The sequence below is a fragment of the Eretmochelys imbricata genome, chromosome 1 (assembly GCF_965152235.1).
Source record: "Eretmochelys imbricata isolate rEreImb1 chromosome 1, rEreImb1.hap1, whole genome shotgun sequence".
Lineage (NCBI taxonomy): Eukaryota > Metazoa > Chordata > Testudines > Cheloniidae > Eretmochelys > Eretmochelys imbricata.
This window is the reverse complement of record NC_135572.1, coordinates 79,360,987-79,649,344: the sequence shown is the minus strand read 5'-3', so window position 1 is coordinate 79,649,344 and position 288,358 is coordinate 79,360,987. Positions and strand designations below refer to the sequence as shown.

General features: G+C 41.3%; 3 protein-coding genes across 10 annotated transcripts; 1 reads left to right on the top strand and 2 right to left on the bottom strand.

Annotated features, from left to right (window-relative positions):
* Positions 1-38,569: 38,569 nt before the first annotated feature.
* On the bottom strand, positions 38,570-56,345 carry KLF5 (KLF transcription factor 5). Of its 2 annotated transcripts, none has more exons than XM_077806912.1 (3): positions 55,475-56,345; positions 54,672-54,731; positions 38,570-39,033 (listed from the first exon to the last, which is right to left on the bottom strand). In XM_077806912.1, the coding sequence occupies exons 1-3, from the start codon at positions 56,331-56,333 to the stop codon at positions 38,855-38,857; spliced, it is 1,098 nt and encodes a 365-aa protein (XP_077663038.1). In that variant the 5' UTR covers positions 56,334-56,345; the 3' UTR covers positions 38,570-38,854. The 2 variants fall into 2 exon arrangements, with proteins under 2 accessions (XP_077663038.1, XP_077663046.1); XM_077806920.1 differs by lacking the exon at positions 38,570-39,033 and adding an exon at positions 50,554-50,677.
* Positions 56,346-81,580: 25,235 nt separating this feature from the next.
* Positions 81,581-250,558, bottom strand: PIBF1 (progesterone immunomodulatory binding factor 1). 5 transcript variants are annotated; one of them, XM_077812313.1, is made up of 18 exons: positions 250,456-250,558; positions 248,766-249,068; positions 246,155-246,255; positions 242,999-243,197; positions 237,648-237,767; positions 234,216-234,349; positions 231,875-231,983; positions 228,380-228,561; positions 211,897-212,022; positions 202,465-202,563; positions 161,414-161,579; positions 152,808-152,958; positions 143,708-143,798; positions 135,410-135,512; positions 119,487-119,617; positions 114,841-114,925; positions 88,460-88,639; positions 81,581-81,940 (listed from the first exon to the last, which is right to left on the bottom strand). In XM_077812313.1, exons 2-18 carry the CDS (start codon positions 249,015-249,017, stop codon positions 81,884-81,886), a joined length of 2,286 nt encoding a protein of 761 aa, XP_077668439.1. In that variant the 5' UTR covers positions 249,018-249,068; positions 250,456-250,558; the 3' UTR covers positions 81,581-81,883. The 5 variants fall into 5 exon arrangements, with proteins under 5 accessions (XP_077668439.1, XP_077668449.1, XP_077668457.1 ...); XM_077812323.1 differs by lacking the exon at positions 250,456-250,558 and adding an exon at positions 250,304-250,440; XM_077812331.1 differs by lacking the exon at positions 250,456-250,558 and adding an exon at positions 250,298-250,356.
* A 194-nt stretch (positions 250,559-250,752) lies between these two features.
* DIS3 (DIS3 exosome endoribonuclease and 3'-5' exoribonuclease) lies at positions 250,753-283,509 on the top strand. 3 transcript variants are annotated; one of them, XM_077812284.1, is made up of 21 exons: positions 250,753-251,039; positions 251,977-252,134; positions 255,928-256,121; positions 256,227-256,300; positions 257,348-257,515; positions 261,848-262,012; positions 264,351-264,464; positions 264,566-264,703; positions 265,556-265,702; positions 267,148-267,264; positions 269,453-269,554; positions 270,529-270,593; positions 270,688-270,772; positions 271,442-271,569; positions 272,614-272,700; positions 273,928-274,084; positions 276,075-276,289; positions 277,883-278,051; positions 280,698-280,856; positions 281,421-281,543; positions 283,079-283,509. In XM_077812284.1, the coding sequence occupies exons 1-21, from the start codon at positions 250,812-250,814 to the stop codon at positions 283,163-283,165; spliced, it is 2,880 nt and encodes a 959-aa protein (XP_077668410.1). In that variant the 5' UTR covers positions 250,753-250,811; the 3' UTR covers positions 283,166-283,509. The 3 variants fall into 3 exon arrangements, with proteins under 3 accessions (XP_077668410.1, XP_077668427.1, XP_077668419.1); XM_077812301.1 differs by lacking the exon at positions 250,753-251,039 and having other exon boundaries at positions 251,991-252,134; positions 255,930-256,121; XM_077812293.1 differs by lacking the exon at positions 250,753-251,039 and having other exon boundaries at positions 251,991-252,134; positions 255,909-256,121.
* Positions 283,510-288,358: the final 4,849 nt, after the last annotated feature.

Below are 288,358 nucleotides of genomic sequence, written 5' to 3'. Positions count from 1 at the left end.
AGAACGTATGAAATACTACCCTACAAAGAGAGTCAGGCACTCCACACTAAAACAGGTGTTAAACAGGTGGAGTTTAATTGTGTGTAGTACAGTGTAAAGCACCAGAACAGGTAATAATTAAGTGATCCATCCCCTGTCGTCCATTCCCTGCTTCTGGCAAACAGAAGCTAGGGACACTTCAGAGCATGGTTTTGCATCCCCGCCCATCCTGGCTAATAGTGATTGATGGAACTATCCTTCATGAACTTTTCTAGTTCTTTTTTGAACCCTGTTATAGTCTTGGCCTTCACAACATCCTCTGGCAAAGAGTTCCACAGGTTGATTGCATGGTGTGTGAAGAAATACTTCCTTTTGTTTGTTCTAAACCTGCTGCCTATCATTTCATTTGGTGACTCCTATTTCTTGTGTTAGGAGAAGGAGTAAATAACACTTCCTGATTTACTTTCTCCACACTAGTAATGATTTTATAGACCTCTATCATATCCTCCTTTAGTTGTCTCTTTTCCAAGCTGAAAAGTCCCAGTCTTATTAATCTTTCCTCTTATGGAAGCTGTTCCATACCCCTAATTATTTTTGTTGCCCTTTTCTGTATGTTTTCCAATTCCAATATATCTTTTTTTAGATGGAGCGACCACATCTGCACTCATTATTCAAGATGTGGGCATACCATGGATTTATATAGAGGCAATATGATCTTTTCTGTCTTATTATCTATCCCTTTCCTAATGATGCCCAACATTCTGTTCACTTTTTTTGACTGCTGTTGTACATTGAATGGATGTTTTTAAAGAGCTATCCACAGTGACTCCAAGATCTCTTCCTTGAGTGGTAACAGCTAATTTAGACCCCATAATTTTATATGTATAGTTTGGATTATATTTTCCAAAAATGTGGTTTTAAAAATGGAGAGGGAAATATTCTGCTTTGGCAAAATGGGTGTCAGCCAAAAGAGTTTGAGAGTATGATTAGAAATAAAGCTCAGGAACAGACACATGCACTTATAAATACTACAACTTTTCTTGAGCAACCACTCAAGTGACTGAAAAAAAAACTGGTTGCATAACAGAGAATAGTGATAGACGTGTAGCAGGTTTGTAGTATATTTGGGGAGTGTTAATACAGGAAGTTGCCTGCTTGTTGTACAGGTTTCACTAGTTTATTAAACAATAGTGATCTACATTTTCAATAGCTGGCCTTTCTTTTTGCATGCATGATATTTTACAGGCATATACTTGGATTTTGCAGATGCAAATGTCACTCTGAAAGGTACTGTAATTGCTGTGGCTGCCCAGTACAACAAACCCCTACTGGGCCAGTAATGAGACAGGTGCACAGCATCTCAGAGGCAAGCACTGTAGGTGCTTCAGCAGCTAGGCATCAAAGCACTAGGCCTGGGGGGTTCCAATAACCAGACACATTACTAAGTGAAAGTGTATTTCACTAGAGCTGGCAGGAAAGGGAAAGGTTGCAAATACGCAAGGTACAGAGGCTTACACAGTTACAGTTCAATGTGAGGAACAGTGTTTTTTGTTTGGGCCCTTATAGCAGTACAACTGAGAGTCAGGGATCTTCAGGCCCAATCTCTGGGGTGCACTCTCCAGTCCAGTCTCTATTCTAGCAAAGAGGTGCTTGCACATATCCAGGCCAGGCTCAGTCACAGTCTCTCATTGGGACCCCTTGGCAGTGGCTCCCTGCCCTGCCACTGCTGCTCCCCCTTAAGTCCCACACAGACCTGCACCCAGCTGTATTGTCTGGCGCTCACAGCCTGTTCCACAGGTGGCTCTGTCCACAGTTCCTGGGGCTTCTGTCCAGCTCCCTGCTGCCATGTGGCTCCCACTCTCCAAGTAGAGCCCAATCACTTCCTAGCATTATTCCCCTTACCTGCCAGGGGAAAGGGAAGTTTAGTGAGGAGGGGGCTGATAAGAGATATAGTCCCATGCTTTGCAGATCCATCACAGCATTTCTAAAATCATTAACATCTATGTGAGCACTTTAATGAGTCTAATACTTACACATGTGAGCATGTGCAATCACAAAATGCATTGCTACAATTTTTGTAGAGCAAAGTGCATGCAGAAGTGTGGGAATATACAGTTTTATGTTCTGCGCTGATTGAAGATAGAGACCCAATTGAAAGTTATCATGTAACAAGTTTCCCAGACCTCCTAAGCACATTAACATGAGAATCTAGTTTGCCAACAAAATCCAAAAGCTTGTTAAATAAAACTGAAAGGAAGCTGTAGAATCACTGCTTAACAATCGCAAACAGAGAACAGTAAGAGCACTTGAAGTTGAAAATTTAATTTTAGTCACCATGGTCTTATCTGAGCTGATTCCCACTCTTAGCTGATAAGGAATAACTAATCATAATTTAAGCATTTCTTTAAACCTAGCAACCTGTTGAACAGCTTCTTAATGGGCCTATCAATCACTTGGAGATAAGAATAGTTTGCACTCATAATAGCTAGTTGTAAAAATAAATAGAAGTTACTATAACTAGTTCAATCGAAAATGGGATTTTTGAGTTCAGAGTGGAAATAATCAAACAGTAACTATGAATAGGCTGTAATTTTTCTGATTAACAAATATTTTGCTTGTCATGTGATCTTGAGAGCTGCTCTTTGTTTTTAAAGCACTAAAATAAATTTTAGATTGTATGTATCTATTGGAGGGTTAAATATACACACGCTCACATGTGTAATTATTACCTTCTAAAGCTATACATGTACATCAAGGGGACATTTTCTTTTAATTTTCTTCATACTGTGATTTTTTAGCATGAAGGTTTATAAAATATGTAGGGAAAAGAGTACATTCAATATTTCAAAACATATGAGCAATGCAAAATAAAATTATTATTCATGCTTCCCTGCTACAACTGAAAACACAACAGCAAAAAATAACATTACTTCCCAAACACTAGGTGCCACCCACAAATGCTCCTTGTATATCTGGTAGTTTGGTGAGAAAAGTAACAGAACTATATACAGATGTCTAGATGCACCTAGAATACATATACTAAGATTTTGTCTCCTATACTCTGAATACAACAAAAATTGAAACAAAAATTTCAGGCCAGTAATTTTTTACTATTCAAATGTGTCTCCAGCTCACAAATGTATGCAACCAAGCAATGTGCTGGATTTTAAAATTACTAATGAAAATCCACACAATGGCATGTAAACATTTGCACAGTTGCTCTATCAACCAGGTATTTTTTCCAAGCCTGACACACACCCCGACCTCCCCACTCACACATTTTTGAAGAATTATGAAGTTCAGCAGATCTCCTGAATCTTGGATGGTTCTTCATTTCAAATTTTATTCTCCTACCCCAAGAACAGAACAAGATGGTCCTATCTGAGATTTATATAGTTCATTTTCATCCCAAAGCATGTTTGAGGGGAAAATCTGGCTAAGGACCCTGGGCAATGGGAAATGGATGAATCAGTGATGCTCAAGTAGAACGGACAGGACTTCAGCTGTTAAAATGCCAACAGACAAACCTCTCCACTCCCTTACAATAAGCTTCATAGAATTCACATTATTTACTTCACATGAATTGAGGAAGAGACAACTCTGTCAAGGGAGTATGGATGTTTTAAATATGATATTTTGACCACTGAGCCTTTCCTCTGATTTATGTTGATCCCCACCCACAAATATAGAAAAGGTAAGTTTTATATAGGACTTGATTAAAATAAGAACACTTTGGATAAGAAGCAAGTTAGGCCCTAATATTGCCACCACTGAAGCATGTTTGTATCTTTAAGCATATGTGTAGTCCCATTGTTTTCAGTAGGACTACTCATGTGAGTACACTTCAGCATGTGTGTAAATGTTTGCAGGATTGGGGCATGAGAAGGGACATGATAGATTAAAAATATTTAAAGGGTTCAAACACTAAGAATAATGAGGCGTATGGATGATAAAAAAGGACATAACCAGAAGTTGGGCTGAATGGACTGTTCATAGGTTTTAAGACCAGAAGGAATCGCTATGAACATCTAGCTTGACACGGGCCATAATATTTCACCAGAATTTCATTGAGCTACAGCAAATATTTTAGAAAGACATCCAATCTTTATTTAAAGGCTAAAGCCTTCAAGTGATTGAGAATCCACCACATCCCTTAATAAATTTTTCCAATGTTTAATTGCCCAAACAGTTAAAAACTTGCATCTATTCTCCAAGTTTAGCCCTTGTTTCTGGTCATAAATTGTCTGTGAACAAGCATATGACAATTTCTATGAATTTGTTCAGTCCAAATTGTTCAATGTTTTATGCAAACTTTTTTCACCCCTGTGGATGGTTTAGATCTTTATTGTAGGATTACCTTCTTTTGAATGTTTGTGGTTTACATTTCACTCCACCACTGTAGCCCCTCCACCTTTTGTCATATATAAATATTATGTTTTGCAAATTGAGGAAGACCCTGAATGAAACATCATGATGGAGAATGTGGTGAGGCTGCAACTGAAAGCACACATAAATCTGAAGTTTTAGTTCTAAAATTTTAACTCCTTGGAGAAGTTACCGGCTTCTGCATAAAGTCCTCAGCTGATGTAAATCGCCATAGTTCCACAGACATAGGATTTTAAACCCCAGAAACCTAAATATGATATTTTGCATAATTTCAACTGATTTTTTTTAAAAGTCTGAATCCTAAACAAAGGCAACCACAATAATACTGTCTCTAGTTACAGATTAACAGTTCTTATTTCCTTGGGATGTCCATGACATTTGAATTACAAGTTTAGAAGTTTATAGTGTTCTCATTAATACTGACAAATAAGGAAATGGATTTGAGAAGTAAAGTATAAAACTTGTTGAATTTCTCTGCAGTTTAAACTAGAGGGATTATCTGTCAAAGGTTTTTGTTTTAAAGTAACCATCACAACAGCAGTGACTAGTATCAGGTTCCTTAAAGAACCACTGACACATGAAAAAATTTCAAAAAGCTTTTTGTAGAGAAAGTATTCTGCCTATACATGGTATTTTCTGTGCATGAAAAGAGAAGCTGTACTTCTTTAGATGTCATGTCCTCCTGTGGTTCATTTCTCACCTGACATCATAACACTCTGGATCAGATTTTGGTCTAGCCTAACATAGCCAAGCAGGTCAGAAAAGAGAAATAAATCCTCCCACTCATGTGTACCTGCCGTAGCACTGCCCAGATTGCAGCTGGAGAGTGTAGGTAGGGGGGAAAGCAGGGCTGTACTCTCCCCTGAACAGGTGGATGGGGAGTAAGTGGTGGACTTAGTCCTCCCAAGGCATTGGACATTGGAGGAGGGAAGTTAGCTGCACCCTCTAAATGGCTTGCAGTAAATTAGTTCCTGGGAGCAAGAGGCTATGGGGGTCTGTGTGGAGAAATGAACTGTACATTTCATTCGCCCTTATTTAAAAAAAAAATTCCCCCTCCACTCTTAAATGGTGGAAAAATGTAAACCAATCATAGGGTCCATCACACAGATATGTATTGTTATTTGCTAGTATAAACTTCCCACTGTGTGATACTTTCTTCATTTCATGCAGATTCCATGCTTTAACTGCTAAACACTGAATACTGTAAGCCATTTTACAACAGTCTCCACCTAGATGCCGTGATCCACCGTGATCGGCTTCTACAATTACTTAAAATAGATCCATTTGATTGTCTTATAATCAACAGTAAGATTGCTAGATTGATAGATTCTAAACCCAGAGGGGACCACTATGGTCATTTTGTCTGACCTCCTGTATAACCCAGGCCATAGAATTTCCCTAAAATAATTCCTGTTTGAACTAGAGCATATTGTCTCAAAAAAAAAAAATCAATCTAGTATTGATTTAAATATTGCCAGTGATGGAGAATCACCACAACCCTTTGTAAATGGTTTCAGTGGTTAATTACCCTCACTGTTAAAAAAATTCACCTTATTTGTAGTCTGAATTTGTCTAGCTTCAACTTCCAGCTATTCCAGCCATATTTGTTTGATGGATTGAAGAGTCTGTTTTCAAATATTTCTTTCCCATATAGGTGGTACTTATAAACTGTGATCAAGTAACCCCTTAACCTTTTCTTTGTTAAGCTAAATAGATTGAACTCCTTGAGTCTATCACTCTATAGCGTGTTTTCCAATCTTTTAATAATTTGTGTTCTGTAGTCACTTTTAATAAATGCACTTAGATAAAGAGAGATGGTATTATCAGTCATTTCCCCTTTTCAAAAGATAAAAGCACAGAATACTGTGAAATCAGGCCAAAAACCTTAGTCAAATTTCTTCCTTAATGTTAATTTTTATCACTTTTATATTTAAAGTTAGATTATAATTTTATCAAAATGCAGCCATGATTAAGTTTGTTTTTTAACAAACTTTAAAGCAAAGAAAAAGTATAGAATGTTTCAAAACTCCCTAATTAAATATGTATCTGTTACAGACTGTCAGAAAATTGGTTTGCTTTTGCACGCATTTAAATCAATATAAAAATTCTCACTGAGTTCAGTGTATTCAGGATTGAGTCCAAAGTAGTATATTTAGGGACTTTTTAAAACATGGAATCTTGGCACAATGTACCATAACATCTCTGAAGGTGTATTGTGTTAGAAAGGCCTTTTTAGTAGGCAAGGCAGTGAAATCCTTTGAAGTCATTACAGCTGATAGGGTGGATGCATGTCTGACAAGCAGGCATTATGTTGGTATGTTAAAAATGCCCCTGAAATGTTCTGGGATAAAAATTACAAGTGCTGTAGCCTGTTTTAAAAATGAAATAAGTCTCTGTGTGGGCAAACTGACATTCCCTGCCCATGTCTCCCACATAAGAAAAAAAAAAAAAGTCTGAAATACCACCCTACTGTGTTTTTCCTAAATCAAACTAATGGAATGGCTTTTGGTATAGGAAAATACATCCCTTACCTGTAGGTCACTGGCTCAGATTGTTTTAGATCAGTAATATCAGAAGATCCAACACCTGTTCAGTAGGCTGTGTAAAATAAATTGGTAATCTCAGCTCAGTCCCGTTCTTGCAAGGCTAGTGTTCACCTCACAAAACGACCTCCAAAGCTGGCACTCTCAGTAGAAAGGGTGAAGTTTGAATTGGAGACATATTTATTTCCAAAGCACTATATGAGGCTGTATAACTGGTTAGTGTGCCATGCAAATAAATTAGGGACTCTGCAAGGGAATTGGTCCTAGAGCCTCCAAAGATATTTAGGCACCTAAGGCCCCCATTTAGGCACCACTGACATTTTCAAAACCATTGCTCTGTTGCAACCTGACCCTATGGCACCTAAGTTTCCTCTGATCAGCATTTACAAAGTTCCCTAAACTCTGACATCGCCCCACAGCTCGGAGCCCTAGCAGGATTCGCAAACTAGGCTGAAGAATGCCTATCTCGCCAACAGGGCCTGATCCAGTATGTGTGCTCTAAGCACGCCTGAGACTGGTACGGGAAAGACCCCACAACAAAAGAGCCAGATGCAGGCCACCGATAGGTGTGGGGCAACACAGCTCATGCAGAAATGACAGCTGGGGATACAGGGACACACAGGGTGAGTGTGAAAGAGGTGTCACAAACGAGCAGGAGGCAAGAGAGAGAGAGATGGTTCTGGCTGCTAGAGCTTGGGATACTTAGGGGGCTGCTCAGAATCCTGAGCAGAGGGAGGCGCTTACCTCTGGCTTGTCAGCCAGGTGCACAGGTCAACCACTAAGTCCCTCGCCTCTCCCTGTCCCTTCCTCGTATTTCACTCCCACAAAGCCCCCTGCTCAGCTTTCTGGCTTCTGTGAATCCAATTCTTAGGCACTAACTCCCTCCCATGCAGTGTATGGGGAGCCTGGAAATCTAAATTGGGGCTGAGGATTCCTCTAAGTGGCAGGCTGCCTGGATGTTAGACTTCTCAATGCTGAGCAGACTAACCCCCTAAGTAACTTTGAGGATCTGGGCCTGAGTGTTTTCTGAAAGGGGCTCTGCATCCTCAACTCCCATTGACTTTAGAAATCTGTGGCATTTGGTGCTGCAGTACACCCACAAAAGGTGAAGCAACTCAAATAAGGCACTCAGCAGGTATCCGATGTGTTTTCACTTTGTCTAATTTACATGGTGAGCTCCTTGGGGCAAGGGCCTTCTCTTTTTCTATGGGTCAGATTCGCTGAGGTGCTGAGTGCCTTCTGTTAGGTGCTGAGCAGCCTCATTTCTCATTCACATCAGAAGAATGAAGCACCTCTCAGGAAGGGTTCAAAACCATAATGTCTGGCCGAAGGAGCTCCCAGACAAATAGCATCCATGGGTTTAGTACAACACACTGCTGTATAAACAGTGCAACAATTGTAGAGTCATTCATTGTTGCTGAAATGCTTTCTGGAGTAGGTGGGTTTGGGGAACTACTAAAATCAGAAGGGTCAGGGGCTTGTATATTAACTTGAAGACTGTACCAGGTGTAAAGAGCAACATGAAATAAAGCATGAGGATGGCAGTGGGCAAATAAGACAAAGGGAGCTACCAGGAGAGATGTTTGGATGGTCTGAGGTAGCTCGAGGGGATATAAGAAGAGTAAATGCTAATTTGTGCTCTAGAATAGAGTTCCTTGAGGGAAAAAGAACTACCCTTTTACCCTGACAGATATGGTCTCTCCAGGGCAGCAATGAGGGATATCTCCAGGGCATTGTGGGGAGGTTTGCATTGCCACCACTCGTGCTGTATTTGTTCTGTGAATAAATAATTTCTAGGGCCATCAGTACTAAATCAACTTCTTGTAGATTTCTTTGGAAAAGAAATGGAAACAACAACCACCCATCTCTCTGGATAAAATTTTATCAGCCTTGTGATAATATGCCGCTGCTATAACTCCCACTGAAGGAAAGTTGTATTATACTTAGAAATAATAAGATCTTATAGTAAGAGAAGTCAGGCAGGGAAACACTTAAACTAAACCGGAACTGTGTTTCATGTCTCAGATTGGGAAAAGCATCTGTGAGTGACAATCTTAGAGCTTTCCTCAGAGAAAACTCCCATTGCAAACTTTGCCTAAGAAAGGAGTTTAGGACTGGGCCTTTAATGAGGGCAAGGGCCAGGCCCAGATTTTGCATAATTAACTCTCCAATTTATCTCAGGATATCAAAATACTTTCCAAAGTCTGATTCCAATACAGCGATTAGCCATGATGTGTGTTAGTATGCAATTGGTGCATGCCTCAGGTACGTTGGCTTTGTGTCTTCACCCAAAAAGTGTACTAAGGTGATACAAAGCCCATTAAAATCAATGGAATTCTTTCTGTTGACTTCAGTGGGCTTTGAATCACCTCCCAATAGTTTACTAGCAAACACCTCAGTGTGGCTTGTTTATATTAGAGTGGGGCTACTTAATATGTAATTATATTTTTTTTAATTGTTTTAAAAACAATTTTTGGGTGGGTTTATGTAACATATATTCCCACTATGGAAAATAGTTCATAGCCGAAGAGATCAAAATAGGAGAGGAAAGAGTATAAACACCCTTTCATACAAGAGAAATGATTTTTTTCAACCTTTTCTCTATTTTTTTCAGGTTCCTTGCAATCCTGGGATCCCTTCTACTACACCATCATCTGAGGCTTAGCTAGCGCCTCTCAATATTTTCCACTACCTACCGACTTTACTTTTCTCTTCCTGGATTGAGCTTCAGCCAGCAGTTTCCTATCTCTTGCAGGGTGGTAACCTGAGCAATGGGGTTATTCAGACAGCTACCTCGGGAATGTAGATGTATATCCAAAAAAAAGGAGAGTGGGCAAGATTGATTCTTGTTTCACTGTATATGTGAGAGTTCTTGAGGAAGAACAGTAGCTGCCCATCATCACAGTCAATTCAGGGTGCTCAGCACAGTACAAACCTAGGGCCCTATCCAGTGAGCTGCAAGCTAACTTAAGGTTTTGTGCTGGTGCCCATCACCACAATATCTGAGTGTCTGAGTGCAAATTACTATTCTGATTTCCTTAATCTCCAGTTCTCTTCAATTGTGGGAGTTGAGGGGACTCAGCACCTCACAGAATTTGGCCCAGTATTACATAAAAGCTCCCTGCCCCGAGGAGCTCGCAATGTGTGCCAGATGCTATCAGTGCTATTCAGATACCACTCTGGCACCTTCACTAATTGTTTGATCATGGCACAAGGGCTTTTTGTGGGTAAGACACAGCAGCCAGTGGTTCTAAAGTCAGAGAGATGGGCTGTAAGATCTGAGGAGATGGGGACTGTCATACGGTTGCCCTCCTGAAGAGCCCCCTCCTGGCATGGGGTGACTTTCCAGGCACCTCACCTTCTGTTTCCCCTTCTCAAGAATCTTCTTCAGCTCATTCTGAGGCTGCCACACAGGGTAATTTATCAGTATGGGCATCTCACACCACAAAATAAAGTCCAATACTGTAATTGGAAAAGTTCAGGCTCCACTGCCTCCACGTGACTCCAGGCTCTTCATCAGCCTCAATCACCTTTCAGACTGGAGGGCTCTGGGCTTACCTCTGGAGTCCCCGTCTAGAGTTCAAAGGAAGCAATCACACAATGCCCACCCACTTTGAGCTTCATAAAAGTCTCACGTGGCACCTGGATCTTTCCCACCTCCCTCCCCCTTGTGCAGGACAGTGGCCACAGTGGGCTTTGCTTTTGCTCCAAGTCTCCTCCTTCAAGCCTGTCTGCAGTGAGAGCCCCACATCTACTCTTGCTGCCCCTGACCTGAATGAATTTCAGTCCTGTTTCAGTCCCATCTCCCTACCTGTAAGGTGCAGGTGACTTCTTTTAAGCCCAACTGGGATCAGCTGACCAGTCACAGGTGCACTGGCCTCTTCCCTGTTAAAGGGCCCGTGCCACCCTGTGACAGGTATATTGCTGCCTTCCAGTAGCCAATCAGTGACATTAGGAACGGAGCTATGTTAAGGGATTTGGAAGGAGATGGAGAGGCATAAGAATCCCTGTGTAGTAAGATGTTAAAGTGCTGAGGTTTTTTAAATATGTGAAATATTAGTGGTCTATGTGATGTTATTAGTAGCGATCCTTTCCTTTAATTTGTATAATTTGAACTATGATAATTTAATACACCAGTGTTTCCAATATACAGATCAGTGTTTCCAAATAAATGATATACTTTTATTTATGATTATGTTAAAACATTCATTTTTGATAAATATATGAATGATATCCATTCACTTAATGTATATTATTTAGTTTGATATGTAGAGGCAATGTGGCCTAGGCGATAGCTGGACTGGGACTTGGGAGACCTGCATTCTAGTCCTGGATCTCCTGCTGGCCTGCTGGGTGAAATTTGGTAAGTCATATCACCTCCCCGTGCCTCAGTTTTCCCACCTGTAAAATGAAAGGAGTGATACTGACTTCCTTTGTAAAGCTCCATGAAAGCTATGAATGAAATGTGCTATATAAGATCTAGATGTTATTATTCTATTTTTAATGAAATGGTAACATGCTATATCAATGCTAAAATTATTGTATCAGAATATTACAACGTGGGAAGTGATGTCAATGATGGGCTAGATTCTGATCCCCTGGCTTGCATCACGTAGAACCTGCCCCCACCCCTTATGAGGTTCTTATGAAATCAATGGGACTTGTAGTGGAGTGAGGTTCTACTCAGCATGAGTAAAGGTATCAGAATCTGATCTGGTGGAGGTGCTGTGCCCTGTTCTGTTCTTCCCCACATAAGAAATGAAAAAATCTGCATTTACTGGTATTTCCACTCCAAAGTGATTGAATATAAAACCCACCCATCATAAACCCTGAATATCTGGGTTATCACCATTTGCCATCTGCACATCTGATTTTTCACAGAGCCTCAGAAACTTAATGGTCCTAGGCCCGGCTCCTGCAAAGAGTTACAAACATACATGCGTGAGTAGTCCCAATCCCTTCAAAGGGAGTACTCATATGTATAAAATTACTCATGTGTGTAACTCTGCAGAATCAAGGCTTAGCCTAAAAAACCAATTATTAGAGAGGCAAGGTGAGTGAGGTAATGTCTTTTACTGAACCAACTTCTGTTGGCGAGAGAGATGAGCTTTTGAGCTTACACACAGCTCTGCCTTGTCTCTCTAATATCCTGGGACCTACATGGCTACAACAATACTGCATACAAAAGCAAATATTGTCTGTTACTTTAGCACAGAAATATTGCTGACATGTAACAATTGTTGATGAATACAGGTCTGGTGTTGTAGTTAAAATGAATGTGAGTATTAATCAGTTGTTGTATTTGATTATTTTTGACAGGATAGTTTTCTATAGGTTGAAGAAGTTTACCTTTAATAAGAAGTAGAAAGTTGCTAGATATAGCAGATATTTCTGTTATGCCTACTTAGTAATGATTAATGCTCAACTTTTGAACGGGTCTGTGCTGAAAAGGAAATGTCACCTGTTCAAACACAGCTCTGTATTGTCCTGTGCTAATCTCTTCAGTACTTATCAATGCACTGATCTGATGGGAGTTTCAGGGAGTACATTTAAGTTTCAGCCATTGAAGTCTGCTCTTGCAGACCCTTACTCACCAAAACTGCCATTAGTTTCAATGAGAGCTTTGCCTGAGTCAGAAATGCAGGATCAAACCAAGCAAGAGAATAAATGGAATATATGAGCAAAAGAGTGTATTTTTTTATTACTCAGGACACCCCAGTGTGGCTTTGAGAGCTACACCAAGATATTTCTGGAGTTTCTTTGGCTTTTTAGTAGAAAGTCAATCACTGAGCAACACTTTTTCCATTTCTTAAAAATCCATTTTTCTTCCCTCCCTTTGCTCAGTCTAATGAAGACTTTCCAGGCTTCTGTACTCTGGTTTGAGAAACAAAGCAAAGAGCTACTATTTTAGGCCCCAACCCAGCAAAGCACTTAAGCACATGAATAACTTTAAGCAAGTAGGCAATCCTATTGAGTTCAGTGGAACGGCTAATATGCTTAAGTCATGTTAAGGGCCAGATTTTCAAAGACATTTAGTTGCCTAAAAATGCAGATAGGTGCCTAGAGGGACTTTCAAATGCACCTAAGCAGGTTAGAAGCCTAACTCCCATTACAATTAATTCATTAGTGCTTTCTTGCAATAACTAAAAAATAGCCAACTTGCTGCCCAGATGTACACTAATGTCTCCTGTAGAAAATGGCTCAACCAGCACTTATGGCAGGGAGAGTAGGAGAGGGCAGATTAATGTCCATGAGATAGCCTGAGATAGCAAGTGGCTGGGAGAGACTGAAAGAAATCACTATGATTTCTCCTCTAGTGCTAGATGAGCATTCACAAGTAATAAGCGATCTGCAGAATTTAGCCCTTTTTTCTGTTTGTGAGTGATCTGTGAGCAGATCAAGATTCCCATGAATTTCTCCATTGTTCAAAATGATTTGCCATATGTTTTCTGTGAACACATTTCAGCCTATTGTTTAATCAGAGCAGGAGCCAAAGGTTGAGGCCAAAGGCCAGATTTTCAAGCACAAACCAGGGATGATTATGTTTATACATATTTTATGGAAGGGATTATAATTTCATAAATCATTGTGGTGATTTGGAATTTGAAACTGCTTTTAGTGGATATTGTTACATGTTTAAAGTTTTTAAAGTAACTAACATTCAAACATTATTGTTCATTCATTATCTGAACTTCTTTTGAAAATTCATTAGAATATTCTTTGACAAATACCAGAACCATGGAAACTGTAATATTAGTGTGTCGCGGAGCTGATACACCCCATCACCTTTCGGGAACAGGGAAGAGGTGTGTCACAGCCCTGCGGTCGAGTTTGAAGAGTGCCCTGGGTCTCTGGGCTGCGCGGCTCAGGGGCCTGAGTCCTTAATGTGGCCCTTGATAGCAGGGCGGTGCAGCCTATAGGCCAGAATCAATACCCCAGCCCCTGCTGTCAGGGCAGTGCGGCCCACTGGCCAGAATCAATACTTCAGCCCCTGCCATCAGGGCAGTGTGGCCCACTGGCCAGAGTCATAGAATCATAGACTATCAAGGTTGGAAGGGACCTCAGGAAGTCATCTAGGTCAACCCCCTGCTCAAAGCAGGACAAATCCCCAGCTAAATCATACCAGACAGGGCTTTGTCAAGCCTGACCTTAAAAACCTCAAAGGAAGGAGATTCTATCACCTCCCTAGGTAACACATTCCAGTGCTTCACCACCCTCCTAGTGAAAAGGTTTTCCCTAATATCCAACCTAAACCTCCCCCACTGCAACTTGAGACCATTACTCCTTGTTCTGTTGTCTGCTATCACTGAGAACAGTCTAAATCCATCCTCTTTGGAACCCCCTTTCAGGTAGTTGAAAGCAGCTATCAAATCCCCCCTCATTCTTCTCTTCTGCAGACTAAACAATCCCAGTTCCCTCAGCCTCTCCTCATAAGTCATGCGTTCCAGTCCCCTAATCATTTTTGTTGCCCTCCACTGGACACTTTCCAATTTTTCCACATCTTTCTTATAGTGTGGGGCCCAAAACTGGACACAGTACTCCAGATGAGGCCTCACCGATGTCGAATAGAGGGAAACGATCACGTCCCTCGATCTGCTGGCAATGCCCCTACTTATACAGCCCAAAATGCCGTTAGCCTTCTTGGCAACAAGCACACAAGGTTGACTCATATCCAGCTTCTGGTCCACTGTAACCCCAAGATCCTTTTCTGCAGAACTGCTGCCTAGCCATTCTGTCCCTAGTCTGTAGCGATGCATGGGATTCTTCCGTCCTAAGTGCAGGACTCTACACTTGTCCTGTTGAACTTCATCAGATTTCTTTTGGCCCAATCCTCTAATTTGCCTAGGGCCCTCTGTTTCCTATCCATATCCTCTGGCATATCTACCACTCCTCCCAGTTTAGTGTCATCTCCAAACTTGCTGAGGGTGCAGTCCACACCATCCTCCAGATCATTAATGAAGATATTGAACAAAACTGACCCCAGGACTGACCCCTGGGGCACTCCGCTTGATACCGGCTGCCAACTAGACATAGAGCCATGTACTATAGCCCTTACTGTCAGGGCAGGGTGGTCGAATGGCCAGGGTCAGTACTACTGGCGAGCTGGGCCACCACCCTGGGGCAGGTGGAGGGTGAAGGGTTTTGTGAAGTCGTGTTGGGCCAGTACTGGCTCCTGGGTTAGTTGCTCTCATAGGTCCTGGAAGGTGACCTCACAGTCCTTTGACCACTGGACTTTCTGTGGCTGGGAGCTCTTCATCAAGTCCATCAGTGGAGCGGCGACCGTGGCAAAATTGGGCACAAATCGTTAGTAATACCCTGTCAGCCCTAAGAATTGCCGTACTTGCCTCTTTGTCCTGGGCGTAGGGTAGTCCTGTAAGGCCTGCACCTTTTCCACTAAGGGACAGTTTCCCTCTACCTACAGTGTAGCCCAGGTAAGTCACCTCTCGCTGACCCAAGTGACACTTGCCCTGATTCACAGTGAGGCTTAGGGCTTGCAACACAGTGGCGAGGTGCTGGAGATGTTCCTCCCAACCAACACTATAGATGACAATATCGTCAATGTACGCAGCAGTGTATGAATTATGGGGACTCAATATTTGGTTCATGAGCTGCTGGAAGGTGGCTGCGGCCCCATGCAAGCCAAAAGACATCATGGTAAATTGGTAGAGGCCAAAGGCATCTTCTCCCAAGAGACTGGTGTCAAAGGGATCTGCCAAAATCCCTTGGTTAGGTGTAAGGTGGAGATAAATTCTCTGTCGCCCAGCCACTCGAGCAGTTCATCCACTTGGGGCATGGGGTATGTGTCGAACTGAGAGATGGCGTTCACCTTTCTGAAGTCAATGCAGAACCTGACCACTCCGTCAGGCTTGGGGACCAGTATTATGGGGCTCCACCACTCACTCGTAGACTCCTCAACCACTTCCAGGGCTAGCATTATCTCTGGTTCCTTCTGCACAACCCCCCACATTTTCTTGGGGAGCGGGCAGTGGTTCTCTCTCACCTTCTGGCCTGGGATGGTAGTGATGTGATGGCTGGTCACATTTGTTTTCCCTGGCCTGGCTGACAAGACTGTGGAGAAGGCAGATATTAACCGCTGTACCTGTTCCTGCTGATTGGGATCGAGCTCTTGGCCGATTGCCACGGGCCCTGGCTCCGCGGGTTTGTTGGCAAGTGGCCTCAACTAGGGCTCTGGGGGGTACAGGGCAATCATCAGGCCCTCACTTCCTTCCAGGCCTTGAGGAGGTTCACGTGGTAGACCCATGCATTTCTCTGATGCCCTGGCATCTGTTATCTCATAGTCAACGGAACCTACCCATCTGGTCACCTCAAAGGGGCCCTGCCACTTGGCCAGCAGCTTAGACTCTGAGGAGGGTAATAACAACAGGACCTGGTCTCCAGGCTCAAAGACCCTCATCTTTGTCCCCCTGTTGTACTGGTTCTCTTGAGTGCCATGCTGCTGGGGCCCACAATAGGTTCTCCCGCACCATGGTGCCCAGCTCTTGGAGCCATTCCTGCAACTGCAGTATGTATTGGACAGATCCCCTGACCTAGGTTTCCTGCTCTTTCCATGTCTCTCTCAGTAGGTCTAGGATTCCCCTGGGCTGCCTCCCATAGAGGAGTTGGAATGGGGAGAACCCAGTGGAGGTCTGTGGAACCTCACGCAGTGAAGAGGAGCATGGGGAGCAACTTGTCCCAGTGCCGGAGATCATCCTCCACGAACTTTCTCAGCATTGACTTCAGGGTCCTGTTAAATTGCTCCACTAATCCATCCATCTGGGTCTTGAGAGTGTGGATATTTAGCAGGTGGCACAGCTCCGCCATCAACCTGGATGTTACATTAGTCCCTTGGTCTGTTAGTATCTCGCGTGGTAGTCCCGCTCTGGTGAAGATCTGCAGGAGTTTGTTAGCGATCGCAGGGGCAGCGGTGGCCCGCAGAGGGACAGCTTCAGGGTACCATGTCGCATAGTAGGCCATGATGAGGATATACTTGTGGCCCATGATGCTCTTCTCCAGGGGCCCCACCAAGTCCAGGCCAATACGCTCAAAGGGGATCCCGACCATGGGTAAGGGCACAAGGGGGGCCTTCAGTACTCCCTTCGGTATGGCCTTCTGACACTCGGGGCTAGAGGCACAGTAGTCCCGCACTTCTTGGTGTATACCAGGCCAAAAGAATCATTGGGCTACCCATTGCAGTGTTTTCTCCCTCCCTAGGGTACCGAGTGGGCCAGGTGAAGCAAGCCTCACCGGAACTGCCGTGGGACCAGCAGTTGGCACAGGTCTTCCTTCGTCTGCGGGTCCTGCACCAACCAGTAGAGAAGGTCGATGTGGATCTCAAACCAGGGTCCTTGGGGAAGGGGCTGCTGTTGATCCTCCTCCTGGGTGGGGCCTGCTGCCTGCTCCCAGGCCCGGTTGAGGATTGGATCTCCCCTTTGCTCTTCTAGGAAGTCCCTGTCAATGTCCAGCCATCCTTGCCCCCACCTCCTCCCCGGTCAGGGCTTCAGCCTGGGGGCAGCCTGCCTCTGGCGTCCCAGGGTTTCCCGAGGGTCCTGCTGGTGGGTCATCTGGCCTTGAAAGGTTCAGAAACCCCCTACTTGCAGGGTGTGCCCCAGTAGCTCCTGAGGAGTGTGCTCTCCACTGATGAAGGAGACCAGTGAAACCCAGCCAATTGTGCAAACCCTGCCCAAGATCACTGGGTAGGCTAACTTCGGGGCCATCCCAACTAAGCACAGTCCTTCCTGATGGGCAGCCTCAAGTCATACCCAGATGATCAAGTACAGTTTCATATCTCCATGAATGTACTGTAGATATATGGGTGCTCCAGTCAGGTCAGTGGTCTCGACCAGGCTGGCACACATGATGGTTTGGATGCATCCTGAGTCCACCAGGACTGTTGTTGGTGTCCCATCCACCTGAACAAGAACCAATATCTTACCCCGCTCCCTCTTCCGGGCACAGTGATCGGCCACCCAAACCTGCCCATAATTGCAGTCCATGTAAGGCCATTCTCTCCAGAAGTGCCCTTCATGTCCACACTTGTAACACCGGTCATGATTTCCCCCTGTGGGTGGGGTAGCCTGGGGTGTGCTCCTTCCACTCAGTGGGTCATCTCTGCCCTGGGTAGGGATTGCCCTGCTTGGGTCCCTTGCACTGGGCACTGTTGTCAGAACCGACGGCCTGGCATAGAGGCAGGGACTCCCCCATTGGTCATGTGAGACCCTCAACCTGGCAGTCGGTCTTGCTCTCCCAGGACCCCCAATTTATGCCCCGATCTCTCTGCTCCCTCAGCGGCCATATGGGAAGGATCTGGGTAAATTGTTCCAGGGCCATGGTTTCAGCCACTTGGAGCCCGGTCTGGTGTTCCGGTTCCAGCCACTGCCAACAGTAATCCTGCATTCGCTGTGCCACAGCTTTGGATCTGGCCCCTGGCAGGTACCTCTCACGGCAGAGTCGCTGGTGGTATGTTTTGGGATTGATGTCCATTTTGTCCAGGATGGCTGCCTTCATTTTAGAATATTCTATCTCCTTCTGGGGGTCGAGGTTCTGGTATGCCATCTGCGCCAGTCCACGTAGGTAAGGGGCTAGGAGTGTGTCCGAGTGTTTGGGCGGCCACCGGTCAGCAGTGGTGACCCTCTTGAAGGCCACAAGGAATGCCTCCAGGTCATCAGGTGTACAGGGATACCTGTCAGGCCACTCCTGGACTTCGACCTGGCCAGGCTAGGGGAAGGGCTTGTAGGGGGTCGCAACAATGAAGCCAGCCTTTGGTCTAGATGTTCCTGCTATGCCTGTTGCTGCGTGGCCAACTCCTGCATCAGCTGTTGGTGCTGCTCCTGCTGCTGTGCCATCTGGAGCTGTGCTGGGAGGCAAGCTGCTGGAGAAGCTGCACCTGCTGTTGTTGCTGCTCTGCAGCCTGTTGCTGCTGGCTGTCTAGCAGCCATTTCAAAAACTTTTTGGGCTCCATTTGTCTGGTTTGGGTCCTTCTAGCACAGTAGTTCTCGAATGTTTGTACTGGTGACCCCTTTCACATAGCAAGTCTCTGAGTGTGACCCCCCTCTTATAAATTAAAAACACATTTTTATATATTTAATACTATTATAAATGCTGGAGGAAAAGTGGGATTTGGGGTGGAGGTTGACAGCTCGCGACCCTCCATGTAATAACCTCGCGACCCCCTGACAGGTCCCAACCCCCAGTTTGAGAATCCCTATTCTAGCAGGTCCTGATCAGTGCCCGCATTCTCCACCAGGTGCCGCAAAGCTGATACACCCCATCACCCTTCGGGAACAGGGAAGAGGTGTGTCACAGCCCTGCGGTCGAGTTTGAAGAGTGTCCCAGGTCTCAGGGCTGCACGGCACAGAGGCCTCGATCCTTAATGTGGCACCTTGATACCATGGCGGTGCAGCCTATCGGCGGTGCAGCCTATCAGCGGTGCAGCCTCTCAGGGCAGTGTGGCCCAACGGCCAGAGTCAATCAATGGCCAGAGCCGATACTACAGCCCCTGCCATCAGGATAGTGTGACCCAATGGCCAGAGTCAGTATCATAGCCCCTGCCTTCAGTGTAGTGCAGCCCAATGGCCAGAGTCAGTACTATAGCCCTTACTGTCAGGGCACAGGAGCCCAGTGGGGTGGGTGGTGGCCAGCACAGGGGGACCCGGCCCTGCCCTCTCCTCCAGATCCCGACCCAGGGCCCTGTTGGTGACAGATTTGTCTGCCGCCAGCTCGGTAGAGGTCCGACTGAAACACGCCGAGCCTTGGTCCGGTTCTGTCACTATTTCCCAGAAAACCTCCCTGGGTCACTTTCTACCCAAATCTCTGGCATCCTCCGTCTCTGGGGCTCTCTGTTCTCTCCACTCTTCGCGACGACCCCAGACCATGTGTCAGGGTCCATCTCTGTCCGGCTGGCCTCTGTGTCTTGTCTAGTCAGTTAGCATACTAATAAACTTATCAATCTTTATCTTAATCTTTCATTTGACCTTCACCTTGAGATGAGTGGAATTATGGTTCAATAAGAATGCTTTTTTACATTGGTAAATTGTCCAGATTTCTTAAGTATGGCCAGATTGCTGCAAATTTTGGGTCTATCCAATTTTCAGTTGAATTTGCACATATCTTGGATATGAGATCTATTCAATGCCTCTTGTGAAGAATTTGAAATTTGCTTAAGGCACTTAGGTTGTTCTTGTTTTCTTTCACTAAACATAGTAAGAGGCATAGAGGTAGAAGAAAAAATAGATATTGACAGTCTAAGTTAATTGTATGGGATGTGATTACAGAGACAAAGTAAGACATGACTGAAATATAAACGTTGTTATCCATTTCTTACTTAGATAAGTTGATGGTTAATCAATAGGTAAGGAGTGCTAGTTTGGTAAACCATTGATAGCCCACACTAAATGACTCTGTATGGCTTACATGATTAAAATGTTAATTTTAGAATAGGAAACACAATCTTTTAGGAACTGTGAGTTCAGTTGTTTTGATTGCAATAAATATCAAAATAGTATATTTTTGTTGGAAACATACCAGTTCTCTATATTAGCTGACTCACATGGTTTCAAACATCTTCTGTGAGTAATTTGTTTAATGTGAATATATTTAAAATGTAGATAATAGTTCCCATGGGCCAAAATCATCTCCGCAGAGGCCAGACAGAATAACTTGTTCAGGGGATAGAGGAGGAATCCTTCCCCCTTAGGATGCAGGGTGGGAGTGGAGTTGACTCTACAACTATTACTTCAGCTTAGTGGGTGGAATAGCCACCATAGTCCTAGCACTTCCCAAACTCCAGAGAAGCTAAATGAAAAACTGAAGGACCTGTGAAGGGGCAGATCCTTTGGTCCCACTCTCCCACTCCCACTCCAGTCCCCCTAATAGCAATATAAGGGAAGGTAGGCCTCACAGCATTCAAGGAGTATGCACTCCTTACACAAGCTCCCTTTATCCTGCTCTCACCTTCTCCAGTACAATGGGACCAGTACAGCTATGAGAGGACCCTCCATACCTACATAGGAGGGTCCTAAAGATTGTCAGATCTGTTAGGCAATAACAACACATGGGGCCTAATTTTCTTCTCATACCAGTGTAAATCTGGAGTAGATCCATGGCAGTTGTGTTGTATTATATTGATGTAAATGAGATCAGATTTGGGCCCATGAGGTACAAATTAAAAATGATAATTCTTCCCTCTTTCTTTTCAAAGTTCAAATATGCAGACTTTCCTAGGGTTTCACTGCCTCATGAAAGCAAATGTTGTATGTTGCAGAGAATCCCTGCGAAAGTGCCTTGACTGTGCTAAGCAGCAGATGTTGAAGTGACACTGATTAGAGTCCAAACAAGAAAGTAGTGGCTGTTTGACTATAATTTTTACAATGCTGCCTAGACTTTTGTTTCCTCTTTAGTTCTGTTTACCAATACAGACCTAGAGTAAACAGAAACATGAGATTTCATTAACTTGTTTTAGACCAGCTGCAATAAAAACTGCTAATGGAAGTGGAGGAGAGAAGAAGGGAAAGATCAAATGCCCCTAAAAGCTATTTATACAATGTAGGAGTGTTGTCACCCTAAGATATCATTTTGGAACCATTAACAGGAGTGAAGAAAGAAACTGCCGTTTCAGAAGACCTTGTGACGAGAGTAGGTGGGAGAATAATTATACTGTGTGCCAAACCTTACCTTTGTACAGGAGAATCATATGAGAAATGCCAGAGCAAACAGCCTGTAAGTGAAGCATAATTTTCATTCCCTTATACATATTTCTGGTGTGAGTCCCTGTGTTTTGCAGGTGTTTTTTTTTTAAGTTGGAGATCAATTAGCCATTGATAATGTATGTGTGTTTGGTTATTCTAGTATTTATTTTGTTTTAGAATTTTGTTTTATTCCCTACAATATTCAGAGTCTCACAATTGTTACATGATGCAGTAGAAACATTTTACATTTGTGACTGGCAAATCCATTGCTCTTATAGACAGACTTCTACTGCACTGTTAAGAGACATCTACACTTTTCTGGTTTTTTCTTGTTTTAGTTTCTCAAACCACATTTATTTCTCACAAACAGAGTTTTACCTGCTCCTCAGGTCAATTTTTCCATCACACTTTACCCTTTTTCTTGTAGGCAGATTACTGTTTTAGCAGATCTATTCCTAAATCACAGCCACAATGCAAAGGGCTTTACTATATTTTGACAGGTATTTATTGCATGGATAATATGTTCTTTCAGTAGGTTTATTTCCTTGCAATTAATTTCAGCAAGTTCCACAGTTTTAAAATTTCTACTGAAATTGGTCAATAATAGTAAAATTAAATGATACTTTGCACTTTTCCTCTAGAAATTCTGGAGAGCCCCTTCAGTTTTCAGGATTTAGTTCAAAATATTTTTTCTAGCTATGCCTTCCTGGGAATGAAAGAAAATCTGTGATGATGACAACTTTGCTGATTTTGTCACTTATTATTTTAGAATGTTTTTGTTTCAAAGCACCTGCCTTATAAAAATATACTGAAGTAACATACAGATAATGGCCCAACGCACTACATCTTACAGTGTGTTATCAATATAGTATTAGGGACTATCACTCTAGTGAAATTTGTTTTTGAAAGGTTGCAGAGGGATTTCTCACCACTGATTCTGAAACCTGACTTTTGTGGAATCTCTGCTTGCTGGATAGAGACTTAGAAAAAGTGGGGAGTCAGTTGTTATACCGAAAGTTGCTGGTTTTATGCCTGTTGCTTTATTCTAGAGTAGAGTACCTCTCACATAAGTTGGACGCAGGCCACCACAACAGCTTACTACAATGAGAAAGCCAAGTTGTCTGACTTTCTTAGAAGTCAGAGGCAGCAACAGGTTCTTACTGAGAGGCTGTAAACTCACAAAGACACCAATATGTTTCCTTGGTAGTGTGCTTCTATGTGCTGAATCTACTCTCCAAGGGCCTCTTGATGCTGCCCTAGGTGAGATCCACAGCCATGCATGACAGAAGAGAGACACAGATGTTCCTCAGTGAATGAGTGCTGAACTCACTCAGCAGGCTGTCGAGGGATATGCTCATCACAATAATGTGTCTAATGTGTCATGCATGGAGCCAGGCACAGATCACCCAAACACCAGTATGCAAAGTGATAAGGGATTGATTGCCATACCTGGTTGAATTCTAACACACCATGCAGGGCCAGGGCATAAAGCAGAGCTGTCTGCGAGTGGAGGGACAGAAAGAGTGGAGAAAATGTTGCCACCTTGGGCAATAAACAGTGCAGGTAGGTCAGCAACACAGTTCAGCAGAGCCCCAAGGAGATGTGGTGCTTGTATGTGAAGCCACATGTTGCAGCTATTGAGCTGTCGTTTACGTACCTTCTGCTTTCTATGACTGATTATTTGTTTGTGTTTGCTGTTTTGTTCCTCAGTCTGGTGCTTTACACTGTACTACACACAATTAAACTCCATCTGTTTTAGTGTGGAGTGCCTGACTCTCTTTGTTGGGTAGTATTTCATACGTTCTTTAATATGAAATACGTGCAGGGATTTCACTAAGGCTTTCCCAGATATGTCACCAATCCCATACTTGAAGTGTACTGTGCTCAAGGCTTTGAGGTTGGGGACATGAATTAGTTTGATTTGTAATTTGTGCCTTTTGGGAATGGCAGCACACACAGATCTTCTTGTTGCCTGATGACTCTCCTCTTTTCCTAACTACAGTGGAATGCTGTTTATCTGATGTAATTGGTACTGGGGCCGGATTGGATAATCAAAACTTCGGAAATTCAGAGAATGGGCAAAGAACTTCAGCCCCAGGTGGTGAGGCTTGGGCTGTCAGCCCCAGGCAGCGGGGCCCTGCTGTCAGCCCTGGGAGGCAGGGATCCGTTTGGGACTGACAGCCATTTTCCCACTGCCTAGGGAAGAAAGCTAGAACCCCGCCTGGGGCTCAGTTAATACGGAGAGCTGGATAATGGACAGTCGGATAAATGGGGTTCTACTGTATTGGCTCCCCTTTTAGAAGATCCTCGGTGTGTTATGTGTAATGCAGGCACAGCTCCTCTTATGCAAGCATATAGCCTTAAAAGCACCATAGTCCACCTTCCTTTTCAAGGGCTCACCCTGTTCCCATTTAAATCAATGGGAGCAGTATTGGATCTTGAATGCACATAGGTCTTTATGCTGTGGTGTGAAGCATTTCTGTAGATTACAGTACAGGCAGGCTCAGGCGCCAAGAAACCATTAATCGTTTCCATTAAGCCGACAAGAGGCCTTTTCCTCTTTTATTTAATTGATTTTCTTCTCACCCACTCGTTGTGTCATTCTAGAGACTGCCAGCTCCAAAATGGATCCAGCTAGTGTTCTGGAATCAGGAAACCCTTGCCAGAGGGCTAATGTGGGTGAAATGGAAAAATAGATATATTTGATCATATCTGCATGAAGATCAACACAGATTCTTCTGATATCTTTAGTCCTAGTGAATGTTTTACCTGACCCACCCAGCAAAGAGCAATAAAAATGATTAGGGGTATGGAACGGCTGCCATATGAGGAGACATTAATAAGACTGGGACTTTTCAGCTTGGAAAAGAGACGTCTAAGGGGGGGGATATGATAGAGGTCTATAAAATCATGACTGGTGTGGAGAAAGTAAATAAGGAAGTGTTATGTACTCCTTCTCATAACACAAGAACTAGGGGTTCACCAAATGAAATTAATAGGCAGCAGGTTTAAAACCAACAAAAGGAAGTATTTTTTCACACAACACACAGTCAACCTGTGGAACTCCTTGCCAGAGGATGTTGTTAAAGCCAAGACTATAACATGGTTCAAAAAAAAACTAGATAACTTCATGGAGGATAGGTCCATCAATGACTATTAGCCAGGATGGACAGGAATGATGTCCCTAGCCTCTGTTTGCCAGAAGCTGGGAATGGGTGACAGGAGATGCATCACTCAGTGATTACCTGTTCTGTTCATTCCCTCTGAAGCACCTGGCATTGGCCACTGTTGGAAGACAGTATACTGGGCTAGGTGGACCATTGCTCTGTCCCAGTATGGCCGATCTTAAGTTCTTATATTCCCAATATTTTATCAGATCTAGAAAAGAAAGGGGGAGAGTGAGAGAGAACGTAGCTCTATAAATTCTGCTAGAAAGATCTACCTTATAATTCTGTGCCTCTAAAGCACGGTAGTATTTTTAGCATTACAAGGTGTATTTTGATTTTTAAGCCCTAAAATGAGCAAAATATTATAATAGTGTTTAGAGTTACATAGCACTTTATGAGCCAGATCCTCAGCTGGTGAAAAACAACATAACTTCATTGACTCCAACAGAGCTACATGACCTGAGAATCTAGCACTGTACTTTCAAAGTGCTGTAGAAATGTGAATCAAAATCAAAGTAATAAAATTATTCAGTTGTATGTTTAATGGTCGCACATTTCCAAATGAATTAATGTAATGGTCCTTGATATTCTGTCAATGTATGGGAGGGGTTGTGTTTACAGATATCTGTGAATTTTTAAATACAAATAAGTAAATATGTATATTTAATTTCTCTAGATTTCAAGCAATTGTGTGGGGGGAGTGGTTAGAACATATCTCTCTATGCCCTAAAGCTAAGAGGATAAAATGAATAAACACCACTTTTCTAGTGGTTTGTGCTAAACCCTATATTCAGATCATTTATGGCCCAACACTGCGAACACACACGCAAGCAACTTTATGTACAGGAACAGTCCCTCTGAAGGGGACTAGTCTCTTCTGTGAAGTTACTGATGCTTGTGTTTGCAGGGTGGGCCCAAAATGGTCTGTAGCCAATCACAGGGTGTGTCTACCATCAGTCAATCATAGGTATAAGCAACTTTGGGCCTTCCTATTTCCCCATGTGACTAAGTGGAAATGGTATGCAGGAATAATCCCTTCCCAGAGACAATTCCTATCCACTCTGTGATCACAGAGACACGGTCCAAAAGACTAACTTGTATAAAAGACACTATGCAAAATAAGGCTGCAGTCCTGCAAAGACTTATGCGCCTGCTTAACTTTAACCACCGCCCCTGCTCACATATATAAAGTGAAGCAGGCTCATAAATGTTTGCAGAACTGGGGTCTGAAATAGAATGGTCTCCCTGTGGTCACGTGGTAATTTTTCACATCAACTATAGTCCTGGGGTTGGGGGACTATGTCCAACACAACAATCATTCACCTTCCCTTCTTCCATGTTGTGGAAGAAAGAACAATGGTGAGTAGATTGAATGTAATAAGCTGTCCTCTACTTTAACTCTGTCCACTTTTGAGGCATGCTACCTTAAAACAAAGAGGCTTTGCAGTGAAATCAGAAAGGGAAACACTGCCCTGAGGAGATAAATAAATGGGTGGCAGCATATAATTAATAAAATAAACCTTCCAGAAACCACTTCTTGTAGACAGAAGCAGTACTTTCAGGAGACAGTCAAGACAAAATCCAACCTTTAATCCAATTTTTATGGCATGCACATCTGAAAAAACAATAAATAAATGCAGTTCAAATGATACCTGCCCATTCAAGTCAGATTAGAACTGATAAAGTCATGGAAACAAACAGTCTGAGAACTGATTATTATTATTATTATTATAGGGGATATTTATATGTAACCCCCTATTCTACTTGGCAGTGCTACCCAAAAACTATGAGGCCTCAGTTTATAGGTTGGGATGATGAGGATCTGGTTTGTAACATGGACTGTTTAATGGCAACTGGATCTGACACAATCAGTGGTGTAAAAGCAATGCCTCTAGCTCTCATGGGAACATGAACACAATGGGTGTCAACTTGCCTGTGAGAGGAATTTTGATACACAGTGATCAAAGGAATCAGAGAACCAGTCAGAATACAAGCAGTAAGAACTCCTAACGCAAGCAGGGCCGGCCCAGAACATTTTGGCACCTGAGGCAGGGAGATCAAATTTTGTCCCCATACCCCCTCGCTTGCGCCAAAACTTTGAAAGGTCTCAGTTCTGCCTTCTTCCTGTTCTACTCCTCTCATGGTACTGCTCTGCTACCTACCCCAATAAAGGAGAACTAACAACTTAAAATGCTTTGTTCAAAAATTTTAAGTAACACAACTTACAAACACCTGAACAGCTAATGTAACTTTTCTTGTCTGCATTGTGAACACTGGCATTTTTATCTGTTTGAATAATCAAAGTGGTGCTTTCCGTGCCTTCTTGCAAAGATTTGAACTGCTTCCTGCTGAAGGTCCACAGTCTGGGCCAGTTCATGCTCTACGGAGATGGTTGCAAGGCCGACCAGCCTCTCCTGTGTCATAGTGGAGCGTGGATGTGTTTTTATTAACTTCAGCTTGGAGAAGCTGCATTCTCCACTGGCAACTGTTACAGGAAGTGTTAGAAGTATGCACAGAGCAACAAAAGCATTTGGAAAGAGGGTGGTCATCTTATTTGTGCACATATATTCCAGAACATCCTTTGGAGTTGATCCTGCTGAAATGTATCTTGAAAGGTCTTTCAGTTCATCACCTAAATCACTTGCATCAATATCGCGCATGTCATCATGTGTCAACACTGTCTCTAGTGCCCTGCATTGCTGGTGTAGGTCTTCTTCAGGAATAGTGAGGCGTTTTGGAATATCATACAACATCCCAAATATACTGCTGTGTTCCTTGAGCTGTATGAAACATTCTTCAACTGACTATTGCACAATCTAGCACTTGGTTAAAGAATTCAACTTTGAATTGTTTGGGGTCTCTTATGGTATTATCCTGTGCCTCGTAATCAAAATGTCGTCTTCTTTGGTGACTCTTGTATTCTTGAATGGGTGGGAAAATAGCTTCAGTGTGAAGTTCCTCTGCCAACTTCTGTGCACTCTTCAGAATGTTTTGAAATCCCACATCTGACCAGTAAGACTGTAAGTATGACTTTGCTTTATCCGGCTGTTCCATTGCTCCAGATATATCAAGGTCAACACCTTGGAGTCTCTTGCTTACAACATTTATTTCAAACAGTATGTCATGCCACAACACTAAGCGAAACAGAAATTTGAAGTTATGTATGTTTCTGGTGATTCCATTTCCCTCTCCCACTGTTCTCCCACAAACAGTTTCTGTCATAGCATTATCCTCTATAATGGCAACTATGGCCTCATCTATCTTCCCAATTTGGTGTTTGATAGGCTTTATCACCTCCACTCGACTTTCCCATCGTTTGGCACTCAGTGGTTTCAGTGTCAGAGAGGATGTTCCCAGATGCTGCTTCAAAATTTGCCATCAATGAGTTGATGCAGAGAAAAATACATAGATGCTTTGAATTACATTAAAAAATTCAGCAGCCTCACTAGAAGCTGATGCTGCATCACTGACCACTAAGTTCAGTGAATGAGAACTGCATGGGAAAAAGAAAACTAGAGGGTTTAACTCTCGGATCCGTGTCTGCACTCCTCTATTCTTTCCACTCATGTTGGCACCATTATCGTAGCCCTGACCTCTCATGTCAGTTATCGCAATTCCCGTATATTCCAGGTTTTTAAGAAGCACATTTGTCATACCAACTCCTGTGGTGTCATCAATGTCAATAAATTCTAGAAAATGCTCTCTGACAGTCACCATTGCAGGGACATTTTCACTAGGTTCTGTTCTTGTTACAAAACACTCCATTAAAGTCATTTGTTCCTATACCAATGCGCGACTCACTGGTGCGGCACCTCCTGCTGGTGGTCCTGGGAATTAGCTCTCCAGCCTCTGGAGCGCCCTCTGCAGGCCGGTGCCCCGCCTGCCTCAGGTCCCGGTGTCCCTCCCGGACCCCGGTGCCCCTTCCCTCGGGATTCTGCCCTCTGCAGTCCCCCCGCAGTCTCTGGGTCTCCCTGCTTCAGGGAACCCCCAACCCCTTATCCCCACCTTGCCTCAGCAGCTACTGCCAGTCCTCATCTAGCCCCCGTGGACTGCAGTCTGTACCACTCATCATCGGCAAGGAGGGTTTGGACCTGCTGCCTTTGCCTAACCTTGGGCTGCCCCTCTGCAACCCCAGTACCTGCTTTAGGCCTTCAGCAAGGCCTGCAGGCTGGGGGTGTTCCAGCCTGGAGCTCCCCAGCTCCTCTGGCCTTTCCCCAGCCCTGCTTCACTCTAGGTAGCCTGTGAGCTCCCAAGCAGCCAGGCCCATCTCTCTCCACAGCTAGAGAGAGACTCTCTGAGCTCCTGGCCCACAGCATTTCATAGCTGCCAGGTCACCTGCACTCTGACTAACTGGAAGATCAGGCATCCCCTCACCACTCACATCCTCACTGGGGCCGGAAGGCTCATTGTGAACATTTGTGTCTATGTATCTCGGAAGAGCTCCTTCAGGCTTAGATAGAAAAGCTTCCTTTGCTTTCTTTCTTTTTCTGAATGCTGCCCCAGAGGCACATTTTCTTCTTTCACTCATGACTGCTGTTCTGTGCCAGCTATAGTGGCTCTCAACACTCGGTTGAAGGGGACAAATAAGCAGGCTAGTAGCAGGGCCTGAGTGAGGGAAGATATCAGCTTCTTAAGGGCCTAACTGGATCCTACTACTTCAGTTGACTGCCTGTTCTCCTCAAGTGGGTTCAGGGAAGCAGCAGGAAACAGGGAGCTCCCTGAGAAGCTGGTGTTAATCAATCCAGGCTCCTGGGAGTGCTAGAGAGGTACATAAGAGGCTCCTGCTCCTCTCGCTCCCTGCAGCTCCTGCTGATTTCTGTTATTCCCTCTCACCTTTTCTCCTGCAGGTCTGTTATGTCTCTTGTGCCCTCCTTCCTCCCGCACAGCACTCCACCATCTCTGTGCATCTAGAGCAGAGAGAATACATATGCACCAGCAGCAGACACAATTTTCTACACTCTGGGGCCTGGTGGCGTCCCCCCACAGTCTGGCACCTGAGATGGCCGCCTCAGTTCGCCTCATAGTAAGGCCAGCCCTGAATGCAAGGAACTAAGGGAGAGAAATGTATTGGGGAAAGGGCAAAATTAAAAAAAGGGAAACAGGAATGCTCTATAAAGCAAACATAATATCAATCAACTGACCAGTGAACTCCTCCCACATCCCTAGTAAAGCATTGGCCAGGTTGCTGAATGTTCAGAATATGACCCCAGTGGCCATACTAGAACTTGCATGCACAACAGAGAGCTCTGTACATCCCACTGTCCCACCACAAAGATGGATTCTTCCATAGCATCTCCTGTCTCATCTTCACACTGCCTCCTGCAGCAGCAGCAGCATGCACATTGGTTCTGTCAGCAAACACCAGGGCGAACCGAATGCAACTTCACTGACAGCAAGGTTGACTGAACACAGATGGTGACTAGCAGCATCACCTCCCTCTTGCTACCGTACTCCCTCACTGCCACAACAGGGCTTGGACCTGCTCTGCCGACATGCAGCCTCAGGTCCCTTAAGGAGGCTAGTAGGTAAGGGGGATTTGAGAAAATAAATGGGAACAGCAGGGAGCAGAAATTGGGACAATGTGAGAGGGAGAAGAGGAGTCAACGGATACTAGAGTTACAGGTCTCGTTAGAACTATCCATCGGGCTGCCAAGTAGGCAACCAAAGCTTCCTCTTCCTCACCATTGCTGAGCCTTTCAGTGCAGTGAAGTGGGGCAGCTGACGTGGGGATGGATGTGTCCAGTACCTGCTACCTCTTACTCACTCACTTGCCTGCTAGCCCTGAGAAGCGGTATGTATCCTCCCTGGAAGGGGGTCACGGAAGGACATTGTGCATGTGTAGGTAGGGGAGACGGGAGAACAAAGTTAGGACGAGAGACAGGAGCTACTAAAACTTTGTTGAGGATGATGGGACCAGGGTGGGATGACAAAGATATTCAGGAGAGGGAAAGGACTGGAAGGGGAAAATGGGGAATCAGAGAGAGAGAGAGAGCCAGGGGTGAAAGTAACATAAAAATCTTACCTGTACTGGAGCCTGGCTATGGGCCACTGCTGGGAAATCACCAGGCCCCGGGGAAGCTGCCTCTTTTGACCCCCCTCCCCCGCCCATTGTGGCAGCCCTGGGGGGGCAAAAGGGGCAGTGACGTTAAAGCGCTGCCATAGCAGTGCTTTGACGTTGGCTGTGTATGGGCCGGTACCGGTGGCAACTTCTTACCGGTACGCATAACAGCCCACTTTCACCTCTGGAGAGAGCTGACCACTGGGTGAAAGTGTAGAAGTAAGTCCAGGTGGTAGCAAAGAGAGAAAATGGCAGAGAAAAAAGGAGAGGGAGATGAGAAAATACAAATGATACAAATCAGGGAAGGACGATTTTGTGGCTAAGTCACTGGAGGGGGAAACTAAGAGAGAGTGAGAGATTTGGCAGCAGTGGAGTTAGAGTTGGTAAAAGAGGTGGTTTGGGGGCAATGAAATGACAATCAGAAAGGTACCAAGGGTGGGAGCAGGAAGGGACAAGGAGCAGACCCTAAGAAGAGAGGACAAAGGCTGGGAAAGCACACAGACAACTGGAGAGAAATGCCATGCCACACTGTGTCTCTCAAAACTTTTCTTCATGTGCCATTGTCCCTGATTTGGGAGCTCTATATCTCACAGTTTGGCAGTCGTGATTAAGTGGTATGTGACCGGACCTCATTCCAAATGGGACTACAACTCCCAGCATCCCTTGAGGCTTGTATCTCTTAGAATTGCTAAAAATTATAGCTGAGCATATTAATCAAAGGAAAGGTAGCATCAAGACCATGTTCAGGTATTAGAAATATGCGCTCTCGCTCTCTCTCGCTCCTTAAGCAGCCAGATTTTTTGGAATTCTTACCTGTTTGTTGTTTTTATGGATTTCCAAGGTCATGATGAGTAATAAAATATTAACATTTAATCTGTCATCCATTTATGAAAACTATAATCAAACCCAGAACTTTACATGAGTAACAGCCCGTTAACTAAAGAATAAAATCCTCCTATAATAAATACTCATATTGTGACAGGTAAAACTCAGGTCATACGTCTCCTTTGAAGTTTTAATGGCCACTCCAATTTTATGATAAAGCCACTCAACTTATGTTTGTAGTAATTTTGCAGTGTGTGAAGCGGCTCTAGTCATCTTTAGTGTACAACTCCCAAGGACAAGTCCCTCATAAAACTGCAAGTTTCAAAGAGATTATGCCTCTTCTTTCCTTTTTCTTTCTATTTTTTTTTTCTGGTTAAAGAAAACTCCTCTATGTTCCACGTGGGACCCTGAGGAGCCTCCCCAATTTATCCCCCACTTAAACCTACCTTCTCAAGCCCCATGTGTCACCCTTCATCCAGCCAGGGCAGTTAAGAAGGGATTCCTCTTCCTTTCTGCTTTTTGTGGCAATTCTCTGGGGCAGATGCTGTTCCTTTACTCTGTGGTAAATGAAAACCAATTCCATCCAAATCAATGGAGTTGCTGGGCATCTACAAAAAGGTAATAGGAGGTCACATTAGGCCTTTTAACTCCAGATTGTCAGACAATTTACCAAGTGCCTCGCTCACCTGGGCTTTTTTTGAGCCTGTTCTTTCTCTGTGCATTTTTGAGGTGGCAGAGGAATACAAATTTAGTTAATCCTGCTCCGTCTCACTTAAATGTGAGACCAGGGCTGTGGCTTCACTACGAGGCTTTTAGCGGCACGGCTGTACCACTGCACCTGTGCTGCTAAAAGGCATGCAGTGTAGTTGCTGTTAGTCAGCAGGAGAAAGCTCTCCTGCCGACAAAAGCTTCCACCTCCCATGAGCAGCAGCCGGTGTTCACACTGGCACTTTTCGTTGATAAAACTTTTGTCGTTTGGGGTGTGTTTTTTTTTTAACACCCCTGAACGACAGAAGTTTTGCTGATGAAGTGCCTGTGTAGACAAACCCTAGGAATCCAGTAGGGCATCTTTAACCCACCTCAGCCAGCCGGTCCCTTGCATTCTTTTGTCTTTCAAATATTTTTCAACCTTTTTTTTTATGATTTATTCTAGAGTTTATTTTACATGTGATTTTATTTATAAAAAGACAATGGGTAAAATTTTCAAGAGTGCCTTAGGTGCCTATGACCCATTTGCAGAAGTTGGAAGTTAGGCACCTAAATACCTGTGAAGATCTGAGCCCTGAGACCAACTGACTTCCTATGAGATTTAGGCTCCTAAGTGCCTAACTCACATTTGAAAATGGGATCTATTTGAAATTGTACCCATTAAGGCATTATATCAACCCACTAAAATACAGTGAAACCAGACAAGAGACACATATCTCCACTTATTAGCCAACAACCTGTGTTAAGAGACCAGCCTATACATATGCTTAGTACTTCTAACCACAATGGTACAATTCTGTGCTACCTATATTAGAACGCCATCTTCAATAAGCAAATGATTCTTGCTGCTCTCTTGAGATGGCACTAATAGGTGTACATCCCTTTTTCCTTCTTTATTACACTAGCTAGATGTCTGCACACAGCTCAACAGTTAAGGGAGGAAAAATGTTGGCCAACGTACCGGTACAGGCGCTATTTCATACTCACAGAGCATCCAAACCTTGGTCTTAAAGATCCCAATATAGTCAACTAGATGGTGATCTGGTTCTCTTCCCCAGAAGGGTAAAGGACTGAGATGAATCTTCCGGACTTTGAACCTTTGCTTTTTCAAACCTAATGTTTATATCACTAAGCCAGGCCCACCAGGAAGCTGAATGAACAACATAGGCATGTATATTTAGCTGCTTGCAGATCGGTTTCATACCTTGACTTTGCTGTAAGATCAGTCTTTTTCTATGAAATGTTAATGCTGTATTTAAAATATTTACTCTCAATGCCAAAATATAAAGTACTTTGAAAAAGGCACATTTGTCCATCTCACCCAATGTATTTTCTGAGCAGACATCAGATTTTTCTTATTGGAGTTATTGAGACAAGAGGGAAAGAGCTGGGAAATTTGTGGGCTGTGGAACTTGGCTAATAAAATCAAGTTTCTGTTCAGCTTCAGAGACAGCACAAACAGTTCAGAACCTGATCAATGTGACTAGAAGAAAAACTCCTGTTACAATAATTGCTCTAAGAAAAGGAGTACTTGTGGTACCTTAGAGACTAACCAATTTATTTGAGCATAAGCTTTCGTGAGCTACAGCTCACTTCATCGGATGTTTTGTGAGCTCTAGCTCACGAAAGCTTATGCTCAAATAAATTGGTTAGTCTCTAAAGGTGCCACAAGTACTCCTTTTCTTTTTGCAAATACAGTCTAACACGGCTGTTACTCTGAAACCAATAATTGCTCTAGTCTCAGTCCTCACTTTGTCTATGTGGGGTTCACAGATCTAGGTGTGTTCTGATGATAGCGGTTATAACATTTGCACATTGTAAATGATTTACAGACTGGTAAATGTATCATATACATCTTTGCTTCAGATCAGCAAACTTCATTTAACACCCTGAACTCTGCTGCTTTCCCATTCAGCATGCAGAGTGAATTACACTCACAGGAAGCAACATGGGGCGCTCTCTAGGGGACTGCCTGAAAACATCAATATCAGAACAATCATGAACAAGTTAGGGAACATCTACCAATTAAAATATGTAACCTAAGCAATATAAATATGCAAAGCATGTTATAATGTAGACAGAAGTTTAGCATGTGCACTCACTGTGTTTAATCTATTTGCAGATGGTACATACTAGAATTAGTTGATAGACAAGACTTTTTTTTTTTTTTTTTAATACTTTAGCTTCTTCAAGATTACTGAAAAGTTCCTTTACACAAGAAATTAGCTGAAATGTCCTAAGGCATGGTATGTACTCTGAAAATGCTCACATTTCATTTGATTGCTGCTGTTAATGTTTCAGAAATGAAGTAAGTTTTCCCCAGGGGATATTCAGCATGGTTTACCCATTTGTCTAAGCTTCTTCAAAGGAGGAACAATTCTTAGTTATATCTTGATAACAGCAAAAGAGAAAAAAGCAAATGCAATGTTAGGAAAACAAAACAAAAAAAGGCATGGTAATTTTAATAAAAATCACATTTGAAAAGGAAACTGCTACTATTTCACAACAGCTATGAGTTGAAAAGAACAAGAGGCCATCCCCAAATCAGCTTCAATTGAAATCGTATTCCCACCCCCCCCCCCTTGCCTCGCCATTACTGCTGCCACTTCTCACCTGCTTTCTGTAAATTAGTTTATTTATATCAGGTCTCCATTACAGATGAGCTGGTAAAGTAACTTTGGATCAGTTTAGGATTCCACAGGCGATCAGAGTTCAGCCAGGATTAGGATTCAGATTTAGAGTTGATATCAAAATCTTGCAAGATTTCTGGCACCTTGCAAGGTAGAAGTCTTATAATATTGGTGGTTCTTGGGAGATTTTTGTTCTGTTGGACCAAAATCATCCTGCACCTGAACAGAACTGGAAAACAGTTCCCCTCTGAATCTGATCCAAAGGGTTGATTTGGATTCAAAGCCAGATTCTCACAAAATTATTCTTCTATAGAGTTTTCATTCAGGTTCTAGTCTGTCTCTAATGTCCATTTTGAAAGTACCAGGTTATCAAATTAAGTAGTTCTTTAAAATAAAAGTTTGCTGCTTTCACTGACAAAAGTTCAGAAGCCCAGAGAAAACTGAAGACTTTTTAGTATTGGGTTGCATCATTCCACTCTGAAAGACAGCCGAAGTGAAAAACCCAATTCAGCATGAACTATGGGCACAATGCTGTATGGTGTTGATAGACTCCTCACTTGTTAACACACTGAGCCCATTAATGTTCTGGAATGCATCATGTTATGATGCCTGGGTACATCATGTGTATCTTTCATTATGTAAATACATTTTGAAACTACACTAAGTCTTATTCTCCAACATAAATCTGATAGTTGGTCACTAGTTACACAGGATTGTGTGTATATAATATACATTATTATAGACAATTTCTCCACTAATTAATAATTTCATTGGCATTTTTCTATTGTAAGGTGGGATTTTGATTTGTGGAATAAACAAGCCTGTGATTATGAGATGTGGAAGGCATCAGTGGGGTGGGGGGGGAATAAGGAAGTGTGGGGGGTGAAGATTAGGATATAGAGTATGACAAAGGCTATGGGCAGGTCTACACTATGGGGCTAAGTTGACCTAAGTTATGCAACTTCAGGTACGTGAATAATGTAGCTAGAGTCAACGTACCGTAGGTTGACTTACTTCCATGTCTACACTGCATGGGGTTGAGGGGAGAGTTTCTCCCATTGACTTACCTTATGCTTCTAGTTCTGGTGGAGTACCGAGTTGACAAGAGAGCAATCGGTGGACGATTTAGCAGGTCTTCACTAGACCTGCTAAATCAACCCCCAGTGGATCAATCACTGTGCATTGATCACCCGGTAACTGGAGACAAGCCCTCAGCCTACACTACAGTTTGTCATTCACAGGTGTGAATAAAATCACACCCCTGAATGACAAGTTACACTGACATAAGTGCTGGTGTGGACAGTGCTATGTTGGTGGGAGAGCTTCTCCCACTCAAAGGGGCTGGAGTAGGTAAGCCAACAGGAGAACTCTCCCGCATTGGCTTAGAGTGGCTACATTAAGGAGCCTACAGCGGCGCAGCTGCATCAGTGCAGTTGCACTGCTGTAAACTCTCAAATGTAGCTGTGCCTTCAGTGATTGGAGCAAGGACTTAGATGTCAGGATTCAATTTCTCATCCTTCCAGAACCTTGGAAGGAACTCCCTAGCTGTTGTGTCTTCGTTTGCTCATCTGTAATCTACATAAACACCACCCCTATGGGATAGAATAGTGTGAGAGGATTGAGTCATTAGCGATCTTTGCATTAAGATGCTGTAAGTGTAAAAATCTACAGGGTCAGCTCTATTGTAGTTTGTGTTCCTTCCGGAAAGTACTGGTTTTCTTGAACAGAAAGAAGCACAGAAAATGGGTGTAACCCATTAGTTGCATGTACACATTTGTTTATATATTTTTATAAGTGACTAAGCCTCTCTCCTTCAATAGGAAAAGATCCTGAAATGGAGAGAAGATGGTGGATAACAGTATATACCTGTCACATAAAGTTGACAGAGCTGCAGAACAGATGTAAATAAAATAATAGCACCATAAAGCTAGCTCTTATCACTTCATATGTACTATTTCAATTGTAGTGGTGCCCAAGAAGTGCTAAGTACTTTCGAAGCAGAAAATGATGGTCCTTGCAATGAAGGACACACAGTGTTGCCTCTAAGAATTCTATTATTTGAAAATCAATATGCAAAGTCACTGGTAAGGAGCTATACAGAGACCACTCACGCATATTCATTTTAGGCACTTGGTTTTATTTTATTTTTCAAAAAATTGTCTTTATATATAAACCATTTCATTCTCTCTCAAAACATTCTACAACTATACAGCTGTTTGCTCCATCATTTGCATAGGAAATACCACAAATACAAAAATAAGGGGGAGCGGGGAGTAGGTAAAAAGAAGCAAAACAGTAACCAATTTATGCATGTGTTTCCATGTATAAACATTTGAAGCCTTACAAAATTATTTACATCATTTGTCAACTATTTACAATTAAGAGCAATGTTTCTAACTATAACAAAAACTATAATTTATCAAGTGTATGTAAAATGGTCTTAAAAAATGTCTACCATATACCACAAAATAAATAAAAAAGACAAACAATAGTTTTAACAAAGCTATGTTTTCCTTTGAGACCCTTTTTTGGCTTTTTGGTTGTTTATTCCACCTATTAGTTGACAGCATGAAATCACAGCTTGTGAATTGCGTATGTGTATTAGTTGTTTCCTTTATGTTGTAGATATTTTGGCCAAGTCCTAGGAAGTGTAACCTCATTTTTTGGCCCTTCATTTCCTATTTCCAGACCAAACGCTGTGGACTAAATTCACTGTTGGCATAAAAGAGTAGAACTCCTTTGACTTCAGTTGCATCTATTTATGTCAGCAGTGACTTTTGTCTGGTGTGTGTCAATGTTAACAGTGGATTAACTAAACTGCACTGTAATTTTAAATAAAAATTACTATATCCTTTACCTTCTGGTAAATTACATGCAACATCCACATGAAACTAGATCATACTAGTGCTAAACCAGATTAACATGTCAGTCTATGAAAATTGCATCCTAAATCCTTCTTTTTAAAGCGATACTAAGTTTAGCTTTAGTAAGAGGTTTAACATTCTGTATATTGTAACTATCCTCATTATTTAAGCTTCCAACATTTGCAGTTCATTCTAAATGTTTTGCCCTTTTAAGCATTTTGAAAACTCAATTGTGTTTTGAATATTCAGTGCACAACATTTATGTTAACAGGTACAAAATGTCCAAATGGCTAGTTCACTTTTCTTCAGAAAATAAAACTAAGTTGGTAATGTTTTGAGAGGTATTTAAATAAATTTAATTGAAAATGTGCCATATTATCAAATGTACAATGTCTGAATTTTCAGATGATTTCTAGAAAACTTTTGTAATAAACCTTAAAAGCTGATTTGCATATTTACAAAATCGTTGTCATAGCAAACATGCAACATACTGAACAAACTTTTTGTTCTATGGCTGTTTATGAGTTTTCTATATATTTTATCTCCATAGAAAGACAACATTTAAAAAAACCACACAAGTACTAAATATGTCCAGTAAAAACCTGACAGACCAATTCATGGCTTGTCCTCTGTGTTCATTCATCTATGCCCTCCCATTAATTCATTTACTAAACATTGCCACAGTAATGATAGTGCTTTGGTCAAAACACCGTAAGAAAAAAAAAAAAATCTATAATGATGCAATGTGCTGAGACATAATACTTGAGATGAAACCTGCTGACTAAAGTCATATACATGATCAGAGCAAACAAAATAAATGACTGAACACTCTGGTACTGTGGTATAGTGTCTTCCCTGTTTCCTCATAAATATACAAAATATACATTTCCAGTTTCTTTGGAGACTTTATGGATAGTCCATAGTCAAAAACTAAAATTAATTCTAACCACATGTTGAGAGTCACTTGGAAATTGCATAGATACAGACAGCCTCCACGTCGAACCCAGTGTTTAGTTCTGATGTCTCTTCATGTGCAGAGCCAGGTGGTCGGAGCGAGAGAAGCTACGATTGCACACAGCGCACTGGAAAGGTTTGGCCCCGGTGTGCTTCCTGTAGTGGCGTGTCAACTCATCGGAGCGAGCAAATCTCCAGTCGCAGCCATCCCATGTGCATTTGTATGGCTTTTCCCCTGAAACATTGGGAACACACAGAAACAGATGGTTAGTTGTGACTCCGCAGAAGAAAAACAATTAACGAGAACTCATTCTAAACGCCAATAGTTTGCGCTTTAAAGGGGCTGGGGGAGTGCTCATAGTTCCCGATTCACAGCTATACTGAATACTTGCAAGTTAATCTTTGCTACAAGTTCACAGAATTTTGTTCTTGAAATTTGTGGTAAACAGATGCCACTGCAGAGACCTGTAAACAAACTAATTATTTACCTAAATTACAAAAAGTAAAAAATATACACCTAGAAAATTATTACATGGAATTGAAAAAATTATACTCTTGCCCCTCCCCCCCATGAGAGGCGGTAGAGAGCATGATACTATAATCTGCTCCGATTTAATATACAAATTATTAAAAAGTTACAAGACTCATACATTAAATATATTTTTAAGATCTAGTTTAAATGGAGAGAAAGATTATTTATAATATAGAGGTTTAAGAGCTTCTGATATGTAAGTAAAACTAGAATTGGTTATGCAGTATGTAACTGTAGCAAGGTGCTGGTGCAAAAGCACCTAATTAGCCCCTGCTCAGTCAGCTCCAATCAGGAAAAACAGATTGGGGCTGATGGAGAAGGCCTGATGCTGGCCTGAGGATTGGCAACACTTGCTGGCCTGACAAGCCAAGGGCTATAAAGGCTGGGAGGGAGCAGGAAGGGAGGACTCCTAGCTGAAGGCTGACTCTGCCTGTAAAAGGAGGTTAAATAATCCTGTAAATCTTGTAAACAGACACTGGTGGTGGGATACTGTAGGTAAATAAAGACATGGGTGTTGCACAACCCTGAAGCCTCTCCGAGCCTTATTGGGGGCAGCAAGCGGGCCCCAGGAAGAGGGGCGGGTCATGGACCCTGTTAAAGTAACAAATACAACAGGGATAATATTTTCTAAAATAAAAAAAAAAGTCAACTAATAACTGCAATAAAATCTTGTGGCCTTCTGGCTCAGGACAGCTGTATATAGAGGAAAAATATCTAAAAGATTCAGGCCCAAGTTTTCAAAATTGGATGTCTAGAATTAGGTGCTTACACAGCCAGATTTTTCAGAGGTGCCAAGCCCCTGCTACTTCTATTAACTTACATGGATGTGGAGAGTGCACAGCATCTCTGGGAAAAAAAAAAAATCTGACCACATTTATAGAAGCGCTTAATATAGATTGAAATGCCCAGCTTCAGGCAGCTAGATTTGAACATGTTGACCAAAATACCTCAAGTATTTGCATTAATCCATTTCAGGATTGAAAATGGGACATTTTTCAGCACACCTATAATTTGTAGTTATGTTTGTTGAAATACTGGGGAAATACCAAGTCAGAAACTTAAGGTGATTTCTCTCTACAACAGGGAACCAGTTATTTAAACAACAAAACATTTATCTGCTTTGCAACTGTCATGTATGTGATGTCACTCTAAAAAGACAACATATTTTTGATATAAACGGAGAGCTAGGATTGCCTATTTATAGGATCACTGCTAGAGTGATATACACTGAACTACTCTACATTCATATCAAAGTGTCTTTAGATTAGGGCTCTCGAATTCTACTTTTTTAAAAAAGTGTTACAAGTAACCCACATGTTAACAGAGAGAGAAGGTGGAATTTATTAAAGCACTCAGCTTTGACTTAACTGTGCTCCCATTGAAGTGAATGGTAAAAGCTCCATTGACAAATGGGAGCAGAGTTAGGCCAGTGCCAAGTGGTTTGGAAAATCCCATCCAGAGTATGTTGTGCATCACCTTCCTCCTAGTTTTGATCACATGGACCTTCCCCACTCCTGTTCACGTCCAATAACAATCCTCACAAACCAACTACAGCTACTTGGAAAGTATTTTAATGTAGGTTTAGCAGGTGGAAACAAGTAAGAAAGCCAGCACCATGTGACCAGACAGCTTGTTTTGCACTATCAACAGCCCAGAGAACACTGTGAGAGAACCCCCATGTCAGAAGATTAAGCAATTCAGCAAAAATTAAGGTTCTATTGTTTGACCGTAGAAGAGCTAAATCCCTTTTAAAACAATCATAAAATCCATCCTGCTTGTAGAGTTTATGATGCCTTTTATGTTCAACTAATAACTCTTCACCTACTGCAAAAGGAGAGACTACCCCATCTTTATGAATGGGAAGTAACTCCACATTGGCAGCACATTCACACTGAACGGAACCTACACCAAAAAAACCAGACAGAAAAACCAGCAATTTCTTAGTGCGCGAGATAACCAAGATTTATTGATATCACTATCATCCTTGAAGTGTATCATTCTTTAAAAGAAGCACATTTGGCGCCTGTAGATCAGGCCCTAACTTTTGTCTGTGTCAGTAGGTGCTTGCGCCCTGCCCCCTCCCGCACCTCAATTCCACCCCTATTGGATCCCTGCCCAAATCCCAGCCCTGGGTCTACCTCCTCCCCCAAGCACATGGCTTTGCCCCCCTCCTCCCCCCCCCCCCAGGCTTCCTGTGCAAAACAGCTGTTTCACAGCACAAGCGCTAGGAGGGAGGGGGGAGAAGCAGGACCCAGCGGCACACTCAGGGAGGAGGTGGAGCAGAGGTGGAGGTGAGCTGGGGCAGAGCTGCTGGTGGGTGCAGAGCCTCCACCAATTTTTCCCCTTGGGTGCGCCAGCCCTTGAGCACCCACAGAGTCAGCACCTATGGCCTGATTCAGCTCCTAGGAATCTAATGAGATTCTTTCCATTGATGTCCATTCCATTCCAATGGAAGATGGTTTAGGCTGCAACCAGTTATAGCTCAGTATTTGCTCTGTATGACTGTGACCAATGAGCACGGTAAGGCATCATTTGTGATCGTACCTCTGTCCCAGAGAAGACATACTGTAGATTAAAATAAGGATATTGTCTAAACCTGACAAGTGAAGCACTACCATTACCAGAAAAGCCAGTTGACTTAATGTATTAGAATCCCAGAGGTATAATGGCTGGAGTCCACTACAGCACCTTTTGCAGTACAGTAATCATCCTTCCAATATCTACACTGGGTCTTCCTATAACTTGCTCCATGGTTATTAATGCAATCTTTAGAACATTGCAGAGGACATGGACACAGAAGAGGCCACTTGTAGGTCTGCTTTGTGGTAAAACATAAGCATACCTCTTTTGTGGAGCTCAACAGATGTGCTTTCTTTCAGAATGACATTATTAAGCTTTTTGTGATCTGACTTCAAACACTTTTTAAACAGATGTTTTATTTTGCTTATGACTAGATTTTAAAAAATAAAATAGCAACCTAGATAGTGTGGCTGTCTAGTAGATACATGTATTCTTTTAATATAGTCTTGTATTAAAGGCTGCCTTCTTGTACTCAGCACTTCAGTTTTCCCAGCCTTGCCCCATAGATAGCAGCAGAGTGGGAGACATCTCATTGGGAAGGACCCATCATTTGAGGATTTTTTTTTTTTTTTAAAGAGTTAGTTTTGTTTTGGGAGTGGGATGGGGCTGATTTGGGGGAAAAAAAGAGGGGGGGAGTGTTCTACTAACTGGAAGGGAGGCTGTGGATATCTACATAGACTGGGGGTCTGGTGAGGGGGTGAAAGAGACAAAAATTTCTCCACTGTTCCTAAATTTGATGTTTATATCAAAAGTCACTTCTGTTTTCAGTTCAGTTTTAAGAGCTATGTTACTTGCCACTTGGTGGTAAAATAAGTTCAGAAGGACCCCACCAGTTGGAAGAGATTTAAGAGGTAGCTCTATACCCTGCTAGAAAAACAGAAGAGAAATTTTTGATTTAAAGAAAAATTCCTGTTTCTTTCACCTCAATCAGATTTGACCCTTTGGCCAGTCTCCCCCCCAGTTTTCCCTCCACTGAAATGTCAACAATATTTTTCATTAAAATTTCAATAATGTCAACAAGCTCTAGTTCCCAGCAGGCAAAGTGGGTTTGGTTTTAAAAGTGGCCACTATTTACAATGCTGCTGCTATTCTTGCAGAGGTGGGGTGGAGTATCAGGAGTTTTATGTATGCCTGCACTGCAGCACACTGAACACATCTGCAAAACCGCTTGTGTAGCTAGTGTCTACTGTGCATACCACCAAAGCCAAACCCACATGTATTGCTGGTGGGATGAAATAGTAGTATGCAGTCTTGTAGTGCATAAATTACCGATATTCTGGACAGCACTAATTTATGTGGCCTTGTTGGGCATAAATTACTAAATATCCCTGTGAAATCCTGATTCCATTGACGTCAACAGCAAAAAACAAAAACCCCACACACCTCTCATTGACTTCAGTGGGTCTTGGATTTCACCTCAGATTTCCAGGGGAACATCAGCTGTTCCCAGTGCCTACCCTCATTGCTGCTGGTTATGTCATCTTATGTCACAAGACTGTGGGAAGATTCATAGCAACATGGCAGGTTATGGCAATGGCAGCCTAGAGAGCTATGTGCTGCTGCTCCTCCCCATGCTGTCATAGCCCCACCCTGGCTTCTCCAGACTTGAGCTGTGAAGAATTTCATTGAGGGTATGCATGAAGGGGACTGAGTAAGTGTAACCCACACCTCCTGGCTGTGGTGTTGCACTTTATCTAGTGGCACCAAGACCACTTAGAGAGATAAAAGGAGTCTGCCCTACAGCCTTACCTAACAGCCAGTTGGTCTTTAGCTCATGCTGTAGAGGCTCATGCACTAAGGTCCCTGGTTCGATCCTGTCTGCCAATGACCAGGGTCTGTCGGCATTTCACAAGCACCTCACAGAGTTTGTTTTGAACACTACTTTTTATGTACTAGAAATTAAAGCCATAACACTGCCCTTCACCCCTACTATGGCTAGCAGTGTGGGAACTGAGAACTAGAAGATGTATTTTTAGCTCCAGTATAAAGACCCAGCTTATTCTGGAGAAATCTAAGAGGTGAAATACTGAAAAAAAAACACAAAAAATAATAATAATAATCTATGTTTGTGATGCTAGTTTCTGTTGGAAAGTTCTTGAAGTGAATCAATTTGAAATGTTTTTCTTTTGGGCGTGGGGAGGGAGAGGCAAGTGAAGACAGAGCTTAAAAACTTGTTTAAAAAGGAGAGCAAAAGAACAACTAGCCCTGGTACTGTTTCATCCTTCCCAACCCATACACACATTTGTGTCATATTTAGTGGGAAGAATTATTTAAGTTCCTGTGGCAAGGGGAAAAAAAAGATTCCTCAAGTTACACATTTTTTAAAAAGTCATTCTGGTTCTTTGCTATACCGAATTTAAACAAAAAAATAAGCCAAGGAACATTCAATGCTTTATCCACTATTTTCATTAGCTACATAGTAATGTAAGATTTGTTTACTTTAACAATTGTGTGCAATACAGTAGCTGTACAGTTTCAGAAATATTTGGTTTCCTCCAGTAGTTTAAAACTTCTATAGGATGGTAAACCAAGAACGCCATTGGCCATCAAATACTAATGTACTATAGTTCAGTTACTGGAACATGATCACTTTATCAAACAAATATTTCACTGTAAAAGCAAAAAAACAGCTAACTCCTCCACTTCAGGGGAGCTTCCATGGGATTTGTTAAAATGTCAACACTGTTCAAGTAAAACACCATGGAGGAAGCTGGTACCGACTTCTGGCCAAATAGCACACTCCAGGCCTTTCTTCCAAAGCCAGAAATATTATACACAGCTCTTCTGGGAAGCAGAACTGCTTTCTGTTGAATTATGTTTCAACAGGATAGAGGTTTCATACATTTAATTGGATTTTTGCATCATCTCTTTCCAGTATCACTGATTTTAAGTATTTTGTTAGGCATCCACATCACAAAATGTATTTTAAGTTCCTCAACTGTTAAATATGTATCCATTCTCTAGCAAAAAAAATTGTATAGGACGTGAAACAACCTTGCACTTTAGTATAAGTGTTTAAAAAAAACTTTGTTGAACATTAAACTAGTTTGGAATTGCTTTAGGAGAAAGCACTTAGCAAGTGATAAGGAAAATGTAACTTGAAAACTTTCTTGTAACTCACTTGTCTTTAAAGCAAATATTAATGGTGTAAAGGTTAGAGAGATGTCAAAAGGAGGCTTTGATGTCCATAGGAGGCATGCTACTGAGTATGCAAGCCTTCTCTGTTACTTCACACACACACACACACACACACACACACACCCCATTGCCCAAGTGATTCCCAAACTTTGGCCAACAAAGCCCTTGCTGGTCACTGCAAGAGAGCTGTCTGGTCACATGGAGGTGGCCCTCCTTAATTTAAAAGGCTAAATCACATTAAAATAAAACTAAAAATACATTGAATATTATCCTAATACTACTTCTCTACGTAAGCAACTGCCGTAGATGCCAACTCGACGTTATTCAGTCACCAGTGGGAGAGGAGAAGCCCTGCTCTATTAAAATCGTCAGCAAAAACACCATTTAAAAAGACACCATTTAAAAAGCCCCAAATAATTAATGAATTTCCCATTGACAATACAAGAAAATATGCTTCTGTTTAAAAAAAACAATAAATAAGTGACTATTTAATCAAAGAGTTATTTATATAGCTGGGTTTATCTTTAAAAAAGAAGCTAAAAATTACAGGGCAAGTTTTTCACTGTGCTGCTTACAATCAGGCAACTAAATTCATATTTTCCCAAGACACTGAGCATTCAATAACTCCCACTAGTTTCCACTTGAACTGTGGACACTGAGTAGAGTTGGGTGGAAAACGGTTCTCGTCTCACACATATTTGACAGTTAGAACATTTTCTTATCCACCGTGAATTGGGATGAAAAGTCAAAATCATTCATAAATAGAAAAACGAATTCCCTTTCTCCACCTGAAAACCCAGTTCAGGTCAATTGAAACATTTTGTTTTGTTGATTTAAAAACATTCCATTTCAAAATGTTGACTTTTAAAAAACAATCCTTTTAAACTTTTCAAATTAGTTTAAGTTTCCAAACAAAGTCATTTCAAACTGGAAAATTGGAAATTTTCTTATAGAAAATATCAATGTTTTGTTTTTGACAATTTCAATTCTCTCCTCCTCTCCCTCCCCCCCCCCCCCCCCCCAACATTTTTTCAAGTTGGGAAATCCAACCAGATCCTGTTTTTCAAACAGTTTTGGTTTCAACAAATGAGCATTTCCTCGACAAAAATCAAAAAGTTCCCAACCAGTTCTAGTGCAGAGTACCTTAGGGGAAGAAAATAAAATTAAACACACCACACACACCAAACCATACAGCTTAATTTTAAGTAAGCACGTTTGAAAATTTTGGCCATAGCCTACAAGTGTACATGAAGTAAGACTACCGAGGGAGGAGGGTCTGAAATGTTACCCCACTGTCCTGTGTTTTGTTGCATGCAGAGCACAAAATGTGTTATAAGCAATTTACCACCACATGTTTGGAACAGCCACATTATGAGTGAATTATACTGGTCAAAGGATTGTCCATTATTTATATTTGACAATTCTGAAAAGTGTGGTAAGTGCCTCACAGTACAGATGAGAGGACATAAGGTGAAATCCTGACCCCATTAAAGACTCCCAGTGACTTCGAAAAAGGCCAGAACTTCATCCTGGGTCCTACTCCAAGCTAGTTTCAGACAAGACAGAATGGTGGGGGAGGGGACAATGGATAAACAATATAGTAAGCATGTTCAAGGAAAAACAGCAGTAAAACAATAAAATGACCTAGTTACTCATTAATTTTAAGAGAAACTAGATTGTGTTTTAGAACTTTTCTAGGATTCTAGTTTTCATATCCTTCCACCTCTAGAGCCAGTTTGCTTTAGTTACCAGATACGTTGAGGCCTTGACAGAAAGATTAGAATTAATCTTTTTCAAGTTCACCCGAAATAGCTTTTCTGTATAATATGGTGTAATGATTTTAAGCCTTCCTCTCTGACTGGACTAGAAGTAGTTGCTGGTGTATTTGTCTCTACCCCAGCTCTCCTATGGAACATAGCAGGTTTCCAGCCATGACAATTTACCAGATACAAAACATACACATACACACACACTTTTAAGTTTCCTTTTAATGTGCAGTATAACACTACTTGAAAGGTGCTAATCAAATAAATACAATATTTTAGAACCATATGACAGGAAGCATTACTCTTGCTGATGGGGGAGGAAGATCCAATTACTGGTTAATTAACCAATATTTTGATTTTCTTCTATCACAAAATGTGTAGAGACAAGAAAAAAGTTAGTATTAGGTAACTGAAGAAGGTGGATATGCACAAAAACGTTATTCTTTGTGACTACAGACAGAGAAGACATTATCTCCTCATCAACGAATAAACATTCAGAATTCCCCAATGCTCTGAAGCACTCTTATTTTGTTAAGTGTTGTCTCATTCAGCTCTAGGATTACTGAGGAATCTTGACTGACTTGTGAAGTTGTTTATTTTCTCTCTGGTATAACGTTCTGTTTTAGCAGAGGTGGTCTCGCCTCAAGAATATATGCAAACAAAAGGCAGAGAATGCTAATTTTTAAAAAGTGGATTTATAATAATCCATGCCATCTGCTATGTGTGTGTATTTACATGTCATATGGGAGAAGAGGGTTTCCTCATGCATGGTATGGTTGCCAGAACTGCTTTGGAGTTTTCACACCTACAGCTCTGGCACTTGTAGGGTAAGAGGTTTCCCCTTAATGGAATGTAATAAGTTTATACTATGATCCTTAAGATTGCCACCAACTATCTGTATATAAAAAATTACCAAAACAGTAAGTTAAAGCCTTCTTTAACTGAAGGCTAAGTACTGTATACTTGCCAAATGAAAGGTTTTAATGTGTCTTTAATCAGAGTTGTTAGAGATCACCGAATATAAATAATGCAGCCTGACAGGACAGGAATGCTGCTACCAAGATACTCAGACTAAACTAGGACATTACTTAAATGTTTCTAATCTTTCACCAATGGGAGGTTCATGTCAGCTAGTAAACAACCAACAACATTCACCCCAGAATATATTCTGTGGAACTAGAGGAGATTCAATTGTCCAAGTCAAGCTCAGACAATTACAATATGGAATGTCTAATCAAATAATGGAAAGTTTTAATCACTGGCAATTGCTGTGAATCTTCAACTGTATTAGCATGTGCTGGTCAGCCTCAAAATGAACTATATTTAAAGCCAGTCTCTTAGGTCAACAGTTGCCTTATCAGGAATCAAATATCCTGGAAATGAAGTTTAATCCTCTCAGGGAGCAATTGACAGAAAGTTTTTAAGCTTTCATGCTTAGAGAGACTTTCTAGGCTTTTAATCAAGAAGAGAAATTGTTGGACTAAAAAAAAAAAAAATCTAAAAATCTAACATGACTGCTCTTCACCTGACACCTACTTGAATTAATTTTTTATAAAATTGTACCTGGACAGTGGGAGCTTTATTACAGTGTTCTGAGTCAGTCATATCAGAGAGTCAAGCCTATGTTGGTAAGACTTTGCTTAAAAAAAGTGCACAATATGGTAAAACATATTTCACTAAAGCCATAATTGGAGATAAAGAACCAAATCAATTAACCCTCATGGCCTACAGTCATTCATGAAGAGTTTGAAAGACATGTTACTTTCCCCAAAACACTGGTTTTTACAGGATTGTGATGCTTTTCCATTTCTCCCACAAGTAACTAATGGATTTATGCAAAACTCAAATAAAAGATACCAATTACTCTCCACTACTGCCTAACTGCTCTTTTGAGCAAGTTATTTCTGCCTTAACATCTGCTGATCACTTTGTCCACAGTATTTTAACTTTGCTCCACTTTTCATTATTCTAGTCTATTAATGACAATGGTTTACATAAATCAACTTTAAAGTGTTATCTCTAACAGGGAAAAACCAAAAATCTTTCCCTGAAGAGTATATGAATAAAAATGAAACCCTTTTACTGTCATTTCCAAGAGGCAGGCCCCAAAAGATCTCCATGATAAGAATTACCATATTTCACACATTTTAAGTAATTTTCTTTGAAAAACTAAAGTGCTGATAATTACAAGAGTCAAGCACATAAGGAGTATTAATGACTGTGAGATTAGCCTCTTCTGCTCTGTGGCTCCAGTGCATCTAGGGTGCTACTTTCCAAGATGTTACAAATGAAGTCAGCATATTGGTAGGACAGCACTGTGGGTTAAGGCACAAAAGATTTGGGATCAATTCCAAATTCAGACTTCTTGTGTGACCTTGGGCTTGTCACCCTTTTGCTCTGTGCCTTAATTTCCTATCTGTAAAATGTGGGCAATACCACTTCCCTACCTCACAAGGATGCTGTGAAATGTAATATTTCCTGTTAGGTGCTTCATAACTAGGGTGATGAGGGCCATACAAGTCACTTCTGGGGAAGGAGCCAGCACCTAGTCCTCCTACCTCTCCTGCATTCTCCATTGTCATTGTTTCTAAGATCAAGCCACGCAAGCTGAATGCCTATCATAATGCTCACTCTGTTTTGGAAGGCTGAACCTCATAAGCCCCTTTCCCTTGAGTGGTGAGAAGGAAAAAAGAAAAATTCCCAACTACTGCCGGGCTCCCTCTTACTAGCCTTCTCTGTGAAGAAATCCTTGACCTGCCTAAGCTGAAGTGGAGGAAAAACAAAACTGGCCCCTCTAATAAGAAGGCAGTAAAGCCACTGGCAGTTGTGACCCTCTTGTCAGACTTCTTGCCTTTCCCCAGATACATTTACAAAAAGGACTGCAGGAGAGCTGGGCATGTTTTGCAGAGGGAGAGATATAGATAAGATAGAAAAGGATACTTGGGAAAGGAGGAAGAGAAAGAAATAGGAAAGGTGGGGGTGGAGGGAAGAGAATAATCACTAAACATTAAAGTAAGATTAAAATGATGAAAAAGAAAAAACCAGCATCGAAGGGGGAAAATGGAGTGAAGCAGGGAAAAGGCAAAGACTCAAAAGTAATTGAAATTAATATCAAAATATTAACAAGTGACTGTGACTATCACATACACACATTTTGGACTAAATGTACACCTCCAAAAAAACCACACAATTTCCCCACAGTTCAACAGCACCTTTCATGCGCACATGTAGTTTATAAACAGTACCAGGTAAAATATACACAGACATGTATAGGTCTGGTAAATTGAAGATATAAATTCCTATGGGCTGCTCAAAGCCTGTTGTCCACCACTGGTTCTGACTATGACTGACCATCAGTCCAATTTTGGATCTACTGACATGAAGCCATATATTAAAAAGCAAGCTTAACATCTTGAGGCATTGAATAAGTTAACAGTTGTCCCAAGCCAATATAAGCATTTGACATAACTAGCGATGTTGAAGTATTTTGACTTAATCTCATTTAAGGAAATGCCATTTCTCTTGCGGTATCTAGGCTTTCACTTCCCATCACCACATACAAGCTAGATCTATAGATAGAGAGATGAAATAGTTTCTAACATTAACTGCAAAACTATTAATGGCAAACCCAACATGTGATCAGAGAACATGTCTGTACAAAGACTATGTACAGAAAACCAATATGCAGCTGAAAAAACATCCTCAGTGTGTACCCTGATGTGTACAAAACAATGACGGCGTTTCCTCTAAATAGAAGAGAATACATCTCTGAAACGTGCAGCTGCTCACAGAAATGAAGCACTGGAGTCTACAGGTGAGAACTCAGATTTCAGTTTTTAAAAAGACAAGCATATCAGTACAACCTGGAAGGGGGGGGAGAATAAAAAAAAGAGGGTGGGGAAACACGGTAGAGTTGTTAATGGGGGAGCTGTTGACGTATGTTCAAGCAACATGAAAGAAAGTTAATAGAGTGTATTTATAATGCACAATTATCTGCTTTTCTTTGACATTTGACAAGTTTTTCAAGTTGGGCACATACCTTAAGGCGCTAGCATGAACAACTAATTTTACTATAGTGTAGCCTATAATACAGGTGTTTAAAAAAAACCATGCTTTATATGCTGGTTGCACAATACAAGTTATGGAACTAAACCTGTCTTATGACTAATAGGTTAATGTATTTTAGAAGAAAAATCCCAATTATAAAGAGGTTGAAGAAACCTCTCTATACTGAAAGATGCTCCTGTATGTATACTAGCACATACTCGTTTTAAATCGGCTAATGATGGAGGATCAAATGCTAATCCATTCTAGTAAAATAATGCACTGAAGTGCTTTTAAGATGTTACCTAAGAGAACTTGACACCTGATCCAAAATCGTTCAGAGAAGGATACAAAAATACATTCTGTACCTTTGTAACTTGGCAACAACAGCTTGTTTGCCTGTGTTCAATTCTGAGGCTACCAGCTTATCACCAGTTAGAATTCCCTCCATAATTTTAAAACAACTGAAATAACTAGCCTTAGAGAGAGATGCCGGTTTCAGGAACTACAACAAACACAGTAGCTTGATTATTTTGGAATACAATTGTCACCTAAAGGATTAAAAGTTTTCATTTAAAAAAAAAAAAACAGGTCCCTGGAACAACTCCATTAAAATGAAGGGAGCTTTACCTTCTTAAACCAGGGCTGGATTTGACCTACCCTTTTTTAAGAAGAAAAATATAAGGGGGGGGGAGAGACGCTAAACTCTCAGCCATTTCTTATGACCTCATAAACAAGACTTATGAACCTGCCAATTAGTTCATATTTGAATGAGGAAACAGACTATGGCTCACATTCGTCTTTCAGAAATAAGATTTTCCCTTAAATTTGTTCTCAAAGAATGTCTATTAAACTCATTGAAAGCCATTCAGGAGGGAGACACTCCTAAATAAATACCGTGAAAGGCTGAGATTTTCCAATACAAAAGGAAAGGCATAAGGTCTGTTTTGACTTTTAATGGCAGACAAACTTTGCTGCAGGCACTTTTGAATTTTAAAATGACAGATTGCTGAAGAGGGTGGAGACTGTTTGGGAAGAGAGAGATTGCAGCCAATTTAAAAGGTATCGTCAAGAAACTAAGAATAAAGAGAAAACAACTTCAGTGGTCCATGATTACTAAAGAACGGGTTTAGCCAGATAAACAGGTCTGCTACACCCCTAAGGGATTTGAAAGAATATCACACAAAACTTTATTAAACTGGATTAGGTGAGACTCACCTATTAAATTTAAACTTTGAAGGTAATTACTCCATAAAAGTACAGGTATTTTTAAGATTAAAAGAGGAAAGTTTAATAGCACTGCATAAATCCAATTGGTTTAAGGGTGCACACAAAGTAAGGGTGGAATTTATACAGACAAACTCAAACGCGTAGACAAAGCGCAATGGGTCTGATATTTCCCTTTTGAAGTCAAAGGCAAGATTCCCATTGACTTCTGAGAGAACTGGGCACCTAGTAGATCTCCATGGACTTCCCTGAGGTTATGGCCACTTTTACCAAGGCAGAATTTAGCCCTTAATCTTTCAGTTCATTAATTTATACAGCACTGGAAATGTTAAATGGTGTGCTTGTGTTCAGACACTTTAACTTTGCACACAAGGATGTTTAATTTAAAAACCTTGGATTTTCAAATGGATATTGAGAAAGTGTCAGACTTATTCATACTCTACAATAAAAGGTAGGTAACAGGAAATGGACTAACATGTTTGTATATTAACTCTCTGGATAATTTATCCCTTCATTCCCCTCCCTAGAAGACCCTTTGTATTAAAGGCTTACTTAAATTCACTAGATTTTATCTGAAGCAGCATTCTTGTTTCTATGAATAGATCAGCTTCCCTGACCTTTGTACACTTAGCCACACTGCTGAGGTCAAATGTCTACAGGTAAAAAAGGTGGAAAGCAACATTAACCTTACTCATCCATAGCAATAGGTATTAGTGATCACAACTTTGGTAAATTCTTGTACATAAAGAGAAGTATGTTAATTTTAGAATTCTTAATAATCAATACTATTTAAAGATATGAAAATAATTACACATACTTCTGAAAATTTTAAGAGTGATTTTCATTTTTACAATAACTTGATAAAATTACATTAAGTTTTATTTTTTGGTCTGTTCCAAGAGTCACAGCATAATGACAAGTTACACATTTTCAATCTAATGTTGGTTTAAAAGTAACAGGGCAGTGGCACCCATTCTTTCCTTACTAAATAATCTGTAAAGTAAGATGAACGTTGCATTCTATTATATTAGTCACGTTTATATCCTCATTAAAAAAAATTAAATTACTCTCATTAAGCTAGCTGGTAATGAGTGATTATATGTATCACAAAATGATTGTAACAATATTCTTGTTTAGTCTATTGCTAGTGGAGAGCACTGACCTTTGCAAAGTTGCTTTTTATTTTTACTGTCGCTGTAATAGAGATAACTACTTCATTTATGAAAACTGGATTTCCATAGTAACATTTAGCCTGGAGATATTTACAGTAATCCAACAATCCACTCATAGTAACTGTTGAATACAAGGCCTTTTTCCATAGAGATGAAATACATTTTGTTAGATCATTGCTCATGTTAAGTTTTGTTTTGACTTTTGCTTTTAAACTAAGATGAAAGTAACCATGTCATTCACACAGTACAAATTTAATGTTGACAGGCCTACTACAGTAAGCCTTTTGCTTTAAGTAGAACCATAAGTTACTCTGATTTGAGGATCATGTGTCCACGTGTAAGTATTTCATATTGGAGTACAGATACCGCAACTAGATTTAAAGAAGATAGTGGCTTCTTTAGCCTAGGTTTCTTTGAAAAACTTTGTAATTTACATTTCAAAAGGTTCAGCTAAACTGCAAAAACAATTTTGTAACCAAGTTCCCTGCACAAGAATTATCCCAACCTGTTACACAGTTCTCTTGTGATGTCAGACTTGGTTTAAAAACCACCACACATGCATCTAAACTGAGCTATGGTTTGGACAGAACGGTAGCAATCTCTTTCCAATATGTGTTTGTAACACCCATGCATGTCAAGTAGAGAACCCTTAGTTCACACTGGAGTCAGTGAACCAAAATTCACTCCTCAGTTTATACCTATGCGGGTCCATTACCTGAGATTGCATGCATGTAGTTTCAGACAGGATTCGGTCTAGGATATGACTATATAGGTTGAACACCTCAACACGGTTTTTAAATTTTCTTACCACTTTAGTAACTCTTCACCAAGAAATAAAAATGAGAAGTTTGTATTTTTTTTAAAAAGAAAAGTATTTGGTTTTTAAACATGCACATTTAATGCTGGAGAAAGAGCAAATGGAGAAGAATTTTGGAGCTCTACTGAAATCTAAGGAGAAAAATCTAAAAAAAAAAAAAATAGTTCTGTCAGCACTAGTATTTAAAGTACTAAAGCCAAAAGAAATGAGAGCTTGTTTATTTAATTAAATAAACTGAGATAATCATATTTATTGTGCTTGATTCAAGACTTGCGGGAGAAAAAAAATCCAATATCAAAATAATTTTTCCTTTTAAAAAAAGCGTTTTAGAGAAAAATTGAAGGTTTCAAAGGGAATATTTTGCTTGTTTTCAGTTCTTGAGAAACAATTTACTATAAGGAATTCAAAATAACTAAACAAAATGTCTTAAGAATAAATAGGCAACTTCATTTTATTGACCAAGTTGGTTGATTTAATTGAACTATCTACTTGAACCTAGCCCATTCTGCAAAATCAAAGAAAGAAAAGATGACAAATCAAACACGTTTGCTTTTTTTAAAGATTCATAACCAAGGAATGAACAAGGAAAGTACATACCAGTATGAGTTCTCAGGTGAGCTTTTAAGTGGGAAGACTTTGTATAAACTTTTGTGCAGCCTAAAAGAAAAAAAGTGGTTGGGGGAAAAAGAAAAAAGAAAGCACATCAGCAGGGAGACTGTAATGCTCTAGGTTTGTTGATAAAGTCACTCACTCAGTCACATTATTCTGAAAATATTTAAACTTACTACCTTGTGGCAGCACAATCATTTGAAATTCCACATTATTTACTACAGAAAGTTCTTGTGAGGGGGTTGCTTTACATAAATCAAGAGAAAAAGCAATACTTAAGATTCTGGAATCCTTAATTACTTAGGATGTTATACAAAAGGATAGCTCCCACAATCTACATACAATTGAGAGTTCACATTTAAATTACATCTGCTACATGAAGCCACACCTGTTATTCAATGATATATGAATGTCACTGATGAACTTCATTTTTTAAAATGTTTCTAAAGGACTCTGTGTCTGATCTTTCCAGGGTATTACTCAATATCACTCTTATTTACCATAGTTTTACACTGATTTTTTTTTTAATTCAGCATTTGTTGTACTATAACATTTACTACATTCAAGATAACATACCCTGAATTATAGTTGAAAGGAAACTAGTTTCTATTTAGCACAGTGTTGACATTTTATATTTGGGATCACATATTTCATGACTGAATGATTAACTTCTGGTGCTAGATTAATCTTTTAGTCTAGCATACAAAATGGATGGACTGCAGGAGGGGTACATATTTGGGTTTTTGAGGAGAGGTTAAACAAATATAGCTGACAACTGAGGAACTGCTTACCAGGATAATCACAGTAGTGGATACGTCTCTTCTCAAGGTCCGGGTTACTCCTTCTGTTGTATCTGACTGTCTGGATGTTCTGTGAATTTATTGGCATGGCCACCGGTAAATTTGGATTTTGGATTGCCAGCTTGGAAGCTATGGTCGCAGCATAGGATGGAGGAGGGGTTAAATTTTGTAGCATTTCTGCTTGTCTATCAGGACTTCCGGGCTCTGAACTTGGGGGTGAAGGAGGGAAGTAAGTGGCCTGTGGTTGAAGAAACTGATTTGGCATTGCGTATGTGCATTGGGGGATACCCTGGAATTGTTTCATTGTAGTCTGTGGAATAGCCGAGGAAAGAGTGTTAAGGCCTGCCATGGCTGATGACATGGAAACATTGTTAAGAGAGTCCATTACTGCCGCCTGCGTAGTAGAATTGGGCATATCTAAATCCGGTGAACTCAAGAGCTGATATAACTGGCCCTGCTGGGGTGTGACAGAAAGATGAATATCTGGAGTAGGAAGCTCCTGCTTGATGAAAATGTTGTTCACATCGGGAGTTTGGGGAGAGCTGAAGATGCTGGTAAACTCTGGGAGAGCCTGAGTGGGGGTGGGGGTAGGGGCAGTAGTTTCACTCTGATGACTGAAGATGGTAACTGGTTCGGTCTTGATGTGGGTTACACATGATCTCTGGGATTTGTATAGGCCAGTTCTCAGATGAGTAATGTCAGGAAGGAAGACATTCATGTTGATACTATAAGGCAACCCTTCACTGTCAGTGAAGAACTGGTCTACAACTGAGGCACTGTCTCTTCTGTATTTTTTATGTTCAGGGATGACAGGAACTGGTGGAAGCTGAGGTGCCAGATATTTCTCCATTTCACATCTTGTCTAAACACAAACAAAAAAACATAATCCACATGATTTGTTACCAAACAGACAAAACGGGACATAAAGAATGAAAAAAACCAAACACCCTTATGAGTGCTCTTACTAGAATAGCTGTACGAATCCCATCTCTTCCACAGGGAAAGTTTTAAATAGTCAGACTAATGAGACATAGTAAAACAACCCTGCCTTTTATAATTGATATGCTAATCAACAACTCCAAGAACAAATCACGCTGAACAAGGTTTATGCAGAACAAGAGTAATCATCTAAAATACTTTATCATAATATTTGCAATAGGATAATGTAACACAAAAATTAATTCATTCCTACAATTCCTGTACTCTATCACCATTATTCTAAGAAGCGTATTGACATTCTTTTACAGGAAGTTCACACACCTCTCTTTGAATTGTCAACTGTAAAAGCCATGCCCTCATCTGACTATTTGAAGGGTAACAATTCAAATAATATATATTCATACTTCAGGACAGATTTAGAACTTAAAAGAAAGTTATCTACTGGAAATAAAATCCAAAAGAGGTATAAACAATACAGAACAACAAGGAGGTAGGACCATGACTTTAAGTTACTATATATTTGGTGTAAAGAGTCCTCTGGACTAGAGTATAAATTTTTTAACATCTACAGAGTCTATAATTTGTTAAGAATGTGATAAACATGTTTCTACTCATGGTCAAAATCTTAAAGATCTTTAATTCCTACAATGAAATCAGTCCCTTAGTGCAGTGGTAGTAGGGAATCCGTGGGTGGTGAAAGCCTGATACATTACGGGTACAGTCATCAGTAAAACATTTATCATGTACTCTCCAATGGGCAAATGCTACATTCCCTCATACCCTGTAAAAAGTCCAGTCATACCAAATCCCTTTAGCACCCCTAAAAACAGAAAGCAGCTGACAAACGGAAAGTCTGCTTAAAAGTGTATTTCAAGAGCCTTTCCCAAAGAAAAGCAAAACAAAAAAACAAAAACAAAAACCCCACCACACACACAAAACGCTTGTCTTTGATCTAGACCGGTCCTTAACGTGCCAGGCTACTTTTTCCAGCTCTTGTTTACAAGCCAAGGCCAGCTTGCTTTGAAGGCAGAAACATGTATTCTTTGAAAAGATATCGCTGAGCCACAGAGACTGAAATATGTCCCACTAATATTCACTGCCTTGCTTATCAATTCTCGGGAGGAGAGTTCTTCCTTAATCTTAGTTACATTGGAGATAGGGATTGAGCGACTCCGGCTGAGATCCCAGGGCAGGGCCCCCCTTATAAATACACTTTGGAAGGTGCCTCTGCAGAGGTTTGTCAAACTGCTCAGGATCTCACAGGCTTGTCTGCTCCGTTTATACAATGCTACTTGTGCCACACAAGGCAAGTCACTATAATAAACCGCACACGAAACTATTCAATGAAAGAGTCAAGGGCTGGAAATAGCCTCAAACGAAGCCCGTTCCTGAGCTAAAATCAGGTTGCGGTTGGCGCTGGCTGATTTTAGCTCTTCCAGCTGTTTGCATGTGGATCTGTTGCCAAACAGTTTTCTGGGACACGCAGAAAGTCCCGACAAGTCTCTTCCCCCCCCCCCCAGTCTAACATGACCGTGCGTGGGCGAGAGAGACAGGCGGCTGCGCTAATTCTGCTGCTGGGCAAGTGCAACGGCAGCAGCTGTAGCTTTCAACACTCTCACGGGGCGGCTCTGCCCCTGCCCCTGCCCGCTAGCTACCGCCTTGAGCGGTTTCAAAGTTCGAGTCCCGGCGCCCCGATCCGGGCACCCCTCGGTTTTTAGCAGCTTCCCGGCCGGAGGGCGGCAGCGCCCGGCCGGGTCCCCGCCCGCAGGACCGGGAGCAGAGCGGCTAGCTCACTTGCAGGCACAGCGGAGCCGGGAGGACGCGGAGCAGCCGCATCCCCACACAGGGTGGAGCTGGGGGGCAAAAGGGGACTTCGGGCTCCAGCCCCATTCCCTCCTATCCCCTCCCAGGTGGGGGCTCCCCGCTGCAGGGCGCCGCCCTGATTCCCCTGACACTGCCCCACCCAGCGAGCACTGCCCGTGCGGGCTGCGCCCGGCGTCGAGGGGCACGGCCAGGAGGGGGGCCCGCCCAAGTGGCTTCTCCTGCCTTACCTGCACCATCTCCTCCGCCGGCATCCTGGCCCCGCCGCCGCCCGGCTGCTGCTTCAGATCCTCCCCCGTGAACATCGCCGCCTCCCGGGCGCCCAGCACGGGCTTGAGCTGAGCGAACACCGGCTCGTCGGGCTGCTGCATGGGACCCAGGCGGGCGCTCATGGGCAGCACCCGTGTGGCCATGGCCGAGTGGGATCCCTGCGGAGCGGGCACGCAACCTCCCCCTGCTGCCGCGGCACGGGGACCAGCCTGGTGCCCTGGCGCTCGCACCCTAGCCCACAAGCCCGGCAACAACTCCCCTGCCTCCAGCGCAGCCTCCCGCCGCTCTACCTGGCCCGGGGTAGCTCTACTACTGACACATGCCCGCCTCTATTTCAGCCGACCCCACCCTGGCCAGGCACAAGGGGGCTGGCCCTGCGGGGCCGGGCGGCCTATGGGAAGCGAGCTGCCCGCCCTCTTCCCGCCTCCCTGGGGCCGGGAGCGTGTACCCCGCTCCTGACAGCCGGAGCCAGCCAGGGGGCGGCGGCCTGTGGAAACAAGGCGCTTTGCACGTTTTAGGTGTTGTGCCCGGGAGCCCGGGCTCAAAGTTAAGGTCACGGCCCTTCCCCCCCGCGGTGGGGAGGCAGCTGGCGGGGAGCTGAGAGAAGCCAGCCAGGTTATGTGGAATGACAGCCCCGCATTCCGAGCTAAGCACCTCAGGAAAACAGGTACCCGGCGCGCACTGCAACAGGTTGATCAGTTTAACACCCCCCCCCTCCCCCGCCTCCCCGAGCGAAGTGCGCCTGGGGCTGGGGCTTACAACTGCCAGTGGATGGGTTGTGCAGACAGGACTAGTCAGCAAGAAAGAGGAAGGTTGGGGAGCAAAGTGGAAGTGGCTTTGAACAAGTGCTATGAAGCACTCAGTAAGGCCCATTTCAGACTTGAATATTATTTATAGGCTCTTTGAGAAGCATTTCTCCAGCAGACATTTTAAAATAACGATCCTCAGTACCGTTTCATCTTCAAAGGGCTTTAGAAACATTCATTCTCAGCTATTTTTTTTTTTGGGGGGGGGGGGAACGGGGAGGGTTGGTCCTGAAAGCAGTTCATACTCCAAACTTTATACTAATAAATCTCAGGCATAGCCAGCATTAGGATACACACCTCTGCAATAGACCAGGAAAATGATATTATAAATATAGATCAAAAGAGAAGGAGGAAGGGGAAAGGAAAAAAATAGGAGAAATAGAAATGATGATGCCTTCTTTTCTTCCCCTAGGAAGAAAGTGCCTGTCTATGTATCTGGTTTTTGTGTTTGTGTGTATGACACAAACCATGCTCTACTATAGACCAGTAGTTTTCAACCTGTGGTCCACGGACCCCCAAGGGTCTGCGGACTATGGCTAAGATTTCCAAAGGGATCCACACCTGCATTGGAAAAATGTTAGGGGTCCACAAATGAAAAAAGGTTGCAAGCCCCTGCTATCGATGTTGCACAATGAACGGAGAGGGGAGGAAAGAATGTATTAATACCTGCAATACAAGTTAAATGTCTCATACTGTATATGAAAATATGAGATGTTAGATACTGTAAATAAATCCTATTTCAGTCTTTTCTTCTCCCAAGCCAGTCCTGTATTCCACAGTTGAAGTAGTGATAATCACTAATCTCTGGGAAATGTTAATGTTATCTACCCACTCCTGGATTTACAGACAGAGGTTTGCTAAGTTTCAAAAATATTTCTCTGGTCAACCTCGCACTCTTCTCCCCTTTTCTTTCAGGCACTGTTTCTCCACAGCAAGCAAGGTGTTGCTAAGTCTGAATGCAGAAAGTTAATTACAGAACCTGGAAAGAGTTTAGCATAACATTTCTTTACACTTACTGTCTCTTTAGGAATGTTCATCCACTTGATGTTTGTTGTTACTAAAGTAGAGCCGGCTACTCCCCTCAGTCTGTAGCATTTAGAATAATGCAGACTAATTTCAATCCCAAACCTATACATATAGCCAAAGATCACACACAATCTAATTTTAGCATCCTTCTCCAAAGTATCTTGAATTAAATTTAATTCTCCAGTCTAATTTTAAAATAGTTTGTTTAATGGAAGGCTTTTCAAGTCTTATAAATAAGAATATATAGTTTATTTTTCCTTGGTTGTTTCCAACTGTAATGCCCTTCATGTACCCCATATTAACCATTCTGTTCATTTAAATCCAATTTATTTTGACTTTGAACCATAAGATGTGCCCTCATAGGAGCCTTGACCACCCTTTCAATTTTTTAAAATTACAAATTAAATATAAATTACAGTCAGCAGCAGCTTTAAACAAAACTGATAGCCTCCCAACACACTGGCTAATACTTCAGTCTCCTTAGACTCTCAGAGATCTGATCTAGGTTAAAAACCAGTTGGAACATAGGCTCCTGGCATTATAGATGTAGGATACACATTATAATATATTACCTACTTACACACATTTATTATGTAAATCAAATGTTCATGCAACTTGAAATGTTTCTGAGCCTTTTTCAATATATGTAACTTAATTTAAAATATAATATATATATTTAATATATGTTTCTCCCCTCATCATTCATAGAAAGTCCTGCCAAACACTTAGGCAGGTGCCTAACTTAAGTGCTGGCAGCAAGAAAGATATGTTTATACTTAAATGCTTACAGGAGAAGGAGCTCAATATGTTAAATTTAAAAGGACAATATCAGGCCTAACCTCAAACAAACAAACAAAAGCCCACACTCTATCTATGTTACTAGAAATTGGCCTAACGCTGCAGTCCTTACTCAAGCACAAGTAAATACTTTTAAAAATTAACATTTTCTTTTTGGCACTTCACTCACCATTGGCAATTAAATAGGCTAGTCAATTTCATGTTTATTTCTAGTTTTTTGGTTTTCATCTGACTTGCCCACAGATGCAAGGTTTAGATTGCAGACAATGCAGGGGGTTGTTTAATTCCAAACAAGCAACTGATTTCATTTATATTAAAAAGATAATTTAAACCTTCCATCATTGTTAGGTTTTATATAATGGCTATATGTATGTTTTAATGTATAAAACAAATAATATCAGTAATAAATTGACAACTGGCAGTGTCTCTTTAATAAAAGTTTTATGAAATCAAGTATTTATTGATAGTCAACTAAACATCAGAAAAACAAACCTTTCATGATTACTGAGAATATTTCTATCTCTTTCATTATGCATATAGAAGTTAGAAATAAGTTTATGCTTAACAAACAAATTGACAGTGGAAAATCTGAATTAGGTCCTTTTAAACTGAACATAATTTCATATATTTAAATAAGAATTTTGGCATAAGCATTCAGGAATTAGCTCTCTGAGTATCTCACTGAACGTAACTAGTTTTAACATACTCTACACAGAACAAAAGTAGAAAATAACTGTTTACCGCAATGGTATCTATACAGATATGAATATGTGAAGAACACCTTTCAGTGTGTTTAGTTACTGATAAGAGAAGCACAGTGCTCTACACTTGAAAAAGCATTTCCATATTTAATAAAAAGGGGTTAAAACTTTTGAAGCTATTCAAATGCTTCAGGTTCTGAGCAGGCATTGATCCAGAGATTGTGAATGGAAGTAGACTCAATTACATTGAATTTTCTTGTTCTTTGCATTCTTCTTTGCTTAGTACTGCTATGCCCATTAAGGAAGACTGGAGAAAACAAGAGCGAATGTCAAGGTCCAGGCAGTTGGAACCTTGGCAGTAATGTACTTGTGGGACCAAGCAACACTGCTCTGTTGGAGAATGGTTAGGGGGCAAGGGAGTTTAGGATGAGTGGAATGGGGGAAGAGAAATGTGCAGACTAATCTTCCTTCCTAATTCATAGAGTACCACAGATGTAATCTGAGAGTAGGCCACTTGTTTCACTATCCTTGCTAGAGGAAAGGTGCCAGAATGTGTGGGAGCTACATGTGCATTGTTGGGGGAGTGAGGGAATGAGTGAAAAGACATGGATAAACTGCTCCATAATGATGAAGTGAGGGAAATCTGAGGACTTCAACTAAACTGATCCAGACTTTCAGCCACACTCAGATGTGTGATAATTTCAAGGGCTGTTAGCTCTTTCAGGGACGTACTCTGTATTAGTTTATACCCAGTTAAATGAAGTTTTCATGTAATGTAGTTTCAAAAGTGGAAAATATATTTTCCCCTTAAGCAAAATTAGTAGTCAGCTGGATTTTTGGCCACCCATTTGAATCCATATTCACTGTGCACCAGGGAAGGTTGATATACAGGGAGGTGTACAGCTGCAAAAGGTGCGGAAACATAGCAGAGGATCTGACCCACAGAGTCTATGAAGTCATAAAGATAACTATGATTTTAGAAATACACAGATGTGCAAACTGACATGGCCCTTTATCAGAGGTCCCTAATGGAACAAACACCTAAAAAGTTTGCAGACCAACTGGAAAGAGACACATAAGGGGAAATCTTTACATAAAAGTGACCTGCCATTCATCAGCTTTTTAGAATGAGTTGGTTATACAGCAGAGCAATCTACCATAAACAAGCCGAAGGGGAAGAATTACTAAAGGGTTAACACAAAAGAACCCTCTATTTTTTAAAAAACTTTTCCTTTAAGACCTTATATGAAACCCCAATGGGATAGATAAGAAAAAAAGGCGGGGCACACAAGAAGTTCTGAACACCTGAAAGGAGTCTCAACCCAAGACTTATGAAACTGATTTATGCCCTTCCTAGCTTGTGAAAGAAAGTCATGAACAACTGGAGCCATTCCTTACAGAAACAGCCAATGCCTCATTCAGAGAAGGAATCATCCTTTCCTCCTTCAAACATGCAATAGTCCTACCAACAATGAAGAAATCCACCCTGGGTACTTCAGGATACTTCAGTCATAGTCACGTCCCATGCCTGAGCAAGCTCATAGAGAAGCTAGGAAAAGGCTAACTACAAGCTCATCTAACTGAAACCAACATTCTAGACCTAAACCAGGACACAACTCAAACCACCTTAGTGGCACTGATGGATGGTATCCTTCTGTAATAGACAGAGAACAGACATCTGTGCTCTCATCCTCCTGGACCTCTCTGCACAATTTAACATTGTTGATTAGGATAGTCTTCTGTCTCACCTGAGAGAGGTGGCAGGGGTCCAGGGTAATGTGCTAAAAAGATTTCAGTCCTTCCTGGAAGGACACACGCAGTGAGTGATGATGGGGAACTGCATCTCCACCACTAGACCCCTCACTTGTGGAGTTCTACAAGGATCAGTTCTCTCTCCAGTACTTTTCAACATTTATGGACAGTTGACAGGGACTCAAGTATCATTAATATGCAGGTGACACACAACACTATCTCTCCTTCACCACATAAGACCACACCACAAGATGTCCCTGTGCTTGCATGAGATCTGCTCTTGGATGAAGAACAGCTGGCTGAAGCTGAACCCAAGCAAGATAAAGATGATGTTGGTGGCCAGATGAAAGGCTTTTGAAGAGCTTGCAGCCACAGTGCAGTGTCTGGTGGTTGAAGATACACACGTACAATTGGTCAGTTCAGTCCATTGGTCTAGGAGTAGTTGTAGAGTCCCCACTGAATCTGAGTTCTGACATAGCAGTATCCACAAGTAATGCTTTCTTCCATCTCCACTTCGCTAGGAGATTCCATCCCATGCTGGTGCATGAAGACCTGGTCTCAGTTATTCATGTCTTCATTACCTCTCGGTTGGATTGCACCAGTGCAATATATCTGGGCATGAAGCTTTCAGCACTTAGGCAACTCCAACTAGTTCAGAATGGTGCAGTGCATCTCCTCAGCAACACAGGCTACTGCCAACATATCAAGTTGTCATCTGCTCTCTCTGCTGGCTTCCCATAGGATTTCAAACCAAGTTCAAGGTCTCAGTCCTTATTGTCAAAGTGATCCATGGCCTGGGCCCAGGATATCTAAAAGACTGTCTAAAGTCCTGGGACAAAGACTGTGGTTGGCAACTCTACTCCTCTGTCACAATGGAACTCTCAACAATCAGAGTAAAGCTCATCCATGCGGGAGTCAGAAATGCCTCTGGGGGTGGTTCAAGACTGTGGAACAAACTCCCCGAGGAATAAGGACCACTTTCCTCTTCAAGTGCAAGGTGCATTTCTTTGACCTGCCTTCTCTTACATAAAAACATAGCAACAGGTATATTTATATTAGAACCCCCCAAAAAACACACCCTACCAAAACAAGACACTCCAGTGCAGATGCTTCTCCCTCTGGGGAGAGGAAGAGAGAACAAACAACATGTGACAGGTGTGTAATCACATTGCTTAATGCACTACTGGAAGGTGTTCAGATACTACAGTGATAAGCATGGTATAAAAACCAATATAGAATGGAATATGCAGAGATCTTATTTTCATTTCTCCTGCCCTGCAAAAGAGAGCCAGCACTCAGACCTAAGGGGAGTATTTCTTATCATTCCAAATTTCCTTTGAAAATAAAAGGTAGCAGCAGGACTTGCTAGAAGTCACCATTGTTGATCATGTGGCAGGTTTTGGGTGTGCTGCTCATGTACAGCTTTCCACAGCACTAGCAGGGGACAGGAATGTAGCAAAGCAGCTATCCAGTGAGGTCAATGTGGAAAGTTACAAAATATTAGTCTATGGTTTTGTTCCTTATCCTTTGCAGTTCATGGATGTCTGGTGCACTCTTTCCTCCTGGCTCAGGGATGATAGGAGGGAAAATTGTTTTGAAGTATTAAAAGAAAAATACTAAAAAAAAACCTGGGGAAGATCCAGCATTTAAGGTGAAAAGGGATGTTTGGCTGAAACCAAACAATGGGTAGAGCCAAGGAACTATAAAGTTAGTCTCCAGAGGAGAGATACATTATCCAGGTTAGTTCTTAGTACAAGATGGAGTTCAGTATAAGCTAGTGCTCTCTAACAAAACTTGGTCAATAGAAGGGTTAATAACCTAGTTGTCTGTTACTTGTATCTTTGGTAAGTCTAACTAACCTACTTTATGGAGCGTTAAATAGAAATACCCTAGTCTTTTGACTTTTTTCCTCCCTTTAGGAGCAAGTGTATGACCCATAATTCCCACTCTATGGTTGTAATATGTAAATTAAAACAAGGTCTTTAATCAGGAATGTATTCATTCTTCCACATCTGTTTCCCCTTGAACAAACATTTATTGTGGAGAATACACAGAAAATAGGTCTTTGAGATCCCCAGTGTCCCTCATATCTTCTAGGATCTTGTTCCCAAAGGGCATGCTCTCTCCAGGAATCCAGTGCCATACAGCAACAAGTAAGGATTACCCCCTTCTTTGTGATCTTTTTTTGCCATCAAAATTGAATTCTCACATCATAGAATCATAGACCTGTAGGGCTGGAAGGGACCACAAGAGATGATCAAGTCCAGAACTCTGCCTGAGGCAGGACCAAGTACTCCCAGACAGGGTGTATTTTGTCCAATCTATTCTTAAAAACCTCCAATGATGGGGATTCCACAACCTTCCTTGGAAGCCTATTCCAGAGCTCAGCTATCTTTATAGTAAGAAAGCTTTTCCTAGTATCAAACCTAAATCTCCCTTGCTACAGATTAAGCCCATAGATGAAGACCAGTGGATATAGAGACACCAGCATCACAGAACTGAAGATGACAGCCTTTAGACTATAAAAATGACTACATTATAATTACCACAATGAGCAAAGGGAGGTTAGCCGTACACTGCATGATGAAAGTAGCTAGTTCCTCTGTACTGTAGACCAAAGGAGAACAGCTCTTTGTTGATGAACATAATAAAGACAAGAACAAAGCAGGTGTTGAATGAATAGTGCTTCTCCTTCATATGATTAAAAGTAGGGGAAAACCTTTAGACTGTGTTTGAAATTCACTAAGTGTGAGCAGCCAGATACCATTGTACATTTGTGTTTTGCTTTTAACCCTGTAGCTAATACATTAGTTTTACAAAGCATAGTCACATAGGGGGGAAAAAAAAAGTCAGAACAGCAGTGAAGACTTGTGACATCTGAAGGTGGGAGCGTAAATTTATCCAGAAATAAGCTCTGAGTATATCTTTTCAGCAACAGGTAAAGATCATACTGAGTCTGAGTCAAGTCAAAACACAGAAGGTACAATCTGCACTGTACACAATCCAATTATAAACATGTCTCTGCAAAGCTCTGTGCATGTATTTTGCCTGATTTCATAAGTTTAACCTGAGCATATGTGTGTACATTCTAGTTTTTTGTGACTCAAAGGCAGTGCTGACATGGTGAAACAGTAAATAAAAAATTCAACCACTCACTATTTGAATATTCAGTTTAAAGATGGTCAAACCAGTTTAGACATAATAAGACATCTCACTCAACACCCCAACCAAACCTTTAGTCAGGTCTGAAGAAGTCTGAATCACTTTTTGTTCCAGTTATTTGTTATTTTCCCACAAGCCTTTGTGCTTCTGGGTTTCAGTTAGGACTGGAAGTGCTTACATAACATGCAAAAGACTGCTCTTGTGGTATTTTCAGCCCATCTGGGGAAAGAAAATACTGGAAATGTCAATAGACATTGTCAATCTGACATTTCTACTCCAACTTTATTGACCCAAATGAGTAAGATAAACCTCTGAACTTTTTGAGTGTTGATCAGAAAACACCGTTTGGAGATTAACAGACCACTGATTCAGATTTAGGAAATACAATACTGCATTTTCATCTAGTTTCATGGAGCATCTCTGCTTTGAATAGTTTAGTTGTGTAGTAAAATCAGTATCTACAAGGGAGTATTTCTTCTTGTATATCAGAGCAAATGGAAACAATTTGTAGTTTCGGTACATATGGAATACTCTAAACTATCTGATTTTACAAGATTAATTTATAATACATAATTAGAAAGTATAACAGATATGGCGTATCAGTAATATCGGAAAAGAGTGCGGCTGTCCTCTGCTGTGTTGTTGTAATTGTGTCGGTCCCAGGATATTAGAGAGACAAGGTGGATGAAGTGATATATTTCATTTACAGCTCTCTTTGTAAGCGGGAAAGCTTGTCTCTCTCACCAACAGAAGTTGGTCCAATAAAGGATATTATCTCACCCACACTGGCTGTCACCTGGAATTTAAGGAGAAGCCACCACCACTCTTTTTTCTGCTTCACTTATAAAAGATGGTACAGACCCACATATTTTAGGAAATTCATTGCTGCTGGCAACCACTGGGGTCCCCCTGAACTGGTATTTCACTGCTTGTGTGGATGAGGCAAATCTGTATTCTGCGCGTATTTATGTTTATAAAACATAAACAAGTTCCCACATTATACAGTAGGAACACTTACATGATTCAATTGGAAGAGAACCATTGGCTAGGTAAAAAGAAAAGGAGTACTTGTGGCACCTTAGAGACTAATTTATTTGAGCATAAGCTTTCTTGAGCTCACTTCAGCTCACTTCATCGGATGCATAAAAATGGAAAATGCAGTTGTGTAAGGTAGAAGGTTTTAAATTTTGGAGAACATTGGCCTCCATCTCAGTTGAAAGGGAACCAAACTTTTAGGAGGCAGGCTGGCTAGATTAGTCAGGAGAACATTAAAGTAATAACCACAGGAGAGGGTAAAGGGGAAACAAATGAGCACTCATTTAGAACTAATTCATGATGTTGAAAACAAAAATAATCAAAGAACCAAGTGACATGAAGAGAAGAAATTCTTTAATTGCCTACACCAAAGCTAGAACCCTGGATAATAAAAGGAATTGGAATTGGAATTGCTCATTTATGGGCATAATTTTGACCTAGTTGGTATTAGTGAAAACTGGTGGAAATAATTGTGTGATTGGAATGTTAAAATCAATGGTTATAACCTGGAAGGCTTGAGTGGGCACAAGGGGAGCGGAAGTTGCACTCCATGTAAAAAATGGCATTACCTATTTCCGAGTCACTGACAACTCAGAAGAAAATGACCTTAAATGCAATGTTCTAACAGATATAGTACAAGATGAGGCACGCCACACTACTTGGTGTCTGTTACAGATCACCTAATCACACAAGGGAACAGAATGACTGGCTCCTTAAGCACTATCTATAACGTGTAGGGAGGGAAAAGGTGCATTATCATGGGGGATTTCAATTTGAGTGAAAAGAAAAGGAGTACTTGTGGCACCTTAGAGACTAAACAATTTATTTGAGCATAAGCTTTCGTGAGCTACAACTCACTTCATCGGATGCATACTGTGGAAAGCGTAGAAGATCTTTTTATACACACAAAGCATGAAAAAATACCTCCTCACATCCCACTCTCCTGCTGGTAATAGCTTATCTAAAGTGATCACTCTCCTTACAATGTGTATGATAATCAAGTTGGGCCATTTCCAGCACAAATCCAGGTTTTCTCTCCCCCCTCCCCACGTGTGTGTAGTACACCATCACTCTAGTACCTGAGTGGTTTAACATCTATGCAATGCATTCGCTGTCACTGGAACACAGATCTTGCTCAAACAGAAGGGCAATACTTATATGTATATTACTACTGTTATTTGCTTTGTGCACTAGATGTGTGGCACCGTCTCCCTCTTGATCTTAGATAGAAATGTTTATTTCAAAAAGCTATGAACATAGAAAGATGCAGTGATTTGATTCTCCATAACAGTAAAAAAGCCATGCTTGTAACACTAACACACAGACCATATAATTATTCGTCAAACCAAACCATTGTATGTAACGCAAACAAGAATTAAAGAATGTAATGAAACAAGAATTTAAAAATCTGGTTTTATGGGCTTTGTTGCATAGATATTAGGGCTCTGTGTGGCAGTGTCCTGGCTTCCACATTCTATTTCTTAGTGCTTGCAGAGTCAATCTGTAGTCAGTTTGTTTTTATATGGACTACAAATTATGTAGTAAAAACATCAGTCTTCAGTATAAATACCTAGATTCCACCTGGAGCTTATTTTTATGACATTTATATAAATTACTGATAAACGAGTGTTATACTAGAAATATTGATAAAGTGTGATCTACTCTAGCTGAATCTCTGTGAACCTTAGGATGTGATATTAATAGTTAGTAGGAAACACCTCAGCTATGTTAGATATGGTTTAGGTATTTGTTCTTGAAATACAGTGTCTGAAATCACTATTATATGTGTGCTGTGATGGATATAGCTAGGGTTGCACAAATGTTTCCGTTTACTTATACCTTTGAGAAATGTTCACTTTTCCATCCTTAGTCTCTGCACAAAACTTAAATATTTTTGACTGTTTGAATAAAAAATCAGCTGTTTTTGAGAATGCGGAGCATGGCAAACACCCACCACTTTTCCCATTACAAAAATATTCTTGCAACTATTTATTTGAACATCTCAAGTCAAAACAGCTAAATTTAGAAAGTTCAAATTTGGCAGGTTATCATCCTCTTTGAAGGAAAGTATGTTTGAGTGTTCCAGTGAAAACTGAGTTTGATTTGATCAAGTTTATGGAAAATTGCACTTCGCACACCTATCGCACATTTTGAATGGGGATTACTTGCTACATTCATAAAGTGCACAGCTCAATAGTAGAGCCAAGTGACACCTGAACATAATGAACAACTGTGGTGCACAGAAGAGTTTACTTAAGGTTCAAGTTGGCTGAGGCAAGACTCTAACAACCCATATCTCAGTCCCAGTCTTTTTATTGAATAAGGTTTCCTCTCTCTCTCTCTCTCTGGTATTTGTTTTAGTAAGTTTCAGGGAGCCAAACACATTTTCTTTTCAGTTAGCAGCAAACCTTTCCTATGAGTAATTCAGGGAATGAGACTTAATGACTTTCATGAACTATATGCCACACACAGAGTGGTGCCTAGTGCCACAAGATACTACATATTTACATCTAAAATCATAGAAAAATGTATAGACTATTGCATATCAGAAATAGTATAAACTACAATCATAATTCATATACTGGCAGGGCAGAGTAAAGGGTGCCTTTGAATCTTTTCATTTCCTGATTTTGAGTGCTTAACCATGCAGTGTTACTGCTCTCTTAACATAGCTTTTTAAATTATATCTAATATTAGCTGAGAAACAATTATTTGAATATAAAAGACAACTTAATCCCTGATGTAACTGCATTATCCTCAGCGGAGTTACACCAGGGGTGAATTTGGCCCACTGAGTGCTTAGCAGCAGAAGCATTTAGCAACAAACCACTCTTGCTCCATTTCCAGTCCCTGCTCTGCACGGGTGAAGCTATTTAAAGTATGAAGCAGTGGTTGAGTGGAAACTCAATAAGTTTAAATTAGATACTAGTAAAAGAAGAACAAAAAAAGCTCTGTGTTCTTCAACTCAAGGGCAATGTGATGCTGTTAAACCAGCCCCACGTCAGTTTTTCCTTCAAAATATTGCTGTGCCATTGAGAGGCACTATGAAGCAAGGCTTATATCTCTCCTGCTGAATGTAGTAACAGAGAAGTGGTGTTGCTGATAAAATGTTACCTGTATTTGCCACAAGAATTGACCCTTCACTGCAGATTGTGTACTTTGTGAAATTCCCCTCCACAAAAATTCCAAATTTTGCTAAGCATAAATGCATTATGTAGTTTAAATTCTATCTCAAAAGCCTGCTATGGGAGACAACAGTGGACCAAATTCTGCTCTCACACCAGTGTGTCAGTAAACCAGAGTAATTCCATTGACCTCTGTTGAATTACTCTGGATTTAGACTACTTTGAGGACAAAATTTGGCCCATTATCTCCAAGTAATGCAGTATATGTGTTACACCAGCCTCTTCCCAGAGTTCAGAGATGAGTGACAAGAATGATAAGGGGCATAGAAAAGCTCTCATATGAAGAGCCTGAAAAGACAGATTATTTATTTTCAAAGAGCTGAATAAAAGGGAACATGATAGAAGTATACAAAATGGTGAATAGTTCAAAGAAGATGAATCAAGATCTTCTATTTTCTATCTCATAATACAACAAAAGGGGATGGTCAATGAAAATGAAAAATTAGAAAAAGAAAATATTTTTCATATTATACATAATTAGACTGTGGAACTCATTGCCAGAGTATGTCATTTAGACCAAGAACAATTGGGCACTTATAGATTCATAGATACTAAGGTCAGAAGGGACCTTTATGATCATCTAGTCCGACCTCCTGCACAACACAGGCCACACAATCTCACCCACCCACTCCTGCGAAAAACCTCTCACCTATGTCTGAGCTATTGAAGTCCTCAAATCATGGTTTAAAGACTTCAAGGAGCAGAGAATCCTCCAGCAAGTGACCCGTGCCCCATGCTACAGAGGAAGGCGAAAACCCCCCAGGGCCTCTTTCAATCTGCCCTGGAGGAAAATTCCTTCCTGACCCCAAATATAGCGATCAGCTAAACCAGCTTGAGCATATGGGCAAGATTCACCAGCCAGATACCCAGGAAAGAATTCTCTGTAGTAACTCAGATCCCACCCCATCTAACATCCCATCACAGGCCATTGGGCCTATTTACCATGAATATTTAAAGATCAATTAATTACCAGAATCATGTTACCCCATCATACCATCTCCTCCATAAACTTATCGAGTTTAATCTTAAAGCCAGATAGGTCTTTTATATGGATATGAAGAACATCCAGTAAATTTTAAAAAAGTTTTAGAAGGATTATAAAACTCCATGCTTCAAGTCTTAAGCCAATCTCTAACTATTAGAAATTGGGAGATTTTCATGGAAGAAAAATTAGTCTACATCTGCCTATTATAAGGTTTTTCGCATTGTCTTGTGAAGCATCTGGCGTTGACCAGTGTCAGAGGCAGGGTATTGAACTAGATGGACCACAAAGTCCTATATTTTCAGATAATTAGCATAAAAAAGAAATTGATGAAGTTTTATGCAAGTGAATGACAGCATCAAATCTTCACTTAAATATTGGTTATCACCATTGTTGTATACATGCTACATGTCAAACGATATTATTGTTTCGTGTTAGAAAACGATGTCACACTTCCTAGTTAATTTTATTGTTTTAAAATTTCAATATTTTGGCCATTTAATATTTCATTTCATAACTACAAAAAAAAAGCCACGTATATAAAATTTTCCTGTACAGTTTATTGGTAATACTACACCTGAAACCACAAGAACTTTATATTTTTGCTGCTGTATAATTTCTCAATATTCTAATAAATTAAAACTATTTTTTGTTTATTTGTTTTAAATCAAATGATTGTCTCACCATTGTCACCATTTGCTCAAACTACAAAGGTTGTAGCCATTGAAGGTTTGAAATGGCATGTAAGGAGAAAGACTGTTATATTTGATGGGCTTTGTATATTTTGTTTTCATTGACAACAGATCTAATCAGGTGATTGAGGTTTTTCCCCTAGGGAAGTTTCAGTCATTCCCCATTGTGGGGGTGGGCATACTGGCCATACATTTAGATTAGCCTGCAGAGAATTCACTGAGGTAACAAAGCAAGGTAAGCTCCCCCCTGCTGCTGGTAAACTCTGTTATTGTTCTCCATCTCCTGCTGACTGGAATGAATGCTATTCTGCAAAGCTAATTACTACAATAATGAAAGAAACAGCACAAAATGACATGGAATGCATTAATTCAGTAAGGATTAAATCATCTGTATATCATTTCCTTTAGTACTTGCAGCTACTTACTTACAGTCATGTCCCACTCTATTAGATTTGGAATATAAAGAATAAATTAATAAAATAAATGTCAATGTATAGACAACAGTGCCTGAAGATCTCCCAGTGCCTTAAGAGACAATAACTACCTGCAGACTGCCACAGATTTACTTGGGAGGAGAGGAGTCAGCTGTCTCTGCAGTACTTAGAAGTGAGACATATAAGGTGTTGGCTCTATAGATTATTTTAACTTTTCTTTGTTTAGAAGGACCACAATACCACAAGATCCTCTGCTATCCCGACAAGGCACCATAGCAGTATGTTGGCCTACCTGTACTTCTGAGGCCCAATTCATTTCCTGCAAGTTAGTTCAGTGGGAGTTGTTGCCATTAGAAAGGAGATATTGATCACAGGAAGGCTCTCCTAACCCTCAAAAGGGCCCCTCTAAAATTTGGCCCATGGATTCATGTGAATCAGGGCCGAGCGTTGTCCACCCCCATATGACACTGGAGGTTTTATAGATTAAGGCTGTATGAATTTTTGTGTGACACTCCTGCACCCTGGAGAACCCCCTTAAAAGGTAGTTCCAGAGATAGCTACATGTGCAGGATTCCCCAGCAGTCTGGCTCCATCGGAGCATGTCAGGGGACTCTGAAGCTAATGCAGAGATATAGGGTCCCAGTATGGATGGCCCTATGTCTATGGTGGATTTTTGGGGAAATACATTCAGTTTGAACACAGGAACCACAGTTTCTTCCAGGGCAGAGAGAACTCAGTAAGGAGTGCTTTAAACTTTTATTCCTTCAGGGGCCTTTCTCAAGACAGACTCCTTCATTGGATAATTCTAACTAGATATATAAAATGTAAAGTTCAAAATCCCCACAGAAGTCAAACATATTGCCACATTCCACCCAATAACAGAGTAACAAATCCTTCCAGCAAAATTAATAAGGAAACAAAATATAAAGAGGTAAAGATTGTGTGCCGCAATATACATCTCTGAGATCAAGATAAAAATGGAGTATTAGGACTAGTAATTACAGTTGCTATGCTGAATAATCTAAGCGAACCTTTTACTATTTAACCCAGAAGGGAAAAATGAAAAGAGCGTCTTTGAAATGTGGTCACAAATTCCATCCAAAAGACTTTTCCTGCAATTAAGTTACATTTACTGATCCAAAACTCCTTAAAAGCAGCATTAACTCAAAGACTTCAATTATTCATGGTCAAACAAAGTTGATTCTATTGCTTCAGTCAAAGCAGTATTCTCTTTTACAGTGGTTATTTCTGTAGTATCTTCAAAAAGGACACAATCTATGCAAACATGTAAAGGCTCGAGGTAAATTGGAATTTCCATAATAAATACTAATTTCCTGTATTTAATACTTTAGCCATTCTAAACTGTATAGTGATGAAACTTGGGATATTTTCCACTTCGCTCCTTCGTTACAAAAAGCAACTTGGTTAAATTAACAGTTTTAGGAACATTTAGATCCAATTTCTGCAACTTTTTAATGTAGGAATTTCTTAAGCAAAAATGGCTTAATTAAAAAGGAACTTGCAGGTATTTAAGGCTATATGATAATCTCCTGTGAAAAACCTTTTGGGAAGAAGAAAGCAAGCCCAGGGAAGTCTGCAGAGTAAATCTTGTGGAATTGCCTTCTCACACTTCCAGCAGAGGATTTAAGGGGGCTCTGGCACAGACAAATGACGCGGGCCTGCAAACTCATTGAGTCCAAGGATCCACTAGGAACTTTGCCCCTATTCTCATTGCGAGGAGCCTCCACTATTCCCTGTTGCTACTGCCCTGCTATAAATCTCCACTACCATCCATAGGTGCTGACTTTTGTTTTTGCCGGTGGGTGCTCCTTTCTGCCCTCTGTCCCCCATGTGAGCGATGGGCAGGATCTTGGGAGGAAAAGGCCAAGCGGGGGCAGGGCCTTGGGGGCGAAGTAGTGGTCACGGTCATAGTCCAGGCCCTGTGGCCCACAAAAGATTAATCCAGCCCTAGGGGTGCTGAGCACTCCCGTTTTTTTTCAGTAGGTGCATGAGCCCCAGAGCACCCATGGAGTCAGAACCTATGACACCATCCATCTCCTCTGACACAACTGTTCCTTCAGAAAAAAGAACAGGAGTACTTGTGGCACCTTAGAGACTTTAACCAATTTATTTGAGCATAAGCTTTTATGAGCTACAGCTCACTTCATTGGATGCATACTTTTCCACAGTATGCATCCGATGAAGTGAGCTTATGCTCAAATAAATTGGTTAGTCTCTAAGTTGCCACAAGTACTCCTTTTCTTTTTGCGAATACAGACTAACACGGCTATCACGCTGAAACCTGTTCCTTCAGAGTTACTTGTACATTTACTGATTGCTTTCCAGCTTCAATCTGAAATACCTCCCATACAATGGCCTTATTGAGCTGTGGAAGTATGCATTTTAAAGGTTAAGAGTTTCCAATCAATTTTGGCAATTTAAGAAGGGGATAACATTGCCCAAAGATACCAAGCAAAATTTACTCTTCCTAAGGTACTTGTTTCATTTTCAAGGGTCAAGAATGAGACACACACAGTCTCTTTATTCTTTGGTATAAGCAAATACTGGGATTAAATTCCGAAAACACTGGCCATTGGGAAGTTTAGACTTGAAATTAGATGAAGGTTTCTAACCATCAGAGGAGTGAAGTTCTGGAATAGCCTTCAAAGGGAAGTAGTAGGGGCAAAAGACCTATCTGTCTTCAAGATTAAACTCGATAAGTTTATGGAGGAGATGGTATGATGGGATAACATGATTTTGGCATTAATTGATCTTTAAATATTCATGGTAAATAGGCCCAATGGCCTGTGATGAGATGTTAGATGGGGTGGGATCTGAGTTACCACAGAGAATTCTTTCCTGGGTATCTGGCTAGTGAATCTTGCCCATATGCTCAGGGTTCAGCTGATCGCCATATTTGGGGTCAGGAAGGAATTTTCCTCCAGGGCAGATTGGAAGAGGCCCTGGGGGTTTTTCACCTTCCTCTGTAGCATAGGGCACTGGTCACTTGCTGGAGGATTCTCTGCACCTTGAAGTCTTTAAACCATGATTTGAGGACTTCAGTAGCTCAGACATAGGTGAGAGGTTTATCGCAGGAGTTGGTGGGTGAGATTCTGTGGCCTGCATTGTGCAGGAGGTCAGACTAGATGATCACGATGGTCCCCTCTGACCTTGATATCTATGAAAGTTCTAGACCCCATTCTATTGACTCATACGTTAATGGGGAGACATTCTTCCCTCAGTAGACCCCCCTCTTATAAGAACGATACCCAAAAAGGGTGTGAGGGGGTCATGTACTCAAACTGAAGAGTATAGCTTCTCCCAGTTTCTCAAACCCTCCTGACCGGTGGTTGATTTTCAGGTCTGGAAATGGAACAAATAGTTCTCCAAAGGACAGAAAAGAGCTTGCAGAAAAGGATAGTACTGTTTCCAAGCTCTCTCTGGTACCATCATCATTACTCCTACAAAGGTGCTGCATCTGAGGAAGACATACCAGGAGGAAATGAAGGCTACCCATCTGTCTGTTTTGCCAGGGTTGGAAAGGCTTAGTAGTGAAATGCTCTTTTTTGCTGTATGCACTGTAGCTGTAGACATGTTGATCCCAGGATGTTAGAAAGACAAGGTGGGTGAGGTAATGTATTTCATTGGACCAACTTCTGTTGGTTAGAGACAAACTTTTGAGCTACACAGAGCTCTGTGTAGCTTAAAAGCTTGTCTCTCTGACCAAAAGAAGTTGGTCCAATAAAATACATTACCTCATTCACCTTTTCTCTTCTTTTCTGCTGGCATTAGGGACTGCATGAAAAGGTTGCAGATACTGAAAAAACCTCTGATCGTGGTAAGATAGCAACTTCTTTCTGAAATCATGTTTATTACAGTAGTGTCTAACCAAACCATGAGTGGGGCCCCACTCTGCTAGGCACTGTACAAGCACAGGGTAGTAGATAGTCTTTTCCCCACAAAGCATACAAAGAAAGATACTGGTAAATGTTCAGTCACCTAGTAGTTGACTTAGTGTTGTTCATTTTTTTCCAAAATTTCATCAGTGTTTACTACTGAATGCATTGGGGCCTTCAAATTGAGAACTTTCAAATGCATTTCTTGGAACAACATGGAACGCTGTGAAGTATGACTCCTATATTCAATAAACAAACCTTAGAGTTCAACACCTTGTAAGAAGCATATTCCTATTTTCAAATGTGTTCATGGCCCAGATCTTGTCCTTTCCTGATGACTGATTTCATCTTAGCTCATGAGTCTCTGGCAAAAGGTGGAAAAGTGAGAGAGCACTTGCACTATAAAGAGAAACCACAGTCTGCTCTAAATGTCACCTCTTTCCTCCCTTCAAATTTCCCACACAACTGTCAAATCTACAAACTGCCAACTCTGAAAATTAAACTAACAACTTAAGATAGCAGTTAGCAAACATAAAATGGGATAATGGGGATCTTTTTCCTTTGTCTTTCCTGGTGGAAAAGAAGAACTGAAGATGGGTAAGAGGTTATTTGGTTATGGAATGTTCAGATGCATGCCAGACCCCTACAGGTTCCACTGGTTTGAATAGTTCCATAACAAGACCACCTACAGTGGAGAAATGCAGAAAGAATTTCATGAGGAAGAATCGTGGGATAATTCACCTGATAATTATGTTTGAGAGAACGAATGTCACTGAAAACAGCATACAGGTAATACAACTGAACCTGATCATTATTTAAAGGGCAAAAGGGTTCATTAATTTTTGCTGTAGGGCATTTCATATTTGATTTGTTGTATTCAAGTGACATTCTAGCTTTCACATGAAAAGCTGGAATGATCTCCTCCTAGATAATTAACTTAAATCTTCATGTCTCTTAATAAGACATGAAAAATACAAAGTGTATTTCTAGAAAAGTCTCTTCAACTGAAAAATGTACGAATATGCCACAGAGCCAGGAAAACCTATAAACGGAAGTGTGCATTATCTGTGTATTCTAAGCATTGATATTGATGCTTCCAAACTTCAAGACACAGACAAAGAGCTGGTTGGAAATTTTCCAGTGATACATTTTTCCATTGGAAAAAGCTCATTGTTCTAAATCAAAATGTATCATGGTAATGTGTCAATTCTGTTCAAATTTCAGCAGAAACCAGCCTAATTTTCTGTTAGCTTGCCCACTCACCTGGCAGTCTGCCATGGAGCTGAGCCTCTCAGAGTGTTTGGATTCAGGCTCCACTGAAATGTTTCCAGAGCAGGAACATTTTGGTGTTTCAGAAATAAAATATTTCAGACATCTAGTTCGATGAAAAATTACAAGTTTTGGATTTTCAAAAAACTTGACTTTTCTCAGAACAGGAAATCTGTTTCCCAACCAGGTCTAATAGTAAGCAAGGTGAAACTATCAAGATCAAGATTAAAAAGTAGAGCGGAGGTAACTTTTAAAATGTATAACTGTCCAAACAAATATACTCCTACAACCATGGAGCTGGTTATGTTTTGTAATATGAGAGAATGGGTAAAAATATACTAAATAATTGTATAAGAATACATTTCTTGTGTGTACTGATTGTGGCTAGGTAAAATGCTAAAATCTTAAAGTATACTTAGAAATATTATGGAAATTGTAGAAATCAACTGAGAAGTTTCCAAAGAAACTTACTCATATCCTTAGACCAGTGGTTCCCAAACTTGTTCCGCCGCTTGTGCAGGGAAAGCCCCGGCAGGCCGGGCTGTTTACCTGCCACGTCCGCAGGTTCGGCCGATTGTGGCTCCCAGTGGCCGTGGTTCACTGCTCCAGGCCAATGGGAGCTGCAGGAAGCAGCACGGGCCGAGGGACGTACTGGCCGCCGCTTCCCATAGCTCCCATTGGCCTGGAGCAGCGAACCGCGGCCACTGGGAGCCGCGATCAGCCGAACCTGTGGACATGGCCGGTAAACAAACCGGCCTGGCCCGCCAGGGGCTTTCCCTGCACAAGCGGCAGAACAAGTTTGGGAACCACTCCCTTAGACACTATGATTTTTAGAAGTGCCAGTTGACAATTTAGAAATACATAACCCTGTACTATATCACTGTGAATATTAAATAAGTTATTCCTTCTTACAAAAAAGTTCAATGGCATACAATTAACATAAGAAGATGCAAGCTTATTGGTGTAAGAAACTGCCATTTGTACTCTACCTCTCATTCATAACAGCAAAGTTCTAATTCTGGCAAGTGCTTAAACGTTTCATAAACCTACTGTCTGACCTTCAAAACATGTATCACACAAGCAGTATCGTTCTCCTATTTGTACCCAATGACTAGGACCCTACCAAATTCATGGTCCATTTTGGTCGATTTCACGGTCATAGGATTTTAAAAATAGTGAATTTCATCATTTCAGCTATTTTAATCTGAAATTTCACCATGTTGTAATTGTAGGGGTCCTGAGCCAAAAAGGAGTTGTGGGTGTGTGTGTGTGTGGTTTTTGCAAGGGGGGGTTGCGGTGCTGCTACTCCTGTATCTACACTGCTGCAGGTGGTGGCGCTGCCATCAGGGCTGGGCACCTGGCCAAAAGCCACCACTCTCCGGTCGCCCAGCTCTGAAGACAGCGCAGAAGTGAGGGTGCAATACTATGATCCCCCCGCTAAAATAACCTTGTGACCCCTCTGCAACTCCCTTTTGGGTCAGGACCCCCAATTTGAGACAGTCTGGTTTCCCCCATGAAATCTGTATAGTATAGGGTAAAAAGCACGCAAAAGACCAGATTTCATGGTGGGGAGACCAGAGTTCACAGTCCATGATGCGTTTTTCATGGCCATGAATTTGGTAGGGCCCTACCAATGACCTATGTAATAAAGATGAGGTAGAATAAAACAAGCTTCCTCCACCCTTTGTGCAGACATTAACTCAAGGATGAAAAACAGTTCCTCTCAAATGTAATGGAAATAGTTTTTTGATATAACTTTCTGGATATTTACATTTTTGGACTAACTAAAACTCCTTTGTTTTTATATCTGCTCATATTTTTGAAATAATATTAAAATTTATTCTCTCCCTGGGAAACACTTTTGTTACTGTTAACTAAGGACATAATTTCACATCTGCAATATGCAATATATGGGTTATTATTCTGTGTCCTAAAGAGAGAGTAACAAAGCAATCATGAACTTGAACATGATTCTATTACTAATTAGGAAAAACTGATAAAGAAATTGAGACCCACATGAAGCAGAAATAAGGGGAATTGGCTTTGCCTCAACTGGGTGTGTGGAAAATGCAGGAAGAGCTGCAAAGGGTAGGTGAACAAAAGGCATCAGCAGCCTGATGCAGCTCAACACTTTGGCAAAGCAAGTAGTAATTGTTTGATGACCAATACCTAAATATATAATCATAGTGGAGCTACATCTTAAAATATAATCTGAGCCATATTTTCAATGGACAGTCATCTCAAATAAAGGATGCCATTATGCTTTATGTGAAATATTTGTGTCATATACAAAATCTATAATATACACAATCAGAAGTTCCGGATTTACATAACAATTTATGATCATGTTGACATTAGAGAAATCTGCATGGTGCACTCCTCTACTCCAGATGTGCTGCGCTGATGTAAAGTGGGGCTTACTTTGGGTCTAATTTAATATGGTAAATCATTGGACTAAACACCGCTTTATATCGGTGCAGAACATCTACATCAGGAGGTTGCATATTTCTCTAATGTAAACAGGGCCTATACTATCAAGATATTTGATGTGTTCTTAATGAAGCTGATTTTTAGTTCTTGTTTATTTATACACTCAAGGAGTTTAAGGCCAGAAGGGACCATAACATAATCTAGTCTCATCGCCTGTATACATTTCATCCAGTTACTCCATATTGAACCCAATAACTTGTATCTGACTAAACTGTATCTTCCAGAAAACAATCCAGTCCTGATTTGAAGGCAGCAAGTAATGAAGACTCTACCACTTCTCTGGGTAGTTTGGTCCAGTGGTTAGTCACCATCACTATTAAAAATCCGTGATATTTCCAATTTGAAATTGTTTGGCTTCAGCTTCCAGCCATTGTTTCTTGTCAGACCTTTCTCCACAAGATTAAAGAGCCCTTTAGTACCCAGTATTTTCTCATTCTGTCAATCTTCATGCTATCTGCAAATTTTATCAGTAGCAATTTTATATTTACTTCCAATTCATGGATAAAAATGTGGAATAGCATGAGGCCTACTACTTGATCCCTCCAGAACCACACTAGAAACACCTCCCCCTCATCATTTGAGGATTCCCCATTGATGATTGGTTTTTGAGATTTGTCAGCCAGATATTTTTACTGAAATTTTCTGTGAAACACAGGGCATGAGCAGAGCCTAGCTTAACAGCCCCATGTAATCAGGGCTAATAAGAAACTTAAAAATTCTTGCCATCTGATGCTGTTTTCTGATGTTTCTTAAGTATGTAAGCTTCTAGAAACCAGAACAGTTACAAGAATGTGGCATGAAACACAGTATCCAAGAAAAACTATATGAAAAAGCTGAAATTCATATTAATGAGCACTCTGAATAAGATGTCCTTTATTAGCCAAAATTATAAACACACACAGAGTATGTTTGTATTTAATATTTTGAATTAGAACATATTGATGGTAAAATCATCACATCAAGTACTGCACACATTTTTTCATTAGATGTTGAATGGTAATGTTACAATGTATAAACATAGGTATAAAACAAGCCAGTTGTTTATTTGTGTGGTACTAAGAACATGATTATGAATACAATTTCTTTCTTCACAGAATAAACTGCCAAACTGATTATTTATATTGAAAATCCCTGGAAAAATGTCATGGTGCTTTTTTCTGCTTCAGTTTCCTGTACCAATCAGGTGCCTCTCTATTTGTCTGTGAAACAAAGAATGTTTTGGTTATGAGACAATTGAAAGGCAGGAGAAATATGCAATCCACACAACACTGCACTCCTCTCTCTGCCATTCATAGCTCTGCTTAAACTAAAATCAATTAAAATGTGAAAGGTTTACATTACACAAAAATACACTAAAGTTCTGTGTGTCTAAGACAATAAAATAAACCAAATATCACATTATTAACCAAATGATGACTCAAAATGTTTACCAACATTAAAATGATTCATGAAATGCTTAATTAAAGGACTATCATTGTAAATTATGTTATGTGTATTTCTGTTAAAAAAGGGGGTGGGAACCTAGGACAAAGAGGTGTGCTACAATATGCCAACGTTTTAAGCATAATACAAAAAACTACATGTAAGAACACTGGTTCTCCAATTTAGTCATAGCACAGACCATAACTTAATTGTGGGACACTGCCTCTGAATCACCTTTTCTTACATTCACAGTCTTGTAGGCTACTTATCACACATTCATAACTGCATAAAATTCCTATAGCAATTACAGCAACCTTTTACATGGAAAAGCAATAGTAAGTAAGTGGGGGAAAGAAGGGGATGAGTCATCTTCAGACTCAATGGAATTGGCAGGGAATTCACCCCTAAAAACAAAGTTCTAGGAGAGCCACCAGTAGTACAGACCTTTCACAGTATGGAAATGTCCCGCTCACTGCCTCTCAATTCCCCAGGCTCCATGGCAATACATTTTGAACAAGTGATAAGTGTAATTATTACTGTTAAAATCCTCTACTGAAATGGCCTCAAAAAGATATAAACGCATGTGTTCTGTTTCTTACGTAGTGCATTTGTTATTTCAGACTTTCAAAAGAATTTTGTGTCATTAGTGAACATTCCATCCAAAGAAATGGTGAATAAGTTTGAAAAGGCATTATTTTCATTCTACCCATGACATTATTTGACTATTAAGTCTGGCTCACAAATTTAATCAAACACAAATTGTTCAAAAGCAAACACACACCAAACTTGAGAGGGGAAAAAAAGCCCAATTATCACAGCTGGCACTTGATTTAGGAAATCTCTCCAAAAATATATTTCCTAAATTTGTCCCATACTTGTCAGAAAAATCAGAGGGTACTTAGTAGTTCGAGCAGTGGACTGTGAAGTAAGACTCCTGAGTTATATTCCCAGCTTCCTCAAGGAAATGGAGCAACATTTGTACAAAACACTTAACTTCTGTGCCTAAGGATTGTTGTTAGGCTTTGTGTATGTGAAGTGCTTTCAGTACCTTGGGTGAAAGGCACTACATAAATACAAGTATTTATTATTTACTATGACATCTACCTGTGGTGGGATGTTGTATCATTCTTCCATTTGTTCTATTAGTAACTGCAAATGAAACTTGAAGCTACAATTCATTTTCCTTTGCTTTCCTTCTCTGGAGCTACTTCATTTTTGACTCCTACTATCAAAATGAGATTGTAAATCTTTGTGAAAGCCACCAAAAGATGTAAGTTAAAGTATACTGCTGTCACTTTTGTGCTTGGGAGTCTAGCATCACATGTATGGATGTCAGGCCTATCCGAAAGAATTAACCAGAACTGGCCATCTTCAACAGGGATGCCTGAATCCCTCCTGGAGATACAACCAAGAGCCTGCCTAAGTCTGTCTCTGAAGCAGAAGCTTGCGTTGAGTAACTCTGAGTACTGTAAAAAGAAAAGGAGTACTTGGGCACCTTAGAGACTATGCTCAAATAAATTGGTTAGTCTCCAGGGTGCCACAAGTACTCCTTTTCTTTTTCCGAATAGAAACTAACACGGCTGCTACTCTGAAACCTGAGTACTGTGACTCACTGTCTGCTGCCCTACTTAAGACAGACCCAGCACCCTTCTAGGCCCACATCACTGGCCACCTTAAAATGATCTATAATCCATTTACAAAAATTCTTTTGAAGTGTGCTCACAATGCAACACCCTTGGAGGGGGAGTGGTACTGCGCTCTCTCTTACTGGACGAGGTATCAATTTCACCTTAAGTGGCAAGTACAAAGTGCACTAACATACTGGAAACATCTGCACAAAAAACAAAATACACCACCGTAGCAAGTCACCTCACAGGTCTCAAAATAGCAGCGTAGGCGTTGCCGCTCATGCTGGCGCCTGGGCTCCGAGACTTATCCCCCTCACCAGGTCTCAGAGCCCAGGCTCCAGCCTGAGTGGGAGCATCTACCCTGCTATTGCAAGACCCATAGCATGAGCCTGAGTCAGGTGACCCAGGCTCTGAGACTTGTTGATGTGGGGTTCTTTTCTGCAGCATTGACACCAGTGGTGGATTAGCCACTCGGCCAATGAGGCCCTGGCCAGGGCCCCTGGCCAACTGGGGTGCCCCCACACTCCGACTGGCAGGAGTGCCAGGCGGAGTGGGGCAAACCCCGGTGCCCCACCCTGCTCTCTGGCAGGAGCACCGGGAGGTAGGGGTGTACTGGAGGCAGAAGGCGTAGGGAGTGGCCCCCACTTGTTCTGGCCTAGGGCCCCACAAAACCCTAATCCGCCTCTGATTGACACATCCCTGCTGAAGCTATTGACTCCAATCAGCCATGAACCAAAGCCTCCAGAAACTCCTCTGCAAGCAAACATATAAGAAAATTGGAAACTCATGCTTATAACACGGTCAGCCACCCTTCTCCTCCTCAGTTCTTGTTTTTGAGGGAGTGTAATGGGGTGGTCACCCTGCTCTGGCCCTGAAAGGGGTAAATCAGCCCTGGGGAGCCAATAGTAAAAGCAGCCCTGGAGAGGGAAGGGCTAGCTGCCTGGGAGCAAGATACCTGAAGAAGAGCAGTGCTGGGGAAGGGCACAGGGAGCTGGGGAGCTCCAGTCTGGTAAACCCCCAGGCTGCAGGCCTTGGTAAAGGCCCAAGAAGGTACAGGGGCTGTAGAGGGGAAGCCTGAGGATAGGCAAAGGCAGCAGGTCCTAACCTCCTTGCCAATGATGAGTGGCCTTTACAGACTGCAGTCTGCCCCAGTGAGCGGGGGCTAGATGATCACTGGCAGCGGCCACTGAGGCAAGGTGGGTTTAGAGGGATGGGGGTTCCCCAGGGAGGGGAGACCCAGAGTGTGGGGATACTGCTAGGGCAGAACCACAGGGTAAAGGGCACCGGGGTCTGGGAGGGACACGGATGCCAGCGGCAGGCAAGACACCAGCCTGCAGAGGGCGCTCCAAAGGCTGGAAAGAGCTAATTCCCAAGATGACCAGCAGGAGGTGCCGCACCGGTGAGTCGTCACGTCGCTACAGGGAGATATTCGACTTTATACAAACACATCCATACATACTATATGATTTTATATTCACATGCAAGCACCCTTTATTTTATATATTTTATACACACACACACACACACACACACGTATATTAAAAGGACAATGAGGCTTCAAAGATAAGAACTCAAAAGTTAGGAAATGCCAGAATTAAGGCTGCTTTTGCAACCCCAATTCAGTCCCTTGAGACTTAATGACACTATCATTAATTACATGATGACTTTCCAAAGAACCCCTGCCTCATTCAGTGCACAGAATGGACCTGCTCTGGCAAATAATCAAGACTGTGTAATGAAGGGGGGCTGTTGTCTGTAGCACCCCTGTCTCTTCTCTTAAGAAGCTGGAAGGTGCTAGTGACTGAGGCAGGGCGTTGCATGTAGAAAAAGAATAGTCTCATGGTTAAGGCAACTGAATGCTGCTTTGGAGAGCTGGAATCTATCCCTGCCTCTGCCACAGAGTTCCTGTATGATTCTGGGCAGGTCACGTAAGCCAACTTTTTCACAGGTGGTGACTAACTGTTTGTTCCTCATTCTATGAGTGCCCAACTTGAGACCCTGGGGTCAGTTTAGCAGAAATGCTGACCACTCAGAACTGCAAATGAAGTCAATGGGGAACTGTGCTTTGAACATATAAAGTGTGATACAATACTAAATATTCTGAAAAATCAGATTGGGCAACCAATATTACTGTAAACTTTTGACATTATCTCTGTCCTTTAGCATCCCTATTTCAGAGATGGAGATAATACCAACCCTGCACCTCATAGGGGTGTTGTGAAGATAATTGCTATTTGTATAGCACTCAGTGATGAGTGCTATGAGACACCCATAAGGTAATTAATAATTCTGTGTTCAGAACAGGGATTAAATAGTGTGCAGTAAATAAGACTGAACATTGATTAATAAGGGTAACCCAAAATATTGCTTATTAAATGAGCAGAATCCACCCTGAGCACCGAATGAGCCAGGGGTCCTATGGAAATAATTACCCAGTATTTAATTAAAGACTGTATCCTAATGCATATACACCTAGATGTCAAATTAAGGTTGCACAGACAACGTTAATTCTGGCTTTCCCTGATTTTTTTAGTGTATATTTTCCTTGCATTTTAAAAAAGTGAACTGAAAAAACAGAAATTCCATAATGTGGATTCATATGACACAAATATCATTCATCAGCAGGGTTGGAACCTTTAAACTCTCTGCCATTTGAGCTAACAGAGTAACTGATAGCAATAGTAGGTTGTTATCCTATGTGGACCAGCATTGGTGGGGGGGAATGAGACACACACTTTATCAGTAGGTTACACAGATATTTGCAGACAGCAGAGGAATGAGAACTCAGGAATTTGGGGTTCCATTCCAGGTTCTAGAGAGGAGTGTATTCCATTGGTCTTGGACACTTCTGCCAGCTACACCCAAGCTTGATCCCTTCTTCCCCATCACAGCCAACCTGTCCCTGTCCTATTCCTGTGTTCCTTATTCTTGGCTCCTTGTCTCAGTCCCATTCCCCTTCCCTATGCAGTCCTTGTCTTCACTCCTCAGTCTTCTCATCCTAGTCTCCCCCTCCAAGTCTGTCTCCCATCCCCACTCCCAGTCTCCTTGCCCTGGCTTCTCCACCAATCTCCATCTTGCCTTCATCCCCCCACTCCATCTCAACTCCTTGCCTCCAATCTCCTCCATAATTGGCTCCTTGTCTCAGTCTCTTTGCTCATCTAGTCCCAGTTCTCTTTCTGCACCCCAGCTCCTTGTCAGATCTGTCTCTCCTTTCCCCCATTCTCATCCCCCCGCCATTGGTTCCTGGTCCAGGTCCGTTGTCCTGTCACTTCCAGTCGCTCCCTATCTCCTCGTCTGATCCCAGCGTTCCACTTCCAACTGGCTCTTAGTTCCATCCAACCCCAGGTTTTCCTTATCAGTTCCCAGTCCCAATCCTAGTTCCAATCTCCTTGCACAATTAGTCCCAGCTTCCCCAACATCTCACTGGTTTCCAGTCCTGCTCCCCCAATTCTCCCAGTCAGCATCTCCCTCCCTCCCAGCCTCCAGTTCCAGTCTCACCAGGCTTCTTGTCCCAATCTAGTCCTTTCCCTCCCCTCACAGGCTGGGCCTTGTTCCCCTCTGCATTCATGTCAAGTGTCTTCCTCATCCACATTGCCTGTGAAGCAGCACGGAAGGGACTAAGAGCACAGGAGAGAGAAGACTCTCTCCTCTACATTCTAGAACCAAGAGCAGCTGGAAGCTGAAAATTCAGGGATAACCAGCTTTGACTCGTAAGCCCCAAGCTCAGTTTAGGGGAGCATGCTCAGCACACACGGAATCTTCAGAGATTTTAGCTACAAAACTAAGAAATCTCTATTGAGCTTGTGCAAACAAATTTTTTGGCCAAGTCTTGTATCTTGGCCACATTTGGGTGCATTTTCACAGGGACAGCAAAAGGTACAACCCTGATACAAAGCCCACATCTCCCCCTTGCCAAATTTTAAGTCCCTGCTCTAAAGTTTGGGGGCACTATAGCTTCTCAAAGAAAAGGTTGCCAGAAATTTTTAAAATGACAAAATATTTTCCCTAGCCTCACTCTCAGAAACTTCTGAACCGTTTAGCATGAAACTTTCCAAAAAATTTAGCCTGAAGCAGACCCCCAGCACAGAATATTTCAGCCCCTAAAGGTATAAATTTTAAGTTATAAAGCAACCAAAAATAAAGTCGTATAACAGGAAGTGTCGGGCCACCTCAGTATTAAGCAGTGCGACCAGCCTGTGTACGTGTAACTATTATGTAAATATAAATTCCAATATATATATTTTCTTACATCCATTGGGATGTTAATATATTGGATATGTTAGAATTCTGTTTTGTTATCCATTTTTAATACAACTTTACACTAATTGAAATTTTTTGGGAGATTTGTTTCCTGTGTACTTTAAGATCTAGAAGATTCTAGAGGGCTGGAATCTGTGATAGTGTGTGACCAGTAGAGGGATATAGCTTCCTGTAGCCAACCACTACCACAGAGAGAAACTTTCAGCAGGCATGCTGTACTGTTTTGAACTAACACCACAAGATGAATGCAAATCCTGTGAAATCATCTCTTCAAAGAAGCAGACTTCTAGGAGTAATTTTTTTTTATACACCCCCCGCCACGCGGACAGTTTTTTTGGTTTTTTGAAATGTGAGCAATAGTCCTCTAAACAAAATGCCTAGGTCACTTATTTCAATTACTGTACTTACAAATAACGTTGGTTTGGGTATAAATACATTTTCTTCCTCGTGTTCTGCTGGCAGCTTTACAGAAGGGTTTGATTTGTGTTTTGCAGTTAAGCTTCTTACGTCACTATGAGACTGAGGTAAATTTTCCCCATAGCGTTTACCATGCAGACTGATAAGAATCTGTTTCATTACTGCCAGTTCCTGTAAAAACATAAAATAAAATTAAAATAAATAACAATGCTAATTTTCAATAAAACTAAAAATAGTAAAACCTATTAAAATGATTATCTGTTAATAATGCATTTCTATTCACCAAATCAAAATATCTAAATAGATATATAGGCAGATCAATAACCCTATAATAAGCCTGATTATTTACTTGCATTTATTAGTCTGAGTACTAGTTAGAAACTACTTTACTAAAGGGAGTAATAAAATAAAAAGGCACAGAAGAGTTATACAAATAAAACCTCATAATATCTAAATGCTGTAACAGAAAAAGGATTTAAAGTGTATTAAGGATCGCGCTATCCATTTAAGTGGCCATTTATTTTAAACAATTATTTTAAAGATAGCTTACAGAATCCAATTTGAGTGGCTATGATAAATAGTACTCTGAGGGTTAGGGTTTGGGTATGTGTCTTATAAATGCAGATATAAAAAAACAAATATATGTCTTTACCCCTAGAAAAATCAATCAACTGATAAGAGAGGCCTAGGAGAGACTACAGCAAAAAGGAGGAAAAGGATCATGATCTGAACTATGGAATGAAAAAGCAACTACTGAAAAGGAAAGAAAGGGATCTGGTGGCCAGAAGGGTTCTCACTGACTTGGAAATTTAATAATTTGCTAAACAAACAATTCAATAGATTTTAACCTCCCCCCCCCCCATAGATTGGTTCAAGATCATTAGTAAAGTGATAAAAGCAAAACCATAACTCCTCTCTGACTTTAATCTGCCATGATCTTCTAATGTCACTGCATCTCCCTGCTGCTGTCATTATTTTCTTCATTTTTAATGGATGCAATTATTACAAAATATGTTACATAATTTCCCCCCACCCCTCACACTGGTGCTTCCAGCTCTACCTTGTAACGATTTGTGAATTACTGACAAAACAACCAAGTGAATGCTATCTTCATTCAAAGAGCAGTTCAAAACCATAAGGCTCTTCAGAATTTAATATGCAGCTCCTTGTACAGGCACCGACTCTGGGGATGGAGCTACAGGTGCCAACTTTCCAGTGTGCCGGGGGGTGCTGACTGCTCAACCCCTGGATCTGCCCCCCCTCCACCGAGCCAGCCGTGCCCTTGCTCCTCCCCCGAGCCTCCTGCATGCCACAAAACCGCTGATCGGCGGGGCTGCCGGTGGGTGGGAGACGTTGGGAGTGGGGTGGGGGAGCTGATATGGGGTGGAGGGGCTGCTGACGTATTATTGTGGCTCTTTGGCAATGTACATTGGTAAATTCTGGCTCCTTCTCAGCTCAGGTTGGCCACCCCTGCCATAAGGTTTTGACTGTCTTCAATAATAATTCAGCACAAATTCATGTAATCTTATCTCTTCAACCAAAACAACAGTATAAATTAATGTTTATAGTTTAATGCCAAACACAACAAATGGAGAATATAGTTATTGTATATTACATATTACCTATTTCTTAATATTAACCAGAAAATTACAGTGATTCATATTCTATTTTCATAACAGTATTCAAAATTAGCATAATGTAAAAACAGCCACTTAAAAGTCTTGTCATCTAACTTCTGATACATAGTTGCTTTTAATAGTTCCACAACAGTACATACGATATAAATATTCTTGAAAAAATTAAAAATAGGCATGCTTTGTTGTAGAGAATTTAGTTAATACACTGACACCACAATAATTCAGTTATATGACTGGAACCCCAACACTAAATACACCCAACAACTTCATCCAGTGTATAAATTGTTCTTGGGTCTCAGTCATTTAATATTTGCATAATTCAGCTGTGTGTGGTGGCATGTTAAAACAGCTCAACTGCAGAGCAGCTGTTTAAAAGGACTGCATAGTTGATGCCAACATATTACTGAAAGTTGTAAACTCTGCAAAGATGCTGCCAAAGTGATACATAGACAGAATTTCTTGATGAAAATAACTCAGACAAGTATATTACAAATACATGCTCCATGACTGGTGATTAAGTCACATATAAGCAATGTTTTGACATCAGTAAGTGGTGCTATATCTTTTGGGAGCTAAATCTTGCATCAGACTATATGGACCCAAAAAAGTTATAATTATGAGTTTGAAACTGCGCTCAAAAAACAAGGCAAAGACCAAGAATTCTTATACTGATTTGATAAAGAGGTTAGTTTCAGATACATAAACCAGGCCCAATTCTGCAGTTACAGAACCAAATTCTCTAGTCTTGCCTCCTTTACACCACCTGAGTGACACAAAGGAACCAGAAGAGACTGGAGATGAGAATTTTCCCCACAATGTATATATTAACCTAAAACAGTGTCTATGCTTGTTATGGGGCATTGATAAGGTTGCATTTGCATTTAAAGCAGGACTAAAATCCCTCTGTTTTAAACTTTAATGATTAATTTTAGTCTGAAAATTCCTAATTCAGCATAATGTGCAAAGCTCCTCTCTGTTACACCATAGTTATTCCACAGTAACCCTGTTAACTTCAGTGGAATTACTAGTTTATTTATGTCCCAAATACATTTCAGATTTACTAACTTTTGATGAGGATACATTTGAAAATGTCCTGTTTCTGAAATGTGGCAGTTCCCCTCTCTCTTTTTTTGGATTTCTCTAGCTAACAGTTCCAGCAAATGCCACAGTCCACAAACACATTAAATTCACAGGTGGCGTGTGATATCAGAAAGTGTTGTTTCCCACATTAGGAATGACTGATACAAGTTATGTAAAGATTAGACAATTGAATTGCTCAGATTTATCACCTATTTCTATTATTTGATGCTGGTAGCCTGCTTCCAAGACCCCTGCTCAGCACATAGATCCTAGGAAACCAGGAAAGGCAGCAGGGGGTGAGAGACAGGGATCTTCAGGTCAATAATGGTGGAACAGAGCAGGAATGTGTGGGACATGAAAAGCAGGGCCTTGGGGAGAAAGAAGGGGGCATTAGCAGGAACATGAATTAGACTGGGAGGGAAAAGGCGTTGCTGGGTGAAGGAAGGGTTGTGGGTAATGTAGGTCGGGGAGTAAATTGTTCCTGGGGTGGGGAGTCCAATGCCTCTGTGAGAAGGCATCAGTGCTCAAATTGCTCCCTCACTGTTGCTGCCTCAGCTCCCCACTACACTGAGGAAGCAGTGCAGTGTAAAACCCCAAAAGCGCTGATTCCTATGTGGAGATGCTTGGCTCCTCCAGCATTGCAGCACTGGCTCTTGGACACAGTGAGAAGACAATGCTGGGTAAGTTGAGCAGCTCTCTCTTGAGGCACTGATGCCTGAAGGGCTCCACCCAACATTTCTGCACCTGTACACTGTGGGGCCTAGATGGCAATTCCATGGGGAGAACTTCAAGTGCTTATGCCTCAAAGCAGATTCAACAGTGTGCCCTTGTTGCCAAGAAGGCTAATGGCATATTGGACTGCATTAGTAGGAGCACTGCCAGCAGATCGAGGGAAGTGATTATTCCCCTCTATTCAGTACTGGTGAGGCCACATCTGGAGTACTGCATCCAGTTTTGGGCCCCTCACTACAGAAAGGATGTGGACAAACCAGAGAGAGTCCAGCAGAGGGCAACAGAAATGATTAGGGGGCTGGGGCACATGACTTATGAGGAGAGGATGAGGGAACTAGGCTTATTTAGTCTGCCGAAGTGAAGAGTGAGGGGGGATTTGATAGCAACCTTCAACTACTTGAAGGGGGGTCCAAAGAGGATGGAGCTAGACTGTTCTCAGTGGTGGCAGATGACAGAATAAGGAGCAATGGTCTCAAGTCACAGTGCGGGAGGTTTAGGTTGGATATTAGGAAACAATATTTCACTAGAAGGGTGCTGAAGCACTGGAATTCGTTATCTAGGGAAGTGGTGGAGTCTCCGTCCTTGGAGGCTTTTAAGGCCTGGCTGGACAAAGCCCTGGCTGGGATGATTTAGTTGAGGTTGGTCCTGCTTTGAGCAGGGGGTTGGACTAGATGATCTCCTAAGGTCTCTTTCAACCCTAATCTGATTCAGTGAACTCCTCCCCACCTCGTGTTGCCTGCACAGCTCCAATCCCACCACCCAAGAACCCCGCATACAACCCTCTCCTCACCCAATCCTCTCACATCCACAACCATCCCCCTTACCAACCCCAGCTCCACTCTGCCTCTGGCTCCCCACACATCCCTCCCTGTTAATCCCTCCATTGTCTCCCCCACTGCACCAGGCAGCAGCACTGAGGGAGGAGGAGGAGGTATATGGTGGGAGGGCACATAGGGAAGCAGAACTGTATTAGGTTGTAGGCGGTAGAGACAAGCGGGGTCTGTCCTAGGGAAGTATTGAAAGGGAGAAGAAGTGAATGGAATTTTAAGAGCTGAATGTGGTAGGGAAACAAAGGGAGTTAAATGTTGCAAGAAGCATATAAGGAATGAATGAATATCTGCTTATTTCCTTGCATTTCATGCTTTACATTGGTGGACTATGCATATGCAGTCTAGCAGCCTTAGTTCAAAAATAACCAAGGTATTTTTGTGTGGAATCAAAGATACAGATTTTTTTAAAAAAATAATTAAGTGTCTAGCTAGATTAGGAAAAAGTATATTTTTCTTTTATATCATTAGGCTACTGGCATTATGCATGCCTACAATTCAAATAATTCCTAGTTTCTGAACATTTTATTCTAGAATTTAATTAGGGCCTGATGCTGCAGCTGCTGTGTGTAGGTGAGTAACTCCCATTAACTTCAACAGGTATTCTGTGTATGTAGTGACTAAAATATCAGGTTCTAAAACAATCATGAGTTGGCAAAAGTGAAAAAGGGTCCATGATTTTTAAAAGGTAAAATAAAATGGTATTTGCATACTCAAATTTCAGTAGCATTTGAAATTATAGTAATGGTAAATTGTGTTCTTGACAAGTGAAAATAAGATGCAACATATTTAATTCTTAAACACAAAAAGTTTATTATGGATAACTGACACAGTACATTAAGTATGGAGAATGGATATGTATAGTCCAGACAATTGATTATAGAGGATAAAATCTGATTCCCCCCTAACTATATAAACCATCTTCAATTATGGTGGGTCATTTATAGATGTCTAAGTGCAATTATGGCAGAGAAAAGAACAGATGCAAAAATGAAACGGTGGCATTACATTTTAAAAATGTAAAATATGACTTCATTTAATAAATTTGTTTATTTGTATTTATGGACACAAAAAAAGGACGACTATCAATGCACTCTGTGTCCTTGACATAACTTGCACATACACATATCAAATATGCTTCTTACATTTTCCAAATTGAGTAGCTATAGACATTCAAGGTTAGTAGGATATTAAAATCTGATATTCATATGAATGAAACAAAATTAAAAAGAATTTCCAGATGTGGAAATATGATTAGGGTGGTAAAAAGGAATGTTGCCCTAGCAAATAAATAACTGCTAAAAAGTGTGAAAATTTGTTCACATTAAACATAATGGACAATTTTCAATGTGACACTTGAACAGGTTTTCAACAGACCCGAGACAGCTACAATTACCTTTGTTCTTACAGCTGTGTCATGTACCTATAACCTAAACATCAAAGGTTCCGAATGGGACAACACCACCATTTCTTTTTTTGGGATAAGAAATAATGGGACTAAAACCCCCTGCTCCTGAACTCTAAGGGCACCTCTTCCACTCTAAACTGCTGAAAGTTGTAGAAGGAAGTCCCCTTTTTGTCTTAATAGTATCTTATGAAAAAGGTCCCTGAAAAGGGACAGTGAAGAGGGTAGGAAGTAACTAGAATGAAATAGAATACCCCTTGTTGACAATTTCCAGGACCTACTGTTCCAATGTGATCTGAGTCCAGACTTCTTGAATGTAAAAGAGGAAGTTTCCAAAGGGGGAAGGATGAATGCGTAAGGGAAGGGATCCTCAAGCAGTTCAGTCATCTGATGGAAGACACAGACTGTGTTTAAGTGGAGGAAGAGGTGAATGGTCATTGTTGCTTCTTTCTCAGTGGCTCTGAAGTCCTCTGAGTGTTGTAGTAATATTGAGCAGAAGGATGCTGCCTGAAGGAGCTTTGAGATCTTACTTGTTTCCTCCTTCGGACTGGGATGTAGAGGCCCAGGAAACCAAAGGGCAGTCTACAGGTTTACTGGGTACCACAGACTCATATTTAACAGTTGGTATCAAAATGCCAAAGGGACCTTTGTGAGACCTTTGGCTCTCCTTCAACTGCTGAGCCCAAGACCTGTTAGGCACCTGCTGACACACATCTTGACTTGGTAGGCAGCAGAGAATGACATATGCCTTGGCTTATCTCTGAAACAGTGCCCCTTCCTATCTCTATCAGAGGTTAAAGTTGCCAAAATGGAGACAGATGACTTAGAGCCTGGGGTGAAATCTGAGCTCACAGGGTGTTCATGAAAAGGGACTGACCAAAGGCTTGAGATCTAGGTACATCCTTCCTTTTGGAATCTGGGGAAGCATAAACAGAGTGCTCCATGAGGAACAATTTTAGATGGACCCCTCTAGCTTTCTGAGTCCACGGATGGAAGGAGCAACACATGGAACAAAACTAAGGAGTATTCCCTCTTCTAAACAAAGGAGGCAAGTGGAATGCCCACTGCTAAGCGGTACTGAAGCTTCACATGAAGAGCAGAATTTGAACCTCAGATTTCATTTCTGCCATACTGCTAAGGCCTCTCTATGAGGGGAGGAGAGGTAGCTAGCCTTTTAACTAAGTATCTGACTAAAGTTGTAGGGTTTTTTGGTCAGTCAACTGGCAAAAAGACTAAACACAAACTATTCACAAAATTAATTAACAATACTAATAACTCACACTAAGCACAGTGTGCAGAGAAGCAGGTGGACACCATTTCACTGCTGCAGACAGTAAGACTCAACTAAGTGATAGTTGAGCCCATTCTGCCCTTTATTTCCTTCAGGCATGCGCAGAATGCCACAGCATATACCCTGACTACTTCTGCTGTATTCTAGCTTAGTTCCTAATCATTATATCTATTTTTAATTGTCAGAAGAAAAAGAAAGGAAAGTTTCAAATTTTTGAGGTAAATTTTACAATTTATAAAAGATGTGTGAAATCTGGTATATGAATATTCTAATACTTTGATGTAAACAAAACACACAGAAATAAATAATATACTTATAACAAAAATAAAAGACTTATTTGGAACCAATACTTTTTAGCTCAGAGCCACTGTATAAGTGTTAGTTAAATCTAATTTAATGAAAATATGCTTTCATTACAGAAAATATTGACTCAGTTTTACTAATGTGTCAAAATAGTCATAATAATCACGATCAGTTACTGATTATGAGGTCTTATCTTTTCAATTGAGTTACTCCCCCCTTTAATTTGATTCATCCAATTTTTGGTATTTCATAAATATTTACATTCTGTTTACAGTTGAGGATATTCAAATTGTATCATTCAGTGAAGAAAAGTAAAAAAGTCTATACATCTGGAAAACTAACAATATGACTAAACAATTAATAGCCAACACTGGAAAAAAATGAATATAATTAAATATTTAAATATTTGGAAGACCTTTCTGCCAACAATTTCTTGCTTAAATTCCTCTCCTTTTTTTTTTTTTAATTTAACCTGTCCCTAAAAAGTACATTACTTAAAATGTGCATGCCAGTTGGCTCTTGTAATCCATATCAGTGAGTTGAACTTTGCCTGTATTTTGTGAAAAAAATATTTTAATGATACAGAAAAATAATTCATATTGTATTTATATGAAGTGACATTATTATAAACCTTGCTGCCCTTTTTAGGTTCTTAAAAACAGTAATTGCTAGGTAGCACGCAATATTCAGCATGTAATTATTTGGCATATAACACAGCAAATGGAAAGATAATTCTTGAAGAATTTGTATGAAAACTGCTATTCAGAAATGTACAACATCAAGAAATGAATGAATGTATCCCTCTGTTAAATCCTTTATCTGCCCAAATTCAATAGCATTTTGTATTCAAGTTTAATTAAAGCCTGACATCACTAAATAGATAACAAAATGACAAATACTGCTGCTTAAGAGCATATTTTCCCCTGTAAAGTATGAACTGGAAACTTCTCTACAATCATTTAGCAATGTAAATGTCACTTGTTTCTCTAAGTCTGAAGATGAGAATAGCTCCAGGGCTTATTTGTAATGCAGAAATGTCCCTGTATTCTACTGAGGAAAACATGCAGAACATTAATAGGAACCAGAATCTCAAAACATAAATGTAGCATAACAAATACGATAATTACCCTGTGGCTTAACATTTAAAAAGAGCACCAAGCATTGTACATCAGGTGGTTTTTTTTTTTTTTTTTAAGATTAAACAAGTTACTGCACATAGATGAGGAGGAATTCACTTTGGAAACACAAATAATTTTGAAATTACTATGTACAATCTTTTAAATTAAAAAAAAAGAAAATATTTTTTTTTTTTAAAAAAGGAAAGGAGCAGGGCTGAACATAATTTATTTGAGGCACCTGTTCCCAATCCTTTCCTCCCAGCCCTCTTCAGATACCTCGCCAGCTCCCTCTCCCCTCCCCATCAAGAAGTTTCCCTTTCCTGAGATTCACTGTTCTCTTGCCCCTGTTCACGTGCCTTCTCCTTCTGGCTCCAGTGCTTTTATGAGCCCTCCTGTCACAACTTCTCTCCATGTCCTCTTTTTCAGATGGAAGCTGCTGCCAGTGGCATATTAGCCACTGTGCCAACGGGGCTCATGCCTAGGGGCCACAGCCAATTGGGACCCCCACACCTCGACCCACTCAGCCAGGGCAGGGAGCCAGGGAGCGGGGTCAGGGCACGGGGGCTTGCCCTGCTTTTCCCACCCGCATGGTGCTCCTGCTGGAGAACGGGGGAAGCCCCCATGCCCCAACCCCATTTCCCTGGCAGGAGTGTGGGGCGAGGGGAGGGGGACTGCAGACGGAAAGGGTGGGGAAGGGCCCCCACTTGCTCTGGCTCAGGGCCTCACGGCCCCACAAAACCCTAATCTGCCTCTGACTGCTACTACTCAGTGGCTCCATAGCATCCTTCTAATGCAGTGGCTCTCTGACCTAAGCTGCCACCAGCCACTTTCCCTCAGCACAATTCAGTTACAGTTCAAACCAGAGCAGGCCGCACTTTAAATGTGTGACTAGTGTGTAAGGGGGGGGGGGGGAGATTTGTGCAGGTGGCCCATTTCTCCACCCATTCTGTTGCATTAATGTCAAAGATGAGAAGGAATGAGATAGTGGGGGCTCAGGGGATCCAACAACAAGAGGCACAGCAGAGGAAAAAGGGATATATTGAGACAAAAGGAGGACATGTAGAGATGAGGGTAATAGGTCAATGGGACTGAATTATGGGGGCACAGACACTTGGTGAGACCCCAAATTTCAAAGGGACAAAGAAGGGTAAAAGCCCCTAGCACCTTCTTCCATCCAGCGAAGAGAAACCTTATGGCCCAGGATACAAGGGAAGCATCATGAGGAGGAAACAGGGTTGCTGCTCTCCCCTAGGATGCTGGCATAGGATATAGAAGGCTAACAAGCCTCTGAAACTTAAGTCAACTGCAGGCAGAGGAACACATTGAGAAAAGTGGTTACTTGGGAGGGTGGCTCTCTGGGCTCCACAGGTGCATAAGCTCCATAAACATAGAAACTTCTGGATGCAGTTTAGAGTTTGTGGTTATTAATAACTGAAATTGCCTACATTAACCGAAATCTACATTCAATCCTCTGACAACTTCAAAACTACCATTTTATTAGTAGAAGTTTCCTGGAAAAATCTATAGAACAAACTATAAATAGTTTAACAGATCTTATGGGCTGCTGCCCTGCCCACCCGCAATCACATGGACCTCCTTCCTGAGGCAGCTACACTAATCTCTTAGCAATTAAAGTAATATTAAAAATTTGTGTATTTTTAACTAGAATATAGGAAGTGTTTTGTCCATTGTGGAAGAGTTACACTGCCTACTTTTGAATGCACTGTTGTTGTAGCTGTGTTTGTCCCAAGATAGTGCCTACTTTTGTTCTTCATTTCATCTTCCTCTTCCATTGGTTCTGTTCTTTTCTCCATTCACACCCTGTTTCCTACACAGTGTCACCATAGCTCTTGGTCCTCTCCTGGGTACATGTTGCCCAGCTGCCTGGCCCTGTGCTTCTCTGGTCAAAACACAGCTACCAATTTTTTCTAACTCTGCTACCAGTTCTGTCCCCCAAGGAAGCTCCCTTTTCTCCTCTTCCAGCTAAGTACTAATGGCTTCTGGAAAAGGCAGCTTGGATAATGACTCCTCTTTATTTCCAGCTGCTTCTACAAGAGCCCATATGTCTGTATAAGTGGCTGCAGGGAATGAGGAGCCAGCACCATATGACCTGCCAGCTTTCTGGGTCCATTAGAAAGTGCCCCAAGGACCACAGTTTGAGAACAGCTTTTCTAAAGTAGCGTGTCCATGTGTAGCAGTTCAATTATGAGAAATATATACAAAGTGTCCTTTCAAGAGTTCAGTTAAAAATAAATGTTTGATTTCCATGCTGTAAAAGACCTCACAAGTCTTTGAAAAATGATTTTGCAGAGACTTTGTGTGGCCTCCTTTCATATCAAGGGCAGATTTTTAAAAACTGAATCTGGCCTAAATTCTCATGACAAAACAGAACAAAAGTCTAATTAGTTTGTCAAAATCATGTAGGCAAGTGGATTAATTATATTACTTCCACGTTAAAAAGAAGCCAGTAGTAAAACAAGTTAATAAACAGTGGAAACAAAGTGTCTAACAAATATTCATTTTATCATTATTTTAAGTAAAGTAGAAAAATTGACAATATTTTCTTCCCAAAGTCTTAAACTGGAGAAAAACATAACTAAAGGAGGGAGAATGGTTGTGACTGAGAACAGGAGGAGGGTTCAAGAGCTCCTCGTTCAACTCCCACCTCTACCACAGACTTCCATGGCAGGGATGTGGGCAGTCAGGCCTAGCGGATGGAGCTGGAGCTGAGGGACAGAGCCAGAGTTGGAAGCCAGAAACCACAGCAGAGGATCAGAGCTGAAGTCAGAGCCAGGAACCAAAGCAAGGCAAAGGAGTAGGGTCTGTGGTAGAAGCTGGTTGGGCTGGAGATCCTCCTAGTTGTACAGACCGCTTCTTGATGTCCCCTTCAGGCTTACGTAGGGCACCCGGACCAATTGGGGTCATGGGAGCACTGTCACTCAGGCGCTCTGTGAGCAGCACATCCTGTAGTGCTCGGCCCCACCAGGCTCAAAGCCATTAACTGATGCTCTGTCAGAGCTGCCGGATGGCAGCATGGATGCGGAAGTTGGTCAGTGACCAGCAGACCCCAGGTTATAGTCCTGCAGATCCTCACATCATTCCCCCCTCAGGGATGACACTGAGGTGTCACTAGACCGGGCTCGACTAGCTGGCTCTTGTGGAAAGCCTCCACCAGTTCAGGGGCATGTACATGACTAGCAGGTTTTCCAGACTGCTTCTCAGGGCCATAACCTTCACCATCCACAAGGTACATTAACTTTCCTCACCTCAACTTAGCGTACAGGGTGGCATGGATTAAGTATTCCTCAATACCTTGGACCTGAAGAGGTGGAGGCAGTGACTGCATCTGGTCAGGCAACAAGTTTTTCGTTAACCTTTTCAAGAGTGAGACATGGAAAATGAGGTGTATTCTGAGAGACTTAGGCAAGTGAAGCTTAAAAGTGATGAGGTTAATTTGTTGGCAAATTTAGCACGGCTCAAGATACTAATGGTCCAGTTTGTGAGATGGCCTGCCTCTGTGGAGGTTCTTGGTAGATCGCCATTCCTTCTGATCCGCTGTTAAGACCAGACCCTCTCATCTCTGGAGGTCTGTGTGTTATTTATAGGCCTCCTTAGTGTCTTCGAGGTGATGCTTTTGCTCTTCCTGGATGTGGTGGATCTGCCAAATCATATTGGTAAGTCCAGGATCTTGGGAAGCTGTTGGCAGTGCAGAATGGAAACAGGGATGAAAGCCGCAGCTGGTGAAGAAGGGGTTTTGGCCAGTGGAAGCATGATTGGCATTGTTATATGCAAATTCAGTGTAGGGAAGGTGGATGGATCAATTTTTCTTTGTAATATTTGATAAAACATCGTAAGTACCTCTCTAGAACCTGGTTCAATCCTTTCTGTCTGGCCATCTATCTGGGGATGGTTTGCTGATGAAACAAACATCTGGCTGTTTAGCTGCCAGGGGACCTCATGCCAGAACATGGGACGAACTGGGGGCCTCAATCTTATGTGATGTGGTCTGGGAAGCTGGGAGGTAGAAGACATGCACAAATAGCAGCTGTGTGGTTGTCTCGGTTGAGCACAAGGAATAAAATGCACCATACTGGTTAGCTGGTCCTCTACAGTGAGCATAATATTATGGCCAACAACTGCCTCCCTGCCTCAAACCCAAGCGCTTCTGCAATTTTCAGGAAAAAAAAAAGCAGCTTGATTTTAAAAAACAAAAAACAAAAAAAACCCTTACCCTTGTCTCTGCACATCTTTCACTGTGATTAACTTGGCTGTGTCCAGGGAGTGTCCATGGTCTGAAGCATCCCTCTCACGATATACTGAAGTTCAGAAAAGTAAAAATTTTATGTCCTTGAAATTCCACAAGGAGTTTTTTCCTGTGCTCCTTCACTTAGCGATCTGAGTCAATGACCCTGGTGCAGTTTGGAAACTCCATTCCCTCAAAGCCAGCAATTACTTCAGGAATATCCTTTATGCCCAACCAGTTTACGGTAAACAACATGCCTGACTGCCTCAGACACTTCCACCACCCATTTACCCACAGTCAACTTTCCAGCATGAAACTGGTTGGCAACTTATAGCAGTCCGGGATAGCTAGCTTTCAGATGGTTATAGCAACCCATTTCTGAACCGACTTGGCCACCTTAGGTGTGTCTTTATGCTGGAGGGTTGGGGCAAGCTGCTCACAAAGCTCCTGAAACGTAGCTTTCTTCATGTGAAAGTTCTGGACCCACTTCTGGTCATTGCAGGTCTGCCTAACAATGTGATCTCACCAGTCTATGCTTGTAGTCCTGCTCCAGAAGCACCAGGCTATGGAGGGGGCATAAGGGGCTAGTCTAAGTGTCATGAGCAGCATCAGCCAGTTCAAGTCTGCTGTGTCCGTGTCCTCCTCTTCTTCCCGCTTCCTTCTGCTCCATCACAAGCTCTGTCAGGTGTCTTTGGTGGGTCAGAAAACACTGCTGAAATGTCCACCAGCGTCTCACAGCTCTGCCCTTTTCCTGACACAGGAGTGAAAGAACAAGCGAAAAGTTCTTCAAATGTTGCCTCTTCCATATTGCTGTCTCTGGTTGCTAGGAGTGCACAGACCTAAATGGCTTCTCTCAACAGAATGTGTTGGCAGGCTGTTCAAACTTCCTATAATGTGCAGGGTGAACAGTCAGGCTTTCCCACACTGCACCATGGTCAAATGGCTACAGCAGCCACATCTCAGAAGGGAGCAAGGGAGTGTGGGATATGGTTGGTTTGACTCAGATCTCCGTGCTGCAGTGTGGTTGCCATAGCCCCAGGTTCAGGCCTGGGTTAGGAAATTCTTAACCTAAGGTTGACTACCAGTTTAGACATTCAAGCCCTAGGTTCTCTAACCCAGGGTCTGCTGACTTGAGTCCCACTAATCCTGGTTTACACTGCAGTGTAGACATACCCTAAGGCCTGACCCCTGAAACTTACCATGCATAGAACTCACACTGACTTCAGTGAGATTTCCATGTGTGCTTGGTTTGCAGGATAAGGTCCTAAGCAGGTAGGAGTGAAAGCCTAGAAACCTTAACCTCTTCCCTGAACTGTAGCATGGCTTACATGGAAAACATAGATAACATAAGGTAAATCCTACCAAGAAATATTAGTGTAATATTGGTAATTAATCCAAATAAAAAGCAGGACTGACAGTGATAATGTTTCATTACAGAACTAACCATTCAAAACCATAATACTTAATTTAACAAGTATTTATAGACTGAATATCTGATGGCTGTGTTAAAAAAATCCTTCGTTCTGTAAAAAATATAAGATTAATATGCTGCAAGATTAAACCATTTTTAATAGTCATTTGCTGTTTTTGAAGGTGTAATTTGTATTCTTAATATATGTTACACCATTTATGGTTCTATGTACATGCCTTTTGTTAGTGTTAAGATGGCAAGCAGCCTTGCCTTGGAAACAGAGCCTCACTATAAACTAGTGGAGATCAGCCAAATAGAGCCATCCTGTATAAAGATTTCAGTAAATCAAATAATAAAGTGCTGTTTGGTGGAATTCAGAACACAATATAACTAGTGGAGGAGATCTGCCTTAAAAGTACAAAAAATGGTTGCTTTAGGAGTAGAAACAAGGTGATGAAAGGTAGAGGCAAAAAACTTAAAGAAAACAAATGAATATAATCAAGATATTTTGTAGCTGTTATGCATACAATGCTTTTTGCCTTAATAGTGTGTTTCTTGGTTTTTCTGCCTTCCCTTTTTTATTTGAACAGTACCTGCATTTTTGAACCTTTTCCCTTTCCCCCAAATATGAACCCTATTTCTGTCTCTTTTTTCAGTGAATAAACTTTATCCTTTATAGAGGGCCCAGGTAAAAGATTCTGTTGTAAAAACATTACCAATAATTTTATCTGTTTTTTAAAAGTGACTTGCAAGGGAATTTGACAAAACAACATCAATTTTGGAAATATTTGCTGATTTTCCTTAATACCCATGATGAGAAGGGCATTCAGCACACAATCAGATTCAAACTTGCCTAAGCCATGTTGTTATTGTTTAGGTTACATGCTATTCAGCCCTTCTTGCATTGCTGGCTGTCACTCTGAGTGATGTCTCAGTATACTCTATAGTGGTGAAATTATATTAACCAGCAAACTACTTCAGATTAGACACAGCCTATGTGGATCAACAGTGGGTTTTTTTTTTTAATTTTATTTTTATTAACCAATGTTGCATAGTTTTGGCAACACACTTATTTCACACCTCATGGTGGAAACATTACTAGACTCCTTGCAAAACTCCACAAATTGAAATCTTCTCTCACTTACCTGACACACTAGGGAGGAGGGTGGGCTTCAGAGCCCAAGCTCCATCCTGAGCCACAATTTCAGCTATTTTTAGAGTGCTAGGGCAAACTCCGCTAGCCCAAGTCTGTCAATCTGGGCTGGGAGGCTCACTTCCGCAGGCTGTGTAGACATAATCCTAGAGGCTGGCTCTAGTCAACTGCAGGATACAATGGCTGATTTGGCTTTACTAGAATGCTGCATGATGGGGCATGCCTAAGTGTGTGCTGGCAGTATGAATGGGGCTGGAAGATCTGAGGAGTGCAAAAGGAAGAAATTAATTTTAAATTAATAATCTGCTGACTACCTTTCAAACTGGCAATTCAGAGCATTTAGTACACATTTCTAAAACTTACTTCATTAGACTCCATTTCAGGCCAGTCTTCAGATAGTCCATTTATAAAGTTTGTTTTTTAGTATTACCAGTATTGGTGGACTTAAACTACAAAGTTTGGAAAATAACTTTTCCCAATTTCAGGGTTTTGGCTTGGTCCCTTTAAGGATAGAGGACAATCCATAATATTCAGTTTCAGAAGCCATTTTTTCAAAAAGTAGGGTGAGTTTGTATTTGGGCCAGATCTTTAATTAACAATTGTCGGATTACAGAATGAAATTGTCTCTGAAATTGACATTATGCAGGTTATAACAAACAACCCCAACCTACGCACAAAGTTAGACGCTAAAGAATTATTATGTGGAACATTCTAAAATCTAATTCAGACATAAGAATGCACAATTACGATTCTCATTGGCAGGAAAAGAAGCAAATGTTTCAAATAATCCCTGTTTCATATAGTTTAGTAGAAGATTGACAAAATTGTTTTATTCAGTTGTTATAAGTTATCTCAAACTGCAATAATCAATTCTTAAAAGCATCCATACAAATCCATGAAAGCAATTTTCTCCCCTTGTTAAACTATGCCATACATTTATCCTAGATAATGGGACTTTTCTGTGATTGTTCTTTTAAGTTACTGTGACTACAGTTTGGTAATAACTAAATCTCTATGGTTTTATAGTTTAATTTATAACTACAGAATTATCACGGACAAAACTTTTCCAGGAAATGAAACAGAAATAAAAAAGAATGCTAACTATAGTTTGGAACTTTACATCTGTCTCACATAGAATTTCATAGTCATATCAGAGTGGTGACATCAAGTTACTTAAATAATTAGAATTAACTTATTTAAAGCAAACTGTTTAAAAAAAAACTATTGCTCTGCAATAGGAAGGGAGGGTAGCGCAGAAGATTACCTTGCTAGAGAAACTAATATTTCAACATTTGCTCAATGGTTCATGAAATATGAACAGTAAAAACAGCATTTTAGAAAATAAATTTTACCTTTCATATTTATGATATAAACATGACAGACACCTGTCTCAAATCTAACTTGATATATCTTGGTTCACATTTTGTTTCTTAGGGAATGGAGTATTTTGTGTGCACAGTAATGAATTTTCAAAGGTCTGTAGCTCTGTATTTCAGATTAGAATTGAGACAATACATATGCATTTACCATCAAAGCATGCGTACCTGAAAGTTATATTCAAAAAAAGAATTCCTTGCTAGATTCAAGAAAATGTAAATATAAGCTCCACTACTAAACATCTAGTTCAGTTATGGTCCAGGTCAGCTGTAATCCAAAAACTGGCCATCTTATTTTTCTATTTTTTTTATTAAGACTGCACTTAACAAACAAAATTAGATGAAATAATGCAATATTGATTTTGTCTACTGAAACAATCTTATTTTTATAATAGTTATAACTTAAATTTAGGTGGAAGGGAAGAGTGAGTTAGGTTTGATAAAAGTTTATTATTTTAATGTTGTGGTTGATTATTTTTACTTCTTGATGAAATTAAGATAAACATAAATATCAGGCATTTGCCCCAAGTCTAATCATAATTGTGAAATCTTAATTTGGGTTGGCAAAATTCAGAAGCAACAGGCAGAGTGAATACATGTCTGACACATCTACACAGCATCCCACAAGATCAAAGAGAAGGCACATTTCTGCCAGGGTAGTATTGGAAAGCACAGACAGTTGTTTTCTGTTCTATAGTTAGAGAATTTCAATCTCAAGGCTCTGTATTCCTTTTGAAAGGATTCCAGACTTAAAATCAATTCAGAGTTAAATCAAGAAATCCATTCTGAAAATAAATTATCTCAGAGGACTACATAAGCTGGTCAGTACAGAAAGATTTTTAACCTTTTCAAATTAGAATTAAAGAACAACAAGTTTGATACTGTTTTATCAGAAATTTTAATTCTGAAGTGAAAGAACAATTTCTTACCTTACAGTAACTGTGGCTCATTGAGATGTGTTGTTCACACACAGATTCCACTTTAGGTGTGTACATGAACCATGCATGAGAGATTGAAAGCTTTTGAATAGCAATGTCTGCTGGGTCTATGTCTGTGCCTTGGGAGACCTCGTGACCACCATAGTTGTCACATGAGGGGCAGTTGTAGAAATCTGGTGACTTAGAATCCGACATTACAGGAGATATACAGGAGATATACCAATATGGGAGGTGAGAGTCGTGTGTGAAGACTTAACTGTCTATTTAAAAACTCTTCTTTTTTTTTTGGTTAAATATGCTAATAAGCAGAGAACTAAGGAGAGTTCTAAAACAAACTATGTAAAAAGAAAAGATTTAATTAAGCAAGTTGCATTCCAGGATTTTCAGTGTGCTGTAGCAGTGTCCACATGGAATGTTACTTTGTGGCAATCTGATGAGCTGTAGATTTAGAGTAATTTACCATGGAGACGAGCCCTACCACTCATTTCTTCACCCTTGCCTTCCCATTATGCACACACAGCTAAAAAAACAGAAAACACCCTTGGAATGAAGAGGAAATTTCAATGACTGATGCTATCTCATTATTCATAACTCTGGAAGGTGTCAAATTTCATGGTGATATGCACAGTTTAAGAATCTAAAAACAGGAGAAACGAGAGTTACCTTTTCCATAACTGGTGTTCTTCGAGATGTGTTGCTCATGTCTATTCCACAATAGGTATGCGTGCTCGCCACGTGCACCGGAAGTTTTTCCCCTAGCAGTACCGGTAGGGGGTTGCACCCCAGCGACCCTTGGAGTGGTACCTCCATGGTGTGGTATAAGGAGAGCTGTGCGCTCCCCCCACCCTCAGTTCCTTCTTGTCAGACAACTCCAAGAGGGAGTAGAGGGGAAGGAGGGCAAGATGTGGAATAGACATGAGCAACACATCTTGAAGAACACCAGTTACGGAAAAGGTAACTGTTTTTTCTTCTTCGAGTGATTGCTCATGTGTATTCCACAATAGGTGATTACAAGCAATATCTGTTGGAGGTGGGTAGGAGTTCACAAATTCTCAGGATGGAGTACAGCCCTGCTGAACCCGTCGTCATCCCTGGTTTGGGAGACGATCGCATAGTGCGAGATGAACGTGTGAACCGAAGACCACGTGGCAGCCTTACAAATGTCCTGGATGGGAACGTGGGCCAAGAAGGTAGCCAATGAGGCTTGCACTCAAGTTGAGTGCGCCTTCACAATTGGTAGCGAGGGGATACCTGCCAGATCATAACAGGTACGGATGCACGAAGTGATCCAGTTGGGGAGCTGCGGAGTGGAGATCGACTGACCTCTCATGCATTCAGCCGTGGCGATGAACAGTTCTGAACGGCTTGGTCTGCTCGAGGTAGAAAGCCAGAGCCTGTCGCACATCGAGCATGTGGAGACAGTGCTCCTCACTGGAAGCGTGGGGCTTGACGCAGAGGACCGGCAGAAAATTTCCTGACCCATGTGATAGGTGTAGACCACCTTCGGGAGGAATGCAGGGTGTGGGCTGGACCTTTTCCTTATGAAAAACTGTGTATGGAGGCTGGGAGGTCAGGGCCCTGAGCTCAGAGACCAGCCTGGCCGACGTGATCGTGACCAGGAAGGCCACCTTCCACGAGAGGTGGGACCAGGAGCACGTGGCTAGCGGCTCAAACGGGGGCCCCACGAGACAGTCCAACACCAGGTTCAGGTCCCACTGCGGGACTGGGGGCCTAGCATACGGAAAAAGATGGTCCAACCCCTTAAGGAACAGGCCAGTCATAGCATGGGAGAATACCGTGTGACCCTGCACCAGTGGATGGAAGGCCGATAAGGCCACCAGATGCACCTTGACTGATGAGGGCGCCAGGCCCTGGGCCCTAAGGTGGAGAAGGTAGTCCAGGATAAGCTGGATCGGGGTGGCAACCGGGGAAACACCCCGTTCCTCCGCCCATCTGGAGAACCGGGGCCAAGTAGGCGCGGCGCGTGGAGGGCTGCCTGCTTTCTAGGACGACGCGTTGAACCCCTTCCGAGCATGTCCCTTTCTTCCTACCTAACGACTGAGCAGCCACACTGTGAGGTGGAGAGCCACTAGGTTGGGGCGGAGGAGGCAGCCCTGGTCCTGGGAGAGCAGGTCATGGCAATGGCCATGGCGGAGCAACCACCAGGCCCGTGAGGGTCCCGTATCAATGTTGCCTGGGTCATGCCGGGGCAATCAGAAGGACCCGGGCCTTGTCCGTCTTTACTTTTTCCAGGATCTTGCTGATCAGTGGGAACGGGGAGAAGGCATAGAGAAACTGGCCTGACCAGGACAGGAGGAAGGCATCGGAGATAGCGCCCCGTCCCAGACCTCTCCTGGAGCAGAACCGGGGACAGTGCTGGTTACGCCGAGTCACGAACAGGTCCACCTGGGGAGTCCCCCATACTTGGAAAAGCCTGTGAGCCTCTTCTGGGTGGAGAGACCAATCGTGCTGAGAGGAGAAGTCCCTGCTCAAGCAATCTGCCCGGGGGCTCCAGGCACCCAGTAGATGGAAGGCCTGAAGGCAGATGTCATGGGCTATACAGAAATCCCACAGCCTGAGGGCTTTGCGGCAGAGGATCGGCCCCTGCCTTGCCTGTTGATATAGAACACTGAGACTATGTTGTCCGTGAGGACCCTGACCACCCTGCCCTCCAGGTGCGAGTGGAAGGCCACTCACACCAGCCGTACCGCCCTGAGTCCCTTGACGTTTATGTGTAGGGTCAGATCCTGAGCCGACCACAGACCTTGGGTCTGAACATTTCCCCACATGGGCCCCCTCATGTCTGACGCAGGTCTGACGCATCGGACACCAGTTCCAGCGATGGGGCCTTGTCCCTGAAAAGGACACCTTGGAGCATGTTGCTTGGGGCAGATCACCACTGAAGGGAGATGATCACCGAGTGGGGTACAGTGAGGACTTTGTCCATCCTGTCCCAGGCCTGGGAGAACTCTGAGGCCAACCAGAGTTGGAGGGGCCTCATCCGGAGTCTGGTGTGATGGACCATGTATGTGCACGCCGACATGTAACCCAAGAGCTGCAGGCATGCTCTGGCTGTTGTCACTGGGAACCTTGTGACCGTGTCGATAAGCCCCTTCAGGGTCTCAAACCTGTCCAGTGGGAGGGAGGCTCTGGACGACAAGGCGTCCAGGAGCGCCCCGACGAACTGTGTGTGTTGAACCGGAACTAACGTAGACTTGGTGTTGTTTACCAACAGGTCCAAACCGATGAACATGGACAGGAGGAGCGTCATGTGATCCTTCACCTGCAACTGGGAGCTGCCCTTGACTGGGCAGATCAAGATAGGGAAAAATCTTGGACCCCCCAGCACCTGAGGTAGGCTGCTACCACCGACATACATTTTGTAAATACCCTAGGGGCAGTGGATAGGCCAAACAGGAGGACCGTAAATTGGTATTGATTCTGCCCCACCACAAAACAGAGGAAGCATCTGTGCCCCTCGAATATATGAATGTGGAAGTACGCGTACTGCAGATCGAGGGCAGCGTACTAGACCCCGGGATCCAGGGAGGGGACAATGGAGGCCAGGGAGACCATGCAGAACTTGAACTTCACCATGTACTGGTTCAGACCTCGCAGGTCCAGGATGGGCCTGAATCCCCCTTTGGCCTTTGGGATAAGGAAATAGCGGGAGTAGTACCCCTTGCCTTTGAACTCCCTGGGCACTACTTCCACCGCTCCTAGGCCCAGGAGCCGTCCCATCCTCCTGCCCGTCGCCCCAGGAGGGACGGGGGCGGTGGATGGTTGGGCAGGGAGGAAGTAAACTGGAGTGTGTAGCCCTGGGAGATGCGTTGAGGACCCACCGGTCTGAGGTCAGCTGCAACCACTCTGGGAGGAAAGCACACAACTGATTGGAGAAGGGGAGCTTTATTGAGGGTGGATCCCTGGTGAGAACTGGCAGGGCGCCCCCGTCAAAACTACCTTTTCCCCGCCTTCCTGCCCTTGGAGGACCCAGGCTGGGGGGCAGGCCGAGACTGCCTCTGAGAGTGCCTCTTATAGTCCATAGACTTCTGTCATAAATATAAAGGGAAGGGTAAACCCCTTTAAAATCCCTTCTGGCCAGAGGAAAAATCCTCTCACCTGTAAAGGGTTAAGAAGCTAAAGGTAACCTCGCTGGCACCTGACCAAAATGACCAATGAGGAGACAAGATACTTTCAAAAGCTGGGAGGAGGGAGAGAAACAAAGGGTCTGTGTCTCTCTGTCGGTATGCTGCTTTGCCGGGGATAGAACAGGAATGGAGTCTTAGAACTTTTAGTAAGTAATCTAGCTAGGTATGCGTTAAATTATGATTTCTTTAAATGGCTGAGAAAAGAATTGTGCTGAATAGAATGACTATTTCTGTCTCTGTGTTTTTTTTGTAACTTAAGGTTTTGCCTAGAGGGATTCTCTATGTTTTGAATCTAATTACCCTGTAAGGTAGCTACCATCCTGATTTTACAGGGGTGATTCCTTTACTCCTATTTACTTTTATTTCTATTAAAAGTCTTCTTGTAAGAAAACTGAATGCTTTTTCATTGTTCTCAGATCCAAGGGTTTGGGTCTCTGGTCACCTATGCAAATTGGTGAAGATTTTTACCAAACCTTTCCCAGGAAGTGGGGTGCAAGGGTTGGGAGGATTTTGGGGGGAAAGACGTGTCCAAACTACGTTTCCCAGTAAACCCAGTTAGAGTTTGGTGGTGGCAGTGGTAATTCCAAGGACAACAGATAAAATTAATTTGAACCTTGGCGAAGTTTTAACCTAAGCTGATAAAAGTAAGCTTAGGAGGTTTTCATGCAGGTCCCCACATCTGTACCCTAGAGTTCAGAGTGGGGGAGGAACCTTGACAACTTCTCATAGGTGGTCTCGTATTTTGGGTGGGTCACCTGAGGGTACTATGGCTTGAACTTAGATTTACCAGAGCTGGAACATAGAGACCCAGGGTCTGGAGGGTCATGCGGGAGTCTTTCGTGCCATGCAGCTTTGTATGTGTTTGTTCCGCAAACAGAGCTTTGCCATCAATGGGAGATCCTGCATGGCGGTCTGTGCCTCACTGGACAGCCCGGAGAGCAGGAGCCATGATGCCCTTCTCATGGACACAGCAGAGGCCATAGACCTCGCGGCCGTGTCTTTCGCATCAGAAGCCACCTGCAGGCTTGCCCTGGCAGCTGCTGTACCCTCCTCCACCAGCACCTTGAACTCCTTCCTATCGCGCTCCTGAAGGGAATCCTCGAACCTGGGCAGGGAGCCCCACAGATTGAACTCATACCGGCCCAGGAGAGCCTGGTGGTTTGCCACTCGGAACTGAAAGCTCGAGGACAAATACATTTGTCTTCCAAAAGAGTCCAGCCTCCGTGAATCTTTATTTTTTGGGTAAAGGGCTGGCCGGCCCTGCCATTCCCTGTGGTTGACCGACTCGACCACCAGGGAGTTGGGCGCTGGGCGGGTGCATAAGTACTTGTGCCCTTTGGCGGGTACAAAGTACTTGCGTTCTGCCCTCTTAGAGATGAGGGCCAACAAAGCCGGTGTTTGCCACAGGGCATTTGAAATTTCTGCCACCCCTTCATGGAGAGACAAGGCTACCCTGCCCAGTGCCGAAGAAGACAGCATGTTAAACAGGGAGTCTGAGGGCTCCTCCATCTCCTCTGACTGGAGATGGAGGCTTGATGCCACCCTTTTTAAGAATTCTTGGTGGGCCCTAAAGTCCTCCTGCGGGACGGAGGAGGTGGGCCTGTAATCGCCTCATCCGGGGAGGGCGAGGAGGCCAGTGCGGTACTCTAGGTGTCTGCCGGCACCGGAGGGTCCACCACCTGGTCAGTCTCCAGGCATGGTGCCGAGGATATACGTCTCACCGACTCCTTCTTCAGAGGTCTGGAGATGGAAGCCAATGGTCCTTCTGAGGCTCCAGCCACCAAGCAAGCCCTCACTGGGGACTGCGTCAGGGGCCACAGTGCCCACTGGTACCGTTGTGCTGGCCACGGGGCCCGGTGCCTCTGCACCTGCTGCGGCACTGGCGGAGCTGATTGTTCGGCCTGGCTCATCGATGAATGACTACGAATGGAGGCTGGGCTGATGTACGACCTGCCGCTGTCCCCAGACCGGGAGGAGCAGTACCATCGGTAATAGCTGCTCTGTGATTGGCTCTGATGGGCAGATCCGAGATGGCGAGACGCCAGCAATTGACACCCGGGACTGCAGAGGTGACACCTTGACGGGGTCTTGGAGCAGGATTCTGAGCAGGAACAATGTCTATGTCTGTGCCGTGACCGGCTGTGATAACCCCTCCGAGACAAGGACCTTTGGTGACGTCTGCCTCGGTCCCGTTGGCATTCACTCCTCGAGGTGGAGCAGTGCCGAGTGTCTCGGTCAGATGGAACCCAACCAGTCAGTCTGGTGGAGTCGAGGACAATCCACGTGGACTTTGCCCTCAATAGTCGCTGGGTAGCGAACAGTGTTGGGAACATTCCCTGGATCGAGACCGGTACCGAGCCAGGGGCGACTGCGGAGATCCCAGCGACGGCTTGCCCCTGGATTGTGGAGCCGACATCGGCAGTGCTCCTGGTACTGGCATGGATGTAACATCCCAGGCTGCCTGCAGGGCCTCTGGAGTGGCGGGCATCCGGACATCTGGGGAGGCCTGCTCTGAAGGGACCGGGCTACTCTGCTCTACGTGAGTCGGAGGCCTAGAGGCTGGTGGGGATCGAGGACTGCCCAATATGGGTCTAGCCTCTGTCCCAGGTTTACCTTGGTGCCACTGCAAAGAAGCATCTTTCTGGCTTTCTTGGCGTGCCCTATGGATGGGGAGTGGTGCCGACTGGTCGATGACGCTGGAGGGTTGCCGGGCACCGACACCGCAGTGCCCGCTGCTGGCTTGGACGGCGTGCCAGAGTCAGGGTCAGCACTGACTCCATCAGAATGGCCAGGAGCCTAAAGTCCCTTTCTCTCTTGGTCCGAGGCTTAAACAACTTGCAAATCTTGCAACGATTGCTGATATGGGCTTCTCCCAAACAGCACAGACAGTCTGCATGTGGGTCACTCCTTGGAATAGATTACCTACAAGTGTCGCACGACTTAAAACCGGGGCACGGGGCATGCCCCGGCCCAGGCGCTCTAACGAACTGAACTAACTAAACAGCTAACTAACTACAGGTACTAACACTGAACGAACAAGAAGTTCTGGGGATGAGCTACAGCAAAGCTGGAGCAGAGTAGTTCCGACGCACCTCCACTGGCAGAACAGAGGGTGGGGGAAGCGCGCAGCTCCCCTTATACTACGCCATGGAGGCGCCACTCCAGGAGTCACTGGGACACTCCCCCCTACAGTACGACTAGGGGAAAAACTTCTGGCACCGGTGCACGTGGCGAGTATGTACACCTATTGTGGAATACACATGAGCAATCACTCGAAGAACAGAACAGCAGAACGACGATGCTGCCTTGTTGCTGTGTTGGGTGGTGATAGTTGTCGTCTCCATGTTCCTCCCCTTTTTCAAATCCAGTTAGAATTCTCATGGCTGATGCAGTGCTGTGGAAACACAGCACTTTTCTACCACAAAAGTTATTTTGGTACTGCTACTAAAACCTCATCTTTCTTTAGGGAGAGTTTTAATTTCATTCAGATTTCAGGCCAACTTTTCATACCCCAAGTCTAAGCTATTAGCTTATTTTTGCCTTTGATTGCTTTCTGAACCCACTCCTGCATTGAGCTCCACATAAGCAGATCTTTATATCTGCATAGAGCTCTACTGACTACAGGAACTTGTATATGAGTGTAGGGGTTCATTTGCATGGACCCCACCATTGCAGGACTGGGGCCTCTGCCAAAAAAGAAGAAAAAAAAAAAAAAAAGCTTGTGATCTGCAGTATGTTGTTACTAAACTACCAGCTGATAATTGACCTCCCTATTTAGAGCTATCAGAAAAATCCAGAGATGGGACCCCTATTCCATATCAAGTATTGTTTCAAGTTTAGCAAGTGCAATGGATGAGACCAGTGTTTATTCATCCACAGAAAGTGGGACAGCATCAAGGATATCACCCCCCTTCCAGGCACTGGCACAGCTGAAGACCTGAGATGTCTATTTATCATTGCCTCACAAATTTTACTTTTAATAAGAGAATTTCTGGCACTTACCTTAATGTAAAAATCTAGTTTAAAAGTTCAAAGTATTTCTTCATAATCTGTTGAACTACTTTTACCTTTAGGTGCCTAGTACTGCTTCCATAAACTCATGTTTAAAAAGTTCCTATTATAGTAACAATATTTTAGATGACAGAATGAATAATCTCTCTATGAAAGCATTGTGTAATACTGTATATTAAGGATACTACATAAAATGTGTGTATTTCTATTTGCACATTTTTACTGCATATGCATCACAACTTTGCAATCTTTACTACGAAAAGTTATGCATCCTAAAAGAATGCTTCCAATAAATTTACTAAGAGTGAGCTACTGGCATTTTTGAGAACTAATGTACAATGGACTCTTAAATACAGTATAAAATAATATGTCGCATTTTATACCATCTTTCATCAAAGAACCCCAAAGCACTTTATCAACAATTAAACTGACAACATTCCTGTAAGGCAGGTAAGTAATAATATAACTACTTTACAAGTGAGGAAACTCAGAGACAGAAAGAGTAAGTGTATTGCCCAGCATCACACAGTGAGTAAGATGGCAGAGTTGGGAGTAGAAACCAGAACTCCCTTTTCTAAGTGCGCAGCTGACACACTGCCTATAGATTTCTAAAATCTATAGAATATAAAATATTACTTTCCCAAGTTTTAACTGCAGAAAAACATCCATGCTAAAGTTATGCTAAAATAGGAAGATTACCTCACGATGATTTAGAAGTCTTTCCAAATCTGCTCCCATTTGATTCTTGACACGGAGCAAAGCTGTCTTTTCTTTATTTAAAAGGCTGGTAGAAAGAGGATAAGAAATACAGTACTAGCAACAGATAATCTCTTCTAATCTTGTCTGGTTGAAACATGCATTTTTAAAGCTAAATACTGGCAACAATGCATGTGCTCAAGCAATTGTATAAAATAATCCTTTATTCAAAAATTGTAGGTTGTTAATGCATCTGAAAAGACAGGTATATGTGAATGCTTGCTTTAATCAAATAACAGAATTGAAGATCACTGATTCATTTACATACAACACCACAGTAAAAAAAACAAACCCTGATTTGATTTAAAGTGTGATTCTTCTCTTTAGAACTGGCATCACAGAATTCTATTTTTATTGTGTCAGTAACTTCTAGATAAATTTATCTCAATTTTACAAGCAAAAATAGATTTGTTTACTTCTAGCCCTCGAACCTGAACCTGAGGTGTTCTCTCATTCTTATGCATCATCACCAGTAGTAAAGGTTTGGCAAACCATGTTATATCCTCAATCTCTGCTGTGTAATTTTTGCCTCCACTGGATTTGTGCTGGTGTAACTGATGGCCATGTAATTGGATTTTTATAAATTCTGTTGATGATGCATGAGAGTCCAACTTGCACCCTCTTAGCTTTGTGGTCTCTGCAGAAGTAGTAAAAAAATTATTTTTGTCACATATTATTTAGTACTATGGTAGCATCCATAATCTCAGGTTTATCTTGAACAAGCATATAACTTTGAAACAATGGGATGTATTAAAAGACCCAGTGTCATGCTTAACTTTAATTGTCCTTCCTTTTGTTAGCTTACACCATTGTATTAACTTGTAAAACAATTTTTCTCTATAAATTCTGATTCTAGGCAGCTACTCTGGAGGAGGTTGTGAAGTCTACTATAACAGGGTTTAAAAGAGAACTGGATAAATTAATGGCAGTTAAGTCCATTAACAGCTATTAGCCAAGATGGGTAAAGGAATGGTGGTCCTTGCCTCTGTTTGTCAGAGGGTGGAGATGGATGGCAGGAGAGAGATCACTAGATCATTACCTGTTAGGTTCACTCCCTCTGGGGCACCTGGCATTGGCCACTGTCGGTAGAGAGGATACTGGGCTGGATGGACCTTTGGTCTGACTCAGTATGGCCATTCTTATGTTCTTTTCCAGTTTAATTAAATGTATTTCCATATTCAGCTTTAGCGTCAGACTCCAGGAATAAATGCCAGATTGACAGACCCGTAAGATTTGTATATGTTCTTGCCCAATTTTGTTTCCATAGTCCCAAGAATTCAGAAAAAGGGGACTGATGTGAGCATCACATGACCAAACCAAACCAAATAATCTTCACAACAGGTTAAACTTGAAATCAATACCACAATAAAATGATTAGTCATATAGCAGTAAAAACAGATTATGAACTCAGAAACAGTCTAAGAAGGAAACACATTATAAACTGAATGGAATATTTAGATATGATGCAAGCACACCAAATGTTTAATGTTCAGGATATAAATTTTATAGAAATGATCAATCAACTGCATCATACATTTTTTAAAAATGGCCATATACCTATGACTTTTTCCATTTTAGAACAGCAACATCGATTTTGGATTTGGGTACTTCCTGGGAATTAACAACCTGTTCAAGTAAATAGCCCTTGATTGCGCTTTAGGGCCACCAGCTCCTTCCAGGCAGTCATTACTTTCCCAGGAAGTGTCCTGCAACTTGATTCATACTGCTTAAGCTATGTTTTCAAAGTCTCACTATATTTTAAACTATTTTAATTATACATTTTTAATTTAAGCAGTACTTTTATCCTCTGTCATTTTTAACACATACTGAAGCTGCTGAACTCAGTGTTCTTTCTATATGCATATCTTGTTACTCAGTGATACTTTAGTTTTTCTTGGACTTATGTATTTTATAAACAGCAGAAACCAACATTTTAGAGTTGGAGTTCTTGTGCATGACTCACAAACTTAAAGAAACCACAACATGAAGTTCCTTGTATACCTTTACAGTATATTGTGCAAGAGTATACTTCACTGTTAATTATTAGTCAGAAGCTCATGTCTGAAGTTCAGTTTCATCCGCTGAATTAAATATATTCCAGTTATACTGCTTCTTTCCCTTCTGAATCAACAAACCATGATTGCTCCATAAAGTGAAGCTATAGCAGTGTTCTAATTTTTGCTTATGAGCAAATTTAAAGATGAAACTGTGCTGTTTGATTTTGTTTTGTTAACTCAAGGTTTGTCTACAAAATTAAGTTCACATAAGTTAGGTCAACCTACAAACACTGCAGTAATTAAATCCCGCTCCCCATCTCTCACCAAGAGGCAGCTGGGCTCAGGCTCCCCTGACCCCGTTCCTCAATCCCGCACCGGGAAGGAGCCAGGCTCAGGCTGTCCCTCCACTCCTGCCCAATCCCTAACTGGGAGGTGGCAGCAGGGCTCCAGGCTGTCAGTCCCGGCAGGGGGACTCTGCGTTGTGAGCCCTGTGCAAGGCTGACAGCCAACACGTGATGTAAGTAATATATTTCCCTAACTACATCGACCTAAGTGTTACACCTTTTGAAGAGATGGAGTTATTAGGTTGATGTGGTGGGCGACTAGTGTAGTCCCGGACGATTGGAAAAAGGTAGATACTGGAATGGGTTACCTAGGGAGGTGATGCAGTCTCCATCCTTGGAGGTTTTTAAGGCCCGGCTTGACAAAGCCCTGGCTGGGATGATTTAGTTGGGGTTGGTCCTGCTTTGAGCAGGGGGTTGGACTAGATGACCTCCTGAAGTCTCTTCCAACCCTAATCTTCGACGATTCTATGACTTACGTCGGTGGGAGCACCATTCTAGTGTAGACGCTTACATAGTTACGTTGACGTAAACTGCCTTATGGTTATGTAGACCTAACTCTAGTGTAGACCAGACCTCAGTCTTCAGTCAGTACTGTGAATACAGAATTGTCAGAAAGTGCCAATTTCCAGATTTAGAACAGCTTTTTTCTTGGTGTTCATCCATTGTTGGAGTAAAGGGGAAAAAATGTACACTTCTGCAAATATAGCAGATAAGATACACACAAATTAAATTAGTGGAAAAGTGGAGCTATCAGAGACAACTTTATTAACATGCATAATAGTAACTACCAAAAAATATCAGAGAGCAGGAAGCCTTCCAAGGTCAATTTTGGGAAGGAGCTTATCTTTCTTCATTATCATTAACAAAAGTGCTGACTTGGCACTCCAAATCACAGCATCCAACATGCCAATCATTTCTGCATCCCAGCTGGAAAAGGCTCTAAATCTTGGGCTCACATGGCCAAACTTTCATCACTGCTAGTGGTTTCTTTCTAATCTGGTTGAGGACAATTACCTTAGGTCCCAAATCCCTACAACTGGGACCCCACAAACACCCATCAGCCAATGAATTAAGTTTTAACACATTTATTTAGTCTTCAGTCAAGGAATATCAGAAATGAGCTCCTCAACCAAGATTGGAGGCATCTATGATAACTATTGGTGATAGAGATGCAGATTGAAAAAGACTCCCTTAAGCAAATTGCCCTTTTATATCCACCACTTGAGAGACTTTTGAACTTTCAGAACAAGAGTCAAAAATGCATTCATGCGGTGTATGAAGTCACACCCAGTTTTTAATGGTTTCATCTACATTTGCGCATAAAATGTCACATACGTGAAAGAGGTGATGAGGTTTGTCAAAAAAGTGCATTAACTTTTGAGGTTTCTGTTTCAAGAGGAGCTTGGGAAAACGTCAAAAAAACGCTTTCCTCTGGAAGGAAAATATTGACTTCTATTGAATCAGAGATATCCCCAATGAAAGCTGTGGGATATCACCTTTCATTGGGGACATCTGGGGTGGTTTTCTATCCAGTTTAGCTGCATATCTAGCGTTTTAAACAGATGGTTCCTCTTCAAGTGGTTATACACATGCATTCCACTCAACTGTACTTTCTTTCCAGAGATTCCTCCAAATCAAACAACCATCCATGTGTGGATACATATTCATTCCCTGTCATCTAAAGAGGTATGCTGCCACTATAGCCAAGTCCCAGTTCTGCATTCCCAGTGCTGTATAGTCTGAAGGGGAAGACTTTTAATTGACAGTGGTTGTTTCACAGTGGTGTGAATGTATGCATCTCTTAAGTAGTTACTATATAACTACTGGATAGTTAAAATTTTAACTTTGCTTCAGAAATGAACTCTGGGACTTGTCTTTTATTTATGCCTCAGATTACACCTCTCCCAGCTCAAAGGACAGCTCCATCATATAATCTCTCTCTGGCTCCAAACTATTTCCCTGATTCCATATGAAGTCTGGTTTGTTCCTCTATGCTCCCATGATCTTCCTTTTCTTCCCACCATCTCTCCCCAACTCCAAGCTCCTCTTTAAATCCAACTCTTTCCCTATTGCCTCTCTCCAGCTCTGTGAGACAGGAAAAACCTGGATGCAAGAACTGCAGTATGTAAAACTGGTTTAGAGAATGATGCAGTGGCAAAGTCTCAAATGTTATGACAGTAATATTATTTTCTAAGTTGGGATGCAGATAAATATAAAAATGACATACACAACATTTTTTGGTATTTACCTGACATCTTTCTGAAGTTGTGCAATATGTTCTTTCTGTAAATGTATCTGAGAATCTCTCTGTTGTACAGACTCAATGAGGTACTTGTATGGCTGTTGTACTTGACTCAACAAAGAATTGGCTCTGTGAAGCTGACAAAAGAAAAAATGTATTTATTTTAAAATTATAAAGTAGTACACCACATTATGATCATATAAAACGGATAATCTGACAATAAAAACCCCTCAAACCATGGTGCCAATTCCCTTTAATCCACAACTGCTCCTCTCCTCTAATTTGATTCTAGATCCATTTGAATCTGATTTCTGACCTCTATACTCCACTGAAACTGTTGTCACCAGAATTTTTAATGGCCTCCTACCTTTCAAGTCTCAGAGTCTTTTCTCCACTTCATCTTCCTCAATATCTTGGCTTTCTTCGACACCACTGACACACCCCTCTTCTTGAGCACTTGTCTTCCCCGGCTTTCATGACTCCATAGTCTGTATTCAGTCTCATTTGGTGGGGTCCTCAAGGGCTCTGTCTTTTTTTCCTTTCCTTTTCTCTAAGCCCTATCTTTGGATGATCTTATCTGTAAACATGACTTCAGCTATCTTGTTTATACTGATGACTCCTCCCTTCCCTCCCCATTTGTTTTATCCATCTGTTGGGCTTTTGTCATCTTCTAAGATTGCAAACTTTTTGGGACGGGTAATGCTTTTTATCAAATGCATGTGTACAGCACCTAGCACAAGGACATAATTCTTGATTATGGCTTCAAGATGCTACCTCAATACAGATAAATAATAAATCATGTCACACAGAATTAGTCAAAAATTCCAAGTAAGTTGTTGGTGATAGGTGTGCCTCAAGTGGAAAATTAGCATAGGAAAGTACTCAAGAATCACACATCAGTCCAACTGTATTTTTCCAATAGTTGCATTTCAGGTTAGTCCACGAAATGCTAACACCTACAACTTGTGGTTTTCTTCTTTATAGTTAATACATTTTATAAAAACAAAATCCCTGTTTCACAAAGTAAATCTTTTTAGTTTAGTTTAATAAATTGCAGTGTATATTACACCAAACAGATTTTCTGTTTGTAACTAACATGCTAAATTAGAAACTATAATTGATGAACAGTCTTTCATTCTAAATATTTACTCACTAAATTTCTGAATCCCACAATATTCAAATATTTTAAGACTTTTGAAACAGAAGATGATGGGAGAAAAGCCCATCTGCAGGCTTTCAATATCATTTATTAAAGGTATTTCATTACAATAAAGCTTTTGTACCATATACTTGCATGAATTGTCAGTTTTTAAATTAATATGCTCCAATAGCTGGTTATACGACTGGATCATTATTATACTGCAATAATTCACCTATAGTCATGATTTATAATCACAATATAGTAGTAAAATGTAAGTTAATTCATATAGTCTATTTGGAAAAGCACTACAATCAATACTATAGGAAACAGCATGTGAGATACCTTTATAAAAATGAGACTAGAATATTTCGCTAGTCCCTGGTAGCATCTACTAGAGATATTGGGCATGACTCTATATTGACTTTGCACCTTGGATAGTCATTCGACATATGCAATCAGAGTACAAAACATTACCTTTCTGATTTTCTAGCATTTTACACCAACTTTGCACGAGCACGAATAACTGCACAAAGTGTAAGGCAATGGAGAACCAGACCCACTTTACACTTCGATGATAAATCATGATAATTCATAGTTCAGAACTAGAAAAGTCTCCAATAATACTGTCGTTATCAGGGTTTCCTACCCCATAATACCGCCTTGCCTTCACTAGACAATTGAATCATTGACATGATACAGGACATATCACGCCCTGGTCTACTCTGACTGGCGATTCATAGCCAGTACTGTCAGATAACTCTCCACTATCATGTTTAGACATGATACATATTTTAATTAAGACAAGCCCCTGTGTCTCAATTTGCTTTGGCAAATGAGGGACACATAATTCACCAATGGAGCAGATGACAGGAGATAGCAATGGTTTTGAGCTGTGCTGGTGGTAAACTGCAGGTTCTAAATTTGACAGAGCAGAGAGGCCTATAAGTCTTAACATCTCTTAAATGTGCAAAGAATCCATTAAGTGGCTTTTCATTTCTGATTACACTTCTGTGAATAAACACAAAAAAGTAAATCCTTTGTAGGTTAATTTAAAATGGATGTAAATTTTAAATTAATTTCTAAAGACATATAACTTGGAGCAAGAGATACTAAGTATGGATTTATTAAAGGGTGATCACTTACAAGTATGTTTTCCTTTTGCCATCTTATGAAACTGATTTGCTAAAATAACACTTAGCTATTTATACTGTTTTCTACGTTTTCAAAGTGGTATTCAAACATTAACTGAAGTGCATTCTCACACTTCTTTCAAGTGTAAACATATTGCATTTACCAACTTTTTTTCTTTGTAACTAGTGTTTCTTTTAACTTCTATGTATCAGCTTCCAATGTAGAACATTCATTTCATTTTTTTTCACATGTACCATGTCAAGTACAGCCTTCAAATTCCCCATTATAAGATATTGTTAGAAAGATGAAAGGCCTAAATTTTTAAGTCTAAAGGTAGAAACCTAAATCTATAAATTAGCTAAGTTATGTCAGCTAAATTAGAAGCCTGACTGTCAGAGGTCATAAGTACCACCACTCCCTTAAAGTTAATCCACTACCCGACTCCTTCTAGTCCCCGCCCTGGTGTAGGAACCATTATGCCAAGTGGAGATTGTTAGAACTCACTGGCCATTGCCCCCTCTAACTTCTGCCACATCCCCTAGCCAACACAGTTGACTCTATGGAAGACAGAGTTTCACACACGGAGGGAATGCTCATTTAGTACACCTGTGTAGACCCTGTATGCTGCAGGAGCAACACAAAGGGGCCATATCATGGGTCAAGATCTGGCTCATTAATTTTAAGGAAATTGTCTTAATTCACTGCCACAGACACAAGTGAAAAGTATTCTGTTTCTGAGATATAGACTATATTATTTGATCTTAACTCATTTTTGGCCCTTTAATCTATTGTTTTATCTTTCGCTTGTATTCCTATTAGTCCTTCCCTTTACAGATCCCTTGTGATTTCCTTGTTTACTGTTTATCCTTGCTGCTATTCTTTGGTTTACTGTATTAACTTTTATAGTTTTTGACAGACGTGTAATAAACTTTTTTTAAACTCCTCCATAGTTTCTGAATGTTAAATCAAATTCCCAATATTAAAATCAAGTTGTGATAACATACTACTCTCCTCTCACGTTTACTAAAATTAGCACACATTCAGAATATCATCTGATTTTGTTTGACTGCATAACAGCTTTTATGTACTTCAGACGATATTTTAGATACTTATGTAATTTATTAATTTAGCCAGTGTTTCAGGGAATTACTGTGTATTTTAAACCTACCATTGTTAAACCTCAAATCTATTAAAAGCTATCATTTATTGCTATAAACATTTTCATTTTATCTCCCACAAAGTCAAACAAGTTTCCAACTGTTTTTCCGTTCAATTATCTTTAAATGCTGTAGCTGTGCTTCCTAATATATGCGAAAATACATAAGTAAAAAATGTCAGTCACCTATAAAAGTAAGTTCATGAATATGGTATTACGATAAAATATATATTGTTTGAACCCATTTACGTTAGCCTGCCATTCTTCACCTTTGAAAGGCAAAGAGCACTGTTATGGTTTTATTTTTAGACTCATCCATATGCTAGAAAAGAGCACCTACTTTAATAATGATTTTGATGTAACTGAAAAATGCAACAAAAATAATATTCAAATATAACTCAAGTGCAACAGTACAATTTTATATCATCCATTACATTGACTATAAAAATCTTCTTCTGACGATACAATTTTTGCTAATTTAGTAAAAATGACATGAGCCTTTGTTCTTACTCTATAACCATTACTTAATAGGAATGCAAACACAGCACAGATTTAAACAAGCACAATATAGTTTTAAACAAAATAAAATAGTTTTTTTTCATACTGTCTCATGTCAGCTAACAATCAAATTACTTCCCCCTTTTTGTTATAGGTTATCTTTCAAGTATCTTTTACAAGAACCTTTCCAAACACGCTCCCTGCTACAGTGTAGACATACTCTTAGAGGCACAGCACAGAACTCACAGACTAAGGAGAAATAAGAGAAAGGTATTTTAAAGCAACATTAGTGCTTTCTGATTCTGAGCTGTTCTGGAGACTGGTGCAGTCTCCAACGCAGTACAGGTAGCCCTCCAGGGCTGTCTACAGTAGAGCCTGTCCCCAGCCATGCTGTCCACATTTTCTGCAACATTGTATATTGCAGCTTCATTCCCCACACCAGAGCAAGGGAGGGGATCCTGGAATGTAGCCTGCTGCAGTCTCTCTCAGCCCTGGTCTACACTAAGACTTTTGGTCGAATTTAGCAGCGTTAAATCGATGTAAACCTGCACCCGTCCACACGATGAAGCCCTTTATTTCAACTTAAAGGGCTCTTAAAATCGATTTCCGTACTCCACCCCTGACAAATGGATTAGCGCTTAAATCGGCCTTGCCGGGTCGAATTTGGGGTACTGTGGACACAAGTCGACGGTATTGGCCTCCAGGAGCTATCCCAGAGTGCTCCATTGTGACCGCTCTGGACAGCACTCTCAACTCAGATACACTGGCCAGGTAGACAGGAAAAGAACTGCGAACTTTTGAATCTCATTTCCTGTTTGGCCAGCGTGGCAAGCTGCAGGTGACCATGCAGAGCTCATCAGCAGAGGTGACCATGATGGAGTCCCAGAATCGCAAAAGAGCTCCAGCATGGACTGAACGGGAGGTACGGGATCTGATCGCTGTACGGGGAGAGGAATCCGTGCTCCAGTTCCAGTTTTCGAAATGCCAAAACCTTTGTCAAAATCTCCCAGGGCATGAAGAACAGAGGCCATAACAGGGATCCGAAGCAGTGCCACGTGAAACCTAAGGAGCTGAGGCAAGCCTACCAGAAAACCAGAGGGGTGAACGGCCTCTCTGGGTCAGAGCCCCAAACATGCCGATTCTATGATGAGCTGCATGCCATTTTAGGGGGCGCAGCCACCACTACCCCAGCCGTGTTGTTTGACTCCTTCAATGGAGATGGAGGCAACACAGAAGCAGGTTTTGGGGACAAAGAAGATGATGATGAGGAGGAGGAGGTTGTAGATAGCTCACAGCAAGCAAGCGGAGAAACCGGTTTTCCTGACAGCCAGGAACTGTTTCACCCTGGAGCTGGAGCCAGTATCCCCCAAACCCACCCAAGGCTGCCTCCTGGACCCGGCAGGCGGAGAAGGGACCTCTGGTGAGCGTATCTTTTAAAATACTATACATGGTTTAAAAGCAAGCATGTGAAAGGATTAATTTGCCCTGGCATTCGCGGCTCTCCTGGATGTACTCCCAAAGCCTTTGCAAAAAGTTTCTGGGGAGGGCAGCCTTATTGCGTCCTTCACAGTAGGACACTTTACCACGCTAGGCCAGTAACATGTACTCAGGAATCATTGTACAACAAAGCATTGCAGTGTATGTTTGCTGGCGTTCAAACAACATCCGTTCTTTATCTTTCTGTGTTATCCTCAGGAGAGTGAGATATCATTCATGGTCTCCTGGTTGAAATAGGGTGCTTTTCTTCAGGGGACATTCAGAGGAGCCCATTCCTGCTGGGCTGTTTGCCTGTGGCTGAACAGAAATGTTCCCCGCTGTTAGCCACGGGGAGGGGGGAGGGTTGAGGGGGTAGCCATGCAGTGGGGGGAGGCAAAATGCGACCTTGTAATGAAAGCACATGTGCTATGTATGTAATGTTAACAGCAAGGTTTACCCTGAAAGACTGTAGCCACTGTTTTATAAAATGTGTCTTTTTAAATACCGCTTTTTTTTTCTCCACCAGCTGCATGTGTTTCAATGATCACATGATCTTCTCCTTCCCAGAGGCTAGTGAAGATTAGAAAGAAAAAAAAAACGCACTCCTGATGAAATGTTCTCTGAGTTCATGCTGTCCTCCCACACTGACAGAGCACAGACGAATGCGTGGAGGCAAATAATGTCAGAGTGCAGGAAAGCACAAAATGACCGGGAGGAGAGCTGGCGGGCTGAAGACAGGGCTCAAGCTCAAATGTGGTGGCAGCATGATGAGAGGAGGCAGGATTCAATGCTGAGGCTGCTGGAGGATCAAACCAATATGCTCCAGTGTATGGCTGAGCTGCAGCAAAGGCAGCTGGAGCACAGACTGCCACTACAGCCCCTGTGTAACCAACCGCCCTCCTCCCCAGGTTCCATCGCCTCCACACCCAGACGCCCAAGAACGCAGTGGGGGGGCCACCGGCCAATCAGCCACTCCGCCACAGAGGATTGCCCAAAAAAAAGAAGGCTGGCATTCAATAAATTTTAAAGTTGTAAACTTTTAAAGTGCTGTGTGGCATTTCCTTCCCTCCTCCACCACCCCTCCTGGGCTACCTTGGTAGTCGTCCCCCTATTTGTGTGATGAATGAATAAAGAATGCATGAATGTGAAGCAACAATGACTTTATTGCCTCTGCAAGCAATGATTAAAGGGAGGAAAGGAATCATAGAATCATAGAATATCAGGGTTGGAAGGGACCCCTGAAGGTCATCTAGTCCAACCCCCTGCTCGAAGCAGGACCAATTCCCAGTTAAATCATCCCAGCCAGGGCTTTGTCAAGCCTGACCTTAAAAACTTCTAAGGAAGGAGATTCCACCACCTCCCTAGGCAACGCATTCCAGTGTTTCACCACCCTCTTAGTGAAAAAGTTTTTCCTAATATCCAATCTAAACCTGGGAGGGTGGTTAGCTTGCAGGGAAGTAGAGTGAACCAAGGGGCGGGGGGTTTCATTAAAGAGAACTTTCACACCGTAGCCTGGCCAGTCATGAAACTGGTTTTCAAAGCTTCTCTGATGCGTACCGCGCCCTCCTGTGCTCTTCTAACCGCCCTGGTGTTTGGCTGCACGTAACCAGCAGCCAGGCGATTTGCCTCAACCTCCCACCCCACCATAAACGTCTCCCCCTTACTCTCACAGATATTGTGGAGCACACAGCAAGCAGTAATAACAGTGGGAATATTGGTTTCGCTGAGGTCTAAGCGAGTCAGTAAACTGCGCCAGCGCACCTTTAAACGTCCAAATGCACATTCTACCACCATTCTGCACTTGCTCAGCCTGTAGTTGAACAGCTCCTGACTACTGTCCAGGCTGCCTGTGTACAGCTTCATGAGCCATGGCATTAAGGGGTAGGCTGGGTCCCCAAGGATAACTATAGGCATTTCAACATCCCCAACAGTTATTTTCTGGTCTGGGAATAAAGTCCCTTCCTGCAGCTTTTCAAACAGACCAGAGTTCCTGAAGATGCGAGCGTCATGTACCTTTCCCGGCCATCCCACGTTGATGTTGGTGAAACGTCCCTTGTGATACACCAGAGCTTGCAGCACTATTGAAAAGTACCCCTTGCGGTTTATGTACTCGCCGGCTTGGTGCTCGGGTGCCAAGATAGGGATATGGGTTCCGTCTATGGCCCCACCACAGTTAGGGAATCCCATTGCAGCAAAGCCATCCACTATGACCTGCACATTTCCCAGGGTCACTACCCTTGATATCTGCAGATCTTTGATTGCGTGGGCTATTTGCATCACAGCAGCCCCAACAGTAGATTTACCCACTCCAAATTGATTCCCAACTGACTGGTAGCTGTCTGGCGTTGCAAACTTCCACAGGGCTATCGCCACTCGCTTCTCAACTGTGAAGGCTGCTCTCATCTTGGTATTCATGCGCTTCAGGGCAGGGGAAAGCAAGTCACAAGTTCCATGAAAATGCCCTTACGCATGCGAAAGTTTCGCAGCCGCCAGGAATCGTCCCAGACCTGCAACACTATGCGGTCCCACCAGTCTGTGCTTGTTTCCCGAGCCCAGAATCGGCGTTCCACAGCATGAACCTGCCCCATTAGCACCATGATGCATGCATTGGCAGGGCCCATGCTTTCAGAGAAATCTGTGTCCATGTCCTGATCACTCATGCAACTGCGCTGACTTCGCCTCCTCGCCCAGTATCGCTCTGCCAGGTTCTGGTGCTGCATATACTGCTGGATAATGCGTGTGGTGTTTAATGTGCTCTTAATTGCCAAAGTGAGCTGCGCGGCCTCCATGCTTGCCTTGGTATGGCGTCTGCACAGAAAAAAGGCGCGGAACGATTGTCTGCCGTAGCTCTGACGGAGGGAGGGGCAACTGACGACATGGCTTACAGGGTTGGCTTCATGGAGCTAAAATCAACAAAGGGGGTGGCTTTACATCAAGGAGTATTTCAGGCAGGACTTCACGGAGGGTTCCAATAAGAAATGGTGCACCTAAGTTATTGTTCTTATTGGAACAAGGAGGTTAGTCTGGCCTCTGATTGATACATGGCTAGATTTACCTCGCTGTACCTTCTCTGTGAGTGACTGCAGTGTGACCTAGAGGAATGAGTCCCTGGATGGGGGAGGGGCAGGAACTAAATGAGTACAAAACAAATCCGGTCTATTTCTTGTTTTGATCCACTCCATCTATCTTTTACATCTTTGGCTAGCAGCAGATGGTGCAGAAGGACTGCATGCCATCCACATCTCATGGCTGCCTGGCAGAAAATGATGCAGTAGGACTGCTAGCAATCCGTTATCGCCTGCCTGCTCACCATAAGATGGCTCAATAGGACTGACTGCAGGACTAAAGAGAATGACCTGGTCAAGTCACTCCAAATTTAGTCCCTGCGCCCATGTCTGCCCAGGCGCTCCTGGCCGACGTGGCCAGGAGCACCTCGGACATGACGATGACAGCTACCAGTCATATTGCACCGTCTGCTGCCAGAAGGCAATGGGTTGCTGCTACTGTGTAGCAATGCAGTACCGCGTCTGCCAGCACCCAGGAGACATAGGGTGACGGTTACCTGAGCGGGCTCCATGCTTGCCGTGGTATGGTGTCTGCACAGGTAACTCAGGAAAAAAGGCACGAAACAATTGTCTGCCCTTGCTTTCACGGAGGGAGGGAGGGAACGGGGGCCTGACGATATGTACCCAGAACCACCCGCAACAATGTTTTAGCCCCATCAGGCATTGGGATCTCAACCCAGAATTCCAATGGGTAGCGGAGACTGCAGGAACTGTGGGATAGCTATCCACAGTGCAACACTCCGGAAGTCGATGCTTGCCTCAGTACTGTGGAAGCGCTCCGCCGAGTTAATGTACTTAGAGCATTTTCTGTGGGGACACACACACTCGAATATATAAAACCAATTTCTAAAAAACCGACTTCTATAAATTCGACCTAATTCCGTAGTGTAGACATACCCTCAGATCCTGCACTGAAGGAATTTGCCCTTGGCTAGCTCAGGGGCTTTTAGAACCCTTTTACACCACACCAGCCCCTTTACCCAACATACAGGCAAGGGTCAGAACACAGGGAAAATGCTACCTTTTTGATTTTAACTGATGTGTTTATATCAGTGTTCTTTTACTAGTGCAACCAACACACACACACACTTGCAGAGTAAGCCAGACCTTTGGAAAGAAACAGAAGTAAGAAGCACTCAGTAATACCAGCCTAAGCGTTCACAAACCATAGGTCATGCTCTGAAAAATCTTGAATGGCTTAAAATTAATGAGATCTGAAAATTAACACACTGAGTTTTTATTTGCCTTTTGGCATCGAAGCATTTAGGGTTCATATTATCAAGCTTTTCTCAACAACCCTGACAGCTAAAACTTCACTTTAAAAAAAAATATGAAAGCTGAGATTCTCATGAAATAACCAGATTCCTGCACCTGTGGCTTTAAGAAAAACAGTATTTATCATGATAAAGTTGCAATACTTGGCAACACTCCAGTGCAAGTTACTTTTTACATTTTTACATTGGTGCAGGAACAAATGTGCAAAAAAACCTAGTGTAGGCACCTCAGTTTGTTCATCTTACTGAAATCAACTGACTTAGTTTTAGTATTATACTTTTTAAAAATAAATGTACTATCTAGTGGAACTTCAAACTCTGAAAATCTCTGAAACAACTAATGAGAAAAAAAATCAATTAATGTAACAAATGCAATAGCATGGTTCCCAGAATAGCAAAGGAACTCTCAGAACCTTTCACCAGGTACGAAACAAATCATTCCTGTTTTATTCCCTGAAAAAATTACAGAATTATTGGAACTAAAGACAGTGCTAAATGGTACATGGCAGGACTGCATCACAAGTGATTACAAAATCATTCTGCAAAAGAAGTGTGGACTGAAGACCAAACATCAGATACTTCTACTGTCGAATCTTGGTGTGTGCAGACATATAGGCTACTGCCTGACCATTTTTTGTGTGCCAAAGAATACCTTTGAATGCCCAGATACAGACAGTTCTAACAGAATCAACTTTAACTGAAGAGGGAGACATTTTTCTAGTTAGTTTATAAAATTCTTCGATAGATGAAACAATCCACATTTGCCAAAGATGACAAAAACCAGCTGCCTCATTTTTTTTCTGCTTAAAAAAAAAATAAAAAACTTTATTTCCTTAAGAAACTAGTCCTACTTAAATAATATTTTATGACTTTTCTAAGATCTAGAGAATGCACAGTAATCTTCTCTCATTCCCATTTGAAAAAAAACCCGAGGAGGGGGAATAGCTATTTCCGCTCTGTAGAGAAATTCCAAGTTCACTTTAGAGGAAAAAAAAGAGAGAGATCAAATACCTTTAATCAATTGATGAGGTATCAGAAATAATGCTTGATATCCACTAGCTTTCCAAGCCTAAGAACTGTCAAAGAGTCTTTTTATTAAGATGACAAAATGAGTCTTCATATAACAGCTGCAATAGAGATCCATTTAAAGCTTGGAATATTAATCTTAACTTGCAGGGTGGCCTGTCAAATGGAATACAGAATACAGGAGCTGCCATATCAAATTAAACCAATCTCATCCAGCCCCAGTCCAGCACTGGAAGTTTCAGAAGGTGTAAAACAACATAATGAAGAATTATTCATTAATATATGTATAGGGTAGTTTCTCGCTAACTCCACACGATCAGTAGTTTTTGCCCCAAAGAATGAAGGGTGATATTCCTCACATTTTCACATGTTGCATCTGATGATCTTAGTGATCATGAAAATATCGAATCCTTCTTTGAATCAGCTACACTCCTGCTTTAAATAATGACTTCCAAAGTTTAATTATATGCTATAATTGTAATTCAGATTGTTTCTTTCAATATGCATTACCTTGCCCTTGTCTACATTTAGTTTCATCTGCCTTCATGTTGCTGAGTCGCTTATTTTTGCTATATTTGTCAGAATCATCTCTAGACCTGACTATTATCAACAACTGAAGAACTATCACTGAGATTTGTCCACTAGAACAGAGGGATGTGTCAGAACTGTATTTTGATAAGTGGTAAAAGTGGAAGCAGAAGACTTACCTGGCAAGGGAACATACAGTGAGGAAGACCAGAAAATGAACTACCAAAAAATGGGAAGAACCAAGAGACAGAAATATTAAATTTAAATGTGGTCAAAGTAAAGAATACTGGAGATCCTAAGGAAGGTTGAGAAGTAAACGTTTCATGTAGGAGCTCTAATTTTGCCTACATATTGGAAGAAAAACCATGGGGACTTGCAGGCTCAGGTGTACATAACAGTCCTCAATTCCAAGACGGAGAGTTCCAGTACTGGTTCCATTTGACCTGAGCAAGAATGGCAACCCATACGTTTTCATTACTGCACACAGGCCCTGATCTTGAAAAATCTTACAAACATTTAACTTTAAACATGTGAGTAGTCTCACTAAGTTCAACAGTACTACTACTATGCTTAAAGTTAACTAGTCTTTGTAAGATTGGGGCTATACTTTGTAAAATGGAAAACTGCCAATTTTAAGTGTTCTTTTTAGCATATGAAAGGGTGAATGAGAATCAGAAAAAATAGATTAACAATAAAAAAAATTCAAAATATTTTTTCTGGTTACAGATTAAGACATAGAGGGCTTAAGTAGTTTCTCATTTCTTTATGATGCTACGACTCATTTACTACTGGTTTCTTGGAAACAAACACTACAGAGATAAATATGAATGTATCAGGTCACATATACATTCTGTCAATAATTTCTCAGTGTTAGTCCTTGTAACAAAAAAAAAAAAAAAAAAAAGACAACAGATAATCATTTTTCAATGGTTTCACTGCTCTACTTGATTTTTTAGAATCTCCAACCCTTGCCTACCTCTTTGTAGCCTTAAATAAATTTCTAATGTAAGAAATGAATTTCTCATTGTATAGTAACTGTTAATTTTACTGACTTAAAGAGGCAAGGTGGGTGAGGTAATATCTTTTATTGGACCAACTTCTGTAGATGAGAGAAAAGCTTTTGAGCCTACACAGAGCTCTTCTTTAGGTCCAAAACAGCGACAAGAACACTGAATACAATTTTACTAAATATAATGCATATTTCTAAACCTCCTGCTTATGGTAGCCATCTTTCTGAAGAGAGATACCACATGTAACACCAGCAGAATAGGAGCCTTCTGTCCTTGAGAAGCTAGCTTCCATTCTACTTGATAATCAGAGGAGCTTTGTGTGTAGTATTAAACACAGTGTTTTAGCCTTGTACAGGAACGTCTAAAAATAAATGTTTAAAATTAGTTGAAGTCAGTAGGCTGTGGATCAAGCCCTAAGTGCTCATCTGCTTAAGAGCCTATGAAAAGATAGAAGGTGGCTTAATATATCAGGTGAACAGAATCACTAAGATTTCCCTATTTGTTTGTGATATAATACTAATTTAACAATAATTTCAAAAGTTCAAATCTCCCATGTCAACAAATCAGATGACTTTAAAAAATTTTTTTTATATGATAGTGCTATTTTAAACCCAAACTTTCACGAATATTCTTCAGCATGAAATTACAAAAAATCAAAACCAAACCAAACCCAATTTTTTGTTTTTAAGGAATTATCATTGTTTCAGCTTCTGACTTGAAACAATTTTTATTTTCTTCACAGTCTTCACCAGTAAACAGAAAATATTTTTCCTTGGTTTATGATCACTTACCCTATGTCTCAAAACCATAACTTTAAACATGTGAGTAGCCATAAGCCATGAACACCTGGCAGAGCTACAGTCATACTTGGGTCAAAGAAGGATATCACTGAAGCCTAGATAATACAGAACTATTACCATAGTGGTCAGTGCTTAAGGGGTCTCTTGGAATTTCACATTCTCTTCATTTGATCTCAAACTAATTTCCTCAATTCACATTTAAGAGAATATCAGCTTTCCCACCTTTCCTCCATCCCCATTTCCAGTGAGGACACAAAAGGAATCCAACTGGAAATCAAAAGGTAATGGCAACCTTCCAAGCTACAGTGAAAAAATAAGCCCCTCTCAGTCTGAGATACCAACATGAGATCCCATTCTTAGTAGATTGGACATATATTAAAAATATAATCATGTGTCCTCTGCAGGGCTTGACTCCCTCTCCTTTGGGCTCAGATGCCCTGTGAAGCTCTGACAGAAACACTAGGTTTGGTTCATTCATGATTTTGCGGGGGGAGGGGAGGGGGAGAGAGAGAGAAGCAATAAGGGATTGTACTCTCCCAAACAATACACACTCGTAGAGCCTAAATAGATTGCATGGACCTTACTATAAAGATCATCCCCCTCTCTTTTTCTACAGGCTTTGTACAAAAGTGAAACAGTTAATTTTGATACTTAATTATCAGTAGATATCTGAATTAATAACGCACTAAAATGAACAGGATCAGCTCAGACCTCTCAAGAATTATTACTGTTTCAGGCTCTCTACAAACTTGGGTACATTATGTTACATTTTTACACTCCATTCACATTTAGACAGTTTTCCTTGTAATCACAAGGGATTTAATAAAAAGCGCTGCCTAATTTGGGAAGGAAATTCGGCAGGAAAAAAGACATTCCTGGGATCTTGACCAGCAAGGGGAAGGAAAAAGTGCTGCTCCTCCAAATCCTCTTTGGCACCCTCACGCATGGGGAGGTCTTCATAAGAGCTTGAAGGCCATTATTTCCCACCCCTGAAGCCTGATTGCCCCATTAGTGGGCTGCAGGGACATCTGACTGGTCCAAAGGCACACAGGGGTGGACAATTTATATTGTTTCTCACAGGCATGGACTGCTGAACTCAAACACCCTTCCCTTGCATTTATTTTTTTCCCCTTTTCTGTTATTATAGCTAGATTTCCCACCTCTGGATTTTTGCCAGGGCCCTATTAGGGGGCTAGGAAGAACTTTTCCTAAATTGCATAGTGGCGGCTAGTGATATAGGTTCTTCTTTTTCTTCACAGAACACAGGATTTGGCCAGGGATGTGGGGGATGGTACTGTGGTACTGATAGCCATTTGTTGCAACTGTATACAAGTGTCCTGTGCAGGTAGTAGGGGGATCAGAGTTGCTGGTGTAGACATGGAATGGGCTGGTCCATTGTATGGCAAACGATTGCTTCAGTGTCTGGTGCTGTGGCACTCCTTGTTTAAAGCCTCGTTCCATGCACAGAGAGTGAGATAATCTGCAAGTGTTTGTTCCTGATCCTTGGGGAGATTTTGCAGGAGGGGGACTGCTCTATCTTTACAGCTGTGTATGGGATCTTCTGCGGGCACAATCAGCCCAGTGGTCTTCTTGGAAGAAACTGCCAGATGTCCTTTCCCTACCTCTCTGGTGTAATTATGAAAAGTTGTATCCTTGGCTTTAATCAGAATCTCTGTCTGCTTTCATTCACTCAGGAGTTTGAACCAATAAAAGTTTAGTTTCTGGAGCACATGAAGGAAACTTGAGAGAGGTAGGGGTACGCTGCTCCTCTGCATGCCATCCCAATTCAAACTGTGGCTGGCAATGTGAAATTATATAAATTTACCTTCAACATAATTAAAACAGCTTTTAAAGTGTTTAAAGTTTTATGATTGACAGGCCTCAAAACTTGTCACCTAAAAATGTCAGTCAGAGCTGTTCCAAATTAAAGGGACATATGTAAGAATACAGTATAGTTCTGTTATTCAAATTAAGTGGTAAGATAATCTTAAAATCAAACTATTAAACCTCACAACTAAAGCATAATCTGCCTGGGACTTCAATAAGGTGGTAATGTCACCTCTGATAATTTAAGACTAATGAAGCTCTTTCATTCTTAAAATGAGAGTCTGAAGGAAAATGTAAAAATTTCTAGGCATTACTGAATTTGAGTCTGTGGGATTTCACTCTGTTTTCATTATTCACTCTCCATGTCAAGTAATATGACTTTAGCTAGTAAAGTGATAAAAATAATGTACTGTAAAATATATAAATACTCATCAATCATTAAACTAACATTACGTTAGGGAACATTTTTTAGAAAACAGAATACTGAACTTTCCTGAAAGTAATTAGCATAATGATATTATCAGATATCACCCAGAAATAACCTAAATTTGTGTGTTAAGAGACTAAAGGGCCTGAACAAATATAGCAAAAGTAGGGAGCTATAACAGATAAGTAATATCTTAAAAAGTGATTTAAAAAAGCAGACCTGTGTCAGAAGTAATGAGGTACTAGTTGAAAAATTAACCATCATAGAAAATACCAAACTAGTTTTGCTAGTTAGTCATCTGCTCAGAAATCAGAGCTTATATTTTTGTCTAGCCTACATTTTTGTTTAGTCTGTAAAGTAATCTCTCCTTTTGATCTCTGTTTTACAATACACTATAAATTGCTTTGAAAAGGTTTAGCATAAATGTGTTTTTGTTAATTGTAAGGTCATTTTTAGACAGCAAGCAAATACATAATAAACTTTGTTCAGAAAATAACTATTCTGTAAAGGACTAATCTGCAATATTTATAGTCTCGTTATATATTTTTTTCTTTTGTGGAAGTAATTTACCTCTTGTGAAATCTGTGTGACTTGTTCTTTCTGATGTTCCAGATCTTTTACAAGCAATGAGTTTTGCTTTTCTAGCTGCAGTAACCTTCTTGCCAAGTGAACACTGTGCCAATAAATAAGTAAATAAGTAAGTAAATAAATAAATAAATGAATGCATACATACATACATAAATAAAGTTCATGTGGAATGTTTTCCAAAACATGCAAAATGCATTCTAGCATTTATATTTGAGAACTTGCTTGCTTTAATTTTTCACTAATGCTAAAATGTAAAGAGGCAAAAAATACACAGTAAAATGTTATAAATAATAGTCAAAACTGGAAGAACAAGTCAATAGAGCCCTGCAAATCTATGGGTATCCACAGACCATTCTTATGGATCACAGCTTGGATGTGCATGAGGCAAGAGGTCTCTAGGGACAAGTGGGGGGCAGTTGAGGGTTTGGCACAGCCCTGTGTCACTGTTGTGTGGTGACCTGTGGAGCTGTTATGTACAGCCCCGCAAATCTGTAGACAATTTATACAGCTTGTGGATCAAATGCAGATACAAATGTTGGTATCCGCGCAGGGCTCTAAAAGTCAATGCTACAATTTTAACTGCACCAAAGTAACATCCCCACAAAAACGTAATTGTGATACGTTGTTCACTAAGGTAATTTACCTCTATCACTTTACAATGTTATATTAGTTCAGTGTAAGTAATTATATTGGAAGGCTCTTACCTACTCATAAAACAAAAAATATACTGTACTTTATACATAAAATAATTTTATGTGATATTATAATTATGTATAACATTGAAATGGACTTCAGGATGTATTAGTTACTTATCTGACAGCCTGAGTAGAGATAGGCTGACCATTCATTCTGTTGAAAAATACTAGGAACAATCTAGAAGAATTCCTAAATGGCTTTATTCTGTCCAGATTGTAAGAAAGAGAATTGACAACATCCAAGGGGTGGAGTTTATCTTCACCCAGGGTAATGTGAGGCTTGGGGAAGAAGACAGTATGGGTGGATCATCTGGTTAGAATGAATGTCAGAAACAACTCTGGGTAAAAACCTGGGCTGAGGTCTTAAAGTCACTTTGTCCCTGTGGAATGGAGCTTAAGGTGGCTCCACCATGAGGGCCTTGAAATCTCACCTACTCTCCTGGCTGATGTAATAGCCCCTAGGAAAGCAGTCTTCATGAATAGATGGTACAAGGAATATACTGAAGTCTCATTTAGCCTGCTAAAACAATGTTGAGGTTTCAGGAAGTGGAGTCTCCCTGAATGGCAGGAAGACATGAATGAGACCTTTGAGAACTCCAGCTATTGTTGAATGAGAGAAAACAGTGTGGTCTTCCACCAGAAGCTGGTGAGCAATGGTACCAGCAACAATGGTACCAGCTCAGACAGCGCATCAGGATGCTGCCCCCACATCTGGCCAAAGATGCCCCTCCTATGATTTCTCCTTTTTTTACATTGATACAAACAAGTTATGTATTACATTCCAGACATTGCTAGTTACCACCCTTCTCCTTATACCTGCTACTGTGAACAAAACATCATTATCCATTATCCTGTCATCTCATCCTTATCTTACAAGGGGACGGTATGTTCCTGTACCATCTCTTATGAAAGTGTTCATGTAATTACTTGAGAATTCTGGGTGTTCTTGTATCATCCTCTCCAGTCAGGAAAGTGCCTACTTGGTTAGCCAATAACCTAGTTTGCTAGTTTTGCCAAGGCCAGGCCTACCTTGGTTCACAGCCTTAGGTTCACACTGTTAGTTATGCCTGGGGTTCCAACAAGGCCTACAGTTAGTACTCTCTCCTTCTGGGAGATAGCGTGTGTATGGACAGGGAGGGAAAGGTCACTGTAAGTCCTTCAACATGTGAAAAGCCTCACTGAGGGCAAAGCCTTTGAAGGATGGTTGTTTGAACCTCATTCAGTATTCCCGAAGACTGCAACCAGGATGCCTTGAGCATCTCCTCTCCATACTCCTGGGAGTTAATCTTTTAATTGGGATACCAGGCCCAATTCAGGTAGTTGTATTTTGCCAGGAGCACTTGTTAGTTTACAATGCACATTTATAGACTGGCTAATGAGTTTCAACCTCCAGCCAACTTCTTAGGGCCTTATCCCTGGGAGTCACTTCAGTGGACCCCTGTTTGCTGGTACCTCTTGTGGACCATGGCTATGACCAGAGAATCTGGTGTCTGGAGGTTGAAGAAATATTCAAAGCCCTTAGAAGGGACATGTCTGATTTCTAAGATGTAGGTGCCATGGGAACAGGAATCTTCCAAAAATGCCTGGCTGGTTCCAATAAGACCTCACTTATTGGTACTGCCAGTCTCCCAGAGAACAACTACTGCAGGATACCGAGTAGTTTGTCTGACTTTTCATGTGGTCTCTTGACCAGGAATTCCAATGTGTTGTCTACCCTCCTGGGAAGTTCCTAGAAGATCCAGTAGTTATCAAGTGGGGTTGGAACAACTGGGGTCACAGCATTGGTAAGTGAAAAGGATGAGATCAACTTTGGGACCCTTTGGGCTTCTATCTGCTGTAAGTTCTCCTGTTCACTCTGCATATGGTGCAGGAGGTGCCTGCTGAGTGCAGTGACCCTCTAGAAGTCTACAAGGGGAGGGTGACTTTGTTCTAGTCACCTGAGAGGCAGTCGAAACCCTGTGACTAAAGTGCATCCCCCGTGGGCCCCAGAAGGCCACGACTACATGGGATTCTAGAAAGGGGCTGTGGGCCATGACAGGTACCATGCAGTGTAATGCTCACAACTGTCCTGTAGTTTCTCCTTTCAGATGATGTAGGGATTGGGGACTGAGGCACCTAGTTAGGTGACATATCACTCCAGTCCTTCAAGTCCAGCGAGGAGAAGGAACATACCTCCTCCATGGGTGAATATTCAGGAAGGATAGGCAGCTCCTGTGGAGGTAGTACCAGTACCACAGCAGATACTTTTTTAGCAAAAGACAGCAAATAGAGACTCAGGCTTGTCCAGTACCATCAACTGGTACCGTGAACAGCACAGGTACCATGAAGAGAGGCTCCCCAAGTGAAGACACAGAAGAAAGGATGACTGGTGTGGAAGCAAAAAGAAAAGGAGTACTTGTGGCACCTTAGAGACTAACCAATTTATTTGAGCATAAGCTGTGGAAGCAGTTGATGTTAAGGTATTTGGTACAAAGCCAGAGTTTCAGTCAGACAGTGCTCTTTCAGTGCTGGGGTTTTCAGCATCAGTGCCAGAAGGTTCAACGAGTGTTCTTACACCATTGGCTTCAGTGTCGTGTACTCCAGTGCTGGCTGCTTTGGTGTGTGCTGTTTTGGTGCTGGATGTTTTGATCCAAAGCTGCTGGTACCAGGTATATTGATGGCTGGAGAGTATGTTGAGGCTGGTCAGTGGCCAATCAGTGCCAAGGACTTAGCAGAATCCGATCTGGGCCTTAAACTGTGTCATAAGCTAGATCTGCTTGGGGCCAGACAGAAGCTCTACATCTCCGCTTACCATGATAATGTTGCTCCTTCTGTCCTCTCTCTTCAGAGGATTGGGCTGAAGAGGTGAAGGAACTTCTGGCTAACTCAATGGTGGAGGAATGGGATTTCATTGGCATCAAATGGAATCAGGAGACTGGAGTGTACTGGTGGCTTACCAGGGAGCTCTGAGAGGTGGTCTGACCTGGAGGAAGTCTTCTTGCTTTCATGGGGCTCTGAAGGAGGATGAGCTTAAGTTGAGACTCCCTGGACTTCTGCGTCATTTTAGAGAAGGAACAAAATATAAACCACTTTCATAGCATATACATTTCCCCAGACCAAAGAGGCACGTAGAGGGTCCATCACTGATGGGTATTACTCCCACGCATGAGTAGCAGGTCTTGAATCCTAGGGATTTGGACTCTGCTATGTCCAGCGTGGTCTGGTGTTGGAGATGGCATGGGGGCTTAAAAACCCTAAAATCTTTTTTAAAAATGCCAATGGGCCAATAGGATAAAACTAATTAAAACTATAACTAAGTGAAAAGCTAAATCGTGCAGTGTACAGAGACATGGACACTGCAGGTATTCTGTCTTCCAGCCATAGGTGGTAAACTGGAAAGTGGTTGTGGCCATCCCACCCTGGCAACAAGGTGCTAGCATGCCCCTATGGACACTGCTATTCAAAAGATTCTGATCTTGCACTCATGGGGTACATGAGCATCAGAAGTGGAATACATGCAGACAATCACTTAAAGAATATTTACAGTTGGATTTAAATTGGGAACCTTTTAACATAAATCCTGATTTAATTATTTACTCTCCTCTTGTTTTTCATGTGATTGCTTCGTTTACTAGTTAACTACATATGGCTTTGGATCTTTTGCAACTATTTTTCTCTTCCTTCTTGACCTTGCTGTGAAGTCATAATACTGAATTTATGACCAATGAAACAGACTATGTCATCACAAACATAGGCTTAAGAGTTCAGTGCAGGTTCAAGTGGAGAGATTGACTGTGGAAATAAGCTTTTATTCAGTACAAGTATATGTGAAATACCACATTAAACAGAAAGATCTGAGTGAGCGTTGCATTTTTAAAGTCTGCTCTAATGTGCAAGTCTCTTTTTAAAGCAAACAAATCAAATGTCACAAATGTTAAAATACTGATGTCTATTAGAACAGTGATTTAAAAAAACTGATCATACTGCATACTCAGATTCTACAGAACAGTATGAAAAGCTAATTCCAAAATAAGAGCATCATTTGTTTGTGCTCTAACCATTTCTTCAATTGAAAGTTATATACCATACCAAAAATATAAAACTGTTTTCAAAACAAAATTGAAAATATGAAGTAATGCTTTTATTTTAATCAAATTAAAGTCAAGCCTTGTTGAGCTCTTTTTACTTTGTGCTTTAGTTATACAAGTCCACAATATTGCAGTGCACATAAAAAATAAATCTATACTTTTTCTGAAAATGTATACCTATATTCACTGAAAAAATAGTGCCAATGTGAATTAGCTACGCTAGAGAAGTGTTTTCCAAAGTGTGAGACGTGCCTCGAGATAGGAGCGCAAAGGACTAGTTAGAGGCATGTGGAAGATGAAAAATTAAAATAGAACAGAATAAAATGGAATGACTTTAAAATTTAACAAAACATTGCAAGGTTGAAGACCTGCTTAGTTTAATCTTTCTTAAATGGGGGCTCAGCTTTTGAAAATTTGTGAAGTACTGATTTACTATATAAACACATATTTTTTCTTTTCAGGATTTATTTTTCAAAATACATTTTTAGATGAAAATGATTTTTTTAAACAACCTTGTATATCAAGTCTTCTGTTGCTTCTTTGTGTGAAACAAACTAGCCAAGTGATATCCAACAGCTGATGGGCAACAAAGAACATATAATTAACAACTTATTAAAAAAGTTTTATTACTAGTTGATTGGACAGTGAAACTGCAGTCAGACAACTAGCAGTATTTATGTGCTTTTTCTTTCCAAATGCAAAGTGAAAAAATGACAAGACAGAAAAGAAAAAAATTCAGAAATTACCACTCTGAGGAATTACAGGTGGGAAAGCACTGATCTACTGCACTTAATTTTCAGAGAACAAGAAGTTCAAGTAATTAATTTTTTTTTCCTCCAAAGGTACCACACTAAGGGGTTTTGACAGTCTTCCCTCATGCCACAGAGGTTTAATATGTCCTGCTGTGTCCTAGAGCAGTAAGCGTGAGAGAGGTGCCAATGCACCTGAGAAAAACATAATGGAAGTCAGCTGACCTATGCCTACGCATCTATGCTTGTGGGGGAGAAGAGATCCTGCTCTCTAAGTCAATATGGAGCACCACATTGGGATGCTGTACTGATGAACCAATGATAGTGATGACTATTTCAACATAACAGAGAAGCACTTGTTTCAAGAATCCACAACTTCTGGACCTCTCATTAGTCCTGAACCAAACCTGGAGGACACTGATGGAGCCTCTTGATGACAACCTGGGATGCTCAACTATGCCATCTGGCTTGAATCCAGGAAATGCCAAAAGAAGACCAAAGTGCCTTCATGCACTCACCCTGCAACTGACATTCCAGTGCTCTGTGGGCATAGATCTTACAGACCAGCTAGACACAGCTTTCTCCATGACTGATGACAAGACAGTGGCTGAGTTCCATCCATTATGGACAAAATACACCTGCAGTTGCAGCACTTTTAAAGTTGCTGGGCTGCTGCAACCCCAATATTTTATGAAAGAAGGGAAAGTGAGTAAAATACCTATTTTGGTGTTTTTGAGAAAGATTTGAGTTAAAACAATGAACCTCTGTAGGTCCAATCACTCAAATGTGATCAAAATCAGACATAATGGAAAAATATATTTAAGCTCAGGTCCACACTACAGACTTCTGTTGGCACAGATGTGTCAGTCAGCGGTGTGAAGAGGTGTGATCCCTGAACAGAGCTGCGCTGGCAGAAGTCCCTAGTGTAGATGCAGTTATACTGGCAAAAACAGCACTTTTACCAGTATAACTTGTTTATTTGTATAACTTGGCGTTACTATACTGCTGCAAAGCACAGCTTTGTTAGCATAGCCATGCCTACAGTAGGAGAGTTTTGCTAGTATAGTACACTCATTGGTAAAGCATTCCTAGTGTAGACATACCCTATATCTTACATGACACCCAAAAGAATACAGACACACACAATGAGATGCACTAATGGCACCCAAACAGGATATAATTCTGAGGAAAAATAGTTTTTTCCCCCCTTCCAAGACAAGTAGATGGATGTGATGCAGCAGTAGCAATATAGACCAGACAAGTGGCTCCCTGAAGTTCCTTCATTATCAGTACAGTACCAAGAAACTAAGGTTTGCAGACACTAGGTGGTTGCTGTTTTACAGAAACAGTAGCAAAAGGCTTCCCATATTGGAGCCAAAGGATTTAGGAATTTAAGGTATAGAGTACTGAAAAGTCTCCTACTATGAACACCAAAATGGGATATATATATATTTTTTTTACAGGTGATATTTTGGAGAATATCGTATGCAGTTTTCTAAGAAAAGAATCTAGATGCAAATACCAATATGGTAAGGCAAAATAAGCATCTATAAATCAAATACTATGCAAATCTTACTACTTGGCATGAGGCCTTTAAACTGTATACATACTAATTTTTTGCACACGTATGGAGAAAAATGTGTCCTGGTATGACACATATTGAAATAACCTATTTTAAAAACAAATTCAAAGTAAACAGGAAATGGTACATAGGTTTATGCAGAAAGTGAAGATTTAGGGGACTACCTCCTTTTGTCCTTAATATTATCCAGTAATTACAGTGTGTACTTCTGTTCAAAATGATATTCAATAAATTATACAATTGTTAATTTTGGGGGTGGATACATGCAATTTCTGCAGTAAAAGCCAGACATACTTGAGAAAGGTTTCCTTTTTTGGACTGAATACAATTTGAGAAAATGAAAAAACAAACAAACAAATGCACTCTTTTCTCAAGTTATACTTTTTGTTAAAACTATCTGTAGATAACAGAATGTGATCAAAATGTCTTAAATACAATCCAGGAGTGACTGAAGACCTGATCTGCCAAGAACTATAAGCTTTCTCCATCAGAAGTTGGTTCAATTAAGGATATTACCTCATCCTCCTTGTCTAACACAATATTAAGATTATTTAAACACCCAAATGAAATAAAAAACTTATGACTCTAGCAGAAACATCAGTTTGCCCACATTGTATATATTTAGGTACATATTTAACATACTAACATTCAGAAAATATTATGGGCCTGATTCACTCACCACTGTGTTTTTTCAGTTTTACACTGCTGTTACTTCACAGATTTCAGTGAAGTTAAACCAGAGTAAACTGGAGAGAGACACAGGTGAATCAGACCTTGTATGAACACAATTCAGATGAGATAATGATGCTCTGAAACTTTGGACTTTTCGCCTTTCCTGACAGCTGTGCTTCTGAGTTCACTATTGGTATGTTAAATTAGCTGAAAATTTATTTCAACTAGTTTGATTTTACAGCTATTTGAGTTTTGCATACTCAAGGCATCCAGATACCTATCCTTCTGAAAGATAAAGAAAAAAATATGAAGCGTCAATAACCCAGAAAAATATCCACGCACCCATTTATACACACAAAGCACAAAACCACTGTTTTCAAGATTTCTGAATATTGGACAGTTATCTAAAAAATAAAATTACTTTGCATCATTCAAAATGGCTGGCTTCCAAAATGGAGGATATATTGAATCTATTTTTATTTAGTTTAGACGTAAACCAGGGAGACAGTTTTTACCTTTGCTTTAGCCGCCTTTTGGCTGTTGTAGGAACATTAGCACCATACCCATAGGAAAAGAGAATCCTTTCTGCTTCATCTTCATTTTCCACTTCAAAAAAAACAAACAAACAAAAAGATGTATCCATTATTTTAAAAATATTGATCCTCAAAGGAACATAATTAATGTAAAAGATGAAAAAAATGTTATTTACCTATTCTGCAACTGCTGTTCTTTGAGATATGGGTGCAGATATGTATTACACTCAGGCGTGCATGTGCACAGTGTGAAAAGATGGGAGAACTTTGCCTAGCAGTACCCAGTGGGGCACGCGTGTGCCCCTGACCCTCAAATCCCTTCCTAGGGATATTTAAGAACGGCAGTGACCTGAGTTCCTTTGAACTGGAATCCCGAGTGGAGACTCTGATACAGAGGGGACAGAGAGTGGAATATATGTCTGCACCTAAATCTTAAAAGAACAACAGTTACTGAATAGGTAAGTAACCATTTTTTCTTCTTTGAGTGGTTAGACATGTATTCCACTCAGGTAACTCACAAGCAGTAACAGAAGGAGGTGGGGCTCAGAATACTTAAACAGCGACTGCAGAACTGCCTTTCCAAAGTTTGCATCTGATCTAGACACAGCACCTAACAGGATAGTGTCTGGCAAAGGTTATGCATGAAAGACCAGAGAGTGGCGCTGCAAATAACCAATACAAAGACCTCACTGAGAAAAGTGACCAAAGCTTCCTGGGCCCTCATCGACTGAGCCACCAGTCTCTGTGGAGGTTTGGCCTGAGCTACCCTATATGCTATCGTAATGCAGGAAGTAATCCATTTGGACATCTTCTGTGCAGAAACTGCCTGGCCCTTATTCGATCCACATAGGAGACAAAAAGCCAAGGTGATGCATGAAATGGTTCAGTCCTTTCCAGAAAGAATACCAAGGATCATCTCACATTCAATGAATGAAGGGGTTCTTCATCTGCATTTGAGTGAGGCTTAGGAAAAAAATACTATTGTTTGGTTAATGTGAAACTGATTCAGACAACAATTTAAGGTATGGCCTTCAGGTCACCTTGTCTTTGACAAACTGCCTATATGGAGGCCCCATCATTAGGGCCTTCAGTTTACTTACCCTCCTTGTGGATATTATGGCCATCGTAAAGGCTTTTTTTGGCAAAGGAAGGACAGAGAATGAGTTGCTAGGGGCTCAAAAGAAGGTCCCATAAGGACAGCCAGCACAGTGTTAAGGTCCCACAAAGTAACTGCTAGTTTTACAGATGTAAAGAGGATAGACAATGCCTTTAAGAAATCTTACTACCATGGAGTTACAGAAATCTGACTTTTCTTGGATTGGAGGATGGAATGACGAGATTGTCACCAAGTGGACTCTCAATGAGCTGAAAGAGAGACCTGAGGATTACTAATATGTAGTCCAAAATGCAGGCTAGCACAGTTGAATTCCTCCAGCCAGTGAACAAACCAAAAAATGTTTCCACTTGGCCAAAGAGGCAGACCTAGTAGAGGGTTTTCTACTATTAAGTAGGACTTGTTGAACTGCCTGACAATACTTTTTGTTGCAATTAGTTACAAACAGTTCAATAGTTGGAATGCCCTATTCTCTGAAGATGGACCTCAGAATGCTGTTCTTCACAGACCACTCGTGATTCTGGGAGAAATTCCTGCTGAGGTTATCAGCCAACTAATTCGGAGCACCCAAGAAGTCTGTGGCTATAGGAATGAGGGCATCCTCCATGCAGAAGAGCTAAAACTTTATTGCTTCCTGACAGAGCTAGTTGGAGCTGGCTTTACCCTGCTTGTACACATAATACATTGCAGTGGTATTGTCAGTAAAGTATGTGAATCTCTGTGCCCTTGATCTGAGCCCAAAAGTTCCAGCATGCACCATAAATCATTCAGAGCTCCATGATGTTCATGTGAAAGGAGGGTTCTTGTTCTGTCCACAAACCCTGAATTTTCAATGTACTTAGATGCGTTTCCCTACCCCGCCCCCTGTCCTAGTGTGGAGGCATGGATAACTATAGTCTTGGTCAGTGGAGGACAGGAAAAGGAGACACCTTCAAATATATTGTTCTGATCTGCCCACCATGCTAGGGACTCCAGGATCACCAATGGCACTTGGACAACCCACCCAATGACTGACAAGTTGGGAGACAGACCAACTTCAACAAAGTTTGAAGAGGATGAAGGTGCAATCTCACATGCTGGACTACGTAAAGGCATGTGGCCTATATCAAAAAGTGAGTCCAGAACAAAGAGGAAGAGTAAATCTGCTGCTGTTTGATAAGCCTGTGGGATCAATATGATCAGCGCTGAGGCTGATGTTGTTGGTCCTAGACTCAATGGCCGCCCAACAGGCAGTACTAGAGTTGATAGTACAGTGCTTGAATGATCTTGCTTCTCTACAGGAGAGCATGTACATGGCTCAGCTCTACCCTGAACACTCCAGGAACCCCAGTGCCACCCAGTTCTCCTTTTAGAAGAGGTGGAAGACTCTCTCTGAGCCTAGGGCACTACTACTAACTATATACAAAATATCGAGAGAAAACTAGCTGAGAGAACAACAGAAGTGTGAGCTAAGGTACCACATGGCACAATCTGAGTTAAGCTGTGGGCAGTGAGAAGGAACTGAAGGGGTCAGGGCAGTGCTACTCTTAAACACATGCAGTGCTCCTACAGGTATTTCTAGGCAATGTTCTCTGACTTCAGTGCACTGGTAACACACAAGCCTGCAACCAGTCAAAGAAGAACTGATTAAACCTTTAAGCAATTATGCTTATAATCTCTCTCTCTTTCTCTCTCTCTCACACACACTCTTCACTTTTTAAATTTGAAGTAAATGTAGTACTTATGAAACAGAGGAAATTAAAAAGAATGGATGTCCTTGAGGGCTGAAGTCAACACTTTAGCCACAAATGCATTCATAATGTGAACTTCCTTCATACACTACTGTGCCAACATGCCTTAACTTTTTCTGACAGGTGCAGTCTCTACACAAATATGATTCTTTGACTCCCCCCTGAAACTGCCAACAAGTATTCTAATTAAGACTTCGATGTTTGTGCTTTTGAAAATGTAGCTTGTCAAAGATTACATATTTTGAAAATGGATATTTTGTGGTAAGAAACATTTTGGCTACGAAACTCATTTTCTCTCTTTCTCAACTTCAAAAATAAAACAAACATGCCCTACTAATTATAAAATTCACAGAGAGAAAAAGACCTATTCAGTCCATCCTCCTACCAGTATATGATTGTTCTTTGAAATATATTTTTACTAATGCATTGTCAGAAGTCTCAAAATATTATCTTTTGGATTATTTTATATTATGTTGTTCATTAATTTAGATCCTTCACATAAAAAATAGTTAATCACTCCTCTTTCACCATCTCATTTGTGATATAAAATAGCAAACAAGTTATTTTAGTTCCAAGAGTGAGCGTTTCTTATTTCTCTGGCAGATTACCATTGCTGCAACATGCAATAGCATAATTATACACTGTAAGTAGAACTATGTGCACAGAATGTACAGGACAAAATATTGGCAAGAGCATCTCAGTTCAGAATGCAGAAAAAAAAAAGATCTAATCTATTATCTCCAAGCTCTGCTATTATTGACAAACTAAGTACATATAAAGCTTCCCCTTAAGCATGTGATGATATAAATTATACTTACACCAATACTTTTACCAGTAAACTAAATTATAACAGAAACAAGCCTAATATTACATTGAATTTTAAGTTTTTAAAAGCAAAGAGAAAAGCTAAAAGAACTATTTAGAGTTAGATAACTCAGCAACCTGAAAACATACTTCTAAGGATTTAAAATCAAATGAAAATTGCTTTAAAAAGCTTGGTTTTTTTATAATCCAAGGGTATAAGATTTACAGATCTACAAAAATTAATATCAGGTTAACATAGGGCATACTTCCTGACACACTACAAATGCAAATTTTTCTAGAGCAGATTATCCCTTTCAATAGCATTGTAACAAATACAAACAACATGGGACTGGGGTTACATTTAAATATGGGAGTAATTATATCCACAGTTATTATGTGATAGAAAATCCCACTGCTACTAACATAAACCTACTGTGTAAGCAGCAAGACTGTTGTTATCACAGCCAGATTCTGTCTCACCCTGCTCGTCCACATTGTTTGTATTTGATACAATACTATTAAAAGGGGTAGCTTGGGGAGAATGCCACAATTTAGACAAACCTCCAAAGCTGTCTAAATTATACTAGGGACCTCTCCAGTTCCCAGAACACCACGGGATCAGGAGGGTGCAAAGATGGCTTAAAGCCACCTTAACCCCTCCCCTCCCACTGGACTGCAAGTTCTGTGCTAGGACTCTTAGGCTATGTCTACACAGCAAAGAAAAATCCGTGGTTGGACTGTGCCAGCTGACTCGGGCTTGCAGGGCTATTTCATTTCTGTGTAGACTTCTGGACTGGGGTGGAGCCCAAGCTCTGGGACCCTCTCACCTCACAGGATCCTAGAGCCCAGGCTCTAGCCTGAGCCTGGAAGTCTAAACAGCAATAAAACAGCCCAGCAGCCCGAACCTGCGAGCCCGAGTCAGCTAGCACAGGCCAGCCGAGGGTGTCTAGTTGTTGTGTAGACATACTCTTAGAGGAGCAGCACAGAATCTCACCCTATTTGTTCAGATATGTAGGCACAGGCTATGTAATGTAGGGTCTGGCAGGCAAAGACACCAAGTTTGAACATAATGTAGGCAATGAGCCAAGGCTAATGCTCATTGAGCTAAAACATGCTCGTTTTACTGTTATCTTACCCTCTTCCTCCATCCCCCAGACTGTTTTTTCCCCTGTTGTGATCAATTGTATTGCACATAGTAAGTTCACGGGGGTAGGGACAGTCTTTTTAATTAATGTTATCCAGTGCTTAGCACAAAATGGCCCCATCATAAGAATGACATTCACAACACTGATATCTCATCCACTCAAAAATCCACCCCCCACCCAAATCATCCAAACAATCTAAAACCAAAAATATCCCAGTATAGTTTTTACCCCAAAAAACAAAGACGACCCAGAGATTCCAAGTGATTTCATTACTGCTATTTATACATAAGGCACTCAGTTATTACAACAAATAGTATAAATTTCTAAAACAGACAGATCCCTGACTAGGCCATTACAGACTATTGTAATATTAATAAGCGAAGCATAATGAGGAGTCAGTGAAGTGACTGTAATAGTCACATTTCAATAGTCTCTTCCACATGCACATGCTCTGCAGAGAAAAAATGTCAACAGATTATTTGATACAAGCCATTTCACTTATGTAAATATATCATTTCTTACAAAAACAAAGATAGCATACAAGAGTAAAGGCCTTATCAGTTAAGGGCAAATATATATATGTGTGTATATATATATATATACACACACACACATCTCTATATATAGCATTTCAAGATACAGAGATTCAGAGTGGCCCCAGAATTCAAAGGATGAAATCTTGGCCCCATTGACGTTAATGGTAAGATCCCATTTCAATGGAGTCAGGATTTCATCCTAAATCTTTTGTTTCTTATTGCTCTGGGAAGCAGATTACAAGATTTCTATGGCACACAAGTGAATGATCCAAATATAAATGTTCAGAACTTTAAAAATCATGAACGTATTTTCTTGAAATGGGTTGTTTTTGCTTCCTTGATTATCTGAATTAAAATGCCAATATTTCAGTTGGAATATACAGAGAAAGTGTCCTCCCTCCTCCTCACATGTTGTTAAACAATTTTAATTTTCCCCAAAAGTTCAACATTTCGTTGAGACCAAGCATGAAAGTTTTCAGCCATAAAGAGATCTATTTAAAAAAATTACCAGCAACTGGAGGAGATTGGGTTAAAATGAATGCAACTATAATTATAGCTTCCACTACCTCAGAAGCTAGAACAGTAAAAAATACCAATGATTAACTTCAAAAGAATGCAGTGTCCTCATTTTCATCATCATTAGATTTACTCAAATCTTTTTTTAAAAATAAGAAAACAATGGTAGATATTAAGTAACAGTAAAAATAGGCATGGTAAACTAATAATTTGTATTATAATTCTTTCCTTTTTAAAAATTGAATAACAGTTCAATAGTAAACCAATTTTTAAAAAAATCTTGTATTGCAGCATACAATTTTAAGGTTTAATTATAACTCATTAAAATATTTAGCAAGTAGTTAATACTTTCAATTCCAGCAACAGATCTTTTACCTGCTAAACACCAGATGAAATAAGAAAGTTTGCAGGACTAAGGAAGAAACCATTCTAAACTACGATTCTCTCTTTGGGAAAATTTTTCATTATCCTAATGAGGGTGTAAGTCCAAACAATTCTAAATGTGTCTGATGTTGACACATGAATACCCCTCCGGAAGAATAACACATGCATTTCCAACAGCATGCGTTTATATTATTGTCAGTAGCATATATCAAATATACATTAATAAAGGTTATATTGGGTCCAAATTAGACAGCCACGCCAGCTTCCAGGTACAGCTGCTTGTTTCATACAATATCCATATCTTGGTTGTTGAAAGCACCTCAGCCCAATCCAAGGCACCTTTATAACCTCACACTCTTTTGTGAGCTGTTATTTACAGAAAAAATGTAACATACTTTTGCAAAATTCCTCTGTTGTACTTAAGTGAATATATCATCAGTCTATCTCATTTTAATGACAGGTAGGCCCTAAATGGAACCTCAAATAGAACCCTTGTTCTGGATTTTTCTGGGTGAAAAGAAGGCAGGTAGATAGTGGGAGATGGATTAGAATCCTTGAATATGCCTTTCAAACTTAGGTCCTGATCCTTCGATCAGTGCATTCCAGGGCTCCACCTGGACATAATGGTGTACTTAAAACACAGTGAGCTTCAGGATTCGTGGCAATCAGGGGAGGTCCCAGACAACTGGAAAAAGTCAAATATAGTGCCCATATATTAAAAAGGGAAGAAAGAGAACCCGGGGAACTACAGACCGGTCAGCCTCACTTCAGTCCCTGGCTAAATCATGGAGCAGATCCTCAAGGAATCCATTTTGAAGCACTTGGAGGAGAGGAAGGTGATCAGGAACAGTCAACATGGATTCACCAAGGGCAAGTCATGCCTGACCAACCTGATTGCCTTCTATGATGAGATATCTGGCTCTGCGGATATGGGGAAAGCAGTGGATGTGATATATCTTGACTTTAGCAAAGCTTTTGATACGGTCTCCCACAGTATTCTTGCCAGAAAGTTAAAAAAGTATGGGTTGGATGAATGGACTATAAGGTGGATAGAAAGCTGGCTAGATTGTCGGGCTCAACAGGTAGTGATCAATGGCTCCATGTCTAGTTGGCAGTCAGTATCAAGCGGAGTGCTCCAGGGGTTGGTCCCGGGGCCGGTTTTGTTCAACATCTTTATTATGGGATTAATTGCACCCTCAGCAAGTTCGCAGGTGACAGTAAGCTGGGGGGAGAGGCAGATCACTGGAGGGTAGGGATAGAGTCTAGAGGGACCTAGACAAATTGGAGGATTGGTCCAAAAGAAATCTGATGAGATTCAACAAGGACAAGTACAGAGTCCTGCACTTAGGAAGGAAAAATCCCATGCACTGCTACAGGCTGGGGACTGACTGGCTAAGCAGCAGTTCTGCAGAAAAGGACCTGGGGATTATAGTGGACGAGAAGCTGGATATGAGTCAGCAGTGTGCCCTTGTTGCTAAGAAGGCCAAAAGCATATTGGGCTGCATTAGTAGGAGCATTGCCAGCAGATTGAGGGAAGTGATTATTCCCCTCTATTCGGCACTGGTGAGGCCACACTTGGAGTAGTGTGTCCAGTTTTGGTCCCCTCACTACAGAAGGGATGTGGACAAATTGGAGAGAGTCCAGTGGAGGGCAATGAAAATGATCAGGGGGTTGGGGCACATGATTTACAAGGAAAGGCTGAGGGAACTTGGGTTATTTAGTCTGCAGAAGAGAAGAGTGAGGGGGGATTCGATAGCAACCTTCAACTACTTGAAGGGGGGTTTCAAAGAGAATGGAGCTAGGCAGTTCTCAGTGGCGGCAGATGACAGAACAAGCAGCAATGGTCTCAAGTTGCTGTGGGGGAGGTCTAGGCTGGATATTAGGAAACACTATTTCACTAGGAGGGTGGTGAAGCACTGGAATGGGTTACCTAGGGAGGTGGTGGAATCTCCATCCTTAGAGGTTTTTAAGGCCCAGCTTGACAAAGCCTTGGCTGGGATGATTTAGTTGGTGTTGGTCCTGCTTAGAGCAGGGGATTGGACTAGATGACCTCCTGAGGTCTCTTCCATCCCTAATATTCTATGATTCTATGATCAAGGTCTTAGTTCCTGTTTGCATCTGAAACTGAAAGGGGCCTGTTTTCTGGATCATCTGGATATGAACCAAGATAGTTGAAATCTCATGAAAAGAAATGACATCACAAGGATTCCATCAGGTAAAATGGGAGATCCTGTTATTTTTGCTGGTTTGGGCAAACATCTTTCAAAAATAGCTTATAAGATTTCTACAGAGTGAAGCCTGAACTCTCATCATGGTTTTACCTTGAACCAAAATTTTGAATACTCATCAGTACCTAATACATATCTGGATCCAGCTTCCGTGGACCATACCTAATTAATATTAATCATTCATTGAATTAAAACCAAATTATATTTATATATTGGATTGTAGAACCAAGGATTGGGCTTTATCATGTTAGGTGCTATATACGTATGTAATAAAAAAAGACAGTCCATATCTCATACACCTAACAATCTAAGAATACAATAAGAAACAAGAGGTGGAGAGAGTAACACAGAAACAGTGGAATGATTGGTATAATAAGGAGTGCTTAACATTAGCATAAGTATTTAAATCTAAATTTATAATATTTCATACAGATGTTTAAGATGCAATAAATATTTTTAATATAAAATGCAATAATATTTTCAATACACACTATGTACTGAAAGGATTTATTGCATCTTGAATCTCTACCTAAAAAGGCTTGTGCTAAATATTATATATCGTCACAAACAATGCATCTTTTATAAGAACACCAGTAAAAACAGTATAATTTGGGTCCAGACTTACTTTCTGCAGTTTGGATTATTATCTCATCAAGTTCTTTTTCCAGTTTTTCATAAGTGTCTAGCCTTGCCTGATGCTCAGAATTCTGTGCCTGAAGTTCAGTAATGCGTGTCTCACTAGATGCTTGAAGGCTGTAAAACTCCTTAGTGAGAACCTGTGAGAATGAACAACGGAACAAATGCAAAGATCAGGATTATAAGCTATTTTTGAGAGAGGTGAAAACACGTATGTGAAAGATTCGGTAGACTAATATTTAAAGATTAACAGATTTTCAGTGTTTGTTGAAAAATCCAATTTAATGTATTGTTCAGAAAAGGGAAAAAAATCCCCTTAACAGCAGTTATTCTCTAAATATAATACCTTACACAGATCTACTCTCTTGAGTTATGTGCCATGTGACAAGACATCTCACAGCTCTTTAAAGCTTCAATAATTTCATGAGCCTCTACTTGAGGACACAACCAAAATCCTCATGGGAGGAGAGTCAAGAAAAAAGGATAATGAGGGGGAAAAAGTGTTTAGTACTGTACATAGGATTTTAAATAATGGAAGGTATTTGTTTTGTTGTTTACTTTGATTAGTTCAAGGGACTTCTTTAATAAAAGGATAAATGCATAATTATCACAATTTGATATTTATGATGCACTTATTTCCTATAAATATAGAGACCTAAAAATTAATACATTATTAACATTCAAGACAAGCAAAAATAACTAACACAATAGGCTGAGGACTTAAATAAAAATAGGCACATACTCAATTAAAAGTAAAATCTGTAAATGCCGATATGCAAATGTGAGAATCTTAAAAGCAGGAACAGGTGAGCTAGAATGCCTGGAAATGGAAAAAGACCATGACAAAATAAACATTACTAAAACAAAGTGGAATGACAAAAAACAGTGTAATTCTTTAATATCTAGCTATAAATTTCACCTGTTTTCCAACTGAAAAGTCCATCCCTCTGAAACAGAAGGTCCTCAACTTTTGACTTCCTTTATGGAGAAGAGGAGCACAACCATGCATGTCTTTGGAGCGTTATTGCTGTTACTACTTATCGTGAGGATGCATTTGAGACAATAAAGGACACTCTCAGTGCATGCTTAGCAACATTTTGACCTTCCTTAATGAGTCAGTCTGCAGGGTTTGTTGGAGAGGTGATAAACAGGGACATTTTGTTCCAAACTAAAACTGATATCTGGCCATTATGGTTAGGTAGTTAGCTATTCACATGTTGGAAGATGAAGACACCAGTTTCCTTCCAAAATAATGTGGCCTTTTCCCTTCTCTGTCACTGGGAGTAGAACACAAACATTTACATTGTTGTAGCCACCACTAAAGAATTAAGAGGAGGATGTACATGGAAACAAGAACATCCTTCATACGGAATTTGATACATCTGCCTTTTTAGCAATTGGCTGACAGAAAGATGGATATTGATTTAGATGGCTGCCAGAGACCTTCCAGAGAGGGCAGAGATAACTTGCTTGTAAACGTATTTCCCTGGATATCAAAAAGAGGATGAGAAGGTTCCTCCACTGAAACCAAAGGTAATTTTAAAGTAAAAACCAATCTGCTGATTAACTATTGAAATCAGACAACATCCTCAGATTGTGAAGAAGATGAGAGTACTCTGAAATTTACATCTGCTGAGAATTTGCCTGCAGGTTCTTGTTCATGATGTGGAGGTATCGCATCTTCTTGTTCATCATCATCTAGAATATTTTGGATCAGAGTAATGGACCTGTCTCCCATCATCAGACCTGTTGATACAGGAGCTGAATGTCTCAGATCTGAAATAAAGGAGTACTTGTGGCACCTTAGAGACTAACAAATTTATCTGAGCATAAGCTTTCGTGAGCTACAGCTCACTTCATCAGATGCATTCAGCATGAAGTGAGCTGTAGCTCACGAAAGCTTATGCTCAAATAAATTTGTTAGTCTCCAAGGTGCCACAAGTCCTCCTTTTCTTTTTGCGAATACAGACTAACACGGCTGCTACTCTGAAACCTATCAGATCTGATTGGTTTGGCACAGGGTGTCTCACATCAGTTTGTCTTAGATCATTTTGACTCAGATCCACAAGTCTCTTTGGTTTGATGCGAAATTGAGGTCATGACTCTAGAGGAATGATGATATGGACGACCTGGAGTTCACCAATAAGGTCAAGGCATCCAGGAAGGTACTGCCAGTCCTGCCGATTTGTCCAGTCCAATAGCATGTCAAGGTCAGGGGGATACCTGCATCTCTGATTTTGTGGCCCCAGATCAGCATTTACATCCAACTGTTCCTCTCTATGCGGATCAATCTTTTTTGGATTCTGTTCTTTGCATCTTGCATCTGTATGAATCTGATGGATCTCCTGAATAGGAAACGATGATGGACCCAGAAAGGTGCTTAGTCTTTGCCTTCTTTTTCCTTGGAAGCAAAGCTCCTGGTTTTGTAGAGGTCTGAGGCATAGGCTGTGTATCATCCTAGTCTGTTCTCACTACTGCTGGTACCTCTTTTGGAACAGGATCAGAGGACTTTGCTACCACATGCGCCATCTTTTTAGATCTGGAGATTGGAGCCAAGTTTGACGACTTCCTGGAAACAGTTGGTCCTGGAATGAATCCTGACTTCCTATTTCTATTATCTGAAGCCTTGGGAAACTTAGATCTGCAAGTTTTAATCCATAAGGTTTCTTGTAGGAGGAGGGTTTGGAGACTATTCTGCCTCTCCTTTCTAGCTTGTGGTGTGAAAGTACTGCAGATTGAGCAACAAGAATGCCCTTCTCTTAAGCACTTTAGGCAGCAAGCATAATTCTGGGAAAACGGCTGGACACAACACACATCTTTTAAAACCATGCTTCTTGATCTTCCGATCTGTCATAATGAACAACAGTAACTAACACTAAAACTAACTGTGACACCATGTATCCCATGTTTACCCCTTTTTATATGGTTATGATATATTTTGTGCAAAGCATGCTTTGTGAGGTATCATTTGAAAACTCATAATCTGCTGAATATCACTGTCCTGTTAAGATGTGTGTAACATCACTGCATGTAAAATTATGAGATTCTGCTATATGATTGTTACTGAAATATGCTACAGTTCTGGGTAACACACAGACTAATTTCTCAAAGACAAAGGCACACTCACATGCCAGCTCAGTGCTCAAAGGCCATTACCTGCTTAATTGGAGATTCACCAACAGGAAAGTTGTAAACAAGAAATTTACAATTCACCTGAAAGATAGTTGGCAGCTCACGTACGCCATGGAACTACCTCACCCGCATGACCCAGTAAAGACTTTTCCTTTCTGAGTATAAGAAAGGAGAACAATGCCTCTCCCATCACCTCTCCTCCTTATATTGCTCTGCTCAAAACATTAAAAAAATACCTGAAGAACAGTGAACTAAAGGGAGTGGTCCCAGGTTGAAAGGAAATTTCAGCCTGTGAACTGTCTGCAGCATCTGGTGTGGTGAGAATGATGTTTGTTTCAAATCTTATTTAGCTTGGCAACGTTTAGGAATTAGATTGTGGTTTTATCTTTTTATTTCTTTTGTAACCAATTCTGCCTTATCACTTGTAAATCACTTAAAATCTATCTATCTTTCTCTAGTCAATAAACATGTTTATTGTTTTATCTAAACCAGTGTGTTTGGGAGGCCTTCACTTGAGACAACAAGGCTGCTGCACATTCATTATCCTTTGCTGGAATGACAGACTAATTTATGAGCTTGTACAATTCAGTGGGCTACTGAACAGTACAAGACATATATTTCTGGGTGAAAAGGCTGGGACTGAGGGATATTGTGGAGTCAGCCTATATCTATTCATGAATGGCTGGGCATAGCATTCATGTACTCAGCTCGGAGTGACTTTACATGCAGGTGACTCTGAGTGAGCAGAGCCTGGAGGGATTTGCTCTTCACTAGCAAAGCAATGTAAAAGGCACCCTGGGCTGGAGAGTTAAAGGGACACAGCAGTCCAGCAGTCAAGGTTGTAGCCTGGGGAATATCACACTAACTACTATCTATCAATTATTAAAACAACAAACAAGGCACTGAGTTAACTTTCTAAAGGATCTTGAATCTGAAGGAGGATCACATCCATCCATGGTCAGCGACAACCACAGCTATGCCCCTTTTTATAGCCCCAACCTCAGAATGTGCTCAGATACTGAGGAACAGTGGGTGTGGGGGGGAGGATGTAAGTGATCTAATAGGCACTATTAGTAGAAGGCTGTACCATTCAACAGCACTGATTGGCACATATCTTAAGAGTGGGAAAATGCAGAGGACACTCAAAGAAGGACTAGAAGATTCCACAGAATCTATGGAGATAAAAATTGTGAGTAGAGAGGATAATTCAGTTGAATCTGTATGGATATAAATCCCGGGTTACAGAAAACATGAGTAACATGTAAGGTTATAATACTAGCATAATGATCAGAAAAGGAATATTGTGCGTACTATGTTGAGAGCAATCAAAGAGGTAACAAAGTCTAATATAACAACAATAAATAGGGGCCTCAATTACTACAACATAAAATGGTCAAATGTCACAACAGGATAAGCCAAGAAAAGCAATTTCTCAACACCTTAAAGATGAGTTTTTGGAAAAGCTAGTTCTAGAGCACACAAGAGGAGAGGCTTTTCTCCACTTAGACCTAAGTAACAAGCAGAAGTGGTTCAAGAAGTAACTATAGTTGAGCCAGTAAGTACTGGTGACCACAACACAGTTTAAGTTTGCCATCTTTCTACTGAAGGGAACCAAAACCTAGTACAATGCCATTAAATTTTAGAAAGTGGGATTAAAAAAAAAGGAAGCTACTCATGAAGGCCCTCAAGTCAAAAGTATAATATGATATGATCCGGAGACCAAACTTGGATAGATACTGAATAAAGAAGTTTGGACTCAAAGCCAGTTTCCTCAGTTGAAAACTGGGTACCCTTCTAATACTCCTTATATTAATAAATAGAACTAGATAAATTTTTGATAGCACTTATATAAATCTCTGATTTGTCAGGCATTCTGTCAGTACAGTTAAATTTTAAGCTTGGACACAAGGAGATGTCCTTGTCCCAAGTCATTAGATTTGTTGTAACTGGGATTGGCTACGGCTATTTACAACAGTAAATAAATTCATAGCTCTTCTTGATTTCCTTCAGCCGTAAAACTAGTTGTACATAGTTTTGTACAGGTCTAACTATTTCAGTTAGAGGGTGTTGTTTTTTATTGAAATGCTGGTACAACCTCTAAAGTGGACACAATTATATTGGTATAGCTTCCCATATAGATATAAATTATACTGGCATAAAGGTGTTTATGCCAGTATAACTGCATCCACAAGAGAGGGATATATTTTAACTATATCAGTATCATTAAACTGGTACAACTTTTGTGCATAGATAAGCCCTAATATGGCTTCTACTTCTCCTTCGGCATCAGGATTGAGCTTCACTTTAAGAATAATGCATACTTTACTATAAATAAGAACAAGATGTTATTTGTTTCATATTTATACCCAGAGAATGAGGAATAAGTTAAGAAAACACTATGGCTTTTATTTTTTCAATTTTCAAAATTTTATTTAAAATCATGCTACTTTTTTTTGAAGAGGTGCAACAAGAGAGTCAGCAGTGCTCAATGCAAAATATATAAATATCTACCAAAGCAAAGCCTGCAATGCTAAAGCAATATGTAGGGGAGATGATTTTTACTACATAATTTAATAAAATGACAAGTATGAGGAGAGATTAAAGAGGCTAGGACTTTTCAGCTTGGAAAAGAGGAGACTAAGGGGAGATATGATAGAGGTATATAAAATATGAGATATGATAGAGGTATATAAAAGTGGTGTGGAGAAAATGAGAAAGGAAAAGTTATTCACTTGTTCCCATAATATAAGAACTAGGGGCCACCAAATGAAATTAATGGGTAGCAGGTTTAAAACAAATAAAAGGAAGTTCCTCTTCACTCAGCGCACAGTCAACCGGTGGAACTCCTTGCCTGAGGAGGTTGTGAAGGTTAGGACTATAACAGGGTTTAAAAGAGAACTGAATAAATTCATGGAAGTTAAGTCCATTAATGGCTATTAGCCAGGATGGGCAAGGAATGGTATCCATAGCTTCTGTTTGTTGGAGAGTGGAGATGGATGGCAGGAGAGAGATCACTTGATCATTACTTGTTAGGTTCACTCCTTCTGGGGCACCTGGCATTGGCCACTGTCGGTAAACAGGATACTGGTCTGGATGGACCTTTGGTCTGACCCAGTATGGCCATTCTTATGTTCTTATTCTACAAATATGTATTATAGCGTGATATACTGTATTGGAAAAGATTAGATTAGAATTTGGACGTTTAATTATATTGACAAATATTTACACAAGGCATTTTAACACAGCATTTTACAGAGATTAAACAGAAAAAGTTAATTCAAAGATATGAGTGAATGTACACATATGTATTGAGAGGTGTAGAGTGGTGCAAGAGATTTTATCAGTAGACGTTTGGGATTATTACTCATTATCTGTTTTACCTTAGCACCTAGGATTGTCATATTGTTCACAAGTAGCAAAATTAGAAGTGAAATATGAAGGTCAATCCCAACCAGTGAGAATAAAACTTTTATATGACAACAAACCATTTGTAATTCTGTATATGCAGTATTTCAAAATAAAGCTATTATAGACTGAAGGGGGTTTTTTAATCGTATTCAACTACTTTTCATATTCCACCACCAAGAAATCTAGACTGCTTTAGTAACCTGAGACAAACTGTATGGGATTCAGAAGGAGAGGAAAATTATATCTAAGTAAACTGTAAAACTTCTAAAAATTGTCTAAAATATCTGTTCTTCACATAATATTGAACCTTGAAGCCATGACCTTGAGCTCTACCAGATACAAGTGCTGTGTCCCATCTGAGGGCTTGAAACGCCCTCTCCAGCAATATAATGTTCCTTTTTCTAGCCTTGATTCGTTACACAATTTTGGTACATACACCTGTAACTAGTGAAGACAAGTAGAATTGTACTACACAGGTTGAATTTTTTTTTTTCAGAACAAGTATGTTAATTTTTAACAATAAATAGAAATGGGAGGGGGTCTCAATCTCTCTTCATGAAGGACAGTTCTGCTTCCTTCCTCTTCCTACCTACAATCCTACTTTCTATATGTGTTAGGAAGAACTAGTTTCAATAAACGTTGCTTCATCAGACTTCAGTGGCAATGCCAATTCCTTGTGTATTTTATAACATCTGAAATTTTTACTCCATTGCAAGTTCTGTAACTTTTATTATATATATATATATATAAAAAGATTGTGTAATACCGCACCCCAATTCTTCATAGAGATATTATTATCATATGATTATGGAATAACTATGATGTATTTTATGCAAGATAGGCCATGTAAGATATCATTGAAAAGGTTATTTACTGAATATGTTTATCCTACTTGTACGCATGTATTATTTTTGTATCTGAAGTTAGATGTCTATGTATTTCTAACTTGTTATAAATGTGTTTACACATGGGAAAACCCACTAGGTAAAAGATTCTCAGTCTAGATGGCTGGCTGGGAAGGGCCATTCAGGTTAATGAGCCATTAGAAGAAAACAATAGGCCTTAGAAGAAGCTTATCTCCTGTGTGTATGTTCCTGAGGATGCTACAAACAGCCTATGAATCATGGCTGATGTGACATTACAGGGACATATGACGAGGTCACCCGGTGCTGGACTCCATCTTGGGACATCAGTGTTTTTCCACTGACTGGCGTGGGGACCAAGCTTTGAAACAAAGGGCTCCCGCCATACGCAAAAGCTATATTAGGAAGGGGAGTGACACCATCGTGGTTCTTCACTGACTCCTCACGCAAGAAGACTCCTGAAAACACCTAAAGAATAGAAAGACTGAAATGGGGGAAGCGCTGAAGCCAGGCTAAAAAAGGAATTTTTAGCCTGTGAATGAAACAACTGGCGTTTCTAAGCTGTAAGCCACAGCAGCTTGCCCCTTAAGAATCCGCAGCCTGCTTGCATTATCATTTAGGGTGAGAATTTGCTATTCATATCCAACCTATGTAGTATATTAAGCTTAGTTTGCATATTTTATTTGCTAGATAATCTGCTTTGATCTGATTGCTATCCCTTATAAACACTTAAAATCCATCTTTTGTAATTAATAAACTTGTTTTTGCTTTGTCTATAACCAGTGTGTGTGGAAGTCATAACTCGGAGCAGAAAGCTGTTGTATATTTCCTCTCCACGTTGAGGGAGGGGGCGAATTTCATGAGCTTATGCCGCACAGTTCTCTTTGCAGCGCAAGATGGTATAATTTTGGGTTTACAACCCAAAGGGGTGTGTGTACCTGAGTATCTGGGAAGTTCCTTAGCTGAAGCTTCCCCATGCAGAACTGATCACAGCATCTGTATGTAAGTGCAGCTTGGTGTGTCCCTACCTGTATGTGTGCTGGTAAAAGTGCAGGCTGGGAGAGGGTTTGGCAGTCTGGTCACTGCAGTGGTGTAAAGGGAGCCCAAGCTGTTGGGTTGGAGGGCTCAGTGGTACCCCAGTTCCAGGTTGCACCCCAGGAGAAACCCGTCACAGATTCCTTTTGTAACATACCTCCAGTTTTCTCTGATATTTCTCACATTCTAACTGACATTGAGAGAGATTCTTTGCCGTTTCTTCTTGCATGAGTTGAACACGTTCACTCTCAAAGGACTTTAATTTACTTTGATGGAGAAGTTCAGCCACCTTGCTCTCTGTGCTGAGTTGCAGCTGTCTATACCTGAAAAAAATCAAAGTAGTTGTGGTTTTGATCAAAAAGAATACATGTAGATACAGCAAAAAGATACATGTACATCTTTTCAGTATATGGCTCAAATTTCAGCAAAGAGGAGAATCTTTGTTAAAAAAATGCAGAGTTTAACAACCACTGTTAAGATTAAACTATACACTATCTCTATTGGAAGTAATTGTTCTTCAAGCTGTCGTTTGTGTGGATCCCACTCTAGGTTTGTAAGAACCTCATGTACAAGAGATCAGAATCTTTCAATAGCAGTGTCCGTTGGGCCATGCCTGTTCCATGTGTGTCCTCATGCTCACCCACATGAGAGAATAAAGGACAGAGCAACCACCCCTTAGTTTCCTTGCTATTTTAGAATTCCAGGTAAAGACGACTCTGAAAAAGCAGGGATTGAGGGCTGGTCATGTGACTCACATGGACAACATCTTGAAGAACCACAGTTCCTAAAAATGAACCAGAGGTCTTTGAGATGAGCCTCTGCATGCTCATACTTGTGGGATGAAGACACCTGAGCTGCAAGCTTCCAGAACCTTCTGGAAAGCAGTGTCCACTGGGGCTACTCGCCTCTCTTTATCTCCTGATTCCTGAAGAGTTCCCAAGGAGATAAAAGTGGCCCCAACTACCTCTCAGTTCCTCCCATTAATTCCTAACCTGAGATGCCAAAGAAGTGGGGAAATTACGCAGGGAATGTGAATGTGCAGAGGCTCATCTTGCAAAACTATGGTTACAGGAAAGTAACCTTCATTTCTTCTTCAACAGACCTCTACATATTCTGACCTGGGGGACTTTAACAAGTATTACAGCCCCCAGGAACGTGGGCTGAGGAGTACTAGATAAACAAGGACAGCAGAACTGGCAAAACAACATCAGGTCTGGATGTCAAGAGTAAGTCATTTCTATCTTCTTGCTCTCCCAAGACGCCCTCCCCCTAAAAAAGGAAGGAAACAAAATTGCTAAAAACTGCACATATAGCTGCAGTATCAGTCATGAAATATGGTGTGATAGACACAGCATTAGGGCATGCCACAGATACTGCCTTTGTCCTGGATGAGGGCTGACAATTCCCGGAGGCTGAAGCTCTGTCAGATCACGATAATTCTGAAACACTGTGGACTACATGGATAACCTTTAGACTGTGACAGACTGACTCCTCTTGTGTTAGTTCCATCTCTCCAAGGATTTGTGTAACTTATAGATAAGCTTTGGCCCCATCTGGACAAGGCATGCAATGGAAAACTTACTGCCATTAAAAAGGCCAAAAGGTAAGGTACAATTTTATAGATAGAAGACTTTCTTGACTTCAGTCAAAGGTATGTGTAAACAGCTAGATATGAGACCATGAGACAGAAGGGGGAATACCACTGGAACACTTCTAGAAATCAGAAAAACTTCTGTCAAGGTATTAGCACAACCAGACAGCATTTTACCCCAAGTCATACAGGCCTATTATCCACATTGTATGATATATGAAAATTTGCACTTAACACTGTGGCCAGGAAATAAACCTCACACCCCATTATGTGTAGGTGATGGATGTCTTAACCATTATGTGTGACTGTTTATTTCAAGATGAGACGGAATGAAGCTAGGTTTACTGAAACATTCTGAAATGCTAAGCTGACTGCTCCATTGGAAAAAAACTCATCTCTCAGATCAAAGAAAGACTTGGTTAAGTTAAGGATGGGTGCTCCTTGATGTTTCTACTACCCTGACAGGGGGGCGATCCAATCGTAGACACTGCATCCTTCATGGTGGAGTCAGTACCTGATCTGTTCCTAGCTTAGAATGAGGAGCTAGTTATAACTGAAGATAAGTAGTCCAGAGCTCAATATTGTTCTAATAAAATTTCCTCCTATGAGAGATCAGATACACAGATCCATCAATATTTATGATGTATCCAAGGACTAATCACTGGTTTTCTTAGCTTCTCATATACAGTGTTTACAGCACTCTGTAACTTCTCCACAGAACCTTGGTAATGCACCTTTTAATTTCCTGAAGAAGACAGACCTCAAATGGGAACGTAAAAAAGAGACCTATAGAGAAGCTATGACGTCAATAGGCAGTTCTTTCTAGATCATCAGACTGATCCGGTGACACCGTAACCTGTTTCTCCTACAAAGGCTACATAGCAGAGAAATCTTCAGATTTGTGAGATCTCAGAATCAACAGAACTGAGATGGATATAGTACCCTCACATTGTAAGGGAGTTTTTGATCCAGGCATCAGTTCTCAGACTGTCAGATGCTCAACAGCTATAGTCTTCTAAACCTGGTCCTGGGGAGGGCTCTGAATTAGCCCTTAGGGATAAGCTGGGAACCCAAGAGAACTTCAACAGTTCCTATGAAGAACCACTGGAACTGACAGCTGTGGAAAGAAGCAAATTGGAATCTAAGATTTATTATAATAAATGAGTCTAAGATTCAGTCCGTCTCTTCACAGCTGCAGGATGAGAGTTTGATAGACAATCATCATAAGGGGAAAACACACTTTCAAACAAAGCAGAGCATTGAGTGTGTGCATCTGAATATGACCAAATGGGAAGCATGATGCAAAAACACTGTTCTATAGAGAACCATCATCCTTTGATCTGATCAGAAGCTTGTAATGCATTTCTCCTTTCCAGTGTTGTAAGGACTCCATACTAGATCTGCTTACTCATGTCACTATGTTGAGCACAGAATAAGTATTGTAAGCAATTCTCGAAGATCATGGTGTTGGAAATGCAGAATGGGACTCCCCTGACCTGGGTGGATCTGAAGCCTCATTGGTATAGAGCTACTAGATAAGTGATTCTCAACAATCTAAGATGTCAACTATTCATGCTGGCTGGAACCCAGGTACTAGGATGTTCTTGGCAACTGTTTGGCAGTCTTGCATGTTTGGCTGTCAAATTTGGATCCAGGATCTGACCCTGGATCTGGATCCATACTTGTCAGCCCACAGATCTGTACGCAGCCTTTTTTTTGGCCGGGGGGGTGGGTTGGGAAGAAGCTCCAGATCGGTGCTCTGTTGCGGATCCAGATCTTGATCTATAATTGGCTGCCAGAGATGTTTTAGGATCCAGCTCCTTTGAAAACTGCATACAATGGCCAGAAAGCCAATTTAGGCACACAGCTAGGTCTCCTAGGCCAACCTGACCTTGACAGTGATATACCTGATATACCAACCTGATATACTTCTCCCATGGAAGAAGAGGCAGCCAAAACAGCTCCTGAGGGACACTCTTCAAAGCTGATGCTGGACTTACTCAGTGCCAGCTTAGTCGACTAGGCCTGAAGAGCTTCCCCCATGAGCAGGAGTGCATTAGCCATCCTCTCACTCCTGTGGGTGCAGACAAAACCCATGCCAGAAAGGCATCTCCTCTTTTCTTTTAAAACAAAAACAGGAATGACAAACTAATTATATAAACAAATTTTGCCTCAAAAGGGTATAAAAAGAGAGAGAAATATAAAACCTATGAGGAGAGCAACAAGAATGCTTTGTGATTTGAGTACAGTGACCATATTTTCCCAAAGGGAAAATGGGACATCCCCAGGCTGACCTAAGGGATCCCGCCCTACTTGAAGCCAGCTTGAGCCCTACCTGCCTCCCACGCACACGGGGCCAGCCCAAGGTCCCAATCTCCACTGGCACCAGAGGACAGCCTAAGCCGCCCTGCCACCTGCCTGAGACCCCATTTCCCCCCTGCAACCCACCTGTGGGGCTGGTGGCCCAAGTCCCATGCACAACACTGGTGGCCTGAGTCTCCCCGCTGCCCACCCACAGACAGAGCTAGCCCGACATCCCCCTCGCCCCGCTCCACACAGGGCAGGCGGGCTGGCTGGCCTGAGCCTCTTTCCAGGGTAGGACTGGCATTAGCAGTCGCCTCCTCCCTGCACATTCCTCCGTGTCCCACTAGGGATCCCACCCTGCTTTTTTTTTTTTTTTTTTTTTTTTTTTTGACAAAACTGGGCATTTGTCCCATTTGCTCTTGCCAACTGATTATCAGTTGGCAGGAGCAAACGGGACAAATGCCCAGTTTTGAAAAAAAGTTGGGACGGCTGGGACAGGGCCTAAAAAAGGGACTGCCCCGGCCAAAACAGGATATACAGTAACCTTAGATTTGAGCTTGCTGCACCTTCTTCAATTACTGGCAGTTGGGACCAGTCCCCCCACCTTTTAAATCCCTGGAAGCCTCCAGGATGGGAAGTGGAGAGAGAGGTTGAGTAGCACCGAAGGACAGTGCTTTCCAGATGATTCTGGAAGCTCATAGAACAGGGACTTTGATCCTAAAAGTGGGAATATGCAGGGGCTATTCGAAGAAATAACTTTTCTTGCTTCTTTGAGTTTGTGTTTGTGTGTTCCCACTCTAGTTGACTGGAGCTTAGTGCCCCATCTGGAAGATGGGACTGACTGACACTAACTAAATACTGCTCCTAACACCACCCTACCAAATTTGGCATCTGATCTTGCAGCCAGGTAGAAGGCATGGTTTTAAACAAAGGGGATTACTCCAAGTAGCTGGCTTGCAGGTTTCAGATATGAGAATGTTTTTAAACCATGCAAAGGAGGCAGCCTGAATGCTATGAGCTTTGATGTTTGGAGGAAGAAGTGTACTAGCCATGTGAAAACAGATCAAAATATAACAGGCATTTAGACAGTCCCTGAGAAGAAGTGGCTTTGGCTCCTATTAGTGCTATTTATGGCAAAAAAAAAAAAAAAAAAAGACTGCCTTTTAAACGGTTTGGCCCAGATTTTTAAAGGTGTTTAGGTACTAAAGATGCAGATAGATCAAAGGACCACTCGTTGCCTATCAAGACAGTAACTATACTCAAGGGCAGACACTGCTTGTTCCACCTCACTGCTGTGGGTGGTAAGAGGGAAGGGAAAGGTTGTGGCAGACCTATTCTCTATGCCCTCAAGTGGGAGGGACACATGTATGGCACAGAGAAACAAAATCCTATTAAAAGATTCCAATCTCACCTCTGGAGTGAGATCCATTTAGACAAAACCTTGTAAACACTGAGCCATATTTGTCTTTTGAGACCATGCTGACACAGTAATCATAAATTGGGTCCCTGTATCAAATGGGAACATGCTATCTCCCCTGCACCATTGCCTAGGCTGTTGCCAAGAACTGGGGGCATTCATACAATTATTTATATTATTATTGCACATAGAATTTCCAGTCATGGATCATTGTGCTAGGTGCTGTACAAACATAACAAAAAGTCAACATGTGCTCCAAACAGCTTACAATCTAAGTATAAGACAAGAGACAATATATGGATAGGCAGACAGATGGGATGGTCTCAAAGGAAACAATGAGAAAATATTGATCAGTGTAACAGGCAAAGATCTCAGCGTGATATACCCAAGGTACAATCCAGATTAATGATTAGCGGTGTCACACCTGTCCTCTAACCTGAGATGCCCTTTACACTGTTTTGCTGCTGTAGTCTCCACTCTGGACTGCTTATAAACAGCCTCCAGTATGCAAGTCATTCCCAGCTATGTCTGCGTGTGTGCTGCAGCCAGCCAGCCACACTTTGGCTCTCACCATCTTAGTTATATTGGAGGGTGACCTCAACACATACCCAGTCTAAGATTTCCCCCCCAGAAATGTATATCCTATACTGCCCAGCCCCTCTCCTGGACAATACAAGCTTACATAAAGACCATCATTTTATTAATAGAAATGATATGCACACATCTTGCTTTCCCAAACACTTTGATTTAAACACTCTGGATTAGATAAAACAATAAAACAAGTTTATTAATTACAAAGAGATAGATTTAAGTGAATACAAATAATGAGGTATAAAAGTCAGAAATGGTTACGAGAAAAATAAAGAAAATGTAACTGGTGCCTAATTTAACAAACCATGTTAAATTCAAAGCAAGTTTTTCACACCACATGCTCTCAACTGTCTTACTGACCACCTTAGGTCAAGACCCCTTCTCCAGTTCAATGTCTCCTTTTTCCCACTTGGTATAGTGAATCAATGGACAGAGAGAAAAAGAAGGGGTGCTTTGGGGTGTTTGTCCCCCTTTTTATAGTGTCAGTCCCCCTCCCCCTTGGAAAATATTTCCAGCTGAGATACAGGAGAGAGAGAGAGTCTATAGTAAAGGATGTCCCCTGCTGCTCTTCCTCACCTGTTGAAGGTTCTTTTGTTTCCCTTCCTGCTTGATGACTTGGTTTACTGCTTAAATGCAAATCAAGCAGAGCACACATTTCTTTGTTGAGACAGGCCTGTTTGCCAATTTCAGTTTGGAACATGTGTTAAGGTCACCATGCAGTGGAACTTTATAATTTCACATACAATATTGTCGCACATTTTATCAGTATAATATTGACCAGCAAATTATGGGTTTGCAAATGATATCTCACAAGGCATAGTTTGTACAAAGATTACTACAATAACGTGCAGGGTATGGATATGGGTACATTCTGTCACATTCAGCAAACCAGCAGCCTAACCATTGTCAAGATCTTTGTCGGCATTACAGTAGACAAGAATTTTAAGGAGGGATTTGAAGGATGATAATGACTTAGTTCTATAGATGTTTACACAGACCTTCTCCCAAGTGTGAGTGGCAGCATGTGAGAAAGCACAAAGGTGCTTGTTTGAAAATGCAATAAGTGGGCGATGGAGGCTGACATCATGGGCAGACTGGAGGTAGGAGTTCATGCAAAGAGACAAGTAATACAGGCAAAGTCACAGACTAGGAAAATGATCTTTGCAGCAGCATTTTGAATGGGTATGGGCGGGACAAGATTTTATATGTCAAGGCCAGAAAGAGGGATGTTGCAGTAATCAAGACACATGATGATGAGAACCTGGATGAAAATTTTAGCCATGTGGATGAAAAATAACGGCTGTTTCTTAGGGCCTGTCTACCTGAATACTTAAGTTTGTGACAAGCCGAGATTTAAATCTACAGAGCTTTTTCCTGCTGCACACTAAATGTCCATGCACTAAAAACTTCCATAATATGAAAAAAAACAATAAAAAGTTGAGAGAATCTTTTTTCTTTAGATTTCAGGTGTGTTCCTGTTTCTTTTCCTCAAATTAACAACTTATTTCTGTGTCTCAATAATATCAGATGGAAAAATATACACAATATAAACTTTAAAAATGATACAGCAATTATCTTTTAAAGCAATGAGTACTAAATATGCCCTACTTTAAATTAATTTAAAACCTAAGTACCAAAAGTGGTAAACTAGCTGTTACATAAAGCACAACAGCAGCAACAGATTTCCTCTGTCCCTCTTCCAAAAAATAAGATATAAAAAGCAATTAAATTTTGGACACAGGTACAAACAGAAAGAATATTCAGAAATACATACTCATGCTTAAAAAACTCCCCCCAAATTATCAGGTAAAAGACATATGAACATTCAGACGTTTGCGTTCTTGTAAAACACACACACACAAATACAAATGCAGTTCATTAGTGACATCTGAACTGAAACTAAGATATGTGTACAGTACTTCCGTAATATCAGTGGCAGTGAGTGTGTAGACAAGGTAGATAGCCCTTCTTCAGCTATCTTGACTTTGATGAGTCAGTGCTTTTCTAAACTATACTTGAGTTTCAGAGAGAAGTACCACAACCAGCTGGTTTATTTCTAGCCTCACAGTAGACTGTGGATAAGCATGTGTGTTACATTTAATAATGAAGCACAGACTGGTTGTAAATACTGTATTACTTTTTTCAAACACATCACCCGTATTTAAATCAAATGTGCATCAGAACATCTTTTGATAGTATATCATCCAAGAAAGAATGAGAACTGTTTTGATACCACTAGTTTAGTAGATGAGACTAAACGGACATCAAGGACATCACTATCCCATTCCACCATTCCAAGAGAAGCCACGGAGACTGTATCACAGGGATACAACCTTGGGCCATTCCTTACAGTTTTAAGCTGCATGGTAGCGATACTATATGAAAATGTCCTTGAGAGCAGTCTTGACACTAGTAGAATAGAACTTGTTTCTCATAAGCTCTGCACACAAAAAACCTAGTGCCAGTTAACATTAATACAAAAGCCCTAAACTGCTCCACATGCCCTAGCCACCCCAGATGAACCCTCAGAGTTCTGACTTCAACAACATCAGCATTACCATATTCAATAACATCAGCATTACCATATCAAGTTCATCCTCAATATCAGTAAAGCTTAGTAGCAAGTTTAAATTTTATTAAAAAGAATTAATAAAACCTGTATTGGATAAATTAGGGAGGTCATCTTGTTAGCCTGGAACCTAAACCCTCATTTCCCATAAACCCTCGGTATCTTTTTATGCGATTTCTATTTGCACGGTGTTTTTTCAAAAATGTAACCACCATGTAAATCAAGGCCTGACTGCATATCCAAACCAGTTTTCTTCACTTATTACTACTTTTATTTTTTCCACCCTCTCTTTCCCCGGCCTCTCAAGTTTATGTACCTCTCTCATCTGTTCCAGTCTCTCTCAGCTATTCTTCCATTGTCATTTTGAGCAGAAGAAATGGACCTCAACAGCAACCTCTGCAAAACTTTCTCTTTCCTTCTCCTTCTTTAAGAGGACTTGAGCACCTCTGTGTTCATTCCTGTTGGGATTGGAGAGCAAGACCTTATCCCGCAAATATTCTCTACTCTCCTTCAGTACACGAGAGAGAACAAGTCAACTCTTCTCTCCAAACACTTGGACTATGGGCTTGTCTACACAGTGGGATAATACACCCTACGGAGTGTGATTTCTCAGGTGCACTAACGTGTTTAGAAGAATGAACTATTGCATGTAAGCCGGGTGAGATGTGACAATTCTCAGGGCACCCATGATTATGAGTCACCTTGCTGCCCCCTGCTGCTAGTGAGAGGTAGATTTGCTTTTGGTGGCTGGGTGTTAGCTCCCCAACACCAGAAGCCTGTTAGCCACTCAAGCACTCTACTCCAGGCCTTGCCAGTCCTGTCTTTGCCTTGAAGGTTAACAATGGGTGCACAACAGTCCCTGAGTCCCTTTGAATTGTTCCCCCTGTGATATGCAACCCTTGGCACTGGTCACTCAGAGAAATCCCAGCTCCTGTGCCCCCAAAGGAGTAGTGTACCTCAGTTTACCAGTTTTACCTTAAACACCTGCTCCTGTATAATCCACAGCACTTTTAATAAAAGAAGAGGTTTAAGAAAAAATTGAGATTCCACTAGAAAAAAAGAGCGATGGAAACATATGGTTACAAAACTAGATCATAAAATGCAAACTAGGACCTAAACTTATTAATAATTACCTTTCCTGTCTAATAAAGTATGTCCCTCCTCCTCCCCCCTGCGAGTTCAATCTGTTGCAGAACAGGCTGACTTCACCAGAACAAGGATCCAATCTTTCATGAAAAACATCCCCCGTTCAAGAAGAAGTCTCCTAAGTGAAAAGATATTTTTCTTCCAAAACCATAAAGTATACTTTCAATACTGTTACATTATTCCTTAAATATTATCTGTATGTACATCTTGCGATGATTATGAGTCTTAATAAGTTATGAGCTTTCTGAAGATACCTTACAGTTACCCTTTACAGATAAATACCCTTCAAGACATGTGTGTGGTGTAAAGAGTTTGTTGGGCCTGAGATAAAAGTTGTTTTGCACAGAGCAGTGGACGCTTTGCTAAGGGGCCTTTTTGTCACTTGAAGCCAGCCAGTTTGGACTTTATACCTAAGATTTGATTAAAAGAGTATTCTGGTTACTACTGTTCTCTAGTTAACTTTGCTCTGTGGTATGTGCAATTATTTTGCCTTTTTTGTCGCACAGGTAATTTAAAACCAGTTTAAATAGAGGAAGGTGTTTAACAATTTCCTCATACTACTTTTTCCGTTATTCCATTCTCAGTATGCCATAAGTATTATTAAAGCCTGAACCAGGTTGAAACCAGACACTTCAGCTTGACCTGAAAGTCACTCACCAGGCGTATAGTTAAACTTGCCACAGCTAAGAAGGGAGTCAGTCTTTTCAGAAAAGTTAGTATTTCCGTATAAAGCTGTTACTTTTTGACTAATGCTAGGTTTTGGTACTCTCTTTTGAGCATAACAGCTTTCCTGAAAAGACTGAATTTTTCCTATCTACAGAGGCTTTCAAGGGTCCTGTCAATAAGTGACTGCACCTCAAATGAACATGGGATGTTAGGTTCCTGAGGCATTAGGCTCCAGTAGAGTACTGACGATCTTATCTATATGCATTTTCTGACCCCTACTAGGAATCATCTCCTCTCCAAGACAAAGAAGATATCTTAGTTGAAAAGTGGAATTTTCACTTGTTTTCCTCAACCTGATCCCTATAGCTGCTAATGTTCTGCATTTTTATAGTGAGCTTCCACACAAGAATCACAATCAAAATTACAAATTAAAGCTTCACAATAGTTCCATAATACAGGAATTGTACCAGTTTTACAGACTGGGAAACTGATGCTCAAAGTGGTTTAGTGACTTGACCAAAGTGACACCCCAAGTCTGTGGCAGGGTAAGCTTTAGTACCAGATCTGATTCTCAGGCCTGTAGTTTCATCTCCAGGCCATTCTTTCTAAGACTAGAAAATACCTTACCTGTCAAAAAAGGATAGTTAATTCTAAGGTAAGTTTGCTACCATTAACAAAGAAAAACCATATTCAGTGACAAGTAAGCTTGCATCTGGATACATCCCATATTGCCAAAATCTTTAAGCATGTAAGTAAGTTAAGGGGAAAGACTTCTGCACTCCTTTGCACCTTCACACCGTAACCCACAATGTTGTCAATAATGCACTCCAACAGGTCATCTCCAACAGATGTCAAAGAGCAACACACACACAAATTTCAAACTTGCATGCTAAAACAAAACCTTTACTATGACCTCATATGCTTAATCAATTATATCAGCACACCTGACTGTCACTCATTCCATACATTTGGGAAGTTATTCTGCCTTAACACTGCTGAGTTTGCAGTTAAGGTTGTGTGTTAGAATGTAAGTTTGATGAAGTTAGGGTATTTAAAAAAAATCGGGGTGTAAGTGTGTGTTGGGGTAGGGCTGGAATCAGACCCCAGCAACACCACCTTGTGGTGGTACTCTGGGCCAGGTCACCCAGTGGTGAGAGTCAGCAGCCAGGGGTAGGGGAGCCTAGGCTCTCCCTGCTCCACTGGGCTCTGACCCAGGGCCCTGTGAATAAAAGTTTAACTATGCAGCCAAGGGGAAGGCGCCTGTGCCTGCTCCCTGGGCCACTTCCTACCCCAGCTTCAGTTCTTCCCCTGGCACCACTGGTCTACATCTGAATTACCCCTGGAGTCCTCTCTGATTGTGCTCCACAGGGTTTTCCTCTATGTTGAGGACCATTGTTCCCAGCACCCGCAGGTGAAGAGCCTGCAGTGGTTTGGCAGCAAGGCCTGGTTCTGGCCATGTGGAGCCCCAGCATCTTCTCTAAAAAAGGAGGACTTGTGGCACCTTAGAGACTAACAAATTTATTTGAGCATAAGCTTTTGTGAGCTACAGCTCACTTCATCGGATGCATTCATGTAGCTCATGAAAGCTTATGCTCTAATAAATTTGTTAGTCTCTAAGGTGCTACAAGTCCTCCTTTTCTTTTTGTGAATACAGACTAACACGGCTGCTACTCTGAAACGAAGCATCTTCTCTGAGAGCTTGCAGCATATGATTGCTCCCCTGCTCTGTCTGCCTAGAAACAGCTGCTTCCTTTTGAGGTCAGTTTACACTGTGAGCATGTCCAGCACAGAAGGCCCCAGGGCAGCTTAGTTCACCTGTGTGGGGCTCATGCATCCCATCACAGTAGAGATCCCGGAGTCTTTTTGGTTTCTTGCAAAATGGTATAATGAAAAGTGAGACTATCAAGTGAAAAAAGGCCAAAAGAATTATTTCTGTGTCATTTTTTATCAAACCACGATGAAAAAAATGAAATAGTACTCAAAGTTTAAATTCTATGTTTGGTTTTTTGCTATTTCAATGAGGGTGTTTTGGGTTTTTTGTTTGTTTATTTGTTTGTTTTAAAATAAAGGTTTAAAACTCCTATTCAACTGAAATCTCTAATGGAACCTTAATTATAAATGCATCCGATGAAGTGAGCTGTAGCTCACGGAAGCTTATGCTCAAATAAATTTATTAGTCTCTAAGGTGCCACAAGTACTCCGTTTCTTTTTGGGGATACAGACTAACACGGCTGCTACTCTGAAAAAAGAATCATATATGTAAACTAAGGAATATTAAGATCACCTACACATTTAAAAATATGAAAATTAATAGTAACATAAGCATTCAAATACACACATAGTTCATACAAATCTCTTAAATGAAGTAATATGAAATTTAGGCGCTAAGCAGGGCCCCTGACTATCCCAGCTCACAAATCTCTGCAAGAAAGACAACTCAAGATACCAACATCTTGTGGAGCTCAAGGGCATTTCTCTAATCCTTTGAGCTGAAGAGCAAGAACATCAGCTTCTCCTAGCTCTGACTCTCCTACAGAGCTTATAAGCTCCACTGGATCCCCAGTTTCATGTGGAATGATCGACTCAGTGTTCCACTTTCTCCTCGCCCTGCATAGACTTTATAAAGCGCCACTGAGCCACGTGAAACTTTATAAAGAACCTGTTACTATGCCAAACAGTAAGGCCAATTTTTTTTTCTTTCTTTCTTTCTTTTTTTTTTTTTTTTTAAGAATCAGAAATGAAGGACTGGAAGGGACCTCGAGAAGTCATCTACTCCAGTACCCTGCTCTGAGGCAGGATTAAGCATTATTGTGAGCATCCAGGACAGGTATTTCTCTAACCTGTGGTTAAAAAAACTCCAATGACAGAGATTCTATTATCTCCCTAGAAAATTTGTTCCAGCGCTTAACAAATCCTGACAGTTATGAAGGTTTTCCTATCTTACTTAAATTTCCCTTGCTGCAATTTAAGCCCATTCCTTCTTGTCCTGTCCTCAGTGGTTAAGGAGAACAACTTACCACCCTCCTCTTTATAACAATTTATTACGTATTTGAAAACTTATGTCCCCCCTCAGTCTTCTCTCCTCCAGACTAAACAAAACCAATTTTTTCAATCTTTCCTCATAAGTTGTGTTTTCTAGACTTTTAATTAGTTTTGTTGTTGTCCTCTGAACTTTCTCCAATTTGTCCAAATCTTTCCCAAAGAGTGGTGCCCAAAACTGGACACACTACCCCAGTTGAGACCTAGGAGTCCTGAGCAGAGTGGAAGAATTACTTCTTGTGTCTTGGATGACCTCCCAATTTATCCAACACAGATTTTATTAAAAATTTTTAATGAAATTTAAACTTGCTACTAACCTTTACTCATGTTGAGGATGAATTTGATATGATGATAATGCTGATGTTGTGAAGTCAGAACTCCGAGGGCTAATCTGGGGAGGCCTGTGAGTGTGGAGCAGTGGCGTAGCCAGCACAGGACACTTTGGTGGGCCCCCACTTTGGGTGGCTGGGCAGGGAGGCAGGAGGGATCTGTATCGCCTCACCTCACCCTCTCCAGCCGGCCTTGCGGGGGGGCGATAGACACTCTGGCCAGGGGCCCCCCCGGTGCCAGGAGCTCCAGCAGGGGAGCAGGATTGGGACGTGGGGGCTTGCCCGCTCCCCAGCTGGAATGGCGGGCGGGTGGAGCGGGGCAAGCCCCTGCATCCCAACCCCACTCCCTGGCTGGAATACTGGGCAGGCAGTATAAGACAAGCCCCTGACCCTTCTCCCCGGCTGGAAAGCCAGGCGGGCTGAAAAGCCAGGCAGGCTGAGTGGGGTAAGCCCTTGATCCTGCTGCCTGGCTGGAGCACGGGGCGGGCAGACGAAGCGGGGCAAGCACTAGGGCTGGAGCTGAGCCAGGGTTGGACAGGTAGGCCTGGATGCTAAGTGAGTGGGCCATGGCCCACCTGTGGCTACAAAGTGGAGTTGGTGGTGGAAGACTTGCGAAAAAAACTGGTGATGGTCAGTTGTTTGGCTTTCTTTTGCATGTCTTTGTAAATTTCCCTGTAAGGAGCCAGCACACCCTAAAGCTCTCTCTTGAATTTCAAGCTACGTTCCATGAATGGATCCTCAGCTAAAAAAAGGTCTCCTAGTTCCTTGGCCAATCGAAAAACCTTATTCAGAATCCTCATTGTCAGCTGCAGCTTTGGTACCACCACCACCTCCACCTCCTCACTGTCCTCGTCACTGGTACTTGACTGAATCAGTTCCTCCAGCTCTTCCTCACTGAGCTCGGTGGTGTGGGACTCAAGTAGCTCCTCTATCTCCGTTGCCTGGAGATAGTCAAATCCCTCCTCATCAACACAACGACCCTCTATTCCAGAGGTGGGCAAACTACAGCCCGCGGGACCGTCCTGCCTGGCCTCTGAGCTCCCGGCTGGGGAGGCTCGCCCCTGGCCCCTCCCCCGCTGTCCCGCCTCCCCTGCTGCCATGCCACCACACGGGCAGTACAGCTTGCGCCCACCCACTTCCCAGGCTTTCCAATAAGCCTGTCCTGCCGCTCTGAGCGGCATGGTAAGGGGGCGAGGAGCATGGGGGAAGGGGGGATTGGATAAGGGGCAGGAGGTCCCGGGGGACAGTCAAGGGACAGGGGGTGGTTAAGAGACAGGGAGCTGGGGGGGTTGGATGGGGGTAAGGTCCTGGAGGGTCAGGGGGTCCCGGGGTGGGGGGGGACAGACAGGGAGAAGGGGGGGTTGGATAGGGGGTAGGGTCCGGGGGGGCAGTTAGGGACGAGGGTCCTGGGAGGGGGCGGTCAGGGGACAAGGAGCAGGGGGCAGTTTGGATAGGGCATGGGGATTCCTGGGGGGCCTGTCAGGGGGCAGGGGTGTGGATGGGGTCGGGGCAGTTAGGGAGCAGGGGCTAGTTGGATGGGGCGGAGGTTCTGGGGGGGCAGTCAGGGACAGGGAGCAGGGGACGGTTTGATGGGGCAGAGGTTTTGGGTGGTCAGGGAATGGGAAACAGGGGGCAGTTGGATAGGTCAGAGGTTCTGGGGGGTGCAGTCAGGGGACAGGGAGCAGGGCGGGTTGGATGGGGGGTAGGGTCCATCAGGGGACAAGGAGCAGGGGGAGTTGGATGGGTCAGCGGTTCTGAGGGGGGCAGTAAGTGGGAGGGGGCAGAAGCCAGGCTGTTTGCAGAGGCACAGCCTTCCCTACCCAGCCCTCCATACTGTTTCGCAACCCTGATGTGACCCTCAGGCCAAAAAGTTTGCCCACCCCATCTCTATTCGGCACTGGTGAGGCCACAGGTGGAGTACTGTGTCCAATTTTGGTCCCCTCACTACAGAATGGATGTGGACAAATTGGAGAGAGTCCAGTGGAGGGCTACTACAATGATTAGCGGGCTGGGGCACATGATTTATGAGGAGAGGCTGAGGGAACTGGGGTTATTTAGTCTGCAGAAGAGAAGAGTGAGGGGGGATTTGATAGCAGCCTTCAACTACCTGAAGAGGGGTTCCAAAGAAGATGGAGCTAGGCTGTTCTCAGTGCTGGCAGATGACAGAACAAGAAGCAATGGTCTCAAGGTGCAGTGGAGGAAGTCTAGGTTGGATATTAGGAAACACTACTTCACTAGGAGGGTGGTGAAGCACTGGAAAAGGTTACCTATGGAGGTGGTGGAATCTCCATCCTTCGAAGCTTTTAAGGCCCGGCTTGACAAAGCCTTGGCTGGAATGATTTAGTTGGTGTTGGTCCTGCTTAGAGCAGGGGATTGGACTAGATGACCTCCTGAGGTCTCTTCCAACCCTAATATTCTATGATTCTATAGCAGAGTGTATTAAAAATATAAGAGTCTCTGGATGAAATAAAGCCTTCCACCATCAATGCATGTTGGAATCCTTCCAGCACTGGATCACTGTTAAACTTGGATCACCATCCATAGCATCAAGGATGCGGTGAAAGGTGCGACGAGTGTAATAAACCTTAAAAGTTGCGACAACACCTTCGTCAAGGGGCTGGAGAAGTGATGTGGTATTTGGAGGCAGAAAATACACCTCCGCTTTGGGCTATGCAGCCTGAAGGCTTGGCCTGGAGTATTATCAAGGATCAGTAGGACCTTAAATGCCAGGTAGCATTCCACTTCATGCACAAAACAATTATGAAACCAGTCCATAATGAGCACTGAAGTGACCCACACATGCCAATTAGACCTTCAAAACACTGGTAGCTGATATTTATCTTTGCCCTTAAGTGTACAAGGATTCAGGGCTTGGTGAAGGAGCACTGGCTTTACCATAAAATCCCCCATTGCATTACCACAGATGAGATGAGTCAGTTAGTCTTTCACAGCCTTGAAACCCAGAGCAGATGTCTCATCTTTTGGAAGAATGGCTTATTTTGGAAACGGATGCCAAAGAGAACCTGTCTGATCTGTGTTAGTAACTTGCTCCGGTTTGTAATCTTTCTCCTCAATGAGTTCGGCCACCTTGTGTGGAAACCTTGCTGCTGCTTCATGGTCTGCTGAAGCAGCTTTACCAACTAATTTAACATTATGCAGCCCATATCTCCTTTTGAACTTCTCAAACTATCCCCTGCTGACTATAAAAGTAGATTCCTTGGCTACACTGCTCTCCTCCAAAGTTGACGCAGCATCCTGTTTTAAGTGATTGTACAATCTCTTAGCTTTTTCTCAAATCACGGGCCCAACCATGGAACTTTTTTCTGTGTTTTCTCAATCCATATATTCAGCGCTTTCTCCATCTTTTGCATGGTAGTATCATGAGTATAGAATGACATTTTAGCACTTTTAGGTGCACTTGAAGCAACAATTGCTCTAATTGTGTCTCATTTCTCTTCACTGTACACACGGTCAACTCATTAAGGCCATAAGCCCTAGTCACAGATGATTAACCTTCACCCTTAGCGAGCCTATGCAACATTTTCATTTCTGTACTAAAGTCAACACTTTCTTCTGCTTCTTCACACATGATGTATCACTTTTTGATCCACTTTCTCTCAATTTTCTCTTTGAGCTCATGGTAAACACTTATTAAGGGTGATAAATAGCGGGGAAAGGCAGAGGACAATGTAATGTGTACGAGACAATATTCAATCACACTGAAAGCAACGTGGTGGAGGAGAGGCAGGAAGCGACCAGCTGATTCTAGATGCAACTGTGCATCTTGGAGACCACACTGCACCATGTAAAAGTGAATCCATACCATGTACAAAAATAAAGGGTCACAATTAATTGACCATGCATAACTGAAACCGTGCAGAAAAAATACCATGTAAATCGAGGCACGACTGTAGATAACATTTACTGCTTCACCCTATCTACAAGGCTTGTTACCCTGTCAAAGAAGGATATTAGATTGGTTTGACATGATTTGTTCTTGAGAAATCCATGTTGACTGGTACTTATCACCTTATCTTCTAGATCAGTAGTTCTCAACCTATTTAACACCATGGGCCACACGTGACACACAATGTGTTATGTGGGCTGTATCCAATACTACCTACATGGTCCTGAGGATGTCACATGGGCCACAGCATTGTGCTGATTGGGCCACAGGTTGAGAACCACTGTTCTAGATGCTTACAAATTGATTATTGGCTACATTATGTTTCTGGGTACAGAAGTTAAGCTGGCTGGTCTATAGTTCCCTGGATTGCCCTTATTTTTCTTACAGATAGGTACTATATTTACCCTTTCCCAGTCCTCTGGGATCTCTCTCATCCTCCAGGAGTTCTCAAAGATAATGGCTCAGAAATCTCTTCAGCCACTTCCTTAAGTATTTTAGGATGGATTTAGTCAGGCCCTTCTGACTTCACCCCTCTCCCAGTGCCTTATTAATTGTATGCAAAGTTTAAAGCCGATATTCTGCTCAGTTCACCCCCAAAACTCAAAGAAAGTTAAACTTTAAAGGGTTTGAATTTTAACTCTCTGTAACTTTAAAAATAAAAAGATATTTCTTCCTCTGCCTTCAAACTTAAAAAGTCTGTAACTACTTACAGGTTGCACTAAAATATTCTACAAAATTATAAGGGGAGTGAAGGAGTAGCTTATAAAAGGACTGTGGTTACATTCTTAACTACAGAGCTAATATCAGAGTGCCCCATATTCAGAGTAATATTTAATTACCTGTAACTCAAAAACAGCCTAATTTTATTCATAGTAACAAAAACCCACAATTGGGTACAAGGTTGTAATTATTCCACTATTAGTAAGAACAAAATTTCTAGGTAAATCAAACATATATGTGGGCATTAGAATCTTGGACCTTTAGCTCCAAAAACCACGACTATCACTTCAGCTCAGGGGAAACTTTTGTTATAGTGATGAAGTGTAGAGGGACCATATGTTCTCTCTAAACTACAACCAGACACCAGAGGGCAAACTACTCATTGTATTCATTATTACCACAATAGTTAAACACAAGACTTGTTATTGTTACTTAGCTACACCCGATTTTTTTTAAACAAAGTCTTCGCTATATTTTTCAAAAAATATTTTACTATTTGAAAAGCCTGACGTGGTAGTAATTAGACATTCCAACACAGAGGTACACAGAACAATATTAGACGTAAGTCAGATCCCAAATCAAAATAATTTCTTAGTGACCTGAGACACAAAAATTGTTTGACCAATTTTCTTCCAACTCTGAAAGAAAATTCCCACCTTCACAATAAACCTGGCAAATTTCAGACTAATCAATAATAATTGCAAGAGTTATAGCAGGGCAGAATACAGAGTTTATAATGGATACTGGTTGCAACAATAACTATGGAAAGACTAGGGCCAATACTGGTTTCTTCTTACCAGACCTAGTGCTGTTTAAAAAGGAGAAAGATGTTCCTTATGAGCCTCTCCTCCCCAGCCTTTGATGGCAGCACATTTCAACAGGCCTAACCCTCTAACTTATAACAGTGGCTTCTTTTAAAAAATTGTTAAAATTATCTTTTAAACTAAAGGCAGTGTCAATATTTTCTATGTTTTTTAAAAAGAATAAAGCTTTGTTACTCCTTAAGATTTTTTCAAAATATTATTTTTCTCCATCCACTATAATCTTTTTAACAAGTTATTAATAAAAATAAATGCCTTTCCTCAATTTCTTTCTGATGAATATTCCAGAATTCCCTCTATGTTTACAAGGTTTGTGAGGTCGCTAACTCTGATAGAATAAATAGGATAGTCTACAGCTCAGACTATTTCATAGACAAAGATTCTATTATATTCCTTTAAATTGTAATTATTTTCATTCCAACTTCAGACACCATTTTTAGGACAAGTTATTTTTGTGAGTCACCTTTAACTTGTTTTAGGAACTACAAAAATGTCACTTTATAAGTGTGATAATGTGCTCTGGGATATAGGCTTTTAAAATGTATATATAGTATATTAAGAGCTATACAGGTAAAGACTCAATAATGCAAACCTGGTATGTGCACTGTACTGTACATTCCATTATTACTGTATACAGCACACTGGCATAGAAATATAGTACTTCATTTTAATGTTTTTAAACATTCATAGATTCTTCTTTTGAAAACATTTAATTCCCCCCCCCCCCTTTTATTTAAAAGTTTCCATTTATAGTATATATCTTTCGTTCTTGCTAAAAAAGATGGTCGATCTCTTATGTCTGAGTAATCCTCTACATCACATGGAATGAATCTGAAGACTCTTGGTGCTCGTGTCAACATTAAAATAGGCCAAATATGCTGTTTTGGCACAGTATAGTCAAACCATTGCCACAAAGTTTGGATTATAATGCAGCCAACTCCCCTCTTCTCCACTCCTTAGTATACTATCACTTACACATGCTGAAAGATTTAAAGATACAAGCAAAGAAAAAATCCTCTCCAACTACATTTATTTTAAAAATCTGGGAATATAAGAAATAGAAGCATATGAAAACAACAGAGGCAGAAACTCCGAGCCACCTCAACTTTCATTAGGCTTTACAAATTTACTGAGCTGGAATATTCTTCTTGACAGCTTATATAATCATCATTAACACCTCAAATAACTTTACCTCCAGACTCGATAAAGGAATCTGAAATGCACTTTTTCTGCTTTGACCTAAGTTAACTTTTGTTTGAATGATTTCCTAAACCATTTCACCTCTCAGCTGTAGCAGCAACTGTCATTCTTGGCTTGGAAGCAGATTCTTGTATGAATGTGAGCAATCTTTTTTTGCTGGGGTAAAACCGCAGGGTATGTTCAACAACTGTACTATGGATCTATAGGAATCCAAAACATGCATTTAAAGTAATTCAATGCATCTCTCATATCATGATCAAATAAGGCATCCAATGTGATTAATAAACAAACAGTACTTTGCAGCACTTGGTTGTCTTGTTAAGGCACATAATAATGCCATATCAATTATGTGGAGATAAAAGAAGCTGTTATTTAAATCAAACAGATATAGCAGAAGGAATGCTGCAACTGGGGCTTTCATTTATTTTTATGGGCAATATAACTTTTGTAAAATCTACTGTTATTACAAATATTTTGGTATAAATTTTATGCTTTAAATAATTAAATGAAAAATAACCAACAGTTAACAATCCACCCCAAACACGCTTTCTATAAACTCATTTAAAGTTCCAAATACATAAGTTTCTAAGATTCCAATGGTTCCTACAATTCCTATTCCACTCTGCCTTTAGCTACTTTTATGCATGTTGCTTCAAACAAGTATGAGACTCGAAAATGTGTTCAAGACCATGTCAAAGAATAGAATGGTGTGCCGACAACCATGTAAGCGTTTTGAAATCTCTTTGCCGAAGTCAATCAAGAAAGGCCTTGCATAAAAGTTCTCTCTTTGATATTTAGGCATATTTTTATCATATGGTAGCAACTAAATAGAAAATCAAGTGGCTATTTTTACTTTCAAATTTAAATAGGAAAATTACATATTTACTAGAATTTGGCTTTTTAAAAAAATCGTTGATAACAGTATCTTACTATAAACAGCACATCAAGTTTCAGAGTCTAGAGATGGAAAAACCTGTTAGCCTGCCTAGTCATCCACTTTACTAATGCAAGATTGGTCCCTGCTGTACATTTACTAATGTTTTGTCCAGCCTAAATTGAAAGTGCCCAAGCAATTGGAATTCCACAGCTTCCCTTCTGAGACTATTCCACTCCTCTCAGGAGGATTTCCCTGATTTTCAGCTTACATTTTCCTTTTATTAATTCCATTTCATACAGATATTTATACCTTCTTTTATTATGCTAAGTAAATCATTGAATTATTTGCAGACATCAGCTCATCACAAAGCTAGTAATCTACATGTATGTGGCTAAATATATTCTCCTCAGTTTCACTCAACACCTGCCCCTCTTCCTCTCTTCTCCCCTTCTCTGTCCCCCTCACCCACTATCCCCTCCCTTTTCTATTTACCTTATATCCTCCTAATTAACCACACATCCATGCCCTCAAAATATTATGGAACTAACATGACTTTTGCTGCCATCACATTGTCCATTCTGTTTGTGTGTTATATCCTCCCCTTCACCATGTGTCTGTCTTGTCTATTTAGATCAGTGACACTCAAGCTTTCCAGACTACTGTACCCCCTTCAGGAGTCTGATTTGTCTTGCGTACCCCCAAGTTTCACCTCACTTAAAATCTACTTGCTTAAAAAATCAGACTTAAAAATATGAAAAAGTGTCACAAGGCACTATTACTGAAAAATTGCTTACTTTCTGTTTTTTACCACATAATTATAAAATAAATCAATTGGAATATAACTATTGTACTTACATTGCAGTGTATAGTTTATAGACCAGCATAAACAAGTCATTGTCTGGATGAAATTTTAGTTTGTACTGACTTTGCTCGTGCTTTTTACGTAGCCTGTTGTACAGCTAGGAAAATATCTAGATGAGTTGATGTAACCCCTGGAAGACCTCTACGTACCCTTGATCGAGAACTACTGATTTAGATTGGAAATTCTTCAGGGCAGGGACCATCAACTACTTTGTCTGTACAGTGCTTAGGACAATTAGTTTCCATTTTTGAGTGGCCCTTAAACATTATTATTTAACATGTTTATTATAGTAAACAAAAGCACAGCGGAAATATTTTTTCCACTGGAGCAACTTTAAAAATAAAAGAGAAATACTATAAACAGCTCAATGTGGATTGTCCAGGAAAAAAAATCAGTTTCCAAATGGAGTTTCTTGTATGGCTTAAGATGGGTAATCACCTGAACAAATCAAAAATATACTGGCGATTGAAGTCAGTTTTAAGCTGTTCACTCTTATCTTCATTCATATGTAAGACTATCTATAACTATATTTTTATCGCACAACTCTTCCTCAAAATTTTATCCATTTTTCTTTGCTCAAAAAGAAAAAAAACTTTGAACAATCTAATGGCACAAAAGAGCTCTGCTCCCTTAACACAGTGACCATCAGAAAGCTTTCCAAGCTGTGATATCATATGACATTAGAAAGCTAGAAGTAACAAACCTACTTGAACTACGAACAAACTGCAAACATATTCACCACAGTTTAGAATTTTTGTTTTGTGAAGGGTTCCTTTTGTTCTCCTCCTCTAAATCAGCAAAATTATTACTATTTGTTTGAAAGTGACATTTCAACACAAAATATTTCAGAATCTGCACAATGAAAAAGAAAATACAGTACTTTGCTACCACTTTCTGGGCCACAGGGTGCACATCATGTGAGATATTTCTTGAGTAGGTTTTCCCACTTGAGGGACTGCAATTATGAAATATTTCATGAAAGGCATAAAGCTTTATATAGAGGCTTAGCAGGATTTTTTTTTTTAAATAATTTCAACAGATAATTTTGTTTATAATTGGAAAATATGCTTAAAATAATCAAATTTAAATTTTCACAGTTCCACAAAATTGTGTTTTAAGTATTTTTTTATTTTTATCAATTTTAATGTTCACACTTAAATGAAGTTATGGGGGCAGACAATAATTATTTAAAGATAGTAGAAAGATATAAAAAGTTATAAATCTTGAACTGCTGAAAACACAAACTGTCAACGTCACCTTCAACTATACAAAGTAAATATCCTTAAATTAAACTAACTTATCAAACAGCATTTTACTTACTTTGCCTAGCTGTAAATTTCAGCCATTATAGATAGAAATATTTTTTCGTTGGTTTGTGTGTGTTCAATGAAATCAATGTTTAATGCCATTTACGGATAAAAATCAAATCCTTCTAAGCCTATTTACATATTAATAGACAATCAAATTTAGCTGTGAATCAGGTAGGATTACTTTACACTACAAAACTACAAAAGCAAGAAAATGAAAAGTTAAACCAACTAACACAACATACCATCTTCTTCTCCGCTAAAGGACACACATCTTACCACTACCACAAGAACTGTACAACCACAAACTACACACCAGAACTTTACCTCTGCCTGCCTATCTAAGCCAGGCTTCTAGCATTATGTTTTCCAGACTACCACCTGCGATATATACAAGACTGCCCCTCAACCTCTGCTTTTCAACACTCACTTCACCACACTACTCTCTCCCAACACTACTAGCAGTAAATATTTACTAGTGGTAATAGCTGGTGTGTTTGGAGAGAACCCAGGGATAAGAGATAATTATTTATTAGGTGTATTATGGTAGCACCTACACCTCTAATTAAAGACAGGGGCTCCATTGTACCAGGTACTGTACATATATAACAAAAAGCTGATCCCTGTGCTACACTTATGTTCGCATTCTATAAAACCAAACCAGCCAGCAGTACGTTTCTGTCCCAAATCCTCCCAGGGTACTTCAACCAAGACATGGAACATGTTGAGACTTAAAGATTTACATAAAAAGATTTTTTTTAAAGGGAATAACTGCTGTAATATAATGAATGTCCCTAACAACAAAGGCAACAGGGATGGTTTGTGAACATAAAAAATTCTAAATATACCAAGCCTTTTCTTCCCATTCCTCATTTTAGACCCTTCAAGCCATACCAACTATCTTATCTCATGTTCTTCTGTAATGTCCCTGCATACACCATGCTGGGTTCTCTCAACTCTCAGGAAATCTCATTGGAGTATAGTCCCGACTTATGGGAGTGGGAGGCATAATATAAGTGGTATCATATTAAAATACGGAGAAAGGTTTTTTAAAAAAGTATGAGTATTGCTACACATACAAATAAGGTGAAAGTCTGCAAAACTAAGCTCATATACTAAAAACATAAACAATTACTTAATCACCATAGGCCACTTATATAAAACTTTTTGTGCATTTATCTCAGAGCACTTTACAAAAGTAAGCAAACAGTATTATCGCCCTATTTACAAGATGAGTAAATTGAAGCACACAGAGGTTGACTGTCGAAAAGACGTTTGCAAACACCTTTAACATTACTTCCAAAACCATTTCTAATCAGACCTTGTTTTCTGCATTCTGAAAGTCCTATTCACAGTCACTACGACACTGAGGCATAAAACAGTTTCTAAAACTGGGCGTAACATTCATTTACCTATGTGCGCCACGTTTTAAACTGTTTTAGGAGCTAAAGTAAAACATGCTGAAAATGACTCATTGTAGAACCGGAATATATACTATAGGAAATAGGAGTTCATTTACAAGTGGGAGAAATGCATTCACACTTCATCGGTGGGAATTCACTGGATTTCCTTTCCAGTAAACGTCATTTTAAAATAAATATGGAAAATATGTTTCTTTTACCTGAAGTTTTTATAAGTTGATTTAGATAGTTGGCATTACTAAATAATTTTTAAAAGATAGACTTATAAAGAGAAATATAAAAAAGAAGTTTTACTAACCAGTTTTGCTAAATATTACCATTTTATGAATAGAAAACCATTATGATTGGCATTTTTTTTAATGTGAGGGATAAACTTGAACTCTATCATACGGTTCACATAAACACAAGTATAACTGGTAGCCATCTGAGACTAAGGCTAAAATTTTCAAAAGCCTCTGAATGGCTTAGGAGCATGATTGTTTATAAAGCACAACAAAATGGGAATATAGATGTACATATTTTGGCAAGACAGCTTTTTGGTGCCTTCTATGCCTTCTTAGTTTTCAGACTGCTAATTTAACCCTCAATATTTTTTGGACTTCCCTGCTTTCCTTAAGTAGCCTTCTTGAGATCAATAGGAAATAATCAAATGCTTGAAGGAAAAGGCTCACATTCTTCACAATGTAGCTAAAGCTTCAGAAGTTTATTCTACCAATATATGTTTAATGCTTGGAAAAATTCTATGCAATTAAAAAGTGCCTCCAGTATGGACTTTCTATTATTGTATCTATTGTATTTTCAATCATTGTATCTCTATTAGATACAACTAGAGCTGGGAGAAATCTTTGTGAAGAATAGAAAATGTATTTTTGGGGCACCAAAACTATTCATGAATTTTAGTCGAATTTGGTGAACAGCTCCGTCTGGAAATAACCTGAAAAAAAATTGTTGAAACAAAACAATTTCAGAAACGTTGTTCTGAACCAACATTCAAAACGTTTTCTTCAGCCTGAACAATACTCTTTGTTCTTCTGTCAAGAAAAACTGGGGGGAAAAATACAGTTTCAGTTCAAAACAAAACTTTTTGTTTTTCAGTTTTTTGTTTCAGTCACTGAACTGAAAAATGAATTATTCAATCAGTGCAAAATGAAAAAAAAGGAAATTGTTGCACAATTTTTGCAAAAGCTAGAAATTAGAACTTGAGATCACAAGTTTGGGGGCATGGAACATCATTATGAAGGGCAACAAAAATGTATATTTTCAATTAATTAGCCTTGCCAAAAGAGCATCCAACAAAGGATCCCTGATGGAGTGGAAATAGAGAACAAGGTGACAGGTTTTGCTACTGTATTTCAACTCTTACTGGGACAGGTCCTTCTCTAGGTGCAGCAGAGATGGGGGCTGATGGCAGCCCTCCGCCAAGTAGTATGGATTACAAAGGAAGGATGATCTGTGCAGGATAAGTGACTGACAGATCATTCCCAGTACTGTCACTTAATAAAGTTGCAGCACAGTTAAACCATATGTCTTGTCATTCTTCCTGTGGTGACCAGGACAACAACAATCAAAACAAGTTTTTAAAAATATTAATTCTCTCCTGCGTACTATTCTGATAAATTTGTGAATCCCTAAGCACCTGAAAAAGAATAACAAGAAAAGACAGAAAAGGGTCTGCTTTGCCACAACTGGAATTTTTATTTACTATTTCCCTGGTTTAATTAAAATAAGTTTTTCAGAGATCAGACATAAGTTACAATAAACACAGCAACATTTTCAAAAGGATTAATTAGTGCAGATTTGTTTCCCCTAAGGCAGCAGACACCTTCCAAGTTAACAAGCAGGACAGTAGCCAAGAAAAAAAATCCAGTTAACCTGAAATCCACATCTAAATGATTCAGACATAAAACTAGAATACGTATGATACTTAGGGTTGCCAACTTTCTAATTGGACAAAACCGAACAACCTAGCCCCGCCCCTTCCCTGAGGCTCCAGCCTCTGCCCTGCCCCATCCACGAGGCCCTGCCCCCTGCTCATTACATTCCCCCTCCCTCGGTGGCTCACTCTCCCTCCCCACACCCTCACTCACTTTCACTGGGTTTAGGCAGGGGTGCGGGAGGGGTTGAAGGCTCTAGTTAGGGGTGCGGGCTCTTGAGTGGAGCCAGAAATGAGGGGTTCAGGGTTTGGGAGGGGGCTCCAGGCTGGGGCAGGGAGTTGGGGTGCAGGAGGGGTGAGGGCTCTGTAGGTGTTGGGGTGCAGGAGGGGGCTCCAGGCTAGGGGGTGGGGCCGAGGGATTCGAAGTGCAGGAGGGGGCTGTGGGTTGAGGCAGGGAGTTGGGGTGTGTGGAGGGGTACAGGCTCTGGGCTGGGAGTACAGGCTCTGGGGTGGAGCCAGGGATGAGGGGTTTGGAGGTGGCCTCAGGGCTGGGGCACGGGCTTACCTCGGGCAGCTCTTGGCCAGCGGCGCAGCAGGGTTAAGGCAGGCTCCTTGCCTGTGCTGGCTGCGCTGCACCCCAGAAGTGGCCAGCAGGTCTGTCTCCTAGGCAGAGGAGCCAATAGGCTCTGTGCACTGCTCTTGCCTGCAGGCACTGCCCCCGGCCAGCTTCCATTGGCCGTGGTTCCCAGCCAATGGGAGTGAGGAGCCAGTGCTTGGGGCGTGGGCAGTGCACGGAGCCCCATGCCCCCCCCACCCCACCGCCTAGGACCCAGACCTGCTGGCTGCTTCTGGGGCACAGTGCAGTGCCAGGACAGGTAGGGACTAGCCTGCCTTAGACCCACAGCACCGCCGACCACATTTTTAACGTCCCAGTTGGCAGTGCTGACCAAAGCCACCAGGGTCCCTTTTCGACTGTGCATCGTTCCGGGCTCCTGGCAACCCTAATAATACTTTAGTATCTTATTTTACAGTAGCAATTAAGAGTTATAATATTTTGACAACGTGTCCAATATTTTAACTTTAATATATTTTTACTGATATATAAGTATATAATTACTTTTGAGAATGTTCAATATAATATCTATCACCTAATTTATGTATTTTTTGAACATTACAGGTTAATATGTTTGATTGCAGAATTGCTCAGGTAGTGTTCAGGTACCCCTGGTAAAAGGAAGTATGGCCCTGTAGTATTCTGTTAGAGTCCTGTGAGCACGCACATTTTTTGTCGTAGCAATCTACTCAGGCAAATTTGCAGATACCACTCTGAATTATTTTCTATATTATTAGATAAAATTAGTAAGAATTTAATTCATTGTTATGCAATAAGTTTATGCTTAATATTCAAACCTTTTGGAGGTTTTAAGGCTTGATTCATAAATACAGTGATATATTTATATCCCTTTATTCTTTTACTGTGTAATTCTCCACTATTATCTTGTTAACAATTAGGGAAGGGAAACTTTGATAGTCATAGTTAAACTCAGCTACAATACCTATCTATATAGCATCAAAACTCCTCAGCAATTTATAGACATGTAGGAATACAAGGTTGCTGGTTCAGCGGAATTTAGCATTTAAATAGTACTGAGAATGAGGGGTTTCTATAAATACTTCTGTAACTAACTACAGTGTTATTGCTTTTATTCATAGCCATCTTGCCATGTATGGTTTACGTATTTTGTTTTCACCCTTCCTACATTCTAAAGCATAATGAGCAATTTCTTGCCTGAAATAATTTCTGTTATAGCTTTTCTCAATATGCTATTTTCTCAATATGCTTATTAATGGGTTAATACCCCTATCTATGAATTCGGAGAGACATTAGACAGCAATTCCAGTGTCACTGCTGTAGGCTCCGCCCTTCAATTGAGACCATAAGAAAAGTTCTTCCAAAGTTGGACAAATAACCAATTATTAGCATTAAGACAATAGCTAGGTATTATATATTGATTAACTTTAAGACAATTATATGTCTAAATCTCCTTTAGAGAAAAATTTCAATTTGTATTCTGATCATTTAGCCAGCTACCAGGGAGGACTGAATGAGGAGAGAACCTACGAACAGAATTATTAGCATTTGACCATTTTATAAATATTTATTTGATAAAAATTCATCACCAACACCATGAGAAAAAAAGAATAGCATTTGACTAAAAAACCCCGAGGTATTAGCTACACTCCTGATCATAATGTTTGCCAGGGGCTTTTCTTAACCACCATCCAGGTTCATCAGCATTCCACATACTTCTGAAGTTTTCAAACATATTTGATTATACAGATTATGATACCAATGGTAACTACGATGAATCTTTTGAGTAATAACAATTTTAACTTATTATAAAAAAACAGCTCTGTCCAAAACTGAACACCACAAGCATTCCCTTACTGAGAAAAAGTAATATTATTTTCTCTACTTCTGTGTTAGGTCTGGACTACACTAAAAAGTTAGGTTAACCAGCTACGTCATTCTGGGGTGTGAAAAATAACTGAGTAGCACAGTTAAGCGGACCTAGCCCCTGGCATATACAGTGAACTGGACTTTGGTGACAGCTTTTTTTTGTGGGAGTTGGTTGCTTCTACCATCAATGGAAAATGAAGGAAGTAAGGAAGGATATTCTGATGAGGTCAGAGCCCAGACATATTTTAAAGGTGAATTGCCAAAATTCTGTTAACTTAAGCAACATATTACTGGCATCAGTAACCAGCCTTCAGTAGAGTTATCTAAAACTTCACTTTTTCTCTTCTTTTTAGTTGCTGCATATTCCAGTTTTATTTAGACTGTTGTCTCTTGTTGTGATTCAACACCACCAAAGCATAAATGATAGGGCTGTCTACCACGATTAAATAAATTAATCGCACTGTTAAACAATAATACAATAATATTTATTTAATTTTCTTTTGTTTTCTACATTTTCAAATATATTGATTTAAATTACAACACAGAAAACAAAGCGTACAGTGCTCACTTAATATTTTTATTACAAATATTTGCATTGAAAAAACAAAAGAAACTGTATTTTTCAATTCACAGAATACAAGTACTGTAGTGCAATCTCTTTATCATGAAATTTGAACTTACAAATGTAGAATTATGTAAAAAAAAGTAACTGCATTCAAAAACAAAACCATGTAAAACTTTAGAGCCTACAAGTCCACTCAGTCGTACTTCTTGTTCAGCCAATTGCTCAGACAAAGAAGTTTGTTTACAGTTGCGGGAGATAATGCTGTCTGCTTCTTGTTTACAGTGTCACCTGAAAGTCAGAGCAGGCGTTCGCATGGCACTGTTGTAGCCGGTGTCGCAAGATATTTACGTGTCAGATGAGCTAAAGATTCATATGTTAACTTCATGCTTCAACCACCATTCCAGAGGACATGCATCCATGCTGATGACAGGTTCTTCTTGATAATGATCCAAAGAAGTGCAGAATGACGCATGCTCATTTTCATCATCTGAGTGAGATGCCACCTTGTGATGGAGTGGACTAGGCCCAAATGCCTCCTGCTGGAGGCCTCAGAGTTCTGCCACACCCATCACAGGGAAGGAGCAATGGAGAGGTCCTCCAAGCAGGCTACAGGGGAAGTAGCCAATCAGGGCCCACGAGGGCCATAAGAAAGGAGCTGCAGAGTGGTAGTTAGCTGCTGCTTGGAGCAGAAGAAGAAAGGACTGCAGGCCTGGCTGCCTGGAAGAGCAGCAGGGCCACGGACAGTTTGCTAGCAGGGACCGGGGGAGCACTGAGGCAACTCCTGGCTGGTTGCTAGGACTGAGCAGACACTGAACCAGGGTAGGGCTACAGGAAGATAGTATCTCCAGGGAGGAAGCCCTGGGGATACAATCCTATACCAGGGCTGAACTACTTAAACATCACAGACAAGGGAGGGCTAGAGAAAGACACCACCACGACAGGGGTTCGAAGATAGGCCCTGGTGGACCGTATACCTGGAAGGGGTTTGTGCTGGTTAACATGCAGACAGTTTGACTTGGCTGGAATGCTGTGTCACTGACAAACCCGCCTGAGAACCAGCAAAAGGGGTCACCAGAACTAAAGAACACAAACACGCCCAGCCAAAAGGGGGCACTCATGAGAGGTGAGTGCTAACCCCGTTACACACCTACAGAAGGTTGATTTTTTTTTTTGGTGGTTTGGGTTCTGTAGTTTCTGCAACGGAGTGTTACTCTTTTAAGACCTCTGAAAGCATGCTCCACACCTCACCCCTCCGATTTTGGAACTCACTTCAGATTCTTAAACCTTGGTTCAAGTACCATAACTATCTTTAGAAATCTCACATTGGTACTCTCTTTGCGTTTTGTCAAATCTGCAGTGAGCTTTCTTAAACCGAACAACATATCTTGGGTCATCATCCGAGACTGCTATAACATGAAATATATGGCAGAATGAGAATAAAACAAAGCAGGACACATTTTACTTTCCCCCAAGGAGTTCAGTCACAAATTTAATTAACGCATTATTTTTTTTAACAAGCATCATCGGCATGGAAGCATGTCCTCTGGAATGGTGGCCGAAGCATGAAGGGGCATACAAATGATTAGCATATCTGGCACGTAAATATCTTGCGATGCCGGCTACAAAAGAGCCATGCGAATTCCTGTTCTCACTTTCAGGTGACATTGTAAATAATAAGCGGGCAGCACTATATCCCATGAATGTAAACAAACTTGTTTCTCTTAGTGTGGCTGAACAAGAAGTAGGACTGAACTTGTAGGCTGTAAAGTTTTTTCATTGTTTTATTTTTGAGTTCAGTTATGTAACAACAAAAATCTATATTTGTAAATTGCACTTTCACGAGAAAGAGATTGCACTACAGTACTTGTATGAGGTGAACTGAAAAATACTATTTCTTTTGTTGATCAGATTTACAGTGTAAATATTTGTAATCAAAAATACTAAGATAAAGTGAGCACTGTACACTTTATCTTAGTATTTTTGTGTTGTAATTGAAATGAATATATTTAAAAAGTAGAAAAACATCCAAAAATATTTAATAAATTTCAATTGGTATTCTAATGTTTAACAGTGTGATTAAAACTGTGATTAATCGCAATGAATTTTTTTAATCGTGATTAATTTTTTTGAGTTAATCACATTAGTTAATTGAGATTTATTGACAGCCCTAATAAATAATGCCATTGAAATCACAACAATCAGACCACCCCAGTGGACCAGGAAACCAGCATTCAAGAGGTCAAGAAACTGTGCTTTTTTTTAAAGAAGGCTGTTGCATGGTTTTGAAGTTTTTAAAAAAGAAAAAAAATTATATGCCCAAAATATAAGATAGCGTTTTGTTAAAACAAAAATTCTATACAGTAAAAAGAGAAAAAATGGCACTTATCTCATTCTTTATGTGATGAATATATTTTCCAGCAGGGTTCCACGTTTTATATGAATTCATTTACAGCATAGTGCATGCTGGAATGTCACACTGCAGTGAGGGCTAGGAGTCCCACAGGGGACAAAATACACAGGACTGAATAATAAAGAGTGTTTACAGGTTTGGGCAATGTGCTAAATGCCCTAATAGCAGTATCTTGGTTATTAGGTGTGAAGCACATATTGCTTAAGTTAACAAAATCTTAACAATTCCTATTTACAGCTCACCTTTGAAACCAAGTTCAAGCAAAATGTCACTTAAACGTTCATTCCAAGTAGACAGCGAGATGGCACGATTGGTTAATGCATTAGCCTTTCAGTTCCTAAACACCTGGGTTTAAACATGGATTAAGTCATAAATGAAATGAATGTAGTAGCCTCATTCAAATCCTTATTTGGATATTATCTATAGCTCAAAATCAGCATATAATTAGCATGACTACTAGTCGTCATTTATGAGAACTAAGCATTTAAATAACCAAGGTGCTGCAGAGCAGGACACTGGAGCTATTGTGAAGCAGTACAGAGAATTATTCACAACTCCTCCCCACACTAAAATATATTAATAAATTGGCATGGAGAAGTATTACAGCCGTTCTCCACCACCATTTGGGACATATGGAAGTGAGAAAACTGGTGGAGGCAGCAGGAAAGGAACAAATGGTCTACCACAAAGGTAAGTATAATATTCAATTACTATTATGCTCCATACAAATTATAGCTAAATTGTTAGTTGAAAACATTATAAAAATACTTCCTATTCTGAACTAATGAATCACAGCACTGGTCCACAGAGTACTCCTGAGTGAATTATGTGCAAAAAAATTTAAATTATGCACCAAAATATTTCAAATTATGCGCACAGTATTTTAAAATTCTGCAACTTTTATTTGTCAATAACAAATGTGGCTCCAGCATGGCAGTGGGGAGCTGGCTGCATTGAGATGGGAGGTTACCCTGAAGACCCCATCTCCCCCAGTACAGGGACTCGGCAGTGAGGCTGCACCTGACCCTGACACAGTGCAAGGGCTGGACCTGCCCCAGAAACACCTTGGTGACTTGGCCCTCTGCACCAGGTGTGGGAGGGCAGGCTCCGCCCAGCAGGATCCAAGTGTGGAGGTGCTTACTGTGGGGGGATCCAGGTGTGGGGCAAGAGGTTTCTGTGTGGGATAATCTGGGTGCAGGTGGCTCAGTGGGAGATCTGGATGCACAAGGACTTATTGGGGGGTTCCAGGTGCAGCGGCAATGGGACTCTGCAGGCAATCCAGGAGAAGGTGGTTGGGATTCACCAGGTGGGGGTCTGGGTGTGGGGGACTCGGGGGGGGGGGAGGTCTGGGTGCCATGGGAGTGGGGCTTGATGGGGTGGGGGTCCAGCTGCAGCTGGCTGGGGATCAGTGGGGTGGGGGTCCAGGTGTGTGGGGTCAGTTGGAGGAGTGCAGGTGTAGGGCTAAGAGGGTTCAGAGTTCAATGGGCCTGCTTAACGGGGGATTCCCAGCTGCTGCCGAGGGCGCGCCAAATGCCGGGCTCGTGATTCCCCTATCCCCTTTTCTTCTCTACCCCTGTCCCCTCACTCCCACATTCCCCCCACCCCTCCCTATTCCACCCCCTTCCTTCCCCACTGCCTCTTCCCTCCACCCCATCTCCCTCCCGTCCCTCACTTCCCCACCCGTCCTTACCCAGCCCCACTGCAGGAACTCACTATTCCACAGAAAACAGGAAGGCTCCCGCACACAGAAGGGGAGCGCAACTGTCACTAGGACCCAGGAGGCGACGTTCAGCTGCAGAGTCAGTGGAGCCGAAACAGCTGGGCAGCTCTACGCTTGAAGAAATGAGGGGAGGCAGAGGCACGTAACCCTGTGTCCCCCCATCCGCCGATGTCTCACCTCTGTTTGAAGGGAAGCAATCCCCGCAAAAAACTGCACCCATGGTCATGTCCTCTCTTCCCACACACACCCTGGCGTGGCTTCCCTGCCATTTTCAGCAGGGAAGCACAGGAATTCTGCGGGAGATAAGGGAGTGGTATTTTCTGCAGGCGCACAGTCACACAGAATCCCGCAGGAGTAATAGAGAATCAGAGAGCTCAGAGTCTGATGAAAGAGGTTCTTCACATCATATGAAGCTATCCTGCCAGTGTGAGTTGCATAACTTCACCACAAGAGGAGCACTTGTTTTGGCCGCTAGTTATTTTAAATACTGCCCCCTTAGGTGACAAGCCTAACAGATAAAAAAAACTATGACATTCTTGAAACAACAGTGAGAAAAATATTCACACAATCTACTCTTTGAGAGACAAGGCAAGACAAGGGAAGATGAGAACGTTGCTCACCTCATGCAGTAACGGAGGTTCTTCGAGATGTGTGTCCCTGTGGGGGCTTCACTTTAGGTATCAGTAAGCCCCCGTGCCCACAGCTGGATTAAAGGTAGTAGTTGCTCGGCTGCACATGCACGGTCCCCATCTCACGCTGCTTCAGGCGGTTAACTGGTGCTATGTGACCAACCCCCCTGTTACTTTACTCTGCGGTAGAAAAGTAATAAAATTCCGAAGCAGAGGAGAGGAGGGAGGGTCGTGGAGCACCCACAGGGACACACATCTCGAAGAACCTCCTTTACTACACAAGGTGAGTAACGTTCTCTTCTCTGAGCGATGTCCCTGTGGGTGCTCCACTTCAGAGCAGTGCTCTCCAATGAAAGGAGGGAGCTTCGGAGTTGAAGACGTAGCAGATGAAAGTACGGTATGTCCGAACAGAATACTGGAAGATGCATGTTGTTGCAAAGTGTAATGCTGGGCATATGTGTGTGGAGAAGCCCAGGTTGCGGCCCTACAGATTTCCGTGATAGGAACATTATTAAGAAACGGTATGGATGCTGATAGGCCTATGGTAGAATGAGTGCAGATCCCTGAAGGCCCTACAGTGTAGGGGGTTCTCGTTCATGCTGGAGGTAACACAGTTTTATGCAGTCTGATATCCATTAGAAACACATTCTTTGGAAATGGCATTACCTTTTGATCATTCGGTGATTGAAACAAACAGTTTTGGAGACTTGAGAAAATATTTTGTTCAATTAATGTAGAAGGCTATAGCCCTGCGGACATCTAGGGGATGTGATCTAGACTGTTTGTCCACATGCGGTTTAGGAAAAAATGTAAGCAAATATATTGATTGAGATGAAAGGATGAGACAACTTTAGGTAGGAACTTGTGCTGTGGTCTGAGGGATATTTTATCTTTGAAAAAGACTGTCTAAGGTGGGTTCTGTATAAGTTCTCCCACCCTTCTGGCAGATGTAATGGCCACTAGGAATGCAACCTTCATGGAAAGTTGGAACAAGGAGCTTGTAGCCCTGGGCCCAAAGGGAGGGCCAATGAGGGCATGGAGGATTAAGTCGAGGTCCCATGGTGGGGTGGGATTCCAAACTTCTGCAGAGGCCCTTAAGAAAACGTTTAGGAAGTGGATGTGAAAAGGTACAGAATCCATCTACTTTATGACGGAATGCCAAGATCGCTGATATATGCACACATATGTAACTCATGGAGATGCCCATTTGAGTTCCAGCAAGTAGTTCAGAATGAGAGGTAAAGGGGCTGAGAGAAGTGCCGTCTGTTTGTTGGCACCATGAGTCGAATGGCCTCCACTTATGTATGTATGTGAGTCGGGTAGTTGTCCTATGACTGTTTAACAAGATGTTTTGTACATCTGTGGAATATGTCATTTCAGAGTCTGAGAACCATGCAGTAACCAAGCTTTGAGATGGAGTCATTGGGGATCCAGATGGATGACACAACCTGCAGCTGAGGTAGAAGTGACAGTGTGTGTGGTGTGTAGACCACCATGTGCAGAAGGTAAGGGTACCATGTTTGTTGTGACCATTCGGGGGCTTTTAGGATCACTCTGGATCTGTCTCGTTTGATCTTATGAAGCACGCGGGCTAGGAAAGGAGATGGGAGACAAGGCGTTTAGTAGGGGAGCGTTCAACTTGATGAGGAAGGTGTCACCCAGAGAGTGTGGACCGAGTCCCGCTCTGGAGCAGAACTGGGGGTATTTGGTGTTTTGTGCAGTTGTAAAAAGATCCATCATTGGAAACCCCCACATCCAGAAAATGTCTAGTATTACTGGTGTGTTCAGCTCCTACTCGTGGTCCTGATAAAACTTCCTGCTTAGGGTATCTGCCATAGTATTCAGGCAGCCAGGTAGGTGTGACGCTGTAATTTGGACATTGTGCACAATTGCCAAAGGTGCATGGCTTCCACACAGAGGGAGTGTGATCACACTCCCCCTTGTCTGTTTATGTAGAACATAAAAGTTACATTGTCCGTGAGAATCTGTACCATCCTGTCTCTGATTAGCGGTAGGAAGTGGGAACAAGTGTTCCGAACCACTCGCAGTTCTAATAGGTTTATGTGAAGATGGGACTCTGTCACGGAGCATCGGCCTATACAGAGTGTGGTTGCAGATGTGCTCCCCACCCCAGAAGGGACGCATCCGTAGTGATGGTGATCAACAATGGGTTCTCTAGGAAGGGCACCCCACCAGTAGACATTGTCCAGGTTGGTCCACCACAAAAGAGAATCTTTGACTGTCTTTGACATAGTGAGGCACTTCTTTATACTGTGCTTGTGTGGGACATAATTTGTTTGGAGCCAGGCTTGGAGGCACTGCATATGTAATCTTGCATGTCGGACAACGAAGGTCGTGGTGGCCATGTGGCCTAGAATTTGTACGCAAGTTCTGGCAGACACTTGCGGGCTATTTTGTGCTGTGGAGATCAAATTGGTTGGAATCAGAAATTGTTTTGTCGGTAGGGAGGCTGTTGCCTCGAGGGAGCTGAGGTCCACTCCAATAAATTCCAGGTGTTGAACTGGTGTTAGAGTTGATTTTTGAATGTTTATTTGAATGTTAATCTGGTAAACAGAGTTATTGTGTGTTCGATGGACTTTATGACTGCCTGACTTGTTGGTGCTTTCAACAGACAGTTGACCAGGTAGGGAAAATCATGATTCCCTCTCTACGTAGATATGCAGCTACTACGGATAGTACCTTTGAGAAATACCCGAGCCGCAGTGGAAAGGCCAAAAGGTAGCACTTCATATTGGAAATGGTCATGTCCTAGTGCAAATCATAGGAATTTTCAACGTGAGGGATGAATGGATGGATATATGAAAATATGCATCCTGGAGGTCGAGGGCTGAGAACCAGTCCCCTCTTTCTACTGCAGGGATTATGGTGCTTAGTGTGACCATTTTGAATTGCTGTGTTTTCACAAATTTGTTGAGTCACGATAGGTAGAGGATAGGCCTCCAACCTCCTGTTTTTTTCTGTGAGAGAAATTAGTGGGAATAGACCCCCTTACCACTGTACTCGGATGGTACAGCTTCTACTTCTCCTAGAGTCATGAGGTGGGTTACCTCTTCTTGCAGTAGACCAGTGGTGGGCAACCTGTGGCCCACTGGGGTAATCCACTGGCAGGCCACGAGACAGTTTGTTTACATTGACCATCCAGAGGCATGGCTCGCAGCTCCCGGCGACCGCGGTTCACCTTTCCCAGCCAGTGGGAGCTGTAGGCTGGCCACCACTGCAGTAGATACTCGTGAGAGGGGGTCCTTGAAGAGAGATAGGGAAGGGGGGGGGTTAATAGGGGGTTTGGAGGTATGGTAAATGGAGTAACCAGTTTTGATAATTTCTAATACCCATCTGTCTGTTGTAATACTGTGCCAAATTGGGTAAAATGAGGTCAGGTAATCTCCAAAGGTCTTGATAGTTGTAGATGATTCCAGCATTGAAAGAGATGGGGTTCTCAGGCCCTCGACCAAGGCTTCAAATTTGTTGTCTGGAAGTTGATGGCTGAGAAGTAGTATTTGAGGGACCAGATTGCAGTCACCTTGAGGTATTCTACTTCCGACCCTGATGTTTGTAGTATCTACTGCATTGTGCATATGGAGGGGGTCAGAATCGTTGAGGGGGTTGATCACTGCCCTGTTGCTTTTTGATCTTAGGGATGTGGATGCCCAGAGATCGCAATATCACCCTCGAGTCCTTAAGAGTGTGAAATGACTCATCTGTTTTCTCCACGAAAAGTTCAGATCCTTCGAATGGTAAGTCCTCCACAGTCAACCATACCGGCTTTGGGAATCCAGATAGATGGAGCCAGGAGGCTCGTCTCATAACAATTGTGGTTGCTATGGATCTCGCAGCCGAATATGCTGAATCCAGAGCAGCTTGTAATGCTGTTCTGGCTATGAGTTGACCTTCTGTGATGAGTGATTTGTATTGTTCTTTGTCACTGGAATAAAGGCAGTAATTCAGAGAGACTTGCATAGTTATTGTGGTCATGCTTTGCTAATAAGACCTTGTAGTTGGCAATTCTCATTTGTAAGGTCTCAGCAGAATAGGCTTTGCAACCGAAAAGGTCAAGGCATTTCCAGTCTTTGTCATATGGAGTGTTTCTGTAATATTGTTGCCTACCCCGTTCATTGAAAGCATCGATCACCAATGAATTCCATGTTGGATGCGAAAAAAGGAATTCAGAGCCCTTTGCAGGCACATGGTATTTTTTAATCAGACCTCTTATAGGTAGGTGGAATCGTTGCAAGGGTTTGCCAGAGCAACTTCACAGTATCCATAATCGCATCATTCATGGGAAGGATGATTTTAGATGAGGTTGATGGGTGCTTGTGCATGATTCCTGACCTCTTCTGAGGAGATGTCCAGTGAAGTGGCAGCTCTCCCTAAACAATGTCAAGACATCTACAAATCACCACCTGCAGTGGTAGGTGGGGGCATAATAGTGTCGTCCGGTGAGGATAAGGAGAAGTGGACTTCCGGTGGATTGTCTTGATCAGAGAATTCCTCCTCCTCCTCCTGAGCCCCTGTTCAGAGGTGCCAGGTGGGATCAATAAAGGTGCTTGAAGTGTGTCAGCTGTGGGAAGGCTGACAGGTATGCCCGGTTGTCGTTGTTGGTATGTAGCCCATAGATTCCAAAAAGACCATTGTGGTTGGAAGGGCATAGTGGGCATCCACTATGGTTTGGAAGGTTTGTCAGGTAGCCCGTGCATGGAGGGGTGTGCATTGTAGGAGCAGCCAGAGGGGAGGAATGTGGCAGAGAGCGCCCAGCATTCTCATCTCCATCCTCACTGGAGAATTGTGGAGCGGACAGAGGTGGAGAACTGGGCTGACAAAGTGCTGTGGGTACTGAGGTACCACTGGTGCTGAAGATGGGAGACTCTGGTACTGATTAAACAGAGATATATTTGTGGTGGAGGAATTGCTGCGACTCATCCGGTATCAGTACCGTTGGTGTTGTAGGAAACGGGTCCGCATGTTGGAAACTGCTTGTCGGCACCGGTGTGTGACTGACGTGTGCATAATGGTTGCACTAGGTGGCAGCATTAGCATGCGAGTTATTGAGATGCTTGGTACCAATTGCTTGTTCCTGTCTGATGGTACCGTGGAATGCGGTTTCATTTTCCCCTTGATGCTTGTGACCAAGCTCGGCTGCGTGGGAGTTTTTGGTTTCTTGGTACCGATGGTGCCAGAGGGACCCTCTGTTTCAGGTGCTGACATGGCCGGTGCGGTCAGTACCAGGAGTGTTTGCGGAGTGTGAGTGGAGAGCCTTTTATTGGCCAACTCCAAAGTTGGGAACATGGTATCCCGTTTTTTTGCCGCCTTCTTGGCGGGTTGATCAGGAGCCCGTGCCATGGAGGAAGGGCCCTTATCACAGGCTGCCGATGGCAATTTCTGGCCTGGTAAGGTGTGTACCTAATGTTAGATGCCAGGTGGAGAGATCTCTCCATGAGTACTAGTTTCAGTTGGAGATCTCTTGCCTTTCTGGTGCAAGCTTTCAGATTGTGACAGTGCGAACACGTCTGCAGTACATGTGTCTCGTTGAGACACCGGGCACACAGAGTGTCCGTCAGAAAGAGGTACAGAAAACCTGCAGATAGTGCAGTGTTTGAACCCTGGAGAAACAGTCATGCCCCTCAAGGAGCGTACTCTCCCTGTAAAAAAACAAAGGGCAGGGGAAGTACAATAATCACATAGAAACGGAAACCTACATGCCCTTTGAGGAAAAATTTAAGTAACTTTTTTTTTTTTTTTTTTTTTGGAAAAAGCAAAAGATGGGGATCAAATAGGAAGGCTAACTATTCTAACTGAAAACTAAAAACTAAGGGAAAGCTTAGTTCTTGCTAAGCTGCGAGGCACTGCTAAGTGCTCTGACTCGAGCCAAAAGCAGCAGAGAAGCAGCTGAGGAGGGGTTGCTTGCACACCTGTTAACCGCCTGAAGCGGTGCGAAACGGGGACCATGCATGTGTGACCCAACTGGACACTGATTCCTTAAATCTCCGGTTATGGGCGCAGGGGTGCATCAACACCTAAAGTGGAGCACCCACAGGGACATCACTTGAAGAACAGAAGAATCTTGAGACAATCTGGATTGCTGCTCAGGCATTCTGGAATTCCACTGGTTGCTCATGGGTGAAAATGCATTTTGTTAAAAACTAATCTTGTCCACTTAGAGAAATGATGAAAACACAGAACAGAAATGACATGAACCTCTTCAGTCAGTGAGTCCAATTCCCTGCTATCACAGGAAATCATGTCATATAATCATGTTCATAAATTTATCAAGATCCACTTTAAAACTGGTAAGTAGTTTGCTTCCACTATTCCTATTGAAAGGCAGTTTCTGAGACTCAGTCCTCTGATAGTTAGAAACATCATTCTAATTTCCAGCCTAAAATTTATTCATGTGCAGTGTATACCCTTTGTTCTTATTGTCAACATTATCCTTTTGCTTAAATAGCTTTTCTCCTTCCCTGTTGTTTTACTACCCTGCGGTATTTATAGAGAGTAATCATATCCCCTCTCAGCCCTTCATTTAGCTAGGCAACACAAGCCAAGTTCTTTTAGTGTCTTGTAAAATAGGCTCTCCATTCCTCTGCCCATTTTAGTAGCCCTTCTCTGCACTTCATCCAGTTTTAATTCATCTTTCTTGAACATGGTTGACAAGAATTGTATGCAGTATTCTCTTTAAGTCCAGAAAAAATTATCAAATTTAATGACATAAATATACTAGTATCTCTTTAGTTCAATTTGTGTATATGCATTTTAAAATATACTTACTGTTCTAAGAGATGCTCATATTTTCCTAAAGCATCTTTTTCAGCCACAACTGCTCTTTCTTTTTCAGCCACAGCATTATCTCTTGCTTCTCTCAAATTTCTGAAGTAAAAAATAAAATTATTCTGTCAGCAAGCATGCGATACATATATAAGCATGGTATATATGAACAAGAATTTTAATAAACAAACAATATTAATTTATATCTAAATCTCTTTTTTAGTCATTTTGGACTGGCTCACAAGAGCTGTATGGGAGTGCTAACTTATTTTGTGAATAGCTTCTCATACTTAATAGTTGACTATTTGTTTTTTTACACAAAAGTCTTAATTTACAATAATTTTCCCATCCCCGATTTCATATACATTTTTACCAATTGTGACTTACTGGTCTCAAGTCTACATCATTGCCACTGATTATATATCCCCGTTTCTCAAAATGCATTTACTACCTCTTTGAAAAACAAAGATGTATGAGACTCTTTTCTGCAGTTATATTATTCCATATAATCTTTTTTGCTTTTCTGCTGGTCAATTAAAAATAACCCTTTCAGCTGCTTTAGAAATTTTACAAAACTAGTTTTCTGAGTTACAAATTTTGAGAATTAAGACAACCCAGCATAGCTCACTTTTGGGCCAACAGAACACAAAATTTGTCTGACATGCTCCAAGATTTGTATAGGAAACAGACAGATTTGATTTAAGAAAATCCAGCCCTAAAACCTGAATTGAACACAGCAGATCTCCACTTTTAAGACCTAGCAATATTACTTTGTACATAATGTCAATGTTCTTTATATAATTCACATTTAGAGCCTAATCCTATACAATGATGATTATTTGAATTCCCACAGCAGGATTAGATCTTCATTCATGTATAGAAATGACACACAAAAATGTTAAAGAATGTTAAGATTGCAAAGTCAAGAATTCAAAGTTTGGAAAAGGATTAAGGGTGCCTGAGCCTATGAGGTTGAGTGATAGACATCATCCCAATTTTATACCTAGGGAACAGAGAGATTAAGGTAAAAAGTCTACATTAATTTTGGGTGCCCAATTTGAGTAGCCTAGGAACTGATTTTCAGAGCACTTAGCATTATATAGTACTTTATGTGTTCAAAAACAACTCCCCACTGACTTCAGTTGCTACTATAAGTGTTCCGGCAATCAGAAGCAGGTATCTCAGATTGCATACCCATAAAATAAGGAACACAATTAGTGACCATCGGTGAAAAGTTTGGTTTATGTGACTTGACTAGCATCCCCACCCTACCCTGGACTCCTCTCCCCACTCTCAGACTCCTTGCCCAGCCAGTTCCAGCCATCCCTGGGCTCCTTATTCAATCTGTCACAGAGTCTGTTTCTGTCCCTGCAGTAGTTTAGAATAGGCTCAGGAATGTACTGAGCCTTACTTGTCCACCAGCCAGGAATCATCCTTCTTTTCCTCTTCCCATTCCAAGTTACCACTTTTGAACTCCCTTAGACCCCTTACACTTCTGTTCCAAAAGACAAGAGACCAAAATGGAAGAATGAGAACAAGGAGCTAGTATCATAAGGTTAAGGCAGATCAAAAGATCCCCAAAGGATAGAATAAACCTCAGATGAGGAGCTCAAACACCAATCCTATGTCTAGAAAAAAGACATTGTTCAGGTCCAAATTCCTTAGAACCAGAAGGACAGAATGACACACAAAGACTTTAGTGGCACTCAGGCTTCACTGAAGATGAAGTGGGGACAATTCTATGAACCCTTGGTTCTGAAGGCTGACTAACTGAAACAGGAGATGTAACACTGAAGCCCGAGACACTATAAATAGGGAAAGGTTTACAGCTGAGAAAGAAAGACAGAAAGAACCTAAGTAGTATTTGAAACAGCAATGACACCATAGGCTCTCCTACACACTGAGATAAGCATATAGATTTGAATGGGCTGCCAGCTCTGGTAAACCTTAGGACCAATGAGCTCACTGTCACCAGCTTCCTTCTACACAGAGGATCTGCTCACCACCAACACAGCTGTGCTTCCTCGGTCTTTGAAGCCAAGTGGATCTTTGAAGCCAAGTGGAGTTGGAACTTCAACCCTTCTTAGCATAATGTGCAAAAAAAGATGTGAAAAAAGACCTTCCTACCATGGGATTTTGATGTTGGGGCAGTAAAAGAGTACCTCAGTACTAATCTTGACGGATCTTCTGCTTTGGACTAGGCCAGAAGTTCCTTAAGTGCTCCTCCCACACATGGAGTTTTAAGAAACCCTCCCCCTCTCTCAGAGTCCCAAGGATCAAACAAATGTAGACTTACTATCAGCCCAGACTGTGCCCCCCATACCTAACCACCTGAAGCATAGCACATGGTCATCAGCATCTGAATATGTAGTGTCAAGATTCATACATCTTAAAGTTGGTATTACTGGCATCAGCCATGGTACTGATCAGGGTGGATAAAAATCAAGGATTTAAAAAAAATAAAGTAAAAAAATTGGATTTTTTTTTAATTTAAATCAGATTTTTTTTTGATAAAATGCTTTTTGAGAGAAAAAAACCTACCTAAAGATAGTTTTAATTAATATATATTATAGCTTAAAGATATCTCACCATGGAATAGGGATTATACATTCTAATTCTATAGTATGAGACAATATATTCATGTAATGTTTAAGAAAAGATTTATAAATGAGTTCCAATAGTTCATGGATTAGGGACCCAATTTTATGGGGTTCCAGAGGCTTCTGTATAGCTTATTTAGATTAATCTATCTACCCAATGGGACTCAGTGCTCAGTCTAGAAGATACCATCAGAGATGCTTAGTTTTGCAGTTCTCCAACTGTGGATTTGTGTCTCCAGAGATAACATGCTTGTTAACAGCAAAAATGTTTTAAAATAAATAAATAGATAGAGGTGAGAAATAACAGACCTATACCCTATTGTCCCTCTGCAAATTTGTGTACACCAGGGGTAGGCAACCTATGGCACGCGTGCCAAAGGCAGCACACAAGCTGATTTTCAGTGGCACTCACACTGCCCAGGTGCTGGCCGTCAGTCCATGGGGCTCTGCATTTAATTTTAAATGAAGCTTCTTAAACATTTTTAAAACCTTATCCACTTTACATACAACAATAGTTTAGTTATATATTAAAGACTTATAGAAAGAGACCTTCTAAAAACGTTAAAATGTATTACTGACACACGAAACCTTAAATTAGAGTGAATAAATGAAGACTCGGCACACCACTTCTGAAAGGCTGCCGACCCCTGGTGTACCCAGAGTCAATCCCTTACTTCTCTCTAAAAGTATCAAAAAGATTGTTGGGGGTGGAATAGAGCTAGATAAGGAGAAGAAGTCTGGAGATAAATGTGAGAAGGGAGGGACAGGCAGTAGAAACAAAAGTGAAACTGTTTGAGCAGCATATTCCAGAAGTCTTGAGGTCTTTCTGAGTGTAGCCTTCATTGATTTGAGATCTACCATACCATGCTCTCACTGGAAGGGCAAACTTATAATGGCAGGAGGCCATAAAAGAGACCCAGTTCGGCAATAAGAACCATTCAAGAAATACAAGTTTGATGATGATGTTTTAAAGAAAGTCACAGAAGTGAACTGCTGGAAGTCACTTAAGCACTTGGATTCAGAGACTGTTGAAGTGATATTTTCACTTTTAACAGCAGTAGATTCTTCTGCCAGCGTAGAAAGAATATTTTCTTCCCTTGGACTAATTCATTCAAAATTGATAAATCGTTTGGGACCTGAAAAAGCAGGAAAGCTTGTTTTTCTTTTCCAGATTATGAACAAACAGGAAAATGAAGGTGAATACAATTGAGTTAGCTGCAGAAGCCAATATTTTAAGTTTCTCATGTTGACCTGGCTGACTTAGTTGATTTAATTTTTGTTTTTGTTTTTTAAAATACCTCATTTAACTATTTTAGTTAAAAACAATTTTAACAAAAACAAATCTGATTTTAAAAAACTTGAATGTTTAACTAAATTCAGCAACCCCCCCCACCACCCCCCCCCCAAAAAAAACCCGAGGAGTACTTGTGGCACCTTAGAGACTAACCAATTTATTTGAGCATAAGCTTTCGTGGACTAAAACCCACTTCATCGGATGCATGCAGTGGAAAATACAATAGGAAGATATATAGATACAGAACATGAAAAATGGGTATTGCCATACCAAAAAGTCGCAATTCTCCAACAAAAAAACTTCAAAATCAAACTCCAACGAGTGACTGCAGAATTGGAATTAATTTGCAAACTGGACACCATTAAATTAGGCTTGAATAAAGACTGGGAGTGGATGGGTCATTATGCAAAGTAAAAACTATTTCCCCATGCTAATTTTTCCCCCTACTGTTACTTACACCTTCTTGTCAACTGTTTGAAATGGGCCATCCTGATTATCACAACAAAAGGTTTTTTTTTTCTCCTACTGAAAATAGCCCACCTTAATTAATTGGTCTTGTTACAGTTGGTGTGGCAACACCCATTTTTTCATGTTCTCTGTGTATATATATCTTCCTACTGTATTTTCCCACTGCATGCATCCGATGAAATGGGTTTTAGCCCAAGAAAGCTTATGCCCAAATAAATTTGTTAGTTTCTAAGGTGCACAAGTACTCCTCGGTTTTTTTGCTGATACAGACTAACATAGCTACCACTCTAACCAAATTCAAAAATTCACATGTTTGTTTTGTTAAAATATTATATGTTTGCTGTTGAAGCAAAAAAATCCCAAATACATAACATTGTTGTTTTTATTAAATAAAACAATTTAAATATCTGTCTGGTGATGTTCTCCAACTAATACAGCATGGCAAGAAAATCCTCCAAATAGTAATGATTAATGTGCTGAATTGGAGATATTTATGAAGTCTTTGGGAGGTGAACTCTCTGCTTCAATTACCTTCGGTAAATGAAATAACCAAACAATCATTCATTTTCTGATATAGCTGTAAAACTAATCTGAAAAGTTTTCAAAATAAATCACTTAAAAACATATAGTTTGTACCTTCTAAAAATGAAATTTAGATCTCTCTCTAAGTTGTGAAGAATATGTATTAAGGTTATAACAACCAACAAGAATGCACCTTTATGTAGAAACACATGATTAAATCGAATCTTCCTGATTAGTGATTTAAATCATGATTTAAATCAATTTAACTCAAATCCACCCTAGTACTGATAGGAAATAAAATTAATGAGTTTATACCTCATACCTGTCCACAACAGAACAACAAGAAGAGTCAAAAAATGCAGAGAACAATACAGCAGGACAAAGTCTAAAGAGAAGCTGTGAATGTACAGATTAAAATACTCTATAGTCATATCCTCCCACCCCCAAAATAAAATCCCCCCTTAAACTGAAACCCAACCTCTGAGGGCCCAGAGTCAAAGGTACCGCCTCAGGCATGGAAGAGGTTGCGCTCATGCTCAGTCAGACGAGCAGGCGAAAGCCCTCTATCTTCCTGCGCTTTTTGCGAGGCACCAACGACTGCGAGCGGTGGCGGGTCTCTGCACGTGAGGAAGTCTTCAGTGCTGGGGAGTGACAGTGCCGAGGGTCGCTGACCTCTGAGTCCTTCCTCTGTGGACCTCCCTCATTGAAGCTGGTGCACTACACACTGATGCCAAAGTACCCAGTGCCGGGTCCACGGGGATCGATTCTGATTGTTGCTGCAGGTCTGCCTCGATGAGCAGAAGTTTCAGCCTGTGGTTCCTTTCCTTCTCGGTCCTGGGCAGAATCCTCTGCAGATTTTGCACTTGTCAGCCTGGTGAGATTCCCCCAGGCACCTAAAGCAGGATATGTGTGGGTCAACTTTGGTATCAGCTTTTGGCAGACCCCACATGGCTTAAAACCCCTGGGACTGAGGCATGCCCTGGCTCCGGGAAGCAAAAGGGGAAGAGAACCCAGGCGAACAAGGGGGTTAAAAAACTACACTACACTATACTAAGAACTATTAACTATTTACAGGTAATAATTAAGAGTCCACTAGGGGATCATTCGAGAATGAGAGAAAAAAGAGAACGCTTCAATGACGGTGACTGGCGATAAGAAGGAATTGGAGAGGCGGCAGGTTGGCAGGGTCCTATATGCAGCACCATGAAGGCATGACTCCGGGGTCGCCTGAGCTGACCCAACAGCTACTGCTAAAGGAAAAACCTTCCGGCAACTTTGCATGCGGCGCACACAAACCTACTTGGAATCAACATGAGCAAGCACTCAAAGAAGCATGTTCCTGTTTATCAGGAGGAGAGATGAACAAAGTCCCAATTTGATCCTCAACGGACATTCCATCAGTATTTTCCTTGATGGGTGACCACTCCATTTCCTCTGAAGGAGTCATCTCTTAGTTGTCATGCATGTGCCACTCTTCTTGAGGAGGAAATGGTGTCAGAAGTGCCAGTCATCTCTGCACCGATTAAAACGTGGGTGGCTCTGGAAGGCAGCAGTGCCTGACATGAGGCCAGTACTGGGAAAGCTGTCGGTGCTGGTGGAGGTGCCTGTGGTACCATGAGGTGCAACGGTGTCAGGTTACCAACAGAGCCAAAACTGGTGACATGTTTGTTTGGCAGCACTGGGAAAAGCCTTCACTGACTCCTGAACATAGGACATAATAGTTGACGGTGTTCCTACATAAGGTATTTCCAGGCAGATGGAGATTTTGGCAAAGGAAGCCCACTAGGTTACCAGCAGCAAACCACAAGACTTGCGTTGTTTGAGGAGCATGGGATCCCCTCAGAACCAACATGTTCTGGATCAGTATCAGTGACAAATACTGCTGCACTGAGTCAAGCTGCAGAGTCATAGCCAAAACCACGGATGGCGGTCCCCCAACATGAGGGACTACATAGTCTGAGATATGCACACCAGTGAGGTGTCAAAATAATTTGTCACCAGAGTCATATATCGAGGAGAGGTGCACGCCAAGGGCATCACTGACAGGGTAAGGAGTTCAAGAGGTGACATGTCAGTGGAGTAGGAGAACAAAGCCTCAGCTTTCTTCTCCTTGGTCTCCTCTTGTAAAGCAGAATGCTTTCTTTTTTCCTTCCTCTTCCCTGGAACAAGTTCACAAGGAGATCTCAAAACAGTGTCAACTCTAACAGCACAAGAGCAATTTTCGGTGCTGACAACAATGCCAATCTAGACTGCAGTGCCAGAGCCCACTATTTTGATGGAGCCTGTGGTGCTGAATGGCAGAACAATCCCACTAGATGTTTGTCTCAGGCTAATTGATTTCAGGCTGGTTTCAAGGCTGAGGTGGCAGTGTTAATTCCTCAGGTCTCTTTAAAAAAGTTGTCAGCACAGAGGCAGACCTCAAAACTCCGGAAGGCACATTAGGACAATCTGGTTGAAGGCTTAAGGAAGCCAAATGCCCCTGCAGACTTAACTGTTGTCCTTTGTCGTCCAAGGAGTGAAGATGTGGCAAATCGTGCACTGGGCTAGGTGAGCTTCTCCCAGTCACACTACACAAGCCTCTGCCAGTGTGTCTGTCTCAGTAGCTGAACAGGTCACACACGTTTTGAACCCTCTGTGGTGTTTGGGACCCAACACAGCCTTGGCACTAACCCAAGGCAAGTGGTCTCAACTACTTTAACTGTACTAGAACTATAGTAACATTAAGAAAAGGACAGGCTAACTAGCTAGTGGACACAAGAAAAAAGTTCCAGTTAGCTCTCTGTGATAATGATGAAGAAACAGAGGTGGTTGTGAGAGAGTACTCCTTTGTATAAACTGGACTGATGTTGTCATCCTAGTGTGACAGGTACTTCTGCATCTTCCTCCTCTCCCACCGGCAAACGTGGGCTTTTTTAATATAATTCCACAGTTCAATGCTAAAGGCTGTAGATTTCCCATAAGTGGGAATGCACAGTAGCCAACAAAGAAGGATTTTTATAATGTGGGCAAAACAACATTTTTTTCCCTAATCTTGTTTTTGGAAACAAACAAACAAAAATTCAATCCGAAGACCACACCAAATGGTTCAAGCGTGGCAATGTTATAAGTAACTGAAAATGGTCCTAATAATGTAAAGTGTCTATTTTAACTGCAAGTGTCACCACCTGCAATGCCTAGAACAACTTCTTCTAACTGAGTTTGTATCCAGTTAGAAAGTGAGATGGTTGGATCTAAACACAGTCTGTGTGCACACACATGGTTAAAACAGCCCAAACCATTGCCTAGGCTGGCACAGGGCTGTATTCCAGCAACTGATTTAGTGCACTGTTTTTGCAATGTAAATGGTACCCTCCTAAAGAACCAATTCTAGGGTGAGGCCTCTAAGAGACTACCAATTAATAGGTAGTGGACCAGTAATGGCAGTTGATGTTTATTTAAAATAAAAATATACATAAAAAATTTTGATTATATATTTGTTTATACTGAGAAAGACAACAACAGTGTGATATATGTTATGGTGGTCACTCTGTTGTAATTGTGTCAGTGTCAGAAACTGATTACAAAGAATTTGTACTTGCAATGGACAGAATCTTACCTTATACCTGCAAATACACTTACCAGTCCTCCTGATCTTCGATTATAGTCACATAAGACTGGATAGGTTTGTGCAATAATTGCTATTACTATGACCTCTTACTATTGGCTGATCACTTTGGCAGAGAGAAACAGTGCCAAAATTCATACGGTCATAGGTCCCAACCTTTAAATGCCTAAAGACTTAGATAGGTGCTTAACACTATGCATATGAGGCGTTCCACTGAATTCAAATGGGACTACCAACATGCAAGGTATGTCAAAAGCAGGTAGGTCAGCCTTTGCAAGATTGGTATCACAGTATGTTCTGCTGAAAACATAACAGTATAATGAATTGGAGATGTATACTTTTTTAGATCATAAGTTTTAAACTATATCAAACTTGCTTTCTTTTTTTAAAAAGTAAAAAAAAACAAAAACAGAAAACCCCCCTCATGACTCATTTCCCACGTTCCTCATTCCTCTCAATACAGTCCCTTCTCTATTCTCAGATTCCAAGGCTTGTCTCCAGAACAGCTGCAAAGCATCATATATAGGAAACTACCTGACACGTATGTACTTTATACATATTAATTTCACTATGATATAAATGACAGCAGCACAAAACACAAACCACTAATGCTAACGTGGAAGATAACTTTTGCTTTTGTTGACAATTAATTATTTTCAATACTAAGAATTGTCAGCAGCTATTTTAAGAGAAAGCAAAAAATAAAACTGCACTTTTATTGTAAAGATGTAATTTCGTATGAAAAGCTTTCTTGTAACATCTAAGTTTATTTAATAATGGCTTAACATTAAGTCTAATTTTCTGCACTGTGACCACCCCTTCCCACCATAAAACTGACAACATGATTCACAAATAATAGGAACACAAACACAAAGATGACATATGACAATGTATACCATAATTACGTTATGCCTGAAAGATTTTTTTTTTAAATAATGTTTACCTACCTGTTTTCACGTTCATACATCTCCTTTGAGGTGCTTCGAAGCTGTTCAATTTCTTGATTTGTTTTCAATCTAATTTGTTCCAATTCATCACGCAATTTGTTCTCATATTCTGTTTTATAGTAGTCTCTGAAAATTAAACAAATCAGCATAATTTACAGGAATTTAATAGAGAAATAGTTACACCTTCTGGATCACATTATTATTTGCTATGCCATAAATCTCCAAGGACCTGTTACTCAACATAAGTACAGCTGTGGGTTTCTTTCTTCAAAATGTGTGATCTATGCAGCTTACCTAAGAATAGCATCCAGTCTTTTCTTGACAGAAGTACTGGCCTCAGTTATTAGTGACTCACTTAAAACTAATTGTTAGTAACATGTGTGCTTTAGTAGCTCATTGATTAAAAAAAGTCAGGAATTATGTAAGTGGGGTCTGCTGTAATAATTGGGCCTACAGATTTATCCCACTTTGGAGCCTAACTGTGGAAAGTGGATAAAAATGTATAAAATGTCACAAGAAACAGTTACTAACCTGTCCCGTAACTACTGTTGGACATGTGCAGCCACTTGAAGAAGAGGAAATGGTTATGAACCTGTTCAGTAACTGTTGTTCTTTGAGATGTGTTACATATCCATTCCACTTCAGGTGTATGCACGCTAAGTGTACTGTTGTTGGAGGTTTTTCCCTCAGAGGTACCCCTTGGATTTCCCTTGGAGACAGAAGAAGGAGGGGGGTTATAGAATGGACATGTGCAACACATCTCAAAGAACAACAGTTACTGAACAGGTTCATAACCATTTCCTCTTCTTCAAGTGGCTGCACATGTCCATTCCACTTCAGATGACTCACAAGCAGTTTGATCTGGAGGTGGCTAAAGACTGAAGGACCACACGTCCAAATATGGTGTTAGCTCTAGATTGCTGAGAAATGGCATGAGACACGAAGCTATGGACTGAAGACCAAGTTGCCAGTTTGCAAATGTCCAGAACAGGCACTTGAGACAGAAAGGCTACAGAGGCTGCCTGAGATGTGGTTGAATGTGCAACCACTCTATTTGGCAGCATCACGCCCGCCAAATCATAGCTTAAACAAATACAAGATAAGATCCAGCAAGATCTTTTGAGAAAAGCCTTAAAGGCCCTTTATTCTGTCTGCAATTGCCAGGAAAAGCTGTGAGAAAGACCTAAACAGTTGGTCATGTCCAGGTAAAAAGCTTGAGGCATTCTAACGTTCAACATGTGTAGTGTCTCCTCGTCCCTATGATTATGAGGCTTAGAAAAGAAAGTTGATAAATATAGCCTGATTAATGTGAAAATAAGACACCACCTTAGTAAGGTACTTTGGGTGAGGGCTTAGGTAAACCTTGTCCTTGTAGAAATACCATATATAGTGGTCGTGAAACTAGAGCTCGTACCTCATCCACACTTCTGTCCGAGGTGACTGCAACTAAAAGGCTACCTTCATGGAAAGATGGAGTAACAACCAGGCAGCCAGTAGCTCAGATGGATGACCCGCTAGCTTTGCTAACACCAGGTTTAAGTCCCAATGGGGAATAGGATCCTCTACTTGGAGATATAACTGATCTAAACCTTTATAAATCTGATCATCACACGATTGAAGAAAAGGGAACAGTTTTCAACTGGCAGGTGGAAAGCTGAGTTAGCTGCCAGCTGGATCTTGACAGAAGTAATAGCAAGGCCCTGTTGCTTTAGATATAACAGATAATCCAATACATAGGGGATTGGACCCTAGCCCAGGTAAACGTCTTTCTGCTGGGACCAGATGTAGAACCTCTGACATTTCACCAGGAAAGTATACCCGATAAAAGGTTTTCTCCTAATTAAAAGCATCTCTTGAACCCCATTTGAACAAATTTCCTCCTGAGAAGTTAGCCACGGAATATTCAGGCTGTCAGGGGGAGGGCCCGTAGTTTGGGGTAGAAGAGATGACCGTGATTCTGAGAGATCAGGTCTGGTTCCAACGATAGTATCTACAGAGCTCAGTTTGAGAGGTTTAGCAGAGGGGAAAACCAAATGCTGTCAAGGCCAGATTGGAGCTATGAGTATGACTCGAGCATGGTCCTTCCTCTCTTAGAAGGAGTGGAACTGGAGATAAATGTATAGAGGAACTTGTCTGCCCAAGGCAACAGGAGAAACCCTGGGCTATGATCTGCCCGAGAGCAAACCGGTCTATTTGGGGAATCCCCCATTGTTGGAAAATTAATCCGGCCACCATCTGGGCAGAGACAACACTTGTGACTGGAGAAAGATCCATTTGATGGGTCTGCCAGTTTGTTCTAAACACTTGGAAGGTGAGAGGCTTTGAAACGGATTGAGTTGTCAATGCAAAACTCCCAGAGCCTCATCACCTTGTGGCAGAGCAGTCGACCAGGCCCCTCCTTGCCTGTTCACATAGCCCTGGTCTACACTAGGACTTTAGGTCGAATTTAGCAGCGTTAAATTGATGTAAAACTGCACCCGTCCACACGATGAAGCCCTTTGTTTCAACTTAAAGGGCTCTTAAAATCGATTTCCGTACTCCACCCCTGACAAGTGGATTAGCGCTTAAATCGGCCTTGCCGGGTCGAATTTGGGGTACTGTGGACACAAGTCGACGGTATTGGCCTTCGGGAGCTATCCCAGAGTGCTCCATTGTGACCGCTCTGGACAGCACTCTCAACTCAGATGCACTGGCCAGGTAGACAGGAAAAGGCCCACAAACTTTTGAATCTCATTTCCTGTTGGGCCAACATGGCAAGCTGCAGGTTACCATGCAGAGCTAATCAGCAGAGGTAACCATGATGGAGTCCCAGAATCGCAAAAGAGCTCCAGCATGGACTGAACGGGAGGTACGGGATCTGATCGCTGTATGGGGAGAGGAATCCATGCTATCAGAACTCCGTTCCAGTTTTCAAAATGCCAAAACCTTTGTCAAAATCTCCCAGGGCATGAAGGACAGAGGCCATAACAGGGATCCGAAGCAGTGCCGCGTGAAACTTAAGGAGCTGAGGCAAGCCTACCAGAAAACCAGAGGGGCAAACAGCCGCTCTGGGTCAGAGCCCCAAACATGCCGATTCTATGATGAGCTGCATGCCATTTTAGTGGGTTCAGCCACCACTACCCCAGCCGTGTTGTTTGACTCCTTCAGTGGAGATGGAGGCAACACGGAAGCAGGTTTTGGGGACGAAGATGATGATGAGGAGGAGGAGGTTGTAGATAGCTCACAGCAAGCAAGCGGAGAAACCGGTTTTCCTGACAGCCAGGAACTGTTTCTCACCCTGGACCTGGAGCCAGTACCCCCCAAACCCACCCAAGGCTGCCTCCTGGACCCGGCAGGCGGAGAAGGGACCTCCAGTGAGTGTACCTTTTAAAATACTATACATGGTTTAAAAGCAAGCATGTGAAAGGATTAATTTGCCCTGGCATTCGCGGCTCTCCTGGATGTACTCCCAAAGCCTTTGCAAAAGGTTTCTGGGGAGGGCAGCCTTATTGCGTCCTTCATGGTAGGACACTTTACCACTCCAGGCCAGTAACATGTACTTGGGAATCATTGTACAACAAAGCATTGCAGTGTATGTTTGCTGGCGTTCAAACAACATCCATTCTTTATCTTTTTGTGTTATCCTTAGGAGAGTGAGATATCATTCATGGTCACCTGGTTGAAATAGGGTGCTTTTCTTCAGGGGACACTCAGAGGAGCCCGTTCCTGCTGGGCTGTTTGCCTGCGGCTGAACAGAAATGTTCCCCGCTGATAGCCACGGGGAGGGGGCAGGGTTGAGGGGGTAGCCACGCAGTGGGGGGAGGCAAAATGCGACCTTGTAATGAAAGCACATGTGCTATGTATGTAATGTTAACAGCAAGGTTTACCCTGAAAGACTGTAGCCACTGTTTTATAAAATGTGTCTTTTTAAATACCGCTGTCTCTTTTTTTTTCTCCACCAGCTGCATGTGTTTGAATGATCACAGGATCTTCTCCTTCCCAGAGGCTAGTGAAGATTAGAAAGAAAAAAAAAATGCACTCGTGATGAAATGTTCTCTGAGCTCATGCTGTCCTCCCACACTGACGGAGCATAGACGAATGTGTGGAGACAAATAATGTCAGAGTGCAGGAAAGCACAAAATGACCGGGAGGTGAGGTGGCGGGCTGAAGACAGGGCTGAAGCTCAAATGTGGTGGCAGCGTGATGAGAGGAGGCAGGATTCAATGCTGAGGCTGCTGGAGGATCAAACCAGTATGCTCCAGTGTATGGTTGAGCTGCAGCAAAGGCAGCTGGAGCACAGACTGCCACTACAGCCCCTGTGTAACCAACTGCCCTCCTCCCCAAGTTCCATAGCCTCCACACCCAGATGCCCAAGAACGCGGTGGGGGGGCCACTGGCCAACCAGCCACTCCACCACAGAGGATTGCCCAAAAAAGAGAAGGCTGGCATTCAATAAATTTTAAAGTTGTAAACTTCTGAAGTGCTGTGCTTAAAGTGCTGTGTGGCATTTTCCTTCCCTCCTCCACCACCCCTGTTGGGCTACCTTGGAAGTCATCCCCCTATTTGTGTGATGAATGAATAAAGAATGCATGAATGTGAAGCAACAATGATTTTATTGCCTCTGCAAGCGGCGATCAAAGGGAGGAGAGGAGGTGGTTAGCTTACAGGGAAGTAGAGTGAACCAGGGGGCGGGGGGTTTCATCAAGGAGAAACAAAGAGAACTTTCACACCGTAGTCTGGCCAGTCATGAAACTGGTTTTCAAAGCTTCTCTGATGCGTACTGCGCCCTCCTGTGCCCTTCTAACTGCCCTGGTGTCTGGCTGCACGTAACCAGCAGCCAGGCGATTTGCCTCAACCTCCCACCCCACCATAAACGTCTCCCCCTTACTCTCACAGATATTGTGGCGCACACAGCAAGCAGTAATAACAGTGGGAATATTGGTTTTGCTGAGGTCTAAGCGAGTCAGTAAACTGCGCCAGTGCGCTTTTAAACGTCCAAATGCACATTCTACCACCATTCTGCACTTGCTCAGCCTGTAGTTGAACAGCTCCTGACTACTGTCCAGGCTGCCTGTGTACAGCTTCATGAGCCATGGCATTAAGGGGTAGGCTGGGTCCCCAAGGATAACTATAGGCATTTCAACATCCCCAACAGTTATTTTCTGGTCTCGGAATAAAGTCCCTTCCTGCAGCTTTTCAAACAGACCAGAGTTCCTGAAGATGCGAGCGTCATGTACCTTTCCCGGCCATCCCACGTTGATGTTGGTGAAACGTCCCTTGTGATCCACCAGAGCTTGCAGCACTATTGAAAAGTACCCCTTGCGGTTTATGTACTCGCCGGCTTGGTGCTCCGGTGCCAAGATAGGGATATGGGTTCCGTCTATGGCCCCACCACAGTTAGGGAATCCCATTGCAGCAAAGCCATCCACTATGACCTGCACATTTCCCAGGGTCACTACCCTTGATATCAGCAGATCTTTGATTGCGTGGGCTACTTGCATCACAGCAGCCCCCACAGTAGATTTGCCCACTCCAAATTGATTCCCAACTGACCGGTAGCTGTCTGGCGTTGCAAACTTCCACAGGGCTATCGCCACTCGCTTCTCAACTGTGAGGGCTGCTCTCATCTTGGTATTCATGCGCTTCAGGGCAGGGGAAAGCAAGTCACAAAGTTCCATGAAAGTGCCCTTACGCATGCGAAAGTTTCACAGCCACTGGGAATCGTTCCAGACCTGCAACACTATGCGGTCCCACCAGTCTGTGCTTGTTTCCCGAGTTCAGAATTGGCGTTCCACAGCATGAACCTGCCCCATTAGCACCATGATGCATGCATTGCCAGGGCCCATGCTTTCAGAGAAATCTGTGTCCATGTCCTGATCACTCACATGACCGCGCTGACGTCGCCTACTCGCCCGGTATCGCTCTGCCAGGTTCTGGTGCTGCATATAAATGTGTGTGGTGTTTAATGTGCTCCTAATTGCCAAAGTGAGCTGAGCGGCCTCCATGCTTGCCTTGGTATGGCGTCCACTCAGAAAAAAGGCGCGGAACGATTGTCTGCCCTTGCTTTCACGGAGGGAGGGAGGGAGGGAACGGGGGCCTGACGATATGTACCCAGAACCACCCGTGACAATGTTTTAGCCCCATCAGGCATTGGGATCTCAACCCAGAATTCCAATGGGCAGCGGAGACTGCAGGAACTGTAGGATAGCTACCCACAGTGCAACACTCCGGAAGTCGACTCTAGCTCGGTACCGTGGAAGCACTCCGCCGAGTTATTTCACTTAATGTACTTAGAGCATTTTCTGTGGGGACACACACACTCGAAAATATAAAACCAATTTCTAAAAAAACGACTTCTATAAATTCGACCTATTTTCGTAGTGTAGACATACCCATAGAACATGTGAGAAGCTAAGATGTGTGTGGGGGCGTGCAAACCACCATGTCTCTAGGATGATGAATCACTGAAGCTGTCCAAACACACGGCTCCCTGAGACACAGCTTGGCATGTTCAACTATATAAGTGAAAGAGGCCCGATGCCTCAGAAGCTTGAGGCAATACAATGTATTGTCATTGTAGGATGGGCCTTCAGGTCTAAAAAGCTTTTTCCAAATGATGCTGGTATCATAAATGGGAATTGAAGACCTTGGCTTCCACAGAGTCCACACTGTTCCTATAAACTCTCTTTTGTACATGAGACAGGATTGACTTTTCTGCATCAATGAGCAACCCTAGTGCATCAAAGTTGGACTGCATGACAGTCATGCTGAACAGCACCTGAGCCTCAGACCAGCCAATCATCAAGATAGGGAAACCTCTGAATTCCTGATTTTCTGAGGACAGCCGCCACCACTGCCATTATGTGTTGTGAATACACGTGGGGCTGACGACAGGCCAAATGATAGGACTCCAGACTGTAGGGGCATTGATTGACCACAAACCTGAGGAATTTCTTGGGGCTTGGATGTATTGCCATATGAAAATACCCATTCTTTTAAGTTGAGGGCAGCATACCAGTCGTCGGGATGCAGAGATGGAATAATGGAAGCCAGAGTAACCACATGAAGCTATTTTCTTTAGGTTTCTGTTTAGATCTTACAGGACCAGGATAGGTCTAAGACCTCCCTTTGTTTTTGGAATTAGGAAGTATTAAGAATAAAACCCCTTCCCCTCTGTGAAAATGAGGAACTTTCTCTATGGCTCCCAACCGTAGCAGAGATCACACCTCCTAAGGGAGAGCCTCCTCATGAGAACAATATCTGAAAAGGGACAGAGAAGGGGGGATAGAAATAAATTGAAGGGTATATTGGAATTCCACAATGCTTCAGACCCTAGTCTGCCGTGATGCAGGACCAAGCATTTAGGCAGTTGGCAAAGAGAAGGGTAGGAGAGGTTGGCATTCTGGAGACTGGTATGTTGTCCTTGACAAACACCTCAAAATGTTTGCTTAGAACTCTCAGGCTGACAAACTAGGAGCTATTGCAGAAGAAAGAGGGAGGGGCCATCTTCTAGAACCTCTGCCGCCTTTTTTCCCTGGCTAGGTCCTGGTGGCAAGACATGAAAACAGGACAGTGGTGAGGCTGTTGCAGTCAAAACTGCTTTCTCTTTACAGCAGCTGTATAAATGCCCAAAGATCTGAGTGTCAACCTAGAGTCTCTCAGACTATGTAACTTGTCATCCACCTTTTCAAAGAGTGATGGCCCCTCAAAAGGGAGGTTCTGTATGGTCTGTTGGACCTCTTGAGGGACACCCAATGCCTGGAGTCACGAACCCCTGTGCATGGTAATGACTGACACCATGGCTGTAGCTGCAGAGTTGGCAACATTCAAACCCACCTGAGGGGAGGTGCTGGCTACTAATTCATCCTTGTTTACCAGTGCGAGAAATTCCTGCCTTGGCAGTCGGTCTTTAAAATTTAATATGCTGTCCCAGAGACTGAAGTCATAATGCCCCAACAATGCCTGCTCATTAGCAATCTTAAACCGCAGACCTAGAGTCGAACAAAGCTTTCTGTGAAAGAGATAAAGATTCTTTTAATCTTTCCCTTTTAGTGTAGATGCCTGCTCAGCCTGACACTCCCTCATTTTCAACTGAAACCACCAGGAGACCCGGGAGAGGGGTGACAGTAAAAATGTTCAAACCCCAGTGAGGGGACATATCTTAATTCAGCCCTTTTTGCTATGGGAAGAAGGAAGATGGCCTCTGGAGAGTACCAAAGGTGGCAGGAGGTGGAAGAGGAAGGTGAGGAAAGTGCCTCAGCTGCAACCGATGTGTGCAAACCTTTGAGTCCAAACACAAATCAACCTCCTGTGACCAAGGGGGGCTGTTCCTGTCAGTAAGGAGGACTGAGGTGTGAAGCTTGGCCAAGACTGAAATCATGGCCTGCTTCCCTCTGGATAACGCTGCATTGGGGAAGTGGGGAGGGGCCACATTGGTATCCAGAGGCACCCATGGTACCGCATGCTGGGACAAAGCTGATGGTAAGGTAACAGCAGCAGCTATCAGTACCGGGCAAAAAGACTCTGGAGAAAACAAAGACTTGCTCAACAGATCACATGCCACCAACCCTGGAGGTTTATGTGGCGGCATCAGGATAGCGTCCTGATGCAATCCACTAGATGTAGCCACTTCAGTCTGGTCTCAACAGTGCAGATGCTGGCACCAGAGTTAATGGCCCCGCATGAGAGGAGGAGTGCCTTGGAGAAAGCCTTGGCCTCTAGTGCCCTCTATCTTCGTCTGCAGGCTTGTTGGACTTTGATGCATGGGGTTCTCAACCTCCTGGATTCTGAGTCCTTAGACCTCACTTTCCAATGCCTCTTCCTTGGTACAGGGGAGGGCAATCGGCCCTGAGGCTCAGCCAGATCTGGAGAAGCACTTTTCACTGATGCAAAAGCACTCAGTACTTGCTCTGAGCAGGCAGGTTCCACAGATGGGCACAGAGCTGCCTCCATCAGCAGAAACATAAGTCTGGTTGCCCTGCATTCTTGATTGTGGGCTTAAAGTCCTGGCAAATTTGGCACTAATCCTGAATGTGAATCTCCCCGAGGCACTTCAGACAAATGGAGCGTGCGTCACTCACTGACATCGGCTTTTTGCAGAAGAGAGTGGATTGGAAACCCAGCGACCAAGCATGTCCCAGCACCAGTACAAGGACACAGCAATGGGAAACCAAAGTGTTCAGAACACTTTTAAAAGAAAACCTACTTCTCTAACTTTTAAAACTACGAAAGCTGTTAAAAGAGTATCAACTACATGAAGACTATAACTAGGGAAAACTTGCAATAGCAAGATGACAGCTCCAACAACCATCACAGGCCATAAAGAAGGAACTGGCAGGGCGTCAGGGCAGCTCTGCCCTTTATACTACCAGACAGTAGTGCGAGGCAGCAGATTGCACGTGAGCTGCCCTGATGAGTACTGCTGAGGGGAAGATCTCTGACAACAATACACAGAGTACACACGCACCTGAGGCGGAATGGACATGTGCAACTGCTTGAAGAATAACCTGTAAAAATAAAAGCTGATGGGAAAAGGTGTAAAAGGGAGACAGACTGAACTAGTCCAAATAAAAAGGCCTATTGATATATCTCAAAGCCTGCATTAAGATCATGCCTGGTAAACGAAAGAAGTGTTGGACCAGAAATCAAATTAAACAGAATTGGTGTGTTGGAAATTAGGCCTAACTGGTGAAAAAATAAGGACAGGATGGGCTATGTCACCCATCATTCCCTTTTGTGGCCCTTTAACAAAAAGAGACTTGGGGAAGGGGGAAATATGGAAGGATGGAAGTGAGCACAACAACTGCTGACTGAAAGAAGGGGAAGGAGTCAGCTTCACCATCATGGTTGCCACCTCCATCGTCTCCTGGCACCCAATTTAACACTATTGTGCCTTTGTTTTCCTGATCTTGAATGATGTCCTGACTAGATTCAGCCTGAGAGAGGGACCAGCTGACAACAATACATTTCAGCTGGTGGTTGGAATTTAGACATAACTGGTAAGATTTTAGTCCCTGTCGCCTCTCCCATGTGTCCTTTTCCTTTCCCACCTTATTTTTTTCTTTTTCCTATCCCTCTCCTTTTTCCTTCCATCTAACAAGAGTCTAGCTTATCCTGCCAAGACTGTATGTTTCACAACAATGCTGTAAGCTTCTGACTAGAAAGGCTGCTAAATGAAATGCCTTAAACAGCCCAATGCTGGTACAAGTTTGCCAAGCCTATCAGAGTGGCTTGTAAAACTATGTGCTGTGTTTGTGCTGTTCCAGAAGTGAGACTGCAAGTAAGAGTCAACACCTGAGACAGAAGCTGCATTTTTTGTTTGTTTTTTTTCCGTCTTTGCTGTTCTTTTCTCTCTGCTTTTGTGTGTATTTGCCTTTCTTGGCTTCTTGGAAGCGGGATCAGACTTTAACCACAGCAGCAATGACAGCTCCAGCCCATCTCAATTGACCTCTCTTTTCCCCAAAAGGACAGTTATTACCAGTTTTAATACCATCTAAAAAAGACGGTCAAACAAGGAGTTTTTCCTTCTTAAAACTCTTTTCCACGAAAGGGAAGGGGAACACTGAGATATGGCTAACATGAAAACATTACTTAATACTTGACATTTCAAATGCTTTAACTGTTTTTCTTTTTCCCTGTAACCATAACCCTTTTATTAAAAAGATTTTTAACGGGTGTTTGACAAAGTACTAAGAAAGCTGAGGTCTCTGTATACAAATTCCGGACCTTTTTAAAAACCATTTAATGTTGCACAGGTTCAGGATCATGTTTGACTCTTTAGGTCTATATATTCCAACAAAATTAATACAGAAAGGAGGTGACCCCTTCCTGCTATAGTCTAAAGCCTATGAGGGAAAGGAATACTATTCTTCCAGTGGTGGAGAAGACTTGGCAGGAGTCTCAGGGCATGATCTGAATAGATCCTTTGCTGGCACCAAATATGTACCCGATACAGAGGATATGGTGGTGGTTGGTGCCACTGGTTGTATCTACAGAACATAAAATCAGTGACTCAGGGAGGGTAAATACCATTAGGTCTCCCAGTACAGTAAGTCTCAAAACCATGAGCAACAGTCGGCACTGGAATAGTTGGCGCTGATGGTGTTTGTACTGATAGAGTAGATACTGGTACAAAGAGCCACAACGCTGGGCTGAAGCCTGAAGGCAGCATGATACTACTTTTTAGTAGGTACCAAAGTATGGAGACAGGGGTCTTTTCGGGTGCCAGGCTTTGTGCTAGCATAAGCTGAGGTAAAGTGAAGCAACCTCTGCCCATTCTTCTTACTAGGTTCCTCAGACTGTGACCTCTGCTTGTGCTTCTTAGAAGAGCGATGTCCCATCAGCTGATGATGTGGACTTGAGAGCATGAACAGCTGAGGAATGATTTGGAAAAGCAGGAGACTGGGAACCAGCCACAAAGCCAATGTTCATTGGGGCACTTCTGGAGGAAGACTGCACAGATCTGGATGTATCTTGTTTATCCTAATCAGAACCAAGACTCAGGGATTTGTCCAAAAGAAAAAAAGTTTCAGGTAAGCCTCTCTTGCCTTGTGTCCATTAAGAAAATAAATGAAAAACTGAACATTTCTCCAGGATGTACCTCTCACCAAAGCAAAACAAACAACCACAATGATCATCAAGGAGCACAGTAGCCTCAATATTTAAATCCTGGAGATTTTTGCTCAGCCATAAGGTGCTGAAACCTGGTACCAGGTAACCAAAAAAACCCCAACGAACCAACCAAACACCTAGAGAAAAAAATTACCCTGGGGAAACCCAGTACACCTATACTAACTACGAAAAATTCAATAAACAATAACTATATACAATAACCTTTGTTTTAGGTACGCAAGTGTGTAAGAGATAGAGATGCTACTTGCAGTTTCATATCACAGATACAGATGTTAGAAAGGAACTGAAGGATGGCTGGCTGCAGTCAGCCCTTTATGCCCTCAGAAGATGGGGCACATGGGTGCTCTGTGCGCAAGTGCAGCCCCAACAAACGCTGCTGGCAAAAAGATTCTGAGCTCGAGTGCACCAAGAGTGGAACACATACGGGTAAACACTTGAAGAACTGTAGATGCTGAGTGCTTTTGAAAATTATTGTCTTTAGAATCTAGGTGCCAGGATATCCAATATATGTGTGGTTGCGACCCTGATTAAAAAAACATGTTTGGGCAGGTGATGTTCCATAGTACAGCATGATGTATATGGAGATTATCCAGTCAATCTAAGGAGGATTTTTCATTTGAACTTCTAATACACCAGTGCAGATTTAAAAGCGATAAGCATTCAAAACAACCTACCACTATGGGTATGACTGTATGAGCAGCTTATTTCTAGTGGCTACCCTCAGAGCTAGGTCACCCAAACATCATATATGAAACATAGACGTTAATTAATCCACAAATTACACCTCTATGCTATGTCCTCTTTTGCTTACTTCTAAAATCATAGAATCATAGAATATCAGGGTTGGAAGGGACCTCAGGAGGTCATCTAGTCCAACCCCCTGCTCAAAAGCAGGACCCATACCCAATTAAATCATCCCAGACAGGGCTTTGTCAAGCCTGACCTTAAAAACTTCTAAGGAAGGAGATTCTACCACCTCCCTAGGTAACGCATTCCAGTGTTTCACCACCCTCCTAGTGAAAAAGTTTTTCCTAATATCCAACCTAAACCTCCCCCACTGCAATTTGAGACCATTACTCCTTGTCCTGTCCTCTTCCACAACTGAGAATAGTCTAGAACCATCCTCCCTGGAACTACCTCTCAGGTAGCTGAAAGCAGCTATCAAATCCCCCCTCATTCTTCTCTTCTCCAGATTAAACAATCCCAGTTCCCTCAGCCTCTCCTCATAACTCATGTGTTCCAGACCCCTAATCAGGATTGATTCTTTGAGGACCTGCTCCATGATTTTTCCGGGGACTGAAGTGAGGCATACTGGCCTGTAGTTCCCAGGATCCTCCTTCTTCCCTTGATGTAGGTGATATATTAAGCTAACATGTTTCACTCTGCATAAGTGGTGCCTGATATGTTTTTTTCAGTTTTTAAAACAGTCTTCAGGACTTTCAGAAATATTTAGGATATAAACAACAAAACATGTCATTTACATAACACTTCTCATTCATACATCTCAAAGCACTCCTACAAAGGAATTCATTTCAGTGGGAAAATCTTAGGTTGCAGAGCGTTAATGACCTAATTAAAACAAAAAAATAGGAGGGGCTCTATTGGCTGATTGTTTTGCATGTATATTTATAAAGCACAGTTTCATTAGAATACAAAAATAGGGTTACTCTTACTGAACAAAGACTAAATCTGCCAAAATACTCTAAATATTAAGGTCTGTGTGACGTTGCACTCTATACGATTGTATGAAAATATGCTAATGACTGCGAATATAATGTAACTGGAATATGCTTCCTACAAAAGGTCTCTTGTAAGGTATTACAAAGCTTATAATCTACTGACTGTGGTCATCTTATTTGTATAAATGTATCACTTTTGTATCTGAAACTAGAAATATGAAATATAACTCTGAGGGCCTATTGTAATTATGCAAAGTGTGGGCCATTAATGGTGGTTTGGAATCTTAATGGCTCCCATTAACCAGGACTGTAGAGGGCTCTGTTTACTGGTAAGTCTTCCTGTATACCTGTGTGCTGGCAAGTGCATGATGAAGTCTTACAGTGACATGTGATCATGTCAGCTGAACGCGAATCCATCTTTAACCTGGGGCTTTTCCATTTAGAGGGAGGGATGGGAACCCAGACAGAGACAAAGGATACCCGCCTTGTGCAAAATATATCTAAGGGGGTGGAACAGAACAAAGGGGGCTGCAGTCATGAGAAATCTCCTACTTACCACCTGACCTGGAACAAGAGTTGTACAAGGAGAAAGAATTGTGCCCAGTCTAGGAAGGCGTCCAGTCTGTGATAGAAGCTTATTGAAACATCTCTGAGGGTGAGATTTTATCTGTATTCAGTTTTCTTACTATATTAGGCTTAGACTTGCATGTTTTATTTTATTTTGCTTGGTAATTCACTTTGTTTTGTCTGTTATCACTTGGAACAACTTAAATCCTACTTTTTGTATTTAATAAAATCACTTTTTACTTATTAATTAACCCAGACTATGTATTAATACTGGGGGGGGGGGGGGGGAACAGCTGTGCATATGTCTCTATCAGTGCTATAGAGGGCAAACAATTTGAGTTTACCCTGTATACGCTTTATACAGGGTAAAACGGATTTATTCGGGTTTTGGACCCCATTGGGAGCTGGGCATCTGAGTGCTGGAGACAGGAACACTTCTTAAGCGGTTTTCAGTTTAGCCTGAAGCTTTTGAGGGACGGAGTTCAAGTTTGTGTTTGTAGCAGGCAAGCGTGTCTGGCACAACCAGGCAGGGTTCTGAAATCCCAAGCTGCCAGGGAAAATGGGCTCAGAGGTGGTCTCAGCACATCAGTTGGCAGTCCCAAGGGGGTTTCTATGATCCAACCCGTCACAGTCTGTACTCTATTTTCCAAAGCTGAAGGCAGCAGAACTCTTGATTCTGAAAGGGGGGAGGAGGATAGATGATGCATAGAAGAGGGCATTCTCTGAAGTTCTGCAGGGTTGGAAGTCTTAAGTTTTGATGTGAGGAAGGAGAAAAGTCACTCTCCTCTCCCTAGTAGTGGATATCTGCACATAAATTGCTGCTGCCTAAAGCAGCAGCAGCTCAAGATCCAGGCCTGTCTCCCATTTCTGTGATGAGGATTTTGTAGAGATGCTCGTAGCCTATCAGTTGTATGGATTTTACAGGAGTCACGCTACCAGTTAAAAAAGGGAACAGGAGCATAGATTCCCATCCCCTTGATCTGTAGGTTTAGGAGGGCCACGTTCACCCTCAAAGCTGTCCCACCTACAGGGAGCATTTCAAGGTAACTGCAACCTTTCTGGAGTGCCCACCTCCCTGTTCCAGCTTCTTTCTGAGGTGTCAAAGGGTATAATTTGGCCCTAAATTAATTTTATGTACATTTTCAAAACTGTTTCTGCTTCACAGCCACTTATTTAAGTCACATTGCTACTATGAAAGAACGGTCTGTTCCTTTGTTTATATTCTTTTAGTTTTGTGCCTATAAAAGCAAATAGGCATTACTGCTTACAAGCAAGCATAGAGAATGAAAGAACTGAATATGCAACTGCACGAAGTCTACCAGTTCACCTCATCTCAGCTCTAAAATTTGCTCATTTTAAGCAACTTGTATTAAGAAAAATTGCCTAACTCTCACTCTTTTTGGTTTTGTGCTCTTAAAACAAAAAAGGTTAGTTTTTAAATCAAAATTTTGGAAGTAGTAGGACAAGTTATACTTTGTAATACAAATTTTTTCAAACTAAAATTAAGGTATCTGTTACATATCCAGAAACAGAGGACAAATACATACTCATAAATTTGGAATACCATGTACTCAATACTCAAAGTACATTCACCAGCAAAAAACAACAAACTTGTCTAATCTTTATTATTAACATTTGATAGACATGCCTGATCTATTAGAAGTCTGATCAGAGATTTCTCTCAATTTCCCATTCATTACTAGAAATTGTGTGTCATGGATATTGTCATGATGCTTGCTCTGTCATACGGTAACACCATGTTAAATAGAGAGATCTGATAACTATATTACTTTGTGGTACCTCTAAACCAGGGGTTCCCAAACTTGGTTTGCGGCTTGTTCAGGGTAAGCCCCTGGCAGGCCGTGACACACTTTGTTTACCTGAGCATCCACAGGTACGGCAGCTTGCAGATCCCAGTGGCTGCGGTTCACCGTTCCCGGCGAATGGGAGCTGCAGTAAGCGGCATAGGCCAGACCACCACTTCCCGCAGCTCCCATTGACTGGGAACGGCGAACTGCAGCCACTGGGAGCTGCGAGTGGCTGTACCTGTGGACGCTCAGGTAAACAAAATGTCTCACGGCCCGCCAGGGGCTTACCCTGAACAAGCCGCAAACCAAGTTTGGGAACCCCGGCTCTAAACAAAAGCTCACTGTTGTAATGATTATTGTTTGTTTTTGATATTTACTTGGCATCACTTTACAAACCTGTTAGAACTTCCTAAATAAACAGATAAAAAAACCCATCAGTATGAAAAACATAGTTTTAGTTTGAAGTCATTTGGGCAGGGTGGTACCAATTTACACGCCCAAATTATTTTTGCATTAACTGGCATTTTCAGAGTAAATCCTCTGTACAAAGGTAAGAGAATAGCTGCTATAAAGAAACCCACAAGGAAGGATTACTTCTACAGGTTTGTCTTAATCTTAATTTGTTAATGCATTTTTTCTAATGTATTACAATGGAAAATGAAGATACTAAATTAAACTCTGATTTCAGCACAAAGATCTTGACAAATTCCTCTGAAACTGACCATATACATTATAATGGAATTCATTTAATAAATTATTTCAGAGAAAAATTAATTTCATTTGTCTGCTTTATAAAGACGGAAGAATATCAGAACTTGCCTGGATGTGACATATTTTTCATACATTTCCTCTCTAGTTTTTTTGGCATCCTCCAACTGAATCTGAAGTCTTTCAAGGCGATCTTCTTCATGGGCACAGCGAACACTGAGCTCCATGTTCTGACGATTAAGATAATCCTTATCCTTTTGCAGTAAATTAACAGACTGCTGTAAAGTTGCAACCTATAAAGAAAAATAGGACTGACATAAGACATTCTATCTTGAATTTCAAGTTATTTTTTTTTTAGATTTAATCACATATACACACATTTCCATTATAAAAAGTAAACATTACTTTTTCCCTTTTAAACTTGCCCAAATTTAAAACACTCATTTCACATTTAAGCTTAATATGGACTTTCAAACTTGAAATGCAGTTCTACTTTAAGAAGGGACTCTAAAAATGGAACTGGCATTTCACATTTAAGGTGGCTTAATTTCCTGCTCAGATTAGCTTTAATTTATAACTAGCTACCAACCCTGGAAGCTCAACCTCTTAACACAGATGTCACACTGTATCCCATGTTCCTACAGATTGGGAGACAGCTTGGCTCTTCCTGATAAATTTGTCCCACTGCCCTTGGGTAACCCATGATATTTTATCAGAGCAGAATCTCCTGATTCTGGCAGAATTTCTCAGACTCTTTGGCATTCAGTCTCTCTCATCTGCCCATCACCCGAAGACTACTGGGCAAACAGAGAGGGTCAATCAAATCTTGGAGCAGTATCTTCACTGCTTTTTAAATTACCATCAGGATGACTGGTTTCCCCTGCTGTGCCACACCAAATTCACATATAACAATGCTATCCATGCCTCAACATTGCTCACACTTTGCAAACTATGGCTTTTACCCCTCTTTCACCCATACTTGCACATAAGTTCCTCAGTACCGGCCACTGTGGATTCACCCTCAACCTGCATTAGGTGCATCGGGAGCTCAAGTAACATCTGCAGTCTGCCAAAGAAGCCTACAAAACACCAGGCAGACCAAGACCAATCTGGCCATATGGGACAAGGTGTGGCTCTCTGCCCAGAACTTTATATCAAGCCACCCACCTGTCAAACTAGACTACCAATGCTTGGGCGCTTTCAAGATTGTAGAATGGGTGACCCAGTGGCTTTCAGGTAACAGCTGCTTGAGTCCCTGAAGATCCACCCCATCTTTTACATCTTAGTTTTAAAGCCCTACAAGGAGAACCCATACCCAAACCTCTGTAACCAACTCTATCCCTCGCCCCACATACCATTCCATGGATAGGAGGAATACTTGGTCCACCAAATCCACTGTCGGTGACTTAGGGGAAGGCTCCAGTATGTGGTGAATGGGGAAGGCTATGAATTGGATGAGCGGTCTGGGAACCAGTAGAGAATACCCACACCTTGGACTTATTACAAGAGTTCTATCAGAAGTACCCCTGAGAACCCAAGTGCTGAGGCCCCTAGGAAGCACCCTCAAGTGGAGGGAAGGATAAAGTCAGAAATCAGAGCCTGCACCAGTCTTTGAGCAACCTGAGTACAGTTGGTCATTAGAAGGATGCTTGACTGTTTGGCTGGAAGAGTCAGAAGCCCAGCAGCAGCAGTTGTTCAGCAGCTGCTCAAAGCATTCATCCATGGCTGTGATAGCTCCTGTGCCTGTTTATTCTCAGCCTTGCCTCACATTAGTTAACCTGGTTCTGACTCCAGGCTCCAATTCCTGGCTACCGACTCCCACTCCAACCACTAGGACTGACTGTTCACATTCCGGTCATGTGACACAATATATGACAGAGGAGTCATAATTTATCCCGTTCCATTGCTAAACAAGTTGTTATCCTCATATGTTACCTGTTGTTTTCTGTCCCAGAGGATCCCCAAGGACTGAGGGCAAACTTCCTCATGACTACTGCAGTGGCCAATGTGTACAATGCAGTTTTAAATGCATCCAGCATAGGCTGTAGTGATTTGCAGAAAATAAACTAAATCTGTCATGGCAGAAGGAATCTCCTTCTGGTGTTCTTAAATTGAGACAACATGGTTCAGTTTATAAAATGATATTAAGAAAGGAAGGCCTGAGAGTTAGCTATCCTTATCTGAAGAGTGTATTCACTAGCTAAAGAGATCCCACTTCTCTGCGTGTTTTTTTCCCTCAGTGTGAATTTATGAGGTCCCCAACGTTTTGATCTTTCCTGAACTGCTGCCACTACAAAAGAACCCAGTGTCAGATGCAAACAAAAATAAACAGTCAAATCCCTTAGCAGAGACCTGATATCTCCTTAGTTCTTTTTTTGATGTGGCCAAGATGAATGTAGGTTTGTGCAAGACAGTCTTTTGTAGGCTCCAGTAGACCATCATTAATGTGCAGGGCAAGCCTCTTTGGAGTGAAAAGATATAGCAGTGGAGAACAAGTATATCTCCACTGAGTTGATTCTGAAGTTGGTAGTTTGGCTGTCGCCAGCCTTACTCTTTCCAGGAAAAGTGACTATGGTATTTGGACCTCTACCGTGAATGGCTTAGATGCAAACACAGTCCGTGCCAAGGTAGTGGGTACCACAAAGGTAGTCAGAATCAAATGAAAGGTGCTGTGGCTATTTTCACAGAATCATTCTGTGACAAGGTTCCAGGTACCCAGGTTAGCATGCTCTACTTATTCAGAGGGTATTGTATGTGCTGACTTGGAAGATGGTGATACTTCTGTCTCAGTCTGTCATGCACCAGGGATGGTGACCTGAATGTGGGCTCATCTTTGAAACAGTGCTCCTTTCTGCCCCTACCAGACATTGATGCCGAAATAGTGGTCCAAACGAGGCCTCTGAATGTGGCTTGGGTGCTAGTAGTGGAATCATGGCTCAATGGGACCTTAACAGAGAGAGGCAGATCTGACGTCTAAAGGCCTGGCTGTAGCTCTGCTCAGTATATGAGGATGCTTGCATTAATTGCCACAGCAAAAATATTTCCAGACACACCTCCCTCGCTCTGAGTGTATTTGGAGAATGAACGAGATAGAACATTGCTCAAGGACGTGTCCTCCTCCAAGACAGAGTGAGCACTGGGAGCGTCTGTTGTTAACAGAATCACATGAGGAACATGTCTTAAACCCCAGTGACATAGCTTCTACTATAATGCTAGCATCCCCTATACAAAGGGGTGGGTGAGATTTCTAGGCTAACTGAAACTTAATTATACCTTTATCTATTTGCCAGGAGAATAAAAAAGAAAAAAATTATATTAAAAATACTAGCAATGGTAACTATACTAAATAATATGCACAAGGCTAAGGAAAATGTCACTGATTAAATGGACACTGCATGGGGTTCCATTTCACTGCCACTGGCTGTAACAGGTAGGAACTGAGGAGCGTTTGGGCCCACTTCACCCCTTATGTCCTCAGGTGGGAGAGCATAAAGGTACGTAGTGTGCAGGAATGGCTCCAATGGACACTGCTTTTAAAAATAATCTTACTTCACACACCAGGAATAGAATCCATGCAGACAATCACTCAAAGAGCTACAAGTTTACCTCTTTTGATAAGTCATTTCTTTCTTTGGCTTGTGCTTTGTGCGACACTTCTAATATTTCATATTTTCTTCTGAGCTCTGACAATTCATGTTCAAATGCATCTCGTTCACTATTAAAACAAAACCAGAATATTATGAGATTCATTCAATGAAATGAAAATAAGTCCTCAAACCTCGTGTATCTCTTTAATTTCATTCATCCTCTGTGTTCATTTAACATTGGAGTCTCTTTCCCTTCATTCAATGTAGCCACTATTAGTGCAAGTCCTTCACTTCTTCATTTCCTGTTATCTGGAACTGCTTTCTTGTGCCATCTAACCTTATTACTATTCAACTTTCAACTATTTTCATATTTCTCATCTGAAAACTCATCTGAAAACATATCTACACTACATTTCTCTCCTCACTCTGCTTTTGTATTTCTCAAATTTAACTTTGGGCCATATTATTGTCTCCTTTTAACAATGGACAACGATAAAGCGTCTATGCCTATTCTTTAAATCTGTCAGAAGACTTTGATACAACCCACCATGACATTTGGTTGACTCTTTTGCAGACAGCTGCAGTAGTGAATGAAAATGCTTGAGTGACTTCATCCCCCTCTTTCTGAGAGAACCCAAAGGATTGTTGTGAACAATTGTTCCTCTGTCCAGAAGGTTCTCTCTTCTAAAGTGGTACATGGAGCTATATCATCCTCTTGTTCAACATACTGTATGTATGATATTGCTGGGAAAGTTAGTGAAGGGACATGGGTTATAATGCATTTAGCATGCCTATGATTCTCCAGGTCTACATTTCTATAATATCTGACCCAGTCAGGGCTGCGGAACAAGTTATTCAGTGCCAGCTTGGGGCTGGGATAAAAACTAGCCAACTGTAATGCAACCCAAACAAGACTGACATAAAGTTGGCAAATAGGGTAAGGAGCCAGAAGACTTTGTAAAACTGAGTTCAATGTGGACACGCAGTTAGATCATGTGCTACTCCTGGTTTCCTGGATAGCACCCATGTCCAGAGTGCTTTTTCACCATCTGCAACCTACTCTCCCAAATGGAAACTTTGCCACAATTATTTACACTTTTGCCACCTTGAGATTAGATTGCTATAATGCACTCCGCATAGGGCAACACTCTAAACTTTTCAGAGGCTGAAGCTAGTACAAAATTATGCGACTTGCTTATTAAATGGAGTTGTATATTAGAAGCACAGTAGATCAGTGATCCATGACATATATTGGTTTCCAGTGAACTTTCAGGTAGAATTCAAACTGTTGGTTTTAATTTATAAGCCAAGAATGGTTCAAGACCTAGCTATTGGAGAGATCAACTCTCTCAATGACATATTGCCACACTTAAGATCAGCAGAGGTGCCTGATCTTGCTCAATATAAACAAGACAAGAGGGGGGCTGATGGCAAGTTGTTTTTTCTGTATGGAATCCTCAGTGTTGGAACTTAAACCCCCACTGATCTTCCAGATTTTTTAACCTTCTGGACACAGCAAAGCTCATCTGTGGGCTGGGTTGAAATATATATATTTTTGCGTTATTTTGCAATTGTAATTTACAGGATAGGCACTCACAGCATAAAATGAACGAACACCAGTAGTTATATTTTAGAAATAAGGGAAAAAATAGGTTCCTAAGGTAACTACAAGGATCCCGTCACAATGAATCTTTTAAATCTGTGCTCACACCGGAACCCACAGGGGAACTCTATTTCCAAATCTGTGGATCCCTAGGCCTGCCCCTTTGCATTGGTTTGCGGGCATCTCTCCCTCTAGCAGCATGAAGGGGAGAACAAAGCCCTTTATTACTTAACTCTGTGAGGCATTTTGGGACTGTATTTTATTAAACTAATAAAAATATTAATATTTGTTTAGCTGAAATGCAAATAAAACGAGCCCACTATGCTATGCAACACTAACAATATGGATTAAAGAAAACCAGGAAGGATTCTATCATGTCCTTCAATAAATAGGAAAGAATCATGGGCCAAAATTTTCTAACTTGGATACCTAAAGGTAGGCTCCTAGAAAACATCATATTTAGGTACCTGAATAGGCTGATTTTTACAGGAGGGCCAGGCAACCCCAGGTTTGGCAACCCCAAACAACCAAGTTTGAAAATTTTGTTCAGTGTTTCTTGAGGAACCAGACATAGCCATAAGCTGAACAATTTACTTGTCAAGTTGAGGAATAATTCATCCACAATATATTTGTGAGCAGGCATGAGCCAAAAAACAAAATGGAGTTCACATTAAGGGCTATCACCTTGATTAACAAAAATATTGACATAATTTTCTATGAATATCATTGAGCATATGTACTCTGGAGATGCACTGACCGTTTTACTTTATCATAGTTCTCCTGCCTGAAGTCACCTTGCTGAATCATCTGTTTGGTATCTGCTAGTTCTAGTGTCAAACGTTGACATCTAACTTCTAGCTCTGAACGACTTCTTCGCTCATCTTCATAGCTCTAAAAGTAAAAACATGTTTTAAAATAATCAAAGTTCCACTGATATTTACTTGACTTAATGATGTTGTAACTGTGAGAATAAAATAAAAAAGACTTTTGTTGCATTAGCTGTAGTCTAGCTTTGTGTGTCCAAATGATGAGGCTTCCACCTCTTCTCTTGGCAGACTACTTCACAACCTAATAGATGTCTTACTATAAAGAAATACTGAGCTATATATATTTGGCCTACATTTTTCCTCTTCTTATTTTAATTAGTTGATTGTGACTTTTCTCACTCACATACTTCCCTGTTAGGTTTCATAGATTCATAGCGTTTAAAGTCAAAGGGATCTTTAGATCATCTAGTCTGATCTCCTGTGTATCACAGGCCATTAAATTTCACTCCAATAACTTGGTCTGCCTAAAGCATAACTTCCTGAATGGTACTTCTAAGAGCCTTTATTCCTCTTAATCCTTTTGTCAATATTCATTCTGCATTTTTCCTGATCTTGTTTTTTCTTAGCCCTTTAGAACACAATATATAGTAACACACTGGTAGTCAGCAAATCACTAAATTAATCTTAAACTTCTTGCCTGAAGCTCAATATGTAGATCTTAAATGTTTCCATTATTCAGATAGTGCAAGTCAGCCCTAGCTTCATTAAGCCACCTACTCCTTTATATTTTGGTTCATATGCTTTTGTGGAACTTGCTTCATTTATAAGAAAGCATGCATACAGAATACATGCTACAGATTATCTAACCTGACTCACAGACAGCTACCAAACCTAAGAACATTCAATATTTATAGCTAGCCATATCAGAGTTGCTCAGGGGGAAATCCTTTTTCTTGTGGCATTCCACTGTTTGATCTTTTGTCCTGTCAATATTTAACTTATTTGGTATTCAATCTCACCAGCCAGCTGCCTTACAATTTAAATATGGTGATGTGCGTACAGGCAGTAAAATGCAACATTTCTGATTCAACATAGACAGGATGCTGCTTTCTAATTACTGGCATAAAAGGAAAAACAATAGATTTCAAATCCCTGGGATGGTCAGTCAATAGATAGAGAGATGCTGCCACCATGTGGTCAGGGGAAAACAAGTCAAAGATGATAAAGCTTAAACTGATTACGTCTGTTTTTACATCACTGCAGTTATTGTAACATATCCCATTTTTAGAAGCATTCATCTGACATTGGATTACCTTTCAGAATTTTAACTGTATTAAAAAAAAGGGATAATTTATTTCTAAGTAGCAGAATGGGTTAACATATTGAGGAAGAGCTTTCAAATTAGGATTCCAGCACAAAACAAAACAAGTTTGGTTGTCACCACCTCTTATCCAACTAACGTTTGTCTCCATCATAAAACCATCACTCTTAATTCAGACCTGAGAAGGGGTAAAAATTCCAAATTCATGGGTGATGTATACTCAAGTCAGATTTAAGGTGGTCAGAAAGCAAGTGGTTGTGAAATCTGTACCAATCTGGCATTTACTGCACATAAAATGAGTATAAGGATGTAGGAAAGGAAAAACCAAGTAACAGGGAGATGCAACTTAAACTTTTAACTTTATCCTTCTTATCTCTTTATGGCAAAATTTAATTCACCGTTGAATTTGCCCCCATAAGTGGGAGTGTCTGTTCAAGCCAGGCCTTGAACTGAAACAGTACGATTCATACAGATCATGACTGAGATTAAATGTCTTAAATTAACTTCTATTTCCGTAACTGTTAAATTTCCTCCTAATTTAAACAAAGATTGAACTGCTGGTTTATAATGTGCCTAGTTAAACTAGAAGGAGAGAAAATATTTTACAGCCAGCACAACCTTAAGAGACGTTTTTCATTTGCATAGGTATAGTATCTAAAGACAGGAGAAAGTTAAACTATGGAAGCAATACCAAATGATCATAAAAGGCATTATTTCATCTTTATTTTAAGTTAAAAATTCACTAAAGAAATAGAATTAAGTCAAAAAAGTGAGATAAGTGCCTTCAGCATTTCACAGGGTAAGGTCCTTAATTGGATATCATTATAAAAGTTTTAGTCTCTCCCTTATCTCAAGGGTGTTTTAAACGCTACTACATTTAAGTACCTACACCTATAATTATTTGAATGTAACTATATTAAGTACACAGTGATGGATGTTCTTTAGGAGAAAAGCAGGCACTTGCATTTTTTTGAAGGGGAGGGAAGGTGAAGTAAGAGGGGATAGAGAAATGTTGTGCATGCACAATACATTATTATTTTCAAATCTCTTTAGAGTCATTTAAAATACAAATTTCTTCAAACAAGGTAGAAAAAACACTGGTTCACATCTATATCGCTGAAATTTTAAAATTAATAATTTACAGCACAAAAGCCATTTTTAATGTCCATTTATAAAATAAAATAAGACACTGTGATAACTCAAGAACAGACACTGCTTTAATTTTCCCAAAACACACATTTATAGGCTGAGCCAGCCATGAAAAGTTTCAGGGGGAAAAGGTAAAATGAGTCAGCCTAAGCAACTATTATCAAGGATTTGGAAAAGAAAATGTGTTGTCGCAACCTTAACTACAGCGATGCAATTATCTTAATTCCAGCTTTATGCACAACAGGGTAAATCTTAGATGTATTCTTTAAAAAGAAATTTTATGATATTGAGCGCAGCCAATGTTTCAATATACTTTGGAAAAAAAAAAGATATTTCTGCTTTTTTTGTGTCTCTTCCCCTTCTTTACAAGAAGGAAGACAACAGGATTTAAAGTAAATTTGAGTAACTTACTCCTTAATTGTAGTCACAGTCTTTTATTTGTGGCATCACAATTAATTGCTATGGGGTCCAGTTTGATACCATAAAGATTATTATTTCAGTCAAGGAACAAGTAGCAAGAGCAGGTGAACATCAAAGCACCGCAATCCTGTTTTCAAATCTTTAGCAATAAATAAAAATAGGGAAAGAATAAAACCAAGGAAATTTAAAAAATTAATAAAAAGAGGTAAATGTGACAGTCCAGCAGATGTGTTTCCAAACAGAATATTTGTCAAAGTTTTCCATTAGGTTTTGGTTGCTACTTAAAAATTTTTATTAAATATGCACCCGATTACAGTGATACAGATTTTCATTATTAGTACAAATATTAAGCAAATTAATATTGTGAGAAAACAATTGCTTTGCAAGTATTAAAAAAAAATGAATGCCCCGCTATTAAACCTCTAGTCTCCTACCTGATCTGAAAAGTAACTGGAACGGAAATGTACTCATTTGACAGAACAGGGTTATTTTATTACTTATTTTCATAGCTGGGTTACTAAAGCATACAAACCTCCATCACACACTTCAACTGGGACTTGTAATAACTTAAATCTTCTGATAAGCTGTCTTTTTTCATCTGTAGTTCATTTACTTCTTTTCTTAATGGTTGGACTACTTCATAGAATCGAATCTAGAAAAGAAAGCAAAAGAAAGCACTGTCACTCCTCAAAAATACAGATATTAAAAAAAATGCAGATAAATTCTAGTAAGAGAACAATTGAAACATTTTATGCCACTAACTTAAAAATCTCATATTTGTTTTTCAAAAAAGTTAATATTTTCAATTAACACATACACTACTTACTACATATCTTTTTACATGTACTACTCTATTACACTGGGCTAATCTACAGTAACGCTGTAAGTCAATCTAAGTTACGCTATTTCAGTTACATAAGTTATGTAACTGAAGTCTGTGTAACTTAGCACGGTGTAGACACCGCTGTAAGTCAACCTATGTCAACGTGAGACACTCTCTTGTCGACATAGCTTTCGCCTCTCGGGGAGGTGGAGTACAGACTTTAACGGGAGAGTACTCTCCCATCGACTTAGCGTATGTTCACAGACCCACTAAATCAACACCGCTGCATTGATCGCAGCAGTGCCGATTTAGCCGGTAGTGTAGACACGGACACTGTTTGTACTCAATAGTTCTTCAGACTCAATTTTTTGTTCCTTGTTTTTATTCTTTCCACACTAAGCATTCATACTAATTAGATGTAACAGATTAGAGTACCACAATAGTAGCTTCTCTTACTCCATTTTATGTTCATTCAACCATTAAACACGCAACTAACATAAAGCAGTTGATGTCGCTCATGATTCTCACATATTTCCTTCATACTTCTAAAAATTATCTCACCAAGTTTAAAATCAACATTACCCCTTCTCCCCCCACCACTTCTGAACAGAAACGTTTTTATTCATCATGCCAGGTGAAGTCAATGAGGAGCAAAATCATAATCCCTGTCAGTCACACATAATCACCAACACTGCTAAAAGCACTACTTTGTAGATGCACAGATGGTACATGAATTATCACTCCATTTCCTTCTGCTGCAAGTGAGAGAGAGAGAAAGAAAGAGGACGACGACCAATCACTGGGGTGTTTATTGAAAGGAGCTCCAAAGTAAAATATTGACTCCCAAAATGTTGATGCTTATCTATTTAAATTTGAGAAAAGAAAGAAAAAGGGAAATTCAGCTTCAAAAGAAATAAGAATTCTAATGGTCTCTACTTTAGAATGAGCATTGTCAAGCATTTACGAGTAATTCTTCCAATCATCACAATGAGATCCATTTTTTTCCAGCTTCTCATTTATAACAGATACAAGATTAATTACACCGTGTAGTTTGTATTCTGACAAACACCTGTTTCTATGGTGAATGGCCTTACCAGTGATCCCATTATAAAATTTATTTTCAAAGCTTTCTTATAGCAGGCTTTAAAAGCCCTTACTGAAAGGGCTTTAGCCAAAGTCAAATAGGCCTTTTTAAAAGATATAGAAACATGAAAAGTTAAAATCATACAAAATATATTTTAAAAAATGCACAAATCTGTGCATTATATATATATATAAATCTGTTTTTCTATATCAATACTGCTGGGATCATAAGTATGTGGTTTGGAAAAGCTACGAATTAAATATAGAGAATGGTGGAATGCAATGGCACACCATACGTGTACAAGCACACACACAGGTTGGCACCACAGTTATTTAACTATCCACCTTCAGTCAAACTTTATTCCTCCCTTTCATTTATAATGCTTTAAAACAGATCATTTCATCTATCACCTTTGAAGTCCTGAAGTTCTTTTTATATTATACATACTATATATGATCTGTGAATAGTTTTTTTTTTTTTAAATAAGTCCAACTTTAGAATTATATTTAATTATCAACAAAGAAGTGGGGATTAAGACATGCCTGTATTTTTTTTTTTTAAGTCCTCCATGTGATGGTACACATAGTGTCATTAGAGCCATTCTAGAGACCTGCTGCAGACTAGAACTGGCCTCCTTGGGTCAAGTAAGTCACATTTATTTTATTCCTTTTACCTTGTGAAGGTAAACAAGGCTAAATTCAAAAAGGAACTCAGGCAATTACCTGCCATTTTGGCACCTAAATCTGAGACTTAGGCTTTGTCTACACTGGCAAGTGAACGACAAAATTTTGTCATTCAGAGATGTTAAAAAAATACCCCCTCAGAAAGACAGAAGTTTTGTTGAGGAAAAGCGCCGGTGTGAACAGCGCTTGGTCGGCAGGAGCACTCTCCTGCCAACAAAGCTACCGCCACTCATTGGGGGTGGAAGTTTTTTGTCAGCAGGAGAGCTCTCTGCTGGACAATCAGCAGCTATACTGCGCACCTTTTAGCGGCACGGCTGTAGCTGTACAGCCATGTCGCTAAAAGCTGCGTAGTGTAGACAAAGCCTTAGGCAGCTACTGATATTCACAAAATTCCTGCTCAAATGCCTCCTAACCGCACAGGTGCCTAAACTTGTTTGGTGCCTAAATTTCCCTAGGTACCAATGTTTCTGCCTCTAGGCATGCACACTCCAGCCTCACTTTAGGTGGCTGGCTGCCTAAGCCCCAGAGCAAGTCACAAATTGGGGGAAGATAAGCCGAAGAATGCCTACCTTGCATGCAGAACTCAATCCAGTATGCATGCTCAAAGGCAGTCTCGCTCCATATGCAAGAAGAGGAGGAGGAGGCACTCCCTCATAACTTTTAGCCTAGTGATTAGGGTACTCACCCAGGATGTGGGAGTCTACTAGTTCAGGCTATTTCCATGCTGATAAGGAAAATGGATTTGAACAGGAGTCTGCCACTGCTCAGGTGAATGCCCTAACCACTGGGTTATGGGATATTCTCATGTGAGGCTCCCTCAATCGCTTCTCTTGAAACTGTTCCGCTGTATATAAAACTACTTAATCACTGCGGCTGAGAGTGTGAGAATGACTCTAGCCTGGCAGGAAGGGCACTCACCCGGGAGGTGGGAAACTCAGGATTAGTCCCTCTGCTCCACTGTCTATTTATTTATTTATCCAAAATGGAACAGCTCAACAGGAGAGACTACATCAGAATATTCCATAGCCCAGTCATTAGGGCACTCATGTGAGAGGAGGCAGAACACTGTTCATGTTCCTTCTCCACATCAGGCAGAGGGGGCTTGAACCAGCTGTCTCACACACCCTGTGTGACTACACTAACCACTGGGCTGAAAGTCTACGTTTCTCATTGTCCCTGGCACAGAAATTTAGATGCATTTTATACTTTTCAAAATTTATTTTGCAGGGTAAGGGCAGGGGAAAGCCAACACAAAACTTCGAATGTCCAGGCTATTCTCTGTGTTGGAAAAACTACAAGATTCTCTTAAACTTCAGTTCGTCTCTGAAAACACTAATACGATAAACATTTACTGTGTTTCAGTTCCTTTTACATTAAATTTGCTCATTTTACAAATAAAAAGATGGTTTCGCTAGCTGCAGTCCTAGAAATTCAAGCTGTCAAGAGCTGTGGGATATCAGTTAAGACTGCATTTTTCCCTGTTCATATAATAAAAATTCTACATGAAAAGTTCTTTCCTTAGTTTATTCAAGTTCTGTGCAAACCCATTGAAGACAATGGGATTTCACGGGTGTAAGTGAGGAAATAATTCTGTTGACTGCGCATAAGGAACTTCTTAGAAGTATGCAGAGATGACAAGAATAGCAAAATTTATATTTTAGTCACTAAAGCACATAATACTCAGTACACACAAATTTTTGAGACACCGATGTAATTTATACATAGACACTTTGCAGAAGAAAAATGTAATTTAAGGTTTATGGGGTTTTTTTCTCCTGGTTGATATTAGGTGTCTGGAAATACAGATTTGCTGGTACTTCTGTCCTGTCTGTACTTGATCCACAACAGGTGTCTGTTACCTTTATAAAACTTTAGAAACTTCCATGCAATCTCATGAATAAATGGGACTTACCTTACCTGTAGAACCTGTAGTAAGGAGAGCACATAATTGTAAAGTTCCTTAATTCTTTTAGAACTATTTGCAAATTACATTTAAAATGTTAGTTACATGCTCTGTGCCACAGCAAAATATCACTTAGCACCACCTTGTGGAAAAAATGGGAACAGTAACCAAAACAAAACACTCAATTTACTAGCTAAAGCAGTAGTTTTCAGACTATTTGTATTGGTGACCCCTTTCACACAGCAAGCCTTTAAGCACGACCCTCCTCATACATTAAAAACAGGGGGAGTGGGGGGGAAATTTAATGGAAGCTGTCAGCCCCACGGAGCGGATAGCTCATGACCCCCATGTAACCACCTTGCAACCCTGAGGGGTAATGACCATCAGTTTGAGAACCCCTGAGCTAATGTCTGCTATCTATATTAACCTATAAAATACTAGAAATTAAACTTGTGATACCCTTTAGTTCAAAATCTAGATAGAATAAACTTGTTTAAAGGATACTTTCTGCTGTAAGCCTGGTATAGAAAATTTACAGACTAAGGACTATATAAGAATGGCCATACTGGGTCAGACCAATGGTCCATTTAGCCCAGTATCCTGCCTTATGACCATGGCCAACGCCAGGTGCTTCAGAGGGAATGAACAGAATGGGCAATCATCAAAGATCCATCCCATGTCATCCATTCCGAGCTTCTGGCAAACAAAGGCTAGGGACACTCAGAACATGATGTTCCATCCCTGCCCATCTTGCCTAACAGCCATTGATGGACCTATCCTCCAGGAACTTATCTAGTTCTTTTTTGACTCCTGTTATAGTTTTGGCCTTCACAACATCCCCTGGCAAAGAGTTCCACAGTTCTTATTTTCTTATGGATCCAAGGAAAGATCCTTCATCTCTGCACTGTTTAGATTCTAACAGGGCAGAATAACTGAACGAGAACATGGATTGTTGTTCCAGGAAGTCTGTGTGTTTCAAACTCTTATGCTCACTCTGTTCCTTCCTCTGCCACTTAACTTCCCTGCTGCCTACCATGCAAGTAAAACAAATCTCATCCACTTCTTGGTCTCATCTTTTCAACCTATTAGGCATTAAAGACTGGGTTTTAAAAGGTTCTTCTTTCTGTTTGAATGCCACTTTTAATGACTAAATTATATTAGGAAGAGGCCCAGCAATAGGAGTCTCATTTCTAGTGCAGGCGGCCTATGGGTGGTGATAAAAGAACCTGAGTTCTAAAGGCTTCTCCCTGCTTTCTTCACAGGTACACTGTGAGTCAGAAATAGTGCATTAAGGTACTCATTATTACCCTTACAAACAGGTTACTAAACCATGATCATTTGTATTTTGAATAGCAATACAGAATAGCAATACAGAACACAAAGTACTCACAGAAACATATTCAGGGATAGAAAGCTCATCTTCAGGGAGAGATTTCAGTTTTTCATAATAATCTTCTGTCAATTCCAAATCACGCAAGCTGCGACGGATATCTCCGGCTCGCTCCCTTAACTGATGATTTGTTTCTTCTAGTTGTTTTTGCCTCATTAAAATGGTTTCCATTTCCTGTTTCATTAGCTCTTGATGTTTTCTACGTAAATGTATCAGAAAATTATGATAAACATGTCTAAAGTATCAATAAATCCTCACAATACTTGAGCTAGGCAAATAATTATTATCCTAATTTTCAGATGAGAACAAGAGTTCACAATTAATTTAATCCTACCAAAAAAACCCCCAAAAAACACTCTGCTAACTAGAATTTGTCTACATTACCTCGCTTTCAGCGACATGGCTGTGCCACCACAGCCGTTCTGCTAAAAGGCACGCAGTGTAGCTGCCGTTTGTCAGCAGGAGAAATCTCTCCTAATGATAAAAAGACTTCCACTCCCCATGAGCAGCAGCAGCTTTGTCGGCAGGAAAAAGCGCTGTTCACATTGGCACTTTTCATCAGTAAAACTTTTGTCATTTGGGAAGGAGGGTGTTAAATACCCCTGAACAACAAAAGTTTTGCCAACGAAGTTCCAGTACAGACAAAGCCTAAGACAACTCTAGTTAAAGCAACATTAACACCCAAACAACTTCAGTTCACACCTTATCATCCAAATATAATCACACTCACAGAGACAACCTCCACAACAGACTGCGTCTCACTTCCAACGTACAGCCATCATAATGCACTCATCAAGGTTCTTAGAAATCACACTCAAACAAGGAACTTTAACTCCGATCTCCACAAATGTTAATATGCTACTAATAGACTTTTTAAAATGTTACTACCTAAAGTTAGGTAGGTTGATCATGAGTGATGAAGGCATATACAGCATTGTAAACTGGTTGAATCCCTTAACTGCTCACTTCCAAACATCTGAACATTGAAAGAGTTTGTTTGTTTATGTTTTTGTAGATCCACAATTGTTGTAAAGAAAGCCTACTTCTTTTGTATACTGGTTGAACTCCGTTGAAAAACACTTTCAATCTAAACTGTTCTTTCAGGAAGGGTTTTATTTGGGGGTGGGGGGAAAGAAGGGGAACTACCCTGTTTTGTTTTTTAAACAAGCACCCAAAAAGTTTTAATTGGGTTGGTGTACAAGGTTTCAGGATAAATCTTGATCCAATATATTTTTTGAGGTTCACCAAAGCAGGCCTAGTCCACAAAAGGGATATGTTCTGAAGAAAGATAAGCATAAGTTATTGATGGGCAGGATATAAAGGTAGTAGACAGAGGAGGGTAGAAGAAAGTCACTCAGCTGTTTTAGGTCTCTGGCCCTAATAATTTGTACAGTACATAGCACTTTTTCATCTGTACAGATACCAGAGCACTTGACAAAAGTTAGATAAGCATAAGATGGCACAACTAAGCACACAATTGGAAGACATTTTTCCAAGAGCCACTGTGCTCTTAAGTCTGAGACCAGTTCTGCCACAAATTACTCCTGCGGAATTCTGCGCTACCGCACACGTGCATAATTAATGAGCTCTGCAGATTTCAAATTTTTTGCACCAACAAAAGCTTCTGCCAAAATGTTGCTGCAGTTCCACTTTTCACCCACCAGAGGGCCTGTGGTGATAGAACAAAGTGGCAGCTCACAGCCAGATAAGGAAGAGAAAGCCTGCCTTCTTCACAGAGCCTGTGGCCAGGTCAGGAAACGGGTTATGGGGGCGCGGGGGTGTCAGACAGGGGCACATAAGGGCTAGTGGGGGAGGGCAGACTGGAGCATGGGCAGAATGGGAGTGGAGGCACAAGGCCACAGGGGGGAGGGAGGTGCAGACACACATGGGGACTGGGGGAGGGGGTGCAGGGCTACATAGGGCTGGGTGAGGGCACAGAGACACATGGGGACACGGGCAGATGTGCCTGACTGAATGGGAGAGGCTAGGGATCAGCCAGGGTATGCATGGGAAAAGCTTCCTAACAATCCCTCCCCAACACCACAAAAAACCTGTTCCATACGTCTCTCACCCATACCCAACAACCCTCCAAGTTCACACCCAGGTTCCTTCCCAGCAATCTACTTCCCTCTCCCTCGGCTCTTCTGTTACCCTTGACTTCTCCAAGCCTTTTCACTGTTTCTGAGCGGTGAGAAAATATGATTCTGTATTCTAGTTTAAATGAATTATTACTCAAGAGTTCTCTATTAATATGCCTAGTAGGAATCTATTTGTCAAAAAACATTTCCTGAATCGTTTTTGTTTTCTGTTTTGTTACATACATACTTGCTGACAGATATTTTGAAGTAAATGACCAAAACCAATTGAGACTGGTGTGATTATATTGTGTTATTTTGACAAATAAAATATGCAGAATTTTAAAATATTGTGCACAAATTTTTTAATTTTTTTTGGCACAGAATTCCACCAGGAGTATCAAATCTTCTACAGAAAGAGACTTGCAGAAACTCACAACTTCTCTGTGCTTGAGTTTATGTATCTCCTGCTGTGTTGAGAGACTTCACTAAATAAGATACCACACTTCACAATCCTTCTTAAGATCAGTCAGTAGAAGTGAGAACAGAACTCCTTAATGAGGTATTTTGTCAACAGCACATTACCAAATCTAGCTTTAGGTTCTAGACAATTGTAATGTTTCAGAAGACTCAAGTCAAAATCAATATTTACCCAAACACTAGAAGCACTTCTGCTCAATTAAGGCTCTTCCAGGGCGAAATGAGAGTTTTCTAAACTGTCATTCCCTCCCATCTCCCCAAGCCATTCAGGATATAGACTTATTAAAAAAGAGTTGTAAATGTATTATTTTTTAAGTGGGGAAAGTATTACTCCTAATCGAGCCCTTTATTCACAAAACAGCAGAGATTCTTACTTATATTAAAGTTTCAAGTACAATTTAGGTTCAGTCAGGGCTAGTAGTGAAAGTTTCAGCAAGTTACAGTTAGCAGTTTTAAGTGACGGTTTAGAATGGAAAGTTTATACAACCTATAATAAAGCTGCTCTTCCAGTAACCTACATCCCGTCATGTTTTATTTCCTACCACTGCATTTAGATCAATAGTACATATTAATGCTGAAGTTGATTTGTTTATTCTCGTACCTGGCATCTTCTTGCTGTAATGCCAGCTGGTTGTCTAGTCGTAAAGATAACAGCTGCTTCTGGTGGATTGTATCATTAAGCTTCTCTTCTAGCTCTTCAATCTAAAAGCAATTAAAGAGAAAAGAGAAAAATGACTTACCTTGCTAACTTCTCCTGAAACATTTTCTGACAAAAGCAATACCCTATACTACCTTCCACTAAAAAAGTTAAGAAAAATAGCAGAGGTCTGAATTAGTCAGGAGACTGCTATTTTGATTGTTTTAAGAAAACCCAAAAATGTTCTAGACACCTGCCAAAAGAAATAAAGAAATTATACCTGTCCCAAAGTACCTACAAAGTAAAGCTCCAATTCTATAATTGGATTCACAAAGGCCGAGGCATCCACTTGCTCAGATTCGATTGCAGGATTTGGCCTAAATTCAACTTACAGACAAGTGCAAGTTATAAACAGATATCAACAGAAGAGACTGAGCCTGGTTTACGCTATGAACTTATGTCGGTATAACTACAGTTGCTCAGGGATGTGGAAAATCCACACCCTTGAGTGATGCAGCTATACTGACGAAACTCTCTTCATAGACAGGGCTTCTCTCATCGACACACCTACTGTCTCACGGAAAGGTGGAGAAGCTCTCCCATCAGCATAGGTAGCATCTTCATTAACTGCTACAGTGGCACACTTGTACAAGTGCAGCTGCACCGCTGTAAGTGTAGACAAGGTCTAGGATAAAGGTAACAATAATAAAACTATACACTACTGTAGTAAGACATTATTGCACTTCCCCCTACCTAAGCTTCCCTCACCATACTTCTTTTAAATGAGATGGGACAAGATATAGAATCTCTCGCTTCGAAGTCAGTCCACATTTCCACAGACAAGCTTTCCCATTTGACCACCACTCAAAAGTCTACTATTCAGTGTTTCTCAACCTTTTCAGGCTGGTGATCCCTTAACTCCCTTACATTTTTTATTCTTTTGTAGTAAATGCATGTGATAGCCCTCTGTAGTGTGTGTCTGTGTGTTTTGAGAGTCTGACAAAGAATTCTTGACTTTGAATGGTAAGAGTGCCTGGGCACTAGTATTTTCTTTGGTTTAGACTTGTAATAAGCACAAGACTAAAGTAAAAAGAAAAGGAGTACTTGAGGCACCTTAGAGACTAACAAATGTATTTGAGCATAAGCTTTCGTGAGCTACAGCTCACTTCATCAGATGCATCCGATGAAGTGAGCTGTAGCTCACGAAAGCTTATGCTCAAATACATTTGTTAGTCTCTAAGGTGCCACAAGTACTCCTTTTCTTTTTGCGGATATAGACTAACATGGCTGCTACTCTGAAAAAAGACTAAAAGTATTGTCACAAGAATTCCTAAGTTCTAACCCCAGCTCTGTTTGTACTAAAGATATATCCTCGGGAAGTCAAATAATTCCTTCATGTCTCAATTTTCCCATCTTTTACCTTCTATAAAAAACAGGGAAGATATTTTGGTACCTACCCTACAGGAATATTATGGAAAATTGAAGTCTGTACAGTACTCTTGTCATAAATATAAAGGGAAGGTAAACACCTTTAAATCCCTCTTGGCTAGAGGAAAAACCCTTTCACCTGTAAAGGGTTAAGAAGCTAAGATAACCTCGCTGGTACCTGACCAAAATGACCAATGAGGAGACAAGATACTTTCAAAGCTGGAGGGGGGGGGGACAAAGGGCTCTCTCTGTCTGTGTGTTGCTTTTGCCCAGACCAGAGCAGGAATGCAGGTCAGAACTCCTGTAAAGAGTTAATAAGCAATCTAGTTAGATATACGTTAGATTCGGTTTTGTTTAAATGGCTGATAAAATAAGTTGTGCTGAACGGAATGTATATTCCTGCTTTTGTGTCTTTTTGTAACTTAAGGTTTTGCCTAGAGGGATTCTCTATGTTTTGAATCTGATCACCCTGTAAGGTATTTACCATCCTGATTTTACAGAGGTGATTCATTTACTTTTTCTTTCATTAAAATTCTCTTTTAAGAACCTGATTGCTTTTTCATTGTTCTTAAGATCCAAGGGTTTGGGTCTGTGTTCACCTATGCAAATTGGTGAGGATTTTTAGCAAGCCTTCCCAAGGAAAGGGGGTGCAGGGCTTGGGGGGATTTGGGGGGAAAGAGGTTTCCAAGTAGGCTCTTTCCCTGTTATTTTTGTTAGACGCTTGGTGGTGGCAGTAGTAAGATCCAGGGACAAAAGGTAAAATAGTTTGTACCCTGGGGAAGTTTTAACCTAAGATGGTAAAAATAAGCTTAGGGGGTTTTTCATGCAGGTCCCCACATCTGTACCCTAGAGTTCAGAGTGGGGAAGGAACCTTGACAACTCTGAAAGTGCTAAGAAGTATTAAGTCAAGAATGAAAGTGAACTCGTAGGCCTAGAAATTTTCTACAGGGCTGAAGCACATTGCATAAGAAAGCTCACATTTTCACCTCTGTACCTTTCACCTGATTTCAGTTAGAGCAACTGAAGTTGACTTGTATATTGAAATTATTCAAGAACCGTGAATGAGGTAGTATTTAAAGTACTTTTCTAGACTTAAGCAGTTGTTGTGGAATAGGGCACACATATACACAATCACATACTTCCTTACTTTGGTCAGATATTCCACTTTCAAGTTGTCAATCATTAAGTTTTTCTGAGATAACTCTATTTTCAGCAATTGTAGATTATGAAGCAATTCCTTCCGCTCAATCAGTTGCCTAGTGATTTTGGTGGTACCTTCTCTCTCTTCAGAAGAGGAAATGTCATCTGTTGGTACTGTAGTCTCTAAACTAATATCTTCAGACTCCAGGGAGCTGGAGATATTTGCTTTCTTGGTTTCCTTGGAGCCCTTCCGTGACATTTTTCTTTCTATTTGAAGAGGTTTTTATGGTTATGATTTGATCTGAGCACCCTGTAGAGTGAAATGCAAAAGTCAGAACAATTAAAAGAAAAGGTATTAAAAGATTATGAAAAACTATTAACCAACACTTTAGATTTCCTGCTCAACGTTTGGCCTATCCTTTCACCTGTAAGAGATGTTTGTAGGATGCTGTAAAATAAAATCTTTCCCCAGAACTCTGTTTCTGGGGCTTTCTACCTTCCACAACAGCAATGGCCTTCTCTCCAGAAGGACATTCTAGGCTCATCATTACCAATGGGTGGTGTCACCAGTGCTAGAATGAGCTACATATGGATTGTCACAGTGGGATTTCACCTTGCTCAGTCTCAGCATAGTGCCTGACCCCCTCATTAATCACATGCTTTGCACTGCCTATGCAGCATTGCAAAAAGACACTATGGGTTTTTGGTTCAGTCTCTCCCACATTTCTCTCATTCAATCTCCCTCTTTCCCAGAGGCATGGAACATAATATATGGCAGAGATCCAAATGAGGGACATACTTATTATTCATGCAGCAAACTTAAATGACATGGGAAAGATTCCTTAAGCTTCCATACATAACTTTCTAATCCATATCAGTTCTTATACCATCCTCTCTAGCATACTATCTGAATGCCTCCCAGTCGTGCCTGAAGCAAACTGACCACACATCTATCAAATGTGTTTTGTTCTCTCTCTCAGCCTCTCCCCAGAAGATAACTGTGCATCCCATACAACGTTTTGGGGTTTGTTTGTTTGTTTGTTTTTTGGGGGGGATCATAACACTTGACCCTGTGTTTATGTTAGGAAAGGAAGGTCAAAGAATGGTGCCTTGCACCTGCAGTGGGGATGCTCCAGTCGGACCCTTACTTTAGTCTTCCTTGCATCCACAAAGCCGAGCTCGCTCTCCACCACAGCCCGTGCCCTGCCCCTTCATCCCTAATAAACAGCCTGTTTAAACACAGAAGTGGGGAGTACCAAGCCACCATCCCTCAGACTGAGGGGCGGTGGAGAGGCCTGACCACGGGGGCAGGGGCACAGCAGGAGGGCTGGAAGTCGCCCTAGGGCAGGAGTGGCTCCTGGTCGCAATGAACACCAGTGGAGCCCGGCCTGCGCCATCCCGCACCCCACTCGGGCTTCCCTCCTGAATGACCCCGGGCACATCGCCTACCGGCCCCGAGCCGCCCAAAGGCCTGCGCGCAGCGAGGGGCTGGCGTGTTTGAACGTGTTATTACATATCTGCGTATAGCCCCGCACGAACCATTACCGGGGCGAGCGGCAAAACGAGGCTGCCCCGTGAGAGCCGCCGGGGCGGATCCCCGCGGCGCAGGCCGGTACGTTTCGGGAGGCGACCCTCACTGCAGCCCTGCCCCGTGCACTGCCCGGCTAGGCGGGAGAGGCCCCTGCAGCCGGACTCACCTCCGGCAACTACCGACCAACAGCTCAGGCTTCACCCCGGAAAGGGCGGGGCTGTTAGCTGCCGTCACCAAGACAACAGCACTCGCGCTAAAACCAAAGAACGAAGGGAGCAGCGCCAACCGACCCGCTCTAGTCGCAATGCATGCTGGGACCCGCAATCCCCTTCCATCCCAACGGCCCAAACAGCACAACGGGCATGCGAAGTGTTTCCGGCGCGGGCCGCAGTGCATGCTGGGAGCTGTAGTCTCCGGTTCCGCCTGCCGTTCCGGTTCCGGCAGGGTCGAGTTGCTTGCCGGGAGCCTCTCGCCTGGTGCTGGTTCTTCCCTGGGGTACTGGCCGGCGCTACTGCGGGCAGGATGTTGACCTCGCGCACGTTCCTGAAGCGGACGCGGGCGGGTGCGGTGATGAAAGTGGTGCGCGAGCACTACCTGCGCGAGGACATCGCGTGCGGGGCGGCCGCCTGTGAGCAGTGCGGGCAGCAGCCCGGGGAGCCCCGCCTCGAGGCCCAGCCCAGCGGTGCCGCCAGCAGCCTCTGCCCCGCTCCGCACTACTTGCTGCCGGACACCAACGTCCTGCTGCACCAGGTACCAACCCCCGCCCACTCCCGAGGGTGAGGGAGCTGTGCGCGTGGGGCTTGGGACTCACGCAGGAGTCAGCATCGTTCTGTGCGGCGTAGCCGTAGCCGTGTGGGTCCCGGGATATTGGAGACAGGATCCCTCACCCGTCTTCTCTCAGGATTCGCTGGTCAGGCCTCCAGCAATCCGAGATCCGGTCAAACGTCAGGAGGCTTAAACCTCATAAATGCGGTTTTCTCTTTGTCGGCCTGGCAGTGTCTGCTTTGCCGTGCTTTCTGGCCGCGGTTTCAAGCATTTCCCCACAGCCCCGGGGATATAAACCTCCTCTTTCTGAAATCTGAGCCCAGCTTCCCTTGTAATCGCTTGTCTCCAGGAGCTGGGACTTAAAGAAAAACACCAAATGTTGTGAGACATGCAATCAAATCAAGAGAGTGGCAGCACCAGCGCCATTGCCCTTGGGATTCCCTGTCCTTCGGGCCAATGCTGAATTTGGCTTCCTTGATGATACTGTTGGGGGGTCAGGGCTGCCACTGCTGGGAGCTGAAGTGAATCTGCTCTCTCCACCTAATCAAATTCATGGCTGACAGCTTTTGAAAATCCCACCCAAGGTCTCCGGGCAGGGTATGGGGACAGCTCCTTAGGGGCTAGAATTTCCACCGTCTGCTCCCCAGCCGCCAGGGTGAGGCAGGTCTGGGCATCTCATCATTCATTTTATCTTCTGGCAATCATGTGTCAGGATCAGGTAAACACTTCCACTGAATGCATCTGATGAAGTGAGCTATAGCTCACGAAAGCTTATGCTCAAATAAATTGGTTAGTCTCTAAGGTGCCACAAGTACTCCTTTTCTTTTTGCGAATACAGACTAACACGGCTCCTACTCTGAAACTTGAATCTCTGTTATGAGTTATAAATAAACAATAACTTGGATTCTTTTTTGTTTCACAGATTGATATACTTGAAGATCCTGTTATTACAAATGTAATTGTGCTTCAGACAGTTTTACAAGAAGTGAGGAAACGGAGTGCACCAGTGTACAAGCGAATTAGAGATGTGATTGCCAATCCTGAAAAACATTTCTATTCCTTCACTAATGAACATCATCGGTAAGGTATAACTTAGGGTACAGCAAACTTCAGAATGTACCACATAGGTAACCGGGAGACAACTGAGATTTTTGCTGTAATGATGATAATATGACAACTGTAGTAGTAAAATTCAAGTGCTTTGAAGTTTCATCAACAGACATGAAATGATGCACTTTTAGGGTGGCTAGTTGTGAGACAATTGCAGGTACTTGAAAAGGAATATGCCTGAAAATCAAATGCCTTCAGACACTTCAAAATACATTTACCTCAAAATATCCACATGCACTGGAAAATGATTTTGCATTCAGAAAAAATAACTTTTTAATTTAGGAACTAATGAAGCTAACGGTTTGCATGCATTTTTTGTCAATAATTACATGAATTGGTCTCTTGGCAATTGGATTGGTCCCTTAGTCTGGTTTACTGTGTGAAAAGCTTCATGCATGATTCTCCTGTGTTATAGTTGCTTTTGTTTTACTGGAGATAGGGTGTAGCTACCTGCCCCAAACCACTTTCACCTGCTGCTCTGACTCACTTCTGCACCTATCCCAAACCTAAATTTTTCAGTATTGTTGCAAAAGACACATGATTTAAAATGTATTAGCAACTTGAACCAGAATTTAATTTCTTTGCTATTTTTTCTTAATCACAAGCATGTATTGGTTTGTTGGTGTGGAAATTGCTGCTGGAACAGATCTCTGGTCCGTCTAGTAGTATCCTATCTCCAGCAGTGGCTTTTAGTAGATTTCTCAAAGGAAGGCAAACCTTCACTCTACCACACACACTAATGCATCTGGACAATTGTGCATTGTTAAATCATTGGAGAACTTGTGAAGGCCTACTTTGGTGGTTTGCTAATGCCAGGAAGTATGCAAGATTTGTAACTCTTGTGTTATTGTTGATGTGTTCTGTTAAATAGTTACCACATTTCACTCTTGTGGTGATCACTTTGCACATTAGTGAAATGCAAACTGCACAAGTGAACATCATGATATCAGTCTGGATAAAAGACAATATATTAACTTAAATTGTCATTAGCCTCAGTCATCTAGGGTTTGATCCAAAACTCATTGAAATCAGTAGAAGGACACTCTCTTTGACTTCAGTAGGCTTTGGATCAGGCCCCTAACTTTTCTGAAGGATTGTCTACACTACAAAATTAAGTTGACTTAAGTCCACTTACAGCCACCGCAGTAATTGAAGTGGTGATTCATGTCCACTCTTGCTCCTCATGTCTGTAGTGCGCGTCCACACCAGAAGTGGGGCATTGTGGGACACTGACACTGGAGCCCAGCAGCCCTGGGCTGACAGCCTCAGCTGTAATCATGGGGCTCACAGCCCCCCGCAACTGTCAGCTGGGCACTGGGCTCATAGCTGCAGCCCCCCAGCCCCTGTGCTGACAGCTGGAGCTGTCAGCCAGGCACTGGGCTCACAACTGTGATCCTACCCCACAGCCCAGGGACTGACAGAGCTGTGAACCCATACAGGGCTCAGTTTCACAGCAGGGAACTATTAGCAATGAAATTGACATTCTTGTCAGGTTCACGGCTGCTATTATTTCACTTTTCAGCTTTGGCTGTCAGCCGGTGGGGGCTCTATGAGCCCCCATACCAGGTCTGACAGCCCAAGCTGTCAGCGCCATGTGGGGCTCATTGCTGGAATCCCCGGGCTACAGGGCTGACAACCGGAGCCAAAATGTGAAATAGTAGCAGCTGTGAACCTGACAAGAATGTCTGTTTCATTGCTGGTAGGTTCCCAGCTGTGAAACTGAGCCTTTCAGGCTCACAGCTGGGGCTGTTGCTGCGGGGGGGAGTCCAGCTGCCAGGGCTGACAGCCAGAAGCACAGCTGCCACCTTCCAGTGAGGGATTGGGGTGTGGGGGAGAAGAGCCCAAGCCCGAGCAGTGGCTTAGGTTCTGCTCTCCTTCCCTCTCCACCCCCAGATCCCTCACTAGGAGGCAGTAGTGGGGCTCTGGGTCTCAGTGCTGGGGGGATGACTCTGCTGTCAGCCCGGCTTGGGGTTGACAGACAACAACTGATGTAAATAATGCAGCATCTACACAGAGGCTGTGTTGCCCTAACTACGTTGATATATGCACTGCGCCTCTCATGAAGGTGGAGTTATTATGTTGAAGGGAACATTGACTTCATTGGAAGCAGCATTCTAACGTAGACACTGACATAGTTAGGTCAACATAAACTGTCTAATGTCAACCTAACTCTGTAGAGTAGACCAAGCCTGAATCTTACTAAGTAACTTGACTCAATAATGTAGTGTTGAGTTCCATACCTCACATTTAAAAGATACAATAAAGTGCAAAAAGTTTAAGACAAATAAAAGGAAGTAATTATGTATGCCATCGTCTTCTCATGCTATAAGAAATGGCTAATGGTAGTGCCAAACATAATGAGAGTGTATAAATCATTTTGTATTATGGTAGTACCCAGAGGGCCCTGGGCAAGTTGGGGACCCTGTTGTGCTAGGCACTGTACAAACACATGGTAGGAGATAGTCCTTGCCCTGAGGTGTGACCAACAAAAGTTGGGACAAGAGAATATTATTCCCATGCAGAGGAAGAGATATATTAAACAACTTTATCCAGGGACACACAAAAGTTTCAGCAGACCTGGGAACTGAACCCAGATCTTCTGACTACCAGTCCATTTCCCAAACTGCAAGACCATCTTTCCTCTGACCATCCCCTTTCATTCCAAAGTAAATACTTCTATTATTTTTAATATCTTGTAGAACTCACCCCTAATATCTCTTAAGTTTTATTTTCCTTCCAAGCTCTTTTCTATTTCTGTTGTGTGGGTTTATTTTTTAAATGAGGTAACTGAAACACTGAATACATACATATTGAGCCAGTAGCCTCATCTAGACATCCACAGAGACAACAGTCTCTCTTAGGGAAGGTTTACTGGGGTTGTTTGTTTGGTCAACAGACCTAGTGGTTTAGGTCTCTCTTTCAGTTGAGTGTGTCCTGGACCCCTGAATGGGTCTCAGCTAGGTCGGCTTCCTTGATGGTAACACCTAGTCCGGCCCAGCCTACGGCTTGGGGAGGGGAATCTGGGAGGGAAGCAGACCTGGGCCGCCTTGCACAACGAGATCCCAGCCCAGGGCCCTGAAAGTGTAAGAGCCTGGAGTGGCCTGAGTTTGGCCCACCTCCTAGTCACCTTCTCCTGAGCCACTTCCTACCACACCTGATGTCTCCATTTGGGGCATGTCTGCTGTTAAGTAAATCTCGTTGGCTTTAAACCCGCAATCTAGGGGCCAATGCAGGTAACTCTCTGGTGTTCCTGCACACAGTTCTCCTTTGTTATTGTTGAAGGTAAAGGGGTAGGGGCTGCGTTTTCTACTGCTGAAGAGCAGTACTTCTCTCTTTCCTCACCCGTGCTGGAGCTTTCTTTATACTGGTCCTTTCCCCAGGACCATGCTAGGCATTGCCTGAGGGCAAAGTTTTCCTGCCCCAGTACTGCTCCAGCCCTTCCCTCTTTCTCAGACTTGGTGTGGGGTCTGTAAACTCCATCACAGGAAATAACTAATTTGGATTTGTTGATGCATGCAAGTAACTTCTATTATTGTTTCTGTAGTGCATTATGTTTGTCCTTGTGTTGCTCAGTTAATGAAATTCATTAAGTCCCTCTGGAGTGTCTCACATCCTCCCTAATCTTGAATAATTTCTGTATTGGAAATAGAATTTTCTCACTATTTTTCCTTATTCCCCTAACTTTTAGATTGTTGTTGGATATATTTAAACATCAGTAGCATCACACTTTTAACCTTGCTTTAGGATTTTCTGTTGGTTTCAGAGAAACTTATATAGAACAAGAGCAAGGAGAAACTGCTAATGACCGCAACGATAAAGCCATCCGAGTAGCAGCAAAATGGTATGATGAACACTTGAAGAAAATAAACAATGAGGAGACCATCCAAGTTATTTTACTAACAAATGACAGAAATAATAAAGAGAAGGCTGTGGAAGAGGGGTTAACTGCTTATACATGTAAGTTTGATATGAAGTATTTGACTTATTGCTGACATGTAAAAATCTCCTAGTGTCTTCATACTTATCTTGTAAATAAATAATCTTCTGCCTGTGTTTTTATAGGTGAAGAGTATATAAAGAGCTTGATAGCTAATCCTGATCTTGTAGATCGGCTTGCTTGTGTATCTGATGAAGGGGTATGTTTTCTTTTATTTATTTTGTTCCAGCTCTTCAAAAGAAATATAAATGGTTTGCAATATGGTGATACTGGTCTTTATGTGCATTCTTAACTTATCAAAGTTTCGTGACCGTATTGTTTTGCTGCTGCTGGAGAAATGAAATGCTGCTCAGAATGCACTGTTTATGCAGTTATTAGAAAACCATTACAAGTTACATGCAGAAGTCACAGTTACGGTAGATAGCTCCTCATTCAGTGTCGGGTGAAAACAATATCAATTGAACCAAAAATGTAGATCCATAGCCAGAATAACTGGAGTAAACAAACATTGCCTAAAACTGGATTGTGGACCAGTTAGCTCTTCGGTTGTTCCTGTTATTTTAGAGCTCACATTAATTTAATATTTTTCATGAGTGTTTTCTGTCCATTTTTATTTAATATGATTTACTTGTATAAACAATTTAGGTATTTCAAATACCTACATACTCATATAATTACCAATGATTTAATATGGGACAAAATATGTTCTGATTTACTAAATATATTAGAGTTGATGTGGTTCCAAGGCTCTCACTTTGCTCAATATTTCTCTTAAAGTTGTGGTTTTAGTAAATGCTTTAAATCACTCTAATTTGGTTGTGATTTTAAAGGTTTAGGATTTGGCAGGGGGTGAGAGGTTACATGGAACATTGAGAAATATTGTCTTGGGAACGGTTTTTCCCTCATACAAACTTGATGCTGTCCTGATAACCTCTGAATAAATATAAATGCACTTGATATCCACACAGTATATGGCTATGGTGTGCAGCTGCAGGCAGAAGAAAAGAACTCCCAGTATGTGATGCTTCCAGGGTCCTTGTACTGCTGTGAAACCTTTTGAGACAGTAATCCACTTCCTGTTAGCAGTAGCCTGCACATTTTATATACTCTTATTGCTACCTCAACAAATGGTTATACCTCTGATTTTTGCAGTGAAGTTCGGTAGGCTGAATTTGATGTCAGTGAGCTTAGTTTTAGAATAGTTATTAATGCAATGAATCAACTACAATTTTAACTTTTTTAACAGAAAGAAATAGAAAGTGGAAGGATAATTTTTTCAGAGCATCTTCCCCTTAGCAAATTACAGCAAGGCATAAAATCTGGAATCTACTTTCAAGGAACCTTCAGAGCCAACAGAGATAATTATCTTGAAGCTACAGTATGGATTTATGGAGATACTGAAGAGAACAAAGAAGTGAGTTTTTTGCATTCTATTTCATGTTTTGAAAAACATCCAGTGTGTTTTTATGAATAACTTATGGGTTTCTAAGGATTTATGTAGATGAGCCACATGACCTCTTACTGTTTTGAAATGTTGCTATAATGTCCCTTCGCTTAATGAAGGCCCTTTCTCTTAGTTTTACATTAGTTCTACATTAGTTACCTATATGTGATCTATGTCATGTCATCCCAGTTGTCTTTAACTCAGGTTTTCCACCAAGATCTTGGTTTTTATAGCACTGTCCGCTTCTTTTTTGTGAGCAGTGTGCATTTTATTGCGGCCATTTTTTTCCCCCTCCAGTTTTCTCTGCCACAACTCTGACTCTTTGTTAATTGAAGTGAGAAGATTCTCTATTGACCAATATACAAGTCCACTTTTTAAGACCAAGGAAATATGTCTGGAGTACATTCAAATATATATTTTTGCTCATCTTCCTGAGCACTTATTGAAGTTAGTACTCTGGGAATGTAATGTCGTAAAATCTCATTCTGTGGGCAAGTTAGTGATGGAAAGGTAGGGAAGGTCTCATTTGATTTGTTTAAAAAAAATCTACAAAATCATAATTTCAGTCATGTCACCCTCTGCGTCGTAGGAAGGACTTGCTGCTTTCTTCCAGCTCCAGGTCTTCCAATCGTTGGAAACTTTGATAATACAATGTCTTTGAAAATGGGTCAAGTTGGGTATCATTTGAAAGTCCGGTCTTTCACAAACACAGTGATACCAAACACGACAAACCTAGAACAATTGTGTAAATATATAGTTGAGAACATTTTTAAAAATCAAATTTTTTTTAGTTTAACACAGGGATGCATTGCTTACATAAGAAGGACTTTGATCTTTGATAATCCTGGGGGAATTAGCCCTGACATGTAGGACTGAAAACTTTAATTCATCAAGTCATCATCAGAGTCATCTCCGTCTAGACAAATTGCCGCTCTTGCATATCTCCGTACAAGGCACGCTGTTAGCCAAACCTTTGCAGGGTGTTGAGTATCTAGTCTGTTCATACAAGCATTTGATTACCTGAAGGATTGATTCGGGCATGCATGGTATTTTATATATCACTGGTGTGTGATAAATCCTTCCTCCAAGACCCATTCGTGCCCAGGAGGGGAGGGTAGTTTTTGGATGTGCTTGATCATCCACAGAACCATTCCATTGCTTGATGATTTGCCTTGTTGATACCAGATATAAATGCACCCCTTGTTGGTGGCAATTTTTTCCATTTGTCTGCTTCTTGGAAAGCATCCACCAACAGAGCTCTGCAAGTGTAATAATGTTGGTCCTCAAACGGTAAACTCAGCATATAAACATGTCCAGTGCATTTATTACCTTATCAGTGACTGTCTCAGCTGTTGTGAGCACCTTCAGAGTAAGGAGAGAGTCATCAGAGGTTGAATAAAATGCCTCCCGTTAAGATAATTTGGTCATTACAGCCAGCCTTCCAGTAGTATCACATCCGGAAACCTGGCATTGTAGCAACTTTTAATGGTCCAAGTGATAGGAATGCATCTCAGAGGGATATACAATAATTCTGTTCCACAACAGCAGTCACAGAAACAGAATCTTGCAGAAATCTTAGGTGTAATGTCTCTCAGACAGCGCTAGAACATCTGTGTCTTGTGCAAAAATCCAGAGTTTAGTAGCACCTCTCTCTCTGGCATTGAGCACATACAAGATAACTTTAGTGTCAGCCGCCGTATGGGAGCTACCAAGAAACTCCTCTGAACTGGGTGATGTTAGGGAGCTTTATTGCTTCATCCACTTACTTCCCTGGTCCTTCTCGCATGAACAGAGAGCAACAATACCCGAAGTCCAAAGGTGCAAACAATTTGATGTTTATTGGGGTGAACTTCCAGCAAGCATGATTCCAGTTTCCTTCCTTAGTGTCCCCCTTCCCAGCTCTGACACCACAGAGCCTTACACCTGTGTCCCTGGTCCCATTCCTGCCCTTAGTCAAACATGATTCCAATTTCCGCACCCCCATTCCCTGTTCCCATTTCCCCCGTTAGCAAAACATGATTCCAGTTTCCCCGTTCCCTCTTCCCATTTCCCGACACACCCACCCACTTCCTGATTGACTGCAGACTATATAGTAAAACTTGAGTTCTGCTTAGCTATACTTCAACCAGTCATTTTCCTGAAATTTAACTAACCAATCCTAACATATTGTTACATGATTATGTAACCAATTATATCCCACCACCTTAATTAGTTTACATCCAGCAAAATTAATTATACAACAGACAGGAACAATTACAGAACCAGGCAGAGATTATCCAGACCAACAATAGCAAAGTGGGAACTATAATGACAAAACAATACAGAAGTGAGGATTTCACATCCCAGCTATTGATAAGTGAGTTCTTGCCAGACAGGATGCTATCAAACTAAGTTTCCTTTTACGTTTTCTAGGCACTTCCCTTTCTCTGGAGGCGATAGGCATTATCAGGACAGGATTATATTCCTAACAGCCCAATAACACCTTATTTCAATGTGACTGGTTTGGAATGTGAGGATGTGACCATTCGCTTCCCAGCTTATGGCTGCCTCTGTTGCTTAGCCAAAGGCCTTAGCCTAAGAACAGAACCTCAGACTGTCACAGTAAGAGAACGCTCTTACACCAGCAGACAGTGATTTTGATTCTTTCTTTTATACCTCTATAACTAGCCAAGTGATAAGAATACACCTAAATTCTTAGAGTATAGGCCTTTACAGGCAGGCCTGAATATCTGTATCCTAACAGGTGAGGCAGCAGCTTCATTACACCATGTAACAAGGACAGTTCTTTTCAGCATGCAAAGAATTGCTCAATGTTTTTCCTGCAAGGTATACAGTTAACTCGTACTGTATGAGATAGTAGTTTCTTCATCACGACATGGGAGATGTTTGTGGAGTCAGTGGTTTTGTATTGGACGTGTGCAATACCATAGAGTCTCTTCTTGTAATATTTTTAATTGATTCCTCCGCATACATGTGAAACATGAGGTGGTGTGTTCTATATCTGTAATTAGATTTTACCAACCCAGTAACAGATGTGAACTCCAGGATCACTGTTACAGTTTTACCATTGACTCGCAGACTCTCCAGTCTATCTGGCCACTCAGGCAAGCTGGACATAGTGACAAATGGTCAGTTACACCAACAGTCACAAAATATTCAGGTTTCTTCCGGTCCCAAGAGACCACTCACTTACCCCAGATCAGTTGATACCCTAGACCTTATACCAAGGAGCACTTCTGTAGCCAGTCCTGTAATAAGCTATCTAAAGGTTTATTAACCTTTATTAGGAAAAAGAAATGAGTTATTTTACAGAGTAAAGCAAGCAAACATGCTCACATTGAGTTACCATCTGTGATTCCTAAAGATGACAGAGATGTGGTAATAATCTGTCTGTTCAAAATGTCTTTCAGGTCAACCCTGGGGAGCTCTGCTTTAGTTTAGTGTCTTTGACCCTGTGAGAGTTCAAACAACAAAGAGAGATGAATAGTTTTCTTTTGACCCTGTTTTATTTTTTACTTTTGGCTTTCCAGTCCATGAGAGGAGCTCTCTTGCATGTAGCATTTCTAAGGTGTGATGAGGCCATTCACAGTCCTTTGTATAGTGATGTCCCATAATGATCCATTTAATTTTGATAGATGTCCTTAATGGGTGGGAGGGACAATTCCCCACTTGTGTTCACAAGTTCAGAGCAAACATTTTCAAGGTCATAAAACAAAACTTACATATTTCCTTATAGCATGGGATATAGTCCTTACAAGTGAGATTAACGCATGTAGCAACTTACAAACATTTAACAGTCTAAACACTAAATACAGTCTTATAATAATAATTAATAATACTTATTATTACAAATATGCTGATTTGGTTTGAAGCTATGAGTCTTAGCTAATGCCTACAGTTTTGGTCAGAACTGGCACTTGGTTTACCAGTGTCACAAGGGAAACGTATAAAAGGTCACATTTGTGCTTTAATAAAGTTTCTTATACATTTAAGATAAATTTTAAATCAGTTGAAACAAAGACTAACAATAAAAAGAGATAACTCTTGGATTTTCCAAATTCAGTCTGGGTTAAAATGTGAGGTTAGTGGGAGTGAGAATACTAGGAAAGTATTTTTAGTACTGAAAGAGACCAGGGATGGAAAAAATAGTTATTGCTAACTCTTAATGACTGTGTAAGCTTTTTGGGACAGGGACTGCTGCTTCTATTGTACGTGTGTACTGTGCCTAACACAATAGAGCTTCTGCGGGACTACTGTAAAATTTTGTAATTTTAATATCTAAAACATTGTTTTCTTAAACAGATAATTATACAAGGGCTTAAAAATTTAAACCGAGCAGTTCATGAAGATCTAGTAGCTGTGGAACTGTTGGCAAAAGACCAGTGGGTTGCACCATCCTCTGTGGTTTTGCAAGATGAGGGTCAAAATGAAGATGATGATGAAAACGAAGAAGAAAAAGAAAATACTGTATGATATAAATGACAGGTTTCTGATTCAGTCCTATTTGTGCTCCTGTGTTGTCTCCTTTCTTCTCGTTGCTTGGCAGCCTGGAGAAAGATCTATTTCAGCTCTTGAAAGATAAGTTCAATAGGTCTAGTTAAAAATGTCCAAAATTTATAGTTTTGACAAAATGAATAAAATTTTGTAACGATACCCATTTTTTTTCATCCAGTTCTAGTGGTGAGAGATGTGAAATCAGGAATGCCAGTGTAGCCAGGTCATAGCTGGATACAGACTTTCTTACCTCTCACTCTCTTCTCCATGTGATTTGTATAAAATTTCCTTCAAAACTAGACGTATCCTGCAGTTTACCTGCTGCTCTTATTTTTTATTTTATTTTTATGGGGATGATAATTTATTGAACTTAACTTTTTATGCCTAGACCAAAAAAGTAAAGATAACATTGATGATACGTGTACTTAGCAGCAGCTTAAGGGGGTGTCAATAAAATACCTTACAAAAACCCCACAACAACCAGGAAATTCACATGTAAAGTTAAATTTCACATCTTTTCAAATATTTATATTTCTTTTAAATACATAGAAAAGATGCCTACGCTGTTTAAACACTGCCTTTCGTAATTTCTGAGAAAAATCAGAAATTTTACCATCCTTTTATTTTTGATTACAAATAACAATTTGTTACAGATTTCTTCTTATTAGGGACCACAAAAACTTGGATGCCTTAATCTTAATTACACAATTGTCCTGCCAACTCCTGCCTTTATTATAGACATACAGATGTACTAAATGTGCACAGATATGTAAAAAAGATGCACTGTACAAGTTTCTAATTAGAAAAATAGCATACTGGGGGTGATCAGTCCCTGCTCATAAATGGTCCTGCTCCTGGAATGTATGGAAGGTCTCACGTGATTACCTTCTGATTCCATGTACGAGCCAGTTATTAGACATGGAGCTAGGTCCAGATTACAGCTCTTGCATGAAAAGAGCAAAGGTTAAATGTGATGACAGACCATTAGCCTTCAATGGGGTCATGTATATAAGGAACCATTTATAAAACATTCTATGGTACGTATTTGTGATACTCCATTCACAAAAAGAGACAGGAAGATAGTATTTCTGTGGGGGTAGAGTTCAGATACAGTGGGCACCTTAATTTCCATATAGTCAAATGCCTGTTACATTAACTTTGAATTTCCTGGCTTTTAAATTGTTGTCTTAAAATAAGCACATAGCTTCCTCCTCCCCCATTCACATCCCCGAGTAACAAGACTTTTTTGTTAAGAGGTTTACAGAACAGCAAGGGTGGAGGAGAGTTGAGGGATTGTGTGGGCAGCACAAGAGAGCATTCCTCTTACACACACAGATTTGAGGTCATTGGGGATAATCAGCTGAACATGAGCTCCCAGTTCGACCTTCTGGCCAAAAGAGCTAATGTGATTCTGGTATTCATAAACAGGGTAATTTCAAGTAGGAGCAGAGAGGTTATTTTACATCTGTATTTATCACTGGTGTGACGACTGCTGGAATACTGTGTCTGGTTGTGGTGTCCGCAATTCAAGAAGCATGTTGATAAATTAGAGTTCAGAGAAGAGCTATGAGAATGATTAAAGGATTATAAAACCTGCCTTATGGTGATACACTGATCTCTTTCAGTCTACTTACCTTAACAAAGAGACGATTAAGGGGTGGCTTGATCAGTTATAAGTACATACATGGGGAACAAATATTCAGTAATGGGCTCTTTATCTAGCAGAGAAAGGTATACCTGATCCAAATGCTGGAAGATGAAAATAGACAAATTCAGACTGGAAATGTACATTTTTAACAGCAAGAACAATTTAAGCATTGGACATTTAAGCATTGGAACAATTTACCAAGGGTCAGGGTGGAGTCTCCATCACTGACCGATTTTTAAATCAAGATTGGATGTTTTTCAAAAAGATCTCTAGGGTTATTTTGAGGGCAGTTCTGGGGCCGGTGTATGCAGGAAGTCAGACTGAATGATCACGTCATCCCTTCTGGCCTTGGAATCTATGAACCCTTTTTGCAAATTTTTTTTCTCCACTGTGGTGTTCTTATGTAATATATCTGTACATTTAGGGTTAAAACCAGTTTAATCTAAATCAAAGCAGCTGATGTCACACCTTGCAGACATTAAAAGTGGTGTAAAGGATATGGGAGGATGGGAGAGTCATGGTCCTATTTATGATGTCATAATATAGTTTATGGCCATTACAGTGGCAGATAAAATTGTGTCCTTAAAGCATGAGTTAGATTATTTACTATATTAGCTATGTTTAAAATAATGAACTCAAATACTGTTTGTGTTTAAATCCTAGCTAAAGTCATCTGTAAGCAAGAATATGTTGAGACCATCAGGAAGAGTAGTAGGTATTATAAAAAGAAATTGGAGACCATTTTGTGGCATGCTTTCCAAATCACAGATAAAAGAGGTAAGCAAATATTCTGTTTGTTGTAAATGTTTTTTTAAAAAAAAAAAAAAAAAAGAGGGGGAATGGGAAAAGTTATTTCTCCTCCTTTTCTATTTCAACAGGCCAGACGGCATTTGTTTACACCGGCTGATCGCAGAATCCCTCGAATTCGAATAGAAACCAGACAATCTTCTGCATTAGAGGGACAAAGAATTATTGTTGCTATTGATGGTTGGCCCAGAAATTCCAGATATCCTAATGTAAGTTTTAAAATAAAAATTTCATTATTATATATCTGAGGATAGTAATTGTTAATATAATGATCAGAACTATTAGTAGTATTAAGCTAGGTGACGTAAAACTTTCTTGTGTTACATGTTTTTAGTACCTTGAGCAATGCTGAGGAAGTTCCCAAAATAATGATATGATTGAATAACATTTGAGGTCACAGCTCTCAAACTTGAGCATCTAAAGTGGCCCTACTTTTTTTTTTTTCAGAGATGCTGAGCATCCATAGCTGCTGCTTACTCTCAGCTCTTGTATTTAGGCTTTGAAAGTCTGGTCCTAAAGTTCTGAAATGAAATATTTCTGAACTGATTCTGGTGTTTTTACTTATATAGGCCAGGGAATGCTGTGTTTTCCTTTTCCTGTACATTATTGCATACACTGACAGTACTCAAAAATAATAAACAGGGCTCGAAGTTAACCTCTGTGAAGCACATTATGAGACTTCGAAGTGAAAGAAGAACTTTATATTTCTAACAATCTGGGAAATCAAATCAGTATCAAAAGAGTATTATAATCTGAAATGTGGAGAGAGTATAACTGTGGAGAGAGTACCATCTCTCTCAAGGAGGGCATTGTGGCTCCAAAGGGGGAAATAAGGAGTGGGTAAAATCTTGGAACTTAAATATCTTTGGCTAGAACAGTTCTCAGGAAATGTGTGCGCCACAAAAAAAACAATGGACCTCCAAGATGAGGAAGTAGCTAAGGGGAGAGTGTACTGTATAGTTTAGCTCAATAACAGTTTAAGAGATTGTAATGTTAAGTATTTGATTGTCAAACAGCCCTGTGTCAAGATGCTGCTTAAATATCTCTCTCTCGTTTCTTAGGGTCACTTTGTAAAGAATTTAGGAACTGCTGGAGATAAAGAGACTGAGACAGAAGTTCTGCTTCTTGAACATGATGTTCCCCATCAGGCTTTCTCCCAGGCTGTTCTTAGCTTCTTACCAAAAATGCCATGGAGCATTACAGAAGAGGTAAATTAAAAACACATGTAACAGAGTGGCTGCCACTTGAGCACCCCCTTGTAGCACTCTACCTACCTCTGCTTCTCCTTTTCAGGGCTCCATTCAGTCTTGTGAGCTCCATACAGTCTTTCTCTCTGTTCAGTAATACCCCTCCTTAGGGACAGGTTTTATTGGCATATGGTTCAAAATAAACACACGCACAAAAAAAATCTACCCCCTGCCCGAAGCTGGGCACAGCTCCTCCTTTCTGAGGTACTGTCTCAAAATGCCCCTAGTGTCATAGGCTTTTCCCTACTTTAGTAAGCCATTCTCAGCCCCTCCTGGGGTTGACCCTTGATCTCAGGGTCTTCGCTGTAGGACCCTTTCTCACTCTCTGCAGTCTTTGTACTGTTTCTTCTTTTATTAGGGCCCAGGTGCTTTCCCTTAAGCCCAGTTCAGACCAGGTAGCCAGTCATAGAGTGCGCTGGACCATGCTCCCTCTTAAAGGGGCCAGTCGCTCTATGACAACACTAGTTTTAACTGAGCTCAAGGACTACCACGACTCCTCCTTCAAAACCAGACACAAAATTTCTCTGTCTTGTTGCAAAGGGATCTCAGAGAATAAAGATGGGAGGGGAAGAACTTTTCCAAACCTACCGTCTCTTGGGATGAGAATTTTTAAATGTTATTTCTACTTGGCTTCTTCCTTCGTTCCACCAGCAAGAGTTATGCTGAATTAGATTTCTTCAACCTCTCTCCCAAATCTTCAAAGTATATTCAATACAAAACCAACTAGTTAACTTCCTGTTTATTGAATTCCAAGTGCATTTCCTCCAATGATATAACCTAAATGTGGGAAATGACTATTTTAGGATGTATAAAATAATCACTTGTAATCAAGGCTCTCTACAAACATTAACTGACCCTTGTAATAACCTCTGTGAGGTAGGTGGGTAGTATCCTCATTTTACATTCATTACACATATTCATTTGCAACTTTTTTTTTAAACTGGAAAACTGAGACAGAGAGGTTATATGATTTCTCCTAAACCACAAAATTTTCCATGAACTCCAAGTCAGCATGAGCTGTGCAAAGGATCAGGAGCCAAGAACTACTGACTCTGACACTCAGAAGGACTGAGTGTCAGAACCGCTATTGCTTAGCTCCTGATCATTTACTAACTCCATGCTGACTCAGCTCATGAAAAGCTTGTGTCTTTTTTCTTCTGTTTGCCAGTAAATAGCAAATGCTTTAAACATTTCTCTCATAGTTCTTCTGTCTATCACTGTAGTCCTGTACACTTTGACCTAACTGTATACGAGGGAGAAGCTCTTCTATTACTGAAAGTTGATGTGACTTGTGCTCCTAACTCACTTAGGTGCTTTTGAAAATCTTACCCCAAAGTACCTTCCTCTAATGACATTTTGTAGTTTGGTTTCTACAATATGTTTGAAAAACTTATTTAAAATTTCAGGACATGAAATTTAGAGAAGACTTGAGATATCTGTGTGTTTGTAGTGTGGATCCTCCAGGCTGTACTGATATTGATGATGCATTACATTGCAGAGAACTGGAAAATGGAAATCTAGAGGTATTTTGTTCCATTATTTTCTTATCTATGGGCCATTTATTTGTCGTCATTGTCGTCCCCCCCCCCCCCCCGCTTTTCCTCAAACAACAGTGTAATGGCAGAAGGAACTGAAATGGGATTTCTTTAATGTGCAGCGCTAGAAAATGTTTTTGTCTTCACCAGTTGCAGTAATGGAGCCACTGATATCAGTACGTTAAAATGAAATGTGACTGGGTGGACAAGGAGGATTTTTAAAAATATTTCTTGAGATTAAGTTTCACTTTTCCAAGAAAGTCACAAAAAAGATTTGTTGTTTTTTGTTTTTTTTTTTAATTTTGAAATGGGTGTGCGATATGCAATGTCACTCAGCATTTAGGGAAAATGCTGCGAGAGGGCTTGTCTACACTGGCACTTCACAGCGCTGCAACTTTCTCACTCGGGTGTGAAAAAATACCCCCCTGAGTACTGTAAATTTCAGCTCTGTAAAGTGCCAGCGTAGATAGTGCACCAGCAGCTCCCAGCGCTGGTAACTATTCCCCTTGTGGAGGTGCCGTGACTACACAGCCATATAAAGCGCTGCTGCGGCGGTGCTTTAATGTTGCTAGTGAAGACATGCCCTTAGATTGCTTCAGCCAGTCTCTTAGGCCTGGTCTACACTAGAAAATTAAGTCGGTTTAACTGTCAGTCGGGTGTGAAAAATCCATTATCTCTGAATGGCGTTGTTTAGCTGACGTAAATCCTCATGCACACAGCGCTCGGTCGACAGAAAAATTCTTGCGTCAACCTAGCTACCACCTCTCAGGGAGGTGGATTACTTACTCTGACGAGAGAACACCTCCTGTCAGCATAGGAAGTGTCTACACTTAAAACGCTATAGCAATGCAGCTACAACAACGCAGCTGTGCCACTGTGGCATTTCAAGTGGGGACAAGTCCTTAAAGTGGTTGCTCGGAGAAGACATTTCTAGGCTGTAAAACATATTTAACTATAATCCCCAGTTCTCACTCATAATTTTCCCAATAATCCTGCTCTTGGCTTGAAATCTTCCAAGTGTGCTGTCTGCCCAAAGATCTTATATCTGCGGCTTCCTTTTTTTTTTTTTTTTTTTTTTTTTTTTGACACATTTGTGTTTGGCTATTCTTTAAGTTATGCAGAGATGGAATAACTAGTTAATGGCAATTTGACATACTTAGCATGAAATTAAGTCTCACTGAGGTCTGGGACTAGGTGTGAAAAACATTGGTTTTCAGTTACTGAAGATATGACCATTTGATATTAGTTGTTTTGCACATGCATTTTAATACTTCCAATGTGTAGTAGTAGGCCCTGATCCTGCACGCATTCAGAATCCCACAGGTGGACTCCTATGAGGTGATTTGTGCCCTTTGTAGTCTCCAGTGCTGATCCCTTTGTAGGGTGAGGGTCATAATACAGATGCATGTACATATGTGTATAGCTTTCCATGTTATCTGAGACTGTGCTTATATCCACGTAGCACAGGTTCACTAGTGAACTCTGGTGTCTATTTAAAAAAAGAAGTAAAAATGGAATATTAATACTAGTTAACATTAATGTTGAGAAACCAAGCCTGTAGTTCAGGAAATTTGAAAAGTTAATTTTTACCACAATGTTGTGCATGCATTGTATTTGCTAGTCCCATTTTCCATGTGTTATATTCAAACCAGTAGCCCAGTCTAGGAGTCTAAGGGATTTTTACAAAGGTTGGGAAGGTGGGGGTTGTTTGCGTTTTTTTAAGTTACTCGTAAAACACCTTTTTGCACCTCACAACTCGTTGTATTGTGTGTTTTGATATATATTAGCTTGTGACAATAATAGCACATAACACCAAAATTGTAGGGCTAGCAAACATGGAGGAAGACAAACCCAAATTGCAGTTTCACTTGGAGAGAGATTAGAGCAGTGGAGGCTGCAAGCAACAAGGAGAGTTACCATCCCAGTAAATGTAAAGTCTGTCACCTGGGCAATAGATGTGCACCCCTATCTTGTATCTACTGTAAACATCACTTTAAAGTGAAATTAAATTAAGGTTACTTGTTCATGTAATCAGTCACGGTAGTTGCTGCAGGGAAACGGGATTGTGAGGAGAGATGAAAACACAGACAGTCTTTCATATTGTGAATCTCTGCTTCAATCCATAAAATGCATACAGTGTGATATGCTGAAAACCATGTTTTTATTTCTTTCAAAGGTTGGTGTACATATTGCAGACGTCAGCCATTTTATTCGACCAGGAAATGCTTTGGACCAAGAGTCAGCAAAAAGAGGGACAACTGTATATCTATGTGAAAAAGTAAATGCTCTTTTCATAGAGCTTTCTTGTTTTGGTGGAATGTTGTTGCTAACATTTTATTTGGAGGAGACGGAGACATATCATTATCTCCAAGCTGAACAAAAGGGAGGTCTTTAGACTGTACTTAATTTGGATAATGTGTTAAAGTAAACATACATTGTATCAGGAGTCAGCCAATAGAGCAGGACTGTAGATCATTCTAAAGGTTCTCTCTGAATCACAATAAGAAATACATCACTTTAGAAGTATGTTGCATATACTGTATGTCCCAAGTAGCAGGATTAAGAGCGGAGTTCTACATACTTCTGACTCTGGAGTATTCAACTCATTGTAATTTGCAGATCACTGTCAAAGATCAGAGTTGTAGTTCATTCACTTACTGGTCATCAGCCAGAGTAGAGCTGACACAGTAATTGGTAGTTACAGTAGAACAATTGGCACAAGTACAGGATCCTAAAGTAAATACAGTGATGTGGCATTCGTAGGCAACAAGATAGTCAAAGCTGTGGAGTCTGCTCAATTTAATATAGTAACATCTGATTGGCTTTTCTCATTGCAGAATCTCTTGTAGCCTAGAAAGGCTCCATCACACAGATGTCTGTGCCCGATTCAGCTCCATTTGTTTTGTCTAACTCGCAGCAGTATATTTCCTATGGACCACCATTTCTTTTCAATAATAGCTACTGTAGAAAGAGCTGTTACAAAAACTGACACCTGTTAGATCCCACTCAGAAGGAATAAGCTTCTTCTGAAGTTGTGTATTCCTTTTTCTTATAAATCTGAAAACCTATTTTATATTTTTCATGATGAGATTAATGTCTGCTGGAAAAGCCATTTAATAAAAGCTTAGAACTAATATTTTCTTGCTGTTAAATATTTTATTGTCCTGTGATTTGGGATGGAAAGAAGTCTCTAACTAATTTAGGTAAAACTGTATGTATTGCTAAATAGTTTGTTTATCCCTTGTTTTACAGAGGATTGATATGGTTCCAGAGTTGCTTAGCTCCAATTTATGCTCCTTGAGATCTAACGTGGACAGGTATTTGTACCTAATCTATATTTAGATCTTGTCCAAGTAGCTCCAGATGTTTTTTCCATGTTTTTAACTTCGGTTGATCCTTTTTTTTTTTTAGGTTTGCATTTTCATGTATATGGGAAATGAACCACAATGCTGAAATTTTAAAAACCAGATTTACCAAGAGTGTTATTAATTCCAAGGTTAGTTATGTGTATTAAAATATTATTTTAATGCTTATAAAAACAACCTGGAAAAACTGTACTGGAAACTGAATGTCCTAAGGATCCAGAGACTCAATATATAGGAGTTTTTCCTTCTTTTCATTACTCCTTTTGTTTTTTCTACATTTTTATTTCATTTTATAATTAGAAAATGACTTTTTAAATAAAGTCAAAATAAATGCCTCGCCCGAATCAACATGTTAAGGCAATTAAACAAGAGGTTACATTTCTCTTCCTATGCTTTTTGGCCTGATATTTACATATGTTTATGAAAATATAATGGGCCTGATTTTCAGATGTGTCAAGCACCCATAACTTCTTGTGCAATCAAGGGGAGCTGCAAGTGCCCAGCAAATCTGAAAATCAGGGCTAACGTACGTCTCTGAGACACAAAAAGTACAGTGTAAAAGCCAAATTTTGTACATCTGTATATGTGTTTTCTGTTGTGTTAGTCTCAGAACACTTGAGGATGATGAGGTAAATTCAGTGTCGAGTGGTAGTCTTTGGGATTATGATTTCCTTGTTTGTGCTGGTTTTCAGCATACTTTGACAATGAACTATGGCTTGTATTTACAACAAAGGGAAGAACATTTTGCTGTTCAGTACTCAGTTGTTTTGTATTGTCACGTTGTTTGTTTTCTTTTCAAGGCATCCCTTACATACGCGGAGGCACAGATGAGAATTGATTCCTCAAGCATGAAAGATGATATTACTACTAGTTTGCGTGGACTAAATAAATTAGCAAAAATTCTGAAGAAGAGAAGAATTGATAATGGGTAAATTTGTTCAAATTGGTTTTAATGTCATGGTCTCATCTGTTTAGTTGTTTTAAATCTGTCCAACTGTATCATGCCGCTTGGTGTTAGTCTGCACTAGCCAATATAACATTTCGAAGATCAGTGTTAGATTGCCATTATAAAATAATATAGACTATGTATAAGGTAGTTATTTTAAGTTCTCCAACTATACTTAACCTTTTAATTTTCTTTTGTAAGTTTGTGATATTTGTAACAAGGTTTGCATAGCAAGCCAATTATATTTTTAAAGCCTAGCCACTTTACAAAACTTTCTGTTTAGACTTGTTTTTGGGTTAAAGGAGTGCCAGAAAGTTTCTATAGTGCGAGAGGAAAGACCATTTAGGGAATTGAGGTTCTAACTAAAACTGAAACACCTAGCAGTTCTGCTACAGCTCAGGTTATCATTTGAAATACTGTACTGTGCAAGAAACATATAAAGAAGGGTTTTTGTTTCCAGCTTTCATCTCTTACAATATTCAGTCATCTCAAGTAGGTGCGTATTTAGGAACGTTAACTTTTCTTTATCTCTGCAAGAGGAAGTAGAAAATTATATCTCCTAAAAGTACAAACACAGGATATGTGTATACTTCAAGCTGAGGGTGTAATTCCCAGTTTGAGGAGACCTACTTGTGGTAGCTTGCCACAGTAGGAGGGGTTAGCTTCCCCAAGTATGTACTAGCATCTCTGATGAGCACACACTTGGGGCTGCTAACCCCTTCCACTGCTGTAGCTACATCCTATCTTTAGCACACTAGCGTGAGTATGTCTCCTTAAATTGGAAATCACGTCCCTAGATTGAAGTGTAGACATACCCATAGAAGTGCAGTAACATTTTGGTTTGGGAATTCAGGAACTGATCCTCAGAGATGCCAAGCACCGCTAACTCCTGTTAATAGAAATAATTTGCACTTGCTTGACCTATATCACAGTCAAGCAGTATAATTGTTCAGACTACTTAAACTGAGCCTTCCAGTACTTTTTGCTGTAATACATGATTATTTTGTTCTGTTTATTGTCTTTCAGGGCTTTAACACTTTCCTCACCCGAAGTTCGTTTCCATATAGATAGTGAAACTCATGATCCTATTGATTTGCAGACCAAAGAGCTTAAGTAGGTGTTATGGGTTTCTGGTGGGAGGAGTTATTTTGTTTATTGAATAGTGCATTTGTAGAGTCCACTTACATTTGGTCAGTTAATCCTAGATGGACTATGATTTCTATGAATTTCCTAATAAGTCTATGAAGTATGTAAATCAGGGAAGGTTCATAGTAATATTTCAAATTGAGATCTTACTTTTTATGAGCGTAGACCAAAATGTTCAAATCCTGGGTTCCTAACGTTAGTGTTAATGTCAGGCTCAACATGCCCTCTCAATCTCCTGTGGGGCTACCTGACAGTTGATGAACATAGATAAGAGCTCAGTTCACCAGCTGAAAGGCAGAGGAAGTACCAGCTGAAAGGCAGCAAGCAGGGGAATGAGAGGGTAGAGTACAGCTTCCATCGTGCTTGCTGCACGTACAGGAAGCAAAAGGAGAATCCCTTCCCCAGAAGCCTGGAGCACATAGGGATGAGGCAGAGGGATCCCAACCAGCTCCCGCCTGGTGATGAGGACAAACACTGCCTGTTGGAAACACTGGACCTGAAGTTTGGGGGCCAAGGGAGGACAGCATCTGTGGGGTACACTGGGAGACAGAGATCTGGGCAGACACACAGCATTTATATACATGCACAGTGATCCCGAGATACTTTATTTTAATATAGGACATAGTGCTACTGAGGGACTTTCAGGAAGAGAGGAACTAAGCTTATCTGTGTAGCCAGCTCCTTTAAGCCCAGCCCAACTTTTAAGTCAAAATTTTTTTGACTCCATTAGATCCTCTCTCAACTTTATCTGGCATATGTGTAAATGAGTTCTTTTATGTATAGTGTGCTTTAATATTAGAACAATTATACTAGACTATTTAAGAAAATGTGAAGTGGCTTATCCCGCGATTTCCCTTCAGAATAAGTGCTGAATAAACTAATGCCATTTGATCTGATTTACAGACTTTTTATTGTGATTTTGTCCCCATTCTTCCCCCCAGATAAATTGTAGGATTGATTTAGTGTAACTTTTTGCTTCTGTCTCTACCTCCTTTTTGGACCTGTGTAAATATTTGTCTTTACATATTTTAAAATTTTGTCTACTTATGTTTGTATAAATGTTCTAAATTGCCAGTTTACTAGGCTCAGTTTTAGAATCTTGTCAAAGGTAGTAAAAAGACTTCTTTATTGAGTGCTTAAGCAAATCAAAAATTGGATATTCTTCTAACAGTGCAAAATGATTCCTGTTGACAGAGAAACTAATTCCATGGTTGAAGAGTTTATGTTGCTTGCCAATATCTCCGTAGCAAAAAAAATTCATGAGGAATTCTCAGAATATGCCTTGCTCCGGAAACACCCGGCTCCTCCTCCATCAAATTATGACATCCTTGTGAAGGCAGCAAAGTCCAAGGCAAGTTTTAACATTTTAGAATAAAGTAATTCTAAATAAAGGGCTATTCTTTGCTGTTCTGCTGTGTAGACCTCTCTCTCTAATGGGCCACTTAAATTCCATTTCTACCCATTATTTTGTGTATTGTGTTCCATTTTGTTTTTAAATCCAACTTGGCCCTGCACCATTTAGTCTATGCTTTGAGAAACTCCACCAACCCATTTGTCAAATACCTGTTTTTGAATGAAGGAAACAATACAACCTTAAATCTTTTATATCTTGTGGAAGGCTGTTTTTCCCCTCTCTAGTCTAAGAGCTTTCTTTTTAAGGTAATTGTGTTGGCTTCTAGATCATTTATGCTGGTTAATGTATTTTGCATTTATTTAAAGGGAGGGTCAGTGACCTGTAGTTAATGGGTTCTGAAAACAAATATTGCTGTTGGAATCTAGAAATAAGCATAGTATTTCATACATGACCAATCAGTGGTTTAACATAAACTAAGGTGGAAATAAATGCCAACACAACTAACCTTAAAGTTACATATTCTTGTATAACGCTTAGATCAGAGGGATGAGTTTAAGATTGGAATTAACTAAAAAGTTGTTTTGCCTTTCATTAAAGGGAAGTTGAACTTCAATCTTTTTCTGTCTGTCTATCTTAAGTACATCTTTGTGCCCCTTTTGAGTTGAACTTCTTAAAAAAGTTATTACTTTCTAGAGGCTGTGCACAATTCCTTTCAGCTTTGCTTTCTTTTCCACTATTATTCTCGTGCATGGAGCAGGGTGTTACGATGCAAGTTCTGCCCCTGACTTGGCATCCTGGATAAGTCACTCCTTAGCTGTAACATTGGGATGATGATTTTTGTGTCTCTAATCTGAAAAGTGACTGTCAAAATACCATTTTTCCCTGTGTGTATTGAGAGTCCTGTTTATCTAGTATAGTAGCTAAAATTTTACACTACTGGTTGCCTGGTAAAACCGGTAGTGCAATGGAAAAATGAGTTGGAATTTGTAAGGCCTTGTATCATCAACACTCATGTTTACAAAGATCCAGTTACAGCATCACCACTGAGGACATAATTTGACCTGGAGAATCTTTACTAGTGGTGGTGATGTTTCAGAAGGAAAGCTGGTTGAATTTGGATAGCTGGTTGAATTTGTAGGGTTGGCACTTGAAGAAACTTTAACTTTAAAACTGAGCAGACTGATCTTTCTCCTGTTTTTTTCTTTTCTTTTTTTTTCTGCATCTCAGCTTCAATCCATTGCTGAATGAAGAAATGAAAAATCAAAGTGCAGCCCAAAGAACTCATACAATTATTAATTTTAGCAAAGTCATTTCCTCCACCCTCCCTCTGCTACCCTGCTAATTAGATCTGACATTTTGCTGAATTTTTAGAATATTGGCTTTTAGCTCTTTGCTGCTGGCCCATCAAAGTCCATGTGCAGAACTGTACTGTTCTTTAAGGTACTGACATCCTATCAGATTGTCAGCACTTCTAAGGTGATTTATCAGATATGACAGAAGTTCTTAAACTCGGGGAAGGGGTTGGGGGAATGTGTTCTGGGTGTGTGAGAGAAGCTTTAGGAAAAAAGAAAACTTACTGTACAGATTCAGAGGTGGGCAGCCAGAGAGCGGCAGCTGCTGGTTGGGTACCCAGCTCTGAAGGCAGCGCTGCCGTCTGCAGCAGGGGAGAAGTAGGGATGTCAATACCATACTATGTCACCCTTCAGAGCTGGGCGCCCGGCCAGCAGCCGCTGCTCTCTGCTCTGCCTTCAGAGCTGGGTGAGCAGAGTCTGCTGGCCGGGGCCTGGGGGGTGGCGTAAACTACTACAGACACAAGGAAGGGGGGCATGATCAAATAACTTCTGAGAACCACTGAGATACAGTATGTGGGGCAGCATGTACCTGATAAGTTTGGAAGTGCTGAGATGGTGTAGTTAATTTCCTACATATGGCTTTGAAAATTTTTAAGGATTTGACAATAATATAACTCTAGCCTTCTTTCTTACAGAATTTGGAAATTAAGACTGATTCAGCAAAGGCTCTAGCTGACACTTTAGACAAAGCTGAATCTCCTGATTTCCCGTATCTAAATACACTGTTGCGAATCTTGGCCACTCGCTGCATGATGCAAGCTGTCTACTTTTGCTCTGGAATGGATAATGATTTTCATCACTATGGCTTAGCATCACCTATTTATACACATTTTACTTCACCCATCAGAAGGTAATTTACATTATGGAACTTTCAAAGGAAAGAAGAGAGTGATGAATGCATTAAAACTACTTTACATACTGCATCGTGCCTCATAATTAACAAAATTTCATGATAGTTCTTTTGATTTATATTTGAAAAGGATGACTTGTGCAGTGCTCCTGTCATCCTGGTCTGACTCCTGTGTTCCTAGGTTTGCTCTAACTCTTTCAGTCATACATTCCATAAAATAGGTCTGTTTCTGTATTTTAAGTGGAAAGTAGTACATCCTTAATGTATAATTGCATAAAAGCACATTTTTTGGATCTATTTAGGATGAGACATTCCAAACAGAACCTACAGCAGAATCTGGCTAATCGTTACCATGTAGGAGCTCTGCTGCAGAATTTGGGTGTAAAATAATATTTTAGGGGGGATTAATTTACATATATAAAATGTAGCCTTAATTTAACATTAACTTAGTAAATGACATTTCATCTGTACGTTGCACAGGGAAGCAAGTATCTTTTGGGGGAGGGATAGCTCAGTGGTTTGAGCATTGGCCTGCTAAACCTAGGGTTATGAGTTCAATCCTTGAGGAGGCCATTTAGGGATTTGGGGAAAAAATTGGGTATTGATCCTGCTTTGAGCAGGGGGTTCGTGGAGTAGATGACCTCCTGAGGTCCCTTCCAACCCTGATATTCTATGAAGTAGTTTACTATTGGCTTGAGTGAGAATGTGATTTGGAAACCAAGTGTGCATGTAAAGGGTAATTCCAATGTATATGTTTTAAAATAGGGCTTATTTTTATGGTTTCCCTGATATACAGGTGGATCTAAGTTTTATGGAAACTACCTGTGCTTATCATTACTCCCTAGATGTATCTTTAAGGCAAATGTGTTGTATATGGATAATTGAAATTCCTGTGGAATACATATGTATAACTGTCGGTAAATTGTAGAGCTGTTAACAGTCCAAGGATAATATGTCAGTAGCCAAAATGGATTTTTTTTTTTTGAGTTAAGCAAAAGTTATTGTTCTGCCATAGTTTCATACATAATCAAGTTCAGTGATGCTCTGAAAATGGTTAAAAATTGCATTGGCATTCCACGCTGAATCAATCATTCGATATTTGAATTTGCTCAGTTGACAAGGGAAAAAACTATGGCTCATCTGCCAGTGTGCAAACTCCCCCTTGAATTTGAAAGTCTAACTGTGTTTCTGGTGTACGCATCATTAATGATAAAAAGTCTGCAGGTGGAACATAGTAAGGAATTCTGTTGATGTTGTAGAAATCAGAAAGTAATTCAGTTCACTCTTACATCACTGTGCTGGCTCTGTGGCAGATTTTTTTGTCACTAAAGTAAACAAATATAATCTTGAATTCACACAGGGAACAGTTCTGTTCAGTAAAGTGATGTCTCTTTTATAGAGTTGATTATTGGCCTTCACCGCGTGCTACCATAATACCAGTTAAAGTCCCTTCTCTGGGATAAGGTTTTTTTTTTAAAAAAAATTGAGTAATTTCATTCATACAAATAAAATGAGATTCAGAAACTTCCAAAAAGAGTACATTCTGATATGTGGGCTCAGCCTTCTGTTAGTGATTTTATCTCATCCGTGCAGGTACGCTGATATAATAGTACATCGACTATTGGCAGTGGCTATACAGGCAGACAGTACTTATCCAGAACTTACAGATAAACATAAACTAGCAGACCTGTGTAAAAATCTCAACTACCGACATAAAATGGCTCAGTATGCACAAAGAGCATCAGTTGCATTCCATACCCAGGTAAGTAGTTTTGAGATGGGGTCATGCTTTTCAAACTGTAGGAAAGAGTGAACTTTTGTAATAAGAGTTACATCTGTGTAGGTAATATACGATATTGCCCTGCACAGTATACCAAAATAAGTCAAGTCTGAAGCATGTAAGGAATGGTTAAAGTTTTCAGCATTAGAGTGCTGCTTCTAAAGGACATCTTAATTTTACCTGGGATAATAGATAAGGTATCTGCAGGACTCCCTTGTACTACTTTTGTTTTTTAAAAAGACCATATATACTACAAACTACTGTAACGTATTTTTCTTTTAAAGCTTATAAATAATGCATTTTAAATTTAAAATACCTTGACATCGAGCCCAGGATTATCTGAATCCCACTACAGCAGCTAAATAGCAAAAAGTTGTGAACTATAGCCAGATAGAATCATAGAATATCAGGGTTGGAAGGGACCTTAGGAGGTCATCTAATCCAACCCCCTACTCAAAGCGGGACCAATCCCCAACTAAATCATCCCAGCCAGGGCTTTGTCAAGCCTGACCTTAAAAACTTCTAAGGAAGGAGATTCCACCACCTCCCTAGGTAATGCATTCCAGTGTTTCACCACCCTCCTAGTGAAAAAGTTTTTCCTAATATCCAACCTAAACCTCCCCCACTGCAACTTGAGACCATTACTCCTTGTTCTGTCTGTCATCTGCTACCACTGAGAACAGTCTAGATCCATCCTCTTTGGAACCCCCTTTCAGGTAGTTGAAAGCAACTATCAAATCCCCCCTCATTCTTCTCTTCCACAGACTAAACAATGCCAGTTCCCTCAGTCTCTCCTCATAAGTCGTGTGTTCCAGTCCCCTAATCTTTTTTGTTGCCCTCTGCTGGACGTTTTCCAATTTTTCCACATCCTTCTTGTAGTGTGGGGCCCAAAACTAGACACAGTACTCCAGATGAGGCCTCACCAATGTCGAATAGAGGAGAACGATCACGTCCCTCGATCTGCTGGCAATGCCCCTACTTATACATCCTAAAATGTCATTGGCCTTCTTGGCAACAAGGGCACACTGTTGACTCATATCCAGCTTCTCGTCCACTGTAACCCCTAAGTCCTTTTCTGCAGAACTTTTGCCTAGCCCTTTGGTCTTTAGGCTGTAGCGGTGCATGGGATTCTTCCATCCTAAGTGCAGGACTCTGCACTTGTCCTTGTTGAACCTCATCAGATTTCTTTTGGCCCAATCCTCTAATTTGTCTAGGGCCCTCTGTATCGTATCCTATCCCTACCCTCCAGCGTATCTACCTCTCCTCCCAGTTTAGTGTCATCTGCAAACTTGCTGAGGGTGCAATCCATACCATCCTTCAGATCATTTATGAAGATATTGAACAAAACCGGCCCCGGGACCGACCTTTGGGGCACTCCACTTGATACCAGCTGCCAATTAGATATGGAGCCATTGATCACTACCCGTTGAGCCCAACTATCTAGCCAGCTTTCTATGCACCTTTTAGTTCATTCATCCAGCCCATACTTCTTTAACTTGCTGGCAAGAATACGGTGGGAGACCATGTCAAAAGCTTTCCTAAAGTCAAGGAGCAACATGTCCACCGCTTTCCCCTCATCCACAGAGCCAGTTATCTCGTTACAGAAGGCAATTAGATTAGTCAGGCATGACTTGCCCTGGGTGAATCCATGCTGACTGTTTCTGGTCACTTTCCTCTCCTCTAAGTGCTTCAGAATTAATTCCTTGAGGACCTGCTCCATGATTTTTCCAGGGACTGAGGTGAGGCTGACTGGCCTGTAGTTCCCCGGATCCTCCTCCTTCTCTTTTTTAAAGATGGGCACTACATTAGCCTTTTTCCAGTCGTCTGGGACCTCCCCCGATCGCCTTGAGTTTTCAAAGATAATGGCCAATGGCTCTGCAATCACATCCGCCAACTCCTTTAGCGCTCTCAGATGCAGCGCATCCGGCCCTATGGACTTGAGCTCTTCCAGCTTTTCTAAATAGTCCCAAACCACTTCTTTCTCCACAGAGGGCTGGTCACCTCCTCCCCATGCTGTGCTGCCCAGTGCAGCAGTCTGGGAGCTGACCTTATTCATGAAGACAGAGGGAAAAAAAGCATTGAGTACATTAGTTTTTTCCACATCCTCTGTTACTAGGTTGCCTCCCTCATTCAGCAAGGGGCCCACACTTTCCTTAGCTTTCTTCTTATTCCTAACATACCTGAAGAAACCCTTCTTGTTACTCTTAACGTCTCTTGCTAGCTGCAACTCCAGATGTGATTTGGCCTTCCTGATTTCACTCCTGCATGCCCGAGCAATATTTTTATATTCATCCCTGGTCATTTGTCCAATCTTCCACTTCTTGTAAGCTTCTTTTTTGTGTTTAAGATCAGCAAGGATTTCACTGTTAAGCCAAACTGGTCGCCTGCCATATTTACTATTCTTTCTACACATCAGGATGGTTTGTCCCTGTAACCTCAATAAGGATTCTTTAAAATACAGATACGTTAATACACTAATTACAATGTCTGAATGAATAGTATGAACATGCTTTACTTGTGATTGTTTGATAATTGTCTTCATAACAAGCCATTATAATATCAGTTTTTAGCAAATCTTTTCATTGCCTAAACATTTGTTTTTATTCTCATGATTCATCTCTCTCACAGTTGTTCTTCAAAAACAAAGGAGTAGTGAATGAGGAGGCGTATATTTTATTTGTAAGAAAGAATGCAATTGTGGTTCTAATTCCCAAATATGGTTTAGAAGGAACAGTCTTCTTTGAAGAAAAAGACAAACCAAAGCCAAATCTCAATTACAATGATGAGGTACAATATTTAAGGGGATTTTATTCTTATTTTGGCTTTTCATTTGATAATGGGGCACAATGTCTATAAAATTCTAGTGGTTAGATGCAGGGAATGGCATAATATATTGTATCCTTGAAGTTATAAACTAATCTATAGTAACAGCAATTCATCTTCATGCTCCTTGTGTGAAAGTTTTTAAATACAGAAGGTTCTGAGGGAGAACAGCATTCATTCATTCTTAATGAAATCCAGCTACAGCATAATTATTTTGAACTCATTTTTTATTTTTTTAATTTAGTTGATACTTTGGACAGTCAGTGTTCTCTCTTAACTGGCATTTTTAGGCTTGTCGTTAAGAAACATTAAAACTACAGAGAAACTTTTTGATGCGTGTAATTTGTATGAGCATTAGGAGTTGTGAATGGTCCCTGTTATAAACTGGGAAAATACATAGCAAAATACATAGTTGGTAGCAAAAATAAGAGATATAAGATGTTGGGGATGAATTGTAAGCCTCAAGTATTCAGATATAAAGTTCCATGTTGGGGGAAAAAAACTGTTAAATATATTGACACATTCCAGGTACCCTCGCTTACAGTAGAGAAAACAACATTTTATACGTTTGACAAGGTTAAAGTAAACATCATGTTAGATGCTTCCAACATCCAACACCAGAAAATTCGTATGGCGCTGGTAGAACCCAAGGTAAGGCACAGGCTTTACAGTGCAAAGCAATATATCATTCAGTTGTCTTAAAACTATTGTATAGTAAACTTCATATTTAACTTTTAAAAAACCATTATTTCTATTTATTAGGAGATTGCAGTAACACAAATCACATCTGCTTTTAACAAAAACAAATCTGACTTCAGTGACAGTGTTTTTAAAAAAAAAAAACCCAAAGTGGCTTCTACATGCTGTGGGAGCCATATATTTTTAAAATGTAAATATTTAAGAAGATGGGGTTCTAAAGTAAATTTCACTTCCACAAAGCACCTTTTCCCACCAGTGGAAATTCAACTTGTGGATCAGAAGTAATATATGATTTGAAATTCAAAGCTCCAGCTCACAGACCATAAACTTGTAATTGACTCTCTAAAAGAGATGCAGTTAACATGCCTGTTGACATTAGTTTGAGGGTCTTTTCCCAGGTAGAGAAATATATTACTACGTAAATACAATTAATTTAAAATTCTATGGGCAAAATGATACGTTTACCTCATGCAACTATTGGTTTACTAAGAATCATAAACTTGATAAAGAAATGGCTGTTCCTTTTCACAGCAACTTCTGTATATGCCCAGCTATCTTTGCCTAGAATAAATTTTGTAAGTATTGCACAACTATAAGCTAGTACTAACAGTTAGCATCAAGACTGGATCTTTGCCTCTTCCCCTCTGCATCAAAGACACCTGTATTATACCTCATTGTATCTCAGGCTAGCTGATTTTACATGATGACAGGAGCTCTGAAACCACCAGTAAGGGATTCTGTATTTGCATTCAGCTATTTACAATTTTTAGAGATTTAAGTAATAAATAGTAGACAAATGTGAATTAAAAACAATATAGTAAATGTTAATTGGAGTCTTTTTCCATTTCTGAGTATATAATCATTTATGTTTTGGATTATTTTAGGAAAATGTTGAATCTGTTTCTAAAATATTAGATTATCCTGATCTTTGAACTCTGCCAATACAAGACTTTATTTATAATTACTTTTATATCTAGTCTTTGTCCTTGCTCTTAATAGTTTCTACCTCACTTTGCATTGTGATTGCTGTAGCAACATCATGACATTTTATATGGTGGCTTAAACTTTATCTTGATACCTACTGTCAGAGATACGTTTCAGAGTAGCAGCTGTGTTAGTCTTTATTCGCAAAAAGAAAAGAGTACTAGTGGCACCTTAGAGACTAACCAATTTATTTGAGCATAAGCTTTCGTGAGCTACAGCTCACTTCATCGGATTCATAGGATGAAGTGAGCTGTAGCTCACGAAAGCTTATGCTCAAACAAATTGGTTAGTCTCTAAGGTGCCACAAGTACCCCTTTTCTTTTTGTCAGAGATACTTATTTCACTGAAATGTCAGATGTGGTTTACATACATACCTGCATGTAACTTTTGTTGTTTGTTTTAGAGTCATCTCCTCTCCCGTTATTAATATTTTTTGACAAGAAAACAAAAACTAAATGTTTGCTTTAACCTTTTTTCTATATTTTTTTCTCCCTTTTTGATAGATACTGGGAAGTGATGTTCCAAATCAGACTACAGAGCTGAGCACTAACAGTGAACCAGAGAAAAAGAAGAAGAAGCTGAAAAAATAGCTGCATTCAAGCACCTAATAAATCAAGTTTACCTATTTTGTATTTTGAGTGTGAAGATGGAAATTTGTAAATTGAGATTTCATACAACTTTTAATTTACTTGTAAAATTTTTTTTAATAATTTTAAAACTGTTTGCATTTTTATTTCATCTCTTGCGTACCCAAGTGTTTGTAATAGTTTTTAAAACAAATATTTTGATGTTTTCATCTTACAGGTGAAAATAAATACTCATGTAAAATGAAAGAACGTTCCCAGCAGCAGTTCATTATTGTACCAGAAGTGGGAAATCAAAGGACAGAAACTTGTAACGATTTGATAAAGTAAATTATTGTACTGTACAGAAATTTTCGTTTGTTTTCTTAATCACCTGGTCCTGTGAATATTACTTCTGATATTTCTGATCACGTTAGAGTATTGGTACAGCTCCCCTCAGGAGGAGTCTGTAGAAGTACAGGGTATAAATTATGCTGTTACAGTTATACCCATGCAACAATGTTACACTTCAAATTGAAATGTTTTTACTGTCCAGGAAAGGAGAGGATTGAAAAATTCTTTAAACAAAGTTTAGTGGTATTTTTGGAAAATCCCTACTTTCCAGATCAGGATTTCCCCGATTAGTATGGCCAAAAAGGTTGAAAAAAATAACTGTAAAATTGGTGAGTTGCTAGGACCCAGCAGCAGCCTAGGCACAAGGGAGGAGGAAATATTCTCTTCTGCCTTCTCCTGCCATGTACTAACACTAATCCGTGTCCCCTTCCTCCCCTACTTCCGAGCACAAAGGGCTAAAAGGGCAGTTAGGTGTTGCAACACCGAACTCCTAGCCTGTCACCCAGTGGAATCCTCAGTCCCAAGTTAGACACTCAGGCTCCCTGTGCATTGTATGGAAAGAGTTAAATGCCTAAGAAAGGGGTTCACAGGGGCCATCAAGATGAGCAGGGAGCCACCTAAGCTAGTCAGTAAGAAGTGCTGAGGCAAAAGGTAGGGTCTCAGACCCATTCTTCAAAGGCAGTTATACACCTTACTCTGTGCTGCGGCAAGGTACCGCCCTCTAGAATTCTCAACCATGAACCTTCTTTGGACTGCTAGGCCTAAGATAGCCAATAGGAAATGCTGAAGAGAGGGGTTGGCCTAATCCTCACCCCTCAGAGATAACTAGGTCCCTATTTCTCATCAGGATTCACAGTGGTGAATCCTCTCCTGGAGTTAGGCACTTAAGTCACACCAGCAGTGTCCCCATTATAGCTAATAGCCCATTTAGAGTCTGTCCTCTGCCCGTGTTAGAGCAAGGACTTGAATCTTCCATATCCCAGGCAGTACCCTAACCAGGGGTCCATAAAGTCACAACAACCCCAATGTGTGTTTAGTTATTTGTACAGGGAGGCATCTGTAATTGTTTGGTCATCCCTATACTTGAACTGAGCCCTTGGTACTTTGCACTGTTGCTTGTTGAAAGAGGCACAAACTGCTGGATTGACCCCAACTTGGATCCTCTACTAACGGAGAGCCACAGGATAGAAGAGTTAGGTACCTCTCCCCTAGAGCCACTGACTCCTTGCAGAGTGGTTGGAATCAAGGACTTTCTTGTTTGCGGCAATCTAGAGTATTGCTGTTTGTTGTCATAACCTTTGATCCATAGCAGTAAACTGGCCAACCTACCTTATGGCTCACACTTCAGGAATATTTGTTCCACTATTTACTAAATTATAGAAGGTCTCTCCCCCACCTCCAATATCAATTAGACATACCTGTGATGGCAAGAGGGCTGAAAGAAACTAACTTTAAAAAAGGAAAATAGTTTCCACAGTAACTGGTGTTGAAGACTTTTGAATGGATAAGTCAAGAGTCCCCATTGTTTTCAATAGTGGGAGTGGCATATGCCACCAGAGGTCCTTTTTTGTCCCCTATTCCTCCCCCTTTTTGTGTGTGTGAGTAGTATTTTTCCTACCCTGGCAACTCTGTAAGGAGATATACAACTTTTTTCAAACTAAATCTTTCTTTAGATTAACTTTCAATATCACCACAAATTTAGTCTTTCCAATTAGCCTACCAATCACACAGACCTCTGATATATGGGCAACTCCCCTCATCTTCAGTTCAGTGTTGCAGCACAGCTGGTGCTACCCATCCTCTTCTCCAGCTTAGTGCCCAGACTGCTGCCACAGTAGCAGCTAGTAGTGATGGAGTTGCTTTATTCCCAACTATTTCCTGGAGCAGCTTTACTTTTAATTTGTTTTTCATGATGCAGCAAGCAATTTATAATCTTTCTTCCTCTCCCTCCTGGTAAGTGGAAACATGGTGATCTCAGCCATCCAGCCCCATCGTTGCAGTACTTCCCTTCTAGGAATCGTATGCCCTCGCTTACATAACATCAAAGTGCTTCCACAAACAACAGGGCAGTTCAAAGCAGTAGTGTGTACATAAGGCCAGTTAGGCTTCAGAGGGTAAAATAATGCTCTACCTGTGCACAGGCAGCCATTGTGCCAACCCATGGGTTTGAGTGTCAGAGGAGCATCTTAGGACAACTCTTGCCCCAAGAAGCTGCAACTCCTATGTAGAAAAGCCCAATCAGGAACATCTGAGCAGTTCAGGGTGGGTCTAAGCCAGATAAGAGCCATCCAGCTAGCTCAGCGGTAAATCCCACAAAAGATCCACGTGCAAAGGAAAAACTCATTAAAGTATCTACAGTCCCTCTCAGCTATTAAAGTGTGTCCTCAAAACCTTGGGGAAAGAACCAGGATTTGTACACAGTCCCCCTTCTTCCCACAACCAGAAGAATACAGAGTGAGACATAACTAGAAGGCAAAAGGTTCAGCAAAAAGGGCCAAGAAATCACAGCTGCACAAGCCAACTGATTCAGGCTCTGAGCAGGCAAGGTGGAAAAACAAACACTCTTCCTCCCCCTCCCCCAGAAAACTTGATACTATGTGCCCCTAAATGGCATTTATCCTATAGATTCCCTCAGAGGACTCATTAGATAAGAAGCCTAAGGGCAAATCCTTACATGAGACAGCAATTTTATTGCACCCTTCCAGTGATGATGCAATCCTGACCAGGGAAAGCATAGAAGCAGGAAAGCACTTAGATACTCTAGGACAGCATTTCTCAAACTGGGGTCTGTGGACCCCCAAGGGTACTCCAGGGGGGTCCGTGAGCCCTGTTGATCAACTCCTACCCCTCCCTCCCAGTGCCTCCTGCATGCCAAACAGGAGATTTTAGGCACTAAAAGTCCAGCAGTGCAGTGGGGCTAAGGCAGGCTTCCTATCTGCCCTGGCTCTGCACCACTCCCAGAAGTGACCAGCACATCCCTGCAGCCCCAATCCACAGCTCCCATTGGCCGGGAACTGTGGCCAATGGGAGCTGCAGGGGTGGTACCTGTAGGCAGGGGCAGCATGTGGGCATCCCCTCAACTCCCTGTCTAGAAACCACTGCCAGAGGCATAGGTTGGTCACTTTTGGGAGCCACCTGAGGTAAGCGTTGCCCAGCAGGAGCCTGCACCCCTCACCCCAACCCCCTGCCCAGTCCAGAGCCTGCACCCAAACTCTTGCACCCCAACCCTCTGCCCCAGCTTGGTGAAAGTGAGTAGGAGTGGGGGAGAGTGAGCAACAGAGGATGAGGGGACGGAGTGAGCTGGGGCATGGTCTCAGAGAAGGGGCAGGGTAAGGGCTGAACAGGGGAGCTTGGGCGGTCCCCAAAATTTTTTAAATCAAAATGGGGGTCCTTGGGTTGCTAAAGATTGAGAACCGCTGCTCTAGGATGCAAGAGCCCAAAAATGCCATCACAGAAGTACAAAAAGGTGGCTGCTAGGGTAATATCATTAGCAAAAGGATACAATAATCCCATTGGAAAGGATATTTTTGTGAAGGAAAATCCAACTGGCAGAAAAGCAGAGCAGCCCTGGCCACTAGCTGCTTTGCAAGAGCTACAACTGTGATGACTAGACCATCTAAAGGCTCTGGATGACAAGAGCCAGTCTGAGTGCAAGTCTACCCTTAAGAAAATAACACTAGCAACACCTTTCATCGCAGATGCCTCAAAGGATGCAAAGAAATTCTCGGCCAGGGCCGTGAGTGCACTAGCCAGGTACCACACCTGGTTACATGCCTGTACTGGGAATGCCCACTCCAAAACAAATCCTGAACTTATCCAAATTCCTAGACTCCTGGTTGGAGAAAAATTGGATAAGAGAGGCAGACATCATATCCAAACTGAGGCAATCCCTCCCATCTCTACACAGTGCCCAGTGAAAGGACTACAAGCCCAACAAGAGGTTGTCTATTGTCATCACAGAAGTACCTCAGGAAAGACAGCATGTATATCAGAGGAAAACCCTGGGGCCAGGGAGCAAAACCTGTTTTGGCAGCAATACCTTTAAGAGCTCACTATGACAACAAAAGACTGCCTCCAGCCCAATTTTAATCTAGGAGACACAATTTTCCATTTCTCAGAAGAATGGGATTGCTTGAGCATGGACAAGTGGGTAAAAGTAGGAAGCAGTTTTGGTTACTCCCCCAAACTAAGGGCCTGACCCCAACCCTGCTTCATCCAATCATGGATACCAAGAACCCTATCAAACACTAGCCCGGGCTGAATGAGATCTCTTACAATCCGGACATAGGACTAATATAATCGGTACCCTCAGAAGAAAGGTTCTTAGGACTATAATGGCCTTCATATCCAGAAGCACACTGTGGCAGAGGACTTCAAATTGATGAACACATGGATGAAGATGAGATGCCCTATGGAGACCCTAGTCTTGACAGTAACATACTGGTACCAAGAGGATTTCCTCACCTCAGCAGACCTAGCAGATGCTTATCTACATATCCCCATATGTCCATGTCACAGTCATTTGAGTTGTGTATGGCACAGCTCACAATAGGTACAAAACACTGCCATTTGGCCTTCCATCAGCCTCCAGTGTTTCCTAAGATGCTCTTTCAGTGCCACAGCTCTTACACTGAGATTGCTTCAAGCAGATGGGTTTGTGATAAACAGCAGGGAAAGCTCATTGATCCCTTCCACAAAGATAGCTTGCCTGATAGTGGATGTAGACACATATGTGGCCAAAATCTATCCCACACTGAACAGATTTTAAAAAAATCCAGAACCAGGTCTTCATGCTCACGAGGAACCAAAGACAATCTACAGCCCAGCGTCTGCAGCTAAGACTTCCGGTTTCACAGGCAAGATTCC

Excerpts from the sequence above, each read along its gene's own strand:
- KLF5 (XM_077806912.1), bottom strand. The coding sequence starts at position 56,333 with ATGGAGAAATATCTGGCACCTCAGCTTCCACCAGTTCCTGTCATCCCT. Across the intron at positions 54,732-55,474 it reads CCACTACTGTGATTATCCTG|GCTGCACAAAAGTTTATACA; the intron begins GTAAGCAGTTCC and ends TTTTTCTTTTAG. Across the intron at positions 39,034-54,671 it reads TCACCTGAGAACTCATACTG|GGGAAAAGCCATACAAATGC; the intron begins GTATGTACTTTC and ends CCAATGTTTCAG.
- PIBF1 (XM_077812313.1), bottom strand. The coding sequence starts at position 249,017 with ATGTCACGGAAGGGCTCCAAGGAAACCAAGAAAGCAAATATCTCCAGC. Across the intron at positions 234,350-237,647 it reads AGTTGAAGTGTGTGATGGAG|AGCTATGAAGATGAGCGAAG; the intron begins GTTTGTATGCTT and ends TTTTACTTTTAG. Across the intron at positions 81,941-88,459 it reads TACCCAAACCAACGTTATTT|ACAAATAGAGAGGCACCTGA; the intron begins GTAAGTACAGTA and ends TTTGTTTCACAG.
- DIS3 (XM_077812284.1), top strand. The coding sequence starts at position 250,812 with ATGTTGACCTCGCGCACGTTCCTGAAGCGGACGCGGGCGGGTGCGGTG. Across the intron at positions 252,135-255,927 it reads TTCACTAATGAACATCATCG|AGAAACTTATATAGAACAAG; the intron begins GTAAGGTATAAC and ends TGTTGGTTTCAG. Across the intron at positions 262,013-264,350 it reads AAGAAGAAAAAGAAAATACT|CTAAAGTCATCTGTAAGCAA; the intron begins GTATGATATAAA and ends TTTAAATCCTAG.